Source organism: Carassius carassius, chromosome 19 (genome assembly GCF_963082965.1).
Source record: "Carassius carassius chromosome 19, fCarCar2.1, whole genome shotgun sequence".
In the NCBI taxonomy this organism is placed as follows: Eukaryota; Metazoa; Chordata; class Actinopteri; order Cypriniformes; family Cyprinidae; genus Carassius; species Carassius carassius.
This window is the reverse complement of record NC_081773.1, coordinates 23,532,192-23,820,549: the sequence shown is the minus strand read 5'-3', so window position 1 is coordinate 23,820,549 and position 288,358 is coordinate 23,532,192. Positions and strand designations below refer to the sequence as shown.

The window sequence follows — 288,358 nt, the reverse complement described above, 5'->3', positions numbered from 1 at the left end:
CCCTTGGTCCGTTCGCTGCAGTGCCCCCTCAAACAATGGGCCCGGTGCGTCCGCACCAGCTGCAGCCCCCTCAGGATGCTCCTGGCTGTAGCAGTTGCTTCATGCTTCAGAAAAACTCGGCCTTCCCTAGCTCCACCTGATTATATCTACTCTTAGGTAATTTCGTGTATGTTATATATGGGGGTTATTTATATATATATGTTATATGTGCAGCAGCAGTAAATTATACATGCTCACAGCCGCATGTCTGTGTATGTGGATTGGCAGTAGCAAAGAGAGTTGTCATGACTTGCATAAGGGAAGTAGGGCTGAAACGATTCCTCGAGTAACTCGAATAACTCGATTACAAAAAATGATCGAGGCAGAGGAATTTGCCTCTTTTAATTTATTTTAAATCTCACGTCAGGTTCTTTCGCAATTATTTTTTTTAATGTGACACAACGCGTTTATGTCACCCACAAAGCAGAAGGAGACACAAGCGCTGCGCCCGAAATCGCATACTGCAAGGAGTCAGCAGTGTTTTGATTTGAGGGCGCGGGCAGAGTAAAGAGAACGTCATGGCGTGTGTCCATTGCAAGATAGAGCTGGCATACCACAACTAGGGCCCTATGATTTCCGCGATGCAGAAAACGCGGACGGAATCGCAGAATCCAGTCATAAAAACGGATTTTACAGTTTAACTCGGAATGGCATGTAATTTGCCAAATTTTGAATGAATTAATCAAAAATAGGTCATTGCACTTACATCAAATCACGATATGGACTAATATCTGTAAATATTAAGCTTGAACAGTCTATTTAAATGTGTGTGTGTCTCTGTTAATGAATGGAGCAGAAACGCGTCTTCCTTTTTATCACACAACTGAAGCACGTGTTACGCTCGCGGTAATTTCAGCATCTACTGTCTCAATAGATAAGGACGTGAACACATGAACAACATCTCCAGAACTGCTCTGACAGTCACTTCATGAGCATTTGACCGTTTGATTTGAGTAAAACTAGCGTCACATAACATACACAGGACTGTAAAGGTACGTCAACCCATCAAAATAAAAGTCCTGTATTACTATTATTCAGCAGAATGTACATAGAAGCCTACTACTAAAAAAAATAAAACATTATTTTTTTTAAAGGGTTAGTTCGCCCAATTTGCAAAATTATGTCATTAATAACTCACCCTCATGTTGTTCCAAACCCGTAAGACCTCCGTTTATTTTTGGAACACAGTTTAAGATATTTTAGATTTAGTCCGAGAGCTCTTAGTCTCTCCATTGAAGCTGTGTGAACGGTATATTGTCCATGTCCAGAAAGGTAAGAAAAACATCATCAAAGTAGTCCATGTGACATCAGATGGTCAGTTAGAATTTTTTGAATCATCGAAAATACATTTTGGTCCAAAACTAGCAAAAACTACGACTTTATTCAGCATTGTCTTCTCTTCCGTGTCTGTTGTAAGACAGTTCCAAACAAAGCAGTTTGTCATATCCGGTTCGCGAATGAATCATTCGATGTAACCAGATATTTTTGAACCAGTTCACCAAATCGAACTGAATCGTTTTAAACAGTTCGCCTCTCCAATACGCAATAATCCACAAATGACTTAAGATTTTAACTTTTTTAATGTGGCTGACACTTCCTCTGAGTTCAAACAAACCAATTTCCTGGAGTAATTCATGTACTCAAACAGTACACTGGCTGAACTTCTGTGAAAAGAGTACTGAAGATGAACACCGAGCCAGATAAGGACTCGTTCACGAGTCAAGAAGCGTTTCTGTCAGACGTGTCCAATTCGAGAACCGAGGAGCTGATGATACTGCGCATGTGTGATTCAGTGTGAAGCAAACCGACACACAGAGTGTCTGAACCGAACTGATTCTTTTGGTGATTGATTCTGAACTGATTCTGTGCTAATGTTATGAGCCCAGGTAAACCGAAGGCTTGCAATCATCACCAACGATGCCATTACGTCGAGCGCAAAAATACCGGGGAACCGTTTTCTTCAACCGGTTTATTGAATCGAACTGTCCGAAAGAACTACTGGTGATCCGAAAACCGATGCAACCAGTTCTTGACTCGTGAACGAGTCATTATCTGGCTCGGCTCTGTGTTCATCTCTCTCTTCACAGCAGTTCAGTCAGTGTACTGTTTGATTAAATGAATTACTCCAGGATATTGTTTTGTTTTAACTCAGAGGGAGTGTCAGCCACATTAAACAAATTAACAGCTTAAGCCATTTGAGGATTAATGCGTATTGGAGACGCGAACCGTTTAAAACGATTCAGTTCGATTTGGTGAACTGGTTCAAAAAGATCCGGTTACATCGAATGATTCATTCGCGAACCGGATATAACAAACTGCTTAGTTTTGAACTGTCTTACAACAGAAACGGAAGAGAAGACAATTCTGAATAAAGTCGTAGTTTTTGCTAGTTTTGGACCAAAATGTATTTTCGATGCTTCAAAAAATTCTAACTGACCCTCTGATGTCACATGGACTACTTTGATGATGTTTTTCTTACCTTTCTGGACATGAACAGTAGACCGTACACACAGCTTCAATGGAGGGACTGAGAGCTCTCGGACTAAATCTAAAATATCTTAAACTGTGTTCCAAAAATAAACGGAGGTCTTATGGGTTTGGAACAACATGAGAGTGAGTTATTAATGACATAATTTTGCAAATTGGGCGAACTAACCCTTTAAGGTTTAATCACACAACATTTCTTCCATGTTTTATTTTTAATAGTAAATCCCCTTTGTTTACCAAAAAGTTAAGTTTGCTTAATTTTCAATAATTAAAAGATAAATTCAATTAATGTTTTGTGTGTTTAATGTTTAATGTGCATCTCAGAAAATGCTTTATTTAAAACCCCAACTGAATGGAACTTAAATGCAGTTAATTTATCTGTCAACTTTATTGTCATTTTGATGTATGCATTGCATTCTATGCATTTAAAAAGTACAAATATTTTTTTTTTCTAAAAAAGGAAACTAAGTTGTTCATTTTAAGAGACCCAGGAGTCTTATTTTCTCCTGCATAATTAATATTGCACTTTAATTAAGCAAAAACACATTTTATCCGATTACTCGATTAATCGATGGAATTTTTGGTAGAATACTCGATTACTAAAATATTCGATAGCTACAGCCCTAAAGTGAAGTATATTGATACACGGTTAATAACTTAAATCCAAATTTAAATGAAATTTAATGTGACACAGCTAAACATCATGACACAGCTAAATCAAAATTAGATAAGTCCCACCATAATCAACAATGCTGTCTACATTTTAAGCACCTGGCATGCAGTTTAGAAAGTTTTTATACTGCAGTGATAAAGTTTAGTTGTACAAACCTATATGACTTCCAGGTATTCATTTCTTTTAGTTAACAATAACGTTGGTTGGACCACATTGATTTTCACTGCATAGACCAAAACATTTGTTAGGAAGACTGGTTTAAAACAACGTAAGTGAGTAAATGATTGATTAAACAGAATTTTTCCTTGAATTATCCCTTCAACTACTGCTCAAACTAAGTTTAGATTGCATTATACATACTGTAATGGCCTCCAGGTTTGGATATGTCAGTGTCAGAAATGTGTGTTTTCAGTAAAGCATGGCAATAGCAACACTAAGGCAGTAGGTTTGATTCCAATGGAATACATGAAATGATCAAATGTGTACGTGCATGTATATAAATGCAAAAGAAAGGCATACAGCATTTGTCATGGGATGATTACTGTACCAGAAGAAACAGAAAGTTCATGCTTTTTGTTGTTGTTTTGCCACAGGACAGTGTGAAAAACCACTAACCATCACTACTGTACGATGAGTTGTTTTTTGCAGCGCTGTGCAGTTGAAGTCTTCCTGTGCAAACCTTTGCTCTGCTTTGTTTGTCTTCCTTTACTAGCAATTAGACTCATTAGTCAGAATGTATGTGATACAATCATGAATTAGGATGCTCATTAGTAGAAGGAGCGCTGATGAGCACGATCATTTTACTGATGTAAGGTGTTTAACGTCTCTTGTCTCTATACTGATGACTGTTGTAGTGGGACATGGCATTGACTAATCTCTCTTTCTTAGCTTTTTCTCTCTTGCTCTCTCTCAAACAGCAGAACACTTTTAAAAGTTTTTGGAACATGGTAGGCCATCTCATATAAGCAACAAACCATTTGCTTATAGAAACTCAAGGTTGTCAAGCTGGTTTTTGGAGTAGTAATGGCCAGCTAGAAACCATCTACCATGTTCCAAAACACAACCATCATCGTAAGCTGGATTTTCCAGCAGGAAATACACCCTCTGGTGTAACTTTTGGGACTAATGATGGTGTATTATCACAGGATGTGTTGTACCAAGCTATGACAGTTCTCTCCCAGGCTGCAAAATAGACAACAAAAAGGACTGACTTTCTTCCTGGGATAATGGCAGCTCTCCTCCTGTCTCACCTGTGCTCCACTGAGGGAGGGTTATGGTGTTGCATGCTCCCCTATTGCTTCAGTGATGCTAAATTACTGCCAGAGAGAAAGAGAAACCCAGGCAGCGCTCACAGTACTCACAAATCCTTCATTATATTGTAATTATGGAAGCAGGAGGCAGACAACAAAGCAAACAACAAAGCTTAGAGAGAAATGGAAAGGAAAGAGAGGTCAAAGGAGCAAAGCAAGTGAACTGACTGAAAACAATAACTATACCCTGATCAAATCTCTTGATTGCTTTTGTTTTTACCGCGCTGGTCTACCAATGTCTGCAAACGTACTTCTTTCTGACGGCTGTGTTCTATTTTAGTTTTTTTTTTTATTATTTCTCAAGCAAATCCATTGCCCTATAAATGTTTGCCCTGGGTTCTGAAGGAGTAACCATGGTTACTGCTGCTCTTGTATGTTCATAGACATGAAGGAGTCTTGAGTTAAAGGAACACTCCACTATTTTTGAAAATGGGCAAATTTTCCAACTCCCCTAGAGTTAAACAGTTGAGTTTTACCATTTTCGAATCCATTCAGCCGACCTCCGGGTCTGGCGGTAGCACTTCTAGCTTAGTGACGAAAGTGCCAGTGACGTGACATTCAGCCAAGTATGGTGACCCATACTCAGAAATCGTGCTCTGCATTTAACCCATCCAAAGTGCGCACACTCTCACACACACACACACACCCAGAGCAGTTGGCAGCCATTTATGCTGCGGTGCCCGGGGAACAGTTGGGGGTTCGGTGCCTTGCTCAAGGACACCCAAGTCAAGGTATTGCTGGCCCGAGACTCAAACCCACAACCTTAGGGTTAAGAGTCAAACTCTCTAACCACTAGGCCAGGACTTCCCCCAGGAAGATCTTTGCTTAGCATAGCATAGATCATTGAATCTGAATAGAGCGTTAGCATATCGCTCAAAAATGACCCATGGTATGGCAACAAAGTTCTTTGATTATTACGCTGGAATGAGAGTATAGTTCCTAGCCATATCGGCCTAGAAAATCGCAACTTTTCATTTTCCATCGGTTAGGCTTAGTACACGATGTAACTACAGAAGAGTCAAGTTTTAAAAAAGTTTTAAAAAAGGAAAATATTGAAACTCTTTGGTCATTTTTGAGCGATATGCTAACACTCTATTCAGATTCAATGATCTATGCTAAACTAAAAGTTCTTTCGGCCTAGAAAATCGCAACTTTTCATTTTCCATTGGTTTTAGTACACTACGCAAAAAGTGCTACCGCCAGACCCGGAGATCGACTGAATGGTTTCGAAAACAGTAAAACTCAACTGTTTAACCCTAGGGGGGATGGAAAATGCCTATTTTCAAAAAATAGTGGCGTATTCCTTTAAGCTGTCCATGCAAGGCTGACGACAGACTCATCACCTCCTTGAGGATGAGGAAAATATTAGTGTTTTTGCGTATATTAGGAGTTTTCTTACTGAGCTCACAGGACCCCCAGAAGGCCTGCAATATGGTCAGTGAAAACAATAATAAAATATAAAGTTTAAATTAAAAATCCATAAATATATAAAATTATAATACTGTACTTAAAAAACACAACTAACATTATAATAACAAATAAACACTAATACATTAACATAAGTTAAAATGTACATTAACGTTGTTACTATTTATGCTGCTTTCTAAAGGTCAGAAATAATTAAGGACATTTTATTCTGTTAGTGATAACTAATAGAATATCTGTGATGTAATAATTGATTAACTGTAAATAATTGTAAAACCTGAATGATTGTAAATAAAAATAATTGTGATAGTTTCCTCTCAGATGTCTACAGTATGTCTAAAATAACTAATTTAGAAAAATAGATAATATTTGCATATTTAAAATTTTTAGTATTTTACACACACACACACACACACACACACACACACACACACACACACACACACACGAATTTATAATATTTTATATATTTTAAAATCTACAAAAGCTGAACTACTGAGCTTGTGCAAGACATCAGACAAACGTGTTATTGCTGCTATTAAAGGAAATACTCAATGTAGAGACCCAGACAGACATCACTTTGTTGTGTGCTGCTTATGAGTGCAGTGTGAAACAGCCATACGATCCACTCATGTTCTTCCTATCTACTCTCTAATGACCCCAGTGTTAACACATTCACCTCCATCTAAAGATGAACAAAAGTGGTTTGACTGCAGTGTTGTTGTTCCCTTAATTCACGGCTGAACTGCATACAGCTGTGCCGCATTCTCACCTTTTGCACATGTTTGGTCTATGGGGATGCCTTTTTGACCTTTCTCACCTCTCAATTCCATGTGAGGTTATTTTCTTAGCTCCATCTGTAGTAGGAAGAGTCTATAGTTAATGAAATGTTCTGCAAGAGGTCCAGAACTTAAGGTAACAGTTGAACCTATTAAACAGATTATATGTCCATCCCTTACAGCCATTTGTGTTTTATTTCTGTACAATTGAATGATGTGTACCTTGATTAAGGTCTATTAACTTACTCCAACCTTTCCTCTGCAATGTCTGTAGGTATAATGCAGTAGCATTGGACCGGGAGGATTGGACTATTGACTGACGTATCTGGTCTCCTGAATGATAATGTTGTGGATACCTGAGATCTGTCTAAAAATAAAAGGAGTTTCATAGCCTTGTGGATTCCTCCAGGGGAGGTGCCATTTGAAAAGTGCCCTGTAAAAGTTATGCTCACTGTGACAAGCGTATATGCCTGGGGTTGTGGTGAAATTGACTTCAATATTGCTGTTAGTCAGTAAATAGAGCATTGCGAATATTGGCTGCTATTTTTACATTTTCAGAGATCATCTGAAACGATCATCTTATATAAGACAATATCCTCACGTATACTTGGTAGAGAAGGCTTCTTTAGGACAGTTTCACAAATGCCAAATGTCCCATAAAACATCTAAAAATAAGATGCAATTATTTTTTCCTCACATGATCTTTTAAATCTTATCATTTGAAATGTATTTGTGTGTTTCTTATCTTTCTGGGTCATTCTATATTTGATCCTAAAAAAATGTAAGAAATAATTCTCATAACCATAAATGAAAAAAGTCTCATTTTCATTGAAAAATAATTTCTTTGCTTTTATACATCATGGTTGTACTGCCTTTAATATATGCATTCTTATTTATTGATTTTTTTTTATCTGCAGATTTAATATATATATATTAAAAATAGGCCCTAAAATAGGTTAGTTTTCTTTGTGCAAAATGTTAATTATTTTATTTACTTAATTTGGGATTACTTAATTATTTTATTTACTTAATTTTACTTAAATTTATTTATACCATATAATCTGCCTTCTCAGAATGAATGGCATTTACTGTGCATGAAGCCTGTGTTAAAAATGAGGATTTCACCACAATGTAACCTCATTATAGAACTATTCATATGACACTGCAATTCTGGGATTGTGACATAACAAAATCTGAAAAACTGAACAAAAAACGCAGTTCAGCGTTTGGGATTTCTTTGCTGTCACAAGGATGCAAACGAGTGAGGACTCCTAATGCACAAGAAGAAAATCCACTCTTAGTACTTAATGTCAACTGCTCTACATTATTCCTTGAGATTAAATAAACAATTTGCCACAATCAGCCTGACAGGTCTGTGAGTTACATCTCTCTGGAGTGGTGCACTGAAAAGGGAGTAATTTCATTTTGTGTGTAAATATCTGCTTGGTGTCAGCAAGTGTAGATTCACCAAAAGCTGAGCTGACAGCCCAGACAAGCAGTTACCGTTCTTTGTAAAGTCCATCACCTTGTAAAGGTGATGGACATGGAGCAGAGAACCTCAGACCAGACACGGCTTGCAAATGGATGAGGACAATCTGAGAGAATCAATGTACACTTCAAATTCAGAGCGCACTGTCAGGGAGATGAAGTATGTTTGTCTGCATTTCCATACGTGCCGAGACTGCAATCAAATTATACATACACGCAGGGAAGATATCTGTTCTGGGAATGATGTCATGTTTAGGAGTGTGTGGAGTAGACCATCTCCTGTGGTGGAGTTGCTTTCACTTGTCAGAATGCTTGTTTAAGAACTCACCTGGCTAAAGGCTCGGGTCATTTCCAGATTGAAGATTCTTTTGGGTTGATTCTTTCTGCATGCACATACCCAGCATGCTAGAGAAGGGAAATGGGGTGGAAAGATTAGCCCACCCATTGATTAGTGCTGCTTAGCTCTTCATCCTCAATTTTATTAGTATGCTGCCTGTGCAAAAGGTAGTTTTGCATATCATGATGGCAAGATTCATTAGCTGTGCACATGGTATTCTTTTCAGGTGGTCAGGGATGTCGATTACATGTTGCAAGTGATTCCTCTTAAAGAGTCAGTCACAAAAAATGCTTGAATGAGTAAGCTGAATTCATTTTAAGTGTTAAAAGACCCTTTCCACATTTGAAATCAAATGCTCTCTAAGTGAGTGGTACTTTTAAATAAGTGATTACTTAGCGATTGTCAAAAAAAGAGTCTTCTATGTAGTAAAGGTGTGCGCAAAGCCGAATACCTTAATCGGAAAGGCACAGATAATGGCTTCAAAATGAATAAAGGATAACAAATAATATTTGGCTGAGGCTGGCACATTCACTCCTTGTGTTCGCTGTATAACATGTGAGCCAGGGGATCATAGCAACATTATAAACTATATTAATTAAATGAGCGCAAATCAAACAACTGCATTGTTTGTAATTAAGAGTTCTGCATAATGAAAATGTGTTCCTTGAATTAATTCAGCCCTGATCAGATGATCATTGAACGTTTGTCATAAAATCTCTCAGCTTTTTATGATGTTCATTTTTAGAAATTATTAATTTTAGAACACTGAATAGTCGAAACATGAAAATCTTTCTTTCCTTACTGTCCACCCCCCCCCCCCACCCACCACACACACACACACACACACTTTTTCAGACCTGCTAATAACTTAGGTGAAATTACATACTTTTCTAAACTGCTAAGGAACCAGTGATAAAAGGGAAAGATATTTTACATAAACCTCTAAAATTACCAAGCAATAACCAGTGTGTGAACAAAATAAATAGAAAACTCTATAAATGGAACAAGTGTAAATCAAATAGCAGTGTTGCAGTTGCCTTTTTTATTTCCTAGAAATCACTTAAATCAATTTCCTTATTTCCTAACTGCAATGTAATGTTTTAATTAGAAGATATTTCAATATTTATTTATCTGATACAGAAATGTCCCCAAGCTGGGACTCAAACTCACATAACCCGAAGCAAAACTGCACTGCCTATACAAGAGTATCGGCTCAGACATATAAATAAATGTTCTAATCATACAAAATAATTATTTATTTAAACACATCATATTTGTTTAGTCATAACTATGAAAAAAAAGATAGTGTCACAGTGTCTGGGTTGTGTCCCTGGGTGTCCACTAGATGTCCTCCTTCTCACGGTGTCTATCACCTTATCACTTTCTGTCTCCCTTATTTGGTCACCTTCCTCCTTGTTTAGGTAATTGATTGTGTTCCCCACCTGTCTCCTGTTTCCCCATCATCCTTGTGTGTATTTATATCTGGTCTGTCTGAGTCTCAGTCACGGAGTCCTTGTTTAATGTTGTACGTTAATTCTTGCCCGTCATCTTGCCTTGCCTTGCCGTCGTGTTTGTTTATGTTTGGATTGCTCTTCCGGTTTTCGACTCACGCCTGGACTGTTTATGCTCTGTGGATTAACCCCTAATAAAAGGCATACCCGCTATTGGTTCTCTCTCCTGTGTGTTCTGTACACCAGACGTGACAGAAGGACTCCGTCACTTTGAGACCCAGCGGTATGTCGAGTTACGCTTCTTCCCCAGCCTCCGAGCGGGAGAGAGGCATTCAGTTTGAGGGAACCCGCCTGGTCGTGTTTCGCGGGACCAGGGGAGGGCGCCGAGGGGGAGGTGGGCGAGAGGAAGCCCAGCATCGCTCTCCACCATGGCTCCCCTTTGACTCTGGGCTCACGTGGGAGGGACCAGAGCCGCCGTCTCACCAGGGCAGAAGGAGAAAGCCAGCGACACTGCCCATGAGGAACGCGGATCCAGCACCACAGCACAAGATGGCTGCCAGCCCAGAGCCACAGCACAAGATGGCCACCAGCCCAGAGCCACAGCACAAGATGGCCGCCAGCTCAGCGCCAACGCCCAGGAGGGCCGCTGACTCCTTCTTGGATTATTTCGCTACGCTGTCCAAGATCCTAGAGATTCCCAAGACGGTTAATGTCATGGCTGCGGAGCCAGCGCCACAGCACAAGATGGCCGCCAGCCCAGAGCCACAGCACAAGATGGCCGCCAGCCCAGCGCCACAGCACAAGATGGCCGCCAGCCCAGAGCCACAGCACAAGATGGCCACCAGCCCAGCGCCACAGCACAAGATGGCCGCCAGCCCAGCGCCACAGCACAAGATGGCCGACTCAACGCCTGAGTCTCCAGACGAGGTGTCGCCGACTCGCCAACATAGAGGACGGAGGAGGAGGAGACAGGCGCCTACCGTTCCTCAAAGCCCAGAGGACGTTCCCGAGGCGGTGCCCGAGGCCGTTCCCGAGACCGAGGCGGTGCCCGATGCTGTTCCCGAGGCCGAGGCGGTGCCCGAGGCTGTTCCCGAGGCCGAGGCGGTGCCCGAGGCTGTCCCCGAGGCCGAGGCGGTGCCCGATGCGGTTCCAGAGGCTGAGGCGGTGCCCGATGCTGTTCCGGAGGCCGATGCCGAGGCGGTGCCCGAGGCGGTGTCCGATGCCGAGGCGGTGCCCGATGCTGTTCCGGAGGCCGAGGCGGTGCCCGATGCTGTTCCGGAGGCCGAGGCGGTGCCCGATGCTGTTCCCGAGGCCGAGGCGGTGCCCGATGCCGAGGCGGTGCCCGATGCTGTCCCCGAGGCCGAGGCGGTGCCCGAGGCTGTTCCCGAGGCCGATGCCGAGGCGGTGCCCGATGCTGTTCCGGAGGCCGAGGCGGTGCCCGATGCTGTTCCCGAGGCCGAGGCGGTGCCCGAGGCTGTTCCGGAGGCCGAGGCGGTGCCCGATGCCGAGGCGGTGCCCGATGCTGTCCCCGAGGCCGAGGCGGTGCCCGAGGCTGTTCCCGAGGCCGATGCCGAGGCGGTGCCCGAGGCTGTTCCCGAGGCCGATGCCGAGGCGGTGCCCGATGCCGAGGCGGTGCCCGATGCCGAGGCGGTGCCCGATGCTGTTCCCGAGGCCGAGGCGGTGGCCGAGGCTGTTCCCGAGGCCGATGCCGAGGCGGGGCCCGATGCTGTTCCGGAGGCTGAGGCGGTGCCCGATGCGGTTCCGGAGGCCGATGCCGAGGCGGTGCCCGAGGCGGTGTCCGATGCCGAGGCGGTGCCCGATGCTGTTCCGGAGGCCGAGGCGGTGCCCGATGCTGTTCCCGAGGCCGAGGCGGTGCCCGAGGCTGTTCCCGAGGCCGATGCCGAGGCGGTGCCCGATGCTGTTCCGGAGGCCGAGGCGGTGCCTGATGCTGTTCCCGAGGCCGAGGCGGTGCCCGAGGCTGTTCCCGAGGCCGAGGCGGTGCCCGAGGCTGTTCCCGAGGCCGAGGCGGTGCCCGATGCCGAGGCGGTGCCCGATGCTGTTCCGGAGGCCGAGGCGGTGCCCGATGCTGTTCCGGAGGCCGAGGCGGTGCCCGATGCTGTTCCGGAGGCTGAGGCGATGCCCGATGCTGTTCCGGAGGCCGATGCCGAGGCGGTGCCCGATGCTGTTCCGGAGGCCGATGCCGAGGCGGTGCCCGATGCTGTTCCGGAGGCCGAGGCGGTGCCCGATGCTGTTCCGGAGGCCGAGGCGGTGCCCGATGCTGTTCCGGAGGCCGAGGCGGTGCCCGATGCTGTTCCGGAGGCTGAGGCGATGCCCGATGCTGTTCCGGAGGCCGATGCCGAGGCGATGCCCGATGCTGTTCCGGAGGCCGAGGCGGTGCCCGATGCTGTTCCGGAGGCCGAGGCGGTGCCCGATGCTGTTCCGGAGGCTGAGGCGGTGCCCGATGCTGTTCCGGAGGCCGATGCCGAGGCGGTGCCCGATGCTGTTCCGGAGGCCGAGGCGGTGCCCGAGGCCGTTCCCGAGGCCGAGGCGGTGCCCGATGCCGTTCCCGATTCGGTGCCCGTGCCTGAGGCCGTTCCCGATTCGGCGCCCAAGACCGGTCTAGAGTCAGGACCAGCCACTGATGACCTTCCGGGGTCAGGGCGGGTCACCGTGGGACGTTCGGAGTCAAGTCAAGTCACTGGGTGGGCTGCTGCTCGGGCCTGTTGGACTCCGGCATCGGCCACAGGGGGGTGGTGGTCATCCGCTCCGCCCTGGGGGACTCTGGCGTCGACCACGAGGACGTGGTGGTCCTCCGCTCCACCCTGGGGGGTTTCCGCTCTGACCACGAGGACGTGGTGGTCTTCGGCTCCACCCTGGGGGGCTTTTTGCTTTGACCACACGGACATGGTGGTCTTCTGCCCCGCCCTGGGGGGGCTTCATGTTGTGTTTGTCTGTTGTTTTTGTATTTACTCCTGTCCCTGTTCCTCTCTGTAGTCTGGCCCTCCATCCCTCCCCCTGAACCTCCTCCAGTCCTCCTCCCTCCTGGTCTTCCTGTTTTGTGTTTACTGTCTGGTGCCTGTTTCCAATGTCTTTCTTTTCTGGCCCTCCGTCCCTCCCCCTGAGCCTCCACCTGTCCGCCTCCCTCCTGGTCTGTCTTGTGTCTGTCGTGGAGCGTCTGGGAGCCGCTCCGTAGAGGGGGGGTTCTGTCACAGTGTCTGGGTTGTGTCCCTGGGTGTCCACTAGATGTCCTCCTTCTCACGGTGTCTATCACCTTATCACTTTCTGTCTCCCTTATTTGGTCACCTTCCTCCTTGTTTAGGTAATTGATTGTGTTCCCCACCTGTCTCCTGTTTCCCCATCATCCTTGTGTGTATTTATATCTGGTCTGTCTGAGTCTCAGTCACGGAGTCCTTGTTTAATGTTGTACGTTAATTCTTGCCCGTCATCTTGCCTTGCCTTGCCGTCGTGTTTGTTTATGTTTGGATTGCTCTTCCGGTTTTCGACTCACGCCTGGACTGTTTATGCTCTGTGGATTAACCCCTAATAAAAGGCATACCCGCTATTGGTTCTCTCTCCTGTGTGTTCTGTACACCAGACGTGACAGATAGGCTGTAAAACCATTAACATAAGTGTCTACTCAAGTAACCGTTTGAACTTCCGGTTCAAGCCCCGCCTACTTCCTGTTTTATCCAAATACAGATACAAATAATTTTGTAATTGATACAGATACAAATACTGGCTCTGCTGCACAACTCTAGTATGAATGGCCTCCCATGGCCTCATGGGGTAGTTAAGTGTCTATTGGATGTGAACAGGGCCGGCTTTGCCGACAGGCGACACAGACGGCCGCCTGGGGCGCCATCTGCTGGACGGGGTGCAAAATTGCAGAATTAAAAAAAAAAAGTTAATTAAATGTATGTATCGTATTATGAAAGCTGCGCACACGCTGTACACTTTTACTGTGCACTGTCCACACACTGCTTGTATTTGTCCATTTCTTTTACTAGATTTACAATCCTAAAAAACGACTGAGTCACTCTGACAGGCAGCTGTCAAACTCAGCTGTTCAGCAACCAGGAGTGGCGCAAAAACATCTGACAGCTGGTTTTAGCACTCTCACGCCCTCTGGATTTTTTTCATGCTGTTTTATGAATACTGTGAATTTGAGACATGGTGTTCACATATTGTTTTTACCTACTATGTAGAATGCTATATAGTATACAATAAGTATGATGCTGCCAGTGTTTGACTGGGATGGGTATATATATATATTTTTTTTTATATATATATATATATATATATATATTTTTATATATATATATATATTTTTTTTTTACAAGAGTTTTAAATGATTATTTAATAACTTATATAACATATGGTTGTTTTGCCTAAATGGGGTGCTTTTTTTCATTAAAAAGATTATAAGGTAAGACCTGACTGTTGTGTGTGTGTGCGTGCGTGCGTGTGTGTAACCTACCAGGTTAAACCCTAAGCTAATTATTATTTTTCTTTTCTCTTTTTGTTTTTTGGTTGATGTTTTATGGCAGTTTTGTCCGTTATACATTTCAGCTGACTTGCCATAACACTTAATTATTCAAACTGAGCTTTTTGTTAAATGGAACCAGCCATTAAGTATACTTCTTCATAGTAGGTGAAAAACAGTAAGTGAAAAGAGTAGTATGTCAGAATTCACAGTACTCATAAAACAGTAGGTCTGTGTCTAAAATCATATACTATCTGAGTAAGTACTTTTTTGAATAAGTAATTACTTAGCGTTTGCTGCTTCTTAAAATTCAAGTTGTCGTTCTACACGGCTGGTTACAAACTTTGAAATGCGGCCTAGAAAAATGAAGCTTTTGAAATATAATGATCATTTCCCAAAAGGTTTTTCCAAGCAGATTTTGATACAAGATTTTGGTTATGTTCTAAGAAATCACATATTACTTACTAATGGCAATTTATTTTCAGTTCTTGTCACAGAGCACTTTCTGATTGCGGTTTAATAAAATACTTTCACAAATCGTGTCCTGTGGGAAATGTCCTGGTGCAGTGCCGGCAGAGCAAGAATCCTTGATAAAGTAATTGATAGATTGAGTGTCCCACATCCCCTTCACTGAGCCAGAGAGTCATGGCTGGACTGGCCATTGGGCATACCGGTGGGCCGACGTGCTTTTTGGGCCGATATCTCATACTCATACTTTTTTTTTTAAACGGCCCATACAATTTGTACATCGGCGGCCCATTCGTTTTGTTTTGTTTTGTTTAATTGGCGGCGCTGGGTTTGTGCCGGTGTAATGCATTGGTCAAAGTCATTGTTAGTTTTTTTTCTGACAGACCAGCCCATGAAACACGTAGATCAGCGGCCCATTGGCTCTTTTCTTGATTGACACTGGGCTGGCCCAATCACAACTTTAAACGAGTGAGCGAGCGGCAGCAGTGTCAGTGTGTATCTGTAAAAAAAGATGGAGTAGAAACGCAAGGAATGTGCAGATAAATAGCGTGAAAAAATAGAAACAGGCCCTTAAAGCAGACACTGTAAACTGTGTCAAAATATATGTTTTCTGACCTTCATCAGCTCCTGTGGCAGATGATGATAGTGAGGACGGAGGATCAGGAGAGAGATGAGAAAGTGTAGAGCCTGCCCTAAGCATAACTACTTTCAAAACACTTAGGCCATGTCATGAGTGTAGATTAATTAATTCCACATCTGCATAGTTGACGATTACCGCAATTCACTAGAAATTTAATAAGAGGCGTTTGTAAACCATGTTTTCCGCCAAAATAAAAGCTTGATGCAGTTTGCGTCAAAATAAAAGATCATGTGCTTATCTCTTTCAAGTATAGAAATTGGTACAATTAATTAAGAAAGTTCCCTTTTTTTGTGCATTTGTTTTACAAAATATGGCTATTACTGTCATTGGATTAATATTATAACTATTATTATGTATAGGTGTAATGTAAATAGACACTGTAACTAAAAGAGGTTTGAATTTTTCTTTGTTTAATTTGCACACTGAATATGGGGTGGAGCTTTTAATTTTGAACTCTCAAAGTGCACCAGATTAATGAATTTAACATTAAAATGCACAAAATTTTCTCATGGGGGGGCATGCCCCCGAACCCCCCTAGAAGGACCGAAGACACACCACCATAGTTTTAACAAAAATCCTGTAAGAAACACTGGTATTGCTATGCCAGAGCCGCTTATAGCTTGTTTTAGGATTCACCGCTGTGGAGTATAGTTCAACTGTATTAATAAATATACAATTTTGACTTATTTCATCTGTTAACTCTCACTCGTTCCTATACTCACTCATTACATGGCATTAGTGGTTTTTATGAATAGGAGTTGGTATGCATATAATTAAGGGCGTGCAAAGATGGGTGGTGTTTATGATCATATAGTGGGCCGGTCTGGGCAAAAATGCTCGGGCCGATTTTTTTTCCCAGTCCAGCCCTGCAGAGAGTGCCACCCTCTTCTGTGCATGAATGGGCATTATGGGTGAAGCTGGTAAAGGAGAACATTTTTTGTTTTGGGTTGTTCCATTAATGTGATTGATGTACTAATTATCGAGATGGGAAATGAGAGGTGAGGTGTGTGCATGCAAGTGGATGCGAGTGTGTGATTGTAAACCAGAAATAGCATTGCACATAAACGGAGACAGCATAACAATGATGTGCAGACACCTTTGCTGTGTTCTGCTGTGATCTATAGTGATCTATAGCCGTCTCTGACATAATCAGTCGATAATTGCACCCACCATAATATTGTTACAGTATGTTGTCATATTGTCATACTTTTGCATCAGTCTATAACACTTTCACAGGTCCTCAGGAGCTTTCAGAGTGCTGGTCATCTATGAGATTTATGTATAGGCTGAAATGAACACTTCAGGGTAATGGCTCCATAAATCCAATGAAACTTACATTTGTACCAACAGTAATCACACAAGCCCAAAACATTTTTATGGATCCCCTCTGACTCTAGTTTAACTTTTGCCCCTGGCAATGGAAGGTTTGTAGGTACATGAAGTATGGTTCTCATAAAAATTTAGTTGGGAACATATGAGCTTTATGAAGGAATAATTGAACATCTAGTTAAGAAAGAGACAAGAGCTCTGTTATTTGTTTACTAGGCCTTTAAATGGGGATGCTGGGGCTTGTAAGTGGGCAGTTACAGAACCGTCCTGGATTGCATGTTGCGTAAAATGGATGAGTATGTTACTGAAAATGGACCTGTGTTGTGTTTCTATAATATTTTGAACTTATTTGACTGTCATGACATGTTTTTCTATTATTCATTTATTTTGCAAGTATGGGAGGGATTTATTCTCAAGTAAACTACTATCACAAAATGTTACTAGAAATGGAGGAATCCGTTTGTATTTTTAAACCACTTAAGCTTTGTTTCATTTTAAAATGTATTAAGAGTTTTCAAAAAATGTTCACTGATTTATTTATTTATTTTTTTGACATTTTTAATGTATACTAAAAATTCAACTCCTCAAGGTTGTAAATGAAACAAAGATCATTGAAGTTCATTAAATATATACTATTTCAGTCTTTCTACTTCAAAAGTTTATTTGCAGTTATGAGAGATATTAGCTATTTCTAAGTCAATTAACATTTTTAAGTTAATTTTTTACATTCTGCACCATTTTTCCAGTGTATTAAATGTACTGCATACTATGGCAACAAAAGTTGATAAATATCTAGATTGACCAGCACTAGTAAGATCTTGTATGCACAGAGATTCTGCTGCTGATGTTTTGTCACATCAAAAGCAATAACAGTGGGCTTACTTTATGTATTAACCTCTGCAGAAACATGTCTTAATGTACAATTTTTTTCTGTTCCAAGAACAGCTAAATCTCTATAGCAAACACAAAGTATTAAACTTCCCTCCAGGAGCCTACAAGTCTACAAAGCTATTATTGTTTTTCCCATCACTGGCACTAAACAATCCCACGTGTTGTCCTGTGTGGAATTAGTGGGTCTGTGTTAGAATCCCTATAAACAGTTATAGTTCGCCTTTCTTCTTTGTAGTGAATCCATTGTAGCCATTTCTATCTTAGTGGGGATTGTGTGCCAGCTGCCATGTCGAGGAGTGCCAAGGCAGATGGGATAGCAGCAGGAGGTATTTTGGGAGTGAGGAAAAATACATCCAATGTGGTGAGGAATCTGTCCTTCCCATCTCCTGTTCTTTTCTTCTCACAGTAAGGGCTGTTTAATCCACTGCTTCCCTACCTGGCCACAGCAAGGTGAACACTACTGCATTCATTAGTAAAGCACTACTTTTCTTTAATATCGATTGTAGATTCTTGATATTTTACATCCCTTTGTACCTCAAAATTAAAAAAAAAAATTCCTAAATCAATTTTGAGAAAGTTTAAAATAAGAAATATTGCCACAACATTCTACATCTTTAAACATCTAGATAGGAAATATCATTGCTTTAATACCAAGTAGTCTCTGTTGGTGCCAGAGCACACAAAGTGAAGGGGGCATGCCGGTGTTCTGTCGATTTGTCCTACCCTGTCAGAGTTTGGTACCTCACATTAAAACAGTGGTTAGTACAATTCGACCACGAAAAATGCTACTGTAAAGTTATTGTTTATTAACGTCTACACCTACCACAACCCTAAACCTACCCTTACAGTAAACCAAAAACAGTAATTATGTGTTATATTTGCAATTGTAAAAGGGTTAGGCTAGAAGGGTTACAGTTAATTTGTTTATTTGTATAGCACTTTTTAAGATACAAATCATTGCAAAGCAACTTTACAGAAAATTACGTTTCTACAATATTTAGTAGTAGCTTATCAGTAGTGATTGTCAGTTTATGTGCAATCCTGGTTAATCCTGGTTACCATGTGATGTCAATCATTGCTAGCTGTTTCAGCTTTGGGACATGCGGTAGATCAAGCTCCCCTCTCGTTGAGAGTTGGGTGTTTGCCCTTCCCCTAGATATTTACTGCTAGCTACTCCAGCATTATTACCATAGATCGAGTTGATGACTGTCAAACAATTGATTTTGGGATGCACCATTCCTTCTAATGGAGTGCCACGAGAGCCCCTTAGAACAGTATCTTAAATTCCATGTTATGGTAATATGACCATCATATGAACCAGCATATGAAGTGACATTAAGCCAAGTATGGTGACCCATACTCAGAATTTGTGCTCTGCATTTAACCCATCCAAAGTGCACACACACAAAGCAGTGAACACACACACACCATGAACACACACCCGGAGCAGTGGGCAGTCATTTATGCTGAGGTGCCCGGGGAGCAGTTGGGGGTTCGGTGCCTTGCTCAAGGGCACCTCAGTCGTGGTATTGCCAGCCCGAGACTCGAACCCACAACCCTAGGGTTAAGAAAGTGTGCATGTGAAGTTTTTGCACACTTTCTACAATCCACACTGTGGTAGGTTCGCATGCTAGTTCTCTGCATTCTTTCTAAAATCCTATATGGTGAGGGCTTCATGCCCTTTCTTGAGCTGCTAAGCACTGTTCATCCTGGGTGTCACTCCACCTATGTATCCTCAGGATAACTATTTAAACTAACTATTAACTATTTTGTTGAGACATTTCCGTCAGAAAGCTTATGCAAGAGCAAGCGGTAGCCCCTGTGTGACAGGCCAAGACTAATATTGCTAGGCTCTTGGTTGAATCCCTATAAAGGAATCTATCTTGATTTCAAGCCTTGAGCTCTACCCTGGGCCCAGAAGTCTGGCCCTAACAGGTAAGTTTGGGTATGTAGCCTAGGCCTTTGGCCGAAAGGGATAATGTCAGGGACAGCCGTTTAAACATCCCAGGGGCAACTCCCATAGAAATTGTAGCATGGTGGTGTGGGTAAACTGTTCCCCATAGCGACACCTAGAGGACACAGTTTGAAGTTCCCTTGAGAGGGAACGTCTCAGGTTACGAAAGTAACCATGCTTCCTTGAGTAGGGAACGACACACTGCATCCTCTAGCTTTTTTGCCATGCTTCGGATGCAAGCTTCAGATGAAGAAGTGAATGACATGTTCTCCCAACGCCTATTTATTCTATAGTCGCACCAGTAGTGACGTCAGGGGCTGTTGTCGGCCAACTTGTTGGTGTTTTTTCAATGTATGCTTCAGACATGGGCACCACGAGGCGTTTCCCCATAGTGACCTCTGGAGGACGCAGTGTCTTGTTCCCTACTCAGGGATCCATGGTTACATTCTTAACCTGTGACGTTTTTCTTCCTGATATATTCAGTGTGAATGCACTACTTGCACTATTAGACTACAAAACGGCATAGAATAGTGCACAAGTATGAAAATTGGGATGCACCTTAAGTGTCCGTAAACAGATTATTTTGTTTTTATTCAACTGTGTGAAATAAACCAGTGATAAGACTGCTCTGACGACTCTTATCCCTTGTTCTATTTTATTATCAGTTACTTTTGTAGTTTTGTTTATAATTGAATTAGATTTTTTGCATTCATTTGTTTTTGTTTGTTTGGAAAGGACGGCGAACCCCCGTCTGTGGATCATAATCTGCTGTATGGTGTCAACAGTGCTAATTAACTTCAAAGATTCTCTCTGCATAATATATAATATACTATAGTTGGCAGAATTAAAGTACCACCTCACCAATGAATTTAGACACCCAATAAATGTTTCTGTTACAATCAAAACTGTAGTCAGATGTACCTGCCCATAGAGGATGGCTGTCACCACCCAAAAACCTGTAGCGATATGGAGGAAATCCATATCAGCTTTTCATTTTTTCTGATGGGCGGAAACCAATGAGGAAATTTAGAATAAAAGAGCGCTAGAAACGGAAGTTGGCGCGCGAGTAAAAAACAAAACACACCTGTAGGTTATTATTGGAGTGGGACACACGCTACCTGAAGCTGAAGGTCGTACTATTCTTTGCTGGAATCTCTGTGCATGCGCTGACTGGGTGCGATCGCCAAAATGACGGAGAAATTGCTCTACTGCGTCTGCATGGTTCGTTCGCCTGCCTGGTGCAACATAATCCAGCCTGGTTCGTTCGCCTGCCTCAGGTACTAGTGGTGATGTCCATCATCTTTTAACCTCACGCCAAGAGTTTCTAAACTCACGCCAAACTCTCGCCAAGTCTCCAAACTCTTTCTCCGGCCCAGGATTTGCGGCCGCTACACAGACTGCTTCACGCAGCCACCACCACACACACACACACATACACGCTCATTGTACACGCACACACCCATACACAAACACTCGTTTGAAGTGTTTTTTTTTTGTGTGTGTTTTTTTTTTTTCTCTTTCATTTCTTTATTTTGGCTGAAAATTGAACACAAACTGAGTTTGAAAAAAAGAACTGTTTGCCTTAAATATTTTGTTATTTGTCATGTGAGGTAAAGAAAAAAAAACTCTGTGAAAATTTAACTTTGTGTAGTTTATTTTATTTTATTTCTTTGCAAAAATGTTTTCTTAAAATATACATATTTTTGACCAAACCCTTCAATTTCTGACTGTGTGTCATTTAAGCCCTATTCTACATTATTGTGGGTATTTGGAGGAATTTATTTTCGTTTTTTGTGTAACGGTGGTTTGAGTTATCTTCGGGGAAATTGAACTTCATTACATATATATATATTTTTTTTGTTTACTTGACAAGTTTTACTTGTCTGGCGCCCGAACAATTTAAATTTTATTAAGTCAAATTTGATTTGGGGCAGCCACCGTTACAGAAGTGGCACCCGAACAGGGACCTGAAACTTAAACACTTAAACCTGAAACTTGAAACTTGAGACATGAAACTTGAAACTTAAACACTTAAACCTTGATGACTTGAAACTTAAACACTTAAACCTTGACAACTTGAAACTTAAACATTTAAGCACGTAAACCATGACCACTTAAACTGGTCATTTGAGCTTTGAATTTGAGTTTCCCTAAACGATTACTTAAAGGTTGGCTGTCACTGCCTATATTTTTTTGTGTTTGTGAAATTGTGGTGTATATACATACTGAATTGAAACAGTTTTTTTCCTTTACTTAATGGTTTTGTGGGAAGATACTTTTTGTTTGTGAACTTGCACGTTGTTAAATATATAATTGTGTTACCCCTTAGTTGTCTTGCTGCCAAACTGACCCAATTATGTGAAAGTTGTGGAAACACCCATTTGTGTTATTGAAATCTAATTATTGATTTGTGAAGTTAAGTGAATTGAAGTGTGAATTGGTGAATTGGACAATTGGACAGACATTTCACACTGAACTGTTAAGAGTATTCTGCTGCAATTTATTTTTTCAAACATTTATACATTGTTTTTTTTTCACTCAACTTGCATTTCACTACATTTTTACACTGACTGACTATACATACACTGACAATCAAACATGGCTGCCACTCCTCTGTCTCCATCCACTTTTGTGGAGATGGAACCACCAGCACCAGATGTTGCTACCCCAGTCTGGCCTCCAGCACCCCGTCCTCTACTTTCTTCAACTGGACCTCTTCGTGCTCCTTTCCACTTCACTCCTACTCAAGCCAGCACCACTGACTTCCCAGGAACCCATGTGCGGTTTGCAACTTCACCACTAGCTGGCAGTACTCCTGTTCAACCCTTCACCTGGGAGCAGGAACCGAATGGCGACTCCATGCAGATATGTACATCACCTGGGCCTTCATCTTTATCTTCAGTGGCACAGCAGGGCTTGCCTGGCATCCTGTCAACTCCTGGAAAAGGAATGCATCAACTCACTCAAGTTAAAGGAAACTGGGACACGTTGACACAGCATATGCAAACCCATGAAAAAAACATTGGTGAACTTGCCAAAGAACTTAAAACCATGACTGCACATCACGACAGCCTGATTTCTAACCTTGCTGATAAACTCAAGCAAAACCAACAAGAAATGCTCACCCACATTTCTGAAAGTAAGAAGCATGTGAAGGAAGAGACTGATCAACTCACTAAGTCACTTAAAGTCATGATGTCTGATGAACTACACAAAGCTAAGACTACATATGTGTCTGAAGTACGGTTCATGATTGACCAACTTCAAGTGGAGCTTCAGCAGGACATCAAAACCTACCTGGTAACCCATCAAAAAAATTATGACCAGTTGTCAACAGAACTCACCCAGTGCACCCAAACCACCAACACCCTGTGTGCAACTGTAAAAAGCTTACAAACTGAACTTGAGAAAAGACTCGAAAAGCAAGAGAAACAAATGACTGACCTGCAGACAAGGGATTACTCACCCTTGCCTCTGACCACTGCAGTTTCACCTACATCACCAGTGACACCTCCAATGTTTCCTACTCCTGTTGTAAAGAGTGATCATCTTAAGATTACATTTCCTACTTTTGGGAGACAGTCAGATGACTTGGACCCCTTGCTCTATCTAACTCGATGTCAGGATTTCTTGGCGTTACATCCTCTTACTAATGCTGACATCCTGGCCACTTTCCGCACTGTCCTTTATGGTACTGCCCGGGACTGGTGGGAAGTTGCACGATCCTCAATAACCACGTGGGAAGAGTTTGAAGCTGCTTTCCTCTCTGCTTTCCTCTCAGAGGATTATGAAGACGAGCTGGCTGAAAGGGTAAGGACAAGAACACAGGGAGAAAGAGAGAGCATTAGGGACTTTGCATTTACATACAGAGCTCTCTGCAAAAGGTGGAAGCCCACCTTGACCGACAGTGAGTTGGTGAAAATGATTTTGAAAAATATGAATCCTTACCTTGCAAGCCAGATTCGCAGTCGGGTGAACACAGTCGATGAGCTTGTGAAATTGGGCCAACAGCTGGAAAAAGACTACGAACAACAACTGCAATATGAAAAACGTGTGAGTTCTAAGCAACCCCTATCCATGCCTCAAAGACCTATTCCCAACCGCCCGGCAGAGAAGCCTTTAGTGCAATGCTGGCGATGTAAAGGCCATCACTCACCTGGCAGCTGTCCTCACTTTGTCTCTTCTCAGTCCCAGTCACCTCAGTCCACCAGCCAACACCCTTCCTCCAATAACAAGCGGACAACATTTCCATCTTCTAAAGGTACTGGTCCATCTGGCAATCGCTCTGTGTCTGCCACCTTTCCCCACAATTCATCAACAACTGGTAAGAAACCACCACCTGCTGCAATTGTTCCACAACAATTAGTGATACCACTTTGCATTGGTACCTGGAAGGGAAAAGCCATTGTTGATACTGGGGCTAGCTACACCCTTCTACATGAGAATCTCTGGAAGGAGCTCACTTCACAAAAACTCCATCCATGGACCCAGGGTCCGCTCTACCTAGCAAATGGGGAAGCAGAAATTCCTTTAGGTTGGATAAACATGCCAATCACCCTACATCAAAAAGTATTCACCATACCTGCTGTTGTTCTATCAGCCAAAGCCCTGGCCTATGCAGTCGTATTAGGACTGGACTTCATCTTCTCCAGTGGGCTGCAGATCAATGTGGCAGATCAAAAGTATTCATTTCAGTCCAATCCTAAAGAGTATTATCCTTTCCAGCCAACAAATGCCAGTGTACCAGTTATCAGTTCCCAACATCCAAGGGGAAAGATGGGAAATAAAAATCCCAACAGCCTCTCCTTACTATCTTCTGTTCCTCCTCCTCAACTTAACATGTTTCAACCAGCCTGCCTGGATGAGAAGACACTAATTAACACTGCTGTACAGGATGCCCACTTACCTCCGGAAGGCAAGCAACAGTTACGGCAGATCCTCGAGTCAAACCCTCAAGTTTGTACCCTTCGTCCAGGACGTACTGAAGTTACACAGCATCACATATATACTACCCACCAAGTACCTATAAAACAAAGACCGTACCGCACAACACCTGCCAAACAAGCTGTCATTACAGAGCAACTGGAAGAGATGTTGACTGCCGGCATCGTAGAACCATCACACTCTGGATGGGCCTCACCTGTCGTCTTGGTCCCTAAAAAAGACGGAAGCCTTAGGTTTTGTGTGGACTACAGAAAAGTTAATGCCATTACAGAGAATGATGCTTACCCATTACCCAACATCACTGAGATCTTGGAGTCACTATCTGGAGCGGCCATCTTTTCCACCATTGACCTTAACAGTGGCTACTGGCAGGTAAACATGGATCAAGAAAGTAAACCAAAGACAGCTTTCACAACTTCATCAGGACTGTTTCAGTTTAATGTTATGCCATTTGGGTTAAAAAATGCCCCAGCAACCTTCCAAAGACTAATGGAGAACGTTCTAGGAGAATTGCGTGGAAACATCTGCTTTGTCTACATTGACGACATCATTATTTACTCACCATCTGTAGCCCAGCACTTCTCCGACCTCCAAGCTGTTTTTTATAAACTGCAAATGGCTGGCCTCACCATTAATTTAAAAAAGAGCAAGTTCTGTCTTCAGAAAATAACTTTTCTGGGACATGTTGTCAGCGTCCAAGGCATAGCTGCAGACCCAAGTAAAGTGGAGGCTATACGTGAATACCCTGTGCCCACCAACATCAAGGAGGTCCAGCGCTTCCTGGGGTTAGCCGGGTGGTACCACCGGTTTGTACCAAACTTCTCCAGGATCGCTGAACCCATCAATGCACTGAAAAAAAAAGGATGTTCATTCCTCTGGTCACAACAATGTCAACAAGCCTTTGAACATTTAAAATGCTGTCTTACCTCTCCTCCCATTCTTGGCCATCCTGACCTTCAACTGCCTTTTACTGTCTATACGGATGCCAGTAACACTGGTCTGGGTGCTGTGCTGACCCAGCGCAAGGAACAGGGATTGGAACAAGTTATTGCTTATGCCAGCAGAACCCTGAACAAAGCAGAGACCAATTACACAGCCACTGAAAAAGAGTGTTTGGCTGTAATTTGGGCCCTGGAAAAATGGCAGCACTACCTAGAGCACAAACTGTTCACTGTCATCACAGACCACTCAGCGTTACAATGGGTAATGTCTTCCACAAAAACCACGAGTCGCCTCATCCGGTGGGCCTTGCGACTACAGAGATTTGATTTTATCATTGAATATCGCAAAGGAAAACTAAATATGGCACCTGATGCTCTGTCTCGGATTCACACCAGTTGTAACCTGTACACCAACCAACACCAACAGGAGAATGCTGAGTTTCCGATATCTCCAGCCACAATCTGGGAGGAACAGCACAAAGACCCTGTCATCACCAACACACTTAAAGCACTTGCAGAAAATGATTCCTCTTTTAAAGATCAGTATGAGATAGTGGAAGATAAACTCTATCACAAAACTCACCTGCCGAACAATCAAGTTCATTACAGAGTCTACATTCCTACCAGCCTTGTGTCGTCCATTCTACACCACTACCACTCTAATCCCTGGAGCGGTCATGTAGGTATTTATAAGACCTACAAGCGTATCCATGATGTTGCATTCTGGCCTGGAATGTGGACTGACATAAAACACCACGTCAAAAAATGTGTCAAATGCCAGACTCTTAAGGGAGAAAATCAGAAACCTGTGGGCAAACTACAGCAAGTCACCACCACCCGTCCCAATGAGATGCTTGGAGTGGACATTATGGGGCCAATGCCACGCAGCACACAGCAAAATGAGTACCTCTTAGTCTTTGTAGATTACTACTCCCGGTGGGTGGAATTTTTCCCCATGCGCAATGCTAAAGCTGAGACTGTTGCGTTACTTCTTCGGAAGGAAATTCTAACCCGTTGGGGGGTGCCAGACTTCATTCTGTCGGATAGAGGTACACAATTTGTGTCATCACTGTTCAGAGAACTCTGTCAAAAGTGGAGTATCAAACCTAAATTGACAACATCATACCATCCACAAACAAATATGACCGAGAGGGTTAACCGTACGCTCAAATGCATGATTTCTGCCTATGTGGACAACAATCACAGAAAATGGGACCAATACTTACCGGAACTCCGTTTCGCTATTAATTCAGCTGTCCAGGAAACGATTGGGATGACCCCTGCAGAGCTTCATTTGGGGAGGAAACTGCAAAGTCCCATGGACAAGGTGTTACATGGCAAGAATCTAACTCCAGACTGCACATCTTACGATACAGTCCACCACCTAACTGAGCTTCAGACCAAGGCCATGGAATGCTGTAAAAAAGCACAAAAGAGACAGCTTCGGAATTATAATAAAAGAAGACGAGATGTCACATACAAGGAAAATGATCGTGTGTGGATGAGAACCTTTCCCCAGTCTAGTGCACAACATCACTTCACTGCAAAATTGGCTCAAAAATGGAAAGGCCCTTACCGTGTCATAAAACAGGTGGGTCCATTGAACTATCGAATAGCGCTAGAGTCCACTGGCGAAGATGTTCGCATAGTGCATGTGTGCAACCTGAAACCATGCTTTCCCACGGCTGAAGAGCTGGAATGCCAGGAGAAGAAAAGGCTCTGCCAGATATTCAATGAATCTTCTGATGAAGAGGAATTCATTGGATTTTAATTATGATTCACATTTCCACAACCATAGGTTGTCTTCTCCAGGGAGGGAGAGTGTAGCGATATGGAGGAAATCCATATCAGCTTTTCATTTTTTCTGATGGGCGGAAACCAATGAGGAAATTTAGAATAAAAGAGCGCTAGAAACGGAAGTTGGCGCGCGAGTAAAAAACAAAACACACCTGTAGGTTATTATTGGAGTGGGACACACGCTACCTGAAGCTGAAGGTCGTACTATTCTTTGCTGGAATCTCTGTGCATGCGCTGACTGGGTGCGATCGCCAAAATGACGGAGAAATTGCTCTACTGCGTCTGCATGGTTCGTTCGCCTGCCTGGTGCAACATAATCCAGCCTGGTTCGTTCGCCTGCCTCAGGTACTAGTGGTGATGTCCATCATCTTTTAACCTCACGCCAAGAGTTTCTAAACTCACGCCAAACTCTCGCCAAGTCTCCAAACTCTTTCTCCGGCCCAGGATTTGCGGCCGCTACACAGACTGCTTCACGCAGCCACCACCACACACACACACATACACGCTCATTGTACACGCACACACCCATACACAAACACTCGTTTGAAGTGTTTTTTTTTTTGTGTGTTTTTTTTTTTTCTCTTTCATTTCTTTATTTTGGCTGAAAATTGAACACAAACTGAGTTTGAAAAAAAGAACTGTTTGCCTTAAATATTTTGTTATTTGTCATGTGAGGTAAAGAAAAAAAAACTCTGTGAAAATTTAACTTTGTGTAGTTTATTTTATTTTATTTCTTTGCAAAAATGTTTTCTTAAAATATACATATTTTTGACCAAACCCTTCAATTTCTGACTGTGTGTCATTTAAGCCCTATTCTACATTATTGTGGGTATTTGGAGGAATTTATTTTCGTTTTTTGTGTAACGGTGGTTTGAGTTATCTTCGGGGAAATTGAACTTCATTACATATATATATATATTTTTTTTGTTTACTTGACAAGTTTTACTTGTCTGGCGCCCGAACAATTTAAATTTTATTAAGTCAAATTTGATTTGGGGCAGCCACCGTTACAAACCCAACGCACACAACCGTCCTGTCAGTTAAAATAGACTTCTCACTTTCACGTGCTCTCTGTGTCTGTTGTCCCTTGTCTCAGAAGAGAAAGAAAAAAAATCCCTTCTCACGGCATTTCCATTTGGGACAAAGATTTTGTGTTTGTAGAAGATTCTGTTTATTTTCAGTCTGGCCCAAAGCCTGGATCAGAGAAGATGAAAAGGCTTAGTAGCGTAAAGCTCTCCTCCTTTCTGCTACATTTGCAGTAGTTATTCATTCAAGACAAAACCCATTCACGCTTTGACAGGTTACGCTCTTCTGATGTATGGCGGCTGTTCCCGGTGATGCACTGCTCAACCCTAGGCCCGCTCGCCGCGGTAGCGCTTTGCATCTGACGGTTGCTGCTGCTGCTGCTGCTGCTGGCTCGGGTGGTAGAGCACAGTGCTGGCATTTGATACACAGCGCAGAAAACCTGCTGATGAGGGCAGCCATGGAGGAATGTGTTGAGATCACTTTTACAGAGTGAAAGCTGGTCGTTGTCTTATGAATATGAATCTGTCGGAGTAATCAACATTTTCCTGCTTGTCATTTATTCAGTTTACACCACCTGAACACAAATCCTCCACTGTTTATTTGTCAGAGCTCATGATTTCAGAGTTCCATGACTCACCGTGATTTACTTTAGCCACCTGAAAACTTCAGCGTTTTCCATTCAGTGGGGGTGATATGTAATACTAAAAGAAAGTTTTTTAATCATGTTTGTTGTATACCCATAATTCACTTGTACAAATATCATTTTGAATATGCAAAGTCATTCCATGTGCAATGCAGCATCGCAATGTGCAGTGCAGCACCAGGATTAAAAACCACCATCTGATTTTCCAAATTTGTGATCACCATCTAATTTATTTATACAAAACATTTTATTTTACCTCTTTTAAAACATAAAAAAAGATTTAAAAACATTGTTAAATATATTATTATTACTGTTATTTTTATTGTTAATACTATTAATATATAAAAAAAGAAGAAAAAATGGCATCATGGACAACCCTGTGCTGTTCAGTAAATTACATAGGCCAGCCCAGAAGAAAAAATATTGTCTGGGTTTTTAGTAATACAAGCTCTATTTTCAAAATAAGTTTAAAAAATATTTTCTTCATTTCCTAAATTTCACCTCAATAACACCTAAATAGGAAAAGAATCTGCCACCCGCATTTGATTTTGATATTCCATAAAAAAGGTTCTGTGTAATGTGCACATTTAGTTTCTGCAGTTAAATGCAAAAGTAAATTTTAGGACAATTCTGAATCTTCTGAACTCCTGAGACAGTGGCAGAACCCTTGAAACTACTGGAAAATGATAAATGTTGATCATTTATATTATAAAAGAGAGAAGTATGTTACGTAAGTTTTAATGCTTTATCATCAAACTTATATTAGCACTTTTAACCTACAGGTATACTTTTTTTTTTTTTTTTTTTGGTAAACCAGGGGAAACTTTCTTCAGACCTGTGTGCATAGAGGTGGGTCATATGATCACAATATGAGTAATTTATTTTCACGGTAGCAATATATATCACAATATTTTTCTTTAAATAAAGTCTTTGATATCAAAATTTTGATACCATGGAAATTTCAGTACTCTCGTGCTCTTTGAGCACCATTTTCACGAGCGAATATGTAGCGAAATGAGGTCTCTTTCGAAACTGATTGCATTTCAGCACCTTAAAATAAATTGTTTTTAAACTGCATTGCTTAAAAAGGTGAACAAACGTTACATTTTCATGTCCATGTAGCACAGCAATGTCACATGAGTGTTTAAAGGTACAGGTTGTAGGACCTGCCACGAGAGGGCGCACTAGAAAAACAATAACAATCGTGTGGTTTGATGACGCTTGAATGATGGGATTTGTGTCTTCTACCCAACTGCTGACGGCCATCAGTCAGACGGAAAGATAAATCATGGATTTAACGGAAGAGGTAAAGTTTAATAAATGTGTTTGATGTCATAATTTTCAAACGCGAGTTCAACGATTTGCGCGAGTAGATTACATATAAAGTCAATGCAAAGATGCGATCAGACTATGGATCAGATGCGTCCTCGCACGGATCTAGAGACGCGATGCCCCGCGTTTGGCATGTATGCCCTATACTACTAATCTTGTTGGTTGTTATAATAGCCTTTTTTTTTGTAAAGATACAAATCAAAACAACTCACCTATCGAGTAAAACACAAGCGAGATTGGCATCTCTTTCTAGTTGAAGTTTGTCACAAAGCTCTCCATCTAGAAAATGCAACACCGATATTAATCCTCGCTCTTTCTCTCCTCTTGTCATAAACTTTCCTTGGGTCTTTGGTTGGCCCGTACGCTTACATTTACAGGAGCTGTCCTTGTTGACAGAACAATAAATATAAAGTAAATTTTTTTGGATATTTTACTGCAAATATCTAACGCATTCTCATCCCAAGGCGTCATATACTGACCCTCTTGACATTTCGTCAACATCCTACGCATATGGCACCCTCTAGCGTCAATATGAGACACAGATTATGGGTTAAGGTTAGGGTGAGGGTTAGGGTTAGACCGCTAGGAAGCGCCTTCTGGCCCATTTTTATCTGCTTCTAATATTGACGCTAGAGGGTGCCATGTGCGTAGGATGTTGACGAAATGTCAAAAGGGTCAGTACATGACGCCTTGGGATGAGAACGGTCTGAAATATCTTACAAATTGTACCTTTAACCGCGATAGAGAAGATCTATCCGACATCTCTACTGGTTGACGTTAACGTTCTATGGGTTGATCATGAGGCCATCCTTAAAAATATTCTTGTTTGCCGTAACCCGACCGACCCTGTCAATTTAGGACCGACTCAATTAGTTTTTTTTGTTTTTTTGCTTTTAAGTCCGACCGACTTGCCGATTGTAAATTTGCGTTAAGACCGACCAATTTTTTTTTTTACTCTTCAAACTACTAATGCAAAAGCAATAAAATAATATTAAATTATATTTAAGCAAGTATTGTAAATATATACATTTTCTAGGCCTACATACAAACGAAGGCCATCTTCCTTAATAAATAAAAAACCTGTGACGTCTATAATGGATGTCACACTATGCCTGCGCTTCGTCTCATACTCTCATTCACTGTCAGAGTCAACGGTTCGCGCTTGGTAATGATGGCTGCGGCTGCATTAAACAAAATGTTCGCGGTCACTGTTCAAAGTCATACGGGTTCGGGCACCATAATACATCTAAAAAATGCATTAAAACAGCTTGACACCGCTTTAACTTGGCACGAAGTTCTGGAAAAACGTACTGTGCCCAGATCTTTTCCCATCCCTTCTCCCGTCTAGTCTAAAACCGTGTCCGTGTCGACTGTCACTATGTTCGAAAATCTATTGCACGAATCGATTGTACCAACCAACACAAGTTTCGAAACGAAAACAGGAAATTGATTTTAACGACCTTCTCTCAGAGTTCGTCCAGGTTTTTTTTATTTTTTTTTTGGAGCGCGTCCAGCTTTTTTTTTTCTTTTTTTTTTTGGAACACGCATCACACAGCAACTGCAGCTTCGGACACACGCATAACAGCAAATAATACTTCTGCACACCGTTTCTCTTTTTTAAACAGAAATGTGAATTCTGCCGGTATTCAGACAGTCTCATGTCTACAGATACAGATTCGGGCTAGAATCGCCTAGGGCTGTCAAAATAGCTGAAAAACTAAGTTCAAATTTTTTACTTAAATATGATCAAAATTCTAATTGTATTCGAATTTAAAATGCATAATAATTTCAGTTAGGGTGAAGAAAAGCTTTTTGCTTCTCTTCTGAGGCCTCAAGATAGCGCATTGAGCAAAATATGACTGCACGTTTATTCAAAGCATTAGAATACATGACTGTGAAAAAACAACACCATATTTAAAATAATTTTTATGAACAATTAATATTAATTAAGTTGCTCAAAGAACTATAAAAACAGCGTCATGTATACATGCATTGTTAAATAAATAAAAAGGGCGGAAAACCAGTCACACAGAATAATTTTTTTTCATTTAAAAACATGAGATGCAGTGGGATGGGGAACAAAAACCCAACATAAAGTCTCGAGATATTTTTAGAAAATTAAAAGTTTATGCCATTATATGATACTATGGATCCAGTTTATGCTAATAATCTTCCTTTTAGAACTGTAAGTGAATTAAAATATCTTGGTATCACTGTCCCTAGGCACTTCAAAAGTTTATATGAAACAAATCACAAGGTTATGATAGACAATTTGAAGAGTGATGTGGAGACCTGGCGAGTACTTCTTTTAACAATGATTGGTCGTGTCAACGCAATCAAAATGGTAACCTGGCTTACCCAGGTTTCTCTATTTGTTTCAGAATTTCCCAATTTTCCTAACCCAGTTATTCTTTAAGACACTTGATTCGGTGATCATGCCATTTATTTGGGGATATAAAGCGCATCGTATATCTAAAGCACATATCTGTAAATCGAAAGATGTAGGAGGTCTAGGCCTTCCCTGTTTTCAGCATTATTATTGGGCAGCCAACCTAAGGGCCTTAATGTAATGGCGTAGTGCATATCCCGAGACATTGTATTCCACTATTCCTGCATGGCTCGTTATTGAGCAGGATATTCAGGATTCCTCCCTTCCCGCTTTACTTTTTGCAGAAAATATACCTATCAGAACATTTAAGAAATGTAACCCCATTGTAGTAAACTCTCTTTAAGATGTGGTATACGATTAGAAAGGTCTTCAAACTTCCTCAAACGTGTTCTCTTACCCCTATAGCCTATAACCATGCATTCCCTCCTTCGCAGATAGACAAAACTTTTTTATCATGGAGAGAAAACGGAATTGTATCCATAGGTGATTTATACATTAACAATGTATTTGCTTCTTTTGCCCAGCTTAGACAAAAGTTTGGACTACCCCCTTCTCATTTTTTCAGGTATTTACAAGTACGAAGCTATGTTAAAAGTAATATACCTAATTTTGAAACCTATAAACCCCCTGAACATCTTTATTATTGTATGACCTCTGAACTTAACATGAAAGGTCTTGTTTCTAATTTTGTTGAATGCTTAAATGACTCCAGAGTTCCTCCTACACAACATTTAAAGATGTCCTGGGAAAAAGACTTGGGTATAGATATTTCAGAAGACTCCTGGACCGAGGCCCTCCGGCAGTGTTGGGAAAGTTCACTTTCTACATGAACTAGTTCAAAGTTCAATTCACAAATTTTAAAATGAACTAGTTCAGTTCATAGTTCAAACTACAAAATTTTGAACTAAAGTTCACAGTTCCAAAAATGAACTAGTTCATAGTTCTTTTTTTCCATACGTTGCTGCGAGATATTATTTTTCAAAATTATTGCCACAGCCCATATAGAATCACAGACAGCAATTATTTTATCAGTTTTAACAATGAAGCTATGCGTCAGATTTCATCTTCATATCCAATTTTGAATCCTTATCCAACCAGGGTTTACATTAGCATTGAGGGGACAGCATTTCCCCATTGTTGCTTTAATGCTTTGTCTCCCATTCTCACCGACCTTGTCATAAACATCATAAAATTCTTTTAAATGATCATACGCCTTCTTGCTACATGCTGCTGTCGTTTGCTGTTTTTTTTTGATGACGCGTCACGCAGGCGGCGGACATATTTTCCGCTACATATTAAGATCCGTTTACGGCCCCCTTCCTCAAATCTTGCCCTGGAGGTCCAATGCACTGCCGAGTTTAGCTCCAACCCTGATCAAAGTCACCTGTTTGCGATTTCCGAATGATCCAAAAGTCATTGATTGGCATTGATTAGCCTGCTAAGGTGTGTTTGATTAGGGTTAGAGCTAAACTCTGCAGGAAAGTGGTTCTTGAGGTCCAGATTTGAGGATCCCTGGTTTACGGTGTGTTTTAGCTGGGTTTTCGCCTGGAAGGCTCTATAGAAATCTGGCACCCTATTGAACGAAGTTTACCTGAGAGAGCGTGCCGTTCACAGACACCAGAATGAACGAGTTCACAGTAACGTTCATCAGGCATTAATACAGCACGTTCAGTTCACGTTCGCCCAAAAATTGAACGAGTTCATGAACTATCGTTCAATGAACGCGTTCAGGCACAACACTGCCCTCCGGGGTATTAAGTCTTGCTCCATCAGTTCTAATTTTCAACTGATACAATACAAAGCTGTGCATAGATTGCACTATTCTCGTACAAAGTTACATTCTATATATCCCTCTGTCTCACCTTTGTGTATTAAATGTAAGTCCAATGAGGGCACACTGGCTCACTTATTCTGGTTCTGCCCAAAAATATGTAAATTCTGGTCTGAGGTCTTTTGTTTTTATTCAAAGGTACTTAAGAAGGATTTTCCTTATGATCCTCTTGTTGCAATATTAGGCTGGGCCCCTTCTTTAAAGACCTTTAGTTTTAATCAAATCCAGTCGATACAATATGGGATGATAATAGCGAAGAAGGCAATTTTGTTGATGTGGAACAAAGAGTCTGGACCTAAATTTTAGATGTGGCTGGCAGAGTATATCAGTGTGCTACATATGGAAAAGATCAGATATGAAATTGCTGGTAAACCGAACAAATTCTTACAGATCTGGAAGTCCTTTATGGAATTTCTGGAAGGGGATGATTGAATTTAACATTTTGGACTTATGCTCTAATGGGTGTGGTACTGTAGATTATATAGCGTCATGCAGGGTGCAATAACTCACTTTTTTCTATAATTGGGTAATCATTGGTATTGGCATTTTATTTTAAGTATTTGACTTTAATGTATGTGTATCTAGATGTTTATAATGTGTATTTGTACATAAGTATTTGTACATAATCTAGAAAATGCGCAAAATATGCGTTCTGTGTGAAAGGCTTGGTTTCAGTTTTGATGTAAACAAGATCTTCTCCACATTGATGTTCTCTTTTTTTGTGTGTGTGTGTGTAGTGGCTTCAACTGGATAGGATAACATAACCTTATAATGCAATGCCACATACATCGTCATCGCATCTCTTGCGCCACTGATAAAGATCAAGTATACTTCAGCTCTCCGCACACTAGGCGTTTCCCAAGTGCAAGTTGTCTCAAGCAAGTGCACGTAATTGCATCATTACGTCAGTGAAAAGGTCCGTTTGAATAATGCTGTGAATGGTATCGTTAAATTACTTTGGACAACTCAACTAGTTATTTATAAAAGAAATGCCGATGACGCAACCAAGCTAACAATTGTTAAATGACAGGTCCGGTTCAGTTAACCATTTGTATTTGTATAATTTACAATATCAATATGGTAGTAATTTGTACCGGCATTTAAACGTTAAACTTTACTTATATTTACTACAGTTATAACAAATGTTTGGTAACATAAATAAAAACCGTTAACGCTCCGACTCTGCTAACGTTTTTGAACAAGATAGCAAAGCTGCGCGCATAGGATTGTGGGTGATTTGAGAGCGCGAAGAGCGCGAAGGATACACATAGGCATCCTTTCCTGTGTATGGGATATTTTTCGAACGAAGGACTCAGTCCTTGGTTGAAATTCCGAGGATCCTCGACATTGGAGCAGTCTTTCGACGGATGTCGATGACGTAGCATCCTCGAAATTCTGGCTTCCGAGGATCCTTCCTTGACCTTGAGAAACACCTACTGTCTGCATTATGTCCTTTTCATCATCCGCGTGCGTGCATTTTTTTAGACCGCGCGGACGGTGCACGTACACGAGGTGAAAGATGAGACAGCAGATGGAATCAGAGCCGGATTATCCATAAGGGCACTTGGGCCAGTGCCCAGGGGCACCAACCATTCACAACAACTAGGGGGGCACCACATGACACAAGCTTTAAAAATATTTTTCTTAAATTGTTTTATTATTAAATTTAAATTCTTGAAAGACCATACATAACTCATTTATCCCCAATTCCCCAATCTGTCAGAGTTGAGTTGGTCCACAACAAGTACACGCAAATGTGTCATTTTTTTAACGGCTACAGAAAATGAATCAAAATGGACAGACGTCAATTGAGTGGTTTTGCAAAAAGAAAGTTAAAGAAAGACAAGGATGCTAGACGTTTAGCTACAATTCAAAATGTTCCAGGGATCGAAAGTTTTTTTTTTTTTAAATGAGTGAAGAATGAGCTCAGGATGACAATGACACAGAAGCAATTGACTGCACTCTCCCTGTTTACCATTGAAGTTAAAGTTAAAACATTACTGTCTACAGCCGCGAGAGGGCGCTCTATGCTGCTCAGTGCTCCTATAGTCTACCACTGAAAACATAGAGCGCCCTCTCACAGCTGTAGACGGTAATGTTTTCTCTTGGTTCTTGGTTCTAAATAAATACGACTTATATATGTTTTTTTCCTTGTCATGACGTATTTTTGGACTGATGCGACTTATACTTAGGTGCGACTTATAGTCCGAAAAATACGGTAGTTGGACAAGTTAATAAATTACATTTGAGAAATCACATTAATTATGTCTGATGGGGGGGGGGGGGTGCTTTTGAGGGATAGTCTTAATACGGCCCTGGATGGAATGGAACACGGACTGTGAAGTACTTGGGCTCATAAGGCAGCTTCCTTATATTACCTATATTTGGTGTTATTTGCCATATAAAGCTTATTTAGACATGCAAAATCGATTTTACAATCGATTCAATGAACACTTGTCACTCAAATCAAACAGGATTTTTTTTCACAAAAGTGACAACCCAAGAAAGCAAAGTAAACGGTCTCTCATTTGTAGGTTGCATTGATACCTAGCGTTGGATGCAAGTAAAACAGTATAACAGTACCTCATTTTTTTTCTTCTCACCTGAAATTCATGCAATAAACATGTTTTCGATAAAGATTTAAATTTGTTTGTGGTCTATACAGTGTTTCCCACAGAATTAGATTCTATTTGCGGTGGTGTGGTGTTTGGGGACTGGGGACCGGTGACCGGGGGGGGGGGGATTAAGTAAAATATATCATATATATATATATATATATATATATATATATATATATATCATAAATATATCATATATTTTTAGTGACAAGTACACATTTCCATTGCCAACACTTAGTGTCAGATACCTTAAAGGGATAATTTGGTTATATTTGGAGATATTTGGAAGAATGACAGAATCAAACCGATCTCGGTTCCCCATTGACATCCATAGTAGGAAAAATATATACTATGGTAGTCAGTGGGGACCGAGATCTGTTTGGTTACAAACATTCTTCCAAATATCTTCCTTTTTGTTCAGCAGAACAAAGAAACTCATTCAGGTTTGGAACAACTTGAGGGTGAGTAAACGATGATAGAATTTTCATTTTTGGGTGAACTATCCCTTTAAAGACATTGCTATTGCTACACACACACACTCAAACTCACAAACTTACTGACACACTCAAACACAGGCTCACACACTCAAACATTCAAAAAGACTCACACACACACTCACACACAGACTCAGACACACACAGGCTCACACACACACCAAACTGGACCTGGAGGTGGACACACACAGACTCTGACACACACACACAAACCTGGAGATTGAGGTGGACAAAAACCAACACACACCAACCTGAACCTGGAGATAATAATAATATAATGTCTAGTCTGGTGGCTGTGATATATATAAACCTACCAACATCCGTTGCCATGATTTTTGGAATGACTGATCGCGAGAGGAAAAGAATGACGTTTTAGTCGCAAAACATCTGTTAATGGAAACGCCGTCATTTCGCAATAGTTGTTTATCGATATTTAGAAAAAAAACACTAAAGTTTTGCGCGAATCTGTAATGGAAACGCGACAGCGCTTAACATAGACTAACTTCTCAGAGTTATGTTGAGCAACAGTGTTCATTACTAACCATTCAACTCTGGATTGATTCTGGGATCTTCGCTGGGGGAATAAGCATTAAGCACCGGTGATCCGTCCTCTAACGCATGCTCATGTTTTGATTCAGATCGTGGCTAGTCGTGCGTGCCTCTGTTGTCAGTTTGTGAGAGGGAGGGAGCAAGCAGCGCGCAGCTCTACAATAAAATACAATTGTACCCATATTAAATAGTTTAAAAATCTGAATCAATCCGTGGCAGTCAGCGTTGATATTGTGGCGGGCCGCCACAAATTAATGAATGTATGGGAAACCCTGCTATATATCCTGCATCAAAATGAGGTTTGCAATTATGTGCCCGAAGGCACAGGTTGAAGACCCAGTCAGTGACGTCACGATATGCTAATTTGTTTAAATTCATACCTACGTCATCACCATCACCAAAATTTTCCTTTCTTTTTTTTTTTTACATTGAAACTTGAAAAAAAAAATAGACCGACCTACCGACCCTTTTTTTAAAAAAACATTACTGTTACTGCAAACCAAAATATTTTTAAGGATGGCCTGACTAACCGTATATCACCCACCTCTAGGTTTGCGTGTAAGAAGCGAGTATTTTTGCAGGTTACATCAATATACCAGTAACTGCCAAGACGTAATTGTTTTTATGAGTAAGTTAATGAATCATTTATTCATCTGCTTTTTTCAGACACACTGATTAATTCTATAATTTAAAAAGTAAGTGCTATTATGAGTCAAAGCCTCATTCAACAACTCAACAAAATATCATTACTGTGTTCTATACTTGCCATTACAAGAGAGTGCCTACTTGTAATTGTTTGCAGTTTGAAAGATGGCTATTTGGTATTCTTTGCCCTTAAAGATTTTCTGAACGATCCTGCAACTTTTTATTCATGTAGCAAAAAAAATCTCTTGTCATGTTACATCTGCTCAGTGACTTGTTAACCAGTATGTTCAAACTGCATTCAGAAGCAGCAGCATGGCTCTGTCTGCAGAGATGAGAACACTATATTACACTGCCAGGCATGTGTGTCCTCTTTCAGCACATTCCTGTAGTCACCTCTCGTTCCCCATCTCTGGTTCTCAAGCCCAGGCTAGCATTGTTCCTCATTTCTTATACATGGTTTTCTCTAGCGCTGCTGCTCCTGCCAGACAGCAAAAAACGAGCCTGGCCCATTAAACCAGTGTTTTCTAGAGAACTCTTCTACAACGCTGCTAAATGGTACACACAGATGAATAAAACATCACCCCTGACTCTGCCCAGGAGAGGCTGACATCATAAGTCAAGACAAGACTTACTGTCATAGCCTTAAAGTAGGTAATGAAGTCAGGTTTGCTGCCGAGATGCCATTCATGTGCAGTCAGCTGGTATAAGTAATAATCTGTTGTTTTGTATAACAGCAGGGCAAGCTACATTTTAGTTTTTGAGGCCAGGCCAAAGTTTGTCAGGTCACTGGTGGGTGGTAATATACAATATACAGATGTTTTTCACCTTTTTTTTTTTAACCACAGATCATCGAGCAGGATTTTAACCACAAGCATCGAAGACAGATCGCAGCATTTAACTGGACAGCTTATAATGACTTTATTTGCTACATTTGTGTAAGCAGTACACATAAAAACATGAAAAATGGAAACGCAGTACATACCAGATTCCAGATTCGTCGTAATAAAGTCATAAACACATCCACAGCTGTAAAGTTAGGAAGTTAGGAAGGGAAGGGTCCACTGAACGACATCTCATGGAGCACATTTGGTCCAACGAAGCAATAACGTTGTAATATGGATCATAATTCCTTTGTTTACGTTTCAGTTCTTCAGCGACAGAACTATTTGTGTCCGTTATGGAATAACTCGCGGTCAGAAACGGCGTCTTGGTAGTAAAAAAAAAACAGCATGGTTTTGCAGCATACAGTGCCACAAACAGAATGAGACGATCCACCGGAAAAAAAGAATGAATGAAAGATAGGCGAAATATAGTATATTTGAATTTTGGTGCTCTCTCCTGACGGCTCGTGGCGCGCTCTGACGCACCTGTCAGCTGATGGAGGCCGAACTTATAGCGATCGCCTTTTTCTTTTTATTCGTTTTATTTTTCAACAGTTTTTATATATGTGAGAGTGTGTTTTATGTTGAATGTGAATGTATCTGCATGATTACCATCTGTTTAAGTGCAAATCAGCCCAAATCAGCTCACTATTATGTATGATCACGTCTATCAAAATGAACGCGTCTATATGAATAGAGAGAGTGGATTATTTACTTTATGGCGCATTTGTGTTATTAGTACCATCTGTATAAGTGGCCATCAGCACTTATTTGCATTGTAAATCATTGTAAATGCTGCATTTCTAGCAATCTTAGGATTTTCTGTAATTGGCAAACAAAGTTAAAGGGTTAGTTCGTCCAAATAGCAAAATTATGTCATTAATAACTTACCCTCATGTTGTTCCAAACCCATAAAACCTCCGTTTATCCTTGGAACACAGTTTAAGATATTTTAGATTTAGTCCGAGAGCTCTCAGTCCCTCCATTGAAAGTGATGGTTGATAAAAAGTAAAGCCCAAAGGGTCTTCTTTCCAAAGACACCAAAATTATGTTTGTAACACACTGAAGTAGGAAACTGTTACAATTATAAGTTAGGTAGAGCACTTTCAGCTGTGAATCCCATAATGGGGGGTGTTGGATAACAGGTTAACCTGTTAAAAAACAAACATCACATTTAAAATGCTGGGAACTCTGGGAATGTCAATTTACTGAAAATTATACATTCTTTTTCATTTCCAAAAACTGTATTCTAGCATGAAATTACATGTCATTTCCAATACAGTTTAGCATTGAGCTGGTGAAGCAGTATCTCTAGTAAAATTATTGCACTGATGCACTTGGTCGAGTACCATGTAAAAGGCCCTTAAATCAGCTAATGGTACTCGCATTTAAATAATATGCAACTTCGAAATACTTTTACCTTTTTGAATGCTATTATCTTTTATTAACAATAAACAAATTTGGGAACAATAGTCCCAATAAAAAAATGCATCTACACTGTTAGCAATTGATGTAATTTTACAGTACATTTTACAACAATACATTGTATTCATGGTTTTTATTGTAAATGCAAATGCATGATGGGAAATTGATGGACAGTCCTGTAATATCATTGTAACTACACTGTAGAAGCATTGTTTTACAGACACCACAAAGCATTGTGGGATAGCATTAAAACTGGTACTTTCATATTCTTTCTAACATAAAAAAGTCCAGTTTCCATATTAGTATAATGTTATTTTAAGGTTAGTAAAATGTTCCTGCAACATTCTCTCAGTCATTCAAACACCTGCTGTGAACAAGCAAGAAAGAAAGAGAAATAAGAACACAAACTACAACTTTCTTCAGCCACAACTCCACAAACAGCATTACCAGCTTCACTTATAGTAATACTAACGAGAATTATTTTATTTCTGTCATGCATCTACAGAAGTTCTTATTGAGAATTCACAGAGGTTAAGATGTTGATGTCTTATTGAAAATGTTTTTTTGAGATCACCATCATAGAGATCAGGGTTTGCTTCAGTTGTGCTCTTGACCCTCAACTTTTGCTGCAATACTTTTTTCTGCAGCAGTTGCAGTTGTTTTCAGAAAACATTTCTGCATATATAAATCAGATCAACAAGTCTGTTTTAATAGCAACCTACTGACTGCACTAAAATGGTTTAAGTGACTCAACTGATATACAAATAAATAATTTGAAACACTGTTGTGGTTCGTACACTGTTGTTTATAAATATTGACTTTGTTAACTTTTTGTTTAAAACATGTTTTAAGTTTATACACTCACAGACATCAACATTTGGTGTATGAAACACAACAATGGTGACATGTTTCATGCCAGCATACAAAACATGTTCATGGCTCCCAGCATGCTTTGCTGCAATTTAATTTTTCGGGATTGTCACCACTGTTGAGGATTGTACGACAACAATACAAAATATAACATTTTATTATATTAATGCTACTGTAATCACAGCAACACTGCTGTATAAACACAGAATTTTATGGTATTATATAAATCAACAGTATATTTCTTGTATATTACTTGGTGTAAATTCACGGCAATTAGTTGCCAGGAGTTTCCTGTAAAAATACAATACATTTTTAACAGTGTACAGTACATGTGTTGTAGTGGACTTTGTCTCCAGGTTACCTTATTGCCATGGCAACAATGAATTAAAATCGGATATTCATATCCATGAAACTATTTGGAGGTGAAGCAAGGATTCTGCAAGCGAAGGTCAGAGGCATTTCAAACTAATATTAACATCAGTGATTGCAACTAAACCGCATAATTACAAACCAAAAAATTACAAACAGTGCAATGACAACACATTACCCCTTCATTTCCAGGTTTGTGTATCTAGTTAATATTAGCTTCTGGAAAAGCTAATGGTCCATCTCTGTTTACATACTTTTGTATGGAGCAGGTGGTTTTTGCTAATAGTCTCTGTTGTTGGCACAATATCAGACCAGGACTCTTTCCAGCTGAAGCCAAAAGTTCAGCAAGTGGTAAAAAAGATTTTTTACAAAAAGAGAATAAAATAAGAAAGAATAAAAAAATCAAAAGCACTTAATCTTGAGCCTTCACAAAAGATAGTTGAGAGTTTTTTTCTTAAAAAGATTGAAGAGCAGAAAATTTGCAGCAAGTGTGTGCAACATTATAGTTCAATGGACTTCTACAGTAAGAATGCCGAAATTAGGAAGCTCTTCAAAAGGGCTTCTTCAGGGAATATTTTACTCTGTGTCTGTGTGATCTGACCTCTGCCATGCTTTCAGCGTGTTCTTTTGAGGTTTTCAATTGAAGAACTGGTCCAAATTCTTTGGAAGGATATGAATTAAACCCCTTCTGTCCTTCTGCCAAGCACATGACCCTCTCTTCTCCAGGGGAATGGCTTACTGGCTGGACTTCCCACCATGGAATCTCATGTTTATCAATGACCTACTCAAAGGCTGGATGATAAAATAAATCTATTTATCTCTATCACATGATTTGCATGTGTATATATACAGGGCAGGTCATTAGGGTAGAGTTTTGGAGGGATTGTTTGCTATAATCTACAGATTAAGATTCTTATGAATTATGTCAAATGTATATGTTTGAATTAACTGATTAATACATTAATGCATGCATATTTGGGTGTTTCCTCAGTAACTGGTTCTAGAACATATTTCTTGAACTTTTTACTTTGTTACGTGAGACATTTTCCATGTCTCCATTTATTTCATCCACTTTTCAAATGCTTGTTATATTTATATTATAATGATTTAAAGTTGTCTCAGACCAAGACTTTCTCAAACTTTCTCAATACCCACTGTGCGAAAAGTAAAGTTAAAAACTCAAATTAAGTTGGTGTAATTTCCATAACCACAAGTTCTCCCGTGATGAATGGATGGATTACAGAATATCAAGCATAATACTTGACAAATATATAATTTGACAGAAATATTAAAGGAAAAAATACATAGTTCTCTTGTGATGCATGTCTGTTTTTAGTTAGCAAAAATAAAGTAGCTTAAGTTTGTTTTTTGAATTTCCTGAAGACATTTTTTAAACTATCTTTCCCCCTTAAAATGGCCATTAACAATACTAAAATCTGTTAGATAAGCAAAATTTTAAAGAGTCTCTTCCACTGGAGCAGAAACAGCTGCAGAGTCTGGTGTCCTCTGGTGACAGACTTCTTCCACAGAACCAACCCTAAATCAAGCACTTCTCTAATGTTCATTTCTCTCTTCCCCTGCTGACTTCCCCAGAAATGATAGTATTTACTTGCTTTCAGAGCCTTCTCTAACCTGCTATATCCATCTCTGAGATATACCATCTGATGTCACCCATGTAACTCATTGAACCTATCCTGTAAAAAATGAGCGGCTTTGCATTGGAGATGAAAGCACTGGTGTCTGCCTGCTGTTCAGATGAGAGGGGCTTTAATGTGCTTAAACCAAGTTACAAATCTTCAGAGACAAGCGCAGCCACAGAATATTAACGGATGGTGGGGGAGGCAGACAAACTTTGACGCAAACAGGTGTTAGCTAAACAGTTTGTTGTTTTTCTTAGTAAGTTAGAAGTAATTTTTTTTCTGAAAATGTCTGGTGTTGGACTGTCCTACATGATAATTATTTTTTTGGTTCTTTCCACAAACACTTTTGAATGTGTGAGCCACACTTTTACTGTTATCACACCTGAGAATATAGGTTCATGTCACCTTATAGCAAAATGGAAGGTAAATGTGAATGTGTTATTTTTCAAATTTCAACAGACTGGACTAAAACGTGTTATGAATGTATACTGAAGGAGAAAATATGGCAGTTTTGAACTCCCTTTCTCTTCAATTCCTTATATTTACACAGTTAATTATTAAAGATTATTGGTCAAGACATTTCAAGTTATAAAACATGCTTTTTGGCGTGTTTGCACTGATGGAACAAAGAAATTATTTTAGTTCTATTAACTCCGTTTGGTGGAACTAAATTAGCTCCTACTTCAGAGAAGGTTCTAAAACAGGTTCTTAAAAGCCATGCAAACTTCACAAACATGGAAGCAGTGATAACGACAGTTACGTGTTGTCTTCAGAGTTGTGTTCCTCTCAGCCTCAATGATATGTAACACTGCAAGTTGTCACAGGAGATTTTGTCAGATTTTCATGCTGGCTCTCTTACACACATAATTTTCATTTCATTTTTAGTTGTGTAAATTGAAACCCATGACACACAACTAAAATAGCTCAGATCACGGCATCCTGCATTACTAGTTTTTGACGATAGTAAATTCTGAGTAAAGATGTCGTTGTTGGCCACTTTAGAGTTACTTCTTCCGATGCAAATGCAACTAGGAAAATGGCCCACGGGGGAAATTGGTTCTCAAGGGACCACCATGCTTTTATAGTACCTAAAACAACACACTGCAAAAGCACCTTAGTTTAGCTGGTTAAAATGGCCCTAACTGTACATATTATGACATTACAAAATGCATATCAGTTTAATTTAAAAGTCTTTTCCTTTACTACAGCATTTTAAGTCAACTTAATTTACAGTTCAGGTGGTAAAAAACCTGTTGAGCGTTGAGTATGACTCGTTCTATACTTGTTTGTAAAAGTTGCATCACATAACATAATATAGATATTTTCAAATTAGTCATTGCTTTTCCGAAAAGAGAAAAAAAAAATTGTGAGTTGAAATTTTTGGGTGAACTATCCCTTTAACACTTCTTGTTGTGTTGTGACGCTCTGTGTCGCTTTAGTTTCCGGTTCTCTTCCTCTCTACGTGCAGATGTTCAAGCAACAGATGGTCTCACTCTGATTTCATGCTTACCACAGCTCCACAAGGATTGAAATCCCCTCTGGAGCAGTCACGGCCAGCAACTACTGTGGTGAATAAAAGTCATTTTGGCTGTCTGCGGGTAAATATCTATTGTGAGTGGTGCGCTTTTAATGTGTTGCTCCCGGCAACAGAGTGAGATGTTGCTCCTGAGCTACGTGTTCGGAAAGACAAGCAAGTCTGATAAGAAAAAAATATATATTCAATGAATGTTAAATAGAAGAAAAGAAAGAAACAAAGCAAAAATATGAATAAAATCTGATAAAGGTCAATACACTGTTGAACTTTCTGAACTCTGCTGATCTTTCAAATAACTGATTAAAGGAAGCACTGTTTTGAGATTCCTCAAGCATTCTGCTCTGAGGTTTGTTCTAATCTCTAAACTTAAGTATTTAAATTCTGCAATTAACAAAATGCTTAAAGGAATAGTTTAACCAAAAATAAACAAATTTGTACTATTAAAAAAGTGTAAACATTTCAGGAATGTCAAAGTCGTTATTGGATTGGTTGAATTCAACAGGATTTCCGCGAGATGTGTGTGTCGCGTTCTTTAACGTTCCACCTGGAAACAAAGATACTGTGGTGCCAAACTCTCTCATGAAAGTAGAAAGCCGTCGTGTTGTCAACTTTGATGAACAGCGCTTATCAGGATCAACTAAATGCTGGATTTCCAAAAGTATGTAAAATATTTCAAGTTTGCAGCATAGAATCTTTAAAATACTCGTCATACAAACTGTGATTGGTTGTTGGACATGTCGCTCAAACGGCCTCATGGGCAGGCCTTGGCCAATGAAAGCTGCCATGAATTCCAGACCTTCAGCCTCCCGATTCAGATTAAACAACTTTTTCAATGCAATATTATGGATAGAGGACAAGCATTTTTTGTTCACAAGACATTCATTAATGGACCGGAGTCGTGTGGATTATTGTGATGTTCTTAGCAGCTGTTTGGACTCTCATTCTGACGGCACCCATTCACTGCAGAGGATCTATTGATGAGAAGGCGATGTAATGCTAAATTTCTCCAAATGTGTTCCTATGAAGAAACAAAGTCATCTATATCTTGGATGGCCTGAGTGTGAATAAATTGTAAGGGATGGTTGACCCAGAAATTAACCTGCTATTATCATTTACTCTTTCTTATGTTGAACACAAAATCAGATATTTTAAATAATGTGTATAGTTTTGTCAGTGGATTCCAAAACAACACTGGACCCCACTGACCACTGACATCCACAAAAAAAGGTTGACATGATGACAAAACTATTTCATATCTTGCATGTAAAAAAGGTGGCACTCATAGTGAGTCATGTGACATGCCTGTCCCTCATATAGCACCAGCTGATCAGATGAATCATCTGGGGTCACACTTCATAAATCAGAACAATGGCTTTTATTAAATCTGGCTCTTTCACCCTGATCTCTCACCCTCTGTTACACACACACACACACTCCGGTACATTGGGGAGGGACCACATTGACTTTGAATGTCACACTTCTACGTTGCTGTGCCATCATCGCCAGCATGTATCAGTCAGAGTAATGACAACAATGATGATTGAATCAGTTTGTAATTATGGATGCGTGCCGCTTGTCTCCTTGCTCCTACATGGATAAATTGGAAATGTTTGAAGGAACAGTGAGAGCCAGGAACGTGCTGTGCCTTATCATATCTAAAAAATGCTGCATGCAGAATAAATAGTCCTAATTGGAGGAAGACGGCAGCAGCAGACGTCTTTCTGTGTAACCTCATTTGAGTTCATGGTGCTTGTGTTTGCTCATTTAGTGTAACCTGATAAATGTCGAACAGTGTGTTCATGTCCTGAAACACAGCCCACTCAAGCAGAACAGAAAGCATTGAACTGACTTTAGATACTTGGTAAATATATTTAATGGGTAGAGGGATGTGTGATGAGTTCTACAGATCCTCACTGCCTGTTTTGGTCTATCAGCAAAGAAGTGTTTCGTTAAACCTAAATGCGAGTTAGTTCAAAAACCTGCTGCCTATATAGGCAGCATTTAAGATATTATACTATACACACAAAGACTGTTCCAAAAGGTATGCAGCAAAATTGTGCTGCCTCTTAAGATGAACACATCTTGAACTGAAGCACCACTGCATGCAACCATTAAGTGCACTTTTAATTAAAAACATGTAGAATATGTAAATTATGAAAAGTATTGATTAAAAAAAAAAGTGTGCACTACTGTACATACAGTGGCCTCCCAAAATATGCGGATATTCTTTGGCCCTTAAAAAGTCACACTTTTGGACACTTGAGAATGTTTTTAATGCAATTAAATGCAGACAATGTCAAACCAACTTGCATCTGCAAACAAATAAAACTAGTTTTTTTTTTTTTCCAGAACTCTTTTGTATACGCTTGTGGATGCTTTAAATTGATCAAGTGTGACAGTACGACATCTAAAATGTCACAAAAGATTTTTATTTAAAATTAATGTTGTTCTGTTGAACTTTCTATTCGTCAAAGAATCCTGGACAAATCTATCACCATTTCCACAAATATATTAAGCAGCACAAATGTTTTTTAATTTAACAAGAAGAAATTTCTGAAGGATCATGTAATGATGAAGACTGGAGTGATGGCTGATGGAAATTCAGCTTTGCCATCACAGGGAAGTTTTGAACAAATTATAAAAGTATTTAGTAAAGTTTTGAACAAACTATGAAGTTGGCTTGAGAAACCCTAGCCTAAAAGTTTAAAGCAGTTGTTAAAGCTTGAAATTTGAAAGTTTAGATAGATATTGGTTGCATATTGATAGAGTGATTTAGCACATTGCTAGCAAATTAACATGCTAGCATATTTTTAACATAAGTATGTTTCTAGTATGATAGCATGTTGTTAGCATGATTCTAACATGATTATCGCATTGTTCGCATGATTAACGTAGTTAGCATGTTTTTAATATAGTTAGCATGATTAGCATGTTGCTAGCAGTTAAAACTCCACTCCAGTTAAAACCAGCTTAAAGTCTATTAGATTTTTAGGGGTTTTGATTGTCTGGTTTACAAAAACGGAGTTAGAAAAGACATAGCAACCCATGTCAGACCAGTCTGAAGATCTGACACGAGTTTGGTGGTTATAGCTTGAAAGTTCTAGGAGGACTTACATTACCTTTTAAAATTTAGTCACAGAAGAAGTTGAAGGAGAATAGCAGCAGTTTAAATTGAATATCAGTAAGTTGGCTTTCTCAAGCCAACTTGAGAAATAGAAATCTATATTCAAATATAAAAAGATAGAGCTGCTTTAATTTGTAATATTATTACATAATATTACTGTATGCCACTAAACCTCACTTGTTTTGCCTGAGTATAGCCTATTAAACTCACATACAAGGTCTTCTGTATTCACAAAGAGAATGAGCTGTGCTATAATTATGAACACATCTGAACAAATCTGTTACAATACACACATTGGCATGTTCCCAACACCTCTGCACAGATCCGAGAGCCTCTAATTGGTCATACCTCCTCCTGTCTGGGATCAATAATAAATGTATCTGAGCTAATAATAAGCCTAATTTGGATGGAGTGCAGTATAGGTTCAGATGAAATGATATGTACACTAATGGCAAGGAGGACCTTGAAGTATTTCAAAGACCAACCTCTCTAAGCCGGAAGAAAGACATGAAAATCTCAACGGCAGCTGTACTAAAGACTCTGATATCTCTCTTTCCCCTCTCCAAATAAGTCTTAGCATTCATGTTTATATAACAGTAAAAGACACGCAGAAATTAGGACATATATTAGTCATAGACATATGCATATCAAGGATCTGGTCACTATAATGTATACACTGTATGCATATGCATCTCTTAAATGGAAAGCTCACTCAAAAATTAAATTGCTGTCATCGTTTACTCTTACCTCTTACTCTTATGTTGTTCCAAACCTATATGACATTCATACTTCCATAAAACACTAAAGGAGCTGTTTCACAGCAGTTTAAGGTGCTCTCTTTCAAAATAATAAAAGTGGATGGGGACCAGGGGCTACAAAAACATCATAAAAGCATCACAATAGTAATGATGAATACTGTGACTTTATGATTTATGTGAGACTAAAATCAGATCTTTATCCAATGGAAATTTAGCTGGGAAACTGTAGTCACCATTCACTTTATGAAAAAGAGCAGTTTGATATCTCCTTTTGTGTTTTATAGAAGAAAGAAGGGATTTCATAAGATTTCATTTTGGAGGCCAACTATCCATTTAACATGGAGTAATGAATTTTTAAATCAGCTTTCTCTCTGTAAAGCGTCAAAAGAAGGCTGTCAGCTTTGTACTAACAAGCCTGTTAAAATCTCAGAGTGCAATAAATTATATATATGAATTATAATATTTTCCCATTTACATCATATGCCAATAAAAGCATCATCTTAATAGGGGTGAAAGTATGGTTTGGTCTAACCCCTTTGCTGCCTGAAATGAAAAACGCATCCGGTAATGTGCCTTTTGGCTTGCATCGATATCAGTAAATATGACAACAGACTTCAACATACTATCATGCAAGAGACTAAATAAAAATAAAAAAGTCCTACTATATAAACTAGTGATCATTTTGCTTTAAATTCTTGTTGACATAAATTTCTTATTAACTGTTCAAATCCTTGAAGTCTGGGCATTAAATCATTCGAATGTTGCAGCTGCTCTGTTTTATACACTGCTCTATAATGTTTTAAGAGAGCCAAAAGGGTACATGACTACCAACACCCCATGTGACTCTCACATGATATTATGTGGATGTTTTTGATAAGGTGAGTAAGAAAGGTTGACAGGGATGTCAAGAACAATTTTTCAGACCTAGAAGCAGCAATAGTGCCCTCTGCTGGTGAAACAGCCCCACTGAGAGCACATCAAATGAACAGGGAGAGACAAAAATTATGTGAACACCCATTATTAAAGGGGTTAGTGTGAATTATTTGACTACAGAGAAAAATAAAAGTTGTGAATGTCTTTTATTTATCTTATCCTTGTCTGTATTCTATAGTTTGCAACTCACTGTAGTATAATTTGTGTTTAATAAAAGCCATGGGTGACTTGTCAGGTTTTGAAAAGTTAAATGATGGAAGTCTGTTTAGCAGGAGCTTCTTTAAACTCAACAGCCTTTATGGCTGCATAGTGCATACATGGCAGGACTTCATCAGTGAAGTGGTAGTGGTCAATAGCTGAAACCTTCATCACAGACACAATTCTAAAATTCAGAAGTCAGAAGCTAAGGCAAATTTATATTGTCTATTTCCTGGATGTTTACATTATTTGGTCCAACCCCTGTTGTGATCAGTGATCAATTTAATTTCAAATCAATTATTTGTACAGTGCTTTTCACAATGCAAACTGCATAAAAGATCCAGTGGCATGTTTACTGACCACATACATGGCCATAATTTGGCATAAATCTGGCTCTTTCACTCTGATCTCTCGCCCTCTCTTACACACACACACACACACACAGGTACATTGTCACATTGTATGATCCAGTGGCATGTTTACTGACCACATACATAGCGATAATTTGGCATATAAGGTGACAGCTAAACATGAAAGCAGGTGAAGTGCCTTCTGGAGGAATTAGGAGGATCTAGATTGTTGGAATGTTTGGCTTTGCCTGGAATTTCTGGATCAGTCTTCTTTACCTCCCTGAGCAGATTCTGATCTGCGAATTACCAGAGAACAATAAAGCATCTGGTTGTCATAAAGTCCCTTTCTATGCGGCTGTTTCACAGTCAGTCATCATTGTGCCTGGTAATTCCAGCAAATTATCCATCAACCATCCACTCTGAGAGAGTATGATGTATTGTTCCCATGTAGCAATTCAAGAGCACTGAACTGCAGAAAACGTAAATTTAAAGTAATCATTGCAAAACCAAGCTGTGAGGAAACCACAAATCTGGGTTGCTTGTGCCTTTCTGAATGCACGCTAAATGAATCTGTGAACGTGTGTGTGGGCGGGTATGTGTACGGCTGATTGTGTTTGTTGTGGTGGCTGTCCTGCTCATGGACTGACACTACTGCAGGTGTGTGTGAGGAACAAGTGAGACTCAAGCAGAAGGGTGATGTGATCAAACTCACTGTGCCCAGCAGGGGTGCGGAAGCTCAGCACTGGCAACATACTTGTGACATGTGACGGACAGGAGGGGGTTTTCACTGCACATACCAGTGCCAGGAACATGTGCCAGGCAGAGGACGGCAGGCAACACCAACTATGCCAACCTGTCTCTCCACAAACAAGGTGCACCTGACACAATCACAATCAGGGCTTGGTAAAAAATATTAATCTTCTAATCTATTGTGATCTCCATTTGAACATTTAAAAAAAATCTCAAGATCGATCTCACACTCTATGCATATTTTCATTCAAAAAAGTTACTGCAGATGTCACTGCTTCCTGATGACCTTAACTCACTTGACTTCATAGTTTGGGGCCCTGCTGTAAATTAATAAAAGGAAAATTCATAATATACCATGTTCGGGACCATTTACTAGTAATGGATTTTTGAGCTGGAAAGGAGACCAGAAGCCATTTTTTAATGGATGTCAATCGAGAAGAGGCTTCACAGTGATGAATAAAATGCTTTTGGGGGAAAGGGTTTATCATTTTCTAAATCGACATCCTATCTGCTAATCTTCGATGAGTTTGTCATTAAACATTTGTTTTGAATTAATCTTTAAGAGAAACTAGGGAAATATTTTTGCAAAAGGTATGATTTAGTTTACGGCACTTCTCATTAATTTCTGTGGTATCCACAAACTGATTGACTGTTACAGAAATTCAGTGACATCAAAGTTATATTGTAATTGGTTATAGAGGCACACATGATCCAAGTTGGTCATGATGCTTGCTGGATGTGAGTAAGCTGTCTGTATTTGTAATGAACTGATCTCATGGGATGCACAAAAAAAAACAAAAAACATACAGTGCAACCAGTGTAGTTCAGTTCACAAACAAATGAGTTACAGTACAAGCTGGTTCCATTTAATGAAACAAAAAATATATAGCACCAGTGTTGTTTAAATCAAACAATGAATGACTCATGAGTCAGTTCATTTTTTTATGAATCAAACACTCTCGCTCATATATTTTCATTCATTCAATACTGGACTCACATGTCATACGCTACATAAGGAACGACAATTGAACACGTAAGTGATTTTGGACACAGCGCATTCCTTCTATTTTTTTATAAAAAAAACCTGGAACTTGAAACAAATTACAATTATATCAGTTTAAAACCGTGAGTTGTATCAGAGTGAGAATTTATTTTGCATGTAGCCTGAGTGAAATGGACATTATATCTGAAATATAACTAAATTAATGACCTAGCTCTAATTGCAGTCTTCAAAACATTAATTTGTAAGTGAATTAATTTACAAAAAGCATTTATCAAAACAAAACAACAGGGCCGGTTTTCAATTCTTCATCTAGATGATGAACACAACCTTGAACCTCTTTTGTGCAAGCGACTAAATATTTGACAAATAAAGAACACCATTCATAATGAGGTCTTCTTTAGCTCACCTTGAAGGAGGGAGAATGGCCCTTTCTTGTTTATAGAACAAAGCAACATCAATAGCAATAGATATACTCTACAGTGTCACTTATGAATCACCCATTTAACCCTTGTGTGGTCTTCGGTCACTTCGGTCTCCAGAGAATTTTACATTTATAAAAATCGTAGCTTCACCAGAAAGGTACGAAACTTGGTGACTTATATGGCACTTGGTATGTGAACATACACAAAAAAATAGAGATGATTAGAATCATAGGTCATTAAAAAAATAGTCACACTCATGGTCTTCTGTCAAAAATGTACAATCTACAAATCCCCCACAGTGCAGAAAAAAAAAATTGCACAGCAATGAACAGGATAAAACTCTAAAACATCTAGAGTGCAAAATCAACACACCAATCACACACGAGCGGACCCACACTTGTACACACACACACACACTGGTGTGACTGTAACACTGCAACTTTGTAAAATAAAATAATTCAACTACAATGCAGTAAAAAAGTGGACAGCAAGGAAGGGGTTACACTGTAAAACATCAAGAGTGTAAAATGGATAAATCCACTCATACACACTTACTTATACACACTCACAGACACACATACAAAATTATAAATAATCAAATGAATTGGTATGGCTATAACCATACAGCAAAAATGAGTCAGAAGACTGAAATAAGATGTTAAAATCACATCAGACCCAGAAGGATTAAGCTCTCATAAAACATTCCTGTTAATTTTTGTAACGTTTTAATAGAATTTTTATGTTTTGCATAACAATCTGCTTTCTGTGTTCAAGTTTAAATGTAGTAATAATAATAAAAAAACCTACACTTCAAATCAACATTTAAAACAACAAAAAATATAAACCTTGACCAAAAGTAGTCTTTGAGAATGCCTATTTAATATATATTTAAATCCACAACCTAATAAAAGTAATCAGTTATGTATAAAAAAAAAACTAGGGAATTCACAAGCCTCTCTATAGAGTCATATACAGTAATCTAGGGGTTACACCATGAAATAACAGGTTTTTCTTTTTATGCTCTCTCTCCAGGAGGTGCTATTCTGCCTTGGATTTTAAAGGCCTAGTCTCTATTTTAATCTGAAATACTGCATTAATTGAAAAAACAATTCAATAGGAAAAATGTATCATAATTGTTGCATAAATATTTATTAGTACCATGAAATTCTCTCAAAATAAAAAAGAAAAAAATATTTTTAAACAAAAATATATTAGATAGATTTTACTGAAGAAAAAAGAAGTTACATTTCAGGTGTCTAGTCACCTTTGACCACGAAGACCATGAGTGTGACTCTCAAATGAGGAGCACATAAGGGTTTAATATAGAGAGCAGTATTGCTTTTGTAGTTGGGTGTTGACCATATGATTGAAATAAGCCAGGCTGCACTGTCTGTAAGAGCCATTTCACTTGTTTTAAAGTGAGGTTTGTCTAGTGTAAAGAAAGGGACATCAGAGAGTGTTCTCATTACTGCTAACAGCCTTGAGTCTGCCTTCCCATTATGGAGAATTACGTACAGTTGTATCAACTATTGGTCACACAAAGCAGAGCAGACCCATTCTCGCTCCCTTGATCTCATGTGGGGAGTTTTTTTCTGCTTTCTGTTTATGGATTTGTCCTAAATCTCTAATGACAAATCAGTCCAGCTGATTTATGTTGGTTTGGTACTGGTCTAGCTGGTAGAACTAGTGTTGGTGACCCAGATTTTCTGCAGTTTTCAAATAATGGTTAGAATATTTGGAAGAAACTGTTGTCATGCATCTTGGACTTGCATAGAATCTTTGCTCATGTATAAAATAACATCTTGATAAGTTACTCTTTTTATTAAGAGTATTTAACATCAGAAATGTAATTGTCATTTTATCAATGTAATGTGTCCTTGCTGAATACAGTGATTTATTATAAGACAGTTTTCTTTTCTGTTGCTTTTAGTGCCTGACCACCTTTTTAATTCCTATTTACAACATCTCTCCTTAGTTTTAAACAGAAGTATCATCACATTTTTTCATCCTCCTCTTTTCCTCATCCAACATCTTGTCTTCCCATCCCGTAGCTCTCTCTGGTGGCAGGCTGGGAATATGAATTACCTGACTGGCAGTAGGCGTTCTGCTTGGCTGACAGCTGTCATGAACACACAGGATGGATGGAGAGAGACAGAGAGGGATGAGTCTGTCAGTTCCCCTCCCTCACTCCCTTCCCTCCTTCTCTCGAGGTGTTTCACTTCTTTAAGCACGTGTATAATGAAGAGCTTCCTCCTGCGGTCCTTCCCATTTAACACAGGGCACTGGAGCAGGCATTGTGGGCCACCAAGTTCTCTCGTGCAGACCATATACTGCAATACTGTATTTCATCACTAGCCAGACAACTGTAGGGAAGGCACTTTAGGATAATTCCCCCAAATCATTGGGTCTCTGTGGTGCTGTCAACACATTACTCTGTTTGAGTCAGACATATCAACATTAATTCAACCATTGGTGTTAGTTTGGGGTCAGAACTGTATGTTTGTCTGACAGATGGAAAGAGTGTTTTGGAAAACTTGTTTGAAATGATTTTTTTGCAATTGCATATGGTTATACTGCAGGGAAAATGAGAATTTTGTCATCATTACTCACCCTCATGTTGTTCCAAGCCTGTCTCTCTTTATTCTGTGGAACATAAAAGAAGATACTTAGAAATCTTTTAAACAGCAGTATAAAAACTGAGACATTTTTTCAATTTCAAATAAATGTTGTTCCTTTGAACTTTCCGTTCATCATAGTATACTGGAAAAAAAAGTATCGTGGTTTCCACAAAAAAAAAAAATATTAAACAGCACAACTGTTAAGATTAAGAAATATTTCTTGCACACAAAATCAGCATATTAGAATGAATTCTGAACTGTAGTGATGACAGTTCAAATGAAGCTTTGCCACCACATGAATAAATTATACTTCAATGTATATATTAAAATAGAACACAGTTATTTGAAATTCTAATAATATTTCACAATGTGACTGTTTATACTGTATTTTTGATTATAGGCCTATAAATGTAGCCTTGGAAAGCATAAAAGACTTATTTGGCTTACCAGCCCCAAACTTTTGAATGGTAGCTTCTGTTCATACAAATAAATCCAATTGGGTTCAAAGTAGTAAGACAGTAGTTTTCTTTTTTAAAGCACATTCTTCCTGAAAACTACCACTGAAATGAATGGTAATAGCTAGAATGGTTAGCTTTTCTCCACAGACCTCTTAGGTTCACACCTAATATATAAATGGCTAAAAAGGGCTCATGGGACAAGTTGATGCTTTGGTGCAATTGGAAGCTGAAACAGCCGTGGGAATTCTTTCCGAACATGCCCCATGTGTATGGGCCATAAAAATTAATTAATCCAGATAGTCTGGTAAATGTCACAGGCAGACATATGGAGGAACGGAGGGATCCACAGAGCTCCGTCCTCCTCGTAAATTACCAAGGCCGCTGAGTAAGATGCTCCAGCACTGCCCCAAAGAGATAGAGCCCGTACATTTGATTTTCCCCCACTTAATCTAAGCTAACCATCTGTGAAAGAGGGGAGATGTGGCACTCCAGCCAAATGGGCTGACTTCATAATCAGGAGGTCCTTCCAATTATTGCTTAATGTACCACGGTATTATAGTGCGTGCCATTCTGTCCGGGCAGCTTTACATTTTAGTTTCCCCAGCATCCATATCACCGTTACAGTGAGCAAGCTCACGGTCATCCTCATTAGCCGGCTGGTTGGGTCCCAGAAGATAAAACCTGCGTAAAGAGCTCTCTGGAAAGCTTCTTTTTCCCTCTGTGCAGTGAAATGGCTTCCTCTTGAAACCAGTGTAAATTTCGTTTAGCGTTCTGGGTAACTTCATGGTGTGACTTACAGATTTGCCATTTGAAGCAAATGGTGCAGTCATAAAGTCAAGGCAAAATTTTGAAAGCTCACAAATCTGCAAATATGATAGTTGCGAGAGATAACTGCGGGTTCATGTGAAGTGTCAGTATTCTTTCATTGAACAATTCCTTGAATTGTGTGCAAACCTATTGGTTGATCTCTCTTGTAATGTTTTAAAATTTATAGTAGGCCTGGGTTCGAGGGTTTTGCTGTTTCTCAACGCATCTTATATTATCCCTCTCTTCAACTCTGTTGCTCTCTTCATCTCTCCTTTCTTGTGACTCCAGTGTCTTTTAAGGAGTGCAGTCATGCAAGGATCCATTAGGCAAAAACCAATTTCACACAGAGCCAATTTCATAAATATTGAAAGTGAGCCCACCCTCAGCCCTGCTTGAGTGGCTTTAGAGGGATATACAAAACCATCAACAACAGGCCCGGCTTTAGCACCCTTCTCCACTCACGCATTTTATTAAGCTTCACTCAACAGATTACAAAAGCTCACCCCACAACAGCAAGATGCCAAGCCTAACTGATTGGCTGCTACATCCAAATTTTTTCCCACACAGAGAAAGTTTTGGCTTACCATGAGGACATTAATGTATTAGGGTTAAAGGTAGTATAAAGTAAAATGAGGAGCCATCTTTGAGAGAGCCATCTATGAGTTGGCATCTTTGAGTGTACTACAGTACCTTAAAATTCTACGTACATGTTGGTTGGCCACAATCCAGTGAATAGCATATAGGGCCGGGTGATGTAGCAATAAATATTAAGGTACATTAAAATCATCACAATATGCATTTGTTTTTTCATTTTAAATAAAAAAAAATCAGTATGAATATTCAATATACTGTAGCACCCAGCCTTATTACTGTAGCATATCAGCTGTATTGCTGCATGGTATGGTGGCCCGAGAGAGCTCAACGCACTGCAACTTCACAAAACACATGCAAATAGAAAAAGCACTGGCAAATTAAGAAAACATCTTCATCAGTTTGACAGCACATGTGCTGCAAATACGCAACACAACCAAATTCAAAAACACGCTGCAAATACTCACAACACAAACAAATATAGAAACATGCAAGTAGCACAGACCACAACAAAATGACCAAAACAAAACGAAAATTAACCATGTTTTTTTTGGGGGGGGGGGGTCTAATTGATTACCATTTGTATAACCACAGTTGTACAAATACCATGGCTGAACTATGGTTAGAGAAGCATGATTGCAGTAAGCTTATATATATATATATCATGACTATGAAAATTGTAGATTCACACTGAAGGCATCAAAACTATGAATTAGCACATATGGAATTATATACATAACAAAAAAGTGTGAAACAACTGAAAATATGTCATATTCTAGGTTCTTCAAAGTAGCCACCTTTTGCTTTGATTACTGCTTTGCACACTCTTGGCATTCTCTTGATGAGCTTCAAGAGGTAGTCACCTGAAATGGTCTTCCAACAGTCTTGAAGGAGTTCCCCGAGAAATGCTTAGCACTTGTTGGCCCTTTTGCCTTCACTCTGCAGTCCAGCTCACCCCTAAACCATCTCGAATGGGTTCAGGTCCGGTGACTGTGGAGGCCAGGTCATCTGGCGCAGCACCCCATCACTCTCCTTCTTGGTCAAATAGCCCTTGATGCCTTCAGTGTGACTCTACAATTTTCATAGTCATGAAAATAAAGAAAACTCTTTGAATGAGAAGGTGTGTCCAAACTATATGTATATATATATAAATTAATTTCAATAGTAAAACCATAAGCTATGGTTAATTTTTGTAAGGTAAGTTGTAAAATAAGTTAGCCAGCTGACATAACCTTTCACAGTTACAGTAATTGTGTATTTTGTTAGCTTATAAAGGCTAATAATATCCACACACACACACACACACACACACACAAAATAATAAATAAGGAATCATATGATCAGGATGTTAAAATAAACAAAAATCTTTTCAGAGCAAACATTGTTAAATATGTCCCAGCCATGTTCGTCACTTTGCAGTTCCCTTAAATATTTCCGATATAGTCTGTGCCTCTATTTGCAGTGTTTCTTTATTTGTTTGTATTGAGTATTTGCAGTGTGTGTAAGTTTATGTTTGTTGTATTTGAAGTAAAGGTCTTGTTTGTTGTATATGATAAAGTTGTTTTCTTAATTTGCAGGTGTTTTTTTTCTATTTGCATGTTGTTGTTGTTTTTTTATTATTATTTGCAGCGTATTGAGCTTTCGCGGCCATCATAGCATAGGACATACAGTAGGTTTGAATTCAGCCTGTGTCTCAGTAATATTAACTAAACCTAAACTAAAACAAACAAAAAGCCTTTTATTTTACAGGATGTGAGTCTAGTGCACCTTGATCATATGCTCTTTACTATCAGTTCTGATAAAATATTTTCATAACACAAGGAGAATTAATATTTTAAATTATATCTTAAATTAAGATGTGAAGTTCAGTGGGCGTTTGTTAAAAAACAATTCAATTTCAGTGCTGTGAGAAAGAAACTTAGAAAGAAACTTAGAAAGAGACTGAGATAACAGGAGAAAAACACGACATGGCAAAGAGAATTGGATGTGGGCTGATGTTTAAATAAAAGTCACAGAGGAGAAGTAATCAGCCTGCAAGCATCTTGTTTCTTTCTCTCTAAAAATGTCTAGCAAAATGAAAACATGCAAATGAAGGCATTACTGTATGCACACTGGAGTTTGTAGAAAACATTTCAGAACACGAGCAACGTCATCAAATCCATTCTTATGTAATGGAGAAATAGCAGAATAAGATGATCATAAGATAAACTTTGCATAATAAACACGATGGAGGTGAGAATTGAAATGATACACCTGTATATAGTCACTGAATGGAGCAGTCATGGAATTATTTGCACTATTGGACAATGTCTTCAATCTTGTCAATTTGTTGCAGTGAGTTAAGAGGTTATATTGTTCACAAGTGAATGGAGTACTTCAGGGCTCAGTACTAGGACCATTACTTTTCACCCTCTACATGCTACCCTTGGGAGCTAAATAAATAAAGATCACTTGACTTGATCTCTAAAACTTCAAGTACATTGCAGCTATTTAAACTTTAGCACTGTTTAAAAACACAGAATTTTCTATAGCCTACACAGCGAGCTTCCTTAAGCCAAACTATATGGGTTTTTACAATGAAAGATTCTTAATGTTTTACATTTGTTCTCCCCAGTCTTGAATATTTGATTACAAAAGAAAGATATTGCAACTAAGGAAAAAATAGTTTTACCTTCATACAAAGACAACGGTGAAATAATTATAAGGAAACAGAGCACAGGAGTACATGTCTGGAGGCAAGGGGGTCCAACACCTGAGTGGTACTAGTAAATGGCTCTTCAGAATGTTGTAGTTCAGATATTGATTATCCGCCTTAGTCTATTAGCTGGCACAGTTCATCAAGTGCAACAGTTGTAGGGAAACGGCCTGCAGAGGAACAGGTGAGAAGAGGAGGGAAAGACCCCTTCTGCTCTCCATAGCTATTAGCCATGCTTTAATTCTCTGGAGAAACAGAAGCTTTTGTTGTATTTTTTTTTTGTAGCACAATTTCGGAACACCAAGTGGATGTGTAAATGATTCAAAATCATTTAAAAAAACGATGCCATTAATGAAATCATTGTATTATTGCGTTTAACCACTACAAACCACATAGCGCCATTTTAGGTGCTTTAAATCCAAACAGGAAGTCCATTTTCAAGTCCTTTTGCATTGTTGAAATTTAATTTAATTTAAGCACAAATTTGAGGTTCATTGCAGTATAGCGTGTCTTGCTTTCTTTGGAATATGTCGGAATATGTGCTTATGTTGAAATTTTGTTTTTCATAAAACAAGGGAAGTAATACTACAGGCAGTTTTGTTATTTGAAATGCAGAGTGGCTCATTTTTCTTTTTTTGAGTCTTCACAGAAAATATGACAAGGAAATTGTTGAGTTACGTTTCTGGCTTTCTGAGACAAGGTATGACTAATTATGGTTTTAAATTCTTCATAAGAGACAGTAATTTTGAACAGCAATTTCAGATAAGAGCACAGAGAAAAGAAGAAGTGAATTAAAAAGCGGACAAGTATGAAACCAAGCTGTGAGCAGCATCAATTTACAATAACAGACATAAATGGCTTGTCTTTGTGTGCAACACATTGGCTCCTGCAGTGATTTAAGCATGCTCGTATACAGCTGTTTCTTGCTTGTTTGTCTACATCAGCACCTATTGTGGGTAATAATGCACATGATAAAATATGTGTTTGACATTCACTTTCTAGACTGATTGCTCATATTGAAGCTACAATATAAACAGCCTGTTATTGGTCTGACAAAATAGGGTACTTTGAATGGCAACACAAAAATGAACCAATCATTAAATTGCATTTCTACAGTATATGAGGCAAGAATATACTTTCATGTATTTTAGATCAGTGGCTCTAAACTGATAATTTGATCTGATTATATGTTTAGATGCATTTTATTATTCGCAATTAGCATTGTGTAGAAGAATGTACAGTATTGTAGAGCTACTACCATATACTATGAAATTAGAAAGGTCTAATTGGACCCAGCAAAGTAAATAATAATCATCAATAATTTCTAAAGGATATGCATTTTTACAGGAACTGCTAGATGTTGTCCTATCAAAACGGCAGAATAGGAATCTGGTGGAAAAAGAATTTCCCTTCCCTCTGTGCTCTGTTGGATGCAAATCTGACCAGATCACGATGTATGTGATGAAGAAGAGAAACTGCTTGCATGTCAGTGGCCAATTTTGCTCCAAGTATGGTAGTGGCTCCTATGTACACCAAAAATAATGTTAGATTTTCAAAATTTGCTCACATTTTGCACTGTCCCATTAGTTACCACCTGTTGGACCAGATTCTACCAGTAAAAACTTTGGAAACACTTTTTTCCACATTTTAATCCTGTTAAAGTCCTAAACAAGACAATATAATATAATATAATATAATATAATATAATATAATATAATATAATATAATATAATATAATATAATATAATATAATATAATATAATATAATATAATGCACAATATTCTAAAGAAGAATGAATATACAATCAAACAACAAAAGGTTTAGAAAATGGGGAAAAGTGAGTACCTATTATTAGAAATTTAGCCCAAGCATATTAATGGTAATGTCATGAGTTGAACAAGGAAGACATTTCTTTAATTTCCCTAAAGAAATCTGACATCTCCCTTTCCTCACATCTCCTCCATCCTAATCAAGATCCAGGAACATAATGGCATAACAGTTCAGATGCCACTTAGAAACAACCATCATTTATCTGTTAACCTCTCTTGAAGATACCAGCACGCACCTCACAGGACAGCACGCACTGTGCCTCATCCATGCCCCATGGATAATTCATTAGCACAGCATGAGAAACCAATGTCAATTAGCGGGCCGTTTTTTTTCTTTCTACAGCACACAGCAGGCTTCCTTCAGCCCAGGCAGGTGCCGTGCATTATTCAGTATGGCTGAGTCTGCACAGTCGATCAGCGCAGGGACAGAGACACCTTCAGCTGCCTGGCCTCCTCTGAGATCCTTTGAGAGACGGCTGAAGGTTAGATCACCATCGTCACGACACTTTCCTTAATGAGCTTCAGCTCAATTTGTTCCCACCTGCCGTGAGGCAGCAAAAGTAAAATTCAAAGCTTCACTCATCCATACTAAAAGGGGTTAAAAATGGCAAAAAAAGAGATGCAATTACAGTCATGTGGGTTTCTTTGTTTCTATAGACCTTCTCAAGCAGTGCTAAAGCTGATTTCAGGCTATTCAACTTCAGAAAGCCCAGGGACTACAAAGCAAGCCCCCTTTAACCTAAAGGACCAAGTTCCTGTAGTAATTATTTTATCACTGTGTAGTATGACCAAAAGTTGATATCACACTCATTTTGACAGTATACATTATACTTATAATAAATATTGTATTTTAGTAATGCCTATTTTACAGATTAATGGTATTTCATGGCAAATTATTCTTACTTTTTTTGTTGTTTTATTATTTGACAATGGAATTTTACAGTTCTAAAATCATCCTGGTCTTGTGGTACAGATGTTTCATAGTGTGCAAAGGGAGCCAAGAGATTCAAAGAAACTGGACTTGAATTTAGATGTTAAAGTGTGATATATGATTTAAATTTGATTCAAGTGCAAATACCTTGTAAAGAGTTTAAAAGGATAAGCAAACTGATGTGTTTAACACATTATGTGTGTGTGATAAATAAATATCTAAATATAATAGCTTGTTGAGACATTAAAAAAAAAATTAAAAGACACAAAACAAATTTATGAATGTGAAGTGACATAGTTCATAGATTCAATGGAAATATTAGTTGTATGGCCCATGTGTGATCCACATGACCCAAACTGCATCATGCAAAGAATGTCAAATGTAGATGAAATATGTATTATTTGCCTCTGGCGTATACAGATGAATGGCAGTGCAATCTCCATCCTGAGGCAAAGTCTACATCTCCATGTGCAATTGGACCAAATTTAATAACATGCACACACACACACACACAGGCACATATATAGAGCAAGTCTCTTATTAATCTCTGACTTTTCAGAGCAATATCTTGGGGCTCTACTGATCGCTATACTACATGATGTCTTTCGTTACTTCTGAACCCAAAGAGACTTATGGGGAAAATGTACTTTCTACAGTTCTACAGTTTCTCATTAAAGAGCTTTTAGGTTAGATGTACCATTGTACAGTGGGATCAACATCAATCTAATATCATTTTAATCGATGTTAGTCTGCTTTTTATAATATAATACACCACTGACCCTCAGAGGGTTAGAAGCAACCCGGATTCCATTCCCTTAAAAGTGCACCGCTCTCCTGCTGGTCTTATTTAAGTTTCTTATACAGTAATCTCTACCCTATCAAATTTCAACATTTAATTTTCCCAGCTAAATTCAATCAAACGTTCAGCCTTGTGTGACTAGCTAATCATGACCCCTGGAAGCTCGGCATACAGCGCTCTAATCTCGGAGGTCCTCACCGAGAGGCAGCACTAAAACTCATGTATAATTAAAAGTTCTCACCGCAAACGGAATATCAAGGCACGTCTGAATCCTCCGAGAGGTTTCACATGGCGGGAAAAATATCACACGCGCCGTAATGTGTCATGGCAATTATGTTCGGCAGCTTTTCTCGCCTCTGTTCTCCCTCTATTGCTTTTCATTTTCGAGTGGTAAAAAATATGAAGGGGGTTAAGGATCCATTTTGACACTGTTGTCAGCAACGATGTACCAAGTGTCCCTCAGGGTCCACAAGTCATTACTCTATACGCCCATTCTGCAACAGTTTAGCTGCTGAACAACAGCCAGAGGCTATATAACATTTGTGCAGGCAAAAACCCGTCTTATTTGTCACATATGGCCTGTTTGGTTCTCGTTATTCACCAGAAAAATAAGTACACACTATTTAGGGTAGCTTTACTCAGCTGGACTATTTTATTGCTTATTTTTAAACTATAAAAGTAATAGCTTCACACCAAGTATGGCAACGATGAGAGATGCTTATGAGCATACTATCCTCTTGTGGGCTCTTTTTATAGACAAATTCTGGTTAATGCCAGGAGTTTTCTCTAGGATGTATTGAAATTGGATAGGCCTATTAGGTGAGATAGTTGGAGTTGAACTTGTTTTCGAGGCTGTAAACTATTCCTCATGGGCTCTAATGACAAGATGCGTTGTCCCATCCTTTAGTATTAATGGATGTAGACAGGTCTGTGAAAAAGGATGCTATCTTTGCAGACCTGCCATCTGTAAAGAACTTAATCAGAGCCCCTGACTAAAACAAATTAACCTCCATTTACTTAAAGAACACTGCAAGACCCCTTCAAACTCTTTACAAGGTAAACAGAGCACTTTGCACTTTAGGCAAATTTGGATCATTTGATTCTTTGGAGAATTGACTTCAGTTGCTGTGTGGCTGCTCTGTTCTCTAACCCAGAGCACATAAGAAATTAGCCTGAGGCAGATCTTGAGCGAGTCTAAACCTGCTGCACTAATGATTGAACGGGAAATGCACTGTTCCCTCACTACATGTTCTGAACAAGTCAATCATACAGAGCCAACAAACCCTAGTTTTATAGCCTACATGAAACAAAGGTAACACTTTACAAGAAGCTTAAATTTGTTAACATTAGTAAATGTATTTGTTGATTTTAGATGCAGTCATCATTTACCCTCATGTTCCAAACCTCTATGACTTTCTATCTTCCATGGAACTATAAAGAAGATTTGGGTGAACTGTCCCTTTAATTTATAAATTAAATTATGGATTCGTCATACTGTCTATTGTTATATCATGTCATATTCCACTAACTAAAGTACAGAAACTGTCTATATACTGTATACACATAGGGGAAATAAATGAGAAAGCCACATCAGTAATTTTTCAACAAATCAGGGTGTTGTTAGATATAACGTGGTGGTAATGGCAATATGATAAAAGATAAATACAATATTCACATTAAAGAATTCGGAAGTAATATAGTTAATTACAATTAGTAATAAGTCTAATCATGGTGTTTAAAGAGTGCCAAACAACTTTTTCGGCTAATTTAATTTGAATAATCTCTGCTTTATTAAATACATTTCACTATGGTTAACTACCTTCCACATTGCAATTCTGCACATTTTCCCTCAAAATCAGAAGAAAAAATGGAATTTTAAAAAAAAGCGAGAGATTCCGCCTGGACCTGATAATGAACAAACACAAATAACACCTGTTGGCAGTGCTGCATGTTTAGACGGCACAACCTGCATTAGGCTGTTTGTTTCATCAATATATTCTACAACACAGAAAAATAACTCAAGGTTTTCATCCACTTGTCTTCCATTTGAGCAGATGTACAGCACAGAGCTGTTTTGATCCAACAGCTGCAAAACAGCACCAGGGTCAAAATGGGCACATTCAGCATAATGCCTTAACACGCCCTGCTGTAAATGAATGGCCATTAGCCAATACAAAATGGCTTAAATATGAATTCTATCACTGCCAGATGTGTGCCCCCTCATCTGGCTGACATAAGGTGCCATCTGCCCGCTGGTGTTTCAAATGCCTGTGTGCCAGTTCAGTGATTCCCGTTGATCTAATGAACCCAAAGATTATATCTGTAACTGCTTAAACAGAGACCCTTGAACCATAGGAACTTGCATATAAGGAATAATTCACCAAAAAGTTAAAAATACATCTTTATTCAATATCATGCTGTTAGGAATAGTTTTTTCTTCTTCTGTGAAACACAAAAGGTGAGACCTTGACATTTTTTTTTTTTATTTCGAGGTGAGCTGTCCTTTTATTGAATGTGTGAGGTGTGCTAAAATTCTAAAAATATATATTCCTCTGCTTTCTGTTTGTCTGCAGTACTATAAAAGGACTTCTCTTACTCTACTGCTTTTTTCCCCCATTTAGGTTTGGTTTCTCCCTTTCCGCAATCTCTTTTTGTCATGAGCTGAGACATGTAGCGTACTTAGCTCCCACACAAACACAGATGTGTTGGGATTTAATTGTGACATCAATATCTAGACCACTAATGTGCAACACTCTAGTGGGCTGTTTGGTCATAATATTAGCTTTTTCCAATTAGCGCAGAGTTTAAGTGATGTTTAAGTGATAAACATAATGTGTGTGCAGAGTAATGCTAATAGGTGGCCAAGTGCTTGATATTTCTATTACTAGCAGGCTAATAAAGCTGAATGAGGAATCTCCCAAGAAGCTTCAAATGTTTCGCTCATGAATGACAGTTCGAATAAATGGATAAACAACATTACACCAATTAAGAAGCTGTTATAAATGTACTACTTTAATCTGTCTAGTAATCTGTGACCAATATTTTCCATTTGTGATTTTCCAGCAAGATTAAACATTTTAAATTAAAGCACAAAATAAAAAGCTACGAAATGGTGCATAAATATTTTGGGACTTTTATTAGATACTCCATCTCACTAAACATGTTAATTATAAATGACCTGTTCTTGAAGATCTGCTCTAGCGTAAAATAACTTACTGTGATGTTTCTTAATATTAATTAAGGAAAGTCAAGACATATCCTCCAAGCTCACTCTGGTAAGAGGCATAAACATGGACACATTCATAGAAATCATTATCTTTTTGTGTGATCACACACATATCTGCTATTGTGTGCTGAGAGCAGCAGTTTCTCTCTCTTTGGTACATTGAACAGACAGTGCTGAGTGTTAAAAACAGCCATAAAGCTCATCACTGTCTCACAAACTCACATGCCATGTTCAGCCTAATACATTTTGGATAAAAGTAGTATTGTTATGGTTAATGATAGCTAGCTTGTCTTGGTCTCTTACTTTTTTTCAACCAAGAAATATAGACCGTGAATACTGACAGTTAAAAAACTGACACACATTTATAAATATCTGTAATTGTTTCGATAACTGTGGCAGGGCTCAACAATAAAGATAGATTGGTATTGTTTACAGTAGTTGATATAAATCTAAAAACACTGACTGCTAGCTTGAGCAATTACAGTGGCAGATTACAAAACTGCAGCATGTGCTTATATACAGAATGTTATTGTGTTTTGGTTATGGAAGCTAATATAGACCTAATCATTGTTATAGTTATCTTTCTTGGTGTGAATGAGGCTTTACTGTTGAGCCCTGTTTAGTTAGATATATGATTGTAAAACCGGTTTTAACTGTTCAGTTGGCCCACAATAGATAACTCCACATGGCTAATTTTTGAACTTAGTTCCCTGTTTTAGAGGTTACAAGTTGACCATGCAGCAGAGTTTTCTGACAGTCTGGGCTCACGTTGGCGGTAGTGGAACAGGCTGGTGGCATCTAAATCACTGGAATACCTGATGGCTTCTGCAAACAGCTTTACAACCTGCAGAAAAGGAAAACAGGCATTTAATACTAAAGAATAAAAATGAATTATGATACATTTAAAAGAGAAGGCTGACCTGGAAGTTTGTTATTAGTGGTACTCCGTAATCCACCGCCATTCTGCGGATCTGGAAGTTGTCCTTAAGAAACTTGGTGTTGTTATTAGGTAAGTTGACCACAAGGTCAATGTGTCCTTCACTGATAAGTCTATTTAGAAACCAGAAAATGGAGTAATCCATAAAAATGTTCGATAAAAAAGATACACTTAGGGTGTGTTCCCACTTGTCATGTTTGGTTTGATTAAAACAAACTCTGGTGTGATTGCTCTGTTAGTGCGGTTTGTTTAAATAAGTTTGATCGCTGTCATCCATACTCTGGTGCACACCAAACAAGCAGACCGAGACCGCAAAAAAAAAAGATGGTTCTCGGTTCCGCTTCCAAACGAACTCTGGAGCGGTTCGAATGATATATGAATGCAGCACAGACCAAATAGTTCTAAATGAAACCCCAAAACAGGAAGTAATGACAAAATGTGTCACTATGCAACATGATTTGAAGACGCAGTGTAACCAAAACAAAATAAGCGGAGGGTAAACGTGGAGCAACGATGAGGTAAAGTGCCTTTTTTAAGCTCCTTCTGAGTTTGCAGGTGGTGAAAATAAAATAATATGATTTACACGCAAGAATGAGCGCACTTAGTCCAGCAGGTGGCATTACGTGTGTTCGACTTAAAGTGGAGAGCAGACCGATGGGTTCATGGGTGCTTTGATATCATACCTCTTTAAGTCTAACACCCCTTTTGTTTGCGGTGTTCGGTGAATTCAGTCACGATACAGTTATATACGTTAATTAAGCCGACCAATCAGGTTGTGAACGTATCACTATGCCTTAAGGTTCTGTGTGTTTAGGTTCAATGTCAAAAATGCCAATGTGAACACTAAGCGGGCCAGGACCAAATTTATAATTTTCCTTTTTGGATTGGACCAAATTAACCTACATGTGTGAACACTCCCTTAGTCATTTTTTGGTGCCCATAAGGCAACCCTTTCAATACAAAAATTATTTTATAAGGTTACTACAACAAGTTGATTTCCATGTGGGTGCACATGATTTTAAACTTATTTCAAAAGTGCTATGCATTATTTAGGGTATACGCCTAAATACAAGTATCAACATTTTTTATCATCTACTCAAAAATTCAAATCAGAAACCAAACCTTAAACTGTGATCCCAAGTCTCAATAATGTATGTGAAGCTGTGTTAAAAGCACCCTCTGATTAGTTATAAATGTGATCTGCTTAAACTGTGATCCATCTTAAGTAAACATCTCTTATTACAACAAAACAGTGCAATAAGACTGCAACCTCTTGAGGGTAGATGGCAGACATACTTGAAGTATCTCAGCATGCAGTGTCTAGAATACACTTTCAGTGAAGGCATTTTGCTATGACAGAGCCTTGCACCAGAGCAGAATTCTAACATAAGTGACACAAAGACGCCTGAATGCCTCAAAGATGACTGGATCCTCTGCTGACAGACTTAACTTCTAGGGTCTCATGACAGCCGATCGGTGACTGTCAGAGTTAAATGTTTCCGTTAAACAAAGCCCACAATCAGGGCATGAAAGCAGTACTATGTAATACTAATAAAGTATGTGGTCCTATGCTGTTTATATACCACTTTTAATAAACATAAAAAAATATTTAACAAAATATTTAATTTGAATATTTTATAGCAATTGAGAGCATAATTAGGATTAATAAAAACCATAATAAAACTAAAATGAAAAAAAAAAAGTCAAAGTACTCACCTGCTTATGCTGGGTAAGGTTGTATTTTTGGTTTCATGGCTTGGCCAAGCAACAGGGATTGCTGGAACATCATTAGCATTGAGCCAAGCTGATGTACCCTCTGTGGCATAGAGCTAAAGATACAAATACAGAAGCAGTTTTTTTTTTTTTTCATCAAGATGTTATTCACCTACGAAAAAAATACTACAGAGTGTCTGCAGCTGTTTCATTGCTCCATGATTTAAATAAACTCAAACTCAATAAAGTGAATGGAAATAACTCACCTTAAACCCCTCCTCATGAAGCTGATGAGCAGTGGACATGAAGTTAGGCCTGAATGAATGCTGGAGACAAAAAAGTAAAATAACTACTGAGAAAGCAGAAAGAAAAAGATAACTGGACAAAAAAAAAAAAAAACTTCAAAGCCAAAAGGTGAGGCAGTCTGTGTGGATGGATGCAGAGCAAGGAGACTATTTCTAGAAGAAAAGTCTTCCCCTAAGCACTTCCAGATCAATAGTGCAGCTCTGTGTTCACGGAGACTTAACCACAGGCCGGTAATCAGGCTTTAAAAAGCATGTCAGATCTGCAGTCCCCAGGTACGGCCATCAGGCAGGTAGCATCTACAGAACTGGGGGTTTGTTTCGAATGGGAATTTCATGCTCTCATTCATACCTGAGACTCTATTAGAAAACAGTGCTGTCTGAGCATCGTCAATGACCCTGACAAGATATCTGATTTCCACGCTGAGAGTGGGCATGAATCGTAAACATCTGAGAGAGCACAGGAGGAAATGAAAGAGGGCATGCCAATGATGATATTACATCAAAACATAAAACAAAGCCTCTGAATTCCAGTGTTATAGTCAAGGCTTAAAATAATGTGTTGACATCACACATTTACACCAAAGGAAGATGCACATTGAAATAATTTTGCCCATAAAAAACATTTGAGGAAACAGATCAGAAAGTGCATTGTATTTTTAGCATTTAAGAATTTATTTTAAAAGCCTGTTTTATACATCGCGTGCCTGCATCACAAGGTTGTTGCATTTCACGGAGTAGCTTTTTCTAGTGAATGTGTGTCACGGTATTCACCCCTTCGGGATGGTTATACGTTTATGTGCAGATTAAGTGAGATTTACATGCAAAAACGCATATAAAAAATTATATTTGCAAGCTATGGTAGAGGGCAAGTTTTTTTAGGAAGAAACATAATAACTTTCAAGTTTGTTCAAAAGACTTAGAATACAGTGTACAAGTAATTTTTACCATTTTCATAATACTATTATGGACCTTTGTAATTTTTGTAGCTTGACAAACCTAGATGCCATTCACTTTCATTGTATAGAAAAGAGCAGTCAGACCTTAACAACGCAAGGGTGAGAAACTTACAGAAATTTTACATGTCAATTCTTAAGCTCATAAATGTTCCCTAAATATATTCAGGAATTGTTTTCCGACTTGAAAACCTCATATAATAGCCTTTTTCATTTTATGAGGAGATAATGACTTGCAAAAAACATCCTTCTCTGATCAAAACAAGCCAGAAATGTTCATGTTCTACTGAGTAAATATGAGAGGATGTGATGCAGACACTCCTTTGAGATTCAACCCTTAAGGAAAGGACAAAAAAAGTTTCTCCCTCACTTGAATCCCAATGAGAATCCCCTTCTGGGGAAGCTTGAATCCCGTAGAGAGCATGGCCTTCAGGAAGGCAGAGTAGATGTTTGGTCCAAAGCATGCCACCTGCAGAGAGGAAAGTGGAGAAAAAAACAAGAGCAAGAAAGAAATATCTTGATCTTTAAGATCATGAGCAAATCTGCAAATATTCATCACAGCACGCAGAAACTCCTGGATAAATTATTCATTTATCTCCATTAGAACAATATTCAAAGCCAAGGTGAAATAAATCAAACATATTAAAGATGTTGCTGAATGAAGGTAGACTGGTGTGATATTACAATTATGAAAAAAGGACAGAATGGGGCCATCATAAAATCTGGGGTGGAGATATTGTACTTCCTGTTCTAATGCTGGAAATCTGTGCGGCACGATAAAAACGCTCCTCCTGCTTCACTGTCCTCCAGGCTAGTTTCTATGGTTTTCTTGTTGCCAGGGAGAGCAGGTAAACCGGCCCGTGTGGAAACATAAAAATACTCTTTTTTGGACAGAAAAACTAGAATTATGTGTCCATAGAATTGAGCCACTGAACTAATTAGGCTACAACTGGTAAACAATATGTAAATATTGATCCCTGAGGGTAGGACTGCTCCCCAGCAACCTGAGATGAAAACACAAGCTGTGGACACTTCAGATTTTATGGCAGATGTAATGGTAATCAATGTGCCTGAAGCAGCTCCATACCTCTCCGGTGGAGGCCATCTCACAACGTAGGACAGGGTCAGCTTCTCTCAAGCGAGGCCAGGAAAACATAGGAGCCTAGCAAAGAGTAGAAACATTCAATTTCAAATAGAGGACTTTCAATATGTTGTTTTGTTTTGTGTTGTTTAGTTTTTTTACTGGCTGAATCATATACATTACCATTCAAAAGTTTCTAAATGTTTTTGAAAAAAGTCTCTCATAAGGGCTGCATTTATGTAATAAAATACAGGATTACTGTGAAATATCATGACAGTTTAAAACAACTTATCTATCCATAAAATAAGATTAAAATAACCTTTTAAATGTAACTGTAACATTATAAATGCCTGATTTATTTATAATAATAATAATAATAATCTTACCTACCCCAAACTCTTTATATTTATATATACACACAAATAATAACAAAATTATGAATTATGTTAACAAATAAAATGTACAACAACTGATTACTGCTGTAATATCTAAGTATTTAAAATGTTTTTGCTACACATGTACAACTGCAAAAGAAACAATTATATATTTTAGGAGATGCAGGCTTCCATTTATTTAGAAAAGCCATCTGATTTACTTCCTGTTTACTTCCTGACACTTATCTGTGAAGCATTCCTGAACAGTGCTTATCACGCTTCCTGGGAACAAGAAAGCGAGAAAAAATATACAAGCATAATGAAAGTCTAATGTTACAATTTTGAATATAGGGTTAATGGTTTTAAGAGCATTTGACATGTTAGGTTGGTTCTCCCTAATCAAATGATATTATACTAGAACTTCTCAAATGAAAGTGTATGAGAAAATGGTAAACCTGCTACACCACTGCCACCCACAGGCCAAAACATTAGCAGACCTGAATCATCCACACCGGGGACATTAAAAACATCAGTTTGTGGAAGAGACACAACAAACTTGAAGGACATAATGAAGTGACTTAAACTGAGGAAAACAACCTAACGTTCTGAATAAGCCGAACACATTTTAAAGAAAAAAAAAAGATGCTGGGTGAATTTGGATAATGGGTGCTACTGAGTGTCATCTTACAGAACATGGTGAGACTGTTAAAGTGAAATGTTTTGGAGCGGTTTGACTTCTATTCACGCAGTTCTAGAGTGATGAGGCAAGCAGATTGCCCTGTGAGAAGTGACGTCCTTATCTCTCCAATTAAAAGCAGACAGCTCCCATTACCTGCACAGGGGACGCAGATTAACACGCTACCCCAGCCTCCACTGCAGAGCGCCACCAGAAGGAACTCATCCTTGAAGCCATCTAATCAGCCCTGGATAGGCCAGCCTCACTTACGCATGTAAATGCGAGAGAAGGCAGCACCGGCGGGAATAAACAAAAGCAGCTTTGATTCGTGCTGGTGTGGAAGCACTGTTGGCTGTTAATGTGGCAGGAATCCCAGTGGGCACCTCCACCAAGCTAAACTGTGGAGGTGAAGGACACTACTACTACTTCTACTACTACTATTATTCAAAACCGGGCACCGTTCCAGAGTCAGTTCATCGTCATAGCAGATACATTATTTACTACTAAACCCCCTGAGGATTCACACTACCCTGCGAGGGAAACCAGGCCTTCCTTGTACCAATGGTTCGCTGCATACATTACAAGAGGAAAATTGCAAATATTGTAACCAACAATCACATTGTATAATGCCAACAGACAGATGTAGAAAAATCAATGAACAAATTTGTATTGGATCTTAAGATGGAGATCTGGATTATCTTCATGGACACAGTGAGGCACAGATTCCCGAAAAAGGATAACAAGCACTTTCATGCAACACAAAGGAGTGTGTCCATGCTCTCTGAAAAACTCTTACATGCTGACTTTCATCCAACAGCAGTCTGTGTAGCTGAGGAAGATGGTACAGACTTCACATTTGGGACTTGTTAGGCAGGAAAAGCACTGTTTCTGAGACACTACCCAGCTTGACACAAACAGAGGAAATATGAAACAGGATAATGTACCAATGTGGACACTGTCATATTTATTTATATTATATCCTGAATCGGACTGCTCTGACAGAATTTAACTCCATGCTCAATTAATTTAAAGTCCCTTTATCCTTACCACTGATGTTTCACTCTCAATATGCCATAAAATAAAAAAGGGAAAATATCATAAATATTACGTATACATTATTGTTTAAATGTTTCGGGTCTGTAACATTTGAACAAAGTCTCTTATGCTCACCAAGCCGGCATTAAGTTGACAAATACAGTAAAAACTGAAAAATATATTCTTACATATTACTGCAGTTTAATATAACCGTTTATATTTCAATGTATTTTAAAATGTAATTTATTTCTGTTATGGCAAACTTGAACTTTCTGTAGCCATCTTTAGTCAAATGATCCTTCAAAAATCTTTGTAATATGCTGATTTGGTGCTCAAGGCTTTGTCCACACTAACACATTTTTGTTTGAAAACGTGTCTTTTTCTCTCTCCGTTTTGGCCATCCGTCCACACTGAGATGGCGTTTTGGTCAAGGAAAATTTACCTTTTTAAAAATGTTCTACAAAGTGGATACATTTGAAAATGCCATTTTCATGTTGTAGTGTAGTCTGGGAAACTGAGGCTTTTGAAAACGATAACACATTTAATCATGTGAGACATATAGTGTCAATAAATATCTATGTTTATACCGTTATTGTGCCATTTATGTGCTATTCACTTTCACACTATTGCTACAGATGTGTTTCTATGTACACTCTTCATATCACAGTCCTGCAAAGATGGCAAAATGTGAGGGCAGTTGCCTTTTAGATCAGACATACAATCGTGAGTGATTGTGATCTGGACGCTTCAGTGTATGCTGAGTTTTGTTTTTTTTCTAAATAAAATGATCCTGTCAGAAGAATTGCAGGAAAATGTCTGTTCCATCTGTATCATCTCAATGAGCTTTTTGAGGCTTTACTCATGCACAGTAAAGTGAATTTTACATTTTCTGATGTTTCAGTGTGGATGAGAAACTTTTGGAAAATGCTTGAAAACGCTAGTGTGGACGGAGGGGGTTTTAAAATGAAAATGCCATTTTTAAATGTATCTTTTAATGTAGACGTAGCATAAGAAACATTTATTATTATTATTATTATTATCAATGTTGAAAACAGTTGTGCTGCTTAATATTTTTGTGGAAACGAATACTCTTTTTTCCTTATTCTTTGAATAGATATTTCAAAAGAACAGCATTTTATATGAAATATTGAACTACCATTATTAACATTCTTTGCTGTGACTTGATTAATGATGACAATGAATAATGTGAATGCTGAATAAAAGAAAAATATGCACTTGCAATATAATATAATATTAGATTAGATTATATATCTATTCCCTTTTTTCACTTTTTATATTATACATTTCCATTTGCACTTTCAGGAGAAGAAACAAATGACTTGTGAGATTTCATTCATGCCATCTTTTTCTTATGGGAAACTGAAGAAAAAGATCACCAGAGATGCATTTGAAAAAGAGAGAGAGAATGAAGCTTTAATCTGGCAAGAGAGTGTAAATCCCTTATACGTCTCTCTCCAACAGATACATCCAGTTAGCTGTTTAAAATTCCTCTCAGCACTAAATGAGGTATTTAAAACTTTGAGATTGGCAGGAGACGGGGATTATTCCCTTGTGATTGGCTCCTCTTTGCGGCTATTGCACTGAGACTCCTCGATCATTTCACAGGAAATGACTTTGGGAGAATAGAGACACCACTCAGGCGGCAAGTGTCTTAGATTCACGTAACTACTTTGACTCCTGAACCTGTGATACAAACCAGCACTAACACTTTACTCATTTAATTGTACAATCAGTCACATTTAAAGCTGATTAACTGGCTTGTTCAGCAAGTAGTAAGTAGTTACCTGAAAAGTAAAAAACAAATAAACCTCTAAACATTATGTGGTATGTAATATTATGCTAGAAATGTGCATTAAGGTTTTTTTTTTTTTTGTGATATCCAACAATTCATCATATAAAAAAATAGTTTTTTTTGTGTGCAGTGTGTGTACTATGTAAATTATGTAGGATCACGTGACACTGAATACTGGAATAATGGCTGCTGAAAATTCCACTTTGTCATCACAGGAATAAATTGCACTTTAAAATACATTAAAATAGAAAATAGTAATTTAAAGTTTTAATACTATTCCACAGTATTACTGTTTTACTTTATTTGATTAAATAAATGCAACCTAGTTTATAGATAAAATCTTTTAAAAATATGTTTTAAATACATTTATTTTATTTGCCCATGTTTCATTTGTAATTTTCTGTCTATATACAAATTATAGATTTAATACATTGATAATATAAACTACAATAAAAAGCATGTGTGCTAACTGCTAGTTCATAGCTCTAACACACATTTACTTTACTTAACACACATACTTACCTTAATGCCAACAAAGTCGACTGGAATGATTGGGTTTTCTAGGGAGGGCAGACGAGACTCATCCAGTGGTTCACCCACCATGACCCTGGTAGCCACATCGATGAGGTCCACACCAATAGTTTTAGAGACGAAAGGGAAAGATCGAGATGCACGCAGGTTACACTCGATCACCTGAGACAGAAACACATGGTCCTCTTGAGTAACCAGCAGACATATTCCACAAATTACAATTATAAAGCGGAATAAAACCTCAACAGCAAAGCATGATTTATCTTGTCCTTACTTTGACCCAGTGTTTTCAGTAGAAAGCATAAATTACAGAGTAAATAAGAGAAAAAAAATGGAAAGTAGTACTAATAATAATTCTGGATCAAAAATGTTTCTAAATGTAGTCGGTTCACCGCCATTGAAAAAGTAATTGTTCAAATTTCTATCTTTTTTAAAGTCACAGACATATTTTTCATGAAGCACCAATAACTTACCATTACATCATTGCCCTTCACCAAAAATTGAGTGTTAAATGGCCCTGAAATCTCAAACGCCTTTGCAATTTTCTGTGTAGCAGTCTTCACCTAAAATAAAAAATATATAAATATAAACTACAAGTAATAACTCAAAAGTCTTAATGTACACAAAGTCAGAAAACATCAATCACAGTCTGAGTTATGCATTTCCTATCAAATTTACAGCAATCAAATGTACTCTGATAAACCGAGGCAGCTGAAAAGAGAAGACTTTGATGGACCGCTGGCCCTCTCACTTTGCTGGTAATAAACACGTTTTGTCAGATTTGTTTTAAGAGGTAGATTTCACAAACACACAGGCTATTTTTGCCTCAGCTCGAAGGAAAATGAAAAGTCACATCTGTGGCTCATGAAATACACAATCAAGACCACACTGAAAGAAACTTTAGATTAAAAATGACACCAGCATATGTTTTGTGTTTCCAGTTTCGATTTTCCTGAACAAATTGGATATCACAGTAAACAATGCAAATTTTAGTAATGGTTTCAGCATTATGTTGGGAATGGAAAAAGGCACAACGTTTTAAAGAAAACACCTGATGCAGAAACGTATTGTACAACAAACGGTGCACTAAATAAATTGGATGAGGATTGAATAAATGTGTTAAAATGTGATGAAAAAGCAAAACAAAACAAAAAATTAAAATTCTGCCTGGATAAGGTGCAAACCAGCTTCACACAGCAAGCTTTGTTGAATAAAAATGAAGTTGAGACCTTCTCCAGAGCTCCCTGGCTGATGGTCTGGGTGGGCAGTATGAGTGTGGCGTCTCCTGAGTGCACTCCTGCGTCCTCCACATGCTCTGTGATAGCATGAGCCAGCACCTGTAACCACAACCATACTTAAGGCTGATTTTAATACAATAATCATTTATTAATTCAGCTAGCTTTATATTTGCATTGTTCAAATCATAGAAGGGCTTATGTGTTTGATTGCACTTTTCCCAACCATCAACTGATTGCAATGGTTGCATCTCGATACCTTTTGAAAGTGTCTTTACTTTTGTTGATGGTACTAGCTTTTGAGTGTTGTTATTGCAAAACAATATGCAAGTTTATGAATATACAAAATGAGACGAGTAACATCCTGTACCCTGAACTCCCAGTCACTTAAGCACTGAGTGATAGACTGTTGAGATGAAATCAAGTCCTTTAGAGCTGGGACTAAAATGGACCATTTATTTGTTCCTGTTAGCAAACATCAATTTGAAGGGGTAAGACTCATGCAATATGTTTTATGCTGAAAATTTTAGATGTAATTTAATAACTGATCACACACTGGAACTAGAATAGCTTCAGTTTAGGTGTGAGCAGTCAGATTGTTTGAAAGAAACTTCTAGAACAACATGAGTCAACTGAATGATTACAATGTTCGGCACACTTTAATTTATGGTTCAATTCCCACTATTAAACGATTATCTATAGCTTTAGCCTCAAACTCTTAATTACTGCTTTTTCATAGTTAGTAAGGTAGTTGTTAAGTTCTGGTACTAAACAGGATTAAAGGAATAATTCACCCGAAAATGAAGATCTTGGCAAATTACTCACCCTCATGGCATTCCAAACCTGTTAGTTTCTTTCTTATGTTGAACACAAAAGAAAGAAATGCTGTTGGTGGTCCCCATTGACTTCCATAGTATGGAAAGAAATACTATGGAAGGAAGTCAATGGGGACCAACAACTATTTTAAACAGTTTTCTAAGATCTACTTTTATGTTCAACAAAGAAATTCATACATCTTTAGAATGATATGAGGGTGAATAAAACCATTTTGGTTGTCATTTTCGGGTGAAATATCCCTTTAAGGGATTTAAAATATGGTTATGAGTAATATATGCTTTACAAACAGCAAATATGCTAGTACTATGCATAGTGACAGCCAGTCCTTAAATTAAAGTCTTACCCAATTTTCAATTTTGGGTGAACTATTCCTTTAGGATTATAATCGCTTTAGTGCAAAACTAGATGTCATATTCCTTCCATAATCCTAATTTTACTTACCACAAAAATTATGTGCTAAAGCCTTGATGAAACAAAAAAATAAGGAACATACAAGCATTTTTTTAGACTGAAGCAGACTGAGACATCTTTTATTTTTTTAAGGGTTTTTTAAGTGTTTTTTTTGTGTCTTTTTTTTGTCTTTTTATGTGTGGGTGTGTGGGATAGCAGTTATTTTACTAATGTTACGCATTGTCTGTTGGAAAATTATTCTAGCATCTCTCACCTTGCCCATTTTGGCTACTGCATCCACTTCCACTTCTCTGGCACCTCGGACGAATTTAGTGATGACAACAGGATGATCCTATTCCCAAGAAAATGCTGTTACTAACACCGTTGCTAAAAAAAAAGTAAATACTGCAAAGGGCATCGAAAATACTGTATTGAAAAGCTGATTCAAAGGGCCTTTCAAGGCTAAACCTGTACATTAACAAGGACAGAGTGTCCGTGAAGTGCTTTCCAGAATTGTTAACCGTCTCTAACAGCCACACCAACCTGAGCCTCATGCAACACAGGGTCATTTCTGTTACTTAAGTCAATATAAGCATAATGCTTTGCAGAATAAAACCTTTCAACCCAGCACCTGACTGAAAGACCTGTCTCTAATACAATCTTATAATATCCATTAGTCATTTGACTAGCTTTATAATGTACCCTGACAAACACTAAAATACAAATGTAGGTGGGAAAGTGACGCTTTTAGGTTTTTAGATTTTCATTGAATGAGGTACTGATGTACAGATCTAGATATTGATTATTTCAGCCTTTCACACCGTTTAATTTTACCTGTGTGGCAATTTAACCTGTAACATTTTTAAATATATTTAAATAGAAAATGCTATATATATATATATATATATATATATATATATATATATATATATATATATACACATACATACAGAACAGACCAAAAGTTTGTAAACATTATTATTTTTAATGTTTTTGAAAGAAGTTTCTTCTGCTCATCAAGCCTGCATTTATTTGATCAAAAATACAGAAAAAAATGTAATATTGTGATATATTATTACAATTTAAAATAATTGTTTTTAAATTTATTATACTTTAAATTATAATTTATTTCTGTGATGCAAAGCTGAATTTTTAGCATCATTATCACATGATCCTTTAGAAATCATTCTAATATGATGATTCATTATCAAAGTTGGAAACAGTTCTGCTGCTTAATATTTTTTCCGAACATGTGATACTTTTTTAGGATACTTTGATGAATAAAAAAGTAAAAAAAAAAAAAAAGAAGCTATGTTTTTACAATATAAATATTTTGTAATAACAATATACACTACTGGTCAGTAATTTGGGGTCAGTCATTTTTTTTCTTTCTTTTTTTTAAATAAAATCAATACTTTTATTCAGCAAGGATGTGTTAAATTGATAAAAAGTGATAGTAAAGAGAATATATTATTAGAATATATATTATTAGATTTTTTTTTTTTTTTAATAAATGCAGTTCTTTTTAACCTTTTATTCATCAAATATATTAGACAGCAGAACTGTTTCCAACACTCATAATAAATCAGAATATTAGAATGATTTCTAAATGATCATGTGATCATGTGACTGGATGTTACATGTGACACTGAAGGCTGGCGTAATGATGCTGAAAATTCAGCTTTGCATCACAGGAATAAATTATTTTTTTAAAGTATATTAAAATAGAAAACTATTATTTTAAGTTGTAATAATATTTCACAATATTCTTGTTTTTTCTGTATTTTTGATCAAATAAATGCAGGCTTGATGAGCAGAAGAAACTTCTTTCAAAACATTAAAAATAGTAATGTTTCCAAACTTTTGGTCTGTACTGTATATATAATTGATATGCACTGTTATAGGACTGTGAAGTAAAATACCTCATGAAATCACTGTTGGAGTTCTGTGGCTTTTAGTTCACATCTGTCACAGGGGTTAAAGCAAAAAATAATCCTGAGCCTGAATTTTTTCCAGGGGCAGGGTGGGGCAGCACATGCAAAGCATGCAATGACTGTGGAAACTTAAACATTTATGGCAAAGTTATTGCTTTCTTTATTCAAACTGATTTTCTTTTTCATGAATATATGACTGACCTGCAGAATGAAAGCTGAATCATACACTTTAAAAATAATGCGCTAAATCACCACTTATCGACACTAGGGGTGTGACAAAACACTTAGCTCATGAGATGAGACAAAATACAGATACTTGGTTCACTAGAACATGACAATATTTTAACACTATTTTTAATAAATTTTCAGTGACAAAATATTTGTCTTTTAATTGCAAAAAGTAAAACAATGCAGTTGAATTTAGAAATATTTTAACTAATATAGGGCTGTAACTAATGATTATTTTGGTAATCAAGTAATCTACTGATTTTTATATTTTTTTAGTAACACAAACATACCCAAGTGAAAAACAGGCTATAGTATGACTGTTTATATATGTATAAACTAACGATGAGGCAATAATAATTGGCTAAATAAAATACCAAAACCAAAAAATTATATGATTGTACTGAACAACACTGTTAAAATACATTATGTAATATGCCTATTTATAATTTGAACATTACCAAATTAAGTACATTATGTATTAAAACAAATACCTGCAGAGGGAGCAAAAGGCATTGTGACGTTTCACTTTTTTCAAATTTTTATATTTGGCCACATGCAGAAACTTTTATTTTAAAATCGCGATGTACAATACATGGCATATTTAGAAATAGGTTGATGTCCTCCTGTGTTGGCAAGGGTTTTTAATGATTTACTTTACAAAAAATTGTGAAATAATGCACGCCGTTTTCCCAGATGAACGTTTTTAGAACGCAATTCAAATTCACAGCGTATACAGAGGAAGAGTTTAGCCCCTTTCACACATACAGTCTTCACTGGTAAATTACCGGTAAGTTACCATTAATAAATCATGTGTGAACAGGACCTTTTCAAAAATCCCGGTAAATTTGTTTTAAATTTAAAATTAAATTAAATGTATGCATTTAGCAGACGCTTTTATCCAAAGCGACTTACAGTGCATTCAGGCTATCAATTTTTACCTATCATGTGTTCCCAGGGAATCGAACCCCCAACCTTGCACTTGATATCGCAATGCTCTACCAATTGAGCTACAGGAACACTTTTTTAGAAATCATAATTTTTATGGAGATGACATGATTACTCTGAGGTGTTTACAAAGCTCAGCTGCTTTTTAATTGGTTATTCCATGTAAATATGTGCTAGACATCTTTGACCATTGTGCCTCGCCGCTTTTTGTCGTGCTTCTCCATTCACCAGGGCTACGACTCTGCAATTGGATACCATTATGTAAGCATAGAGGCTGTCTATATGCCAGAGTCAAATTCAGAAAATTTTACTTTTAGCATAACAATCTTTGACTTTTAGCAAAATTTACTGAAACATTGAATGAATTAGCAGAGCCGCATGGTTAAAATGCATTCAAACATTGATGAGGCATTTAACTTTATTTAACAACCTGCTATGCTTCACATTTCAGATATAAAGTTAATAGTCTTGATTTGGTTTGAAGTAGAAAAAAACATTGATTTTATGAAAATATTGCCATGAGCTGCAATACTTCAATAGTTCTCTACATCCTGTAGCTACAAGTCTGAATAATTTACAAGCACGAAAATATAAAATCAAATTAAATAATTTTTTTTCTAGTGATGGCAATTAATAAAAAATATGGTGAAAAAATACTCAATATCATTCCTTATGTACTCATGAATGGCTCAGTGATGGTGACAGTGATGGTAAAACGGTTTTGCTTGACTCAGGAAAACTACTGCACTCTTTAGTTTAAAACTGTAAGGGGCAGCAGGAACAGATGAAAATCAATACTGGCCCTGAGGTAAAGAAAAACTGGAGCTGCTGGAAATGAGCTTGGTGAGTTTTTTATTTTTTTAATAAAAACCTCTTTAGAGCATATTTTCCTAAAGGTTGTGTACAGATATGATGAAATGTAATTTCAAGAACATCATGCATTTGTGATAATGGCTAAAAAGGCTGCATGTTACATAATACATGACAAAACCAACACACTTCAGGTTAAGTTATTTATGCTGCGAACGGGCCAAATGGTTAAATGTGTCGATCTCACCTGTGACACCTGCGTGGCTTCCTCCAGGAAACGTTTCATCTCATCTTCACCGTACACCACATTCATGGCTGAGCCACTGGAAACAAAAGATTCTCATCATTTATCACTCTGACATTTAAATGAGCCCATCAAGAGACAAAAACATGATTCGATGGTTGTAGAGTCAAACCTAACAGACGCAAAGATATGTGGAGTTGTGTAAATGAAGAAAGGAAGAGAGAAAAAGCAAACTAGAGAAATATATTTGGGTCAGCTGTTCCTCGAGGCGATCAGCGCTGAATGTGTTTCATACAGAGATAAAAAATTATTTTTGGGGGATTTTAATGGCATCAGCCCTGCAGCTAACATTTGTGGAATAGCCAGATGTCTAACTGCACAGTTTAGAAGGGTAACTGCACCTGATCAAATTATCATCCACATATATGGACACGTCCATAGTACAATTTGGGTTGTGTGTGCACCTTTTTTCATTAAAAAAATTAATACGTTTATTAAGTCAAAAAGTTCATTTTAAACTCTGGTTGCATCCCATAATAAAATATTAAAAATAGCAGGTGATCACTACTTACCTTTACACTGTTTAACCGTCAAAATACAGTGAACACAGAGAGACAAGTGGGAAACATACTGAGACAGCCCTAAGCTCTCTTCAGTATCAAGCGTTTCACAGTCCAGATGAACTGGCAGTGTTTCTGTCAGGTTCTGTGTTGGAGCTGCAGTCCCTGAGAGTCTGAGCCTCAGGCACGGGTTTAGGCAATATAACGATGCCAAACCACAGCTGGCAACAATCACCCACAGAAACACAGAGCAGGACTCAAAACACGGGTCTCAACTGAGCAGCTAAGTGGTGATGGGCATACACAGGGCAGTAAATATTCAAATGAATGAAAGAAGTAAAAAAAGGCCTGATTTTGGCAGCTGGGTTTTCTTGAAAACAAAAAGCAAATCACTGTCTCTGCAAGAGACTATATTGTGTGTGGGTGTTGATTTATACCGTAAAAAGGTATACAGATTTTGCTAGTGATAAATAAATAAATTACTTTCATTTAGCTTTAGTTTCATATGTCTGTTTACAAGATAAGAGAAACAAATTTTCTCATTGCGGCACTCAAAATAGATGCCTACTGTCTGATTATGTGCAAATTAGCTGTTCAAGTCCTGCCAATCTGAGCGTCTTGTAACGTGGGTGAATTGCATCCTACCCAAGATTTCTACAGGCTGACTTTCTTTTGGTCCGAAACATTCACTTTGGTCTTTTCCATACAATGACAACTCATAGTAGCAGAAAGTGACCATAGGTGAGGAAATTTTTACTTTATAATTTATTATTGTTGTTTTTATTCATTCAAATAATCAATTCACTGAAAATAATGCCCTATGTAGCTGTTTACTGATTTGTTGGATTAGAGAATCACTCTTTTGAGTGGATTCTTTTTAAATGCACCATTTGAATGATTCATTCACCAATCAAGTTGGTTTGTTCAGTAACTAATCCAGCTGCAGTAGATTTCAATCATTGGAGGGAAACAATATTAGTGAAATGTGATTACATTTTTGGCTTTTTTTTATCCCACAAAATTCTGCCAAAGAGATACAAAAGCATCACACGGGGAGTCAATTCCATACTGTGCTTGTGTCCTGACTTCACCGATCCCCTTGTACTCACCTCAGAACATAGGATGGCCGCAGGAGGCAAGGGTAGCCCACGGTACTGGCAAAAGAAACAGCATCCTCCTGAAAAAGACAAATTATATATCTCTTTGCAATCAGCTGCACGACATCACCTAGTATGTGTAGCAGATGAGGTCAGGCTTCTTGTGCTCTATTCTCTATTTGAATCCCAGACTGTGGGCAAAGGGCCAGGCAATTACCGTCGACCACATCTATTCACCTTACTTTTAATGCTTTGTGAACTGGCTACTTCACAGAGAAAAAAAACTACAAGATTTAAAAACCATGTTTTGGAGCAGACTGTTATTAGCAAGTGGAATTAACCTTTACCAAATGTATTGGAGAAAATACTGCCTATAACTAAAGCTAAAATGCATACATAAAAGTATTATATTGAACAAATCTAAAATTAAAATGAACATCTAAGTATCCATTTGTGAGTTTACTGTATACGGGTGGATCAACTAAAAAAAATGACAAATTTCATCTGTACCTCATATATCTCCAGTTTCAGAGACAAGGCTTAAGTCTAGTCCCAGACTAAAATGCATGTCTGGGCTGAAAGAAACTTTCAGTGACTGATCCTAAAATATGTCAGTTCCTTTTTTTAGTCTCAAGGTACACATCAGTATTCTAACATTTATAAAAGTTACTTAAATGTCCTAATTGATCTATGGCCCAATCCTGGCTTATTGTAAGCCCTGTCTTTGAAGTCGGGCCTTAAAGATATAAAAGTTTTGCAAGAATTACATTTATCTGAGTCAACCCAGAAGTTAGCATCGCCCCATTTCCTTCAGTAAAAAGAGTCTACCAGTTGGATAATTGGAGTTAGAATAGTTTGCAAGAAACACAAGGAGGCTGTAAAAGCAGACTAATAAGTGGATATTTTGGAGAGCTGGAGTGGAGATGAGTGGAGAGTTTTTCTGTTTGGCATGATGCTTTTTAATATCTTGACAACCTCTTTAGTCCCAAATAGCCATTGGTTAGTATTTTTTTAAAAGCACATAAAAGCTTACTAAAAATATCTTACCGATTTATTTTAATTTGTAGTATAAAATATAAAATATGTTTAAGTTATCCACAGACCTTATTTTGGACATTTAACCAAAACCCATTCTAAAAACCTAATGATTTTCAGAGAATTCTTTAATATTTTATTTTGCTATGCTCCTCTTTTTTGTACTACTAATTCTCAGATACAATTCAAATGAAAGAAAACCCAATGACTTTGGGACAATGGAACCAGAAATGCAAAAATACTAACTCGTTTGAGTTTTAAGACTCGTTCCTACAGCACTCTATTGAAAAGCTTTAAAAGATTTGGAATACACTACATGGCATGTCTTTTATGGTGCTTTTTTTGTAGATTATATGGAAAAAAAGGAGTGCAGGTTTGGAGTGACACACCGACTAAATGCTGAAATTTTTATTTTTTTTTGTGGACTGTGTGACATAAGGAAGCAACTATATCCTCTCTTTTCACCTTTCCTAAGCACTAGTCTTCTAGACAGAAACAGCACACGGAGCAAACCGCAGAATCCCAAAAGATTCTGCTGATCTCTACTGCCTTTCTGGCTTGTTTCAACAACAGGGAGACCATTAAAATGCTGGATGTACCCTTAGCAGTGAGACAGAGACCAGCGGAGGGTGAGTGGGCAGTGCCGTGGGGCAGAATGCCCTATTTCTCCCCCCTTCATCACACCAACTACAGCTCTTCGCTTCCATGGCCCGCGGCAAAAAGGCTGGATGTAGCTAACGGACCAGCGAGCATGCTTCCAGTCAACATGTTTCAGCACTTCTAATGTTTGCTGTTTGAAAGCACTCTGACACCTCTGGAGTATTGGGGTGAATGCAGCATTTGTAGAAATGAAAGTCTGGAAATGCAACTATATTGGAAGAACGTCTGCATGGCCATGTGAGTGGGTGATTTCTTAAAAGCCTTCAAATGAATGGAGCAATAAATTATTAATTAAACGAGAAAATGCATAAGTAAAGCAGGTTGTGTTCACGATTACTGCAAAATCACATCTATATTACTCAATTGACCCAAATCAACAAACTCCAGCAAATCCTGTCCCTTTTATCCTTGAACATGATGTGAATCATCAAGATAGCGGCATACATAATTATTTAATGGTTCGATTAAAAGCATTTAAAATTAAGAACCAGTAACAACACCTCTTTCATCTCTCCTGAAATAAACCACAGATGAAGGGTGTTGTGAAGTGAAACTAGCCTTACCAGTGAGCTGAGAGCCCGCCATGGGGCCTGACCTACACCCAGATCATCCAGTATGGAGGAGAATACAGATCTCTCTTCTGCACGATCAATCTGAAGAGGACTTGTTCCCAGAATCTTCACCCCATTCAGGTGCAGGGGCATGGCCAGGTTATTGGGGATCTGCCCACCCACAGATACTATACAGCCAGTGCAGGCCTGTGGAGGGATGGAAAGTGTCTAAAGTCTTAGTCTTGCATGAAACACTTCTGACTATCGCCATAAATCCTGATCCACACTGTAATGTATTCTGGTCAAGAACAGCCCACATAACTGGAAAGAAATGACTGACTGGAATGTAAAGTGACCATAAGGTGAATAATAAAGACATAAACAGGAAGGAGAAAAAACATTCAAATAAAGGTTTTTGTGAGAAACTGAGAATACTGTGAGAAATGGCATATGTAGACCCTGATTAGAGAAATATGCATGGAATTTAGTTTTTTTTTTTTTAAGATGTCAAATTGTGCACACCAAGGTTCAATTTATTTGATCACAAATGCAGTAAAAACAATGTGACATTACTTCAATTTTTTTTTATTTTTAAACTATTATATCTTTTAGACTTCTGTAAAATACACATGGCAGTCTCAAATATTTAATGCATTATATTCTTAATTAGTTTTATTTTTGTTTAAGTTTGAACCTATATACCCTCCATATTAATAACAGTCTGAGTAATTCACGAACCGTAAACTCTCAGACATCGGCTATTGTGTCTATTTTGCATATGTCCTTTATGTCCAACTTGTCCAAATGTGGGGAGCTTGAAAGGGGTTAAAATATTTTAAAGCTGGATTTTCAGGAGTCATTACTCCAGTCTTTGACACTTTAGCTAGTATGCTAATTTGGTGCTTAGGAAACATTTCTAATTATTATTGCAATTGACAACAGCTTCATTTATTCCAGAATTCTTTGCTAAATAAGAGTTCAAAAGTGCAAATTAACTGAACTTGAAACTAAATTTTTATTGTAACAGTGTAAGTTTTTTTTACTGTTACTTTCCAGCAGATTAATGCATCCTAGCTGAATTAAAGTATTAATTTGTTTACAAAAACCCGTTCTGACCACTAACTTCTGAATAGTAGTGTATTTACATAGTGCAACTGAGACCCACATTAGTCTTTGCAACACAAAGGCATTCATCCATCAGTGAAAATGACTACTATATTTAAACAATCTTACAGCTCAAATAATTTCATTTCATTAAATGCACAATTGCATTCATTATAATATTCCTATAAAGCCCAAATATTCCTTTCAGTAAACATACATCTACCAAATGACAAGTGCTTTTTATAATTACACATTTTCAACTCAACAATTTAACATATGACTGATTGTATCCACCCATGACCAAAGACTACAAATAGTGCTACTTATGAATTTAATAAAGCTTGCTTCATCCTCTAATACAACAGAAAATTTGTTTTAAGCAAAGAAGGTTTTAATCAGAGTTTTGTTTTAACAAATTACTATAATCATTTCTCATTCATTGCATGAATTCACAATGATTTGGCATTGCTCAATCTAAACTCTCATCCACTGATGTTGTCTTTCTCTCTGTTTTAGGGATGAGCTGTGGTCCCAGGAGCTGACCCTGGAACATGACATGGCATTATTTTACGCTTTGAGAGCTATCATATACCTTCTGATCACATTCATCACATTCCGATGGCAACCACATGTATTCACACTTCACTATTCATACACCGTTCCCTCCAGGTTTATCAGAGCACACTACCGTTATGGTAATAAATCGCTACACAGCGCCTGGGAATTTATTACAACCTCTGGGCATAACAACAAACACTTGATCAACCCATGCTTTAATCACCTAGCATATAATGTGTCTGAATGGAAAAGTCAATGGCTGTTAGAGAAGGTCAGGTTTTGCATCATCAGTGAAGACTTTAGTGGCTTCATCACTATAAAGGGAATAGAAATGAGCTCCCCACACACTGCTTAGACACTTAGAGGCATCTCCTGGTTAGTCTCTTGAGATAATGGCGTCTAGGTCTGAAACTGCATAAAACAGCATTTATTCTCTCTATAGAGAACATTCTCACAATATAAATTAGAATCTTTTCATCCAGAGGTTGTTAAGTGATTTGATATGATTCTGTAGCAGTGTGATTTCAACTTTATTTAACTTTTTTTTTTTTAATTGCCATAATCACGGTGAAGAACTGCTCTTCACATAATACTGAAGAATGACCAATCACAGAAGGTTGTTACTGTGGAAACAGAAACAGCAGCAAAATAGCTTGGCAACGACTGCTCATTCCCACAAAACTTTTTCAAATGACAAAAGTATAGGGCTGCTGAGCATGTATTATATTAAAAAAATATATTGCAAATAATCACAAATGTACAAATCACAATATGCACTTGCATAGCAAACCAGTGTGAGGAGATAAGTCATCTATGTTGTTTATGTCACTTTTTAATTGCAATGTATTTTACACACCTACAGCATTGTATCGCATTTCATATTATGTAACAAGTTATCATATTTTTCTTCATGATCACACAGCCCTAAAATTGATTATAGTGTTAATAACTTAAAACTGTTAACAGTATACTGTACTATCTATTGTATTGTATTTTGTATTTTTGAATCTGTATGCGTAACATACCAGCAAACATACCAGAATTTACAGTAGGAATAATACAGAATAGTAATATGCTATTCTGAACATGCCATATCTATATTTCTGTTTGCAAAACATTTAATGCTTAGTTAGAATCAAATGCTGTAATGTTGTGATTCCTTTTGAAATGCCTATGAAGAAAAAGAATGGGAAAACTATTTCAAGATGCAGCTGAAAACATGTGCCATCAGTGTTGTGCTTGAATATCACTTTTTCAAAATGTGATGAGATTTTAAAATACCAATCCAGGCATTAAAGAATTCTGTGGAAACACATGATGTTGTTTGTATAGCACTGGCTGCATAAACAGTCTAACGCTGGTGGAGTTAGTCCTGCTGTGATATTCATTAAGACCAGTCGGATCTTGTCAACAGTCACACATTGCTGAACACCACAGAAGAAAATGAGGAATTGCTCGCATTCTATAGTATAGACTGTCTGCTGCCGGTTTTATAAAGGACTACTTTTTTTTTCAACAGTGAAAAAAAGAACACATTAACTCTTATATACTTTCAGACGAGATAACAGGGGAGATTGGAACATTGTATTAAGCAGGTTGTTTCTTATGAGGCGTGGAACAAAATGGGGGGAAAAAAATTCCACAGCTCAAAAATGTCAGAAGACAGCCTGATAAGATCAGGAAAAAGATTTTGGGATGCAAGTGTGGAGAACAAAAAATAAATTTAGTATAATGCATTCGCTTCATATTAGGCTTTACAATGCCTGTACTATTATCGGAACAATACTGTTTTCCTTATAATAATGTCAAAATATTTAACTAAGTAAATAATTATGTCCACCAAACCAGTCTTACTGTTAACTATTAAAAAAAATATATAACAATAGTTATTATAAAAAAAATCGACTTGCCTCCATCTATAGTATTCCTTTTTGAAAAATACTTTTTTTAAACAACACAATGGTGACAAACCGGGCTTTGTCAAGCTGTGATAGCTAGAACAATTTTCATTTTATTTTTAATGCCAGGAAAAGATGCATTTATAATAACTACATGTACTGGTAATAATAAATCACAAAACGCTAACTTAGCCTTGCACAACCAATCAGATTTTAGATCAAGAACTCTCCACTTTATAATACAATTTTCAGAAATGGGACCATTTCATAATGTCCTTGTCAAATATGAAAGTGAATAATACCTTTCACTTACTTAAAGGCACCAGGTGCACAGGCTAAACTTTGACCTCTCACCTCCTGCTGTGTGATGTCCAGGATGCGCTCCAGGGTTAACTCCTCAAAGTACAGACGGTCACACTCATCAAAGTCCGTACTGACCGTCTCTGGGTTATGGTTCACCACTACTGTACGCTTGCCCATCTGTCTAAGGGCACGAATGCTTGACACCGCACACCAGTCAAACTCCACACTGCTGCCTGTGGGGGAGTAGAGTGAAACGCTGCCCTGACCCGCTCTTTCACTAACTGCTCATTAAAACTAATGAAGATAATACATGAATGTGATAAAAATCTGAGAATGATTTGAACTCACCAATGTGATACGGACCACAACCCACAATCATGATACCGTGATCCTTAAAATCCAAGTCATGTTCCTGTTAGAAGGACAAACCAAAATTGGTTTCATCCACACACATATACCAGAAGCTCCAATCTTCATAATGTATTGCAAAATTGTATTTTATTTGATGTCACGTAATGTCACGAGTGCCAACTTCCACAATGAATTTCAAAATTGTATTAATTCAAATTTTGTTTGAATTTTGTAAGATTTTTTTGTTTTTGGTTTTGTTGAATTAATTTTAAATTAAATAATTTTAAATAATTTTAGATTAAATTATTTTTTTAAATAATATTTTCCCTTTTCAACTTACATATTTACACCTTATTTATTTTCTGTAATGGGCATTTAGGTGCTCAAATGGTTTAGAAATACTCTAAATGTTAAATTAAGCTTTCCCTCAGTTTCTCCCATGTACCAAAATTGTCTAGAAAAATACTATGGAATAGTCTAGACAGGGAATTGGACAAAATGCAGATGCTTCAACCATCAAAGACCCTGTATAAAGGTTGGATAGAGTTGTTTACCTGACCATGGTAAGTGCAATACAAATAATTGGTGGCTGCAGGGTATTCAGCAGCAAGTGTATCAATCTGAAAGTAAGCACAAGAAACATTTATCATGGAGCAAAGGTCATTATAATCATAAACAGATATTTCTGGCAATGGGTTCAAACCTGTTTGACCCAAGGTCTGATGTTCTGGTTGAGCCTGAGCCCCCGAGCTTCTCCCTCTGAAATGTTCATAGCCTGACCAACCTGTCGGTCTGAGAAACCATCCATCTTGGCCTTCAGAAGTAGATCTCTCGGCACTGTGGCACTGAGGGTGGAAAATGGATTAAGAAACTCAAGACATACAGTATGCGCTGACTCTTAAACTTAGCCGAATATTAACTATTTATTCCTCTACTGCTTGGTTACATAGCATTTTCTAAGCTCTTTTTATTTTTACTTTTTTTGGTAAATACATGCAAAATCATTAGAGGAAAAAATATTTTTAAGATAAATAGTAAACTGTGAACCTTTGATCATCAGAAAGTTCAAGCTTCAGTGTACATGGAAGGAAAGAAAATATCAAAAAAGAAAAATCCTGGCTAAAGATGCTTAACACATTAAATCAATACAACATTTGAACAAAGATCAAAGAGCACTGGAATCAAAATTTGTGGATTTTTCTTCCTTAACATTCATGTTTTATAAGCTCTGTATGGACATAAAACAATTCAGGTGATTAAAACTCTTCTCATGTAAAAAAAAAAAAAAAAAAACCTCAGTGTATGTACTGGTCCGGGTTTAAGTCTGACCATTGTTTATTAACAAAGTAAAGAGCATTATAACCAGCAGGAGTGTGAGACAGTAGAGTGTCAGTAGCAATGGACAGAGACAACCAGTCCTCACTATCCCACGCACCAAATGTGAGACTTCACACAATACTGTGCTTAAAGAGTGCGGAGTGCACATCACTGAGCACTAAACACATGTAATCTGTTTCATTCATAACTGGTGAACAGAAACTCCACATATGCATCACAGAAGTGAAAGAAGTGACGGGGCTCAAAAAAATCCCTAATATGGGCAAAGGTATACAGCTACCCCTGTGAATAACGAAATGAAGAGAAGGGCTTGAACTGATGAAGAAAGAAAAAAAGTGAATCTGAGAAGTAGGCAATGTACTGGAAATAGATTGTCAGGAACAACCAGTCAATTATACACTTCAGTGGTCATTAAACAAGTCATAAAAAATATATGACTGCACCTGAATTGCACCTGACCAATCAGAATCAAGATCCTGTATATTAATGCATTACATTACACAATGATTTTGCATGATATATTGGTATTAATAGAACCATTTAGATATTTTGCATTGCAACATAATTTTTTATTACAACTAAACCTATTTTGTATCCCAAATTCTCATAATTATAATGAATCCAGACTTCTTTTTTGCAATACAGCAAATTTTTTATGTTTTTCAAGCAAAGCAATGAATATTTATCATGCAAGTAATTGAATAATTTATTTATTTCACAGTAATTTAATAAATCTACGCATTACACTAATGAGAATGACTTTAGAATTACAGTAATAAAATTTTAGTTATTTTATAATGTTATATAATTGCCGTAATGCAATGAAATTTTCAACAGGCAAAATATTAATTATTCATTTCCAGTGATTTTGACAACGATCGGGATATGATCTTGACAAGTAATATGATATTTACCCTCTTGTACTTTAATACATACAAGCTCTCTCTGACTATCACCAATAATAATGTTTTCAAAAAAGAATACAGAAAAAAAGCGGTGATTAACTTTTTAATTTTGCTGCTGTGTACTTAAGTTTGATGGTCAAGTGGTGTGCAGTTCTGTCTATAAATATCAGTTTTGCGTGTCTGAATGTATTTGTTAGTCTCTCACCTGGTATACTGTCCCAGGAGCTGCTCCATGGCAGTAATGTGCTTCAGTTTGTGCAGGAACCATTTGTCTATGGCAGTGAGGTCATGGATGTTATCAACAGTCACACCACTGTGAAGGGCCTTAAGAAACAAAACAATCAACATAATATAAAATCAGCATCAGATCAGAATACTATAATTGGCATGAACATAAACAGGCTTTTCTAATAAATGATTGTGATCTACAAGAAATTGTTGGGTCATTGTTAAATGAGAAATAATGGCTCTTGATTGTTGGCTGTTAGCTGGTGGTGTCCCTTGAATACAGAGCAGAGCCCAATGAGCTGTAACTGGCTGTTGCCATAGCGCTGTGGGAGGACCAATCAGGACACAGCACTTAATAGCCTGTCTGCTTAATAGAAGGCATAACCTGCTTTGAATGAAATGATGTGCCTGGAGACTTACATCAAACTCCAGTATTACAAGTGAGACCAACCTTGAGAGTTATTGATGTCCCGTGTCTTGATAGGATTTGACCAATTATTCCGTAATAAATCTGCCAACATCAACCTGTCCATTTGACACTCACATGACACATATTTTGAGGAAAAGTAGGCTGTTTTCTCTTTAGGCAGACAGGTAATTTTCATTTTTAATGAATGCCCAGGGGATTCAGAGGGGTCTTGTATCAACCTGAAGGGGTTTATTTTGCCCACAAATTGACAAAACATTGATTTAAATGTAAACAGAAAAAATGAGAGTGGAAATAGTTCACTAAGAAACTAGGAAATCGGTGACAATAGGATAATACTACGCTTAAGTGGTCTTACAAAACAAAAATATCTGACCACAAAATTCTGTGACTGACCAATCAGAATGAAGTATTTCATCGAATAATTATTTAAAATTAAGGTTTACATGACATTATACTCCCAAAGAATATTTACCCTATTGCACCAAATCTCCTAAAGTAGTTTCGCCAATGGCTCGGGAATCAGTTAATTGCATTAAATTGTTCAATTTAGTAAATAGTAAAAAGTTCTAAAGAACAACATTTATATATATATTACACTATATATTAGGGGTGTAACGGTTCACAAAATTCACGGTTCGGTTCGATACAATACACTGGTGTCACGGTTCGGTTCGGTACGGTTCGGTACGTTTTAGATACAGCAAAAAGAAAAAATTGGCAGATAAATTTCCTTGATTTTTAAAAAATGTTTTATTTATTAAAACTAACAAAGTATGTTTTTTTTTTTTACATTGAACAATGATGGAGCTATTCTTTACCCATCTTCTATGGTGTTTTCTTAGCAGCATACTGTATAAAACAAAAACAGCTCCTTATAAAAAAAAAATGAAAATGTAATATTAGTTATGAACAAATACAAAGATTTAACTTTTTATATGGAACTCTATAACTCTTTATATTGAGTGTGTTTTTACTCAATTGGTTCTCTATAGGGCTTATGTTTTTTGGAACAAAGCAGGAATTACGGTCTGTCTGAAATGGGCTCGTGAAGGAATATTGTAACGGGGCTCAATTACATTAAGCATGTTCTTAAAACCTACGTTTTCCACTACAGAGTAAGGCGCTCGCTCACTCAGTACGCGCTGAAGGCTCGTTGCAAAATGGTTAATGCGTTTAACAGACCAGAAATAGAAGATCCTCCAATAACCAACAGGTCTGGTGTTTGGGTGCACTTTGGATTCCCTGTAAGCTATAATGGTGATGATAGAATGAATGGTAAATAGTAAGGTCTCATATCCGCGGCTATAACGTAAATGTAGCCAAACGCCGTGGTGATGTCTTTTGCCCTGTTTGAATCCGTTGGAAATGTCTGTCTAAATGCTGTGGGGATAGTTTTCATGCGTGTATGTTTCTCCTTTTTTCCGTCTTTTCCCAGATACTGACACACTAAGGTGATGTCGGCGTAAATGAGTTGACATGTTTCAAGTATTCCCGCTGGTGTTTTTATTTTTTTTTTGTATTCCCGCTGGTGTAGGCTACCCTAGATGCGACATATCGTTGTTTTTTTATCCACCACTCTCTTGCCATCACCATTATAGCTTACAGGGAATCCAAAGTGCACCCAAACACCAGACCTGTTGGTTATTGAAGGATCTTCTATTTCTGGTCTGTTAAACGCATTGGCCATTTTGCAACGAGCCTTCAGCGTGTATTACTTAGTGAGCGAGCGCCTGACTGAATAGCCTAACATAAACATATAAGTTGGTGTTTTTTTCTTCTTCGGGGGGTGTCAGGGGCGTTGCCTGTTACGTCGTTTGGGGTATTGGGCTACCTTGTTGAACGCATATCATTATATTTCACAATTTTTTTTATTTTCCAAATATAATTAATTAGTCCAATGAACCGTTTGGTCCATAATGCGTACCGCGTACCGAACCAAAAGCCTCGTACCGAACGGTTCAATACGCATACGCGTATCGTTACACCCCTAATATATATATATATATATATTATATATTTTTTTTTTATATATATACACCCCTAATATATATATATATATTTTTTTTTTTTTTTTTTGTTTTTTTTTTTACAGTAATTTTGATCAATTTAATGCATCCTTGCTGAAAAAAAAACCCAGCATACTCACCCCAAACTTCTATATAGTAGAGTATATATACACTATCTAATCTGGACACAAAGGGTTAGGACAGATGTAAAAACTGCTGTCTCACTGATTCATAAGTCATGAGCCTGAATTAAATATGGCTGTTATATTGATTCAAAAAGAATCAGAATCTATCATCTAGACTCTAATGCACTTTTTCTTAATGCTACGGGTCACACACCTGGGCGAGGGAGAAGATACGAGTACTTGAAGGCAGCGAGAGCTCTCGCTGAAGGTCTCTCTGCTCTGCCCAGGCTCTTTTCAGAGGCAGACGTGGTACAAAGCCGTCCACTGAGGGGTGGCACATACGCAAAGCCTTCTGGATGCTCTCCTCAAAGGTTCGGCCAACTGCCATGACCTGTGAGGGGAGGAAAATTAGAGGTTGGAGACAGAAGTCATTCTGTTTCTGTAAGTCAACAGCACTGAATTAACTGTGATACAGACTTAAATAAAATTGGCACCGAAGATTCAAAATCATAATTTGGTCTTTGGTTAGTTTTAATCTGTGTTAGATTCAGTAGCCATGGTAACTCGCACCTCTCCAACACTCTTCATGGCACTGCCAATCTCCCGAGACATCCCGTGGAAGCGGTCCAGATCCCAGCGAGGTATTTTGGTGACAATATAATCCAAACTGGGCTCAAAACAGGCCGTGGTCTGCTCCGACACTGCATTCTTTATGTCCGGCAATGGGATGCCCAGTGCTAGTTTAGCAGCTACAAATGCTAGTGGATATCTAGTTAAAAAGAGTCAGAAAGTAGAGTAATGTTTTTTACAAGAAAACAATGGTTATGAAAATTTTTTTTAAATGTCACTGCGGTCTGTGAGAAACAGTTGAGATATGGAGAACAAATTGTGACTTTTGTCATGTCATTTCACTTGTCTCATCTCGAGTTTCAGAAAGATCTCAGAAGTGTCTCAAACAGTGTTCCAGTTTGTCAAGATACTAAAAATGCTATACATTTCCAAGACCAAACTATTTAAGCTATGACATTTATTTATAACCTTTTTTCACTTACTTTATGTCAACCATTACCTAACTTGTGACTACTTGTATTTCTATTAAAGAATTAACAGTTGTTAAAAAAAAAAAATAATAATAATAATCTTAAAATTACTTACAAATACCTCTTGAGATTTATTAAAGAGTATAAACCTGCCCTCAGTACAGTTTAAAGAACAATGCTTTCCAAAAAACCCTCCATATTGATTTTTAGGGAAAAAAATAATAATTGCTCCACTAGGTATTAAAACTATTTTTGCCTCTTCACACTGATCTTCTGATAAAACAATACAATCTGTTCTGTTTATTCAACACAGTTTGTTTGTCTTCTTACAGAGCGTGTGGCATCAATGCTTTCAAAGGATATGGATTCATTTCACACTGAACAGACAGAGTGGTGGGTGGGTGTTTTTTAGAGTCTGGCTCTCAACATACACAGAACTTTGGCTGCAGTCAGTTCTCAATATTTTGGTGACGATAAATGCAAAACCAAGGACGGTGTGAAACTGACACCTTTAGCTGATCACAGAAAAATGTCTGTTTTGCAGGTAAAACTCTAACCAAGCCAAAGAATTTAATCTTAAATCTGTATCTATACAGTGTTAAATGAACTCAAATACAATGCAGTGAGGTCCCTAAAGACATAACTAAGCACCCATAATGCTTGCATACCTATATACAGTACTTTAAAAATATTTATATATTATGATGATCTCACCCTGTGGCTTTGGAAGCCAGTGCTGAGCTTCTGGAGAGGCGGGCATTCACCTCAATGATACAGTACTCCAGAGAGGACGGATGCAGGGCATACTGGATATTGCACTCTCCCACAATGCCCAGATGACGCACAACTTTAATAGCAGTCTCTCTTAGCATGTGGTATTCCTCATTGGACAGAGTCTGGCTGGGTGCAACCACGATGGAGTCACCTTTGGGATGACCAGAAAGGGCCATTAACAAAAGCTCTTGAGAATTTACAGTGCATGTCCTCATGCGATGTAACTGGTGTTTAAATTCACATGGCTTTATGGGTTATGAATATGGATGTGTATGCAAGGATCAATGTCAAAGACGATGAAAAGGAGATAAAAATCTTGTTAACATGCATGTACCACATTCTTAAAAAATATCATTTCGATTTCATTTAAAAAAAGAAAAAGAAATTCTCAAAAACAGTTTTAATTTAATGACTACATTAAAACAGGTAAATTAATGTAACCATTGAGGTAAAAAAAATGTACTAAAATGCTTTCCTTACACCCTGCATACATGCAAGTCTTGATCAATTTTTTCCAAATGATTTAATTTACTTTTATTTTTTTATTATCAATATAAGTGGAGATTTCTGAATGAAAAATTAATTCCATTTGACAACCTAAACTAACCTTATAATGTGTTATATTAATATAAATACATTTCATTAAAGGCTTATATGTAAACATACATTTTAAACATACATACATTGTGTAATTAAAAAATTATTCAAATATAATAACAATATAATAATATAATAATATAATTTTTTTAATAACACGAAAAATGAACCTCACCTCTTTATTTTCGGAATAATTTAACAAAACATGTTCATGTTCTACATAGATATCATGGTACCTGTATGGATGCCCAGAGGGTCAAAGTTCTCCATATTGCAGACAGTGACACAATTATCAGCAACATCTCGAACCACCTCATATTCCACTTCCTTCCAGCCCAGCAAGGACTTTTCCACCAGGATCTGGCTGCTCATGGCCAGGGCCTGTAACAGAACAGGAAAAAGTGAAAGGACTTAACCAACTTTCAAGATACCAAACCATCACGAAAGAAGCCATATCAAGAGGAATCCAATTTTCCTTGATCTTCTAGAGATAAGAGTTTGCTAAGAACACATACCATAGCTTTCAGAATTCAGCTTCATACCCAGTTGGGAAAAAAAGAGCATTTAAGACTTCTAGCTACAAAAATGCAAAAAAAAAAAAAATTTTGATGGGTGAAGCAGTTAAAATTCTATTGGACCGACAGCAGACAAGTTAAAAATGTATTTTAGTGTCTTAAAAAAAGTGTCTATTAAAAAATAAGTTAAAATATTTGGCACAAAACACTAATGTTATTAGTGGATATTGGACAGATAAAAATATTTATATTTTATATATATAATGTATATATAAACAACCTTTAATAAAACTCTTTGTTCAGGAAGAAACATTAAGCTTTCTTGACCTATACCTGATCATAAAGCAGATAACTTTTAAATTCAGAGCACAAGCATTAATGAAATATATTAACATCATGTTATTTCATGTTTTACGGAGCTTACCTTGCGAGCAGTGTCCTCTAGCTTCTCTTTACTAGCACACAGGCCTGAGCCAAGGCCACCCAGGGCATAAGCTGATCTCAACATGACAGGGTAGCCAATCTCATCTGCTGCCTTCAAGGCATCTGCCACCTTCCAAACAAAAACGGTCATCAGTACGTTTACCAACAAAAATCTTTTCAAACAGTGTCAAACGTAGTATCTAAAGTGAAAGGTTTTTGGAATCACAACTTTGAGCAGTGACACATTTAGCAAATATCCATCTCACTGTTTTAACAGCAATACTGGGAGCTATTTTTTCATTGATCCCCATTAGTTTATCTGAAAAGAGTTGCCGGTCCTCAGTGGCCATGATGGACTCCACAGGTGTGCCCAAAACTTGCACTCCATATTTCTGCAGAACGCCACTCTGAAAGAGCTCCACCCCTGACACAATGGAAAGGAGCATAATGCACCATCAATCAAGCCTTTCAGTGTTGGTGAATTTGGTAAAGTTTGATGCTGAATGCCTACCGCAGTTGAGAGCCGTCTGTCCTCCCATGGAGAGCAGAATGCCATCGGGTCGCTCTATCTTGATCACCTCTGTTACAAACTCAGGAGTGATGGGCAGGAAGTACACAGAGTCTGCCTGCTTGGTGCCAACCTCATTAGTCTGTACCGAGGCAATGTTGGGGTTAATCAGCACAGTTTGTAGGTTTTCCTCCTGTAGACAGAAACAAGAATTAAGAAACACTGCTGTGAGCAAGAACACCTGTACTGTGGCTTCAAGTAGGGCAGTGGTTCTCGAACTGTGGAACCAGATATGATTGACTGTGGAAAATGTACAAATCTTTTCTGGAAAATGTTACAATAAAAAAAATATATATAATAATAATATTAACAACAAACAACCCTTAAAATATTTGAAAAAAATAAACTAGGCTACAAATACTAGAAATATTCTTAAAAAAATGTACTGAATTAAAGCCGAAACTAAATAAAATATATTTAAATTACATGAAGAATCTAATGTAGGAATTTTGCCATGGAAACTAATTGAAAAGTTTAATTACTAAAACTGCTAAAACAAAAACAAAAGTAATAAAAATTCATTTGCACTGAAGCAAAATCTAATAAAAGTGACAAAAGCACACAGCAAAATGACTAAAACTGAAAGTAAAAATAAAATGAAAATATAAAAATAAAGGAAAAAATTACTAAACACTTCATTAGTATATAAATAATACTAAAGTAACACTGACAAAGACTCATCAAAAGACCAACAACAGTCTCGAAAGAGAGATTTCAAAACAAAAAATAATAATAATAATAATATGGCATTATGTGTATGTTACTAACAGGCCTTAAGGCTGCCCTGCTGTTTTGTTGTGGATGCTGATATGCTAGTATCCCAGCTAGCTTTACCAGCAAGCATTTTTGATGATGAACAACTCATCTAAGGATAGCAAAGCAGTAACAGACTAGCACTCACTAGCTTACTATACACCATCTTGAACCTGATGAATCTTCAACAAAATGTGCTCAAAAAGACTGTATTTGCTGCTAATGGTCCGAAAAGGATTGAACTAGGTTATTGAAAATGCACAACTAGCAGAGATTAACAAAACTTCTCACCTTCATAGCTTTAACAGCCTGGGATCCTGAGTAGTCAAACTCTCCTGCCTGACCGATGGACAGACCTCCAGATCCCAGCACCAACACCTTAGACACCTGGGAAAAACAACAAACAAGTACCAGTATCTATACTCAACACCATGCAGACAGGACTTCCAACTTTATGTAGTATGTCTCCCCCACCTGGATTCTCTGAGGAACAGCAGGTTTCTTTGGCATCACAGATGCAATGCTCCCCTCCTTCCCATTACTTATCAGAGAGATGAAAGCATCAAACAGGAACTATGAAAGATAATTGAAGAAAGTGCTCAAGTACACTGGTTGGTTTTTATTAATGAAATAACCAGAAATAACCTACAGAGGATTCAACACAACATGATCAAGAGAGAACATTCAGCCATGAAAAACAAAAGATCAGACTCTTCACGATCCTCTGACAGTGCTGCAGTACCTCTGTGTCTGTGGGTCCTCCTTTGGCCTCGGGGTGGAACTGAGCTGTGAACACTGGCTTGGTATTATGCATAATGCCCTGAAAAAGAAAACAGATTCCACTAAAAATAAAACAAAGCTTTTTGCACACATAAAGGTTTGTTAGGGGCATGTTACTTTAGCAGCAAAATGCATTACTAAAAATCCTTCCTAGCTCTTGAAATTAATTTTTCACCAGGCAGTCACAGTTCAAGCAAAAGTTCACTCAACAATGAAAAACGTTTCATTACTTATGAGAAGTAAGTAGTTTTTTGGAGCCTGACAGACAGAGTCCCCTCTGGGAAGTCGTGGCCTAATGGTTAGAGAGTCGGACTTGCAATTGAAAGGTTGTGAGTTCGAATCTTGGGCCGGCAGGAATTGTAGGTGGGGGGAGTGCATGTACAGTTCTATCTCCACCTTCAATACCATGACTTGGTTGCCCTTGAGCAAGGCACTGAACCCCCAACTGCTCCCCGGGTGCTGCAGCATAAATGGCTGTCCACTACTACGTGTGTGTGTTCACTGCTCTGTGTGTGTGCACTTTGGATGGGTTAAATGCAGAGCATAAATTCTGAGTATGGGTCACCATACTTGGCTGAATGTCACTTCACTTTCTTTCACTGTCACTTTACTGACATTATATTAAAAAAAAGCCAACCCAAAAATCTACATTTTCACCCATATTCCATGGAAGTGAGAAAGTCATACAGGTTTAGAATGACATAAGGGTGGTTAAAAAAAATGACATCCAGACCTCATTGGTTCCATCATTTGCATTGATGAAGAGAGGACTCCAGCCTGGAGGAAGGGACTCGCTGTCTATGCCATACCCATGATTCTGAGCTGTGATGAAAGCTTGGCCCGTCATCACGTTCACAACTGGCTGGTTTTGCCCCCTGTACAAAATGAGAACACATTTTTTATTAGTCTAAGGACATAAATGACAAAAGTTCTGTCAGAATCATTTTTCATTGTATTTCATTCCCAAACCCACAAATTTGACATATAATCAGTAAATTATGGTGTATTTACCATAAAATATGTTGTATAATAATTTGTACCTGTTTCCCATTGGTAGTTTATAAGACTGTGCACCAGCTGCAAGAGCTGTGATTTGATTCCCCATACAAATACCAAACACTGGCTGAGGACAGTCACTTTCCAGCACCTGATGGTTATTATGACGGCAGGATGAAAGATAAACATACATTAGTGTGACAATGTTTTTTTTTTTTCAAATATCCATATTAGTTAGTGCGGCTGAATTTAATCTTTTTTCATTTGTTTTTCAATTTAAATAATATTCAGTGTGAGCTGTTGTTCACAATCACAACCCACTTTACTTCTGTAATATGACATAAAAAAATGGACTATTGGTTGCCAGTATGACTTAACTGATGTCAGCAGTAACTGTCATTTTCAGATGAAAGATGTTTTATTTTATTTTTAAATTACATGCACAGATGAATTGGTCAACATAAAAACAATGCTATCTTTCATTCTGTACCTGGCGAACATTTTGAATCAGGGTCTTTGCCAGTGAAGGATCTCCTGGGCCGTTGGAGATGAAGAGACCGTCATATTCCAGACTCATCAGGTCTTGGTCCCATGGCACTAAATGGACTTCTGCTCCACGCTAGGATATAAAAATGAAAAGTCTTGAAATATTGCCTGTTGCTTCCACCTCTTTCTAGCAGGAGACCACAATTCCTTACCTTGACAAGTAGTCTTATAATGTTGTGCTTGATTCCACAATCAACAGCAACCACTTTGACAGGATTGCCTTTCCCAAACACTTGAATATCCTTAAAGCAAGAAAAGCCATGGTGAACACTCACTGAAAATGTAATGCACAGCAAATTGACCAAGCATGCTGGTTACCTTGGTTGAGACCTCAGCAACGAGATTTCTCTGGTTTGGGTCTGTGATCTCCACCGGCTGACCATCAAATTCAATCTTCCCCAAAACGGTACCCTTATTAGAAGAAAAACAATAGGAACCTTCAGAATGCATTTAAAGCATCATTCTGGACAAACTGCATATTTCAAAGTAGTATCCTGACCTTGTCTCTAATGATCTTTGTTAGCATCCTGGTATCTATTCCAAAAAGAGCTGGCACCTGCAAGCACAGGGAAAATATATGCTTTAAATACTTACTGTGGAAGTGAGTCGAAATTAGAATATATGGAAACCCACCTTTTCCTCTTGAAGCCACTGTGCCAGTGATTTGACAGAGTTCCAGTGACTGTACTCAGAACTGTAGTCCTGAACCAGCAGTCCTGACACCTTGCAGCAACAAAATATATAGAAAGATAAGGGTTGAATCAAAGTAATTTTATTCTATGGTCTTTGGTTGAATATACACTAATATTTTTCATTAAATTTTTAAAAGAAGTCTAAAAGTCGCAAAGGCTAAAATTATGTAATCAAAAATACAAACCTGTGATAAAGTATTACAAAATACAAAAATATTCTCAGCTCTTTTCAACATTAATAATAATGATGATAATAATAACAACAAACGTTTTTTTTTTTTTTGTAGAAAATAAGATTGTTAAAAGGATTTCTGAAGGATTGTGTGGCTGGAGTAAGCATGCCAAACAATTTGTTTGAAAGTCAGCTTTGATTGTTTCTAATAAACTGTTTAACTGCTCCCCCAAGTGGATATTAAATTATGTTGTGGGATAATTAAATATATTCTTAATAAACTACAAACATAAAATGATATACATTTATTTTGTTCTCACATTCTCTCTTGTAACTCCTCACTCACAGTGGCACAGATGACTGAATGGCTCATTATGCAGCTCATTATGCGGCCCTTTGTCTTCTCAGGTGTAAATCACAATGATATTCATGGTAGTTGACGCCTACTCGCATATGACTTTTACCAACAAAAAGTGTCTTAGAAAATTTAAATCAATATATTGTTTTCTGTGAGTGAGTAAACAAGATGATTTTCACATCATTTAGAAAGAAAAATTCTAGGCTACAAGCTCCAGTTCTCAAAAATCCCGGGAACCATTGTTCTTTATGTGTTTTATTGCCTTATTCAAGCGTTTTAACATTTTTAGTTTTTCACTAACCACGCATAATATTTTTTTTCTCAGAAACACAATCATGTACATACATGCATTTCACATATTATTACAGCCCAGTTTGTGCTGATTACAGTGAGATTAGTCTTTACCCATTTAGATATTTATAAGAAACTGAAAAAAGCACAAATGTCAAGGCATGACAAAACTTCTCCAGGCCCCAAAAATACCCTTAGACTCCAGAGGGTTAATCTACAATTACAATTTATCTTTTCATTGCTAGTACCTGAATGCGATCTGACTCCACATTTTTCTTCAATCCCAGCTCATCCAGTTGCTGTGTATTGGGAACACCGTAGTTTCCAACAATGGGGTAGGTGAGGGTCAGGATCTGCCCTCTGTAACTGGGGTCTGTCAGAGCCTCAGGATAGCTGGATATCATACACAAACTTTAAGACCATACTTTTTGTATTAAAAGCTAAAATGATCATCTCAAAACTACAAAAGGAAACTGGAAATAATGACTTGACAAACCAAATAAATGAAGCATTTAGGTGTTATGAAGCTAAGACTTTTGGGAAGAGATTTTAAGTTTGAAAACTATGTGGCTGCAAGAGGGTTCTGGATGGCTGGTAGCCCGATGTCAGGCTGAAAGTCTTGAAAGATTTAGGAGGAGTTACAGCTTAAAATGTTTTTAGATTATTGTTGCCAGTGATTTGACATCAGGGAAGTTATTTATTTTGCCAAAACACTATGACCATATCAAGAGACGGTCCCTTCTTACCCAACTAGTCCAGTGTTGAAGACCAGCTCTCCAGCTGCAGACTGATCATGGCCGAATGAGTAGCCTTTCATCTTTGTACCATCTTCAAGCACCAAGTGCGCAGTCTGAGCCTGGAATGCAGACTGTATTTAAAGCAAAGAAAGTGTGGATTCATGATACACAACAAGCAAATGTAAGGCAGATTTCCCGCATTTCTGACTGTCAGTTTTTCCACAAAGCTTAGTTTACCTCGTATCACTCAACCAATTAACTCAGTTAACACACCTTAATGCTGAGCAATCTTGTCGATGTTCTCCAGTTGCGCCATCCCAGCTTCAAAGATCTGGCAACTCCACAGACTGTTAAGATTTTTGACATATTCTGTCCAGAAGTTTTCTTTTCTCCTTATTAATATGCGCTATTGTCAAAATGCCTGTGAATATCAACTTTGAAAAGGTATATTTCCATTCACCGTTGAATGCAGCGCGCTCTGCTCACCTGCTGCCGCTGTGAGTGAAGTTGTAAACCAGCTCTGGAGCGCGAGAGAGTGTCTCATCGCTTAATCAACGCGCTGTGCTCTGATTGGCCAGTTTGACTTCGATGGCTGAAGACGATAATCAGCGTTTTAAATCTGTAAATCATGTTTAGGCCTCCATATAAAAAAATATTAAATAATACACATCTCTACTTTTAAGATATATTCGATGAAAACTTGAAACTAAAACGAAAACCTTTCAAACTATCTATTTTGCTTAACTGAAAATTTAAATACTAATATTTATAAAAACAAAAAAAAATCATACTCATCTAATAGAAGTAACAAACATAACAAATCAATAAAACTAAAAGGAAAACTGAAAATATAAAAATTAAAGCTAATTCAAAATATTAATAAATACTGTAATAGTAAATACAAAAATAATAATGATTAATATCACTGAATAAGTTTTATTATGGTAGCTGCATGGCATCATTTATAGTAAGTTTATTTGATAATAACATCTATTAACCCTTGTGTGGTCTTCAGTCACTTCTGACCAGAGAATTTTACATATTTTTTTTTTTTTTTTCATAGCTTCACCAGAATGGTACGAAACTTGGTGACTTTTATGGCACTTAGTATGTGAACACACAAAAATCTTAAAAATAAATAAATAAACAAATAAAAATTGAGGGCATGATTCGATAAAGCTAAGTGGTCATAAAAAAATAGTCACACAGATGGTATTGATCAAAAATTACTAACCATATTAATTTAATGGGAAATGATAGGAAATTAAATTGCACAGCATCGAAGGGATGAAACTTAAAAACATCTAGATGGTAAAATCAACACACCAACTCACACATGGCTGAACACACACTTGTACACGCACACACCTGAACTTGTGTGACTGTAACACTAAAATCTATAGCTACAATGCAGTAAAAATGGACCACAAGCAAAGGGTTAAACTCCAAAACCTCAAGAGTGTAAAACAGATACATCTACTCACACACACTTACTTAAACACACCCAGAGAAACACACATACAGAATTATAAATACTCAAATGGATTGGTATGGCTATAACCATACAGCCAAAAGAGTCAGAAGACTGAAATAAGAGGTTAAAATCAGATCAGACCCAGAAGGATTAAGCTCTGATAAAACATAACTATTAATTTTAGTTTAAAATGCTTTCTGTATTCATGTTGGAATGTAGTAATAATAATGCAAAAACCTACACTTCAAATCAACATTTAAAACAAAAAAACTTTGACAAAAAGTAGTCTTTAAGAATACTTTAATATACATTCAAACCCACAACCTAATAAATGTGAATAATTATGTATAAAAACAACTACGGAATTCACAAGCCTCTCTATAGAGTCCTATTTAGGAATTTAGTGGTTGCATTACAGTTTTTTTTTTTTTACTTAAATCAGGAGGTGTTATTCTGCCTTTCAAATTGTGGATTTTGAAGGATTAGTCTCTATTTTGATCTGAAATACTGCATTGATTGAAAAATAGTTTTTACAAATTAGAAAAACAAATACTATTTTCAATAGGAAAAAAAATCGATCATAATATTGCATAAATATTAATTAGTGCAACAAAATGATCTCAAAATACAAAATAAAAATATTATTGAACAAAAATATATTAGATTGATTTTACTAAAGAAAAAAAAAGGTACATTTCAGGTGTCCGGTCACTTTTGACCACAAAGTCCATGAGTGTGACTCCCAAATGAGGAGCTATTACCAAAAATTGTAGCCTAATAGTAATAATACAATAATAGTAATGTAATTGTAATTATAAAATACATTTTGTTTTAAAGTGCAATTTCACTATCACTTCAATCATTTGTTGTGTCATTGTACAACTTTGAAACATTTCATTAATGCAATAAGTTGTATTTATCCACAGAGAGAAGTATAAAGGAAAAGGGTATGTAATATGGCAACATCACATCATAAGTCTAAAGCAATGACCCAGCCAATAAATGCATCTTCACTGAATTACACTCAGTGAAATAAAGGTGCTTAAAAGGTTCTTCACAGCGATGCCATAGAAGAACCATTTTTGGTTCCACAAAGAACCATTCAGTCAAAGGTTAAAGAATCATCTCTTTCTTACCTATTTATAATCTGAAAAACCTTCTTTCGCCACAAAGAACCTTTTGTGAAACAAAAAGGTTCTTCAAATGTTAAAGGTTCTTGATGGAACCATTTAAAAAAAAAAAAAAGCATTGTAAAGCATCTTTATTTTTAAGAGTGTATGAATATGACATTTACATGTTTTTAACATAAAAACCTTCCATCAGTTTAAGTGCTTGTGCAAATCACAGGCTAAAGTAAATGTCATATGTTCTTATATTTAGGATGTTTAAAAGAATGCTGTAATAAGCCTACTAAAGGAGATGAACACAGATTTCTGATGAAACTACAGTACTCCCAAACCATTCATTCACATTTGCAACTCAGATCCACAGTGTGCGACAGTGAGCAAATCCCTGCTCTTTTCCTCTCTTTCTGACAATAGCAGGAGCCCCTATCAGGGGATTAATGCTAGTGCAGGACTTTTGCTGAGCATGCTGGGAGGGCTCAGTGCCAAGGCCGCCACTCTGGTGGATTCAGCAGTCTGTCAGAACCACACATAATGTGTGGCACCATTCAGCAAAGATACAGACCTCAGACAGGAACAATATACATCAACTCTGTGTGAATTAAATGACCCCTGAGCTAACATGTGGAGGTCATAGGTTGTAAGCAGTGATTACCTGACCACAAACTAGACCATGGTAGAATATGTGAGTGTAGCACACCCCATATTAAAATCATGTAACTGATCCTACAAAAGTTTTTATTAGTTATGTTATAGTATATGTATGTAATTCATGCACATTTGTAAACTCTTTAAAATTAGCCTACAAAACTTCAACAATTTATTATATTGTTATATTCTGAATATTATTATATACAAAATAATTTATGTGTATAGGTGATTTGCTTACTATACTCAAGTCCAAAAGAGGGCCTCTCAATCACATGTTCACATTTTGCAAAAATACTATCTGTGTTAAGTTCTGGTTGAGTTTGTATATTTGTGTAATTGTTGTGGCCAATATTTAGAGGTATGTGTTATATAACATTTACTTTATGTGTTTTGGATGGGCATGTATTTTAGGGTATAAATGGGAAATTGTAATAAAAGTATATGGAATAATAAATGCTAATAATATATGGAAACATAATATATTGAAATATTTGCATTTTATATGTTACTTATAAAATAAGCTACTTTTTTAATAGCATTAATGGCATGGTCATTATAGTAAACCACATTAAAACAAAAACCTTAAAAAAATGTAAGTAAAATATTAACTGAATTAAAATAAAACATGTGATTTTTTCAGCTATATATATATAAATACAGTACAGACCAAAAGTTTGGAAACATTACTATTTTTAATGTTTTTGAAAGAAGTTTCTTCTGCTCATCAAGCCTGCATTTATTTGATCAAAAATACAGAAAAAAAATTATATATATATATATATATATATATATATATATATATATATATATATATATATATATATATATATATATATATATATATGTATATATATATATATATATATATATGTATATATATATATATATATATATATGTATATATATATATATATATATATATGTATATATATATATATATACTATAATAAAAAAATATTTAAAATAAATAAATAAAACAAATGACAAAAATTGATATAATTTACTAAAACTACAACAAATTACTAAAACTTTCACTAAAATTTAAATGAATAAATAAATAAATAAATAAATAAATAAAAATAAAACAGCCACACTTTACTTTAAGGTGTCCTTGTAACAGTGTAATCATACAGTTAAATACTAAGTTATATTAATCAACTACATGTACTTACTATATGGTTAGGGTTAGGATTAGGGTTTGATTTAGGGTTATGTGCATGTAATTATGCATATATATATATATATTTTTTTTACTATAATAGTAAGTACATGTAACGTGTAACACATTAATTGTAGGACACATTAAAATAAAGTGTTACCTAAAAAAACTGATTCAAAATATTTAGAAAAATATATAAAATAATACTATTTTCAATTGTACTAAAATAACACTTGTCAGTGAAGAAATATGCTTTTTGCCAACATAATGTTATAGTAACAGCTTCTACCAGCAGGGGCTTCGCAGTAGAAAATAACAAGCCAAACTCTGATCTATTGTTTTATGCTGTTTACTGCCCTCTAGTTGTCATCCTATGAAAACTCATCTTCTGTTGATATTCCGTGAGACAAATCTAATGTGACGATTAAACTGAGCCAGTAAAAACCCTCAAGATAAAGAAAATGGTATTATAATTAAGTTCCTCGTAATTTAAATATGTAAAGATACTTTGAAGTCATAAAGCGCAGTTCATTAATTCCGCATTGTGCTTCAGTATCAGTGTTATGTATCTTAAATAGCCATATGTTATGGGATCAAATTATCATGTTTACATTAACTAATTATCCTGCAAAATGATCCCTGTGTCTACAGTACACGAGAAGCTGAATGGAGAGAACATCCCTGTCTGCAATATTTCTGTGCTCCTTTTCTATTCTAAGAGCCTGGTGATATTATAAGACAGAAATTGATAAGTGATTAGAGGGTATGGGGGTGCTTCAGAAATGCATAGCTTTCTAATACAGCTCAGCTCTGGATCCTCACACTCTATTGGCGTCTTAACAAATACGGTGTTTCTCCTTCTGGATTTTGGCTGGGATCCCATTTGCTGTTTTCAAAGATCCCCAACCATATACAAGGGTCTGAAAATAATCAAGGCCATGTTGGTCTCTATGTAAATGCTCATTAGGCATGCCTCTCTTCTTTGGATGACAAAAAGAAACAAATTACCATTTTTCAATATTGAAATTGAATTTTAAATTAATAATGCCTTTGAAGATTTCAGGAACTCTTATAAATAAATAATAAATACATGAATAGTTTGTCGTTTGCATTTATTTATTATTTAGATTTATGGATGAGTTTGGGGTCATTGTTGAAGAGTACATGCTGAAGAGTTTATGTGCATCTCAGGATATATAGCTGCACAAGAACATTCTAGCAGCCTCCAGAATATGCAAATGATCACTTTGTATTTAATTCCATCTCAACACTTGAACCAGGAGTGATGGGCAGGCCTCTTTAATGACGCTCATGTGCTTGTGACTTCAGTAATTCCAAGGAACTGTAATAGGTATTCTTTTACAGAACGGGCTGCTTGGACACCACCCTCACTGGGGGTTACAGCCACTTTCCAGAGCTGTGTGTGCTTTGTTTAGCTGTACCCTTTATAATCTGTCTGAGATGGCTTTAAGGGATAGGCAGGTGACGCTGAATCAACCCCCTTAAGGAGTTGTGGCCCACCCTCAGAGAGATCCCAAGAAAACTTTGCACCTCTTCAGAAAGGGCTATAAATAGGGCCCATCTGTCCAGGGGCTAAATTACAAACCCATTCCTTATGGAATTAGTAAGGAGTCCAGGAGTGGCACTGTTAGTTATGGGGGGCTCACATCAGAATCACTGAGGTCTGAACTATGCAGAATCTGTGACCTCCAAGTCAGAATGCTTCTGTTACTCTGCCTGGAGGTTATCTGAAAATAACAGCACTCACTTCCCGCTCTATTCTTAAGACAGCAGCACCACGTTTCCTTCACCAGAATGCAGTTTGTCCTTTAAGATCTCTTTAATTTTGGAGTCATATAATGAGGTAAATACTGTTTTCACACTATTTTATATGCAGGATTTGAGAAAATGTCCACAAATGGATACTTGGATACCCAAATGAGTCATACGAGGGGCAGGAGTGCTTTTCAGGGGAGTATTAAAGGCCCCAATTCAGATGTACTTCCAACACTCTCACGACCAATTTGTACATATTTTACGAGTGAGGTCGTATGATTTTTCTAAACCCGAGTGACAGGTAGATTTAGGGGCGGGGTTAGGTGTAGGTAATTCGTACAAATTCATACAAATTGTGCAACTCGTAAAATACGTGCGATTTAGCACAAATCGTATGAATTTGTACGAATGAGGTCTATCATTTTAATAATTTATCATTTTAATGAGGTTTTTTAGTTTAAATATTGCATTTAGATATTGCACATAAATTCTATTACACAATGTCTCTGAAACATATGCTGTATCTATGAGCCTGGGAGAAGAAACACATTAGTTAAAAACAGCTAGAGGAGCTGTTCTTGAAAAAAGTGACCCATATCTATGTCTCTTAATGTTATAAGAGACCAATGACTAATGCCTCAAATAGTTTTTCAATATATTTAGACACAGGAAAGACACACTGTACTAATCACTTTCACTTTATGAGTCATTTTAGTCATAGTTACAACTTAAACTTAAGACAGGGTTAAAAATTTACCCCACCAAAATGTTTCCAAACAAAATAAGCAGCATGTTGTTTATCAGCTAGAAAACATATGTTATCGAAGAAAAAAACATGGTAATTTCCTGGAGGAGTGTTTCACCGTAAGACCTTTTCACCTCTCCTTGGATTGCCTGTCTTCTCCCTCATGGTTGGCACATCTTCCCTGTTGCGCTCCAGAAAATATACTAAATTAATCCGGAGATGTGCGTCACTTTTACATGACAACCTGCAGGCTTTTAACTGTAGGATGGGCGTAAGCTCGCTTACCTCATTAGCATAGCTTGTGAAGTTTGAGGAGAGTCAGAAGGGGGGGATGTTTTCATATCTGAGTTGGAGTAGCATGTTTATGATGAAGGGGCTTAATATTGAAGCTTCACAGATGTTTGGAGAGTTCTATCTTGGGTTGCAGTGGAAAACAGGATATTCTTTTGCAGATCACATGATTCATCCTCACTGAAAACATACGATTGAATGACGTAAAACAGGCACAGGTGTTTATACTATTGGTTTACAGTATGTTGTTTCATTTTACTATGCTTCAGTTCATACATTTAAACATTAAAGTGATAGTCCTCCCCATAATGAATATTATGTTATAATTTACTCAGCCTCATGTTATTCCAAACCTGTATGAGTTTCTTTCGTCTTTTTTTTTGGTCACCAAGTAAGTTAGAGTTTCAGTCCCCACAGACTTTCACCATATTTTTGACTGTACAAATGATTTTGAAAAAAAAGATTTTGTTGGTAACAAAGCAGTTGAAGTAAAGAGGAACTTAAAGTGTTCAAAATGTCTTCTTTAGTGTTTCACAGAAGAAAGTAAATCATACAGGTTTGTAATAAGGCCAAAAATGTATGGTATGCCAAACCTAATGCATACTAGAGAAGTTATCTTGGGACGTCTTGCGTCTTCCTTCTATCAAACTTATTGACTCCTCCCCATCCCAACAACCATACCAAATAACCAAATACCAAATAATAATAAAAGGAGGCTAAAAGTGAATTAGGTGCTAAAATCATTAAGAGGGAGAGGGGGTTGTTGTTTCTGGTGGGCAGGTAGATGGGGGCAGGTTTTATAGAAGGTGCTTCTAGATGGCAGGAGTGAACCCTGATGACAGATGAGGGACTACAACTGAAAGAGGGTCAGAGAAAGCGGGTCCAAAGGGAAAGCAGGGGGTCGAGAAGGGTGAATGAATATCTCCAGTCTCTGCATTACTGGCCCCCCTCTGGGGGTGGGGAAAAGGTCCTGCAAGACATATTTAGACAGGAGAGAGGGGATAAAACTCACTCTGTGCACTCTGAGGGGTAATGGGCATCAGCAGCTGAGGCCTCCTTAAGACTTCCAGACTCCACTAACTCCCTTTCCCAAGAGTCCAGGCTGAGATGAACAAAGACATTTACTCACTCATTGTCACTATCAGCTTTCATTCACTTCACAGTTTGATTTCTCTCTGGCTCTCTGTATCATTTCTCAAACTGTCTGCACTTTGATCACACTCTTCCATGTATAACATGATGACAGACACTGATGATTTTGGATACTGGAAGAGTTCCACTATTTCACAAACATCTTTCTCTGCTCAGACGACTCATAACTGAGAAAGAAAAACCCTGGGCTTTGAGAACATAGAAGTCTGTTGAAACACAGTTTGCATTCTGTGCATGAGATTTTTTTATTTTCCATTTTATTTTAATTTTTACCTTAAATGTATTTTTTTAAATATTTTAATTATAGTCGTTTCAAACATTATAGATTGAAATGTGATCTGAACAAAGCCATGCAATAGATTTACATCACCAGTTAAAGTTTAGACCTAGGTCTACTTATTTAGTTTTTAACCATTTTCCATAATAAGAGTGGAAAATGGAACAAAAATACCACACAAAGCAGTGAAAATTTTTACAAAATATACATGATATAATAGAACAATATTATCCCAAAAAATGGAAGTATATGTAGCAACCAAAAATCAAAAGAAATTTAAACTTATCCAGTGTAGTTTATATATATTTTTTAATTGTCTCCTATTTTGCTTCTGCAAAGTAGCCACCTTTCATTCACTCTCAGCAAGGTTGTACATTTAGATGATTTATTTAGTTGAGCATTGAAGCTTTGCAGACAACGTCCTTGTTCGGTTTTTGTCAAAATGCTTTCACTGACGTAAAAACACTATGAGACTCATTTATTTTGAGGAAAGTGGTCACATTCTTGCCATGGGTCCTGGTAATTACAGCCATCAGCTGCTGGCATTTAAATGTAAAATGTATTCATATAGCAGATGCTTTAATCCAAAGCGACTTACAGTGCATTCAGGCTAACATTTTTTTACCTATCATTTGTTCCCTGGAAATCGAACCCACAACCTTTAGCGCTGCTAATGCAATGCTCTACCACTGAGCCACAGGAACATTTCCATTTTTTCAAACATTATTGTAAGCATGTTGCCATTATTAATCTTGGTTGTAGACAGTGACTCAAGCTACACTAGCTACAAATGTTTTTGTCAAATAACCTTAAAAAGGCTTCATGTGGTAACAGCTAACCCAACTCGCTAAATAAAATAAAAAAACTATTTTATTATGAGTGATTCAACCTGACCAGGAATAATAATTTATATAATAGTTAAATGTAATAAAAATACTTTATATACTGAAAGTGATTTCTGCTTAATGCACACACATACATACATACATACATACATACATACATACATACATATATATAGAGAGAGAGAGAGAGAGAGAGAGAGAGAGAGAGAGAGAGCAGGAAATTAACCTTTTTTGAAAGATACATTTCTGTTTGTTTAGTCAAGCTTCCGCCTGATGATGATGATGCGAAAAAAACTGTATACAGCGAAAAAACTACTTTCACCTCGTCTAAAGAGTCACATTAACCTCCGAGGACATGGCGCCCGCGTTACATCTCGACTGCGCACGTAAATTATCAACATTACAATCAATACCTTAAAGAAAATTCCGGGGTTGTAGTGTCCCCCTGACGTCGAAATGAAATTTACGACCCTTGGCTTTCCCTTCGCTTCGCCTCCTTCTCCATTTGGCGCGCTTGACCCCTCCCCTCTGAGACCAGCGACCCAATCCGCGCTCTTATCAGTCTGACATCAACTCTGAAGTAAATTATACGTGTATATAACCATCTATACATACTTTGAGAATGCTGAGTATCCTCCAAGCTGTGGTCCACTCCCTGTGTTGACTTCCCTCCCGGCGGACAAGTAGACTAAAAAATGGCACCAAAGAAGGACGCTAAGAAGCCTGAGCCTGCCAAGAAAGCAGAGCCTGCACCTGCCCCCGCTCCTGCGCCCGAACCCGAGGCCCCACCTAAACCCGCAGGAGTAGATCTGTCCGGTGTGAAGGTAACGACATGACATCAACCAGATAGATGTGCAGTGAAAGCTCACTCAATTTTTCCCTCAGACTTTGAAGTGAATTTATTTATTTATTTACTTACTTACTTACATAGTCACTTAGACAATTAACTTTTTTTTTTGATAGTTCAGGTCCTAAATGCTGATTGGTAAACACATGATTCCAGCTCTACCAAAATAATGTTCTGTTATTATTTACTTGTTAGGTAGCCTACATTAATTTGCATTTAATGAAGGAAAAAGTCCATTATATTTGTATTCTAAAGCCTCCCGAATCTTATTGCTTATGAAAATGTCTGAATTAAGGTTTCGTCACACTTTATAGGCTAATTGCTTTCATAATGTGTTTTACATAAGGACACGGTGTGTTTAATGCAGATTCAAATGGAGCTGTCACAAAAGTTTGAGCCATATATCTGAATTGTACAAAACCTAATTATCTGTTAAGCATATTATATCAGTTATTGGGTTAAATCATTATAAGCAGTTGCCTAAGGTTGTTCTGGGCCTGATGACTGGAGAAAATATATATTATTGGCGGACGATTCAGCATCACGGATAGTTCTGTTTTTTGTTTTATTTTCTAGTAACTACAATCAAACATAACACCCCTATTCTGATTGGTCCAGATAGCCAAAAGTGGAGTGGGTTCACATGGCCAAACATGGAGCTCCTTACTGTTCTGTAAGCAGCTGAGGGACTAAATTAAGCATGCTAAGATCTTGGACTCTCACTCTTCACTTTTCTATTAAAGCAGCTGGTTGTGAATGACTCACCTGTCATACCTCTGCTAGTGATGGATTTTCTCAGGTCCTGAAAATCATTCTGCATCTTCAGGCCATGCACATAGTCTCCCTGTTTTATGTTGTGGAAAATTCATTTGCATAACTGATTATTATTTTACAAAAGTGATATTTGCCATTCTCAATATATATTCGTTGTCTTGCATAACTACACTACATAGTTTAAAGCAGATTCAAATAGAGCTGTTAAAACACATATCATAAACACACTGATCCGTTAAGCATATTATATTATGTTTGACTTTAATGTTTGGATATAATAAAAAATACCTCTGTTTTCCTGCAGGTCGATTTCAACCAGGACCAGATGGAAGGTGAGATTTTTTTTTATAGGTTCCATGACCCTTGCTTACAAACGTGTATTGAGTTTACATGGGGTGCGGTGCTTAAAGTAATGAAGAATAGGGGGAAAATCCTGCAGAAAAGTAAATTAGTTATTGAATATCCTAACTAATTATAATTTGCCTCTAGGCAGGAAGTTAATGGCACCGCACCAGTAATATGAATTCAAATGCTTAAAACTTTTAAGTGGTTGGAAGTAAGTGACCTGTGTCAATTTCCCAAAGAGCTCTGGGATTTACTTCTGTTGTGGAATAAAGGTTAAGCAGTTCCATGCAACTTCACAGTTAATTAGCACCACTGTCCAGGCCTGCGTCTTATGTGGAGGAATGTGGTTGTTGCCCAGTGATTGGGGCTTTCAGCAGCCTGGGTGTGAGTTACTCTGCATTCAGCATTCTGGCCTCACATAGTACTGCCTTTATATGGAGGGAGTTATATTCTTGGGAGAGCATATCAATTCCAAGATGACTCTTTGAATGTCTCCCCCCAACCCTGTCACGTCTTTGGTGGCAGCTGGCTTTGTGCAGAAATCAGATGAAGCTATTAATCTTTCAGCAGATCATCTTCCAGTTAGCCAATAGAAAGCTTGCCAAGATGTCCATAGAAAAAGTGAGCACTGATTATTATTCAGTCTGCTGATTTTCATCTTAAATTTGCAGATTTCAAAACGATGTATAGGTTAAGATTAACAAGGAAAACTGGTATTTTGTAAATGCCTTTTCATTTGAGAGATCCAAATAAAACACAGTCTACAAATGCACAAAAATAAATAAATGAAAAAAAAAAAAAAGACATTTGTTGTATTTTTTAAATGGTTATAAGATGAGACTAATCTGACCAATGGCAAACAACTTTATCTTTCTATGTAAAGATTTAGAGAAAACTGAAAGTGAAAACTGATATTAAATCAGTTAAAAAAAACATTATGAAAGTTAATGGGTTTTAATGTTGTTAGGGTAGAAATGTCAAACTTAATATTCAAATTATACATTCAAATTGCCTCATAAAAGGTCATTTTCAAAAAGGCCTAACTATAAGTAATTCATATGTTGATCACCAACAGGGTTATTATAGTTAACTAAAACTAAAACCAATAAAAATATAATTGTAATAACATTTATTAACTAAAATAACTTATTAAATAAAATATGATCAAATATGTTAAAAACCTGATGTAATAATAAACTGATAATAATACATTTATAATGAAAATAATAAAAATGTAAAAAAAAAAAAATAACTACTACAAATGACAAAAACACATCAAAATTACTAAAACTTTATAAAAAATTAAAAGCATAAAATATAAAACAAAACTAAAAAATAGAAAATACAAAAAATATAGAAAAATAGCAAAGTGCAGTAACTGGACAAATAATAATAAGTAATAGCAACTTGGACTGTTTTTGACCAGTTAAAATAACTGAAAGCAGCTGACATAAATATAATATAATATAATATAATATAATATAATATAAATCAGGTGCTGTGTAATACAGTATAATTGCATAAACCAATGGTGTGACCTGTGGGCGGGATTATTGGTTTGATCAACCAATGGCAGAGAGGGATGTGTTTAGGGAACCTGTTGGAAACTAATGTGCACAGAAATGACACAATTCCCCCTTAAATAATCTCTCCACAATTCCAGATTACAGGGAGGCCTTCGGACTTTTTGACAGAGTTGGTGACAACAAAGTAGCCTACAACCAGATTGCAGATATCATGCGTGCACTGGGACAGAACCCAACCAACAAAGAGGTTACAAAGATCCTGGGCAACCCTACTGCTGATGGTAAGTGGATTCAGTTTTCCTTTTTATTTTATTTTAATTAGCTACTCCAAAAGTACCTCTAGTCAGCATTAGCACTGTCAGGGGCTTTCACCATGACATATTTCAGATTCCCATTTCTGTAACTGTAATCGGTAAAAGGCTGGTGTGGTCACAGGTGCTTGCAGTGCATGGTTTCACTACATCTGTCCCCTATGATTTCTCTCCTCACTTTTGACCCTGTTTACAGATATGGCAAACAAGAGAGTCGACTTTGAGGGTTTCCTGCCCATGCTGCAGTTTGTGGTCAACAGCCCAAACAAGGCAACATACGATGACTACGTTGAGGGTCTGCGTGTATTCGATAAGGAGGGCAACGGAACAGTAATGGGTGCTGAGCTGCGTATCGTCTTGTCAACACTGGGTAAGTGGCTAAAATGAACAGGCTGACTGGATTACCACAACAGTTCCATATTTTAACCAAGAAACACTGAATGAATTGAATCTGAAAGGAAAGTCTCTGCTTTATAATTATATTTATGTCTCAGTTGTTGTCATCCTTTTTGACCCTGATTAAAATTAATTTATATATATATATATATATATATATATATAAATATATATATATATATATATATATATAAATGTGCAGTGAATAAACCAGTTAATTTAGATTTTACCATTTTTGTGTTACCATTTTTCAGTGTAGTTGAGGACCTTTAATATCATAATACATTTTGGCAAAATTACCTCTATAGATTTCAAACCAATTTTCAGACATTTTGGACAGAATTAGGAGATTTATTTCACAATTTGTAATGTATCGTTCAACATACCTTATTTTTTCATGCTAGAAATTATTTCATTACAAAATTTCAAAGTAACGGCCTTGTCTATTCAAAATATCACAGTAATAAATATATACACATATATCAGAGTTTAAATGCATTTTTACTGACATGCATAAGTATTTCAGTCTGTGTAATCACTTGACTGACCTATTTTCCTGTCTTTTCCTACAGGTGAGAAAATGACTGAAATTGAGATCGATGCTCTCATGCAAGGCCAGGAGGATGAAAATGGCTGTGTGAACTATGAGGGTCAGTTAAAATCCATTTTTTATCTCAATGAACATTTATTAACTATGATGAAATGTTTAACAATTGACCAATTTATAGCCATACTATTGTAATTCTAATCTTATTTGATCTCTCCATTCTGAACAGCTTTCGTCAAACACATCATGTCTGTGTAAGAAGTTGGAGTTGTGAGGAAACTGAAGCGTTTCTCCAGATTCCATGATGGCAGGACATCCACACAATGTTTCCAAACCAACTCAGAAATGGATGAAAGGGACACGGGATGTTACTCATTAACAATTATTTTGTTATTTAAGTTTCCTATTTTTTTCCACTTGACTCTTTTGTCCATTCTTGGATGCCATTCATATTTTTTCCAGCTAATTTTCTTGGTGTTGTTCATGCCGGGACAAGCCTCTCCGTAACGGAATGGTTGTGAGGGGTGGGGGTGTAGGGGGGCATCATAGTTACACAAAAATACAAACCACCCCTTGACCCCTCACTGCCTGGATCACAAAATCAAAGGTGCTAAATATTCTGCTATTAATAGACTGGCTGCAAACCTCCTTCCCCTTTCCCCAGAGTCTTAATTTATTTTTTGCCTCTGTCAATTCTCATAATAAACTTTCCACAAAGTATCAGCCTTGTTGTGATTAATGTTCTCATATTCAGCACACAAGGCAGAAAGAGAATGGACAGGTAAGTGGAACAGGTAGGCCAACAAGACTGATCATTTAAATGCAGTAGCATAGCAGAAGTAGACTTTAACTTAGGGGTGCAGGGGATTTAAAGGCAACATGAAAACATATTCACTATTCATTTTAGAGGATATTCAAGAAAAAAAGGATAGAATGGGACTTGGTGGATTTTATTGATCAGGAAAAATAGGAAAGGAAAGATGTTTACAATAAGGCCAGAAATGTGTATCAAGAAAGTAAATGGAGTTAATTGATCAAAAATAAAAAATTACAAACATATCACATTTTGGCCCTGTGACCTGCATTTAGAATCCAATAAAAGCCAACCATCAATCGTTTATAGATTTGTTGTCAACAAAAGAGAAGCTTGAAGTTTTCCCTGAACAGAAGCTCAATGGTTTAAGGTTGATAAGCAAAGCCATACATTATTAATGTAATTGTAATTTTTTTTTTGTTTGACAATAAATGTGTTATAACTATAGTAAAATATTTCCTTTTTGATTTTCAATTTAATTTAAAACATAATACTTAAATTGTATTCTAAAAATTATAAAATTATTTTATTATGATTGTTATTGTAATTTTAGTATTGTTATACTATTATTAATATTATTATTGCAGTCATATTTTATGGTTTCCATAAAAAATAAAAAAAAAGTGAATGTGACCTGAGGCAACTGAAGTGGAGAGATTTTTAACTAAAAAAAAAAAAAAGGAAAAATATAAATATAAATATAAATAAATATATAGGGTGTTTCTCATCATATCTTAATGGTACAATTGACTGTCATTTTTATCCAACATACTAAGTCATTCTTTCAACAGAAATCTATAAACTACATGTATCTGTAAACACCAAAGTTTAAAACATGAGGCCTGCTACAATTAAAATTAATTGAATTAAAAGTTTTATAAATTAATTAATTAAAAGTTTATAAATGACAATTAAGTTTAAAGTGAGTTACCACAGCTTTTTTTTTTTTTGGTCCTTAACCCTTTAATTCATGAACTGATATCCACTATAATCACTATAACGTACTGTAACATGACCTGTAAGGAGCCAGTAATACCACAACCATAAATCATTACACATTTCACAAGCACAAAGTCTGAAGAAGAAGAAGAAAAAACATATCACACCAGTGTTTTGTTGATTTTCTGTATTTTTATTGTCGTAACTGTTAAGGGCATTTATAATCCGTATCATACCAACAGGAGAAAAACTGCGTACATCTAAGTGACCTTTTAAATACATTTACAGTAGCTGAGGGAATAAGGGAAAGGGTGGGTAAGGCTCAGAGGGGCCGAGAAAACACAGAAGCCTACGAATGACAGCTGTTCTAGAGGAAAAGGGGCAGGGGAGAACCACAAATGACAAGAAAAAAATATACTGGAGCACTGTGTTAAAACAGATGCAAGCGGAGTGAGCATCCTTCTTAATGTTTTGATTTCTCTATCTTTTTCCACTTCTTACGAAAGAAAACTAAGCATCCAAGCAGGAATCAGCAAACAAACACAGGGCCTAACACACCGACAAAGTCCCAAGGAGCTGCTCCCTACATTTAAGAATCAAATTAGGGCCGCAGCACCACCAATCCATTCCCATCTCGACTCTAAAAAATGGCGGTAACGGTTCACACCTCACTTTGAGCAAATTTGAGCAGACCTTCCATGATTCATGTATACCTGGAGCCCTTGAATATCTTTGCACAACCGTAACATCATCGTTTTGTGTAAATTGAAGCACGAATCTGTTTAAACTGTGTACTGACAAAGATCCACGGAAGCAACGGTTTCTTAACGACAACGAAGGCAGAGGTGCGCTCATCCGAAATAATGTACAAGCTAAACATCTACAAAACATGATGTGTTCATTTTATTTAATGTTTCAGCAAATAACTTACTAAAATTCCTTGAAATAGAAAATAGCCTCTTTTGTGTACTAGAATACATGCTCGTCATACTATCTAGTTTTATTTTTTCAAATGCAATTGTACAGGTATAAGTTATCGAAGGAGTAATCGTTTCTTTTTTTCAATTGAGCATTAGATGTTGAGACGAAGAGCTGGCATTTTTTATAAATATATTCCCTTATAATATATATCGTGTTTGATCGTATGTGACTCGCAGTTGAGATGTTGAAGAGTCCATGCACTGAATGGGCAAAATAACACGTGCAGCATGAGATCGTCGCGCCACATTCCTGTATATAAAAAATTCCGATCGACCAACTTTTACACAACACACCTGACGCTGACCCTAAACCAGCTTTTGAGGCCACTGTCTGTACGCAACCATAAAAAGTCACATGTAACATGGGTAATAAAAAGCACTGGTACCTCTCTAGCTACGTCGTTATTCATTAAAATGAACAAAAATAAAATCAACTGAAACAGGTAAAAAAATTTCCATATCTGATAGTCACGACAGGGTTCTGCGAGATTGTTGGTTGAAGAAGAGGAAAGTGTGAATATGAGAAGTGAATCTGTAGTGTTCCATAAATAGCAGAGGGAGGATAGGTGAACTGTGACACCACTGAAGGGGACTACTGTAGACGTTTTGGGGGATTCACAAGCCTTGTTTGGCCAGGGCGGCGGTCACATCATCAGCCAGTGTGGCCAGCTGTGGTGACTCCAGCATGTTGATGCTTCCGGATGAAGACATGTGGCTGTGTCGGTGAGGGGAGGTGCCACCTGACAGCCGGAGAGTCTCGATCACAATCTCCGCCCCGTGATCCACGCGTGCTTTAGCCACATCACGGAACAACAGCTTATGGCTTTCGATCTTAGCAAGCAGGAAACAGGAAGTGGGTAACGGTCACTTAACATGGCTTCCTGTATGATGTGGGATGGGTAAGAACTCACCTGGACATGTCCTCCTCCAGGCGTATGGTGGGCGTTTTCCAGGGAGCCCACCTTTGCATGAGCTTTTTCTCTGAAGTCCAGCTTCACACTCTCAATGCGCACATTACCTCCACCTGAGACACAGACAGAGTCATAAAAGAGTCATTTAATCAATTTCTCATTTCTCTCCTGGACAAACAACTTGACTTTTTTTTTATCAAGGTAAAGATCTACAAAGTTTAAATGTTTTTTTATATTTTTGGAAAACTCTTTATAAAACATACAGTTAACATAGAAAAAGACTGTGAAGTAATATTACAATTTAAAGTAACTGTTTTCTATCTTAATAAATGTTAAAATGTAATCTATTCCTGTGATGGCAAAACTGAATTATTAGTAGTTATTAATCCAGTGTTCAGTGTCACATGACATGATCCTTAAGAAATCATTCTTATATTATGATTTGATGCTCAAGAAACATTTCTTATCAATGTTACAAACTGATAACTTTAAGATCTGTTGCTTAATTTTTTTATTATTATTTGAATAGCAAATAACATTTAAAATATAATTTTTTAATTTTTTTAATTAAAATAAATTTTTTATCCTTTTTATGAATGTAAAATGCATCAATATAATGGTTTTAATCAATTAATCTTTTTGAACTCTTTTTGAACAGCAGTGTATATTTTTCAAAATCCATATAAAACATGAAAGTACATCAAATCTGTAAAGTATGTTCTTTGAAATACGATTAAAAATTATTTAAATCATAATGTTTTTTTAATCACTGTCAGTTGTTCATTTACGGAAAGAGCCAGCAAGATTCTTATAGCAGAAAATGTAACCTTTTATACATTTGCATTTGAAATGGCTTAATCATTCGAAATTGGTTTGGCAGTGACGTAAAAAATTTAACCACAAGATGGCACTGTTGTATCAACCAATAATTTAGCTCGGGTTTTCCATGCTTTACAGTTTTTCTCAATTGCTTTGGCTCAGTTCTCAAATGATTTTTTTATTTCCCAAAACATTAAGTTCAGATCTCTGAACAATTCGCTTCTTTTTCACATCAGATTGGAATTTCTTATTGATTTGAGCAAATTGCAAATGCTTTGGCACATGTGTGCAAAGAGTACATACAACTGTCTGCAGTTTGGACAACAAATAATTGCATATGGCTTGTTGATCAAAACTGATGACTCGATTCTCACTTACACTGTCAAACACTTCAGAAGTTCTCAGACATTTTTTATTGTGATTGCCCACAGCACAATCACTGCTGTAGAAGTTTTTAAGAATGGAGGACGTTCACAACCCTGAACTGCAGCAACATGCTCGTGGAAGAGCAATTGGAAGGCATGTAAGAATACGTGGTGGTGGTAGAGGAAGAAATAATCGAGGAAGAGGTGGAAATAGAAGAGTCAGAGTCTCTGATGAAATCAGAGCCACACTTGTGGATCATGTCATAAATCATGGTTTTACAATGGAAGAGGCTGGTCGAAGAGTACAGCCTAATGTAAAATCAATCATTTGTGCAAACCTTTCGTAGGGAAAACAGGTAAATATGTTTTTTTTTGTTTTACAGTATGTAAAGTATTTTTACAGTATAAACAACAATATTGTAAAAGTAAATGCAAGTCTATTTGTTTATTCTATAGAACTGCACGACAACCTCGCGCTGGTGGCAGAGCAGCAGTATTTAACCAACTGCAAGAACAAGAAATTTGCAACATGGTCATAGCCAACAATTCCATCAGGCTAAGAGAGATCCAAAGTGCAATCATAAATGACAATAATGTCTTTGCAAATATAAATTCTGTCAGCATTTCCACCATAGACAGAGTTTTAAAAAGACATCAGATGTATAAGGTGCCATTTGAGAGGAACAGTGAAAGAGTCAAGGCGTTGCGGTACCAGTATGTCCAGGTAAACCATTGGTGTGCACTTAGTGAGTTTTCCTGTTTTTCTAAGATGCCTGTATTACTTTACTGTAAGTTTCATTTTTTTCTGTGTTTCTTCATAGAGAATCAAGGAGTTAGAAGTACATGAAACGACCCACATTCTTGTTTTTGTGGATGAGCCTGGGTTTAATCTGTACAAAGGCCGGAGATGTGGTCGCAATCTCATTGGACACCGAGCCACAATTGACACACCAGGCCAACGTGGGGCCAATATTACAATGTGTGCTGCCATTTCAGAGAACGGTGTGAGCACACATATTCCACACATTGGGCCCTATAATACCCAACTTCTCCTGGCCTTCCTAAATGCACTTTACAGAAACCTGATTCCAGAACAAGAAAGAGGTTTAGTTAGACCACATTTGCCTAATTGTTGTTGTCTGTGATAATGTCAGCTTCCACCGAACCAACAGTGTTAGGGACTGGTTTGCTGCACATGAAAGGATAACAGTGGAATTCCTTCCACCATACTCTCCATTCCTAAATCCAATAGAAGAGTTTTTTTCAGCATGGAGGTGGAAAGTGTATGATCATAGACCACAAAATCAGATGTCTTTGTTGGATGCCATGAATGCTGCATGTGAGGACATCACAGCTGACCATTGCAGGGGATGGGTGCGGCATTCAAGGATATTTTTTTCCACGGTGTGTGGCAATGGAAAACATCAGATGTGATGTTGATGAAAATCTTTGGCCTGACCAACGTGAACGACAAGATGTCCACCAAGAATAATTTGTTTTTTTTCCCCATGAATGTTATTTGTTGTTTGTGTATTTGTGGTAATACACAAATATGAAGTGTAAAGTGAAATCTTGTTACTCTTGTCAGTTACTTTACATGTACAGTAAATACACTTGTATTGTGTATATACACATGAAGTACAAAAGTAAACACTGTAAAAATACAAATGTTCATAGACTTTTTTTTTTTCTACATACTATTGACTTTTCTCAACAAATATGAGATTTTTGTTTAAACCCTTAAATTTTCATGGTTGACTGTTGTGGTGAAAAAACAACTAAACATTTTGACCAGTGTGGGTCACACAATGACAAAAATAGATTTTGGTGGCCTTGGCCAAATTATTGACACAATAACTAGGTTTTGAAGCATGAATTAAATGTTTTGGGTGAGTAAATACATTTTGCAGACATGCTATAAAATTTTGAAGTTCCTGCAAACAGTTGTGACATTTGCACTCACAGTTCGAAAAATGTGCCAAAGCAATTGAGAAAAACTGTAAAAGCAACCTGCATGACATTGCAAATTTCCAATCTGCAGTTAAAATTTCTAGAACTCCTTGGCATGCTCACCTGGCCTGTGGCGAATGTTGTCCAGGGATCCACACTTGGAGGTCACATGACTAAGATCAATCTTCTTAGACTGAATTTGAATCTGTGAGAAACACCACAAGTTAAAAACAAAATATAAGACAGACTGGATATTAAACGCAAGGAGCTGTAAAAAAAAAAAAAACCCCACTAAAACAAAGGAGAAAAAACACAGCTTTGTCTAAAAAGTACTGAGCAATAATTGATGAACAGTTAAATCACTCGAGAACTACTCCACAGCTAAACACATAAAAATGGTTAGCTGAGCTGCAAATCCAGCAGAACTAATCCATATACTGAAGATGCCACAACATTAAGAAAACCAACAGCTGCAATGAACCGCACAAATACAGCATCAGATCACTGAATCAAATTACTGACTTTAGGCTTATTAGAAATTCATGACAGAATCAGTGGGTAGATTCTGGTCTGTCTGGGAAAAAAACATCATAATTATTTCAGAATATTAAATAACTGTTCTTACTCAGGACCTTGATAAATATAGATAGGAGTCTTTCATTTCTGTCGCATACAAGTGATCTATGCAACTTAACCTAAGTTTTCTGGAAACCAAACCTATGACCTTGGTGTTGCTAGCTTCCTGCTCTACACAGTGTGTTCATTATAGCGTCGTTAGAATAGTCACTCACAGTGAGAGGAAGAAAAAGCTAATCTGATTCAGGTACAGACATGACTCAGCACACACCAGCTCTGACATTTAGAAAACACCGGTCAAGACATTTCTGTTGGCAATATGCACAATCAGAAAAAACAGAGAGACCACGACTCGTCCTAAAACCTATTCAGCTGACTATACAACATCACAGCCCTTTGGGATTTTTAGGCATAATTATACTACGGTCCTTGTCAAATTGTGTGGCAGCATTGTATTTATCCTTTGCAGTGAAAGCAATCCCATAAATGCACTGCAACATGCTTAGTAGAGAAATAAAATGAGAGAAATGTCAATTATTAATATTAATCAGTCAAAAATGATTTCTAAAATAATTCAATCTAATTCAAAATTGAATATTGTGACACTGAAGACTGGAGTAATGGCTGCTAACTATTCAGCTTTTCCATCATAGGAAAAAATTACATTTTAATTTCAATTTTAACATTAAATATATTTAAATACAGAACAGCTACTTGAAATTGTAATAACGCTTCACAATATTTCTTTTTTACTGCATTCTGATTAAATTAATGCAGCCTTACTTCTTTCAAAATATTAAACTCAATAAAATGTTAAACTGTAGTATACGTAACAGATATACAGTTATTAGGTTCCATTCCATTTTTTGGAACAAAACCCAAAAAATATGTACAATACAAAAGACCTTGAAACCTAAAGAAAATAAGAGTGAGAAGCCACGAAGGTTGCTGCGGCTACTCCATGAGCAAAAAGTTAAATATATCAATTAAATTTAGAAATTAACAAACTATTTCTCAAAAAGAGATATATTGAAAAGAAGGGTTGATGATGTGTTGCCTTATTTTGATATGACTGCCATACAGCTGACACAGAAGTGTTGATAGGTCAACATCAAACACCTGCAAATATAAACATATGGCGTGTATATATTTTCAGATGATGAAGAACAAGAAGGGACTGTGTGTGTGCATTAAAGACAGTCTGCATCTATATTATGTTTAATTTTGCCATGGTAGGCATTTTGTCCTATCTGTAGCATTGAGCATCCAGTGCAGCAGAAATGCGTCCGGAATTTGAAAATCTAAGGGTCAAAAACCGTGGAGGTCTACTGGCTTTGGAAAAGAAGGAGAGACAGATATAGGGAGAGGGGGAGCAGTACATACATTGCCTCAATGGGGCGAATGCTTCAGATTATCCTTTGATCCGCACTTTGACTTTATGTGACTGAAGTCCAGCTTCTTGTTTAAAATTTGAATCTAGAAAAATACAAAGATATGTGGCTCTTTTATGAAGATGGAAACACGCACATACAGACAGCTGCTAGCCGTGCATTGGTGACACAGATCAGTATTAGGAGGTGAGATGACAACCTATAACATGATCCCTGTGTCGATGTGCTCACAGCACCTGCAGCCGAAAATCAGCCAGGCAAAATCCAGTCTATAAAAGTGCAGGACTGACAAAGCAACAAAGTTGAGCAGAGGTCAAGTTATGCAAATGTACAGCAACACAATGCAGTGACTACCAATCCACAGTGGAAAGAAACGTCGGAGATGCAGAGATGTTGTGATTTAATCACTGTCAATGTCAGCATGAACAGCACTTAAGGGTTAAACTGCCGCTGTACTCACTGTTGAAATTCTTTCCAACAGTTAGACCCCCATATGCCGCATCAACACAAATAAGAAAAGCTTTCACTTATTTAATGCTAATTAATGCTGAAAGTTTTTCCATTTAGTGGAAGCATAACACTGAAGGGCTGAGATGAACACAGAGACAATTCCAGATAAACATAACTAATTTAATTAACTGTAGCATGTAAAACTTTCCCTCGTCCGAATACCTGCAAATGTCAGCTTGACTTCTTGTAGGGGTCCTGATTAGCATCATTTTCAAGAATCCCCAAGAGATCAAACTATTAAATATGGATTTTTCTCTACAAGTCTCACTAACTGGTGAAAAGAGTATAATAACTTTTCATTTACATTTAAACATAGTGTATTTACAAAAAAAAAACAAAAAACTAATAAATAGTCAAACTAAAAGATAATAGATGCCTTTAAAATATGTAAACACATTTACATAACAATATACCATAATATGTAAATTACTGCCCAAAACAAATCAAATTTATATCTAGCTAGTAAAAAAATAGATTTTTTTTTTATATTCATATATCATTTTTTATAATTATAACAGATAATTAAGTTAATATGTAATATAACATTACATATTACAAATACATTTTTTATGAATCAGTTCAGTCTATAAAGGCTAACTGTACTGCAGTCCATCAGACAGTAACATCTGACACATCACCTGATGCAAAATCCATTTATCCATTTAGCTTTGTTCAACAGTGCACTCACTACCAAGCTGTTGTAGTAGCATGCTTTTAACTGGCCTCAGCTCTTTTCAAAGACAGTGTTAATTTATTAGGGAATAGGGATTTGGACCGGGGCTGGTTCAGAAAGCAGTTCAAAGTGAACAACTGTAGTCAATCTTACTGAAATCTCTTGAACACACACATCAGTCTACTGAGAGACTGCAAACCTGAATGAGGTGATATTGATGCAGGATGGCTGAACAAAGCACAGATGATGACCCTTCAGGGAGAGAGACAGCCACACTGGAGCCAGAGCGACCGTCTGTGTTTGGTCTCCAGAGATACACGAGTCATGAAGTGCATTGGAAAGTTGAAAGCGAAATATACGCATAATTAGTTTTTTTATAAACACTTCAATATCAGTTAACGTGGGCTTCATGGTACTCGTATGGTACGATCTGAAAGGGAACGTTACTCTGCAGGACTACTTGGTGAAAAAATTGCTAAAAAAAAATCTGGTTTTAAACTGAATTCTGATAAATAATTTCTTGAGCATTACATACTAAAATTTGAGAAAACATGACATGATCTTATTGAAAATAAAACAAGTATGACTCAAACACAGACATTATTAAAATGATACATTAAATGATAAAGTACACATTATTATTAATTTTATATGTAAAGTAAAAAGATTTCAGATTTGTTGGAAAGAGAGCCGATGCAAATATTCACTTAACTCTAGAGCCGTGTTGATGCAGCTTCTAAATGTTTTAGAATATTAATCTAATGAATGGTTCTGAAATTATTAAACATGCACATGCTTTGAGTTGTCAGACAGTCCCCGTTCGCTTCAGTGGTCCTCAGTAGACAATATGTCATTGAGGCACAGACAGGTACAGCACTCTTACCCAGTCTCACCCTTGGGCGAACACAGACTGGCAGTGGCCACCACATGCCCGGTCACTCAACCCTGAGAGATTGTGGCTCATGTCACTGTCTCTTAGACCTGTTCCATGAGTGACCATACTGGGGAGACACCCACTGTCATCCAGGGGTGAGGGAGAACTTCGGCCCAGACCATGGCAGAGATTATACTCTGCTCCTCGGGGTGTCCTGAGTGCCCTGAAATTAACTCCAAAGCCATTTTCAATAGATCATTCATCACAGTTCACAGGACCAGACAAACTACTGACAAACTTAAAAAGTCATGATGATTAAATGGTTTCCTTCCAGTATTTTTACTCATTGCTGACAAGGGGTGTCAGGGGATGTCTGGCAAAAGACCACAAGTCTTTAATAAAGCCATATGGGAGAAACAGGAGAAAATATCCTCTTAACATGACAAAGACAGAACCAACAAACTGAGAAAAGGCAGGGCTATTTATACAAAATCAAACTATGGACTAATTAGATAATAAATGAACACAGGTGGAAACTAATTAACTAATCCAGCAACAAAGGAAAAATAGAACAAGGCAAGGAGAACAGAAACACAGACCATACAGGTGCATCTAAAAAAAACTGAATATAATGGAAAAGGTCTTTTTTTGTAAATTAAGTCTAAATTATATTATAGATTCATTGCACACAAACTGAAATATTTCATGCCCATGTTGCTTTGATAGCGGCCTTCAGCTCTTCAATATTGGTTGTCAGTTAAGTTTGTCAGTTAAGTCCATTTATAATGTAAAATATATTTAACAGTTATGTTTTCTTAATACAGTGTATAAGAGTAAAATGTTAATTTTATTCTAAATTAATTCTAAAGGCCAAATTAATTTTTTTTTAAAAATCCTATTTAAAACATTTCTAAAAACATATAATAATATGTAAAAATGTCCACAGTTTTCCCCAATACAATCATTTCGTGATAGGAACAAGTCAGCCCTTGTTTTTCTTTACATTTTTCTTTAAAATTTTACACACGGTCTCTAACTAAACAAACAAACAAATTACTCCAATGTCACTTAAAGTCCTTCATCATAGTTTCTTACTGCAGCCTCCCACCCCAGTAACTCCTCTGGCTGATGAAATCCTTTTTGAAATTCCTGCACCACTGCACTCTGCCACAAGCCAGACATAAACATGTCACTCCAACACACAGCCTACACCCCGGTCATTACTGCAAGCTTGCATGAAATGCCCTAAAAACACAAGGGGTGTTTACATCATGCGCCTGTCCCCATCGTCCCAGCTGAACTCTGTTCAACCCAGAAAATAAACCACCCTGGTGCACATCTGTATATGCATTTATGTGTGTTTTGAAGTTTCCACAATCCCAAAATGCAATCCAGCTGTAATAGGCCAGTCTATCAAGCATTTCCCTAAGGGAACCAAAATACTAAACACTGTCACACAAATATCACATTACTTATTTTTCAGAACTTAGACAAAACTTAATGCCATTTGATAGTCTATTTTTCTTACCAAGGCTGGATTTATTTGATCAAAAATACTATATTTACTTTATATTTACTATATATCATGACTATAACTTTAATGCACATTCAACGACTGTCAATTTAACAATTAATAACTTAAAAAATGTGTTTAAAAAATATGTAAATAAATTAAATCTACATGCCATATAATCTTTTGTATTTTTTATTTACTCACAGCACTTATATTCATTTATAAGAAATAATAGCTGATGACAGGTAACATGAGTGATGTAATGTAATGTCATCATTTTGATTTTAAAAAATCAATAAAGAGAAAATCAAATGAAATATTTTATGTAAAGAATGTTCTATCAGAATGTTGCTAGTCTAGAGATTAAAATGAATACATAATAGGAGGTAAAGTTTTGGAGCAAGTTTTGTTCCTTGTCATGAGAATAAACGTCATGTCATAAGAATACATTACCTTCTAGTTAGGCATGGAACAAGTCAATCTAAGACAACTGAACTGGCCCAACAGCTATTTGCAGCCATTAGTATGCACTCAGTGAATTGATACATGCGGACACAACACAATAGTGATGAGTGCGAGACAGTGTGACCACAGGGGACAGAATCGACCCTGAAGGAGCAGAAAAACAGCAAGAAAGCCATATTAGGAGGGGAAAGGAGAGTGGATAGTTCGCATTTGGACTTGCCTGGCCCCCTTTGGGCTGGTACTTGATGTTGTCAATAGAACCGATCTTGGATTTGACGTTCTTGAGGTCAGGCAGTGGCTGGTTAATGATGCGCAGCTGTTTGGGTGTAGTCGCTGGGGATTTTGGAGGTGTTCGGATGATGGCCACTCTCTTTTCCTGGGACAGCAGGCTGAGAGATTTCGGGGTGCCTGGAGTGTGGGGGGTGCCTGGAGTACGGCAGGAGTAGCTGGGAGGGGTTCCAGGGGTGATGGCTGTGGACCCGGGTGTGCGGGGTGTGGAGGTTCCACTGCGGGCCGAGCGGGACCGAGCAGTCTCTACGCCTTCAGTGGAAACACAAATGATCAGTTTAAATGCTAGGAATTAGGAAGTTCAACATCAGCAAACAAATATGAAAATGACTTCAAATACATGAAATATACAGTGGAGTCAATTTAAGAGAAAACAACCACAACACTGCATTAGATACTGAGACTTGTTTTCAGAAAGTTTTATTTTTAAATATTTATTGATATGCCATCCAATTTTTTAAAGATATTATTTATTTATTCAACAAGGATCCACAAAACTGATCTAAATTGACAGTAAAGACATTTATTAAATTACCAAACAAAAACAAAAAATCGACTACTTTCAAACGTCCCCACAAAAATATTAATCAGCACAACTGTTTTCATTATAAGAAATGTTTGTTTTCATAATAAGAAATGTTTGTTGAGCACCAAATCAGCATATTGGAATGATTTCTCAAGGATCATGTGATATTTGAAAATACATTCAAATAGAAAATAGTTAAACTTTAAATGATAATAATATTTCCCAATAATACTGTTTTTATTGTATTTTGGATCAAATACATGTGGACCCGCTGAGCATATAAGAGGCTTCTTTCAAAAACTCAATATTGCAATATTGCTTCTTAAGGAAGTGTATATTGGTTTAAATATTTTTAGATCATTTTACTAGAAAACAAGCGAATAGCATTTAGTTTAGTTTTTTCCTCCGGATTTTGGTCCCCAATGTAGATGATGATGTATACAAACATTCTGATGGACTTGAAATGGCACAAACACATAGTGTAGAACAGTGTTTATACTCACATGCATAATGAAAAAGGCAAGTATAGACTAAAAAATGTGCGGGGGAGGGGATCCTTATGTATAACAGTGCCTATGAAAATAATTCACCCTTTTTAAATTAGTCACATGAGTGGAACATTGTGATTTCAATGCTGTTACTAAATGTCCATTGGAGATGAATAACTTAGGGACTGATACTCTATACCTGTCATACTATGAGACCTGCCTGTCCTGTGCTCTGCTTTGACTTCAGTACGGAATGCTACAGGAGGAGGGGAAGAGAGGGGGTGAGTATATAGTGAGTATGAGTTAAAGAAAGTCTGTATATAGATACGGAAGCAGAGATTGAACATATATGTCCAAAAAGCTTTGAAGAAACACTTCAGATTCTACAAGCACCTAAAAAAAGTTTTGATTAGTGCTTCTTCTATTATTAATTTGACAGTGCATATTGGCTTTTTGTGAAAGAATATGCAAACAAAAACCATGCAATATAGATAAAATGACTTATCAAATAGTATAATCAAAATCAGTGATAAAGTCTAATCATTGTCAAGTATTATTACATTATGGTTGTGCTTGTATTGCTTATATTGAATATACAAAATGCATATTACTTATCTGCTGGTTATTTTTAATTTTATAAGCCATGTTACTTCAGTATTGTGTTATTGTGTTATATGTCAGGATGTGCATTAAAAACCTTTTTAAGTAAAAAAAAGTAATAGTTTCTTTGTCATATTAATTTGTCACAAACAAAATCAAATCAAAGGTTGTTTCAAGAGAAAAAAAAAGTCACTATTTCATTAATTTTTTTCGATCTATAGAGATAGAATCAATAAAACAATACAGAGATTTTACAGGTGCATGAGAATGCCTCTTACATGTGGGCCTGCGTGGTGCAGTGGACCCAGAGCTGGTAATGGAAGTGGAGCTCTCCTCTTGATCAGCCATGTGTGGGCGGCGAGTTAGTATAGATGCTGGCCGTGGAAGGGATGACCTTTTCTCTGGGCTCCGAGAACCACCATCCTGAAGACAAAGTCATTAATCCTTTATTAGAATCATGGTGAACTTAATGGGGTAGTTTACCTCCAAATTAAAATGTACTCCCCCTCATGTCATTATTTGGAATTTAGCATTTTATCTTCCAATTAACAAAATGTTATGGAAAACAACTCTCTATAATTCATAACACTTGCAGATTTGCAACAACATAAGGTGAGAAAATCATTCATTTTCAATATTAGGTTAACACATTTTAGGATGGCTTCTTCTTTGAAAAGTTCTAGATTAGTTAGTAATGTTCAGAAGCAAATAGTTTTCCAAAACATCTTGCTCCCTGCTTACCTTTACAGCATATGAATTTAGCGATACATGTGGGCCCGCTGAGGAAGGGCGGGGCCCATAAAGATCTGCCTCCACCAATGGGCTCCTTTTATTGAAGGAGCTGGCCGAGTTCGGCCGTGTTGGCAGCAAAGCCTCTGCCCAAATTTTAGAAGTGGGGATCTTTGTTAGTGTTGTGGGATTGGAGGTCTATGATGAGAGGAACATGGACAGATGAGGTATTCATGCACAGTGAAAATGAAACCAAAAACATGAGAAGAAAATGGTATGAAAGTCAGCATGACAGCATGTTTAACCGAACGAAATGAGCAACATCTGACCACACATTTGGGGATACAAGGGCATTTACCAGAATGCATAACCACTCAGGAATTAAAAATAAACAGGCACAAAAAGAAGTAAACGTCTATTTACTTCTACGGAAGCAAATATTAGTACATGGACCATTAAACTACTTGAGGGGCCACTATGTCTCAATTTAAGGTTAAAGGAAATCAGTCAAAAGGTCATGCAAACTTGTAAAACAAACACAAAACAGATATGAGATGGGATGAGCAGGCAATACAAAGAGTGGAAACCAGGGAGGCATCTGAGGTGCAAAGAGGCTATACTGTATGTATTGTACAGTATGTATTGAATTCATTTCAATTCATCATTGGTACCACAAAAAGTATGCCGTAACTAATGACAAAAAGAACAAGAGGGCAGAGTGTAGTTGTCAATGTAATTTGATGTGTATGATGTTCTGAAGTTGATTTGTTTTTTTAAATACACCAAAATAGCCTTTCATTATTAATAATTGCTCTTATTTCTGAGTACTTGAGCCGATCTCTAGTATATAGACTGGAATATCTGTTGATAATCATTTTAATTGGGATCATCATATTTGTATATGATTGAAATCTGATATGATGCTTACAGATGCTCTGTCTCTGGAGTGCCTGGCCACACTGAAGGGCAGTCGACCATCTGCAGACACTGCAAAGATAAAGAGTAAAAGAGAGGCTCAGGATGATAAAAAGAAGAAATACATACTGTGACCATGACCACTGAGTTATATGCTCTCCAATGAAAATAAAACAAACTGAACATTACACACAAATAAATACACAGCAAATGTTAAACTAGTATACAAAAGCAGTCACATGTGCTTGACATATAGTCAGATTTTTTCTTTTAAAAAGCCTTTTTATACTTATTTTACACTTATTTTGTAAAACTAAAGTGTGGAATGTGACAGCTATGACTCGTCGAACAGATAGTAGTGCCTCAAACAGGAGTTATGTTGAGTTCATGTTGTGAAGTGAGCTGGTCAGATGTTCCAACTAACAAAATAAAATGTTCTGAAAGCGCCACAGAACCACAGTGTTTAACTTTTCAAGCAAATTAACATACAAATTCCTTACTTGCAGTTGTCCCTGAATATTAAGGATTCACTTGTGTTTTCAAGATTTAACCACCATCCGGATTTTTCTTTAAATCCCAAAGCCAAGGTATTTTTAATTGGGCTATTTAGGATCAAAAATGAAACTGACCATGACCCACAGCCAAAAAAAAATTTTTGCTGCTGGAAAGCTCTCCTCTGAAACTACTTGGAACAGAATAACAGACAATTTGAAAATTAACTGTATTACATAAGAGGCTTTTCAGTAAAGTCTAATTGGGGCATTGCAGCAATGTATCAGATGTCCAACACAAATTCAAGCACAGTTCCCAGAAATCTAACAGTGGAACTTCATTATGGCACAGATTTCATTCCCTGCAGATTTGTCTTAACTGAGCACCCAGAGCTCACTCAAACAACCAGTTGCCTGGCAACCAGTGCAATTGGTCCCTGAATGTTGTATACAACAGAATTGAAATGTTACAAATGTAGAGGAAATGGTGATTACTCTATGCTCCACCTCATAAATTGTCTAACACATTTAAGTCAAAAGGATATCCTTTAAAATTAACCAACAGACAAACACACAAAGTGATTGGATGCACCACATTTTCACAATATTCAATATTAGTGCCACTTTGAAAAGAAAATTAAGTGTGAATAAGCACGGAAACTGTGAAAACACATGCAGACAACAAAAAGAAAGGTCACGCTATAAGAAAATGAAAACATTATAAGCAAAACAATTGAATAAAATACCAGTGAGCCTCATTACAAACACCGCATGAACATACAACTTGCGTAACTTATACAATTTGCTATGTAAAATACATAAAAAGAAAAACAAATCAAATAGACAAGCATCACTTTTAAAACAACATGCCAATTGCCATGTTTGCCAGCCACATTGCAATAAGCTTGTGACAGAGATCACCTGTGGGTTTCCGCTTAACACACGCGTGATGTTGGGTAGGTCTAGGGTGCCTTACGGTAGCCTTTAAAACACTCTTCCGGGAAGGAGAGCATGTCTGAATATCAGATTTTTTTGTGAGCTCAGCCTTCTTAATCACAGCTACAAGAGGGAGATACAGAATCAAGGACAGGCACAACAGCAGTACAACTCAGTTAGATAGATACAGGCAAATAATGTTTCACTAAAACACTAAATTAACAAAGACGTAAAGAAAAAATCAAATGTGATTAAATTTAATTGAAATTCAGAATAATCTAACTACAGTAAAATTCCATGCACTTGATAGGTATAGTTCAATCTGACATTCTGTTGTCTCAAAAAATAATAAATTAATATAATACAAAGTTTTAGATTTTATACATGACATCTAAGCAAAGTGGAAATAAGTATTAAGATATAAACATTCAATTTGTTGAAAGATGTGAAGGGAAAATGTCATAATGAAAAAAAACAGAATATACAAACAAATCAAAACAGAATACACAATTCACTTCCAGCAACAAAAACCTTTTTTCTTCTTCATCTCATCTTTCTGGATGGGTACCGGCTCTTTGCGAACAGGTTTGCGTTCAGGGGTGGTGATTCGTCCTTTGGTCCTGGTGCCTTTAGCCCTCTGTTTCACTGGTTTCTCCGCAGGTGGTTTCTTGACAGGGCTCATCACTCTGGGTAGAGGTTCAATTTTCTCTGTGGCCATGCTCTTATCATCATCTAAAGAGTACATGAGGTGAAACAGGCAAACTACTCTTATACCAGGCTATAAACATGTGTTTACTTGAAATCCAACATGACCCTCACAGAAACTTAAAATTATGTACTGCTGTATACTGGTAAGCCAACTATTATACAACTGTTACCGAAAAATATAGGAAACGAGTTAATTTCAAGACCATTCTGAAAGGTTTTGTCATTTGCAGAGCAAATTTCATGCAAACAGATATTAAAATCACACCTTGAGTATCCACCCAGGAGCTGTCTAAGATGGAATCATCAAAGGTGGTTTCATCTTTGTAGTCATCATAGCTTTGGGTTGGGGCCTCACTCTCTGGTACTTCTATCTCCTTAACTGGACATACAGGAGGCTCAACGGGCTCTGGAACATCTACGGCTTCCTCCAAACTGGGGGCCTCCATCTCAACTTCCTGTGCCATTTCCACAGACTCCTCCTCCTCTTCTTCCTCTTGGAGGAGCTGTGGATGTTCCTCCTCAGGGAGAGCTGAGAAGCGTACACTGTGTCCAGAGACTTCGCTCTCATCAATGGTCTGCACTACTGTAATAAAGTCATCTTCCACTGTGACTACTGACTCAATTGCAGCTCTAGGCTCAACTGTTTCTTCTGCAGCTTTTGCCCCTTCCAAGATTTCCTCAACTACCACTTTTTCTTTCTCAACAACTTTTTCCTCCTCTTTTTCAACCACAACCTCATCTGGTTCAGCTGTATCCACCACCGGCTTCTCTTCCACATTAAGTGCTGGTTTTGGTTCTGGCATGACCTCATCAGGCTCCTCAGCAGGCTCCTCAGCAAGCTCCACCTCTTCTTCTACTTCTTGATTCACTGTGGTGTCAATAGGAGCCTCGTCTGTCTTGGAAGAAGCTGGCTGAAGCTTCTCCTCAGCAACTTTCTCTTTGAGGGGCTGTACTGAATCTTTCTGCTTTACTTCCTGCTCAGAAGGTCTCTCCTCTCTAAAATATTTCTCAAAAGACCCAACAGGAGATAATCTATTAGGATCTGTTTTAAGCGATTCTTTCTCACGTGGTGATCTAGGTTTTTCAGTGTCACTAACATGCATTTTTTCCTCATCGGTAGCACTTTCTACAGAAGATGCTGGGGATGGTCTGATGGGCCGAGCAATTCTGTCCTTTGCTGCTCCAGTGAGCTGGTACGCATCCTCTGCATCTACCTCTTCATAAGCTTCCTGATGCACAAGGTCTGGTTTATTCTTCACCTTCTCCCTGAGTTCCTGGAGCTCTCGTTCCTCCTCTACACTCAAAGGTCGGTCCTCCATCTCCAATTTGCGAATTTGCCTCTCATAGTCAGCTATTTCAGCTTCGGTTTCAGCTGCAAGTGTGAAACCTGCATCAAAATCTGGCTTTGCTTCCTCCAGAGTTACCATCACCTTCGGTGTGATAAAGGTTTCAGCTTGTTTGTCTAACTGTCCTTTCTCATTATCAGGTAAAGTTGGACTCTTAGTTTCTTCCAAATGTTCAGTCTTCAAAAGATCAGACTCCTCTTGCTTAGTCTCTGCATGAGGTTTCTCAGAAGGTGTACTTTCAATTTCAAAGGATTCTTCATTCTGCTTTTTTTCTTCTAGTTTTGCCTGTGGTGTAACAACCTCTGTTGGTTTCAGATCTTCAGTCGAGGGACACTCCTGTTGTCCAAATGCAATAAGACCAGTTTCCTTCTCCTCTGATATCACAGTATTGAAGATTTGAGGAGATGAGTCCATTGGACTGTGCACATCCGCAGGCGACGGCATGGGACCAGAGTATTCACTAAAAACACAATATCCTTGCTCCTCCAACTGCATTTCTCTCTTTGTAGCCATCTGGCCCTGGTCACCTTTGAACAAATGTGCTAAAGAATCACTTACTAGAGAAGACATGTCCATTGGGACAGACTTCCTTCTCATAATCTCTGGGTCAGTGTTGTCAGATGTCAACCTTGATCGAGTACCTGCCAAGTCCAGCATTTCAGGCAAGTCTGGGGCCATGACGGTGCCATTCTTATAACAGCTCTTAGCTTGGACAGGGGATCCTGGAGACTCTGACTCTGGACTTGTCTTTACATCAGTGACGGTTTCCTGGGGAGGTGAAGATGATGGAGTTGTGGTAGAGGCAGTTGTCTCCAGGATCTGTGGTGGAAACTGAGGGAGCTTCTCTAGTGAGGGAATGGTAACAGGAAGGTAATCGGCAGATTCGTCAAGGCTCCCACTAGTATGAGACATGATGTCAGTGGCTAACGGAGAGAAGTTTCTTGGATGTCCTTGGGCATCACCATGATCCATTGCCCCAATGGTGATATTTAAAGAGTAACTTCTTTGGTCTAGTGCCAGTTTTCCAGGAGACAGTCTGCATTCATCTCTTTTGTCTACAGGTAAAGCAGTGTGTAGTGTGTCTGGGCTACTTTTCGGAAGATCTGGTTGGACTTCCAAAGAGTGTGTTTGGGCCAAGGTGCTGTAACTGATTTCAGTAAGTGGTAGGTCACCAACAGAGTCATTCTGTTCTTCTGATTTAGTACTCAGCTCATAATACCCTTCTCCTTGAGACCCGGAGGCATGTGTCTTAATTGTAGTGGTCTCAAAATAAGCAGACATCCCAGATTTGTCCTTCATGTCACCCTCAGTTGTTATTTCCATTTGTTTGTCTTCAATCTGCTCTGGTTTGACCTCATGGATATTGCTGGAGTCACACGTTTCGGTTGAAGGCTGTTTCACAGCACCACTTTGTACATCAGGCTTTTCAGTTGGAGCCTCGCAAGGTTCTTTGGCATGACCCTGGTCACTTGGAGGCACTCCAAAATCCTCCATGGGGCATGTTGCAGCAAAGGGGCTTTCTGGCATATCTGTGTCTCTGGCAATGCTCTGGTAAGATGGGAGTTCATCATCTAGATGAATTGCAGATTCAGTGAAGTCCATGCCAATGGGATCAGTCCTTTTACTGCCTGGTCGCTCTGCTTCCATCTTCACAGCTGAAAGCAAATCTCAAGTAGTCTGCACTGTATAGTATTATTAATAATTCAAAGTACAACATGTTTGCCAGGCCAACCACCACACAGACAGGCAAAGCTCTTGGTAAAATGAATGTCCACTTTCAAATATGCAATTCAGCAGCCGATGAGACACACATACCAGTTCAGTGATGGAGTGATGGCATGGATATGACATGACCAGCATGCAGACCCAGAGCATTTAATGTTGAGTGGATGAGGTCCAGAAAATGTGGATGAAATATCCAAGGAAGTGGTCCAAACACGATACTGACGTCATTACACCAGCAGCAAAATGGAATAACTGATCTAAAAACTTCTGCCAAATACATATTCAGAGATTATGGAAAATGCACAGTGATTTTCATATAACCAAATATTATACATACACAAGTGGCTATAATTGTCTTAAACTGCCACTGAAATAATAGTGTTTTTAATTGTTCTGCAAAAAAAAAATTGTTCTGCATTTTGCATAATAAAAGGAATAAAAAAACACTTATGCAAACCATGTGAAATGACAACGCTTTGAAAAAAAATGAAAATGAAACAATTTAAATTAAATCAACAAGCTTAGCTTTTCAAAAGCATTTGAAAATGAAGCATAACACAATATCACAAAAACAGAGGATTCTCATAGAATCCCACAGGTGTTTTGTTGGAACATGCAGAAAAAATCACAAACTGGCAATGTAGCTGGCAAATCAAAATTAACTGAGGAAAGGATAACAATATATGGAAGCAGTTGACCTGGCATCAGTAGCATCAACAGAGAAACAAGCAGTAAAGTTCAGAAAAAGCTTAATCAGATAGCTAGCAGATGGCAGCTGCTCTGGGAAAAGCTTTAAGTAGAAAGACATTGACAGACACACAGCTCTGGCCACAGAAGCTGGTCACCATCAAGCCTGTGTTGCCTTGCAGCTTCAGCAGATAGAGGAGATATTTGAGCCATCCACCCACATTCCCTCAGAAAGCTTTCACAGTGCTTTCGCTTTGCTTTTTTTTTTTTTTTTTTTTTTGTGATGGGAGAACATGCAGGTTGTGAGAAGGATGGACACACCTTCTGCAGGGCTTTCTTGCCCCCCTGCCTCCTCAGATCTCCCATTAGTGGCCTCGTCAGCAGCAGTAGCTGCCTGTGTGTGAACCTCAGCCTGCAGGCCGGGCAGAGCCTGGGCCTCGCCTATGACCTCTGCCCGTTCTAGGAGCTCAGATGGGGGTTCCTGCTCAGGCTCCTCCCCACTCCACTGCTCTTCCTCCTCCTCCTCTTCCTCTAGAGCTGCTGCTGTTGCTGCGGCTTCTGAAGTCTCCTCCTCTTCCTCCTCCGCAGCTGAGAGACTCTCTATGGTCTCCTCTTCTTCATAGAGAGGGAGACAAGTGGAAACATCAAGACTATAGACAACACAGACTTGGGTTATTTGGGAATAAAAAGGTGGGACACTTTCAGCTCTATCAGTTATGAGGACATATCTAATGCAGTTTATGACTTTTGTAAAATGTATATGTGGAGTTTTCTCTGACCTTGAGTATATGAAGTAGTGAAAGATAGAGGTGTATAAGGAAGATTTTCATGCACATCAAACAAGATTCTTGTTAAAGCATTTAAGCTGTTCTTTCGCAATAGATCTACTTTATCAACTAATGAAAATCTGATTCTGCATATACTGTACTTGTTTTAGAATTAAATTTTTTTAAATAAACAGAGGTAACTGATTATTTTCTCACAATTACAAAGAACTATTTTTAATAATGTATTTGACTAAATCAGTTGTAATCACTCTGCTTGTCTGTTTTACTCTGTGACATGCATCAGTTGTTTTCACTTTGGCTTTGTTTGGAATAATTTTCATTAGAAGAGCAATATGAAACAAAATACTGGTCATATTGTGGCTACAATGAAACTTGTTTTCAGAACTGCTACTTACATCCAATAAAATCATGCTGATATTCAACAAAAAACAATCTTGCTTCTGTGATAGTGCTTAAATCAGTTTTTCAGACAATATGCAATTGCGGTTGGTTCCCCTATAGGCTGAAAAAGAAAAACTCGAAAAAAAACTTGAAAGACCCAGATTATACATTTCCAAATATGTACCCCATTAGTAATGCTTATTTCAAAAGTTTATGACAAATAGTCTACATCAGGTCCTTCATTTGTTCAATTTTGTTCTTGAGCATGAAAATATGACTTGCACACTGCTGTGTGCATCTGCATTATCTCTGTTAACTGGGACTGAACGAAACGAACAGCGACATAATAATGCCGGTCAGGGAGTTATTGAGATGTCAGTATGAATGTAAAAACGGGGATGCAGAATTCTTGCTCAGAACAAAGCTTATGTTGTAGTTCATTCTCAGAGAGAGAAAGAGGGGAGACAGAGAGAAAGAGAGATAAGGAACAGTAACAGTCTCTGCTGGGAGCCAGGCTAGATATGGAGACGCAGACCACACCAGGTCATATCTCAGCAGGATGCTGCAGTGGAACGAGGGATGAGAGAATAGAGAGTGTATGAGGGAGATAAAAAGGAAGAGGAGGACTAATTGGCAGCAAACTCAATGTCAAAAGTTTTAGGGGATTTAATGATTCTAATTCCATTTAATGATCCGGTTAATGGTTTATTTTAGTACTTTTAAGGAAGCAACACAACCTATTTTTTAAAACTTAAAGTATCATAAAATTAAATAACTGTGTAAAATAAATTAAAGCTGAATAGAAATCAAAATATGATTAAATAATACAATAGTAGGTGGTGGTCACGTGACCCGGAGCAAGATGGACGCTTGAGACTTCGCTCCTTGCTAAACCAAGGTTTAAAGTTCTTTTTCTCGCTTGGCAAACGTCACTTAATCAGTTATTTTCTATCTCAAGTATGCCTAAACCTCCTCGTGACAAAGATTTTCCTATATTTTCGTCGTCTGGCCCGTCCACCGGGAAAAAGAAAGCGACGACTCGACTGACCGCGTGCTCCACTGATGAAGATGAGCATGGTGAAATTGACACGGAGGCCACCTGCTCGACTACCATGGATCAGATTTTGATTGAAATCAAATCCGTGGCCTCCCGTGTTAATAACATGGATGAAGCTGTCGAAGCTCGTTTGAATACGATAAACAGTGCTCTGGGTGACATTAAAACATCTATCACGTCAGTTGAGCTTTCTCTTTCCAATCTATCTAATCGAGCAACAGATTTGGAAAAACGAATGGATGAAGCCGAAACTCGGATCTCAAATACCGAGGATAGTCGCGACAATTGCGAAGCCCAAATATCAGCTATGCAAAAGATAGTGGATATGCTGCAGCTGAAGGTTGACGACCTGGAGAACCGCGGGCTTCGGAAGAATTTAAAGATCGTCAATCTCCCGGAGAAAGCGGAAGGCTCCACTTTACTCGCGGACTTTCTCCAAACTACCATTCCAACTTTAGTCGGCCTACCTGCTGACTTTCCTCCTCTGGAGATTGAACGCGCCCATCGCGCTCTGGTCCCGAGCCCGGACGCGAATAAGCCACCAAGAAGTATTCTTGTGCGATTTCTCCGGTACTCTCAGAAAGAAGCGGTTCTCAGGGCAGCTTTGAAGAAGCGCGACATCCTCTACAATGAATCCAGATTAAGGTTCTACTCTGACCTTTCAGCGGAGGTCCTGCGCAAACGTCGTGAGTTTGACTCCGTGGGGAAATTGATGGCCCGTCGGAATATGTATCGTGGCTTTGCCTACCCTGCGAGGCTTCGCTGTCTTCATAACGGGCAAATTCGTCTTTTTGATACCCCCGAATCAGCCGCTGCCTTTTTGGAATCTCTTACTTGAGGTATTTTTGCTGCTACTCTCGTTTGTTAAGGAGGATTATTGACTTGATCTACAGCGAGTCCCTTCATTACTTTCTAGTTTTTAAGACTAAAGGAGCCAACCTGTTTTTATTTACTCACTTTTTTGTATATTTATTTATTTATTTATTTTTAAAGCCTGCCTGATTTAAAGTAATTTGGAATAACTAGGAGGTTTGATTAATCTTAAGTATAGCTTCCCATTTATAACATAGTTTTTATTTTATTCCTAAGGGACTCTCCTTTCCTTTTCCTCGCAGTTTTTTTTTTTTTTTTTTTTTTTTTTTTCTTTCTCTTTTTTTTTTTTATTCAGTCTCTTGGTTTGGCCGTTGTCTCTGGCGACTGAATTGTTATTGTGGTCACTAATTTGAGTTTGGATTTGTACTGATTACGTTCGTTGACTTCATTATGGGGGGTTTTACTCTGTCGTTTGGGGACAGAGTGGGGGGACAGAGTGGGGGTGGGTACGTGCTGCAAGGTTTTCTTTGATGTTTTATGTGTTTGTTGTAAGCCAACTCTCTGTTGCCTTTTTTCGCCAAATAAAATCGCTTTATCTTCGCGATTAATTCACACCTTTCATGGCTGGTTCACTTAAACTTATCACTTGGAATGTTCAAGGGATTGGACATGTAATTAAAAGAAAAAAAATTCTAACTCATTTGAAAAAACAAAAACCTGATATAGTATTGCTTCAGGAAACAAAATTATCCGACGTAGAACACTCAAAGCTAGGGAAAGACTGGGTTGGTCAAGTCTACTTTTCTTCTTACTCACAGAACAAAAGAGGGGTAGCCATTCTTATTAATAAAAATCTACCTTTTATTTTAGAATATAAAGAATCAGATGCTGAAGGGAGATTTATTATGATCACAGGATCGATCCTCAAATGCCATGTAACAATTCTCAATCTCTATGCTCCAAATTCTGATTCGCCTAATTTTATAACACAGATGATTTTACTGTTCACTCATCATTGTAAAGGCTTAGGTTTTCTAGCTGGAGACTTTAATTGTATAATGAATGCCTCTCTGGACAAATCCTCATCTGCAAACGTATCAAACCCTAAATCATCTAAGGTGCTCAATAATTTATGTTCTGACTCCGGTTTGATAGACGTATGGCGTCAATTAAATCCTAAAGTGAGGGATTATACTTTTTTTTTCTCACCCCCACAATTCATATTCCAGGCTGGACTATTTCTTTCTCCCTAAACAATTTTTGCATGCAGTTCAGACTTGTCATATTGACTCTATTGTCCTATCAGATCATGCAGCAGTATGTTTGCAAATTGACCCCGCCTTCAGTATTCCTAGATCTTCAAATTGGAGATTTAATACATCTCTTTTAAACAGTGATCATTTTTCATCTTTTGTTTCAGATAGTTTGTCTCAATTTTGGCTCGACAACAGAGATTCTCCTGTGTCTTCTGCCATAATTTGGGATGCAGCCAAAGCTACTCTACGCGGTCATCTTATTTCTTATACTTCCCACCTTAAAAGAGCCAAAGACAGTAATAGGAAAAATCTTGAAAAGGAGGTAACTAGATTGGAACAAATACACAAGCAATTCCCTACAGTTTCAAATTTAAAATTACTGGAGAATGCAAGAACTAAACTAAATATGGATCATACCTCCCATATTCAGAAGCTTCTTCTCTTTACTAAACAAAAATTTTATGAATTTGGCAATAAATCTAGCCGGTTACTGGCATACCAATTAAAGAATCAAAACAACGACAGGTCGATTAATATGATACGGAATATAAATGGTGTCACTTCTAGTGACCCTTTAGTCATAAATAGTACTTTTAAGGAATTCTATAAATCGCTATACAGTTCTGAATCAAAAGCGACAGACTCTGACATTGCTGCCTTTTTAAGTAATATCACATTACCGTTATGTTCTGAGGAGGACCGTTTTAACCTAAATGCTCCTTTTTCAGTAGAGGAGGTTTGGGCAGCAATTCAATCCATGCCAAATGGGAAGTGCCCCGGTCCAGATGGTTTCCCACTGGAATTTTTCAAAAAATTCTGGCCCAATATCCATCCGATTTTTATGCCTGCGATCAATGATATCTGGAAAGGTGAAATCCCCCCATCTTGGAGACAGGCTTCAATTAGTTTACTCCTAAAAAAAGATAAAAATCCTCTAGATTGTTCATCTTATAGGCCTATTAGTCTCCTTAATGTAGACTATAAGATAATGGCAAAAGTTCTGGCCTGCAGACTGGAATCAATTCTTCCTAAGGTTATAAATCCTGATCAAGCAGGCTTTGTGAAATCCAGGCATGGTTCGGATAATGTACGTCGTGCTCTTAATGCTATACATTATTTTAATACTCAGAAAAAGATATCAATGATATTATCTTTGGACGCCGAAAAGGCTTTTGACCGCGTGGAGTGGCCTTTTTTGTTTTTAGTTTTGGAAAAATTTGGATTAAGCTCTAATTTTATTAATGTTATTAAGCATCTTTACTCAGACTCTACTGCCTCCGTCAACACAAATGGTTTGATGTCCGAAGGTTTTTCAGTACGTAGAGGTTGCAGACAGGGATGCCCCTTATCGCCCTTATTGTTCACACTATTTATTGAACCTTTGGCAGAGTCTATCAGGACTAATCCTGAGATATCTGGAATTATAATTAACGGGAAAAAACACGTCATCTCTCTGTATGCAAATGACGGCCTTTTATATTTAGAAAATTTACAGACATCTACTCCTGCAGTTCTGACTTCCTTGGCTTTGTTCAGTACTGTGTCGGGATACAAAGTTAATATCGAAAAGTCTGTTTCTATGTCTTTTAATTACTTTAATAACCCTACAATACAATTTCCTTTTGAGATTTCTAAAAAAGGTTTTAAGTATCTTGGCATTCTCCTCACCCCTGATTTGAATAATTTATTTGAAGCAAATTACTCCCCTTTAGTTCAAAAAGTTAAAAAAGATTTAGAAAAGTGGACCCCTCTGCCAATTTCTCTTCTTGGGAGAGTTAACGTCATAAAAATGAACATACTTCCTCGACTTAACTATCTTTTTCAAAATCTCCCATGCTATTTAGCTACATCGTTTTTTTAAACTTTGAATTCTTACATATCTCGTTATATCTGGAATAATAAGCAGCAGAGAGTTGGTCTTTCTAAACTTTGTAAACCAAAGGACCTTGGGGGTCTTTCCTTACCCAATTTTCAGCTTTATTATTGGGCTGCTCAACTCAAAATGATAACAAGCTGGGTTATGAATAAGCAGGATGCTATGTGGATTGATTTTGAATCTTTATTTTGCCATCCAAGAAGATTAGATTCCCTGTGGTTTATTAATAATATAACTCAGATAAACTCTCTTAATGATAATGTGATTGTCTATAATACATTACTGGTTTGGAATGATGTGAAAAAACATTTGAATATCCCCCAAACTATATCCATACACTCCCCTCTGGCTTTGAACCCAGACATTCCCATTCAGATTAGGAGCATTGGATTGCTGGATTGGAGTTTTAAAGGCTTGTCTGACTTTTCAGGAATGTTTACCTCTGAAACTTTGAGATCATTTGAACAAATTAGAGAAGAGTTCGATATTCCCTCCGAAGACTTTTTCAAATATCTTCAAATTCGGCATTTTATAGAGTCTCTTTTAAAACAAAATAGATTCCGATTTAAATTATCGGAATTGGAAGAAACCATACTATCAGTTAAATCGTTCAAAGGACTTATTTCAAAATTTTATGCCTTATTAACTCATTCTGATTCTTCAGTGTATGATTCTTTGAAACCACTATGGGAACGGGACCTAGGAGTTCTGTTTAATTCTGAAAATTGGACCAAGATCTGCGATGGTATCTTTCCAAAATGTACCTCAATTTCCATGAACAAAATTTCAAATTTTTCCACAGAATTTATTTTACACCTGTTCGACTGCATAAAATGTTCCCAGGTTGTTCCGACCTCTGTTTTAAATGCAAAGCTTGTAAGGGCACATTCTTTCATGTATTTTGGTCTTGTGTTCACATCCAACCATTTTGGAGAGGGGTCCACTCTGCAATCCAGGAGATAACAGGGAAACGGTTTATGTTATCCCCCTCACTTTTTTTGTTAAATGACATTCCTAAAGACCTTTTTGACTCGGACCTCAAATCTCTGTTTACTACCCTCATATTTCTGGCTAAGAAATGTATATTACTAAAATGGTCTACATCTCAGATCCCTACAATTTCCATGTGGATTTCTCAGCTGTCAACCTTTCTTCCTTTGGAGAAATTAACTTATGACCTCAACCACAAACAGGACAAATTCAGGAAACTTTGGGAACCTCTCCAATCCTTCCTACACAAAATTTGAAATTTAATTTTTTAGAGATTTTTGGCTTCTTCTGTTTTGATTTATTATGTTTTTTGTTAACAGATACACTTGTACATTTTATTTAACTTGCAGCACTTGGGGTTTGTTTGTTTGTCTGTTTGTTTGATTGTTTCTGTCTCGGTTGTTTGTATTATTTGAATTATATCTCTAATAAAAAAAATAAAAAATAATACAATAGTATATCAGTAATACTAAAATAACACTGCTTTAACTACATGTTGTCATATTAGTCAGTAATCCCACAAGCAATAACCATACATAACTCATTAACAGATTTCAGTTTATTTGGAATTGGACGTAAATGGTAGTTTTTCACTGATTCATTATTGTCTACTGGTTCTCATCAAATTCAGTTTAGATTGCAAGCTCATAGCTTTGCCAAAAAGAAGCAATAAAGGAAAATAATCGGTTCTACTATTTTCTAAGTTCTTGATCACCAACCCTAGTTAAATTGGAAACCCAACCCACGATGAAGAAGTCGGTTTGGTGCTGAAAGTGATTAAGTATTTCTTCACTGATGCAATAAGGTCAGAGTTGCTTCTGTTTGTGTGTGTGGGAGGGGGGGGGGCACCATGTGAAGAGCTGAAAGTCTTCCTGTGATCTACAGCATGTGTACATCAGCAGGTTGGAGAAATGTGAGAGGCCTGTTGAGACCCATGAGTACATTTTGGGCCTGATGGGGGACAATCAAAAATACAAATGGACAGACAGGCTAACATACGGGCGGACAGATGCATAGACAAGAAGACGGCAAACAGGCAATGGAAAAAATGTGCACAGCATGCACAAATGTCCTGCTGATGCTGCAAGTCATTTGGATTTCATTTTCAGAGTCAGTGATTTTCCTCTTTTTCTCCATAGCAGTGGGAATTTTGCCTAAAAACACAAACCCTCATGTCTTTTTACTGCACAGCACAAAAGTTGCGCAAAATCAAAATGACTTGCAATGAACGAGCTACAAAAACAGATACCACCCCCACAAGACACGCTTCGGTCAGAGTGGGCACGACACAACAGAGACAAAAGACAAGAAGAGGCGGACCAGAGAGAGAGCGAGAGTGAGAGAGAGAGGTGTTGATGCTGAGCTAAAGAAAGAAGTGGAAGGAAAGATAGAGAAAAATAAGGAGGAGGGGAGGAGAGAATGGCAGAGAGGAACCATGCGAGGTTCACCTTCGATCTGTCTAAACGCGGCGGCCTGCCCTGGGGGGCGAGAGCCAGAGCGCGTCCACTCTGGGCTGAATAAAGGGTGCTCATAGTATTCCTCGTCAGAGTGGTAGGGGTCATCCTCAGGCACAGACACTGAGATGGAGGGGGCGAGGAACTTGCACCTCTCGCGAGAATTTTGGAAGCGGCGGAGAGGACCTGCTTCCTCCTCATCCCCTACATCTACAAATAGACACAAGGAAAAGAACTGCAGGGAAATCTGGACAAAGAGACAGAGACAAAGAGACAGAGAGGAAAAGGAAGGAAGCTAGAAAGGGTGGAGCAAGTAAGGGAGGAAAAAAGGAACAAGTGAAAGAGAGAAAGTAAAAAAGGAGGTGAAGAAGAATATGCTAAAACTGAGAAGGGAAGGGAGGAGATATAGAGAGAGAACCAGAGAGAGAGAGAGAAAGAGAGAGAGATAATAAGGAGCTTCAAAAAGAGTCAGGTGGAAAGAAATAAAACAAGATAGGAGTATGTGTACGAAAAAAGACACAGACACACACAACACACAGTGTCGAGAAACAAAGTGTGACTGTAGCGGTGCTATGCCATAACCAGAGTCTGAACATCCCGAATGGCTTTGTAGAGGTTTGTCTCAAAGTAAGAAAGATCTAAACCAGATGAAACTGCATCAATATTAAGTTTCTGCTTAAAGTCAACATGAATTTCACTTTTGTCATGTGAAATATTTGAGTGAAACATTATATAACTAGCAAAATAATAATAGGGATGCACAAAAAGTACAATTATTGTCTGATAAGTGAGTGCCAGTAATTCAATATTTTTTTCTCTTAGCCCATAACTGATAATTGTCCAATAGAAATAAAAAATAAAAAATAAAACACTCAAGAAATAAACAGCATTCATTTAACATAATTCTGTTAAATAAATTGAATGTTGTTCATTGCCATATCAGTTTCACAGGCTATTTTATAACCTATACGGATTCAACATTCACTAAATTCAACTGTAACACTCTATTTTAAGGTGTCCTTGTTATACATATTTCATGAACTTACTATTTTAACAAAAACAATAAATTATTCATAATTACATGCAACTAATCCTAATCTAATCCTAACCATATCGTAAGTACATGTAGTTAATTAATATTACTCAGAACATCAATGTATAACAGCACTGTAACAAGGACACCTTAAAATAAAGTGTGTATATATATGTGTATATAATTTTAACTTTAAATGAGCATAGCTGACAGCAAAGTTAAAATGACTCAACGTAAAAATAGGTGGAAATGTGCATATATAATGAAATAGTCAGTCAACATATACAATACATACCCACACTTTACAAAAAAAAAAGGTATATCAGGTAAAAATATACGGTGACAATATATAAATTAATCCTGATTATAATGATTTTAGCCAAGATGACATCAGCCACAAAAGTTTTGCACAATAATACCAGGGACATGTATTAAATGGATTAAATGGATTTCATGTTGACTTTAAGTATGCGCTTAGTGACTGCATTTGGCTTAGCTTCTCCTGAAGGCTGTTAGTGATTGTGTCAATGACATTCATGTTTTGTTTAGTATCTTCAGAGAGTGATCTGAGCATGGCATTGACCTACCACAGGCAGCACAGACAGACACAGTCAAAATGACGAACGAGCATAAGCCCACGACATCAACAGCATGTACGACACAACATGCAAAACTAAAGACAAGGACGCATTGGGAACTGAGAAAGGTTTGGAGCAATCAACAGATCTGGTTTTGGAGAGAGGATGAGCAGACAACCTGAATGCAACACAGTTTCAGCAACAGCTTGGAAACATGAGCTGCAGGTGAGACAGCACAGCATTCAGTTCAAGGTTCAAGGCTTTCATGCAGAGTGGAGTTAAGATCCATGGTTGGACGGGATATAAGGAGAGGTTGAGTTTGATTGGTTAAGAGAACTGGAAAGGGGTTAGGTCACTTTGGCGTGAGTTTTTGATCAAGATAAGCTCCCGGAGTTAGCGATGATGAAGATGAGGCCATGTTTAAGAGCTGGAGATGCTGGATGAGGAAGAGGAGGTCGACTTGAATGATGTCAACAAAGGAGGCAAAGTTGATCCTGCAAACACAACTCCATCAATCTTTGGAGCGGCCCCACAAATCAGCGGAGCGTGGGCATCTGTAGGGCACTGTGACAGGGGTGAAATCAGCCTGGAAGTGGTGGGAATAGCAGGTGTCCCCAAATAGAACACCTTCATTCAAGCCAGGGTCAGAGGGTGACCGGAATACTCATGGAAAAAATGGTGTTCAAGTTCTTTCCGTGTGTTTCTCACCTCACCTCTCTCCATACACACAAGAAGCATGACCCTACCTTGATCCAAAGGCCCAAAATGCTCTGCTGCTGGGGACGGAGGAGGTGAGGGCGGCAGGTTTGCAGAGTCTTCCACTGCAAACAAACAGAAGAAAAGAAGAAGAGATCAAGACATTTACAGATCGGGCATCCCATTGTGGGTCCGTTATAAAACTAACTGAACTGCCTACAGAGAAGGAATTTTAAGGCAACATACAGTAGGAGTTTTGAAGTAAAGTTCTAAGAAATTCTAAGAATATGTTGCATTTGTCCTTTATGTAGAAGATGAAAACCATCTATCCAAGATGGCAGACAAAGCAAGAGAAATATTGATTATAAATAAAATAAACAATAATACAAAACAGTACATCATTTTTTACTTCATTAATAACCTGATTCCTTCCCTCAATATTTATATGTGTTATGTATTCTAATGCTTACTAAAGTATTATATCATGAGCTTAGTGACCTACTGAAAAGAAACTCCATTCAAAGTTTGGGGTCAGTCTTTAATATTTTTATTCCGTTAGGATGCATTAAATTGCTCAAAGGTCACAGTAAAAAAAAAAAAAAAAAAAAATGTATATATATATATATATTGTAAAAGTTTTCTATTTTAAATAAATGCTAAATGTATAATAATATCCAAGAAAGTATTAAGCAGCACAACTGTTTTCAACATTAATAATCATTAGAATGATTTCTGAAGGACCATGTGGCAGTGAGGACTGAAGTAATTGCTGCTGAGAAATGGGGCCAAACTTTAAAAAGGTTATTGTACATAAAGTAAGCAAGGTTTTGGAATATGAGTCTACAAATATGAGTTTAGGTCTTTTTTGACCTTTAACTATCGTAAAGAACAGACAGGTAATGAGGATGAGAAGTAGAGGGAACTAGATCAGGAAATGCAAGCCAGCTCTGATTTCTTAATTTTAAGTATGCTAAATTTCTGTAAATGCCCACGCAAGACAAATGAACCCTGTAAAACACAGTGGGCATGTTTTTACAAGAAAAAGAAATGAACGAAGGGATAAAATTGTATCTTAAAATGCAATTAGCTTGTATTAACTTAAGGGACTCCAAGCAGCAAGCAGTTTAATAACAATAGATTTGAATGTAAAAATCCCCCCACTCACCCAAGAGAAATAAATGGGTTTGCGTGTGCGAGAGAGATATTTCTAAGGATATGCTGAGCAGAGAGAAGTCAGGGCTCAGGATTGGTACGCTGAATACTTTGCAGTCTCTAATCCTTTGAGCTCTTCTGACAGACTGACTCAACATCAAGCATGTTAGTGCAGAAATCATTATCTAATTTTGCTGACTAATTCCAGCACAGCAAGTGGAAACTTAGAGCTATAGATTTTATTTCATTTTTCCTTTTTCGTTGAAGTCTAAGAATGAAGCATCTAAACATTTTGAACTGAATTTGTAATGGGAAAAAAATTATAACCTCTAGTTCATGTTCATGTATGCCATATATGCACTGTTTGTACTAGTTTAGCTTATACAACAACTATGTATCATCACATACAGCTCTTCAATAAGTAAATTCACAACCTAATGTCACCAGCATACTGCACAGTCCTTATAAAGTCAATGTCAAAACACTGAAACTGACAAAGGGTAGCAACACATGCTCACAAAAAATGTTCAAAACCAAGAAACCTCAGATAAAACCAGCGCACAAAAGACATGCAGCACAAACAGAAACCATGAAACAAAAGTGCACTTTTACTATGACCAGGCAGCCGTTAAACACAGAGAGGGCTAAAGGTTCACCCTAATGCCCTGTGTTGGCACACACACACACACAGATAGCCAGGGGTGAGTGGGTACAGAAATCAAGCAGAGAGGAGCTGGGACAAACCAGCTGTCAGGGCAGATATGCCATTATAAAGGAAACGCAAGTGCCCTGCTGATGCTTTCCACAGCTTTGATCAGTTTTCATACAGAGGAACGGACATATATAACAACAATGGTCACATACCACAGAGACAGAGAAGCAAAAATAAAACTTATTTGTGCACTGTCTCTCCATGTTGTCTTTGACAAACATGAAAATATGTAAACATTTAAAGGAACAGTTCACCTGAAAATCAAAATGAACTAAAACTCTTGACATATTCACTAGTTTGAATACGTTAGCGGACAGTATGATATGTAGTGATGTCTGATTCATGAAGGGTTATTATTTTAAGTTCATGACATAAAGCTATTGTATAGTTTTAGAAGACTTGCAATGTAGTTCACAAGACAACTGGACTACTTTTCTTATACGTCTAATTTGTTTTTGGTTTTGTTTTGCATCCTTTCTGAAAATTAAAAGATAACATCTTACAAATTAAAATAACTACTAATAACAACAACTACTATTCTACTTTAATATATTTTAAAATGTGATTTGAAGGCAAAGCTGTATTTTCAGCATCCATTACTTTAGTCTTCAGTGTCACATGGTCCTTGAAATATTTTTTATATTATTAATTTGGAATCAGTAAATGGTGCAAATTATAATTTTTAGGTGAATTATTACCTTCAGGTGTAAAAGACTCACTAAACAAAATTATATAATTATAAACAGCAAATATGTGTGACCAGTGTCTTTACACTTTGCTAACAGCCTTCTTGAAGCACCTCTGAGGAGGAATTCAAAAACGAAAAAAATAAATAAATAAAAACCTTACTTTTCCCACTGCCTTCCATTTTTATCTTCTCATCTCTGCAAGTCTCACCAATGCAATTAAGTCCTTTAAGAGCTGGCCTGAGTGTGGCCAACCTCCAGTATCTCAGGAGGCTCTCCTGCAGGCCTACCTGATGGCAGCCTGACGGCAGTGTCCGGATGCAGCTCCTGCTCTCCCTTCAGTACCGATACCGCTTCAGCTGTAACCTCCTGCACGATCCGCGCTGATACTTGCTCTGTGCGACACATATACATACACACACATCAACACACGCCCACATGAGCAAGTTCACGGGCAAATATTCACACATATTTTCTGAATCAATCCAGACAAGATTTCTTCACTTCTTATGTTAAAATAGACCACTTGTTAAATCAACCAATTCCAGCAGTACAATTCCAGTTAAGGGCTGTAAAGAGCTCCGAGCCAGTAAGAATGAGACTGTATTACATTGTGAGCACAATATAAGACAGCTGTGCACACATGTTGTGCCCACACACGGTCACACACACAATTAAAAGAATAGTTCACCCAAAAAAGGAAATTCTGTCATTAATTACTCACCCTCATGTCATTCCAAACCTGTAGAACTTTGTTCATCTTTGGAACACTAATTAAGATATTTTTGATTAAATCCGTGGCACCGGGGTGATGCAGAGGAGAAGAATTGTTGAAAAAAATCTTTTTGTTTCCTTTGCACACAAAAAGTATTATCATAGCTTTCGTAAAATTAAGTTTGAACCACTGATATGACATAGACTGTTTTACCAAGGTCCTTTCTACGTGTCTGTGTGTTGATCATGGTAATGTCATTGCTGTCTATGGAGGGTCAGAAAGCTCAAGGATTTAATCAAAAATATGTTAATTGGTGTTCTGAAGGTCTTACGGGTTTGTAATGACATGAGGGTGAGTAATTAATGACACAATTTCCATTTTTGGGTAAACTATCCCTTTAAGGTCTTTATTAGTGGTCGACCGATATATCTCCGAGGCAGATATATCGGCTGATATTTGGCTTTTTTATAATATCGGCATTGGCCGGTAAGTTTTTCTACTTGGCCGATGTGTCCCAAGGTAGGACTTTTATTTTGACGGCGCCGAGAGCTGCAGTGCCTGAGCTCACACAGTGCTCACACTCTCTGTCTTGTTCATCGTCGTTAACAGTTCTGTCTAACGGGGAAATAAGTCTGTTTAATAATCAGATGGAACGTTTAAACAAAGAAATTAATGTTTACAGAAAGTATTAAAACTACTTCTTTTATATTAGGCCTATTAGTAATAGAAAGTATAAAAGAAAAAGTATATCGGCTTTATATCATCTATAGACCCCCTGCTTTCCAAGATATCGGCATTGGCATTGGCGGTCAAAAAACACATATCGGTCGACCACTAGTCTTTGTTGGTGTTAGTAAAAAAAAAATCTAATGGTTTGAAAAATCCAGTGTCACATGATCATACACATGCTGATTTGATGCTAAACATTTTTTAATATTAAAGCTGAAAATAGGGGGATATGTCTTTTTAGGGCAGATGTCAATAATATCAAATAAACCGATAATCACTATTTTAAACAATATATAAGTCTGGTGTAAAAATTAAAATGAATGTCAAAATTAAGAATAATAAAGGCAATACTCTTTTTTTAAAGCTCTTTTGTTTATCTGCAAATCGGTTTTGATAATGAAAGAAACGGTTAACCATAAAAATGCCTAATATCTGCGGTTATAATTAGCCGGGCTGATAATCGGTCTACCCCTAACTGAAAACAAATGTGCTGTTTAATATTTTTATGTAAACTGTGATACATTTTTCAGGTTTGTTCGATTAATGGAAAGTTGATTAAACAGCATTCATTTGAGATACAAATCTTTTGTACCATTATACATGTCTTTACTGTCACTTTTGATCAATTTAATATAACCCTGTTAATCAATAAATAATTTATTTATTTTAAACATGATCTTACTATCCCCAAATATATCAATGGCAGTGTATGTGGCAGAATAAAGCAAAATAATCCTTACAGAGAAAAATGAGCGCTTCAGTATAGCCCCAAATATTTCAATGTTTCATTACTGCTGCTTTTATGTCTTACTCGTTTTCCTAAGCAGACAGACAAATTTACAGTAACATATAATTTAAGCAAAAAATGAAGCAAAAAATGCTCAATGTGACAATCACAGCCAATCAAAAATATGTCTGATGTTTAATATTAAAGAGATTCCTTAAAAGAGTGTGGGTAGAGGGTTCACTGTGGGTAGAGATAACCAGCACAACGATATTAAGTACTAAAAACCAAATGACAAATGATAAAAATATCCTGTTGTTCAATGTTTCCGGCAATCACAGCTTATTAAGATAAGAACTCCATTTTAAAAGAAATCACTCCTTATCACTTGTCGCTTCAGTTAGGAAAGAGTGTTAGAAAATGCATACATTATTTCAGCAGCTAGACAATCCAAAGACATAACTGCACATTATTAAAGATTGATTAAGTCTACAAATATATTCTTCTCTATAACTGCTTAAATATAATTTAACAGCAAATAAAACGAACTTCAAATGTGTAATTCAGTTTTATCAATTTCCTTTCAGAGGATATTAATTTGAACCTGTACCTCAGAGGAAAACACTCTCAAAACAGGAAAAGAGAAAGCTCAAAATGGCAAGAAAATTGGCAGCACTTTGAGAGAGTAAATTGTCATGGTAACAGCAGATTGGGGAGGTATAAGAAGAGACTGCAACTGATTAAGCAGCGGGCAGAATACAGCCCACGGATTGGCAGGCAACACAAGTCCAGGGATAGATTCGGCTTTAAAACGGCACTATTAAAAGCTCTTCAAGACACTAACACATTTCCTGCATTCAACAAATCAGATAAATTTCAGTGGCATCAACAGTCTGATTTTAACTGCAAGGTGGTTGTAGATAGTGTTGCAATGGCCACCCATAGCTGATGGTTGCCAAAGACAGTGCCTACAAACCAAAGCAAATTTAGTGCAATGACAAGCTCAGCATAATGTTGTAAACAGTGTTGGGGGTAATGCATTACAAGTAACGCGAGTTACGTAATCAGATTACTTTTTTCAAGTAACTAGTAAAGTAACGCATTACTTTTTAATTTACAAGAAAATATCTGAGTTACTTTTTCAAAAAAGTAACGCCAGTTACTTTGTATTCCCAATTTTTTGACTGACAAGCCTCCTGTTCCCATATTGGGAGAAATCCGAAGTATGGAGGCGTTGTGTGCGCTGTGTGAACATGATGTTACTGTAGTTCTAGACTAAATGTGAATGTGCATTAATTCATCCCACTCACAAAAAAACAAAAAACAAAACCGATTTAGTATTCATCAAAATTAATCAAAACAGTGAAATGCAAACTCAGAATATGACGCAAACCTGCAATAACTAAATATATTAAATAACACAAATGTATCTATTCCCATTTTATTAACAGTGTCTTTGCTGCTGACCTTTAATGATCCAGTTCAACCATACTAATAATAAAAAAATGACTTTAGATAAACTAACAATTGTGCTTCATTGTTTTTTTTTTTATTGCTGAAGAGTGTTCTTCTCCTGTGTTCTACTGTACAGACGTGAATTTACTTTTCCTTCAGCCTGAGGTTTATTCATTACACTTTTTGGTGTGAAAGGGCTTTTACATTTGCTATAAATAGAACTTCTTATATTAAAAACAATCAAGCCCTGCTCATATTTAAAAAGTAACGTGAAAGTAACGCAAAAGTAAACGTATTTAGTTACTTTTTTAGGGAGTAACGCAATATTGTAAGGCATTACTTTTAAAAGTAACTTTCCCCAACACTGGTTGTAAACAGCAAAATGTTGTTGTGTTTGTAATATTAATCATTTAACATGCAAGCACGAGGTGAGGCATTTTGATTTAACTGAAGTTGATGCTGCGACGATCAGCTAACATGTGCTCAGACACGAGGCCAACACATTAGCACCGATGGAGAAAAACACGGCAGTGATGCTTACGTCAAAGCTTTCTGAAGAGATGCGAAGTGATTAAGGGCCATTTGCTACTCCCACTCTCTCTCCAGTGCAAACAGACTGCATGATGGTAGTCAGCAATCCATCGCTTTTGTTTCTTATGCACTTTTCAGGCACAATTTCCGCCCACCTTACAGCCATGGCATCCGCCCACCCACTCACAGACACACATACACACACGCACAGAAAGGGAAAAGAGTTTTGCTCAGATCCCATTAGAATAATGTCCACCCACGCAGACTCGAGTTTGTGGTACACCATCAACCCGCGGTCAGACTCCTCAAGAAGAGAGTCAAAGTAAATAATTCACTCAAAAATGACAATTCTGTCATTATTTAGTCCCACTCATGCTGTTCAAAATCTGTGTGATATTGTTTTTTCTCTTAAAAAGTCTTAAAAAGGCAAAAGCAACATTAAAGAAGAAGACAAGTAATTTTGACTTCTGAGAAGCAAGTCAATACAACAGTTTTATGTGATGAACAGACTAAAACGTAAGTCATTATTTACTGAATCCCTTTCATAGAGTAGTGGATCACTGAATCATTGTGTTGAACTTCATAAATGAATCATCCAACACTCAATCTTTAATGCAGCTCTCTTCTGTGATTTGCAAGAACAGAAGAATTACAAATTTGATTTGGTTAAATCACACACTGCATGACTTCAGACAACTTATAATGCAGGAGTCACTGCACTATTTTATTATTTACCAATGGTCATTGTAATGATTTTAACTTATCTGAAATTTCATTGCAAAAAAAAGAGCTATATTAATCATTAAAAATTAAGAACACTTTAAAATTAGGTTCCATTAGTTAAAATTAGTCAACAACATTAGTCAACACAAACTAATAATAGAAAAAATTGTTCTAAAGCATTTATTAATCTTAGCTAAAGTAGATTTCAAGTTGTATCTCTTAATATTATTTAATGGACCTGAGCAAAAAATAACTAATGAAGAGCTGTATTTTATTAACTACCATTAACAAAGAGTAATACATACTGTATTTCAATGTGTACTTGTTGCACATGATACATGTACTCACTATAATAATAACAATTAATTATGCCTAATTACATGCAAGTGACCCTAAGCCAAACCCTAATCCTAACCATACAGTAGTACATGTATAAAAAAAAAAAAAAATATATATATATATATATATATATATATATATATATAATATATGTAATAGTTTGAGACAATGAGGATACAGCTGAATAAATTATTGTATTGTCCGCATAAAAATGAAATTTGCAGAAGTTATTTCCTTATTAAAATCATTAATAAAAATAGAAAAAAGAAGTGGTGCCAGTAAAAAGCCTTGTGGAACACCCTTCTTGACTGTTAACAATGCTGAAGTATAGTTAGCAGAAACAAATTGAGTTCTATCCAATAGATAATTTTTAAACCACCCTAAGGCCATATTACCGAGTTATCTAATATTACGCAGTATTTAAATGTATAATTACACTGTAACAAGGACACCTTCAAATAAATTGTAACCATAAACAGCAACAAATGAATTGTTCAAACTATTCCTTCACTCAAGTGTTTTTCATCCACAAATACAGCTGCTAAAATCTAATAAATTGCATAATTTCCTGGAAAAAGATGTTTACTATGTAATGATGAATTTGGAATAACAAATTACATAAGCTGATCTTCATAGCCAATTATTGCACAACTCAACAGGAGGGCAGATAATATGAGCATGACAAGAGACAGAGTGAATTGATTCATATATATTCATATATATTCATATACACATATATATATATATATATACATATATATATATATATAGCTCTCTCTGGTCTAATAATCATTCCCTGACTAAACAGATGAAACTATATGGCCTGTCATCTTTTTTTTCACACTATATGTTTCAGTGTACCTACTTTATTGTTGCACCATGTCTGTAGCTGTGTCACCATAAATTCCCTTTCAGAGCAAACCTGACCAGTCTATCAGCGTCTTTGTGTCTGACAGATGTGCTGGTCTGTCTACCCAGCACCCCCCCCCCCCCCCCCCCCTTGTGCCTGTCCACACCCGTCTGCAAGAGATGTGCTCGGACTGCTGATCAGATGGGTTTGCCTCCAGCGCACAATAGCTCACATCCCTGATACATCAGCACACACAATAAGTAAATACCCAAAAAAGTAGCTCAAACACAGCCACACACTAAAAGATGAAGAATATTGCATGGTTCACATCTGTCATTCACATGGACAGTCATATGTCCCCTTAGACAGGTTGCAAAAATCAAAGTCAAATCTATTTGTAGGCACTTTTAGCAAACATGCAATATAGACACACAAAATCTGTACTAATCCACAAGTGCAGATATGCTAACAACTAGTAATTCTCATGCAGCAATGCCATTTAAACCCTGAAAGAACCTCTAACCAAAAATCTGTTGGAAAAAACAAAGCTCTTACCAAAAAGTGAGTGCCGGTTATCTGGTTGTCTGGAGGCAAATGCTTCCCTGTGCACTCTTAGTCGTGTCTGCCTGCCAAAAGCAAGCCGGGAAGGAGGAGGGGGACGGCTGGTACTCCATGCCAGGACTCCCCCGCCAAAGAGCAGAGTTGTTGCCACAGCAACACACAGCCTGGGCCCAATCTGAATGGTCTCCCAGCATGCTTCTGCTGTGGGTTTTGCCGCCCTCGGTGTGTGAGTGACACACAGCCGTATTACAGACTCTCTGCATCTGTACTGCTATCTCATGGTTTCTCTAAATCAGTGGATCACATACTGCAGATACTGTACGTAGCTTGTAGGTCACGAAATATTCCAATGCAACACTTCACAATAAGGTTCAATTCATTATTGCATCAGGTGTCATGAACTAACAGTAGACTATTAATAATCTATTGTAGGTTAATTTTTGATATGCATAAGTACACTACTGTTCATTGTTGATTGTTGGTTTTCAGCATGAAATTATAAAAATGTGTGTAATGTAAAGTTAATACAGTAGTTTATTGTTTGTGGTTGGTTTACAAATTAAATCCTAATATTGGTTTTACCAATTCCAAGTGGTAAATGAGTTCAAATAAAATGCAATAAAATCGAATAAATTCAAATAAAATAGATGATAAAATTATTAATGAACACATAACACTAAATTAATCACTTTAAAAAGCCACAAGATTCGAGATATAATTCAAGTTGTGTCACAGTTTCATACACAAAATAAAATAAAATAAAATAAAATAATGCTGGAAAACATTTTTACAATGCAAACAAGCAGACTTAAATAGGGTTTTTATGTAATTCACACCATTCTTGTGCACCATTCCAGGCCAGCAAGCTTTTCAGGCCAGCCCCTATAATTCAAGCCAACAGCTTCCTCAGCAAGCAATCTCTCTCCCTCTCTGCTTCTCAAGTGTCCTTTTCTTTATGCAAAGCAATGTCATATGTTGCGCTGTCAGTATTTCAGTCTAGCGCCTCTTGTGTGTCTGAAGGGCTCTTGTGCGTGCCGTCCTTGCCAATGCCCCTTGGCTCAAAAATCTCACCATCACAGTCACGGAGTCACAGAGGCAGAGAAAATATTCTCAGGGAAGGTCTTTCTCTCCACAGGGGCACATATTCAGACCCACTCTTTAAAATCGAGCAGTTTTGCTTACATCAATAGTGAACTCTGTGCTGAAGTATGAAAACACAACCTGGAATCATTAATTAGACACATAGATGAAAGCAAAAGAAGCAAGTTTGTCTCTTGGCTCACAGTGATTTATGACGGCAGGTTTGTTAATGAGAAATGCGTGAGCGATGTTAACACACAACCCTGGCTGAAGGATCGTTAGCATTAGAGTTGGGAAGTCTATTTCCATCACTCACTGTCAGGGATCGGTGCAGTGATGCTTTTTGCCAGCCTTTACGTTGTGGAGGTGACAAGGGAACTTTGATAATTTTTACAGAGGACAGAGATTACTGTATAGCACAGGGATTTTATAAACACATTAAACTGCTTAGAAAAACATATGATATGTTGCCTTCTGTACACTTAACTATCTGCGGTGACATATAGTAAGAGTAAACTGTACATGATGGGAGCAGTATCTAGAAAAAATGGATGTTCAAACAAATTCTTCAGAAAAGGGCTGTGCAAGTTTTGTCAAATCCTCTTACAAGGGTCATATAATAAGAAATCATATTCTCCTTGATCTTTTATGAAAGCAGTTGATTTACTATGAAAACACTGTAATTTTTAGAACTCAGAAAAGAGCAGTTAGTAAAACTAAGTTATGAAAATGACTCGCTCTGCAACTTTTTGACATCACACAGACAAATGAATCTAAATTCCACAGTCTAAAAACCATGTATTGCTAATGATTAATTGTTATTATATAAAATGAAAAGTGTATATGCAGTTTTAAGTGAAATGTCATATGTGTGGTATGAGATGTCAGCAAATGTCAGAGCATTGCTTTCAATAAATGCAGAAGGGCACTTAGAACGATGCATCTGTCTCTTTAAATGTCCATCTAACTCTTCACCCTACTCATCATCTACCAATTTTAACATCAACATTTCTGCTGATGTGTCTGTCCTACCGATGACTGGACTCCCAGAATGCCTCTGCACAACCCCTCCCATCTTATGCGAATTCAGACGTCAGCGCAATCCAAACGACAGAAAAATTATATATATAACTTATATATAAAATTGTATTAACACTACAAAGCATATTTAAGCATTAAAACTGCAATAATTTCATTAGAATTAAGAGTTGTCAGTAGCCTACTGTAGTATGAAAAAAAATCACTTGATTTCCTTATGTGCTTTTGGGGTAAAATATGTGTGATTAATTATACTGGCTAAAGCTAATTCATCTTAATATTCGTAACATAATAATCTTATGCACTACCATTCAACAGTTTATAGTTGGCAAGGCTTTTCAATGTTACTGAAAGAAATCTGTTATGCTCACCAAGGCTAGATTCATTTAATCAAAATATAAAAAGTAATATTGTGAAATATTATTACACTTAAAAATCACAGTTTTCTGTTTTAATATATAATGTATTCCTATAATAACAAAGCTAAATTTTCAGCAGCCATTACTCCAGTCTTCAATGTCACATGATCGTATAGAAATAATTATAAAATGCTCAAGAAACATTTCTTACTATCAATGTTGAAAATAGTTGTGCTGCTTACTATGTTAGGTTTTTCAGCATTCGAGTAATAGAAAGTTCAAAAGAACATGATTTATTTGAAATAGAAATCTTTTGTAAATTTACAAATATCTTTACTATTAATTTTGATTAATTTAATATATACTTGTTGAATAAAAGTATTATTTTCTTTAGGAAAAAAAAAACTTTTTTAGCAATAGTGTATTTTTGGAAAACTCATTTTGGGGGGAAACATTTGTAAGATTCCTTGTTAACTGCCTGTAATGGCACATGTTCTTGTGCCTGTGTGTACATGTACACCCTTACAGATGTACAGGAACGCGGTATTGTGTGTGTGTGTGTGTGTGTGTGTGTGTGCGTGTGTGTGTGTGTGTGTGTGTGTATGTGTGTGTAATAGGCATTCATGATCCATCATTAGAGGGGTAATTAACAGCAGCACTCCCTCCCTCCACACAGGTTCACAGCAGCAGCTCTCACTATCAGAGGGTTGCCATGGCAGCTGCTCCCCTGCAATTTACTCTGTCAGACCTTTGTTCAGCATCCCTGCAATCTTTCCTTTTACATTTTTTTCTGCTTACATGAGAGAAGTGCCACCTCATTTTCTTCCTCGTACACCCCTGAGGCCTCACAAATAACCAGACAGAAAAGCTCTGGCCTAACTTACTTCCTCATGTCAGAGTCGTATATACTCTCTGGTCTCCAAAAACAAGACTAAACTGCTTTGGAGATACAAGTTCAAGTGTATGATTCCATGACATTTAAAATGGCAACACACTGTTATTAACCCTAGTCTATCATTGCAATGGGAAAAACCAGACATTATTGTTCACTCTTGGCTAATTTTGTCTTTCCTTTCACTTTATATTAATAGCTGTCATGCACGATGGAAGGCAGGGAGCTTGTGTTATTTTTTATGAAATAATAAGATACACCATTGGTGGATAATATGTAGTTTGGCTGCTCTGCAGTATCTATTATAACTATTATATCTATTACAACATTCCAGTCATGTTAAGCCTCCAGCAAGTTTGCAACCATATTACATGCTATCTTTTGCTAAATAAATAAAAATTAAAATAATGGGATACAATTGTTTTTTTTTGTTTTGTTTTTTTGCTTTTGACCTCTTGAACTCTAGTTTCAGCCTCAGACAGCACAGCCAGTGGACACACTATCTGTCTGATCTGCGCACATTGCACAAAAAATGTAATCAAGTTTCAATCTGATTATCCACTATCCAATCTGATTATTTTTTCTCTATGCTGGTCTATTATTGTAGTTTAATTTAAGTAACACTTCCACTGAACATATAAATATGTATGAAAATACATATTATATATACACATATATTATATATATATATACATATTATAATACAATATATATATACACACACTCACAGTCTTGCAGGATCTTCCTGTCTAAGTGGGCAATTCTTGGCCAGAAATAACAGCAATTAGAACCAGACGCTATGCTGCAAGTCACACGTCTGCCTAGACGAGACTATTTGACCTCTATCATATGACAACTTGGAAAAGAAATCCTTAACAACGTTCTCTTCAATTGCTGTGTAAAAATTCTTCATTCGAAAGCTAATCATCTAACACTGACTGAAGTCATTAGTCATTGGGTTTCCTGTGGACAGAAGCTCATGTGTAAGGCATTTTCTGCTTCTCACCAGCAGTCACAGCGTGTCCAGAGGTGAGGTCTCCGTTGAAGCCGTTCTCTTTGGTGTAGGAGGCGGCAGAACCAGCATGGGCACCACCAGGCTGGCAAGTCCTGTAGGTAGAAGAGAAGCCGTTCTCTCCATGCCCACCTGGGGAGGAGGAGCCCTGGGCTCCCGGAGATGACCACTGGGGGCCGCTGTCCTCGGGCTGCCGACCATCTGCCATCTGAACCAGAGGGGAAGGGGTCACTCCTTAGTCCTGAATGATCAGAAGAACTCTTAATGTTAACACGCTGACTCAAACAGAATGATCAGAAGAACGCTTAATGTTAACACGCTGACTCAACAGAATGAACACTGGATAAAGTCAATCAACATGCATCATCTACTCATGTAAAAGTGTCAGAGAATGAAGGTATATTCAGAAAATATAAGACCTATACTAACTAAATACACCATACATTCTGTATATATCAGAAGCCAGTGTATAATATATATTAAATATAAAGATATTATAGTATATTACCTGATGTGACCTGATCACATCACGTTAAATTCAGAGAATTTGTTATTTAACATATTACATATAGTAAGATTTAGAGATTTATTTTGAGAAATACTTTAAGTCAACAAAAAAGAATTAAACTGATCAAAATTGACAGTATATATATAAAAACATTTGTAATGTTACAAAAGGTTTTGGTATAAAAACAAACAACTTTGATAATAAAAAGAAATGTTTCTTGGGCACCAAATCAGCATATTAGAATTATTTCTGAAAGATCACGTGACTGAAGAGAAATGGCAGCTGAAAATTCAGCTTTGCCATCACAGGAATAAATGACATTTTAAAATATGTTAAAATAGAAGACAGCTATTTTAATCTGTAATGTTATTTCACAATGTAACAGTTTTTACAGTATTTTGATTATAAAAATGTAGCTTTAATTACCAAGCCTTACCAACCCCAAATCTTTGAACAGTATATGTAATTATAAACACTTTAATAATGTAATATTATAATTATATGTTATAATTATATATATATATTATGTATAAGCAATGTTTACAATTATTTTAAAATCATTACAAATATATACAACAAAAAAAGTGTAAAAAAAAAAAAAAAAGCAAAATATTGCAGTCCTTTCAAATACTGAGTAAAATGATAAGATGATAAAGAGATGCAGTTATTCGTTTTCCTTATAACCAGGAATGCTATTTATCAATTTTTCCATTCCAGCACATTATATGGTATCATCCATTTCCAATTAACCTGTCCCTAAACAACACATAAAAACTAAAACTGGTAATCAACTTTACACGTCAGTCCCTTCCTTCCTACACAGGTGATTGTTAAGATGCAAACAGGACCAGTGCATTGGTAGGTGCCATATATGATTTGAACAACACTGAAAAAACACACTCTGACAGCAGATTCTTTGAAAAAGGACAGCAGCGTGTCAGTGTGAAGTGCACTCTCTTCACATCTTCCTCACCTGTCACAACATATATGAAAAATGAGGGTGAAGGACGGAAGAGCAGCCTGTATTCTGATGATACACTTGACAGAACATGCGTTTCCACTGAATTTGGTGGGTTATAGCAAATGTCACCATCTCCTGTCTGCTATGCAAGGTACATGGGCATACAATGTATCCACAACAAGGGCATTTACCCTCCATAAATAAGAAATAAAGAATGAGAAATGGAGGGTGAGACGGGCATTGCAGTGTGCCAGCAATTAAAGCTGAATTTTTAAAGTGCAGCAGTGGCTTGTAAATCTTCATTTGTAGTGTCCGAAATCTGCCCTCTATCTCTCGCCCACTCTCTCTCTCTCTCTCTCTCTCTCTCTCTCTCTCTCTCTCTCTCTCTCTCTCTCTCTCTCTCTTCTCTATCTCTCTCAGTGAAGTGGATTTTCAGATGACTTTGGGCCACCAGAGATGTTCATGATATCTTAATTGCTCAGTGGGGTTGTTGAGTGTGTGCTGGTGGAGGGGAGTCTGTCTGTGCTGCTAATGGAGGCTTTGATCAGCCACGACTCACTCCTTCTCTCTGACTGACAGTAACTCCTCGAGGGAGGACGCCTTCCTTCCCTCTCGCTCCCTTTCAGTTTCAATCCCTCACTCGGAGTTACTAAGGGTCTTTCTCGAGGCTTTTAGGATTATTGCAACTGGTTGATTATAGGAAAAGTTTCTGCCTGATTGCACAGAGTAACTCCTAAGCAAACCCCTATGATTCCTGGTGGAAGGAAAGGGCTACGTAATCCAAAATTAGGTATTATGTTACTTTCATTTACTGATGTTGCTAAGGCAAGCATCACTTTGCTCATATATAGGGTTACATAGGATTTGGACAAATCACCAAATCCTAAATATTGCATTCCAGCATGTAAAATACATTAAATCATGTGGTTTGGTGAGAAAGGGTGTGATATTACTAAGCAGACCACAAGTTGGGAAAAAATTCACAGACTTACATTGAAGCCATATTAAGTGACAAGAATTTGACTTGAAAATAGTAAATAAATATAAAATGTAACATAATAAAACATTATATACAAATATACACACACACACACACACAAATAAAAATATTAAAATAAAGGATACAAATAAATAAAAAATCCAAATAAACCTAATAAAACGTTTTTTAAATGAAATTTTAGCTGTTTTCCTAATTCTGATTCTTACTGGGTTTTTTTGTTGTTAGAATGGGACTTCTTATGCGTTGCATTCAATGCAAAAGCATTTATAGCACCTTTAAGTTATACAGATGTTCTGAATGTACAGAAATGTTGCAGATTAGAGAAATTAATTCTCAGATGTAAGATATTTATCTTTATTTAACTTGTAAAGTCAGCTGCAATTGCCAAGGGCAATGCCAAAGACTCACACGAGTGACTCATCCATATCATAACTGTCATATATGCACAATTTCTAATCGTCTCACAGCAAACTTATCTGCTGAGGGCCTGATACACTGAGATTACAGTATGATATCTTTCTGGGTTTCCGTGGTGTCGCAGTCATGACAGAACCCCGCTGAGATCTTGATTAACTGGGGAATCGTGGGAAAGCATAAAACCTAGCACTAAAAATTCAATCTAATGCAACACTCCCACTGGCACTCAACGCCAAAAGTGTTTCAAATATGTGAAGTTCAAAACTATTCCACAAAGTTTGAAAAAATGAAAATAAAACCTAATTGTTTAAAAACACAGCTCAAACTGTAAAACATGGCACCAACCAAAAAAATAAATAAATACATTTTGAAGGGTGGACTCTTGACTTGGGCCAATAAATTGATTAGCAACCACATAGCAACATGCAATCAACCACAACATGCTAGCATTGAGCACATTACTTTACATTACTTTTTAACAGGCAAGCTATACTAGGAAAATAAATAAATAAATAGTACTTTAAATTAAAGCTAATTTAATTATCATTAGTAAATGCATTGTTATTTATACAAATGTTAAACTGCATTAGTACTTACAATTAGTGAATGCTATCAAAGTACTTTTTTTCAGTTTATGATTAACCTTACTGTAGCATTACCAAATTATTTATTGAATGAAATGAATGAATGAATGAATGAATGAATGAATGAATGAATGAATGAATGAATGAATGAATATGTACCTGTAATATTGAACTCTTTTATTTGTCTTCACTCCCATTGGTAGTACCAAATCATTTGCATAAAATCTAAATTTCTCAATTTTCTTCCATCACTGGACACACCCACATCATATCACCAATGGCCACTGCTCGTCATGTCATCTCATATCACCAAATCACACTAAAAATAAATGACTTTGTCACTGCAAATCACTGTATCTGTGAAAGTGACTCCAAAAGTGACAGAGAAAGACAAGGACATTCACAGCAACTGAAGACCTCTGCTTTAGAGACTTGAGTTATTTACTGCAGACTGACAAGGACTCTGTTTTTAATGGGCAATGTCACATTCAGAGAAAGCACTCCTCATAGAAAAAAAAACATAAACAGGTCACCTCATTGTCACTCTCTCTTTCTCTCTCACCTCACAGTCTGTACATGATCATGGTCACTTTTAGACCAGCATCAATCATTTAGGAACACTCATATATACACTTTTTTGTCAATCTCACTGCAACAAGGCATAAACTAAGCACATTACAGTACCAGCATCAGTGAAATGTCCAACTTAAAAAACAGCACACTCTGGTGGACAGGAATGGCAGTAACACTCAATAGGAGGCGTTTGAATGGACACTGAAGTGACAGCAGGTGTGATACACTGGGCACGGTACCAAGCCTGAGTGCCAGGCTTCTGATGATTTTGATCTTGAGAACGTATGCTGGGCACTGTGAAAGTACCAGGCATTAGGCCAGCCAACAAATCTGACCTACCAGCAAAGATGCAGAAGACAGGTCCAGAGTACTGCTCCCCAAACAACTGTGATGACTTACTAGAGCCAAAGACTAGGAGCAAATGGAGCACTTGTAGAAAATGAATGGGAGAAACCTTTCAACTCAGAAAAACATTTACATCTATGCATTTAGCAGATTTTTTTTATCCAAAGCAACTTCTAATAGATGAGCATAAGCAATCTGTCACAGAGCCAACAATATTCACAGTATATAGTGCCAGGTCTATTATAAAGTTAGATTAGGAAACAAAATAGAGCAGAGTAAAAAAAATAGGAAACAATGAACAGCCTTTTAGCCCAAGCAACAATCACCTTATAGTTAAAGACATTGTCTTCTGGCTCTAGTAACATTTTTGTATGACAAAATCCAGAAACAAGTTAGCATTTTAGCACTTCCTGTTCTATCATCATGAAGTCAACAAGTTTTTTTATAGAATTTTGCTAAAAGGTTTGTGGTTAAAATAAGCACAAAGTAGTCTCACATTTTATTCCACTTGTGTTCATTTGTGAAGACTGTCATGATGAACAAACGAGCTCACTTGAAAAATTCTGTTGGGTTTTTGTCGAGGGGACCAAGGGACCATGACTTCTTCTGGGTTGGCTTACAAAAATACATCATCACTGCAGCTTTCTATTGACAGGACTGACCTGAAATGATTTAAGCTTAAGAAGCAAAATACATAATATTTTAGTCCGATTTTATTACCAATTTGATGTTTAGGCAACAGTTTTGGAGAGATTTCAGCCTTTCCCCATACAAACAGATAGGAGCTATACTTCTATAACCACTACCTAGACAAAAAGAAGCTGCCCAGGGCGTTTAAATTAACATAACTCAAACAATTGAGCTGCATCTGATTCTTCTACAATTTAGATCAAACTAAAGCCATATGTCATAAGTTTTTTCTCCACAAATCCTTTATAAATCCACATAAACTGAGCTAGAGAAAACAGCATCACAAGAATCTGTTTATGACTCTCCGCGTATTTGAATTTACTCTCAGCTGTCGCAGCACTGCAGGGACACTTCCTGTACAAGCAAAGAGAGATGGATGGATTGCTGATGAAGTGGACGTCATTGAAAAGACAGCCACATCACTTTCTTCATTCTCGGCCGGCCGGGCTAATGCGTGGAAGTGAACTTCTGCAGAAACTGGGTTGTGAGATTTGTGGTGCATTCTGGGAAATAAGCACCACAGGAAGCCAACCTGAAGCTGAACCCCAGCACAGAGATCAAGTCAAGAACAGGACAAGCTGTTACACTGTCCTCAGACAACCCCAAAACTAAGTGTTACTTTTAAAAATAGAACAAAAACATGAGAATTTCAAAAACCTGCACTTCATTTTCACATCCAAACACTTTTTTCTTTTCAGTATGAATTCAGACTAACTTTTTAATGTTGCACCAATTTACAAATGATTTTTAGCAACCGCGTACAAATTAAATCAACTACTGTACCAAATACCTCAATGGGGTAAAATTTGACTGTTGAGCAAACTTAAAAAACCATTAATAAATTTGAATCTAAATTATTCATATAATCCACTGATCCAGTGTCACAGTAAATAAAGAGAAGCCCAACGTGTAGTTTTTAATCCGCCTGTAGCTGATGCCATGCCAAAACTGAACCCCATGCCCCCCATGCAGACCCAGCTGTGATTGGTGGATGAATTGTGGCACTTAGCATGCTCTAATTGGCTGAGAGAGGATGGCAGTCAGACGAGCCATTTTTTTCAACCCAGATGGAAGTGACGGCACTGACCTTCTTTTTTTCCCAGAAAAAGAAGCAGGAAAAAAATCTCCAACTATCCCTGGGTGAACCAGAGCCACTTGGCAGACATCTACGCCCCTGGCACTCACACGTCCCTGAGCAGACAGTGTGATATGTGCACCCTATCCAAACCCTGCAACCTTTAGGGGTGTCTGTGAAGCTGTGAAGTCAAAGCCCCAAACTGTTTTGGTAGGGATTTTGTTCATGCTGTCAGAACTCCCTACTGGGGATGGCATTAAATTGTCCCAGAAGAAGATGAACATTTGCATTGACATTCAAAGACTTTAACTATTCTATTCCAAAAGTTCAAAATAACTCGTGATAGATCCTAAATTTGAATAGGCGCATCGTCGCAGCTGGGATTAATCCTTGGAATGTGGCACATACTGACAGTAAACACTATTTGAATAAATGAAAAAAGAAACTGCATCTGGATGAATATTAAATCCGAACCCACACGACAGTAGAAATCCTCACTTAAACCCTTGTTTAAACCCTTTTATACACCATTTCAAAGCTATTCAAGTGCATGACAAATATGCAAGCAAAAATATGCAGTAGAATTCATATGGAAATGCATATAGAGTGTATTCACTAATTCCGACATTGCTAAAAATAAAGGTTCTTTACTGGTGTTGGTGGTTCCATGAAGAATTTTAACATCAATGGATTCTTTCCATTGCATAAAAAGTTCTTCTATAATAATAAAAATAATTCTTCAACTATTAGAATGTTCTGTAAAACCTACACTTCATGACTTATGACTTTGGACAGTTTACAATTCACAGAAAATCACAAAGTGTATGACTTTGATTCTAGTTAGAGAATATCAATCATGCTTGATACTTTGAGCTGATGAGCTGAAAAGCTGATTTTAGAACACATATTGTTTTCATTTGTCATGTGTCTCCTACAAATAAGTCACACAGAAGTTGTTTTCAGCATGATTTGAAAAATCTGTTTATGTGTGATCCCTATTTATTAAGTGTGTGATAGCGAATTTACTCTGCAACCATTTACAAAATCATGCATGATGTCTAGTATTTTAAAATAAAATATAATATATATAGTACATTCCAGAATTAAGAAGAAAAAAAAAAGGTTTAATTTAAAGGTTTGTTATAAAACTCAAAATTGTTCTTCTATCACTGCAAACCTCCCCTTTAGAAACTTTATAGAGTGTAGGACCATTTTGCAGCTGACAAAATGTTTCAAAGTGATTAAAATGGACAAATTAAGAACAATAAACCTAAAAAACAAATAAATAAATTAGCTTCAGGAGTACAATACTTGCCACTGGGACAGGACAGTACCCTTAGGGGGAAGTCGTGGCCTAGTGGTTAGAGAGTATGACTCATAACCCTAAGGTTGTGGGTTTGAGTCTCAGGCTGGCAATACCACAACTGAGGTGCCCTTGAGCAAGGCACTGAACCCCCAACCTATCCACGGGCGCCACAGCATAAATGGCTGCCCACTGCTCCGGGTGTGTGTTGTTCACTGCTGTGTGTGTGCACTTTGGATGGGTTAAATGCAGAACATGAATTTTGAGAATTCTGAGTACAGCCAACATACTTGGCTGAATGTCATGTCACTTTTTTCACTTAAATTGTACTAAAAAGTGACCCTAAAAGGATTGTTTACCTGAAAATAAATATTCTGGCATCATTTATTCACCATCATGTCATTTCTATTTTATATGTGTGTTTTTTTTTACAGTATTTGTCAATATAATTAAAGTCAATGGGGTCAAAAACAACAATGAGCACACTGTGTGCAAAAGAAAGTTATGGTGAACAAATGATGACAGAATTAAAATTTTGAGTGAACTGCCCTTCAAGGTATTAATACCCATCCTTTAGAAGTAGTTAAGGTACAAATGTATACCTTTGCAGGGTTATGTCAGTGCAGTACTGTCGGACCTTAAGAGTCAGATTTTTTGCACATCACCAATGCAAAAAGTCAAACTGTCAGCCAGATTGCATGCATTGCTACTAATGCATGGGATTGTGCCACATCCAAATCAAGTGGTTAAAAATCTCAGCTTGCCAAGACAAGCACTGAAGAACTTTTGCACACAGAAAGTAATTTACATCAATTACATGCTGGCAGTTGCTTCTAGCTGCAGGTTAAATAGGTACTATCCTTCATTCCGTCCCCCACTCTTCTTCTTTCCGTATGGATACCTTGCTCACTCCACTGCAGCTGCATTGCAGAGCTCTCAGCTCACACATGCACACTCCAAAAGGGAAACAAAACAGCAACTGGACTATGTTAGACGTGGACTAAGAACTGCACAGTGTTGCAAAACGAGGACACTGATGCAGGTTTTTATGGGTCTTTTTATTTGCTACAGGAAGAGGTGAACATAAACCTGTGGGTTTTATTTATATAAAGAGGCTGTCTGTCAGCCAAAGAGGAGTGGGCAGCATAAAGAGTGATACACCATGTTCCATTGAAACACAGCTAAAGAACCGTTTCATCTTGAATTATTTACTCCAGCCTGTCACAGTGTCTGTGAGTAATTCAATCTACCAAACTGGAAATTCAATATCCTGTCAAACTTTTCTTGTTTTTCTCCACTGTGTGGAGAAGGTTTTCCCACAGTGTCAGTGTCTTTTAGGTCCAGGTTTTTGGAAGATTGGCATCTGTATCTTTTTTCTCAAAGACTATATAGTAAATCATAATTTTTTGGTCTGATTAATCCTGGATTTCATTGTACAAAGAAAAAATATGAAAGTATTGAACACAAACTTTTTTGTTTGTTTGATTGTTTCAGCTGATGTCATATAGACCATGCAGGTGGGAAAAATGATTAACCAATAGCCAATCAGCATTTTTGGCGTTATTTTAGAGTACTCTTGTAGTTAATGCTCCTATTCTTAAATCGTGCCATTAAGTACACACTAATGTAATGCTGATTAATGTAAACAGTTTAAGTTGCATCAACAATAGCAAACAGTCAAATTGAAAAAGAGATTAAAAGAAGAAGTCCAACTGAGATTTCATTTATCTAGATGTTCTCAAGAAAACATTTTTCACTCAAAACATTTCAAAAGTTTGTGTATGACCTGCTGTCACTGTTTTGGGACCTTCATAAATCCACTGTATATTACATTCTGGTCTGGCAAAATTTTGTTAATGAAATCCCACTTTTCACAATCCAATAAACACCTCCTAATTGATAAAATTAAGACCTGTCCTACATATTCATAAGTAATCCTTATTCCCACTTGGAAATAGGTCACATTACAAAAGTGAAAATGGGTTATGAATGTCATTTCACGTTTTCCTTGAGGATCCTAATGGGATAACCAAACAACTAGAATCCTTTTTAATCTTAAAGTCCCCTTTCCACTCTATTTTTTTTACAGAATCTTGTACAGAATTAGCAGATGTTTAAAGGATCCTTTATGATTCTTTGAATGCTTCAAGATAATCCCATTCGAATCCTGCACATTCCTTTGGGATTTATTGAATAACAGTAACATCACTCATCTATTACTTGCATACGACTCATCACAGGAGAGTGTCAAGTGTCTTATTATTTTGTTTTCCCTCTGAGAAAACTTTCCTAGTTTTAAAATGTACAAATATTATTGTTTTCCGAGGGAGCTAGAGTAGTTGAAAAATTCACAGTGGGATTATTCGAATCTGTGATACGAATGATACTGCTATTTTACACATGCAATTACAGCCCGCAGGATAGATTACACATCTGCTGTGAAACCTGTTAAAAACAAGCTTGCATAAGTGTGGTCGTGACACTATGTACTGCTCTGCACTGCCTACGGTCTTGATATGGATGCTGGTGCGGTGGCGAGGGTTATACACTAGCGAAAACGGAGAAAGGAAGACAGAGTTTAATTAAATTGTGTTGTGTACAGATGCCAAATTAGTTTAAAATCTTCATTCACACAGCATGATACAATCACTGGAATATCCTCTAATGTGTGACTCATGGCTGACTCATAAAACAAAAACTGATGGCTAAATATTACAAGATTAGCGTAAAAAAAAATATTACAAGATTAGCGTTTTGCTAATTTTTTTTTATTGCCGAAGATTAGTCACATGCATTCCGTAAATGAGCATGCGCGTATTTAAACATGTAAATACTTAGACACATATGTGTAAACATCTATAAAACCAACAGCTGCGTGTGTTTTAGTCACTGAGGGAGAAAAAAATGACAGGAATCTCTTTCACACGTCTCTGTGTGGGTGTCCGCACATGTGAACATCGACCCGCCAAGCCACGTCCTACCCATCAACACGAACATGTAAACATTCATTTAACCGATCGGAAGAGCCTTCGCCTTTTTCCATCTCTCAGAGGGCCCGATGTGCATTCAAAAGCAGGGAGAGGAAGGCTAATGAAAAGCTCTTCTGCTGCAGCTTTGCTTGAAAATGGAAGCAGAGAGAAAAGCAAAGCACTGGTTATTAACTGGCTTTTGTTTTGGTATTTCGCGGGTGTGCGTCACGCTCATCAGCAGCTTGAAGGGCTCTCTGCCTCCTGCTCAACCCACTCACAGCTCCTGTGTGCTGGAGAGTTAAAACATTCTCTACACCTCAATCTGCTACTGTAACTACAGAAACTCTATTACATTTTAGGGTTACAAGGTTTTTGGATGTAGATCTGAGGCAGTTTTGTGAAACCAGACGTTTGATAATCACAGTCTGCTCCACATTGCAGCCATCAGCTTAAAAAAATATTCCAGGTTCAGTACAATCAACAATATTTCTGGCATGATGTTGACTACCAAAAAATAAATAAAAATAAATCACCTCGTGCCCAGTGAGGAAATTAAATGTCCGTTTATAGGGCCCATATTCAGAGGACTTAAAATCACAAATTTGAAGCTTTTGAATTTTTTACAGTGGTTTTAGGGGTTTTTGAGGTTGACAATGGTCATGGCAAAGAAGTTGTAAAATTGGAGATAGCTTTACAAGAAAAAGGTTAATATGTATATATTCATGCTGTTTATGTCTTGTGGCTATGCTGTTATTATGAACAAGCTAAAATTATCAAATGTTGCTTTTGTTCAATGAAAACAAAAAACTTGAATATATATATATTCAATATGGTATATATATATATCAGCTTTTCAGGGCTGGTTCACACTGATCCAACAAACACAGAATTAGTGCAGTGTAAACTAGACATCAGACAGGATATAGCCATCTGGGAAACATCTAAAGCTACCAATCACACTTTGTTTTCTTTTACATGACATTTAAGGGCAAAATAATCTGAAATCAGATACAACACTGTAGCCGCCTGGGAACTTATACACACGACTGTTTCGCTGTGGACTGATAAAATCCTGTGCACCCTGACTTATGGGGCCCTATCCAAAATGGCCCATTTATATGGATTTGCAATCTTATGACTTTAACCTAACTCCAATTTTTCATTTTATGGCTTTGTGGCCACACTGGTGCAGATTTCACCACATTATCGACTGCTATCACCTATGTGGAATCACTTAACCAAACGGTGGAGGTGGTGTGCAATGCCTGAAGGTGTCCATTGCTGTTTGCATCCTAAACATTATGCAAGAACAGAATTAGTACTTCTGAAATCACTAGTATGAAAATGGTACCTGGATGATATGCTATTTGTGTGCAACCATGCATGCCTTTTGGGTAATACTGCCTACAATCCCCTACCAAGATGACCATCAAATGGACTGCCTTAAAGGGAATTTGGTCTTACTGCTTAAAACAGAGGCAAACTGGGATGAATCAAAGATCAGAGGTGGTTCATATGGCATTTATGCCACATTTCAATGTAAGAGGAGCTGTAATAAGGTCTGTTGTGATTGGTCATGCTAGAGATGTACTGCAGGGATAGGCTGGTACCTGTCTAAGTGGTGGTACTTCAGTGACGATTGATGCTGGCTTAAGGGTGCTGTGGAGTCTCTCAGCGGGACAAGCACCTGCAAACAGATCAGATCAAAGAAACACTTCTGTTAGATTCCAATATATACATAATAATTAAAGCTGTTTCTGATGAAGAAACTATCTGTTTAAATGTGCAAGGAAGAACACATGGGAGTATGTGTTACTAACACACAGAATGAGCTCATTAGCTCTTTAATGAGATCACAACCTAGTCAATCAGCATTCAACTGTGTATGACACACACACCTGGACAAACCACAGAGACAAGCCTTCATTACGGCACACTCATTAGTGTTCAATGGTACACCTACAGAATACAAAAAAACATAATTCCCTTGCTTTGGCTACACAGCCAGTACCTCCATCATAGGCAAGCTATTGAAATGAATGCTTATCACGCTTGAATTTTCAGCTTCAGTTTTCATTGTCACATGATCCTTCCATGATAATTTTCCTCTTTTCTTATTATCAGTGTTGAAAATGTACTGTTTTATAAAATTTGAACTAATAGTTAATAAAAAAAATAATGTTATTTAACCAAATATCTGTTATTTTAACTAATATTAAAATATTTTACCAGTCGCGTTTAAATTTCTATCATGACAACTCTCAGAAGGTCTAGAGTTTCATGACAGAACTTTTTATTGAATATGCTGCCTTTGTAGAAAATTGCCTTTATAGAACATAAACAGTTCAGTATGTTTTGAAACCGCATTTATCTTTTTCACACACTCCATGGCCATAAAGAATGCCTGACATAGATTTTCTTTGCATCATTCTGGCCATACACAAGTCTCTGGTGGAGGCACAAGAGAACATCTCCACAGGCCTGAACTAAATAAAGAGCTCCAGTTATCAGCGTATGACAGCGGCTCTGACATAAGAGTCACCTCTGCTTAACTCCATTCACAGCTGCTTCAACATGTCTTTATTATGGAGCATAATGAACTGCAGCTTTGGTTCCAGATAGACCTGTACAACTCCATTTTCCCATTGGCATTTTAGACTGTGTGAGTGACAGAGTTATAAAGAGTGTCTACAGTAACAACTAGCCTAGAAAAGCTTGAAGAGAAAAGATGGATATACTAACCAGTGTACTGGTGTCCATTTACCCTATAAAAACAGCACTACAGTGGTGCAATGATGGCATCAGTCTGAAAGATACATTTTAGGAATTATGCATGGACTGTTTTAAGTTGAAAAGTGGCCTTTTTAAGGTGAAACACTCTAATAATGAGTTATTTTCTTAAAAACAGATATTTTACCTTTACAAGACATTAATTCATGGACTGGAGACCTGATGTTTTTTATCATCTGTTTGCACTCTCATTCTGATGGCACCCATTGATCCAAGTGACATAATAATACATTTCTCCAAATCTGTCCCGATGAAGAAACAAACTCATCTAATTGGATGGCTTGAGGGTGAGTACAGTCTCAGCAAATTTAAATTTTCAATTTCTTTTAAAATTGTATGCTATTTTGAAATAAAAACACTAAAAATCAACCATTTGAAATGCAACAAGTGAATTTTTTTCATGATAAGCATTACATTTAACAATGTTATTAATACAATTTTGTGTTAAATAATATTAATGCTGGGAAATGCATGTAAAAATGTTTAATAACTTAGCAAAATATATTAATGTACCCCTATTTCTCCATCTATCTACAGTATGTTTCCTGTTCTGGTGGGTTAGAGCAACAGAGTTCTGACTTTCTGTTTGCGCTCCAGGGGATATGAGGTGGAAAATGCTGCGTTTTCCTCTCTGCCACCAGATAATATGCAGATGCTCCACACAGTGACTCACACTGTATGAGCATGAGTGCCGTTCGTTGCATGTTCACACCGAGAACTCCAATGAGAGTAATTTCACCCTCACAGGCACAGGACAGCGAGCAGGAGGAGGGTGGGCCCAGTGCTGTCTGGAAAAGATCTGCGTTAACCGCAGGCTCTGGTGTGGCCATCATGCTTTCTTTTCAGGATGTTTTTATGTGATTTTCAGAACAAGCCGTGTCTAAATTAGCCCTGTGCCTTGACTAAACTTAGTGACTACACAACCCAAAAAGAGAAAGACAGAGACAAAAAAGAACTGCATTAACTTGGAGAAACTCCAAATTAAGCACATCATTCAAAAACCTGAAAAAGGCAGAAGCCAGAGTGAAAAATAGACACATGACAGCAGAGCTGCTTTATGGATGAATGTTCAGAGCAGATCTGCATGTTTAAAGCAGGAAGACTGGCAGATGGCATAAATATGCTTCTGCTGAACTGCTATCTCACCCCATGAATGCCACACATCCAACAGACGTTCTTTATGCACTCCAGAACATGCGTTTCATATGTTCTCTCTTCCTGCTCTTCAGCTTTATTTGTCAGAAGTGAGTTGGTGGATTGGATTCCATGAAACCATAATAGTTTAGTAAAAAATGGCATTATAGAAGAGTGAAGTCTCTGAAGACACCTAACAGCTTTGAGATTATAACTTCCTGATAGGGCTCATCTGCTTGTCGTCTTCCTGACTGAGAGACTGAGAGGAACATGTTCAGAGAAAATGTCTAGAAACAAAAATCAAACCTGAGTGGGCATCCCTCCATTATTCGCTCACATTTATAATTCAGTTTAGCTCCTGCTAGGAGAAAACACTTCCAGCAAATACCTGGTGCATTTTTTAATTTATTTACGCCATAAAAATCCAGTTTAAAAACATCTTATAAATCATCTCAGTAATCAAAAAGTGCCTTGCACATCTCCAGTCCATCAGTTAACGTCTTGTGAAGCGAAAAGTCGTGCATAAGAAACAAATCCATCATTAAGATGTTTTTAACATAAAGCTGTTGCTTCCAGCTTTAATATGAGTCTTCTATCCATAATATTGCTTTCTTCAATCAAAAAGTTATACTTTTTCCACTTGAGAAAGTATTATTAAGGATTATGGACTGGTGTTTTGGGTGGAAGCGAAAATCTGTTGTTAAAATGCTTTAATAATGCATTTGTTTCTTACAAACTTGAACTTTTTCACTTCACTTTAATGGACTGGAGTCATGTGAATTACTTGTGGATCAATGTGCTGTTTGTACTTTAATTTTTTGTCGGCACCCATTCTCTGCAGAGGATCCACTGGAGAGCAAGTGATGTAATGCTAAATTTCTCCAAATCTGTTCTGATGTGGAAACAAACTCATTTACATCTTTATTCTCTTCCAAAACTATTCCAAACTATTCCTTGAAGAAAATAAGTTAGGTCAATTTGATTTTCATGTTGACTTTAAAGAACTCTATCCTGACATCCAATGATCACTACCTGCAAACCTTATGTGCAAAATGATTTAAATTGTTTCTGATTGGCTGAGAGCAGCTGATTTGCTGTTTACAGAGCCTAGGGCAGTCAAAGAGATAGGTGTGATTCTTCAGGACAACATTTTTTAGTGACATCAGTGAGGTAGTGGGGACATTTTTTGCATGCCATCCTGCAAACTTACAGCATCAATACCGTTTTTGCTTTCTCTTTTTGAGCCAAACCAATTAAGGACACCCATTAAAATGAAAACAAGAAAGAAAAAGGGATCCAATTAGTACTAGTTTTCATTGTGAAGATTATACTGTATTTTTAAACATACTTTAAAAGACCTCACTGCATCAGGAAATTACAATCATAATAAAAATAGCACTAAACCAATATTAAACAGCCTTATTATTTTTCTCAAAGTCAGTCATCTTATTTCACCCTTTTGTAAAGATACTAATAAAAATGATCTCATTTGATGTACTTTGGATTTATCTTTCATTATATTGTAATATTATCTGAGCTATGAGCTTTCCTAATATTTAAATAATGAGATTGTCAAGATGCCTGTCTCTGTCTGGAAGATGAAGGCTTGGTAATAAAGCCGGAGACAGTTTTCATCTATTAAAGAATAATTATTTGCTAACAAGCGAGGGATAATAAATACATTTCTGTGTAGAGTTGTTGATAAATCAAGAGAATGTGGGATTGAGGTCTTAAGAGGCAGATTTCCAACAAAATATGATTTAAATTGACAATTTTGTCAAATTGTTTATTTATTTTAGTTTTACCTTTCAATATAAAGGGGTGAGATGAGAGACAAAACTTCTCAGTTGGTCTGAGAGAAAATTCTCATTCTGTTGGATCTCATGGATTTAACAACAAAATTCAAAAACAAATTTGACTTTTCTGTTTTCTGTTATTTTGCATAATCCATATTACCTTAAAAGGCAAAATGCAGTAACTACACATTGTCAAAACTGACAAATATCAGAAATCATACATATGTATATAATGTTCTACAGAAGAAAAAAAATAATACAGTAACAAATTCTCACAATTTGAGCAGTCACAGAGTCAAGCAGCTGAGGTTTTATATTCTAGTATGGAATGTAAGTATGGGAATGACCTGAAACTGTTCACACTATAATTTCATGGAATGCACTGAATAACTAAGCATGATCACATTGCAGAACCTGGTATGCCATCTTACATGGAGTTCACTGAGTTCCTGACATGAGCGGTAGCTGTGACTGTAGTATCCACTATGTCTAATGGAGCATCAATCTCGCAGGCAGCAGGTTGAGAACTATGCCCTCCCTGTCTGTCTTTTCTGCCCCTGCCCGACAGAGAAGAAGGGGGTGACCAATCCCCCCCCCTCCCCCCCTTTGGGCATTACATCATTGCTTTCCCTGCTGCAGTGCCTCCCAATGAAAGAGTCAGTGTGCCTGCCAAGTAAACAATTCTGTCTCTTCATATGCTTCTTTCGCATTGAGAAGCATTTTAATATATCATAACTGACACATGGCATGACACAGCAACATAAAAACATGCACCCATTAGTTAATGTCTGGCATCTTGCAGAAGCTCTAAATACTTTTTTTCCACATAAAGCAAGCATGTTTAAAGGGATAGTTCACCCCCAAAATGAAAAATCTGTCATCATTTACTCAATGCACAAACAAAGCACATGCACTTCTTTCTTCACATGACTAGAGGTCTAATGTCTGTTCTGCAGTGGCAGAAGTGAAAATACTCTTGTGTTTTACTGTATTTACAAAAGACAACAGACAAAAGAAAACATGAACGATATTTAACAACAGACTAACATTACTTAGAATGTCTCAGTGTCTAACAACTCTTTGCGCCAATGTTTTTCTTATACAAATTCTGCCAGTTACTTTTCACTGATGAAATTATTTATTATTAACATTATGCATTGAAAAATGGAATTGTAAATGTAATTCCAGCCACTAATGGCTGGCAGCTTTCTGCCATTACAGCACTGCAGGAGAGGAGACAGACAGCAGATGGAAGGCTCCTCCTGTGCTTCACTGGCCTTCTGGCATGATGCATGAAGACTACAGTCACCTGTATCGTGACCTTGTTCAGCACAGACACAGCGGGGTGCTGAGGGACATGGATAAATGGATGAGAAAAGGTCACGTTGCATATGACACATGCTTTTTGTCATGACCAAAAAGATTAGTAAAGGGTTGGGCAAAGAAAAAAAGATGGAGTTCAACAACAATATAAACCAAGAACTCTCTGGTCAATATCTCTTCCTCAACACTTTGACGACAAAATGGTCTCTTGTGAGATTCTGAGATCAGTCAGTCGTCCAGTATAACTACAGAGTGATTACTGCAACTCATAGAGTTTGGCGGCATAACAACATATAATGCGCAATGGCTGGATGTGCAAAAAGCACAATAAATGTAGTCCATACAACTTTTGCACTATATTTCAAGTCCAAACCAATATTAAATGTCAGTCTATTTCTAAGATAAAGCCAAGTTGTTTTTTTACTGATAATCTTCTCCTCTGCTACAGCAAAAGAACAGCTCTGAAATGAAATTATTATTGGCATCCAACATATCTCATTTGAACAAATTCAATCAATCAATCAATGTAGATGCACAAATATGCTAACGAAAATATATATTTATTGCAATTCTTCAACGGGGAGTTTTGTTTTACAAATATTGTGTATGTCTAAATTCAATAAAAATTGTTTCAACACCAACACCTGCTATCACTCATGAGGAAAAAAAAAAAACGAATTGCCCCTTTAAATCTGTTTGTGCCACCTTTAGCAGCAAGAAATGCAAACAACCTTTTTTTCCAAATAACTACAGATCAGTCTTTATAGATATATATATATATAAAAGGAATAATTGATTTCTAATAATTCAATGGCCCAGAGTCAATTATTCCGCTTATACTACGGTTACCACACCTCAAGACATCGATTAAATGATATATTTAAAGGGATTTGTCTGGTTTTTGTACTTAAATCGCTATTTTGAGTAGGATTATTTCCTCTGCATTTCATCCAATGCCTCTTTTGCTGGTACCAAAATGTAATTTTAAAGCTTGTAATGGAGGCTTGAGCCGTTGATAGCATTCTAATGCAGTTATTAATGAAGTTATTAGAAAGAGAGCAAGAGAGACAGAGACACTTAGAGAAAGAGAAAGAAAGAGACAGAGAGAGAGAGAGAGAGAGCTTGTGTGAATTAGGCTACCTCTGTGAGTCCCTCAACAGGGTTCTATAGCAGCGCCTCTAAACCTCACTAAACATTAATACCTCACTAGTGAGAAATGTCATGTGTAGCCTTTAAGTTGCTACTCTATATAGGCTAACTGATAAAATCATCAGGGCATTGCTGACAACACCTTTTTGTGCAAACTGTGTAACCATTATTACAGTTAACTATGCGAAGTGATATGGAACTGTAATGCGGTCAAGAGAGCTGCATGGAACTATGTTCGCCTTGTGTGTCCCTGAAAATAATTGCACACCTCAGAACATTTTTCACCCCCCCACCCCCCATATTTGTTCTTGCTCTTTGTATAGTTTCCCTTTTATTATTACTCTGAAGCAATTGTGATAAATGTGTAAGCGCTTAGGAAAACTGCATTTCTTGTGTTGAGTGTATGATTAATCGAATAGTTGTCCATTTAGAGCCAATTGAAAATATAGCATGTTCATTTGATAGGATGACAAAATTACAAATTTTGTTTGTTGGATTTGGACAAATGGTACATAAAAGTTTGTGATTTGTGTAAAAAAAAAAAAAGTATTGGTTGGTTGTATTAACTATTGTAAAAACATAATAAATAATTATACAATAAAATAATAATAATAATAATAATAATAATAATAATAATAATAATAATAATAATAATAATAATAAAAAAACACTGCATTAATGCGTGGTAAAATAATTGTTGAAATTAATTAATTAATGCTTTAGCGTGATAATAACACATTAATTTGCCCAGCCCTAATATATATAATAAATGCATTTATATGTGTGTTTGAATTTAAATAAATTTTAATTCATTTATTTATTTAATTAATTGAAAGAATTTAAATAAAAAAGAAACATAAACATATATATAAACAAACTACAGCATATTAAGTCTCTTTTTCCATACATATATATACAGTTACTATGATATAAAATTGCTCATGCTGTGATTTATCACCCACCCCTAGTGACCCACACCATCATTAAATCACTGCCACCATCACCGTTATGTATCTGGAAAGTCTGGTGATGCTAATGGCAGGTGTCTAGACAGGCAACATCACGTCACCATGAATACAGCTAGCATGTTATCCCGCCCGACAAACACACACAAAATTACATGACACACATCTGCTTCAATATATCAAACATGTAGAGCTATGAGAGCATAACTATACTTAACAGGTACAGAGATGCTCAAAAACTGCAGAAAAAAAATGCACAGACAATAGACACATAATCAATGAAGTGATAATTCACAAAATAAATTCACAAAAATAAAAAAACACTGATAATAGCTAGAAAGAAAAATAAGGAAATGTAAAGATACAGAGGGCAGTTAGGAGAAATCAGAATGCCGGTACTGCCTGTATCAGCCTGTCAGATTCTCACACAACTTATGTGCCAGAGCGTTACATACAATGACGCAGCATCTCTGCGGCACGGCGAGCAGGCAGGCAGAGAACAGGAGTGAGACAGAAAGAAAAGCGAGAAAAAAGGATAAATAGCCTACCTGATGAGATCTGTGTGTAGGATCCTGTTCTTTAGTGTGTAGCACAGAGGAAGAGAGAGAAACACAGATGAACCTGGAGAGAGAGAGAGAAGAGGAAAGAAATGTGGCAGGTGAGCTCAAGGTGTCCTCAGAGTTCCCTCGTTTCGGTCACGTGACCTCGACAACTAAACGTTCCTCGTCAATGGTCAGAGACACACATGTGTGAGTTTAGTATGCGCTGTTCATACTGCCGCCTTCCAGCAAGTGGGAGTGTTGTATGAGCGAGGGGTAAGGCTGTGGGAGTGTTGTATGAGCGAGGGGTAAGGCTGTGTGTGTGTGAGAGAGAGAGAGAGAGAGAGAGAGAGAGAGAGAGAGAGAGAGAGAGAGTGTGTGTGTGTGTGTGTGTGTGTGTGTGTGTGTGTGTGTGTGTGTGTGTGTGTGTGTGTGTGACTGAGATGGTAATATAATTAACAGGCTGATAGACTGTAAGCAAGAGCAGAAGTATAAAATGTATGAATCAGTGAGTGAGCAGAATGTTCCAGAAAAAAGCGCAGATGCTCTCAAGCTACAATGTGCAAAAAAAACAAAACAAAGAATGACATTGCACAAAGGCAATGAAGGCTTTTTCTACAATATTTTAACATTTATAAATAATGATAGTTTCCAAACAGGTTTTCCCAAACACTCCTACTGCACACTCCACTGTCTTCAATCAGATATTGTCCACACAAACACATAGCCACTCCCCAAACTCACACCATTGGTTGAGCAGCTGAACATCAAATGTCAAAAGCTCCTTTTAAGGCAATTAAGTCCACTTTATGACCATTTTTGAAACATCCTGGGATGATTCTAGTCATGCAGGTACAGCTCTTTGACTAAGTTTTTTCATGTTTGAAATCGTTTCAAAGATCAGTACTCAGCATTTTGTTTAAAACAAAACATTATTTATACATCTGTATCTGCAGATAAATGCATCCATGTCCCATCTGAGATACATTAAACTGTATAAATATATCTAAATGCTATTTCAGATCAGATATTGGAATGAAAGACACTATACTGGATGAAGTGCTTCCTAATCTTACCCCAAGATACAAAATGGAAGAAAGAGTTCAAACTGAACACAATCTTGCTGCTCAAGCTGTGTATGAACATTATATATATTATATATATATATATATATATATATATATATATATTTGCTCCTTTTCCATTTTGCAAATACTTGAACTTTTACTTTCAATCCTTAAGTATGTTTAATATTTAAAAAATAATTTTCATACTTAGGTACAATAAATATCACATACTTTAAGACTTTTACTCAAGTGATATTCTAAACAGTGACTTCAGCTTCTACCAAAGTCATTTTCTAGCCAGATATCTGTACTTTTACTTGAGTATGGTTTTCAGGTAATGTATACACCACTGAGTTTTACAGCTAACCATGAGAAGCTATCTATAGAGGGAATTACAAAGACCTTCAAAGCTTAAGTATGTATGAATTATGCATCAAGCGATTAGGCTTTCTACTGTGTAAAATATGTTTTCTTCCCATGCTCTTTGGCATTAATTGTGTTCAGAACTATACTTTAATTATCAAGAGTCTGATTACAGTAAAATCTGTTGAAGAGATCCATCTCAGTGCTACTAAAAAACACTTTTAAATGTTAGTTTTACAAAGCTAGGCACTTTTAAATGTTAGTTTTACTGTCACAATCATTAGATGGAGTGCCCATGAACTTCAGTAGAGGGCACTCCACTTAGGACCATTCCACCCATCAACCACCAGATGTCACTTGGACACTAGCACCTCTCATCTGTTGCACCACACCCGAACTACATTCCCCATGAGTCACTGCATCACAATCACCCTGCCACACCGGCACCTCATTCATCAGCCAATTTCCTTGCCATACCTGCACCTCATTTACACACACATAAAAGCAGCACACTCACTCTCACTCACTGCAAAGTCTTGTTTAGCCTGTCTAACATTTCCGAGTGTCTCTCGCTGTGTTTGTCATTCCCGTGTTTGATCTTTGCACTGATTACTCCGACTCTGATTCTCTGCTGCCTGCCCCGATCTCTGCTTGTTTCTGGTTTCGACTCTGGTTATCCCTGACACACCTGACGCCATTCCTGATTTCTGCCTGTTTGACCATTCTTTAAAAAAGCGCTGCATTTGGATCCGAACGTCTCTGGCCCATCATTACAGAAGACTTCGCCAAACCACGATCCAGAAGCTTTATTGAACCCCAGACCAGGTATGGAGCCAGCTAAAAGTCTGATCTTCATGAGCCAAGTCAAGTCACAGTTGATCTTCATGAGCCAAGTCAAGTCACCAATGATCTTCATGAGCAAAGTCAAATCACCATTAACCTCCTTGAGCCAAGTCAAGTCACCAATGATCTTCATGAGCAAAGTCAAGTCACCATTAACCTCCGTGAACTAAGTCAAGTCACAGTTGATCCTCAGGAACCAAGTCAAGTCACCAATGATCTTCATGAGCAAAGTCAAATCACCATTAACCTCCTTGAGCCAAGTCAAGTCACCAACGATCTTCATGAGCAAAGTCAAGTCACCAATGATCTTTATGAGCAAAGTCAAGTCACCATTAACCTCCGTGAACTAAGTCAAGTCACAGTTGATCTTCATGAGCACAGTCAAGTCACCAACGATCTTCATGAGCACAGTCAAGTCACAGTTGATCTTCATGAACCCAGTCAAATCACCACAGATCTACCAGAGCCTCATCACATCTCAGCCAAACTCCCAGAGCCTCGTCACATCTCAGAGCTCTCGTCCTATCCTGTCACGGCCATAGAGGCCGTCTATGAGCTCTCATTCATTCCGGTCAGGGCTACGGAGACCATCCACCAAACTCTCTGTCTGTCCTGTCATGGCCACGGAGGTCCTCCATGAACTCACCGCCTGCCCTATCATGGCCACGGAGGCCAGCTACCATCTCATCATGGCCACGGAGGCCGCTATTAACCGGTTTATGTTCTCTGTTTCAGTCCCACCTAAGCAGACTTGCTCTCCTGTGCCATCGACTCCACTGTGGGGGTCCTCTGCTCTGCCCTGGTGGGCTTCTGTCCCGTCTGCTCGGCTGTGGTGGTCCTCTGCTCCGCCCTGGTGGGCTTCTGCCCCGTCTGCTCGGCTGTGGTGGTCTTCTGCACCACCCTGTTGGGCTTCTGTCCCGTCATCTCAGCTGTGGTGGTCCTCTGCTCCGCCCTGGTGGGCTTCTGTCCCATCTTCTCGGCTGTGGTGGTCCTCTACTCCTCCCTGGTGGGCTCCAGCTCCACCTGCTCCGCTCTGGTGGGCTCCCACGCCACCTACTCTGCATTGGTGGACCCTTGTTCCCGAGTTAGGCCCATGACGGGCCCCTGTTCCCGAGTTAATCCCATGGCGGGCTCCTGTTCCCGACTTAGGCCCACGGCGGGTCCCTGTTCCTGAGTTAAGCCTACGGCGGGCCTCTGTTCCCGAGTTAAGCCCTGTTCCCGAGTTACACCCACGGCGGGTCCCTGTTCCTGAGTTAAGCCCTGTTCCCGAGTTAAGCCCATGGCGGGCCCCTGTTTCCTATGTCCTATGTCAGGCCCAGGAGGGGCTCCTGTTTTCCCGAGTTAGGCCCAGGAAGGGCTCCAGTTCCGCCTGCTCTGCCCCGGTCCCCTACCACTGCACTTCCTCATGGACCTGGCCCTCCATCCCTCCCCCTGTTCCGCCTTCGCTCCACCGCCCTCCTAGATTGTTTTGTGCGTCTGGAAGCCGCTCCTTTGGGGGGGGCTATGTCAAGATCATTAGATGGAGTGCCCATGAACTTCAGTAGAGGGCACTCCACTCAGCACCATTCCACCCATCAACCACCAGATGTCACTTGGACACTAGCACCTCTCATCTGTTGCACCACACCCGTACTACATTCCCCATGAGTCACTGCATCACAATCACCCTGCCACACCTGCACCTCATTCATCAGCCAATTTCCTTACCACACCTGCACCTCATTTACACACACATAAAAGCAGCACACTCACTCTCACTCACTGCGAAGTCTTGTTTAGTCTGTCTAACATTTCCGAGCATTTCTCCCTGTGTTTGTCATTCCTGTGTTTGATCTTTGGACTGATTACTCCGACTCTGATTCTCTGCTGCCTGCCCCGATCTCTGCTTGGATTTCTGCCTGTTTGACCATTCTTTAATAAAGCGCTGCATTTGGATCCGAACGTCTCTGGCCCATCATTACATTTACAAAGCTAGGAACTCCAATCTATTAAATCTTTACTTCTTCTCAGTTTTTTCTGCTGTACAGAAGTTATCTCTTCCCCAAGTATTCCCAAGTTGGCCACTACTGTCACAGACCATATTTAAAAAAAAAAAAAAAAAAAAAAGAGCAATGCAGAGAGGAAACTTTGATTGGAAATATGACAATAGCTGGTGTTCAGATGGCCTCAATATTGACTCCCTCCACTGACTGACTCACAACAATGCAATAAGTCCTCTAAACAGCTCTTTGATCACTAATGGGGGCGAATGAGGCCTTTAAACGGGTACATTTACACAGACCAACCATAAACAAGTCTTCTGATCCTATATTGGATCAGAACCATCAATGATTTAAAGTCAGTTTTTATTCACCTGGATGGTATAACAATGCCCCATTTGTTAAATTAAAGGGATAGTTCACCCAAAACTGAACATTTTTTCATTTTTTTTACTCAACCTCATGTAATTTCAAACCCAGATTATGGTTATCTTTAAGAAACATGGAATATAGATCACAAATAATTTGGACCATGGCATTTATGGCTGTATATATGTCTTTTTTTTTTTTTGGAGCTTGAGCTTTTTTTGTGTTGCATGTGTAAAAAAAAAAAAAATATCTATCTATCTATCTATCTATCTATCTATATATATATATATATATATATATATATATATATATATACTATTATTAAAATTAATAGCATACGGATCCGTCTTGTTTTATTATTATTTTTATACTATTATAATATTAATTAATGTTTGAAATGAGCTTTTATTTGTATATTTTCAGTTTTATATTTTAATTTTAGTAATTTTGCTTTTGTCATTTTTTGTAGTTTGTTTTTCATTCTTATTTAAGCGTTTCATTTAATATTTATATTGTATTACAGCTTTATTAGAATTACAGAAAAAAAGCAGTTAACAAAAACAACATTGATACAGATTTGTAAAGACATGAGGGTGAGTAAATTATGACCAAATACTGATTTTCAGTTGAGTTATTCCTTCAAAACACTGACTTTTTATAATTTTCCTCAGCCCATTTCTCTCTCTCTCTCTCTCTCTCTCTCTCTTTCTCTCTCTCTCTCTCTCTCTCTCTCACACACTTTTTGCTGACCATCATTATTAGGGCAGAACAAAGATTTGTCTTCACTCATCTCCCCCCTTCGGCTGTTCATGCTCTCTCCCTTCATCATTATTTTCACAAATGTGGGATTCTAAAGGCACTGCACACAAGCAGAGGGGCAGAGAACCCTCTAACCCTCCTAAAAACCCCACCCCAAACCTCACTATGGATGGTTATCCCCCGACCGCTGAATGAATCTTCTTTCATGCTTATAGCTTCCAAGGCTCTGAGGCGCGCTTATTTTCATGCACTTCCTTGGTAACATGGGCGTCTGCCTTCCCGAAATAGCGTGTCTGATGGGTTTAGCCGTGTGTGGTGTGCCAGCGCCACATGGAGTAGAATGAGGGTGGGCCATGCTAATTCAAAAACACATATGTCTGAGCCATGTAGAGCAAGCATGGGCGCTATGTTTGTCTGAGTGCTGATTTGCATTGTTTTCCCTGAACGCCTTCCCTAATGAAGTCTGATTTACAGGATACAGGATTTACATTTTCTTACAACATAAGGTCTATTAGAAACAGAGGTGGCGCAATTCTCCTTAAAAGGACAGTTCTATGTTGCTATGTTACCTTAAAGATAAAATATTCCCACAATGAATTCCCTTTTAATATAACTTATAAATAAAAGTGTAAAATATTTTGTCATCTCAACAACAACATTCATATTCAATGCCTTGCAACAAACAGAGACAATGCTTGTCAGAAGTAGTCAGTACTTGATACATACTAATTGAGGGTTTTGAGTATGATGAAATAACATACTTGGATGAATAAACCCAATAAATAAATAATCAAATAAATAAATATTATTTGAATAAATGCATACATAGAGACAGACATAAATAAATAGGTACATGCATACATACATGCATACATATTATTTGATATATAAATTAATCATTATATTGAAATATTATTTAAATACATACTTTAAATAAATAAATATTTTACCATATAAACAGATACTTTTGAAAAAGCAATTAAATAAATTAAATATTAAATAAATTATTAAATAAATGTTATTTCAATATATAAATAAATAGCTCAAGTGTTGTCTGTCTTTGATGACTTACAGTACAACACATGACATACAACAAATAGTATGATATTAAATGAAATAATACTTATATGACATTTAAGTAAAAAAAATAAATAAATAAAAATAATCGAATCTGAGGTGTTGTACATCAAGCAATAATTGAACATTGAACATTAAACATCAAGCCAGATCCCTTAGAATATATCTCAGTCATTAGAACAACAGATCTATCCCCTTCCAAGCAGGATCTAGTCATAATCTTTGCTAGTCCCACCTATCACAGCATCCTCACAGCAGATGCTCATGTATACAGCCTGAACCATGCCTCTGTTGTGGTGGATCAATTCTAATTAGCCTGATGGCTATTGCATCCCACATTATCTCCAGACTATGTCGAGGCGGACTAGCTGCCCTAAGGTTAGGCCTCCTGTGGGGTGAGTGTGAGGAGGAGAGACATCCTCTAATCCAACAAACCAGCAAACAGCAGCTGCACCCTGGATCTAATCCCCCCTCCATCCACAGCCTCAAGCACCGCCAAACAAGAGCAAACTGTCAGGCATCCCACCTGAGACCCTCAAATGTCAGACTATTCATTATATCACACACTTCTGCTTACAAAGCTGGTGTATTTGTCATCGAGTGTCGATTTAGGCCTTTCCTGTCTTCTGAAAACGATGTTGTCTTTGATGCTGTTGTCTAATCTTACAGTGAGACAGCTGAAGGTAAAACAAGGTTTCTCTGTTTGCTGTTCAATGTTAAAACGCAAATCACAAATGAGTCAGAGAGCATGCTTTCATGTATATCTTTCTGTTTAATCCAGGGTTGGATGTCTCTTGCGTGTACTTTGTAGAGCTGTACCTAGATCTCCAGACATGAATATGTTTCTGATTTATCTCAGGAATACAGGCTAATAATAAATAATTATTATTATTTTTTATTTTTATTTTTTTAATCTTTGGCATTCCAAAATCCAACAACAAGAACACCAAGGCAGAGCCATTGACTGTGAAATGACAACCGGGAATATTGTCCCACGCCATGGGATGTGAGACAACCAACCTCATAAATATTTAGGCTAATTTGCACTCTATTTAACACATTTTACCATATCTAAAATAATTTCTGCACAATTCTGCCAATTAAAAAAAAAGTGTAACAATACACTTTTTTAAATTACATATCAATTAAAAATCCTTCCAATGCAAATGCATTAATCTTAAATCATGGATTTTTGAATCCATGCACAAATTTTTGAAAACTCAAGTGCGAAGTTGTTCATTTCTTTGTGAATGAGATCAAACTAAATCATTCCTGAATCCAACTGAGAACCCCATTAATTGTGAACTGAATTGATTCACTGTCTAACCAAAGAGTCACACCACTACAGCACATAAAATCAAGCTTGGAGGGAGGGAGGACCACCCATTAAAATCTGTCCCTGGCTCTGTGTGTTCAAGCAATGGCCCTAAGTAAAGTGACTTGTGAAAGTGAAAAACCTCGGCTTCTAGACATTAGGGCAAAATAACACAGCGGTTGTATTCACACACTAATTAAGCTTTTTGCCAAGACAGAAGAAGTTTTTCAAACATGCTGGTTTAGCCTAGTGTCAGTGGGATCATAAAATAAAACATTGTGAAACTCTATAGCGTGAATTCAGACAAACAAAGACAAACTCCAACATTACTAACTATTATAAATTGCTTTAGACAAAAGCATTATATTTTTAAAAAATCACACAAACAAGAGTTGTTCCTAATATCACTGACCGACTCACAGCTGTGTTGACATTCAAACCGACTGCGAACTTGATATTTGCTTTTATACGACAGTTCAATAAACAATACTTTAAAACTTACATTCTAGACATAATACCACCAGATCCTTTCTGTTAATGGAAATAGGTGCAAAGAAAATCACTTCTCTGAAAAACACACCGAAGTGACGTTCCTAAATGGATCTGTGTTTTTTGAACACACAAATAAAGCCTGAAAACAAACAAACAAATAAATAAACAAACCAAAACTAACTGTTACATAATGCTAAATAAAATAAAAATAAAAACTAGGGGAATTAGATCATTTTCTGTAAAAAAAAAAAAAAAACCTTGTGACTGGGTCAATTAATGCAGGCACAGCAATTCTACCTCAATTTCATGATAAACATTACGCTGGAAAAAAAACCTGCACCCAGCCCACCTGGGACAGCTTATACGATTTGACCCTGAGTAAGTGGGACAGTAAATATTTCATGTCTTCTGCCAACTGAAGTGCACTCAACACTACATTGACGGGTGAGGTAATCACTAAACGCAAACACAGCCGCACTGGAACTAAAGCATTTATAAGACTTGTCAAACAAGTGATTCTCGGCAGGGTTATATCTTGTCTCTATTAAGTAGGATAACAAGATTACACACAGACTAGTGGCCACACCACAAATACCACTCACTCCCTCTTAAAAACATTCTTCTATTCCCAAAAGGCTGCTGGATGTCTCTTCACTTTTGGGCATTTCAACTGGAAAGCGACTGTGTTGTCCGTTCACAGCTGTTAAGTGAGATGGAAGAGAGCATGTCTTGAAACTGCCGTATTTATAACAAAAATCAATCATGTCAAGCCCATTCTTGTCAAGCCCAGGCTCTCAAATATCAAAACAAAGTGCCAAAGTCGATCAGAGAAATGGAAAAATGGGCCAAACATTATAGATTCCGACTAAAATCCCTGGAAGATTATCCAGTTAGTTTGTATTCATCATTGACGCTCAGAAGTGAAATTACCCAGGCTCATGATTATTAGAAGTTATGAACAGCACAGAATTAATTAGAGGATTTAATTAGAAAAATATTCACATCTCTGTCTGAAAAAGCAAACCTAAAAGCAAAAAAAACAATAATTAGCATGCCACAGACAGACAGATGGATGGATGGATGGATGGATGGATGGATGGATGGATAGATGGATGGATAGATAGATAGATAGATAGATAGATAGATAGATAGATAGATAGATAGATAGATAGATAGATAGATAGATAGATAGATAGATAGATAGATAGATAGATAGATAGATAGATAGATAGATAGATAGATAGATAGATAGATAGATAGATAGATAGATAGATCCCTTTATAAAGGGATATTGCAGGTTTAATTTTGGAAGCATCTTGTTAGGAACCTTCAATTAGTTTGACTCTAACTAAGAGCCTCCTGGACAGCAGATGGTCAATGGTACTGTAGTCAGACGTTATCAGCAGGTATTAGACGTCTCTCACTAAGACTTAAGCTTGATGTAATGAGTTAGAAATGTCCACTTTAGTTAAATAGATGAATAGATCCCAATCACTCCATTCAACAGCTACTGCTCTCAGTTACTTACTTTTTTTCTATTACAGGTTTTTAAAAAAAAAAGTAAATCAAGAAATAAGAATAATAACATTACAATAAATATTTTTTTAAATACACACACACACATAATCATATAATTATATATAACCAGCTATAGCTGCCCTTATATATTTAAATGCGATCCTTCCCAGTGGGAATTATTGTAACTGGAGGTCCATGGCATTTAAATGTTTGAAAGCTACTGGTCCATTATGTGGGGTGTATGACAAAAAATAAATAATTAACGTGTGAAACAGAATTAAAGCAGAATCACTGTAAGCAATGAGTTGGGATCTTCATGAATCTCATTGCCTGGAGTCCTGCCATCTTTGAAATACAGCCCTGAAGAGATCAACATCAAGACTGACAAATGGCCCACAGTCGAGTCTGAGAGCTGTGGAAAAAAACTCCAAGGAGCCAGAGGATGATGTCAGGCCACATGGCAGACATGACAAGAGAAAATATAATTCAACAGCAGCTCTGTGGAAGCTCTGTAACACCCAGAAGGCCCACAAGCATTACCACTGCATGACTATTATTCATTTGTGAGACAACAGCATACTACAGTTGTTAATTATAAAATAACTCTAACGGCTCACTTTGGGTTCAACAGTGATTTATTTATAAAAGCCTTCATAACATTCATGTTAATTGCACTGAATTAGTTGCAGTCTAATTGTATCAAGCTATAAAGTGATGTGCAATGTATGGTTGAAGGGAGAGAAAAGTACCATGTACATCTTATCAAATAGTCTTCCCTGAGCGTGACACTCTTTAAACACGTTTTTTATGCTTCTCCCGTCCTTTATCATCTACTTATTGTTTTGATTATGTGCATCCATGTGTAAAATCAAGGTGGAACAAAACAATGTTCCCTTTCGAAAGGGAACTCTACACTACGTCAGAATGACGCTTTGGGGAACGCCTCAGGCGTGACAGGTGTCTGAAATCACTATCAAATCACGGCAATCATAATGACCGGCGACAGCCCGTGAATCATTAACGTGAATGATTAACGTGCGACCTGCAAGTATAAAAGGGAGCCTTGCAAACATGACAAACATCTTTTCGTCTTCAGGGACTGTCTGTTTGATATCGCTGGAAAAGTCGGCAAAGAAAATGAAACGCACGGAGAAGGCTGAAAGCTTCAGGAAGTGTGCGGATCCGTGCCCAAGGTATTTGACGCCGGGTGATTCACACGAACTGTGCGTTCTCTGTCTGGGCAAAGAGCATGCACAGGCGGCTCTTGAGGGAGCTGTCTGTGCAAACTGTGAGCGTTTTGCTTTGAAAACGCTCCGCTCTCGTCTAGCCTTCTTCTCGAGTGAGGAGGGCTCACCATCTGTACCTCGTGGCTCAGGTCCCGCTCGCGCTGAGGCAGAGCGGCGACTCGCGTCATGGGGTTCCCAGAGGGATCTCGCCGATCGTCTTGAGAGGGGTGTTAACCTCTCAGATGATTCGGCGGATGACGAGGGTGAGTTGCAGGTGGATGACGAAGAGGATTTTTCTCCTACTGTTCCTGCAACAGATGCTCTTCAGGACGGGCAGGTGATGGATGAGGAGGAGGTCATTCAGGTGGACCCTGAACCCTCTCAGCCACCCTGCCCCGTGTATGCTGAGCTGCTGGATGTAATGGAACGCGCCACTGACAGGTTGCAACTGCCATGGCGGCGCGTTAGGGGAGAAGTTGTTCGTGGCAGGCTGGACGATCGATTTCTCCCCGGCCATAGACCACCAGCTCAGGCGAGCCTTCCATTTCTTCCTGATCTCCATACTGAGATCGAGAGGGCATGGAAGAACCCATACTCTGCTCGGATCCACCGACATCAGCGGGCTAGTTTCGCTGATGTTGAGGGGATCGGCGAGTATGGGTATGTGTCGATGCCGCCCATTGACGAGACGTTTGCGAACCATCTCGTGTCTGGGCGGGCGTCGACACTGAGTGCTCCAGCCCTGCCATCCAAACCGCTCAAGACCACAGCGCGTTTGAATGGCAGAGCATACACGGCAGCGGGTCAGGCCGGTGCTGCCCTGCACACTATGGCGGTGTTGCAGGCGTACCAGGCCGACCTGCTGGGGGATCTAAGACCTGTATACCGCTGAGATCCGGATCCGAGCCCAGACAGGCGGGAGAGCCTGGCCCTTCACGACCTGAGGGCCGTAGACAGGGCCAGAGAGCTAGTGTCGCCTCTCGTGCACCCCCTCCATGTAGGAGCAGGTCACAGAGGAGGCGTGACTCCCGCAGGAAAAAGAAGGATCTGAGGGAGGTGATCCAGTACAAACGATCACAGCGTTAGTGATGGATCATCTCCTGGAGGGCTGTTACTATCCTAGCCCTCTCCTCTTTTTTCCGACTCCCCAGGCGTTTCTTACACCAGGCCTGGGGCTGGTTCTGATGGCCCGCCTCGGCTTGGTTGGTGAGAGCGCCTCTTTCAGGCATGTAAAGTGATGGCCCCCAGGTTCATAGAGAACTCTCTGGCGAGTCTTCACTCTGCACGCCGCAGGTGAACTGGTTGGTTTTTAATATAATTTCTGTGTGTATACTTACACTGATTTGTATTTCTCTACAGACCTTGTTCCCTGTATAGACCTAGGGAGTCATTCTTAGAGGAGCAATGAGGTAAGGTATTGGAACTTCAGGGCCCTGAAGCCCCCCCCCCAGCTTGTGGCTAGAACGATTTAGGGAGAAGCTCAAAAAAAAAAAAGATTTGACTCCCGTGTGAGTAGGTGATGGCCTTCCTGTCATGACATTTTTATGCGTGGTGGGCCACCACTCATTTCTATGTTAGCCTCAGGGCTTTAAGCCGCCTAGGGGTAGAGTAGTTGGTCTTCCTAAAAAAAAAAAAAAAAAAAAAGAGAAAACTTTTTTACTTTAGGTTTAGACTGACGCTGGCGCTTCAGATAGATCTTATGTCCTACCTTTCGGTTTCTGACATTGGTATCCTGAGTACTTCGCTCCCCTGGCAGTAGGTTGAGTGTTTCACAGCCTCTCAATCAAGTAGGCTGTGGCTCCTCCGAGCCCTCAGGTAGATCTATGCTTGTAGGTCGGCCCTAACCCGGGCCGCCTCTGTAGCTGGCCTAGGCTATGTTTGGGATGTTGGAGGCGTTTTGCTAAGTATAGCTGCCGCATTTTATTATGTGTAGGCTTCCTCCCCGAGATTTCAGCCTCCTCCCTTAAATGGGAGTTGTTGGCCAAAGCCCGCCCCTTTCACTGCATTCAGGGGTGATAGAGTAATGCAGGGTGGTAGTTGAGGTATGATCCTTCAGGCGGGTCAGGCTGTCTTTCGCTCTGCGATGTGATAGTTTGCCAGACCCTGCCGAACAGAGCTACTTGTTTTTAGGCCTCTAGAGCTGGCTCCACTCAGCCCGTTGAGCTGAACCGCTCGGACGATGGGTGAAAGTTGGTTGGCTTGCAAGCAAGCTCCGCTCCCCCAGGCTGGGCACAGGACAAATCCCTGTCACCCTTTGGAGCCACTTGCAGGCCCGCTCCCTGTCTAACATTTCAGGGGCATATGGTGTTACTGTTTTGAGTAATCCATTCTCAGCTCTGTATTATCTACCTCACACCATGATGGCTCCGGTTGAGCAGGGAGTTCTAACTACATTTCATTCCGGTATTTGAACTCCGCTCCCTTGAAGCCAGAGCATTGCCATGAGCTGATGCCCTTGCATTTAGTAGGTAGGCCCTTAAAATGGGGCCTCCACTAGGCAGAGTGGCGTATGTTGTACTCCCCTGCTATGAGGGTATTGCTTTTTGCTGAGTACACTGCCTTTGGCAATGTGATTAGGTACCAGGATGCTGTAAGCGCTGTAGTAACAGTTTTTCTGCCTTGAAGGCTGCACAGTTAGGTAGTAGGCCCCAGCAGGCCTCCTTGACTGGGTAACCCCTAAGATAGGGCTCCTAGGCCAGCTCACCTTTGGTGGTTGGCCCTGGTAGTTTGGGCAGAAGACTCACTACCGAGTAGTAGGTCTTAACAGGCCTCCTCGGAGGTGGGTCACAACATTGTGGAGCATACACTAGGTCAAAACTTTAGGAAAGTTTTTTTATTAGTATGGTTCCAGCAGTGTTCATTAAAGTAGCAGAAAGACTCGCTATCAGCTAGTAGGCTCGACCGGGCCTCCCTGTTAGGCGAGTCCCCAGCAGCAGTACACATCCAGCTGATTAGACCGTTTCAGGAAGTAGGCCTCTTCAGGCCTCCCTGAAGATGGGCTCCCACATTTTTTGTGGAGATCAGGTAGTAGGCTTTACTAGGCCTCCCTGAGGGCTGAATCCCTCATACTGTGGTACTAAGTGGCCCTGAGGTTGAACTATCAGGTAGTAGGCCTCATAAGGCCTCCCTGAAGGCAAAGCCCCATAGACAGTCAACTGGACTGCCAGTCTGGCCCACTGTCAGCTGTGGTTTTCAGGTAGTAGGCCTCTCCAGGCCTCCCTGAAAGTAAGCTCCTTCATGTCATGGTTCTCTGGTAGTAGGCCTCACCAGGCCTCCCTGGAGTTGAGTTCCAACATACTTTGTGTTTCCACTTAATGTGGGTTTTCTGGTAATGGGTAGTAGGCCTCTCTAGGCCTCTCTGTAAGCGAACTCCTATGTACTGTGGTAGGCTTCATTAGGCCTCCCTTAAGTTGAGCTCCCAGGTTTTGTGGTTGTCATGTAGCAGGCCTCTCCAGGCCTCTCTGTAAGTGAACTCCCATGCGCTGTGGTTATCAGGTAGTAGGCCTCACTAGGCCTCCCTGAAGTTGAGCCCCCGCATACTGTGGTTGTCATGTAGTAGGCCTCTCCAGGCCTCTCTGTAAGTGAACTCCCATGCGCTGTGGTTATCAGGTAGTAGGCCTCACTAGGCCTCCCTGAAGTTGAGCTCCCACATACTGTGGTTATCATGTAGTAGGCCTCTCCAGGCCTCCTTGGAAGGTTAGCTCCCACTTACTGTGTGTTCCACTGAGCATGGTTTTTCAGGTAGTAGGCCTCTCCAGGCCTCTCTGAAAGTGAGCTCTCACGTTTTATGGTTATCAGATAGTAGGCTGCACCAGGCCTCTCTGATGGTGAGCTCCCACATACTGTGGTTGTCAGGTAGTAGGCCTCTCCAGGTCTCCCTGAGTAGTTTCACAGTGGTGCTGGGTTTTGTAAGCTAGTGGCCGCTTACTTTCAGTTTAGCAGACCTTATCAGGCAGCTACCAAAGGTGAGCTTGCGCCCTGGCTCGACTCAAGTTTTTATTCTCTGCTACGGGTTCCCTCCTGGAACCTCTTTATCTTGCTACAGCCTGGTTGCCTACCAGGTAGATCTAATGCTCCCCTCACTGAGGGTCAGTATGAGTATGTGGTCTCCTGAGTCTGATCAGTCGGTCGTAGGCCTCTCATGAGGCCTCCCAGTTAGATCAGTCCTTAGGCCCTCACAGGCCTCCTTAGTGTTTTGAAACACAAACACTGGGTTGATCCGTGGATCGAGTAGAGAAACTCCCCTCGCTGGCAAGGGTTGTAATGCACTATGCTGAGTCATACTCTCCAGGATATCCCGTCTCTGAGATCCGGTCCGAGTGGTTCACTGCCTGCTTCGCAGTCCCTCGGGTTGGATGCCTTCCTAAAGGCAAGTGTCCAGAGGCTCTGTCTTCGGACAGACAGGAAGTGGCCAGACTATAGTGTCTTGTATGGTGACACCAGGTCAGGCCTGCCTGTTGGCATGTTCCCCTGAGTAGTGACTGGCTGGGGTTCCCTCAGGTTCCCTAGCCACATTCCCTAGAAGGGACCCCTTCTAAGAAGTTGAAGTTGTGGTCCTAGGCCCTTGAGCAGGCCCAGGTAGACCTTTCACTAAAACTATGCTTATGGAGGTTTTTCTGTGGTATCATATAGCTTGGGCTATGACCGTAGGGAGTGCTGTCACTGACAGCCCAGTGTGACCTGAGGGTGAGTGGTTCTAGCGTTTCATTTGAATTTGCTAGTTCTGTCAGTTGTCACTGCCGCTTGGCAGGCACTCCCCTTAGCATGGTGGCGTTGGTATATCGTTCCCCAAAGCGTCATTCTGACGTAGTGTAGAGTTCCCTTTCGAAAGGGAACGTCTCAGGTTACGACTGTAACCTATGTTCCCTGAGAACAGGGAACGAGACACTACGTCTTCCTGCCATGCCTCGGGGCCTGCCTGCAACAGTCCCTTCAGACGATAGGATGTTTGTCATGTTTGCAAGGCTCCCTTTTATACTTGCAGGTCGCACGTTAATCATTCACGTTAATGATTCACGGGCTGTCGCCGGTCATTATGATTGCCGTGATTTGATAGTGATTTCAGACACCTGTCACGCCTGAGGCGTTCCCCAAAGCGTCATTCTGACGTAGTGTCTCGTTCCCTGTTCTCAGGGAACATAGGTTACAGTCGTAACCTGAGACGTTTTCAGTGTAACCTGTCCATTTGAAAACATGCTCCAGCCTCTTGCAAATTCTTTTATATTTTATAACTGGACAGGATATTTGGCAACCACATCACAGTGATGCAACATTTCTATCCGGCAGAAGAAAGGACAGTATTTACAGAACTATTCTGTGCATGAATCCATTGCATTGCTATTAGCATACAATGCAATAAAAATCTTCATCAGTTGATGAAAAGGGCCAAAATACCCAAATCTATTAATACAAAATTAAAATGTAAATAAATAAAACCACTTTAAATTAAAAATGTGTTTAAATGTACCAGTGAGTTAATATACTAATAAATCATATCTTATATTCACAAATAAACAAACATATTTGAACTGTTTATTCAATTCATATTTAAAATGCAGTTAAATATACCAGAATTAATAAATTATTCAATCACAAATATATTTAAAGCTGTTTGTTTAATTCATTTTTAAAAGTGCACTTGTACCAGTAAAATAATACATTATTAAATAATTGTCTAACTGATAAAGAAATGATTAGCACTGCTTATTAATGTTTAAAATTTTAGTTAGATATATAAAAAAAAATCATAATAATAATAATAACGTTTTAATAATATAACAATATGTTGTTTTTCTAAAGCTGACATAATTAACTTTTTATATGCAACTGCTAATCTTTGGGAGCAAACAACCATCAACAAACTGCATAATGTCACTGATAATTTGCATAAAGTAAAACTAAAAATCAAACTTAAACATTTCAATTTCTTCATAATGCTTTGTCTCTGCGAATTACTTTTAGAATAAGCATTCTTTAAAATGCATTTAATGGACAGACCATATTGAATAACACTATGGAGGAATTAAGTACCTTGCTCAAGGGTACAAATGTGACACTTTGGATCTCCCCTTACAGGGTTTGAACCTACAACCTTTAAATTACCAGCTCAGTTTGATAACCACTACACTAAAGAAGCAAATAAACTCCTCAGAAGCAAATATAAGAATGCACAGCAATTTGAGCAGGACACACAGCGTCAGAGATGTAAAAACACTGCAGTCCTCTGAGTTGGTGTGAAAGTAAACAGAGCCAAAAATGACCAGTGGAGACCTGAAAGTTCAAAGGTCAACAGGCTTCAGTGATAAACCAGTCACCTATATAAATATGACCTTGGCTTACACTTTATGAGAAAGAGAGAGAGAAAAGAGAGAAGTGCATATCTAGCTGGTATAAATTAGTCAGCTCAAGCCAAGGCGTCAAAAGAAGCTCCAAGTTCCTATTTCCTCTCTCTCTTTCTCGCAGTCTCTGTCTTTTATTCTCTGCCTCCATTCTGCTTTATGAAGAGCACAGGAAATTCCTCTCAAGTGAAATACTCATCCCATGGGCTGATTCAGTGCAGAGACTGATACATACAGTATGAGAGCGGAAGACTGCAAAGAGGGGTAATTCTTGAAAGAGAGAGAGGTAATCCTGTTGGAAAATCCAGTTTAAACTGGTAACTGTAACTAAGATAGGCTAGCATGTTCCAAAAACCAGGTTGAGCCAGGTACAAGGAATCTAAGGACCATCTTAGACCAGCTATAAATCAGCCACCATGTTATGAAACATGCAGATAACAACTTAAGCTTGAATTGAAAAGAACAGAAAAGCTGAGTAAAACTTAATTAAAATATTTTTTTTCCGGCAAGCCCCTTTATGGCTCAGAATAATGCTCACCCTGCCCATATCACTGAACTCCAGGGTGCGGCTGGCAGCGATGCCCAGTTGGCTTGACCTGCAACTGCACACAGAAACTAACATAACAGGACTTCCCCTTTGATTAGCTACATATATAAAGATATCCAACTCCTAAATGAACACCACAACTCCAACGAGACGTCCAAAAAGCCCCAATTTACCTTTGAGAGCTGTTCCAAACCCTTGGGGGCTGCTATACTGTCTAAATGGGAAGCTATCTTATAAAACAGCATTCTAATTAAAAAGGAACATCATAAGTGACTTATTTGAAAACATGTTATATACAGTATATCACATTAGCTATATAGAGCTATTCAGCACCGCCACAAGAAAGACACAACAGCGGACAAATATTGTGTGAAATATCATTTTCTAATTAGATTGAACTATTTTTATATGAAATATAGTATAGTTTGATGTTGGGGTTAGTTCTGATAAGGTTTGGGTCTATATAGGCCCAGACTTCAAGAATTGAAGCTGAGCTGTTTAAGCCCCAGAGTGTTGTATCGACTTGCATGCAATCATCATTTCTTTTCTCTATGCTACAGCTACAGTCTGTGTTGCTTTACGGTTGGTGACATAAATAATAATAAATGATCTGTTTAAGAAGATGATGTCTAACATTACAATATGTATGTTTACAATTTGCAGATATCTACAGTATCTTGGAAACATTTTAAACTAAACTCGTAGCAACGCATTCTGGGATATCATTATATGCAAATGACACACGTGATGCTGCCTTAACTGGCTTCTATTAGAAGGCACACTAAATAAAAACAATATAGTCTATTTTGACTCTTGTTTAGTAAAAATCCTTGAAATTTACTTGAGAAGCAACATGCCATAAAAATTGTTTTTATTGACTGAATCTTGAATATACAATAAGTGTATTTTATCTTACTGTTTTAACTTGTTTATACTTAAAAGCATTAAATGAATCAGTCAGCATAGTAAGACAAAATACTGCACATTTATTTTAAATATCATATGGTGTTGCTTCTCAAATAATAGCATCTATTGTTTCCAAAATTTTTAGATACTTAAACTGGAAAAGAAGACAAAAGTACTTTGAAGGAATAAGAATATAGAACTTTAAGGATACATCCGAGAGTGTGTGAGAGAAGGATAGTACAGAGAGATACAGCCATGTCTTCTTTAAAACAAAGTAAACGTCTCAGGTTACGAATGTAACCATGGTTCCCTGAGAGTGAACGAGACACTGCGTCCTCTGAGGGGACACTATGGGGAACACCTCGTCGTGACCCGTGTCTGAAGCATACTTTGAAAAACGCCAACGTGTTGGCCGGCGACAGCCTCTGACGTCACTACCAGCGCGACTATAAATACGCGCCCGTAGGACCCGTCAATATCTTCTTCGTGAAGCTTGCGTCCGAAGCATGGCAGGGAGCTAGAGGACGCAGTGTCTCGTTCCCTCTCAGGGAACCATGGTTACATTCGTAACCTGAGACGTTCCCTTTCAAGGGAACTTCGAACTGCGTCCTCTGAGGGGACACTATGGGGAACAGTATACCCACGCCGCCATGCTGAGGGGAGTGCAGACCAGAATCATGGCAAACACTAAGTACCAACTCTACCGCTTTTCTCTTCACCGGGAGTCGCCCCTGGGACGGTCTGACGGCTGCCTTCTGACATTATCCCTTACGGCAAAAGGCCTAAGCTACATACCCAATTTATCCTGTAGGGCCCTGGCCCGGGGTAGAGCTAAAGGCTTGGAATCACAGAGATTCCTTTAAAGGGATACGGCTAAGAGCCTGGCACTTTCCTCTACCAAGTCTTTGCCTGTCACACAGGGGCTACTGCTAGCTTTCGCAAAAACCTGCCGAAAGGGCTGTCCCCACAGCACTCTAGTAGCGGCGCCCTGTTCTAGATAGGTATCCGAGGATACCTAGGTGGAGTGGTGCCCAAGATGAACGGGGCTTAAACCAACTCAAGAAAGGGCACGAAGCAGCAGCGGGAAGCCCTTACCATCTAGGGATTTTAGAAAGAACGCAGAGACTAGCGTGCGAACTTACCACAATGTGGATTTTAGAAAGTGCGCAAAGACTCCCGTGCACACTTACCATAACATGGATTTAAAATACTGTTCTAAGGAGGGGTTCTCGTGGGACTCTGTCAGAGCAGCTCGTAGAAGAATGGCCCGGGAGCAGAGCAATTGGAGGCCTCAGCCCCTGCCTCAGCAGGATGCCTGCTCTCACAGAGCGTCTCAAACAGTATGTGGTACTGGAGCGCTCTGAAGAACCGGGAATCAGTCTCCCAAGAGAGGAAGACTCCGAGCTCCGAGCAGCATGCTCATAGGTGACCCTTTCAGAAAAGGGGAGCGCTGCTGAACTACCCCAGAATTGCCCACACAGCCCCCCCAAGTTGAGGGGGCTTGGGGGTGTACAATAAGTACACACCGGTTGGATGAAGCCCAAGGAACACCGGGGCGAATCATCCCGAGAAAGGGAACGAAGCGGAGCGCGTAACCCTTACCATACAGGATTTTAGAAAGGGCGCAGAGTCTTGCGTGCATACTTACCACTTTACGTGGATTTCAGAAAGTGCGCAGAGTCTTGCGTGCACACTTACCACTTTACGTGGATTTCAGACAGTGCGCAAAGCGTTAACGTGCACACTGACCACCATGTGGATTTGAGAAAGTACACAGGCAAGCGTGTGTACTGAAAGGTTACCTGACAACCACAGTATGTGGGAGCTCACATTCAGAGAGGCCTGTGAAGCCTGCTACCTGATAACCACAATATGTGGGAGTTCACCTACAGAGAGGCCTAGAGAGGCCTACTATCTGTTACCCGATAACCACCTCAGTGGAAACTGAAAGCAATATGGAACTCGACTCCAGGGAGGCCTGGTGAGGCCTACTACCTGACAACCACAAATCGCGGGAGCTCGCTTTTTAGGAAACGCACAGTATGTGGGAGCTAAATCTCCAGGTAGGCCTGGTGAGGCCTACTACCTGGCAACCACAGTATGTGGGAGCTCACCATCAGGGAGGCCTGATGAAGCCTACCACCTGACAACCACAATATGTGGGAGTCCACCCAGCCCCTCATGTTAAGGGAAGCGATGCTTGAGGTGTATAACAAATACACGCTGGTTGGATGAAGCCCAAGGAACACCGGGGCGAATCATCCCAAGAAAGGGAACGAAGCGGAGCGCGTAACCCTTACCATACAGGATTTTAGAAAGTGCGCAGAGTCTTGCGTGCACACTTACCACTTTACGTGGATTTCAGAAAGTGCGCAGAGTCTTGCGTGCACACTTACCACTTTACGTGGATTTCAGACAGTGCGCAAAGCGTTAACGTGCACACTGACCACCATGTGGATTTGAGAAAGTACACAGGCAAGCGTGTGTACTGAAAGGTTACCTGACAACCACAGTATGTGGGAGCTCACATTCAGAGAGGCCTGTGAAGCCTGCTACCTGATAACCACAATATGTGGGAGTTCACCTACAGAGAGGCCTAGAGAGGCCTACTATCTGTTACCAGATAACCACCTCAGTGGAAACTGAAAGCAATATGGAACTCAACTCCAGGGAGGCCTGGTGAGGCCTACTACCTGACAACCACAAATCGTGGGAGCTCGCTTTTTAGGAAACGCACAGTATGTGGGAGCTAAATCTCCAGGGAGGCCTGGTGAGGCCTACTACCTGGCAACCACAGTATGTGGGAGCTCGTCTTCAGAGAGACCTGATGAAGCCTACTATCTGAAAACCACAATGTGCTATTCCGTAGAAACGCATAGTATGTGGGAGCTAAATCTCCAGGGAGGCCTGGTGAGGCCTACTACCTGGCAACCACAGTATGTGGGAGCTCGTCTTCAGAGAGACCTGGTGAAGCCTACTATCTGAAAAAGCCACAATATGCTATTCCGTGGAAACGCATAGTATGTGGGAGCTAAATCTCCAGGGAGGCCTGGTGAGGCCTACTACCTGGCGACCACCGAACGTGGGAGCTCACCTTCAGAGAGACCTGGTGAATCCTACTATCTGAAAACCACAATATGCTATTTAGTGGAGACGCACCGTATGTGGGAGCTAAATCTCCAGGGAGGCCTGGTGAGGCCTACTACCTGGCAACCACAGTATGTGGGAGCTCACCATCAGGGAGGCCTGATGAAGCCTACCACCTGATAACCACAATATGTGGGAGTCCACCCAGCCCCTCATGTTAAGGGAAGCGATGCTTGAGGTGTATAACAAATACAGACTGGTTGAATGAAGCCCATGGAACCCAGGGCTAATCATCACAAGAAAGGGAACGAAGCGAAGCGCGTAACCCCTACCGTACAGGATTTTAGAAAGTGCGCAAAGTCATGCGTGCACACTTACCACTTTACGTGGATTTCAGACAGTGCGCAAAGCGTCAACGTGCACACTGACCACTATGTGGTTTTGAGAAAGTACACAGGCAAGCGTGTGTACAGAGAGGTTCCCAAGCATCGCAGAGGCGCTGGATCGTACGGGAGCGGTGAGCTCCAACCCTCTTTTCTAGGCGAGGGGAGCATCACCTGAGGCAGTAAATACAGAGCTTCTTGCCGTAACCACCACTTCCCCGGATGCGCCAAGCGGCCAGGCGGCCCCTCAGGGTGACCTGGCCGGACATCTATGGAATTCCCTGCAGTGCTGTGCCAATTCTTTGGCCACCTAGCTACTGTAAAGGAAACTCACAGAGATTGTTAGTAGACATATAACCACCAGCAACATAACGTCCATAAACAGGTAGAGCAAGGGTTACGTACTCACCCACCCTCCTGTACTGGAGTCCCGCTGCGGGGCGCCCCCTTCTGGTCCGGACCGTCAGTAAGGCGGTTGCTATGAACATAGAACCAACCAAAACATCATAGGTCCAGAAGGAGACTGTTATGTGAGAGACCGTCCACCTAACCTCGATCAGGTGGAAAGCTGGTGGCTACAGGGGAATTAGGCAGGGGAGGACAAAAAACAGAGGTTAAAAACAGAGGTTAAAAACATCCGGAGCTACTAGGTCATCCTACCGCTCTGACCCGGGCGAGGACGCTGCCTCGTCCGAATCACGTCCCTCAGACCCTGCTTACCGCTCCGTGACCCGCGGTTCCTCTTGCCCCTGCCCTTAGGCGGGGGAGGAGCGCGAGCCGCAACACTAGCCTTCTGCGCCCCTCTACGACCCTCAGATCGAGATGGGCCAGGACCCCTGAGTTGCTCAGGCTCGGACCTGGACCTTCGTGGAATGAAGGATTTAAAGGCCGCTGAGCGCGCCCTTGCCTCCCTGAACTTCCCGACCACCATCTCGACGGAGGTACCAAAAAGCTCAGAAGGCGAGACCGGAGCATCGAGAAGAAACCCCCTTTCTTCCTTCCCGATGTCAGCCAGGTTCACCCACAGATGTCTCTCCGTCACCACCATGGCCGCCATAGACCTGCCCATGGCGGAGGCGGCCTGCTTGGTAGCTCGGAGAGAGAGGTCTGTGGTGCGGCGCAGCTCGGCTACCTGGTCAGGTGAAAGGCCCTCACCTGTATCCAGGTCCTTCAGCAGGTCAGCCTGGTAGGCCTGGAGCACCGCCATCGTGTGCAGTGAAGCCACAGCCTGACCAGCTGCCGCGTATGAACTGCCATTTAAGCGGGATGTATCTTGGAGGGGCTTAGATGGCAAAGCGGGAGATTTAAGAGAGGACGTTTGCCCCACAGAGAGATAGCAAGCCAGCGTCTCTTCTACAGGGGGCATCCTCTCATAGCCGTTCTCATGCAAGCCCTCGATATTAGCATAGCTCGTATGCTGAAACCGGTGGATGCGAGAGGAAAACGGCCTCTTCCATTCCTTTTCGACTTCTGCATGTAAGTCAGGCAAGAATGGAAGGCTCACCTGGGCTGGAGGGCTATGGTCAGACAAGTACCGCTCAGCGAGGCGACCTCGTGGCGCCACCTTGCTGGCACGCTTCCATGGCAAGTCTAATTTTGCCGTGGCGCGATCCATAACCTCTAACAGCTCCTCATACGCGGGACAGGAGGATCGAGAAGGCTCAGCCTCAGCTTCTTCACCACTCTCAGACATCTCCTGCTCTTCCTGGGTAGAACCCAGCAGAGCACTAACTTCAGTGTCAGAATGGGTTAATGATACCACATCTGCCTCCCGAAGTTCGCTCTCGTTCGCCGCCGGAGAGTGTGAAAAGGAAGGTCCCTCTCTACACTCCTCAGCGAGATCCATTTGTGATCCCCACGAGCTCATTCTCCTCCGTGCCTCGGCAACGGCGGGACCTGAGCCGCGGGATCCAGATGGCTGTCCCTCTTTCCTCGAAAAGAGAGACAAACGAGAGTGGAGCTTTCTCAGAGAGAAACGCTCGCAGTGCACGCAGACCGCCCCCTCAAGGACATCGCGCGCGTGCTCTTCGCCCAAACAAGAGACGCAAAGAGTGTGTGTGTCATCGGGTGTCAGATAACGCTGACACGGATGCACACACTGTCTAAACGCCTTGCTAGTGGAAGCCATGATGAAAACAGTAATAGATCGCTCTTACCGTCTTGATCGTTTCTCAGATGCACGCTTCAAACAAAACAGTCAACTGAAGACGAAGAAGATATTGACGGGTCCTACGGGCGCGTATTTATAGTCGCGCTGGTAGTGACGTCAGAGGCTGTCGCCGGCCAACACGTTGCCGTTTTTCAAAGTATGCTTCAGACACGGGTCACGACGAGGTGTTCCCCATAGTGTCCCCTCAGAGGACGCAGTTCGAAGTTCCCTTGAAAGGGAACAAAGCGTTTGGCTTAAAACTGTAGACTGATCATCTCTCTGTCCTGGGTGCTGCTGTCTAACTCTTTCCTGTGTAATTTATCTTTCACATTTTTCTCTTTCACTTTCTTTGCTCCTATACACCTCCATTCAAAGATGCAAAAAGATTTGCCCTCTTCTCTTGAGGAACTTTGAGTACTTCAAAGACACCACATCACAGGCAAAGTCCTACATCTCTGCAAACTGCATCCATAATGAAGGTGTCTTCCCAGCACTTAGCAGTCTAATGCCACTGCAATATTTACTTGACTCATCTTTCGCACTTACTGTTTGCAAACAAAACTTGTCTTTTCAACTCACCAGACTGCCAGTGCTTCACTCCAAGGACATTCCCAGGCATCAGATTGAGAATAATCTCACCCCTTTCCTTGGTAGGACAATTGCAAGTTCACATTCATAGATTGGCTGGAAATAGCAGAGTAAATTGCACATTTAAGATTTTTTTCCCTATTGGAAAATCCATCTCAAACTTATAACTGGAACATGATAGGGTATGTGATTTCTAGCTGGTCATTAGTTACAAAAACCAGCCTGACCACTTTAAATTGGTGACAAGCTGGTAGAAGATGGTCTGCCAGTTAATGGCCACCAAATCACACCATATAGGGAAATATCTTCCTTTTTAGGGGGAGACAATTTTGGGCTTGTGATGTAAGTTTTATACTGAAGGACCCTCAATCACAAAGCAGGAAATGTGGCCTTGACCCAGCTACTGTTTCCCACCTCCAATCCAAAAGAAAACACAGATACAGGACACCAGATGGCCAAATCACAGTGTTTAAATGCTCTACAAAGATTTTCACTACAGCAATTAACTTATGAGTGTTTATATGAGTATGTGAAATTGTTTGCAATGGTTTTAGAGCCACATCCCCATATGCACACACATACACACACACACACACACACACACACTGCAGTAGACAAGGGTCCTTTCAGCATGGTCTGTTTTCCTCTCTTAAACAGCCATGCTTCTCTACTAAATGGGCTCCCACCCATCCTCCTCACATATGGACTCTCCCAACAAGAATGAGAAGGAGGCTGTGAAAGAATTACAAGAGAGGGGGTGGATTCAGAAAGACATGACTGAAAGAGGAACAAGAAGAAAGGAAGAGCGACAATGAAAACAGAATTAGGACAATAACAGCATGAGGCATTTCTAAATAAGTAAAGGTTAAAGTTCAACTTCATGGTATCCTTATGCTGGGAAAATGAAACAGAACCAGTTTTTAGTTTTCTGTCTATACCTCAACCTTCTGTCATAAATACATTTAATCACATATCTGCTGTTTGACACTAACAATGCAATGGTAATCAGTTATCAGCTAATTTGTCAACATATCATCAACTCAGGAAGGAAATTATTAAATGTTACATGAGACAGGTTTAGACCAGCTGTAAAGGCTCCATGGAATAGACCAGCAAAAAGCACTGATCAGCAGTCTGTGAATGTGTTTTAGAATTCCTCCCCAATTGTAAATCATCCCCACTTTCACATGCTCAAAAAAGAAAAGAAAAAAGTCCCATGAGATCATTATCGTAACAGCCCAAGACAGACATCCGGGGAGAGGGGATTTTACTAGCCATAGCTCACTCCTGACAGAGGAAGTCCCAGACTCCAGCTGTAGATCTGGAGAGGTGATGAAAACAGATTAAATCAGTTTCCACAATGCAGCTGAAATGAAATTGACTATACTGCTGACTCTTCTAAAGTGATAATTTCATTCATTATACTAAGGGAAACGCAGGTGTTACAGCACCTAAACAAGATGAGGCATGGGGAAAAGCAAGGAATTCACACAGCATGCAATAAATATAGAAAGAATTTCTAAATTTAAAAATAAAATATATACACTACCATATACACTACCATTGGGTATTTGTGTGTGTGTGTGTGTGTGTGTGTGTGTGTGTGTGTGTGTGTGTGTGTGTGTGTGTGTGTGTGTGTGTGTGTGTGTGTGTGTGTGTGGAAAGAAATTCATATTTTTATTCAGCAAGGATGCATTAAATTGACAGTGAGAGTAAAGACTTTTATAATGTACAAAAAACTTCTATTTCAAATAAACGTTGGTCTTCTGACATTTCTGTTCATTAAAGAATCCACCAAAATCACTGTTTAAACAAAAAAGCACCACAACTATTTTCAATGTTGATAGTAAGAAATGTTTCTTGAGCACCAAATAAGCATACTAGAATGATTTCCGAAGGACCGTGTGACACTGAACACTGAATAAAAGCATTTTTAATATTTAAGTGTTTTTGATCAGATATATACAGCCTTAGAGACGTAAAATACTTTTTTAAGAACATTCTTTCAACTTTAAAATACCAACCTTAAACTTTTGACAGAAGTGTCCTTCCAAAGAGAGAGCATTTATTAAAAAGTGCAACAAATAAGTCTGCATCCTCAGCTACTGTGTGAACATAAAGGTAAATAGACTAAAGTAGAATGTTGTACCAAGGTATTTTTCATAATGGCTAAGAACCCAAAGGTCAAGTTTTTATAGGTTCTCATTAGCTGTGTTTACATGGTCATTAATGAAATCCTGAATGTACAGTTTACATTAATGTAATTTCAACGTAATATTGTTCTTATCCAGGCCCTGGAGAAGGCAACCACATGATCATCATTTACAACCAATATCATGACTTTAGATGCCACAGGACCCTCCCAGGGAAACCTAATATTTTGGATCCACAAGTACCTTCTTTAGCAATGATCCATGTCTGATTTTTTTTATTTAAGAGCTAATTAATAGATATAAATGATGGATCCTGACAAACAATCAGATTAATGAAGCATACTGTAAATACTGCACTCACATAAACAAGTGCGTGAATGAGATTCTGACGGACTCATAGTAGGGGGGTTTCTGTCTGCCAGGATGAATCACTTCACTCTCACGCAACTTCACAACTTCTCTCCAACTGTGCTTCTCTTGATTCCAAACCATTCACATGGGTATTGAACTGCAGCTTGCTCGTAGAAAGAACCTAAACATTACCACATTGCTGTGATGAAGCTCTGCTTCTGCAATCACTGCTGAACAAGGGTCTGTGATCCATTGAGCATTAACCAGGCCAACAGGAGGGGCTGGGAAAAAGCCCAAAGCCATAGTGGTGTTGGGCGTGTGACATTAAAGAGAAGACAGAAACTTTGCAGTATTTTTACAAGCTATGTCATACACAAGCTAAGCAATTACAGCCTGCCAAGCTAATGAAGTCTCCTCTTGCTAACAAGTAATAGGCAGCCAATGATGCTTCATCTTGGGAGATCATTTGTCAAAACATTCCTCAAACACAACTCACAATATGAATTACTCAGTGAGGTGACACTATCAGGACTACATAATGCTTTGGTGAGCTGCTAACTAAACATAAAGGAAAAGTTTGCAAACTCATATGGGTTTATACTTATATAGAACACAAAATATATAATGAAGAATGTAGAGTAGAGTGTACAAAAGTTTTCCAAAAAAAAAAAAAATGCTGTCTTGAGTGAAGGCTCAAAGCGGAAGTTCTTTTGCATTCATAAGCCAGGGGTAAAAAGAAGTTTGATTCACACAAGCAATGGTTCACTGTTAGCAAACAACCTGACGTGGCATGCTTTCCTCTCAATAATGAAATAAATACACAACTAATTAAAGCAGTGAGAAAATAGCAGTTAAGAAAGTATCGCATCTGCAGTGGGCAATCCAGTAAAGACACGTCATGTTTATTTATATATTGCTTTATGCAATAGATTATTTTAAGCAGCTTTACAGTATCAAACATAAAAACAGTGTCAGTGTCGCTTTAAGTTAGAACTACAGCTTGTTATTTAGCAGCTCTATATAGGATATGTATGTAACTCAATATTTTAACTAGTCGTAAAAGATGAATAATCTATCAAACCCTACTGATAAATCTGTGAAATAATTAACATTTTGTCAATTAATTGTTCTATAAATCATTAGATTAATATATTCTAAAAAATGTTTGTTGCAGCCTATTGCAACCAATGCAATCTGTGTATGTCTAGTATGCAGAAAGAATTTTCATTTTGGGTTAACTAACAGACGTCCCACTAAGAAGTTCATGTCCTTTTACACGAGAGGACAGAGTGGATCTGCACCTCATCTGCGAAGAGACCACTGACAGCAGCTTCCCGACAGCTAAAACAAGGCACAGGATGTATACATAGCCATCCAAATTACACATGACTTCCTCCCATCTATGCAGCGGCGGGTGCTGCTCTCCACAGGCGGCCCGTGCTTACCACATCTTCTCTTCAGACCCAGCTGGGATATCATTTACACAGCAGCACCAGACGCTAAACCGCTAAAATTCATCACCTGCCTACAGCCATCCTCATTTAATTTCACTTAGGCTATTCATTAAAAGTTATGTCTTCTGAGAAATAAGTGACTGCAGAACAATGCGAAGCCTTCCAGCATGATGAATAACTAACTGCAATGAGCAATGAGAAGTAATGAGATGTGTCCTCAAATTAAACCAATAATATCCAAGCAAAATAATACAATGTTGAGATCTTGTTCCTTTTTATTTTTTCTATTTTTTTACAAACGGACACGTTGGGCTATTTGTTTTGGACAGCTAAGCTGCTGACTAACCCTTTCCTAAATACTGAGCAAAGCGGGTTGTGCAAAGGCTCTTCTGCTCCAAGCAGTGGGTGGCTGGCAACCAGAACTGTTTCCAGGGCAACACTCAGAGAGTCAGTCTCCATGGTGACAAATAACAGCATTAGGAAGACCTTCAAGAGAGCGGATGGAAACAAAAACCGCCAGCAGTAGTTTCTCCTGGGCTCTGAATGTCCCTCAGATGACTCGCTTTGATGCTTTGCCTCTCCGTGGATGGATAAATATACTGTAGGAGCCATTGCTATTACACAAATCCTGTATATTAAATCTGTTTTCGATTTCACAGTCCACAGTGATTTGTGAACTGCCTGCATCTTATGGAAATGGCATATCAGCCTTCCAGGGTTGTGTGCCTTTCGCAATTTTATTGAGAATTGCATTTGAATTCTAACTGAGTTGAGTTAAAACTAACTGTAAAACTGTGATTCAAAAATTTTAACAAGTGGAATTAAAAATTAATTATTTTTATACATAAAGCATAGACAGACTGGATGGATTTATATATTTATTTAATTTCTGCTATTCAAACTTCCTACCAGTTTGATTCAAAATGACAATGAAAGCGGGTAAAGGGTTCATTTGACAAATTAATCAAAACAAATTAAAAAGAAACTAATTCTGTGATTTCAAAATTTGCCCAACCCTGAGACAAATTTTAATGTATCTTCTGAGGCCATTCCTTGATATTTGCATAGAAAACCAGAGTAATGTTTTGTTAGTGTTCCTGTGTGGCCATTTGCATGAAACAGCATGGCACGGTCATTAAAAATTCACAATAGTATCACTGCTAATTACCTATGTGGTGCTTTGGTCTGAACCAATTTTCTTATCTTTTGACATTAATCACCTTCGTTCATATACCTCAAGAGATTCCAACCTCTCTCTTCACCCTGATGGAGATTATTTTCTATAGAGGTGATCATTATGAACTGTGTTAGAATGATCGTATTTAACAAAGAGTAGAACTATAAATAGAAAATGATTTTAAAACATCTATTTACACTCTTGCTTTAACACAGTCCCAGGAGACAGGAAACCTGACACTTCCCTCTGGTAGCATGCATGAGCCAAACAGGTCATAGAGGTCACAGCTACCGCTGACCCCAGGGTCAGTTTAATATGTGCTCCACAGAGAAAGATCCATTCTTTCCAAGAAAAGGACTGTCTTTCATGGCAGTCAAACTCCAAACCTCTGGGATGCACATGTCAATATCCACAGCCAGGAAACCAATGACATCCAAGAAAAAATAAATAAATTGTGCGCACAATTTACTAATTCATTCCCTCAATGTACTAAAACGTGCACACAATTACTATTGCGTTCCCCCGATTTACTATTGTGTTCCCTAGATTTACTATTGTGTTCACTTCACTTAGCAAATCGATCGAAAGAATTAGGAAATCGTGCGCACAATTTATAAAACGAGTGAACGAAATAGTAAATCGAGGGAATGCAATATTAATTGTGTGCACGTTTGAGTACATTGAGGGAACGAATTAGTAAATCGTGCACATGATTTAGCCTAATATTTTTTCCTGCATGTCATGTGCAGGGCTCCGTAAATTATAGACTGTTTCTCTGCGGATTTTGTTTGAAAGGTTTTCATATAGAAGCATGAAAGCAGTAAATATTCCCTCATCTGTTAAAGCATCACATACAAGATTAAACATTACAGACTTCTCAAATCCATTCATAAGTAGATAGGAATGCAGATTATCTCTGAGGTAAACACAATAATCTGTGCTTTCACTTAATTTCTTTTGGTCACTCCATCCCCATTTGTCTTTTCCAGGCCAGCTCTTTCTTTCTTTAGAGAGCCACAAAGAATCAACTCTCTGGGACATTTCATATTCCTGTCTTCTCTTTGTGGGGTTTTAGATTTTACTTAATCCACTGAGACCTCACAGCAGCTCTGATTGGTCCAGCTACTACTTTCCACAGAAACCACACAATCAAAGCTCTGTGTGAGGAGAAACTATGGACGACTTAAGCAAGTTCAGAGGGGAAACGTACATATACAAACGCACCAGCATTTACTGATCCATTTGATCCTGAATCAAGTTCATTTCCAAGACTTTCATGGCCTGTCAGCGGCTGTTAGATATAGGACTTGGGGGATTCAAAACAAGTTTTTCTCAGGGCTTCTCATTCCTTCGGCATTTGGACCGACAGCTAGAGATGCTTCAAGAAACATGTGCCTTGGATAAGCACAACAGAGCACTGACACCACAAATGAAAAACACAAAGCTGCTTGATGATGATTCATTCTCATTCATTCATTCAATGAGTCAGTAAGTCAAACTCTGATTCATGAATGAATCACTCGGTTTGATCCGTGATTCAAATCAACTGGTTCACAGAAAAGAACCTCCTCAAAATGAATAATTGAGTCAGTAAGTCAAACTCTGATTCATGAATGAATCACTCCGTTTGATCCGTGATTCAAATCAACTGGTTCACAGAAAAGAACCTCCTCAAAAAAAAAAAAAAATTGTTCACTGATCCAATTCCAAGTTCCTAAATGATCCCAGTCATAATGATTCTCAGGTTAACAACATAGATTTCAGTCTGTACTTCACAAAAACTGCTAAACTGTTAGAAATTGCTTCAGTAAAATTTTATTTAAGGCAACATTTATTTAAAACAAAAGACTTGAGCAGTGCTTCATTAGTCAGTTTACAATCTCAACATCAGCCCCTTCATAGGCGCAATAAAACTAAAAACATTTTGGAATGGAAGCTTGTGAAACTTGTTATTGACTACCATGTGGGCCGCCAAATGTGGTCAGAAATTCTCTACTGAAAATTCAGTCACGATTCACAGAAACCTCAAGCCACCTTGAGCTCGTGGCACGCTTGAGAGTGGTCCGCCCCCGACAGATGAGGAGAGAGTGATCTCACGGGCCTGGCTCTTTAACAATACACATTTACAGAGCGGCAGCCCACACACTGCTGCCTACACATGGGCGTCACATCTCCCCCCACACAGCTCTGACACCCCTTCTGGCCACACCGTTTGGAGAGGAAAAGAAGTGAGGAATTCTGGGTAATGGCAAAATGAGTCACTGTGGTCACTCTGTACCCCTCGGCTCCACCTACTTACTGTACCTGCACCTATTCACATCCCACACAGAGGACGCAACACATATTAATGTCTTTCAGCCCACATATACACCTCCAACACACACACACACACACACTTGTCTTCAGCCCACACACAATCAACTAGTTGCTCAAGGAACGTGTTACGCCTGCCATGGCTGCTCCTCCAACGTCTTGCAGTCTCTCAGATGTCTGTCACACAACACAGTAAAAGCATTCCTTTATAAAAGAGAGGAAAGATTTCTAAATCTCTTTCTTTTTCTTGCCTTTGAGAAACAATCACTATTGTGGGCATAGTGAAGCTTTATGAGGAAGAGAGAAGTGTATTAGATGTTTCAAAAAGATAAATCTGCTTCTTTATCTAATTATGCAGGCCAATTTTTTTTGTACAAATACATTGTTTCTTGCTGTTAGTGATGTGAAAGTCAAATTTTTAGTAGATTTTAAAAGGATGATTTTTTTTCTTTTCGGGATATATATTTAACACTGTCATATTGAGACCAACTACTAAACAATGAACTACACACACCGCTATTATAAAGTTTGGAGATGATTATTTTTATTATTGTATTTTATCTTATTTTAACCAAGGCTGCATTTACTATCCACAAATTCTAAATAGTCCCATTCCAAATTTTCAAATCATAACAAACATTTTTATATGGCTGATTTCATATTAATGCTTAATATCATTCTTCATATTTCTGCTTTTAAACCCTCCAGGACACCCCCACTGATTTAAATTTAAGTGATACTAAACAGTACGCTGTTTTTGTTTGCTTTTTACAAATTGTGGAATGAGTACTGATACCACATATGCTGTCAACAGAGCTGAACTCATACTGAATATTCAATTAAAAATTGTTTTTTAAAAGTAATCAAAACACCACAAGTCACTATTGAAATTTAATCAGGGAATTGTTACTCAGAAGCACAGAAAACCTCAGCATGTCATAAGGCAATAAAACAAAGCTTCATAAATTTTTGAGTTCATGAGTTCTTGCTGCTACATAAAAGCGACTGGACAGCCATGTTACAAGCAGCCCTTTGGCTCATACTGCACAATTTAAAGTCAATAGCAGATCTATATCATCACAAGTCATGCATTTTAACTGTATTGCAACATGCATTTCAAGCTCCATGCAGCTTTGGCCCTCTCTGTTCTCGCATTATAAATGTATCTTATTGCGTCATTAGTGTTTTTTCATAATAGGTCTCAAAGTGCTCTTTATTTAATATGGACATTTTATCCAAAGATCCAAACATCTGAGGTTAGCTGCTCCTTAAAGCACTAGTACAACAACAGCCATGAAGTGCCAATTTGTGGCAACTTTATTTGCCAAAAATAACAAGAAACCGTATTTCTTTTGAGACTGACTATATTTTTTCACTGAAGGATGACTGGCTACTGTTGGTGATCCTATTAATGAAGAATATGAGCTTGATTTTAATAGGAAGTAACTTAAAGGTTACATATCATGAAAATGAGACTTTTTCCATATTTAAGTGCTACAATCTGGTTCTAGAAAAGGGGGCGTGAGCAGCAGCTCATTTGCATTTAAAGGTACATGCACAAAAGCAGCGTTTTTTCTGCATCCACTCAAAATAGGCATTTTCAAAATGATATAATAAATTATCTGTGTGGTATTTTAAGCTGAAACTTCAAAGACACATTATGGGGACACCTGAGACTTAAATTACACACTATCAAATGGGGGCAAAATAGATCTCCTTTAAAAGTTGTAATTGAGCATTAGAAAACAATCCCAGCCCTAAATGCAAAGTAGCTAGTGGTAACAGAAAAACCGGTGCGGTAGGGCTAGTAGAATCGCAATCACATCTGCAAAATGAAAATTGACGGTTATTAAAATCAAAGTCTCTGGGTTACAAATGAGTAGTTTCTCAGTGGGTCACAACTGTCAGTTATACTACGCCTTAACCCCATTTCACTTCAGCAGCAGGGATTCCCCAGCCACCAATCTAGCACTTGAACCGAAAGTCCAGGCCATCTTCTGCGACCTAAACATACTGCAATGCCCAGACCTCAATGGTTTACTTCCACATGGACACATCTTTGTAGAGGCTCCTTTGTGTGTTCCACAGTCTTCATTATACTCTGGAGTCACATGGCTACTGTTTCCATGGCAATAGTGGCAGTGGTGACGCACACATTCAGACCATTGGAGGGTTGCGCCATTAACCAATGGCAATAATGCTTACATGCTAAAGGAATTCATTAAAAGAAGAAAAGTTTTATGTTCTTTCAGATTCCATTTAATGTTTTGTGCTTTTCATGCCTCATAGCTGTTGAGAGCATTTCGGTGAACCGCTAAAAGATCTAGCTGACCAGCAGAAAGTAAAGAATGTGTGTTCAATGGAGGCTGATAATTAACAAAAACAAAAAACTGGACAAGGTCATTATAGCGCAAACAAAATGAAAGAGACAAACAGGAAGGAATCTTCAATCGACCGACTCATTGGTGAGAAAAAAGTACAAACAACCGAGCAATGTCATCAGACAAGCTTGAATGCACACAGCTTTATCAGCCCTTATCAATGCCAATAAGAGGAAATTATAGAAGAATATTGTGTCCCATTCTATCCAACATTGGGCTCTAATACAATAATGTTGTTATTTTTATTATTAATTATTTTAGGTATTAATTTTTACTTGTATCTTCAGACAAAATCTAATTGGGTGGTTTTCTTAGGACACAATAGAGCGATATTCAAAAGTCAGGCATAGGAAATAAAAATTAACAGAAAATATTCTAATCATATATATTATATATATATATATATATATATTATATATATATATTAGTGGTGGGCCGTTATCGGCGTTAACGTGCTGCGTTAACGTGAGACTCTTTATCGGGCGATAAAAAAAATATCGCCATTAATCTATTCTCAAAGTTGGGTTGGGAGCTGGGTCTATACTAAGCAAGCTATGATGACTTTCACCTTGATATTTTATATAACCGACTGGCTGAGGCCAGCCTAAAAAGATGCTCAGGACAGTTGACGGGCCACTGCTGCGCATCGTCACGAAAGCTTATCTTTTTCACGTGTTTTTAAGCCTTACCGCTTGTCGATTTAAACATTAAAGCATCCAAACACAAGACGCGGAAAAGCTGAACAGAGTAGCTGGTTACTCGCGCGCTGTGTTCGGTGCGCACGAGAGAGATCGAGAGCCGCGTATCACGGACAGCAACACTGAACCGAGCTCTCTTCTGCGAAGTTCTCCTCGAAGTCCCTCCTGCACCTGAACGAACAAATACAAATCGCAGTTTGAACAAACAAAAAGATGCAAAAAAAGATGAAAGAGCCCAATTCAGTACTCGCGGTGTTCTGGTGTTCAGGGCTCACGGAGAGAAAGGCGTCTCAAAACACTTGAACATCGAATTTGCTTATTTTTGCTCTTGTGCCGACAAATACATACAAAATATGTCAAAATATCCACCTTGGAAATTATGCTCGAAAAAACTGTCAGTTATTTCTTAAGTGAAAGTAAACAGTTGAGGAAAAAAATGGGATGTGTATTATATTGGATGCGTTCATCGGCTCTTAAAGTGGCCGCGCCTAATTTAGCTACTGACTGCTGTAATGTTAATCCAAGAAAATGAAAATCACTCACTGCTCTTGACTGAATAACTTTGTAGTTTTAACAGTCAAACCGAAAATTAATCAGACACCAGATATAATTTTTTATATATATATAGCAAAACTGTAATAATGTGAGAAATGTCTGAATAAATGTAGGTTTGAGTGTATATTTCATTTTTACATTGAAGACTATCCAGTGCTATTTTACATTTAATTATTTGGTTTATGTACCTTGACACCTACAAACTTGAGAAAAACTTAAACATTGTGTAAATAGCACAAATAAATATAAATAAACGAACATACATATTAAACAATTTCAAACAGGGCCCACTGGTACAACCTTCACTGGGGCCCCACTGACCCCAGCTACGGCCCTGCTCTCGCCTGTTTCACACATACTCCGTCTGCAGTGCGTATGCAGTCCGTGTGCGTTACGTATGTGGTGCAGCACGGACTCGATGTGCTTTCACACAGGACGCGTTTGCAGTTCGCTACTCGGTACGTAAACGATCGCTGCACTTCTGCAGACGCAACGCTCCTGGAATGCAACTGGAATCCGTTAACATGGGTGCGTAAAAAAATATGCAACACATACGTACTGCAGACAGAGTATGTGTGAAACAGGCGTAAGGTTGTTTGCACCTTGTGTAATATGGAATTGGTTTACAGCTTTTTCAAGCACTCAGTTTTATTTGGGTAACACACATATTCTGAATGCCTTCGGCAGAATTCGAATGAGCCCTTTTAAAGTAGATTAATCTAGATTAATCTAGATTAATTTCAAGATCACAGTGAGATAAATCTAGATTAAAAAAATTAATCTATGCCCACCACTAATATATATATACATTTTTTTGCATTATTTGTTTGCATATTGTATATATAGTTTAAGTAGATAAAAAATGATAATTAAACTTTATTTGGAGTACTACTTGTGCACAAGGCACATTTCTTAATATTAAGCCTAAAATGTGTATTAATGAGGATTGTATGATCTTTGAACAAAATCAGGCTTTAAATGCAAGATATTTAAAGTGCACCTGATGTAATAGATCCACTTTAGAACAATCAAATACTGTATACTTAAAGGGATAGTTCACCCAAATAGCAAAATTATGTCATTAATAACTTCACTTAATGACCTCCGTTTATCTTTGAAACACAGTTTAAGATATTTTAGATTTAGTCCGAGAGCTCTCAGTCCCTCCATTGAAACTGTGTGTACCGTATACTGTCCATGTCCAGAAAGGTAAGAAAAACATCATCAAAGTAGTCCATGTGACATAATTTTAAAATATGGGTGAACTAACCCTTTAAGTACAGAAATATGTAAACGTATTAGTAGTATACTTAGCATGAAATAAATGTATTCCAAATACATTTTAGTATATTCATTCTAGGGACCCCTGTTCAAATGTTTGTAGTCAGTGAGATGTTTTTGAAAGAAGTATTTTATACTCACTGAGGCTACATTTATTTGATAAAAAATACTGTAAAAACTGTAAAATATTTAGAATTTTAAAACAACTTTTTCTCTTTTATTATTTTTAAAATGTAATCTATTCTTGCCATGTAAAAGCTACATTTCAGTCTTTAACGTCACATTATCTTTTAGAAATCATTCTAATATGCTGATTTGGTGCTCAATAAACATTTACTATTATTATAATCAATCATTTTAATGTATTCCGATGGAATTTAATTATTCATTCCTATTGCAAATTCTTTTAAAAAATCTTACTGATGATATATAACTCTAATCAGACGCTCAGAGTGTGTAGGTTTCTTGAGTATCAAGTGCATGTAATAAATGTTCAACTTGGCCAAGTAATAGCATCTGCACTTGTGTACTGCTAATATAATGTTTCTAGTCTCAGCATTGACTGGAGTGACAGCTCAATAGTAGCCAGATAAAGCTGTCTGGAGCCCAGACTCTGACAGGCTTAGCTTCTGCCTCACCCTGCTCTTCTGCTAGCACAAACCAACACCCACATACTGTTCCAAAATCCACCAGCATCCACTGCAGAAATGAGAGGGAGCTGAAAGGAAAAATGGGGAGAAACATGCTATTTCTCACATTTCTTCACTTGAAATTAACACTTATCATGTATCATGGTTAATACAAAAATATTTAGCAGCTTAACTGTTTTCAACACTGATAGTTAAAAATGTATATATATAAAAAAAAAAAGAATTATGTGACTCAAGACTGTAGTAATGGCTAATGAAAATGATACATTTATAACATATTTAATTTGAAATAATATTTTACAGTATTACTATTTTTACTGTATATTCTATAACAATCTTAATGGTATTTTTAAAGTGGGAGATACTTTAGTTTGCCAAAATTACAAAATATACCATATAAAAAAATAATACCTTAAATATTAATTGGGTTGATATTACTTTAATACAAAAAATATTTTAAAATATTTTAATAACATTTTGTATACTGTCATTAAAATAAAGCATTGGATACCTTCAATATGTCATTTTACAGATTTCTAAAATTTCAAATAACATTACATTTTCAAAGATTAGCTTGAAATGTGACAAACAGAAAGCCATTTTCACCTCTTGTTTAATAAGATAAATTTTCCTTACTTGTCTTGCTTAAATGTCAGCCACCCAAGTCTTTTTTTCTAGGATGACAGTTATGAAATTATTTAAGAAGGTGACTCCTAAAGTCTCTCTAAAAATGTTTTCTGGAGCAGATCCAGGTCTGGGACACACACACACACACACACACACACACACTTCATGACATATGGCTTTTGCAGTGAAAGGAATCATTGAGGCTGCAGTTATGCAGGGAGGGGAGTGTCTGTTCATGGATTAGCTGTATGTCACCATCACAAGTTACGTAAATATGTGCCAAAAGGGTTACATGCTGCCTGTACGTAACAGACAGAAGCATCCAGAGCATCCAGATCACTTCAGAGAGCTACACTCTGCCACTCCAGAGCCTACAGTAGTGTGAATAAACGCCATCACCCAGAACAACCCAAGGGTCACTCACTGAAAATTCAGTAACCAATATGAGTCTCTAACTCACCTAACTCAATCTTTCAGTCATCTTGTGTGACAGTCACACAACAGAATGAAGAGGTCTGCTGTTCAGTTCAAGACACTTAAAAAGTTCAAAGGTATAGCAACTCTGCACTGGCTGTGCTCTCATATAAAATAATAAAATCCTGATGGTATTTTTAAAGTTGGAAATACTGTATCTGAAACAAAATATGAATTTTTAAGTGCCCTGGACAGTTCACCTTAATGAACTTATACCCTGGACAGTGCACTGTCACTGACACTGTCAATCATCAGATCCTCCTGCCCACCCTCTCATCACTGGTCATCACAGGGATTCCACTTCGCTGGTTTCAATCCTATCTCACTGGTAGGTCTTTCAGGGTGGCCTGGGGAGGGGAGGTTTTCAAAGCACATCAACTAGTCAACTGGGGTTCCTCAGGGATCAGTTCTTGGACCCCTCCTCTTCTCCATATACACTACATCACTGGGTCCCCTTTATACAGGCACATGGCTTATCCTACCATTGCTATGCTGATGACACACAGCTCTATCTCTCATTTCAACCAGATGATCCAACAGTAGCTGCATGAATCTCAGGCTGCCTGGCAGACATCTCAGCATGGATGAAAGAGCATCACCTACAGCTCAACCTGGCAAAGACTAAGCTTCTTAACCTCCCTGCCACTCTACAGAATAATTTCACCATCCAGCTAGGTTCTTCTACAATTACCACATCAACTTCGGTCAGAAATATTGGCGTAATCTTGGATGACCAGATGACCTTCAAAGACCACATTGCAAAGACTGCTCAATCTTGCAGGTTTGCATTGCACAACATCAGAAAGATCAGGCCCTTTCTAACGGAGCAAGCTGCACAACTTCTATAACTTCCATAAATATAGCTTGTGATCATCAGTCTATTTTCATATTGATAAAACTGTAAATGTTGCACTTTAAAACTCATTCATGCCCACTGTCACATCAGCCAACCTCTGAATCACTCACTACAGTTGCCCAGCTCAATACATCATTGAACCGTGTGAAACAAGCGCACGCTAAAACACTCCCAGACACACATTTATCTTTCAGGCAGATTAGCTTACATAGAGCATCTGCCTTTATGACAATAACACATTCATCATTCCCAAACTGAAACTGATATCCAACTTTGCAAAGAATTGTTCTCCTTCAGAGGTCAGACACATAAAATGATTATAAACTGGGTGTGAAAGACCTTCATTGCTAACGCTGCCCTCCAGCCCTGGGGAAATTATAGAGATATATGGATCAGATGGGGTTCAGTTCAAGACACGTAAAAAGTTCAAAAGAAGCAGTGAAAGGTGCTAAAATATATTTTATGAGGTATAGCAACTCTGCATTGGCTGTGCTCTCATATAAAATAAGAAAATCCTGAAGGTATTTTTAAAGTTGGAAATACTGTATCTAAAACTAAAAAGTGAATAGCCTGGGGTCTCATTTATAAAAATTGTGTATGCAGAAAATGGGCATAGAAACATGCGTAGGCAATTTACCATGCACATATTGTGATTTATACAAAATCAACTTGGCATAAATAAGGACGCAGCGTACGGACATTCTAGACCATGTGTACAAACTCTTTTTCCTGGAGTGAGAAAAGTATTGAAGTAAACAATGATTTTAAACTCTGTTTTCATGTCGATATACACTTTTACATTAAATACTCCACTCGCATTAGTGGAGATAAACACAGAAATTACATAATAAAAAAAAACACAATTACATAATTTTATTAACAATAGGCACATAATTTTCCTGTGGTATGCTATGTTTTAATGACAGTGAGGAGTGCTATAGGTGCACTAAACTACAGATTACGTCATGATAAATATTTTAGCAAGAACAATGATCAATGATGCACACTTACTTCGATATATGGTGGACACCGCTGGATTCAGTGGTCGAACGGTCCATTGTCCAGCACAGGACCGATGATAATAGCTTACTGTACAACCGTAGCTGCACGGAGGTGTTGATGTTGTGTAAAGGCATCTCCACAACATAATAAAAAATACCACTATGTTTGAAGGATATAACTAGGAGAAACTGGTAAAATTTGCACGTTTCCTTTTTAAAATACATTGTCTGTGACTTGCCGAACCAGATAATTGTATTTACACTGCAAAAATATGGGCCTATTTGTTTATACTAAAAATAGTTAAAAGTTGTTCATCAGCAAAACTGCATACATTAAATTTGATTTGAATTGTTTTAAACAATTGAAATACTATCTGGCCAGTGTAAAAGAATGAGATCAACTCTATTCTAAAATCTGTCTGAGAACAACTTTAAACCATTTTGTTTTAATGGATATTTTCATATATTTATTTTAAACATTACAAGGATACTGGATCATTTTTAGCAATGAAAAGTATTGTGTATGCCACAAATGGCATTATAGTCCCCATCTCATATTTCCTTAATGTCTCAGTGTTAAATATGGTGTCACATGCATGTGAATATGCACGGAAATGATATGCAGTTGAGGTTATGCATAGTAAAACAAGTCGTTGTAAGCTCCATATATGTTATTTTGGGGAGGAGTTGAGGTGGAGATGCACTTACTCACAATCTTTTTCCCTGACTGGGACTTATAAAGGGATTTTTGTGCAGGTTCTGGCATATGCATGGTTTTATAAATCTGAAAACTTTTGTGCGTAAGCAAAATCTAGCTTTTCTGCCTACATACACTTTTAGGATGAAATCTACGGAGAGTTTTATAACTGAAACCCTGGACAGTTCAACTTATTGAACTTATACCCTGTACAGTACAACTTAATGTCAGTCACGGAAGCCTTGGGGAAATTATAGGGATATATGGATCAGATGGGGTGATGGTTCCCCTACTGATAACCGGCCTCCTCCTCATCAGCTGCCTGCAGAGCAGGTTCAAGGTATAGAGAAAGCCAGTCCTTTGTTCTGTCCCATGCTTGTGGGGGAGGGCTACGGAGCGAGAAGGGCCCATGGGCGGCTCAGAGTCAAACAGTGGCAGACAGATTACACCGCTAGACATCTTAGGGCATTCCGCAATGACAACAACTACCTTGAGACACTCCCAGCAAAGCAGACATGTTTCCATCCAGCACACAAGGTCAATTCACATTTTCTGAATACATCAATTAATAAATCAATTAACAATCAGTGTTTTATGAGTATAAATAATATATTCCAGCCAAATAATAATGTATAAATAAATAAATGTTAGTATACCTTAAATGCCAATATTACATGTTAATTATATAATAGTGTTTTATTAAAATAAATAATATGTCTTATAGAAATAATTGTCTATGAATAAACAAATAACTTATAAATAATATAAATGAATATAATTGGAATGCATTATTATTATTATTAGTCTAATGCACTAGTCTACTTAATGCACTAATCTAACTAATTAATTATATATTTTTATTAGCTAATATTCTATTGTTTCTAAATCATTTGTTAAAATAATAATATGCATTATTGTTGTTGTTATCACATACATACACAGTGATTCAAATTAACAAATCAAATTACATTTCACTAAAATTCAATTCATTATAATGGGAAAATGTTCAAACATTTAGGCTGAGGCACCACTCATTCTACATTTGTGGAATGTGCATTATCTAGTGTTAGATGCTTGCTGTAATTGGGTGTTAATGAGACCTGCTTTTAGGGAGTTCTCCAGGAGAACAGTGAGATCATTGTTTTGGGGTCCACAGCACTGCAGCTCACTTTCCATGAACAGTTCTCCAGTGAGAGCCCATTGCTACCCTCTGAACATAATCATGCTCATTTACACAAGCTGATGAACTTCCTGCTCTCACACACTGACTCTACCTGCTCAAAAATTCATGTAAATCCATCTGGTACCAAAGGTCAAACCTGTCAAAGACACAATGCCTTTCTTAAACATGTGAAAGTCATGTATTACATAAAACACCAAATAACATTTAATACATTTCCCTCGCTTCAGACAGTATAGTATAGGAAGAGCTTTGAATTTAATCATATTTGCAGCAAGTAATCAAGGCAAATTAACAAAATCCCAATGATTTCACCAACTTCAAGCTGTGAAGTTAAAAACCACATGCCAACCACTGCAAGACCAATACCAAAAAGTCACTAGTATAGAGGCTGACTGCTATGAGTTTTTAATCAGCCCAAGCCCAAACTAGATAACCGAGTGTCCGACTTACATGCACATATATATAAATCTATATATATATTATGTTCTAATTTTTACAGAATATTTCCTATTAAATCATTCAAATTTGTACTTTTATCTTGTATCTTTGTCTTTTTGTAAGATTTTCAAATGCTTTTGTTGCTTTAAAACAAAGTTTGTAAAGTTGTGATTGTAACTGGTTGGTTTGGTTCATATGGAAGCCCGTTTCCGCCACCAAATAAAAAAATTAAAAAGGTAATTGCGACTTTTTATCTTACCATTCTGAATTTTTTCCTAACAACTGTGAGTTCACGTCTCGCAATTCAGACATTGTTTCTCAGAATTAAAAACTCGCAATCGAGAGTTATAAAGTCAGAATAAAGTCAGTGACATAAACTTTTCTTTTTTTAAATAATTCTAAGAACGTATCTGCCTTTTTTCTCCTTATAACTGTACTTTATAGCTCACAATTCTGAGAAAAAGTCTGAATCGCGAGATACAATCTCACAAATGCAAGTTTATATACTGCAATTCTTATTTTATATCTCGCAATTGTGACTTTATATCTCGCAATTCTAATTTTATATTTCGCAATTTTGATTTTATCTCACAATTCTGACTTTATATCTCACAATTTTGACTTTATATCGCGCAATTCTGACTTTATATCTCACAATTCTGACTTTATATCTCACAATTGTGACTTTATATCTCACAATTTTTCCTTTATATCTCGCAATTCTTTATAACTCGCAATTCTTTTTAACTCACAATTGTTTATATCTCATGATTCTTAGGAAAAAATTAAGAATTGCGAGTTTATATGATGCAATTCTGAGATGTAAACTCACAATTGTGAGGATAAAAGTCAGAATTGTGAGACAAAATGTCGTAATTACCTTTTTTTATTTTTTATTCAGTGGCAGAAATGGGCTTCCATAGGTTCATTGCTTATAACTCTTTAACGAAGACAAAAAAATTTGATGTAAAAACGCGAAGATATGAAGCATAGTGAATTTGTGTACATGCACTGTTGCACATTATTTAAGACTATTAATAAGTCTGTTTATATATAAACTGTTTCCCAGTTTCACCCAGCTTAAAATTTTGAATGGTATCATCCTTTGTACAAGTATCACCATACACAATTGCAAGCAGATTCCTCGAAGTTCAACAGTAGCTTGGAGACGCGGTCATATAGGGCCCCCCGAGGACTCATCATGTCAGGACCTGAGCGGAGTGTGTCCGCCTGACTCAGGGAATGTTCTAGACCCTAAAGCCTCATTGATTCAGCGTGCATGAGGTGCTGGGATTAGTGCCTCGCTACTGTTTCATTAGAGGTGTGTTATGCATACCTGAATCTTCATAGTGTTCATGGTCAGTGGAAATCAATGATCGCAACGTCATACTATGCAGATCTAATCAGGCCAAGTATATGACTCAATCTCTCTTCTGAATAGCACAGCTAGTGGTTTTTACATAATTCACTTACAAAGAAGGGTTTGAAACTGAGTAGTGCTCCAATATCCAGCCTTTTGCCGTATTCTAAACAGTAAAAACTAGAGCACAACAACCACTCCATTACGACAGGCTATCATACAAAGGTGCTCTTTGAGTCAGGATAAGCAGAAAACGACCAGACAAGGACAAAGACCATTCTCTTTAAAATGTTAATGTAATCATAACACTCAATGAAGTGGAGGTGAAGCAATTGTTTGAAGATAGGTTGTAATAATGTAATTGGGATTCCTTTGTTTACACGATTTGTTTTGTATGCTCAGTGTACCCCCATAACCCCAACGGTACAGCTCAAGGACAACTTCATCAACAAGAACTCTCAATGTATATAATTATTTAGTATTACTTTTAATATTTTAACCCTCAAGCTCTCCTTGGGGTCCAGCTAACCCCACTGGACTTTTCCTTATTTTATTTTATTTTATTTATTTTTTTAAATGTCCCCTTCATCTCAGGGGCATGAGACTCAGTGGCTTTTCCTAAAAAATCAGACATAAATGCACAACAATGTGAAGGGGTAGACATGACATAACATACACCACACACACACACACACATAAAACTACACAAACACACCACACACACACACACACAGATGGTGGGGGTGGGGGATAGGGGGTTTGCAGGTAAAAATTAAAGATGAAAGACATTATATTCTAAGATATTCTAATATGCTGATTTGCTGCTTAATTATTATTATTTAATATCTGTGATCATAATATGTGATTAATAATGGTTCTTCTTATTATCAATACTGAAACTTTTTTCATTTTTAATATTTTTGTGGAAACTGTGAAACTTTTCCTGGAGTATTTGTTGAATACAAAGTTAAAGGACAACATTTGTCCGAAATATAAATAATTTGTAATAAATATATCTTTACTGTCACTTAATTCAATTGAATCCACCCCTCTTAAATAAAAGTATTAATTAATTTATTGTTTTTAAATCTTACTCCAGACTAAATGGTAATGTATCATATTTTCAAAAAATATTGAGCAGCACAACTGTGTTCAACATTGATAATGATCAGAAATTTTTCTTGTATATTTTGTGTATGTACGAATAAATGTTTTCTATACTCTTATCCACAACTGAAACTCTATTCTAAATGACAGGAGATGTCAAACTATTGAAAGGCACCATAAAAACAGTCCACATTCTGCACTACATTGTCTAGAGCAGCAGGGCATTGTGTCATATGGACTGAAATTATAGGAATTTAACTTTAGTAATATTAAACTGTCCCTCTAAAAAAGACATGAAAAAAATCTATTAGCCTCAGTCCGCGCCTGATTATTTAAATTGATGTTTCCTTTTTTTACCAGTTTAATAGGCAAAATAAAGACCCCCTGATACCTGCTTAAAGGGGTAGTCAAAAATGGTGTCATCAATTATCATAATAATTCACTTATTTTAATGTAGTCCTAAACCTGCATTACTTTCTTTCTTCTGCAAAACATAAAAAAGTTATTTGAAAAACATGCCAAACAACATTATGACCTTTTAAATATTACTGTATAGATTTTTTTTTTCTTTTTCTAAAATATCCAAATTTGTAATACAGGAATAAAACGAACAACATGAGGTTGAGCAATTGATGACTTTCATTTTTGTGTGAACTGCAGTATTGGGAGGAAATCACTGTTATTGGCTAAGAAATGTGCCGTTTTAAAATTGTTAACATTTAATTAAAAACATTCTGTGTGAGGGTCCTCTTTTGCCTAAATTAATAAAAGATGAAAATTATGGGAACCAATAAAGCATCCCAACAAAGGAATTACTTACTAAATGTACAAATTACCATTTTAGTGAAAACCTAAAAATGCAAAAGGCTCAAGGTTATGTTTAATTTTATTAACAGAAGACATAATTCATTCAGTATAAAAGCAACACAAGTCAATGGGAAGTCCCCTCCCAAGATATGTGTGTGTGAATGCAGGGGTCCAACTTTTTGTCTCCTTTCGAACATCTGTTGTATTTGACCAAGAGGGCAGTCTACTAACAGATGGTCAAAGTGTCTGACCAGTGGTGCAGCGTTTAGACACGCTAAAACTTGAATGCAGATGGACTTTAGGAGATATATGGCTGACACATATAGGGACACAGGGACTGCGCAGATATCAGTCATCCAGTGCAGGGCGCTGCATTGAACCTCACAGCTCTGTTTTCCTGAATAAGTGTGAGCAGGCAGACTGCCAATGCAGGAATGCATCATGTCTTCTTAGAAAAAGCATCATCATCACTGATGGAGTCCTTTATATAGGCTCAAGGCGATGGTCAGCAAAGCATAAACTGATTCTGATCTTTCTCAGCATAGCATTTGATGGAAGGTGTTTAAAACACACTGATCAAAGGTATCCACAATCATATATATCTACAATTCAGCAGAGACGTATACATAAATATAGTACATCAAAATCAGTACTGATAAAATAAAAGGATGATGTTTAGGTGCTTAATTCTGGGTAGCTGATGTTTCAGCACCATCTCTGCTGGACTGCAAGATCTCTTCTGCGACAAAACCAAATCATGTCTTTAACCAGGTCTCCTCCTTTTCATATGCAGATCAGATTAGCTGTATTAATAATGCACTCCCTTAAAGATAAAGACTAAAACTGTGATATGAAATCAATAGATTGCAGTACAAAGAAGCATTTTTAAAAAGATGAAAGTGAAGAATTTAAGAATCAAATGAAGTTGGTTCACATTCTCAAAAGTTAAGCATCTTATCTTAAGGAAATAATGACTGTTATATATAATATACCAGCCTGAAGTAGCCTACAAGTCTATATCCGCACCATTGCACTGAATGGAACAATGCGTCCCTTCTCAAGCAATAAGGATTATCTGTCCCATTAACATCTTCAAAAACGCGGATTAGAGGAATTGAAATAGCAGCGTGTGAGAGAATTTAAGAGAATTTGTAAAAATACATATGCAAATCGTGCTGACCGTTTAAACTCGATATTATGACTTTCTGTGAATAATGAAATAAAGCGGTTTACCTGTTCGGCGTGTTGCGTCCGCTGCAGGCTTTCTCTCGGAGCGCAGTGAGCGCCGGTGGTGTAGAGACGCCCACAGTAGATCCCGCCCACTGCCGCGTAACCCCGCCCACTACTGAATAATTACCGTAAATCACAGTGTGGACGTGCCAATATTACTGCTGCAGCATGTTACGTGTACATACGTCCAGAGAAAAACGATATAAAATGTATCGAGGCAAAACAACAACGCTGAATTAGGTGTAAAATATTGCAAATATTGCAACGTTCTTAAATATTATCATTACATGATATTATAATAATATTATAAATCATATTATAGTAATGTTATAAATCATCATTATATAAGTAAAATTATATTGTATATACGTACTATATCCGTTAATTTCAATAACAATGATGTTTGAATGTGCAATAATGAACATTTAAAACGTATATATGTAGCATATTTATGTACGTTTTTTTAAGGACTTGGTACTTTTATTCAGCAAGGATGCACTACATTTATCAAAAGTGACAGTAAAGACATATAATGTAAAAAAAAACTGTTGTTTTGACCTTTTAATTAATCAAAAATCCTAAAAACAAATGTATTAAGATTTTCACAAAAATATTAAACAGCACAAATGTTTTTAACATTTTATATAATATGAAAAGTTTCTTGAGCTCAAGATCAGCATATCATAATGATTTCTGAAGGATTTTAATATAATTTTATTTTTTTTAAAGAAGAAGAAAGAACCACCACCACACTTTTAAATGGTAGTGTATATGTATGTAGTGTATAATATATATATGAATACAATTTTCATATTTTGGTGTAGTGAAATATCCCTTTAAGTACTAAAAATGTGACCTTAAATTGGACATAAAGGCAAACCCTTGTAACACACCCTCAGTTCAGTACATGTCTCAAATGTTAGGCAACAGAATCTTACACTCAATGTAACCACATTCATCTCCAGGCGGAAATTAGAGAACTATAAATTATGAATGAACCTCGAGAGGCCAGTTAAAACTGACATGTTTACACCAATGTACGTTTAAGTCGATAGTCACAATGGGTTTTCTTTTCCAGCTTAGTAAACAAACGCCGCCTTCAAACCTCAGAAGCCTGCCAGTGTTACAAAGCTAAATTAAAAAGATATTGTTTGGGTCATGTTGTCATAGAGACTAAAATATAGTGGAGGCAAAGTAAGAGAGACACTCAAAGAAACGAGACGCTCTTCCATCCTCTCCACTTCCTTAAATTAGAAAAGCTGAATGAAGGCCCAGTGTGCATCAAGAGCCCTTATCACTATGGAGACAGCCCTGTTTTCAACACAGGCAAATAGGGGTGAGACTTGGGCGTGCATTAGTATTTGATTGAGGAGAGTAGTGTATAATTTCTGTTATCTCTGTCTCAGTCACAATTACACCAATCACTACTATTGCCAACTAAAAGTAATTAGAATAGGGACAAAATTGTTTATCTGCTATCAAATATTTTCTATTTGAATGTTTTCTATATATTTAGACACAGTATATTGGTGCTACAAATAATGTGGATTGAATATGTCCAAAAATGTTTGAGTGCAGTGTAATTTCTGTATTTAGTATTATTTATATACTTAACTATATAACATTAATAATAATACTATTTTTTATATATATTTAATATTATTCTATTATTATTATTAATCTTTTTTGTTCTAATGTTTAATTAGATATTGTATACTTTGTTTTCTTTTTTCTTTTTTTTTATAAGTTTTGTTTCATTTCAAACATTTTCAACATTGCATATTGAGTTTTAACGTGTTTGTGTGAATATATATTTTTTGTTTATTTGTTTGTTTTGCTTTCAAATGGTTCTATTTACCTTTATTTCTTATTTAATTTTAAGCTGTAATTTTAGTCAATTTGTACTTTAACTTATTTTATTTTGGTTATTTAGCAAAGCAACATTTATCCTTTTTTCAGTTTTTTAAATGCATATATGCTTTTTGTCTAATATTGTATTTTATTTCAGCATTACCTTTATGTCTCCCTTTTAGATGTTTAGTTTTAACAACACTAGTGAATATGTTTTCAGTTTATATATATATATATATATATATATATATATATATATATATATATATATTAAATAAATGTAATATATATTTATTTTTTTGCTTTTAAAACAGTTCTATGTAGCTTTAATTATTGTTTATTTCAGTTTTATTTTTAGTAATCTTAGTACTTCTACGTTTTTCAGTTAGCTGCAAAGGCAACATTCAAACATTCAACATTGCTCATTTTTGCTAAGATTTTTTAAGGTTATGCTTTTTGTTTAATATGTATATTGTATTTTATTTCAGCAGCTTTTGTTTAGTTTTAACAACACTTGTAGGGTCCATGAGTACTTTGTTACAAATTCTCATTGATAATACAAGTTCTCATTTAAGTTCACCACACAAAGTAATAAATCTGCTCCAGTACATATCAGCGCACTGCACCAAAGTCCCTGTAAAACTCCCCCTGCCGGTGGAAGTAAATCACAGAGTCTCTCACTGGAGCTATAAATAATGATCTCCATTCTCAGAGTTCAGAACAAAAGAGAATGGGAGAGAAAGAGAAGCCTATCGAGCTCTCAGAACAGCGCGGATCAATACAGTGTCTATGCGTCACACACCGGCTCTATTCACTTACTCTGCAGCAAAACACAGAGTTCTGACAGCTCTAGCAAGAGAGAGGAAGGTTTCTGATAATGCCCAAAAAACCTAGAGAACGGTATACCAGCATTTTAAAGCATCATTGGCTTTTTCAAAATATCTTGTTTTTGTCCAAATCGAAGGCATATGTATCGTATGTGGCATAAGGAATTCCAAAATATACGGCAGTGAGCACAGTGAAGAAATAAACTTTTTATTCCTATCAGATCCTTCTTGATTAGGATGCGTAAAAAGGCAGTTTAAAAAGACTTCCAACTAATGTTGTAAGGAGTGTTCAGACTTTTAAGTAGTGCTATACCAGGGTGAAAGTCACTAAGTTATACGAAGGAAAGCAAGTGAGATAATATCTTCCCTATCTCATGGACAGGCAGTAACCTTGACCCCTACTTATAGCCAGTGTTGGGGAGTAACTAGTTACATGTAACGGCGTTACGTAATTTAATTACAAAATAAATGTAACAGTAATCAGTTACAGTTACTAAGAAAAATGAGTAATTAAATTACAGTTACTTATGAAAATTGTAACGATTACAAAGAGGATTACATTTGAATATTTACACACATCCACACAGCTTATTTCTTTCCCAAATTGCACTAAGACATATGGCCCATAATCTCCGAGACGCGGAAAACACATTCGTAGAATCCAGTCATAAAAATGGGATTCAGCCTATAACGCGGACGCAATATGCCACATTTTGGACGAATAAATCAAAAGTAGGTCAGTACACTTGAATCAAAACCCGATATGGACTGATGTCTGTGAATATTAAGCCGCAAAAAGACTGAATATGAATTCTGCACATTCTGCGTGTCTGTGGAAATCAGGCGCTGACTGGACATCGTGAGAACCGGGACTATTCCCGGTGGCCTGGCAGACGATTTGGCCTTCTACTTTAATATTGTTATAATTGGATAATTGCAGGCCGAATATACTAAAGCGATTATTTCCGAACCCGCCATTCGATAATTAAATCTCTAATAAATCATGGATCGGTTAGTCGTGACTGGCAATGGTTGGGCTCGCGCGCTCTCCGCGCCTCCGCCGAACGGTTTGGATCAGACTCCGAGTAATCAATGCGAGAGAGAGAGACCGGAGTGAACTGTGTAAGGGCACAGCTGGAGCAGAGAAGCGACACTTGTGTTCAGGGTTTCAGGTGCAGGTCAGTTTCATCTGTAAATATGCTAATGTAGTTTTGTCTTTGTTTACTTAGTCAAGCAGCAGCAGCACTCTGCTCGCAATCACTCAAAATACTGTATAAACGACGTCATTATTATCTATTGTAATGTTACAGTAGTAAGTTAGCAGACAAATCATCATATTTTATCATAGGTTTAGGGGGAGCTAGTGGATACAAAAACACAACCCTTAGGAAAATTAATATAGCCTATGGTAAGGCACTAACCGTGGTTTAACCATGGAATTTGTAGTAAAAATAAATACAAGTGGTAATTCATTTGCCAAAAAAACTAAATTGCACTTACAAAACATGGTAAAATTCAAATAAAAATCTTCAGTATTAAAGTCATGAGAGAGATGGATGGATAATGGAAGTGAAGGGGCAGTTCAGGAGAGAACTCTTAATTACGTTGCAAGTCCCCAACCTAAGGATTCAAATCTTTTTCATGTCAGGTCCAAAAAAAAAAATAGGGTTGTCCATGTTTCAGAATGGGTTGTGGGTTTATGAGTGTGAGATTTCCCAGCCTATTTTTTTCCCCAGTCCGCCCCTCATGGAAATTAATCTCTAGAACAGTCACTTCATGAGCATTTTTTACTTATTTTGAGAAACTATCATCATATCATATACAAAGAGACAGCAGTGTTTCAAAAAGACACCAATGTTTCAGGAGTTTAGTTCACAAAATAGGACACATGCTTATTAGATAACCGTATTTGAGTTGATGTATATGCTTTTATTTTTTTATTAACTATTTTTCCCCAAACCATTGTTAGATGCAGTTAGATGCCTGTAGTTATGCAAAGATTTGGTTTCAAAAACAGTATCTATAAACTATTTCTTTTGATTTTAAATCTGCTTTGAACTTCAGATCAATCTCTAAGTAAAAGGCAGTACTAAAGTCTGATTGTGTGGTGGATGTGTTCAAATGTGATCATCTTAATTCAGGTGATGAAGGATGGTGAAAGTCTGATAGTATTGAGCTCTAAACCTGCATGGTGTAAAATGGTTGAAGATGATTAACAGTTGCAAATTAACATTCATTAGAAATTTATAAAAGTAATCAAAATGTACTCAAAAGTAATTAGTTACATTACTTTATTAAAGTAATTAAAAAAGTTACACTACTATTACATTTTAAACAAGGTAACTTGTCATCTGTAACCTATTACATTTCCAAAGTAACCTTCCCAACACTGCTTATAGCCAATTAGCCTTTCCCCAGTGAGTGAGGGCTGCTTGTGAGATGGCCTAATCAGCTTACTGCTGAAAGAGATCAAAGACTACACACACAGACACACACACACACACACACAAACACACTCAGGACCAATGCAATAGGATTTTGAGCTGTCCAAGCTTGACACACAGACTGGGAGGAATCATCAAGTAGTTTACAGTGTTTACAAGTAGTTTCCTGCTTTTCCCACTTTGCCACAAACAGGCTGTTCTCTTGCAAATGCAACTTTAAGGAGCAGAAGCGGCGTATGAGTGCCCCTCTGTGGTAGATTTAAGTATTGCATACTTTTACTTGTGCCTGTTAAAGAAACAATCTGGGTTCAGTATCAATTAATATAAATCACGATTTATATATTAATTTTAAGATGTTATTTTATTCCTCCACTGAGTTGTGTTTAATATGAAATTTTAAATATCTGAAATAATATGAAACATTTAATCTCAATTAACAATGATGCAGCAGTCTTAATCAATTTAATGCAGCATGAGGTAAATTTACACACCTTTCAAAAACAGTGCTTTTCCCACAGTACTGGATAAGTTACAGTAAAAGATGAGATTTAGAGAATTATAGTAAAATCATAAATAATTTGCTCTATTTTTTGTTTACAAAAATGTGAACACAAAGCAATACACTGTAATTATATTGAAATAAATAACATAAAATAGGTTGAGTAAATGTCGTTTCCTGGTCCACCTCAGATGTTGTGCTTTGTTGCTATGGAAGCTGTAATCAGCACATAATAATCAGACAAACCAATGACATGCAAGAAAAACATTCATTTTTCTCCTCTGCATTTCAACACAATCTAATCTCATTTCAGAATCATCTCTCTAACTTTAACAGTAATTGCGCATTTTAGTTATTGCTTCCTTCTGTAAAAAGTCCAAAAACTGACTCTGATTCTAAATGTGATTGCAATCTGAAATGAGCCACATTATCGTTTAAAGGTTTGGGGTGGATAAGACTTTTTAATGTTTTTAAAAGATGCTCTCATGCTCACCAAGGAAGTGTTTAAATTGGGCTCAAAAGATCAGGTAGTATGTGCGTGTTATTTCTAGTGTGTCCAACAGAGGGAGTTATGGCACTTCATAGACTAGAGGGAGTTGTCCAGCTTTATTAAGATCTATAAGAAATATCCAGACGAATCAAGTTTTTACAAGATAAGGATGGTGAAGAAATATTATTCTGAAATAAAATGCTTGTTTACGAAGCAAATATACATCTTACTTTGCGCCTTTCTCGCCTCTCTCACATCCTTTCCTCATAAATCGAAGGATATAAGACACAAGGAAAGGAAATAAGGACGTACAATTAAAGAACACTCTTATCTTCATCACGCCTCAAATCTTCATCAGTAAGGGGGAACGATCGTCTCCTCCATGGTTGCATTGGCTACATAAGAGAAACGAGTGAATACAAGCTTGAGAGAAAGACAGATTTAATTGGATTTAATCACTACTGAGAAGGTTTGACCTCTTTTTCGTCCACACTGGCTTCTGATGAATCTTCAGAAGTACTGAATGTCCAGGTGAAGGGAACTGGAGAATGAATAGGTGGGTGACAGCGAGCAGGGTGGTCTCTCGCAGATACAGAAGAGCAGGTATTCCTGGATGACCTGTGGGGGGGAAATATGAAAATATGTACTGCAGAATATATGTGCAATAAGAGCTTTACAATAAACCAAAATACACACAGACCTGATCCTGTGTCTTCTGTTCTTATCCCAGCGGAGTTTCTCTCTACGCTCATAATTCTGGTGCCTCTGAAAGAAATCTTCATCTCCTATTGCTTCTGGCTGAGAAAGATAAAGCCCATCACTCCACAACAACACCGTGCAATAACTGATATTCACAGAGAGATTGTAAAAAAAAGAAAAGAAAAAAAGAAAAGCAAACCAACCATCCTTTCCTCCTGCTCATCCTCCTCTCTTTTCAATAAAGGCGAAATATGCACCTTTCGCCAACTGACAGAGTAAAGACAATGGAATACAGGAAAGGGAAAAAAAATTTAAAAATCTGAATGAATTCATCCACATCTTTATACTTCAGCCAAGTTACTAAATGTGACTCATTGACAATCTATCAAGCACTCTGTGGGTAGGAGGAAGGAGCAAAAGCTTACATCACAGAATTGATATACATCATTATATAGTTATTTTTCCTCTGGTATTTTAATACAAAGCTTAGTTTTATATAATCAAGTGAATTAACTAAACCAAAAGATGATTATTAATTATCATAAATTCATTATAAATCTAACCATATAAAGGGAGTTAAACAGTAAAACTAACATCATATTAGCACTCAGATACACTACCATTCAAAAGTTTCGGGTCAGAAATTATTTTAAAGAAATTAATAATTTTAGTCAGCGAGGATGCATTCATTTGACCAAAATTGACAGTAAAGAAATGTATAATGTACAAAATATTTCTATTTCAAATAAATGCTGTTCTTTTGAATGTTCTATTCATCGAAGAATCCTGAAAAAAGTATTTTTAAAAATTAAGCAGCATAATGTTTACAACATAGATAATGAGAAATTTGAGTTTATTTGCAAAAACAGATAACTGTTTTTTTTTTTTCAAAAATCATGTTTATTATTATGTTAGCATGTTTTTATTGTGTTTTATGTATTGTGTTAGTTAGCTGTATTTATGTAGTTATTTTTCAACCTAATCAAAATAACCCAACTGCAGTTTGATTGAGATTAATTGGAATGCACAATGAAAAAACATGATCTGTTTTTGCAAATGAACTCTTCAAATGTTTTCCCCAAAATCAGCATATTAGAATGATTTCTGAAAGATTCAGCTTTGCCATCGCAGAAATAAATTAATTGTAATAATATTTAACAATATTACTGTATTTTCTTTTGTACAGTAACCTTGGTAAGCATAGGATAATTCTTTTTAAAATACATAAAAAATCTTATCAACCGTAAACTTTTTTTTTTCTTAAGGTGAAAAAAAAAATACAAATGACTGACTTACTGGAAAGATAAAGAAAAAGAAGACAAGAGAAGTGAAGTGAAGAAGAGATAAAGACAAAAACTCATTTGAATGCAGTGGAGATAAATTATCTCATGCATTTCACAGCATGTTCGTAATGAGTTTATCATGATTTATAATGAGGAATTAGCTCTTCTATTTAAGTACCAACCCACACTTTTGTACAGTAGTGTAGCTCTCCCCACAATATAAAAAGATACTGATGTCTCGCCGATGTCATTCCTGAGTGTGAAAACAATCAATACCTGGGTGTCAAAATGTTCTTATACTGAAGTCTTTCCACTTTCACTGATGCGAACAGAGACATAGGAACGACAATGTCATCAATGCTGAAAATACTGTCCGGGTTTCTCCTGCGTGACGGGAACTACAGTATACAAAGAAGACAATATATGATTATCTTTCTCAAAATATTAACCTTCAACTTGACAAACATTTCCTTCAAGGAAAGGAACACTGATCTATGTTTGGATTAGCGCAAATTGAAATATACAGCATTTATCAAGAGGTTTGGTCAAAGGGCAGACCTGTGAGTTTCTCAGTTGTGTGGGGGTACAGTAAGAGACGGTCACATCCTCTGAAGATTCCTCCACCTGACTGTCATCACTCTGGGAGACCAGATCAGACTTGGGTGTAATACTGGAGATGTCTAGAACAAAGCAGTAATACTACCTTAAACATCTTGGGTGTATATAAGCCAAACACCAAGGGGAATTAAACAGCCATACCCACTGTCCTCTCAGAGCAGCGCCGCTTCTTCTTGCCTTCCCTGTAATCTTGACTGTGGTGGTCTCGGGTGCGTGCCCATCGTATAGGAGTGCTCTCCCTTCTGTGCCTCTTCAAATGCCTCCCGTTTTTTGGCTGATGACTGCAATCTGCAATTACAGAACATAAATACATGTTTTTACTTATCAGAACAGGCATATTCACAAGGACATAACGAATATTCATTTAAGATCACATCCAAAAAATAAATAATATTTTTCATAAAAAGTAATATTTTACATCCAGGTTATATTTTAAACTAGAATCAAACAAAAGCAATAAGAAATTTTATTTAGCATATAGAAAATGTATAAAGCCATACATATTAATTTTCATATGGATTTTTCTAATTAATTATTTGTTATTTATTTTTTAGGATTTTGTTTTTATTAAATTTTTTGTGCATGGATTAGCAATCATTTGAAACTGTATTAAACAATATTAATAAAAATAGGAGATGGAAATCCTAAGGGGGCTGTAAGACTACAATATATTTTGGCTATAAATAATTTGACCCCACTAAAAGGTCACTGTGTGTTTGAGTGTGATTAGGTGTGTGCAGTGCCTTTAGGCTGGATTTGTGAGTTACTGTGATTTGTGAGTCTGTGTTGATCTCCACATGACTATGACTACACACACCTTACATCATCCCACACACTGGACTCCAGAAGAACTGACATTAATAGATCATACACATCCAGGTGAGGTAATGAAAACAGGAATGGAGGGAGCATGAGGTGATTGCAAAGAAAAAAATCCTGGCATTCATTTTATATTCAGTGCCTTTGTAGTTATTTTTTGGAGTTCGTTCACTTGCTCCAGGGGTGCTGCAAAGCACTGACAGAAAATCAACTAAACAGCATGAGGTGTGTACACACTTCCAATCCAGTGCAATCACTCACTCGCCCTGACAATCTCTCTCTGTTAAGAATAGCATTGCTGTATCAGGATCATTAGCCCCCCTAGTCAGACAATAACCAGCAGAGCAGAGAAGAGTGAGTCGGCATGGCATAGCAAACAGTACAGTTTGGGGTTGGTATGATTTATTTTACCGAAAGAAGACTATAATGTTTACCAAGGCTGCATTTCTTTGCTCAAGTAACAGTAAAAAAACTAATAAAAATAAGTTCTTTAAAAATAACTGTGACGAGTGGGGCGGGGCCGAGAGACGTGGGAACAGGAGCGAGGCCAGTGAAGTGATTGGAAATGAGCGACACCTGCTCGATCCACCGGTCTCGAGTCCCACGGAGGAGATGGAGGGATATAAAACCGGAGCGACGACAGTGACGGACGAGAGAGGACCAGGCCTGGATTTTAGTTTGTGTTTTGGTTTTTATTTGTATTTTTTTGTCTTTATTTTGATTTATTAAAATTTGGTTTGATTGTCCGCCGGTTCCCGCCTCCTTCTTCCCGTGATCATGGAGTTTTATCGTTACAATAACTATTTTATCTGTTAATGTGTTTTAAAATCTCATTTATTCCTGTGATGCAACGCTGAATTTTAAGCAGCCATTACTCTAATCTTCACATGATCCTTTAGAAATCATAATTATTATTGTTGACAATAGTTGGGCTGTTTAATATTTTTGTGGAAACAGGATTTGTTGATGAACACAAAGTTCAAAAAACAACATTTAACAAGAAAGTTAAATCAATTTAGTACATCCTTGCTGAAAGTATTAATTTCTTTCTTTAAAAAAAAATGATGGACCCCACACTTTTGAATGATAGTGTACACGTACTACAGTCTCACAAATGATTGCTGACATACAGTAACAGCTTTAATGTGCTTAAGTAAAAAAGGCAAACCATGATCATGTGGGACTTTTACTGCTGTGTGCTGTGTTCAGTCAGCTGTGTTTACCCAACAGTGGAGCTCAAAAAGAATAACCAAGCTTTTGTTCTGTGCTTTTCCTTGGTAGCTGCTAACACGCAGTGTTAAAACCCAGCACTACATTAAATCTGTAGAGCAGCTGTTGACTTCAACATGATCTTCAGATCTGCACTCAACATGGGTATCACTGTGCATTAAAACATACTGAGGACAGTAGTGCCTAAATGAATTTAGACAAACACACTGGTCGTGATGTCACAACATGGAAATCAAATATTTGAAAACGTTTGGAGTAGTCAATACATTTTGTAAGCCTCATTTTTCATGTTATACTCACCAAGGCTGCGTTTATTTGCATTAAAATAACTGTTTTCCATTTTTAATTTATAAAATGTCATTTATTCATGTTATAACAAAGGTGATTTTTCAGAAGTCATTACTCCAGTCTTTAATGTCGCATGCTCCTTCCGAAATCTTTTTAATATGCTGATTTGGTGCTTAAGAAACATTATTTATATTATTATTACTATTATCAATGCTGAAATCAGTTGTGCTGCTTAATATTTTTGTGGAAACTGTAGATGATTACTATGTTTACTAAGCGAATAAATATTATAATAAAATAATACTTTTTTAAATAATAAAGAAGTAGTTCATAAATGAAATCTTTAATTTAAGTAATACCTGATAATTGTATGTGCTGTGTGTTTTTATTAAAGTGTCTCATTGTTAGCAATTCCCAAATCAGGCACTTATGTAGATCCATTTCAGTTAGGATGCTCCCTGAGAAGCAGACAAAGAAGAAATCTAGCAAGAACACACAATTCTACAAAGCATACACACCTGAACAGAGTAAAGTACATGTGTTCATGCACAAACGCCATGAGATGACTTACGGAATAAAGACCGGGAGACTCTGTCTCTGGAGCTAAGACAGAGATGGGGACTGGTGCGCTCAGTTTCCAGGAGGAGAGATCGCGGAAGCAAACTTTCCTCAAAGACAACATTTTGCAGATGGAAGGATGATGGAGTTTCTGATTAATAGAACAGACAAAGACAAACCTCACTTATATAACACAAACAACAGAAAAACAAAAGTTCACTGTGGTGATATAAGGCTATGGTTATAAATACCTTGTCAAAATGTCAAAACATTGTCAATTGTAAAAAATGTCTGGATGTTGCATTTCAGTCATATAAAAGTATGAACTCAATGTTGAAGTTTCATACTGATGACAACCAAGGCTAATTTGATATACCTACTCCACATTCCTGCTGCCACACAAATCAGTAAAACAGCAGGAACGGCACAATTTTGACATGCTGATGCAGTAACTGTCTGATACGAGACAATTTATTCTGACTGAACTGAAATGACAGCCTAATGCAGTGAAAAAGATGAGTGATTAATGGATTGCTGTAGTATTAACCATTAAAATCATAACATCGATTTGAACACTTTTCTACTGCTTAAGCTCTTCTCCAAAACCTAGTAAGCTGCCTACATATGAGAAGAAGGTTATCTACAAAGCAATGTAACATGCTCAATTAAAAAATATCCATCCAACATAGTGGACGCAGGAGGAAAAATGCCAATTTTAAACAAAATGCATTCATCTCTCCCTACCTGAGGAAAGTGATAGAACAGGATGCACTTTGCCATCTGTTCTGTCTTTTCTGTGGAGACATGCAGGATCTGTGCACACAGATGCAGGATCACAGAATGCACAATTGGGACAAAGAGAAGGGGGTGATTCCAAGACCTGTGGAGAGAGAGAAAGAAGTAGTGGATGTATTCAAAACGGAGGTTTTGAGAAGTAATGGGCAAATGGGAAGAACACAAATCTTGCAAAGCATTATTGCTAAACAAATGTCTCTTTCTGATGCTAAAGGCCTGATCTGCATCTAGATTCCAGCTTTGATTTGTCCAACTGAGAGTTGAAACAAATAAAAAGGGGTGAACGTAAACAACCAAGTTAATAAAGGCCAAATCTATGACACATAGTGCTCTGGGGAACCATTACAACATAAGCAATGCATGAAAAGGAAAATCATGGCAGCCAAAATCGACTATCAGCTATAAGAATCATAAACAAGGTTAAGGGAAGTGTACAATGTGAAGAGGGCTGGCACACACACAAATAACTGCTTTATTAAAGGACCAGTTCTGTACTCTGTACTATTCTGTCATAATTTACTCGACCTCATGTTGTTCCAAACCTGTTTGATTTATTTGGCTTGTCTACAAACAACTGTTTTGACTAATAAGATTTAATATGATTACATTTTCCACATTATTTTTCAGTAAATTATATGAAATAATCACTATAATATTTCATTGACATTTGATTTGGTTTACAATGGTTCTTAAATTGACCTCATCAGTAAAATCAATCCAAATATGCAAAATCAGGGCAAATTTCTAATGTTCTGTTGTTATATTGCTTAAAGGTACCATTTGTAAGATATTTGCAATATAATATCCAAAAACCACTAGGCTGGTTATATATTTTGTCCAGCTGATTACTAACAATATCTCTAATGTTTTCAACTACTTGTAAATCATGAGAAGATTCCCATTCCAAACAGTGACACGGGGCAGTGCAGTCGCCTGTCAATGACATTAGTTACCCTTTGTTACCACCTTTACTGACGTAGAAACCACATGACAACAGTGTCGTGGACAAATGCAGAAGTAGTGTCTAGCGTCCAGCAAACCACTACCTTGCTTCAAGCAGTTCCTTATTTACTTCTTCTTGCACTTTTTATGGTGCATTGTGTTACTTATTTATGGAACATAATTACTGTTTACCGTCTGCTGCTGGTTCTGTCGAAAAGTACAGCTCCAGCAAACGTAAGCGTACAGGTCAACCAAACGAACCAAGAAGAGTTTGGTACAAGAGGAGAGAAAGAGTGAGGATCAATATTGGTGTTGCATTTTCTAGATGGAGAGAGCTTCGCGACAAACTTCAACAAGAAAGAGATGCCGAATTCGCTTGTGTTTTACTCGACAGGTGAGTTGTTTTCATTCGTATCTTTATAGAAAACGTATGCTATTATAACGATCAACAAGATTAGTATTATGGGGCATACACGCCAAACGCGGGGCATCGCGTCTCTAGACCCACGCGAGGACGCGTCTGATCCATAGTCTGATCGCGTCTTTGCATTGACTTTGTATGTAATCTACTCGCGCAAAACGTTGAACTCGCATTTGCTATGTATGCCCAATTATTGTGTTTGAATGTACACGAGTGTATATATTTGTTGAAGAAGTGGTAATCGTTTTCATATCATCTGACTAAACAGTAATCAATTAATTTGATAATTTACTGTCAAACTATATTTGCTCTATTGTAGCTCAATATAGCTTGACGCAATATGTAATGGTGGCACGTGAAAATTATCTTTAAAATGACACTTACAAAATCCAGTAGAAGACAACAACTCCCCTCATTCCACGCTCCTTCTAAGTGTCACCAAACCACGCGATTGTTATTGTTTTGGTAGTGCGCCCTCTAGTGGCAGGTCCTACAACCTGTACCTTTAACCCATTTAATGGTGTCTTCTTGTCATTTTAGAAGCTTAACAGTCCTATTCACAATATGCTCAATGAACCACATATCATTAAATGTAGAAGTGCATTTTGCAAAAAAATCTTACGTAAATTATGATAATAATGTTGTTGTTATTGTTGTTGATGTTGATTTCCCCAGTTGCTTCTAATTGCATTCCATTTGGAAAATGCATCTTCATCCTGCTGCTCCTAGGTTCAGACTAAAGTATACAGTATCTGAGTTACATGTCTAGGCAGCCCATAGAGGACACAGCAATCATAAGATTATCATCATTTATGAAAGTGCAGCTGGCCTGAGCACTGCGTGTTAGCAGTTTCCAAAGGAAAGGACAGAACAAAAGCTATTTTGTTTTCTGAGCTCCACTGTTGGGAAAACACTCATGTGTAGCCTTGGTAAGCATTAAAGACTTATTTCAGAAACATAAATGATACCAACCCCAAACCTTTGAACAGTACTGTACTCTATGCTATGCCATGCCAAGTCAATAAAAGTTGACTCTTGAAGAATTTGGCTTTAAAATGCCAACCTGTTCTCTATGAGACAATGGATCCATGACGAAAAGTCTAGGTTTGTGATAGGTCAGAAGGGGTCGAGTCCGGGCTGACACACAGCTGACGTCCACCTGAGGGAGGTACTGTCGTTTGTGACATGTTCGCTTCCTCTTCTGCCTGGCCTTGTGCAAACACTGCGGTCCACTGGGAACAAAGACACCCGTGTGTGTCGCTTGGCTGCAAAAGTAGGGATAAAATCTTCAGAAATCTCATCATACGACAAATATAGCGAGCAAGTTTCATTGGTTCTCTTCACCACTCAGACTCTTTCATCTTCCTTGTTTCTAATTCTTAAGTGTCTTTCTCACTTTTTCAGTTTTCCGCTGGGCTGAATGATTCATCCTGACATTCACATAAGGTTTACATAAATTTACACAATTATGTATCAGAATGAGGGTGCTTTTACTGTGCTGCAACGAATGAAATCAAGACACACTGCTTCCTCTCAGGTGTCTCTGGAGCTTATGTATGACTAAATAAATTATCTATACTGCGTCAAAAGCAAAAAGTGTGAATATCCTTCTAACAATTAAAAATAAAAAAAACAATTAAAAAATAACAACTAAAAATCTAGCAACCAGTGCTTCAATAACATAAATGAATACCAATTTCTATTTTTTTTATTTTTTGATGAATGACCCTGTGCGATATTTGAGGTTCATTTTATCCTGTTGAAGAGATTATAGGTGATTGTTTGCTTCTCACCTGCTGTAAGCTGTTTTCTGTTGACCACTCCAGTGATTGCAGGGTCCTTTAGACATAGGGGATGAGGAAGGAGAGGCACACAAAGACGGCATCAGGCTGTTTACAATCTGAGTCAGCTGGGCACTCTAAACACACAAACATGAATTTAGTGGGGTTGATTTAATCTGTCAATTTTATCTTGCCTTTCTATGTTTTTGTCTATATGCCTGTGGTTTTTGGATTCACCTGTCTCTCAATGTTCCTCAAAAGACTTGTAGGGCTGCTGGGTTCCATCTCTAGATCAGAGTGCAAATCTTGCATGTTCCCAGCTGTAAATGAAAGATCCATAGTCTCTGTCCACAAGGTATGTTGAATCTGCCTGTCCGTCAGGGGCTGAGACTCTGCCAAAATCAAATGACCCTGGAGGACATGTTAGGGACATTTATAAAGATTTTAATTGTATGCATTTAAAAACACTCAAGGTGCCACTGAGAACTTCATGTACTGAAAGCCCTTTAAAATTCCAGTTTAATTAATAAATTTCAATTTAATCTGTATTGAAGTAAAAAATAGATTCAGAATTGCAATTATAAATTTAATTCATGCAAATTAAAATGTATTGAAATTTGTCAAATAATGTTATATAACTTTGTAAATGTGGTTCATTAAAATACATTTTATTATACACTTGTCAGTGTGTATTACATTTCAAAATGTTTAGTAAAACATTTTTATTACTTAAAATTAAATTCACCATCCTCTGGACACTGCCGATTCAATTTAAATTGTCACATGAATTCTGAATTTTGCCCCACAGTGCTAACAGCACGGCCACATTTCCCTCCTAATCTATAGATGCTGTATCATTTCTTTACCTTATTAGAAAGAATCTGTTGCCTGAGTTTTCCAAGCTGCTGAATCTGAGAGTCTAGCTCAGACAGTCTCATCTGCAACCATGTCCAGCGACTGCAGAATTCAGCTCTGTCCTTCAGCCATCTCCACTCACAGACACGACAACTACCCTCCCACAGAGACAGGGACAGAAAAAGTTAGAAAGGGTCATTCAGATGAGATTTCATACAAAATGACTTTCTTTCAAAGTGCATAGCCCTGCTTCAACAAAACAAATGGCAGTCATAGAACAAGTGAGCAGCCAAATCAATCCAGAATTTAAAATATGAGACCACAGATGGCTTTGTTGCTTTTTATTTAATGCCTCAAGGGTGTCAAGACCAAATAATATCACTACATAAACTCTTTATAACATTGCAAAATTGAGCCAACTAAGCAGACACTAAAGCTCTGCAAGCATAGGGGCCCAATTTTTTCCCAAAATAAGTGACCACAACTTAACCACTTCAAAACGTGTACATCTGTGAAAAGAAAAAAAAGTACTATTGACGTCAAACGTGCTGCTATTGACTGGCTGAGAGCCTAATCTCAGTCCACAAAAAGTACCTTTAAGCAATTCTATGGCCAAAGCCAGACAACTAATTTAAAACCTTACACAGCCATGTACCCATATCCAGCTTATCCAGGGAATCCAAAGCAATGGCCACCGGCTTGAAGCTCTGATGAGAGATGGTAGTTGAGATTGCTGGGACATATGGAAAAGTCACTGAAACTATTTTGTCATGGCCTGAAGAGAGGCAGAGCCAACAACCACAGCTGGCTGCTACTAAAGGGCGTTCACTTTTACAGCAATTTGCAGCAACAAAGTAATCGGAAGTCATTCATTTTTAATGACAATCGTTGTTTTGAAGCAACTTGAGTGCATATCAGGGTTATTATATTTAACTAAAACCATAAAGCATTTTCATTACTTAAAATAAAATATATAAATAACCCCATAAAACCTTTGTAGCCCTTAGTTTTTGCTTATGTAGAATTATTAAAGAATGAATGAAGGAATTAAACATTTTTACAGATCTCCAAACCTTTTGTTTTCTTGTCCCTTACCTTTTTGACAAGTCCCTCAATAACAGTCATATTGAATGGGGTTTTGAAATGATTCTACTAAAAAGCACTTGAATAAACCACTCCCATTAACTCAGAGTTTCCTGAAAGATATATTCCCTTCAAAAATTTGTGTCTTGAGACTTGAACTGCACATATGCTGTGATCTTACAGCATAAATGCAGAGTGAGCAAGCAAATCACAGAGAGGGACATGAAAGCTCTGATCTAAGGGCTGGTGAAGGGTGGCCTGATCTCTGTTTACTCATGCAGCTGTCTGTTTCTGTGTGGCTGCACAGAAACAGAATCGGAGGAAGAGCCAGCTGCACATGAACATACTAGATAAAAAAACAAGGGCGAGAAATATGGTGACAATTTCTCAACAGCTGTGTACTGAACAGAGTGTCTCTGTTTCCATGAGTAAAGATCCTAAAGAAACATGTAACACTGCCAGAGCCAAATGCTTCCTCTCCTCCATCTTCTGTTGGCCTGTTTGTTTTCCCAAACTTGTTGTTACACTCCCTCTCTTCTTGCTAAAGACGCACAACCAGCCTGTCAATAACAGTTATTGTTATTTACTGCCTGGCAACTTCTAAAGATTAATTCTACCCTTCAATTCACCTATTTCAAGATCTCACCCAATTTATTATATATTTTGAAGTTAGAGACTGAGCATTGTATGTTTTATTTATAACCACCAAGCATTGTGACTTGCATAGTCATGCTATCAATTCTAAGGTTTGGCTGCAATATATCGTATGGGTTCCAAAGACTTAAACTTTTGTTGTACTTTTTTGTCCTATGAGCTGTTATTTCCTTCAGTATGAACTGAGCTGTGAAGATGAACAATTTCCCTAGTGTATTCTACCAAAAAATAAAAATAAATAAAAGCATAGAGGTTTAGAATGACATGAGGTTAAAAACTATGTAAATAATGCTAAAGTTTTCATTTTTGGCATTTTGTTAATGTCTTCCATGAAGGCCTAGCCTATTTCTTTCTATGTGTCTTGATTAGAAGGTTAACGTTGATGAGAATACTATTCAACATCACATTATACTCACTGTGATTCCACAGAGGTCTCTTTGGCGTCTTCATGGTCCCACTCCTCATCTGAGCTGCTCACGGTGGCATCTGAGTCCAGAGCTTCCAGCACTCCATGCAGAACAGCATGACCACTGTGTGCTAAATTCTGCAAATCTCTGGACTTCAGAGGTTGGCCATGTGCTTCAGGGTACTGGAGGTTCCTTATAAGTACCTTCTCTACCTCCTCTACAGCATTGAAAGTCTCAAAAAGAGGTTTCGATGTCGACTGGGGAGAACATCGTGCTTCAAGAAGTTTCTTCTTCAAACCATCCAGTTGTTGGCTATAGTGTCTAGAAGCATGTACACCAAGAATCGCCAAAACCCTCTGTTGTAAATGATTGGCTCGATTTGCCAATGAAACATGCTGAGAGAGATGCCACAATGACTGAATCATCAGCCCTTCCTTCAGTTCCTCCATAGTGCAAACCAATGTTTGGTTTAAAGCATTGTTCTTCCTGCTGCAATGTGGTACTTGATCTTTGGTATCAACTTGGCAATCTCTAGTAGAACCACCATGCTGTGTGAGGTTGTGACTGGGCTCGGCCCCGTCTTGTCCTTTGTCTTCAAGTGTGGGCATGAAACACATTTGTGTAGCACCTCCAGGAGTACCTGGTGAGTTCCTGTTCAAGGAGAGGAGGGTGAGAAGTGGCTCTGGGCTTGACAGCAGAAAGGCTTTGGAATGTGAATCCTGGAACAAAGGCGATAGCAGCATTTCCGGGAACTGAGGAGAACTTTTAGAGGACAGGAGATCCAGATGGACCATGGATGGAAGGTTCTGCCATATCAACTGTCCAAAACTGTTATCCATATCCGAACCTAGTGCAACACCGCTGCAGTCCATATTTCCACTCAGAGGATTGAAATCTGGATTTAATTCGTTTTGATTTGCTGTGTGGATAAGAGATGGACTCATTCACTATCCCTATCCAGAGCTTATAACATCACTTGAAACGGTGACTCGAGCGACAGATCTGTTAAAAGGCACGCCAACTATTAGGCTATAACAGATATGAAAATATGAATAATGTTTTTGATATCCTCTAACTTTATCAACAACAATCGTAATTTAAGATGACCTGTCTAATCATATTAGAAACCTAGTGAACAACTTAAAATAATTGTAAAGGGAAATACTCCAAGTATTTTTCGCTCAAGCGATAAGCGTAATGTTATGAAAATAACGGCAGAATTGGAAAAATAACGACATCATCTTACCTTTAGCAGCCGCTCATTTCAACAACACAAAATCACACTCCAGAAATAGACGATCATCAATAAATGATCCATATATATATAATCCTGCAAGTGATAAAAATACTGATTTGTTAGTTTTATGAGCAGATATCGACTGATCCCTTCCGATTTCCTCTTATACCGAAGAACGGCCGCCACCAGAGAACAGAGAGAGCGCGCGCGAGAGAGAGAGAGAGAAAGTGCGTGCGCGGCGCGAGTGAGTGAGTGTTTGTGCACTCTCTTGGTTACTTTTATTGAGAGCAGCTACAAACACCTACATTGAAATAGTTCATAGTTTTTTAAAACATTTTTATACTATATCTCACTACAAATAATAAATTATATTTTATTTACCATATTTGTGTTGGCCTTTCGATCTTTTCAGTTTTCTTTCAATAGTTTCAACATTTACTTATCAAGACATCTAGCCGGTGGTCGTTTTCGTCGTTTGTTGTTGATAACCAGCAGACTATATATATATATATATATATATATATATATATATATATATATATTATTATTATTAATTTTTTTTTTTTTTTTTTTTTTTTTTTTTTGACTGCAGTCATGAAAACAACTAAGTCGGTATCAAGCATATCAGCCATGACATGAGGAGATATTTGGCATATTTGTGCCAAAGTCGTTAACTTCATGTGAAAATATCCTTACACATATTTACAATGCATACTTTATGATTCCTAACATAAATAACCAGATTTGTGCTCTGCGGTTCCTGGTGATGTCCCAGCCCCTGGATCTCATGAAGTTTCTTGTAGGGTGGCTAAAGAAGGGGAGTTTTCCTGAGATCTTCTCTCAATGTTTGTTTTGTTTTCTTCTGACTCAGTGCTTGTATAGGCTTGAAACGCAGGAAAGCACTTGTTCGAAAGCTTCAGCTGTTCTGAACAAAGATTGGCTGTAATATGCATTCATTCCAGCAGGTGGGACTAGAACTACTGAATTAAGAGCTGAAACAACACGGCACGTCACCAATAATCTCATTTTAGAAAAAAAAGTAATGACTTCTACATATATATTTCTAAAAGCGTGCCACGTGTCACATAAACCTGAAACGATAACTGATGATTAGGACAAAAAAAGCCTAAATAAATTAAAATAATAATAAATGATGAAGAAATTATCGATAGAAGATATAACTTGTAGCAGTAGGCAATCAAAAAAAAAGGAAAAAAATCTATTTTTCATATAATCACACTTTTTAATGTTAAGCCTTCTGTATATGTTTTATATAATGTAAAACTATTGGTTATGTATAGAACTGAGAGCATGTGAATTTCTGAAGTATTGATTAAGCAAACAAAGAATAAATCACACACAGTAACCCTGGATAGAGTACAACATAATAGTAAGCAATGTCTAAATATCTACAGTTCATGTGCAATATGTGGTCTATATTTCTGAATAATCACCACAAAAATTCAAATCAAAACTATTTGAAGTAAAAAATAAATAAATACATTTTTAAAAATGAAAACATGATTCAATATTCAGTCTTCAATCAATGTATTTACGGCATTTACTATTTTGCATAAAGAGGAAAAGTGAGTTTGTGGTTTGCAAATGTCAACCCAATTACATATCCATTCAAATATCTGCAAATTATATTCTTATACTGAAAGTTTTAATCTTGAGTTACATAATTTCAACCACAAGCCATTTTCAGTATTGTCACTGAATCACATGGGACTTTATGTGGATGAAAACATCCACATTTTAGAACATTTTAGATTGATTTAGTTTGAGTGCTGCTCCAACATCGCTTCCAACAGTCCTACAGATCCATCTGCTGGCAAAAGTGAGATATATTAAACTGAATGATTAGGACAAAGGGACTTTCCAAGTTTGTCTTTTCTGACAATATTTTTAACCATTTGGCGGAAGTTTGACTGACCAATGCCAAAAAGGATGGTTGCACTACCATGACAGTGCAAAATAAATGGCCTCTCCAATTAAAGACAACAGCAAAATATGACAAGAGCTCTTCTGTCATGAGCCACCCTGAAGCGAGAAAGAAGAGGACACCATGTATAATGCCCAAGATTGCCACTTTCATCATCTGCTTTTTACGAAGAGCAGAGAAAGAGCTTCCATTCTCCCCCATTCTTTTTATGTGATTCCACAAGTAGACAACAGTCGCACCGCTCGATGCCAGCATAACGCCCAGACAAAGCCAAAAATAGCAACATCTCATTCAAAAGTCTATGTGTGATAATATGTAGATTCCTAAATCTGGTGTTTCACTGGTGATGTTCACATGAATTGTTGGATTCAATGATATATAATGCTAAGTACACAAAGAGTCTGATGTGCTTCTTCATCCAGTATAAAAAAGGCCGCCGTACAGAAAAAATGTTGAAGTAGAAACACACATTCAGAGCAAGAGAGGCAGTGAAACCAGTCCACATGGCAAAGAGAAGACCGGCTGCTAAAAGAATGTGAATCCATGAACCTGGATAAACAAATAAAAATAAAATATTAAAAATGTTAAGAATAAGATTGCATCCAATAAGATTTATTAGTAAAAGTGTGCATGAGTAGTGTTTATGCACCCTGTTAGTTTTTGCGACTGCAGTCACGAAAACAAACTGAGATGACATCAAGCCGTCCAGACATGCCATGAGATAGTTGGTATATTTATGGCAAACTGTCAGGTGAAAACATACTTATACATATTACCTACAGAATGCAACATATATTGTATGCTTTTGATTAATAGACTGTGATGTGAAATAAAAAGATGGAGGCATTTCCTGAGATCTTCTCTCAATGTTTGTTTTGTTTTCTTCTGACTCAGTGCTTGTATAGGCTTGAAACGCAGGAAAGCACTTGATCGAACGCTTCAGCTGTTCTGAACAAAGATTGGCTGTAATATGCATTCATTCCAGCAGGTGGGACTAGAACTACTGAATTAAGAGCTGAAACAACACCGCACATCACCAATAAATAATTATCTCAGTTTAGAAAATAACCTTTCCACATATATTTCTAAGAGTACCAAAAGTCACATAACACATGAAACAATACTAAAGATTAGAACAAAAACAAACAAATAAATACATAACTATTACGTTTCATATGTAGTATCCTACTTAACATAAAAAGTATGCATTATAATATATATATAGTTATATTTATAGAAAAACAGAGTATGTGGAAACTGAAGTATTGATTAAGCAAACAGAATAAATAGCTACCTTAGCCCTGAATAAAGTTCAACATTACAGTAAGCAATTTCTGAATTTTACACTCTGTTTGCATTAGAGTCTGTTTAGTATATTTCTGAATAACCATGGAAATTCAGTTTTAAAAATGATTTGAAGCTAAATCAATCAATCAGTAATTAAACCATTTGACATACAAAGTGAATTTGTGGTTTGCAAATGTCAACACATTTCTTTGAGGGTACAATGATCCATGCAAATTTCTGCAAATTATTTTTAATTTTATTAATGAGATAGTTCGCCCAAAAATGAAAATTCTGTCATTAATTACTTACCCTCGTGTCGTTCTAAACCCGTAAGACCTTTGTTCATTTTCGGAACACAAATTAAGATATTTTTGATGGAACCTGAGAGCTCTCTGACCCTCCATAGACAGCAATGTTATTACCACGATTAACGCACAGAAACGTTGTAAGTACATCTCTAAAATAGTCCATGTGACATCAGAGGTTCAACTGTAATTTTATGAAGCTATACGAGAATACTTTATGATCACAAAGAAAACAATAATAACAATTTATTCTCCCTGAGTTACCGTCTTCCACCATTTTGGAGAGTTTTCTTTGAGCACAGAAAGTATTCTCGTAGCTTCATAAAGTTACAGTTGAACCCCTGATGTCACATGGACTATTTTAATGATGTCCTTGCTACATTTCTGTGCATTGATCATGGTAATATCATTGCTGTCCTTGGAGGGTCAGAGAGCTCTCAGATTCCATCAAAAATATTTTATTTGTGTAACGGGTTTAGAACGACATAAGGGTTAGTAATTTATGACAAAATTTTCATTTTTGGGTGAACTATCCTTTTTACATGTCTAATCTAAAAGTAACAATTTCAACCACAAGCTATTTTCAGTATTTACTCTGGCTTTAGACAAATAAATAAATAACTATATAAATAAATAAAAGTTATTGAACTATAAATTACTTAATGCACATGAAAATGTTTAACATCCATCCACGCTTCCCTTTAAATCAAGACTATAAACAAGTGCTGGTAGAAGCGGCATCACCTAAACTGACCGATTAGAGAAGATGACATTTCAGGGTTTGAAGTTTTCTGCCAATATTTTTAGCCATTTGGTAGAAGTTTGCCTGAGCAACACCTAAAAGGATGGCTGATCCAAGAGAGTACACTGCCATGACAGTGCAAATCAAATGGCCCTGCTGATCCATAAAATCAGCAAAATACGACAAGAGTTCTTCTGTCATGAGCCACCCTGAAGCGAGAAAGAAGAGGACACCATGTATAATGCCCAAGATTGTCACTTTCATCTGTTGCTTTTTACGAAGAGCAGAGAAAGAGCTTCCATTCTTCTCCATTCTCTTTATGTGATTCCACAAGTAGACAACAGTCGCACCGCTCGATGCCAGCATAACGCCCAGACAAAGCAAAAAATAGCAACATCTCATCCAAAAGTCTATGTGTGATAATATGTAGATTGCTAAATCTGGTGTTTCACTGGTGATGTTCACATGAATTGTTGAATTCAAGTTCATTGCAGAAAAATCCAAGATAATGCGTACAAGGAATTCACACAGAAAGAAGAGTCTGTCGACAAATAATGCCAAGTACACAAAGAGTCTGATGTGCTTCTTTATCCAGATCAAAAAAGGCCGCCGTACAGGAACAATCTGGAAGTAGAAACACACATTCAGAGCAAGGGAGGCAGTAAAACCAGTCCACATGGCAAAGAGAAGACCGGCTGCTAAAAAATTTTGTATCCATGAACCTGGATCGACAAAGTTGGAATAAACTAATAAAAGGTTTAAAATGTTAAGAACAAGATTGCATCCAATAAGAGACCACAGTAATACATTAAGCAGCGGTTTTATGCTGTTTACTGGTCCTTTCTGAGAAAAAATCATACAGTAGGCAAAAAAAATATTCATCAGGATAGTGGCAAAAGAAACAGGAACATTTACTATGGCAAATGCCACCATGCTCATGTTAACAATAAACGAAAACATTTTTTTCCACTGGCCTCTAAGAGGAAGATCTTTCTTTTATGTACAAAGGTAGTGTGAAGGCTCCTCCCCTAATTTAAATACATTTAGAATGGGGGAAAATGACATCTGCAAAAACTAGGCTATGTAAAATCTGAGTAATGAAACATGACATTTGGATTAAGCTATGGGGGGACATAAATATTTATTAAGTTCAGCTCTTCTCTACATTTCAATGCACAACATAATAGTTTCTGTCTGAACCATTTCCTTTCTGTGGTCAATTTGATGTTAATGCTTCGTGATTATAAATGCATTTACTCTGGTCCGTGGACCATGACTCCCATCCATCTGCATTTATTTGCATTTCTAAAACCAGAGGGCACCACATGACAAATGACACTGGTACACAAATAGTTTCAAAATTGTTATTTACGGTCACTGTCTCATTTAGCCTACTTACCCTCACATCGTTTCCAAAACGTTTGACTTTTTTTTTCCGTGTAAAATTTATTTTAATAGAACACACTGGCCAAATGTAAAAATGAGGTGGCATAAAAGTCATTGTAGGACTTTTTTTTAATATCATCAAAAAGTTCCATTCAAAAAGTAAAACTTTTTCTTGTATGTTATATTCATTCATTACACACAGACTGATATATTTCAAATGTTTATTTCTTTTAACTTTGATGATTATATCTGACAACTAAGGAAATTCCAAATTCAGTATCTCAGAAAATTAGAATATTACTTAAGACCAATACAAAGAAAGGATTTTTAGAAATCTTGGCCAACTGAAAAGTATGAACATGAAAAGGATGAGCATGTACAGCACTCAATACTTAGTTGGGGCTCCTTTTCACTGCTCAGGTGTTATGAGAGCCCAGGTTGCTCTGATAGTGGCCTTCAGCTCTTCTGCATTCTTGGGTCTGGCATATCGCATCTTCTTCCCAATACAACATAGATTTTCTATGGGGTTAAGGTCAGGCAAGTTTGTTGGTCAGTTAAGAACAGGGATACCATGGTCCTTAAACCAGGTACTGGTAGCTTTGGCATTGTGTGCAGCAGGAAGCATGAAGTGTTTTAAAACTTCTTGGTATATGGCTGCGTTGACCTTGGACCTCAGAAAACACAGTGGACCAACACCAGCAGATGACATGGCACCCTAAACCATCACTGACTGTGGAAACTTTACACTGGACCTAAAACAACATGGATTGTGTACCTCTCCTCTCTTCCTCCAGACTCTGGGACCCTGATTTCGAAAGGAAATGCTAAATTTACGTTCATCAGAGAACATAACTTTGGACCACTCAGCAGAAGTCCAGTCCTTTTTGTCTTTAGATGCTTCTGACGCTGTCTGTTGTTCAAGAGTGGCTTGACACAAGGAATACGACAGCTGAAATCCATGTCTTGCATACTGTACGTCTGTGCGTAGTGATTCTTGAAGCACTGACTCCAGCTGCAGTCCACTCTTTGTGAATCTCCCCCACATTTTTGAATGGGTTTTGTTTCACAATCCTCTTCAGGGTGCGGTTTTCCCTATTGCTTGTACACTTTTCTCTACCACATCTTTTCCTTCCCTTCACCTCTCTATTAATGTGCTTGGACACAGAGCTCTGTGAACAGCCAGCCTCTTTTGCAATGACCCTTTGTGTCTTGTCCTCCTTGTGCAAGGTGTAAGGTGTTAATGGTCGTCTTTTGGACAACTGTAAAGTCAGCAGTCTTCCCTATGATTGTGTAGCCTGCAGAACTAGACTGAGAGACCATTTAAAGGCCTTTGCAGGTGTTTTTGAGTTAATTAGCTGATTAGAGTGTGGCACCAGGTGTCTTCAATATTGAATCTTTTCACAATATTCACATTTTCTGAGATAATGAATTTGGGATTTTCCTTACTTGTCAGTTATAATCATCAAAATTAAAAGAAAAAAACATTTGAAATATATCAGTCTGTGTGTAATGAATGCATATAATATACAAGTTTCACTTTTTGAATGGAATTAGTGAAATAAATCAACTTTTTGATGATATTCTAATTATATGACCAGCACCTGTATATTCAAAGTCAAGTGTGATCCACTGTTCCTGCTGTGCTCTCAAATCAAATTTGGTGTTAGACATTAGACACATTCGTGTTTGGCGCCAATGGCGTTGAAGTACCTTTTTGTAGTTTTGTAGTATAGATATTTTTTGCAGTCTATTTTGTCATTTCTATAGAAGTAAAAACTATTATAGTTAAACTGTTTAACTTAAGTTTGTTCCTTAAACAAAGCTATAATATGGTTGAATACTTTGAATTTAGAGTATAATATATGACCATGGACCACAAAACCAGTCATAAGAATCTTTTTTTAGGTTTATACATCATTAAAAAAGCCGAATAAATAAGCTTTCCATTGATGTATGCTTTGTTAGGATAGGACAATATTTGGCCAAGATACAAATATTTGAATATCTGGAATCTGAGGGTGCAAAATGCATATTATTACTAATCAAAAATTAAGATGTGGTATATTTATAGAAGGAAATTTACAAAATATCTTCATGGAACATGATCTTTACTTAATAGCCCAAGTTTTTTTGACATAAAAGAAAAATGTATCATTTTGACCCATACAATGTATAGTTGTCTATTGCTACAAATACGACAAATGCAACTTCAGACTGGTTTTGTGGTCCAGGGTCACACACTTAATAAAGTGTAAATTATCTAGTTGTCAGTTGTCAAAAAGTTGTTCTCGCTGATGTTATGCTGTACTTATTCATGTACAACTTTCCAAATATAAAGATCCTTCATTATGCTTACTTTAGAAAAGGCTGAAAGTTTTCAAAGGAAAAAAAAATAGCAGATGACAACAAATTTTAAGGTAAGCTTGGTCTTTTAAGGCTGGGCTTAGTAAATGGTCCGATATTAATTTTGAATAAATTGTTGTTTAATATTTAAGAAATGAACAATTACATTAAACACAAACATAAGAAATCATACTTTATTTCTATTTTATTTTACAATACACTTCTGACTACAACGCCAGATTCAAGTGTCCATCCACAGAGGAGGGGAAAAATGCTAATGAAGAAAGCGGTGACTGATATTAAAGATTACAAATAAAGCACATCTCACAAGAACACACGCAAGCTAAAATAAAATGGACACCTGGAACATGGAAGGTGAAGTCCATCCTCTTATGCACCACCAAGCATCCATACAAACACATGGGAGGTCCTCAGATCATACTACAGTATCTTTATCTGATACAGAACATTTAAATTAAATAAATAAGCAAACAAACAAGGCAGCACTGTGTTTTATGATTATTACTGTTGTTCAAACAAACTGTAATACCTTGTGGCAATATTTGCTACATTTCACATGAATGCTGCATCCAGTAATATGGTTTCAAAATCCTACCAGCTTTTACATAGGTTTAGTTCTCCAGCGTAAATCTCACAACATTTCTCTGATAAAAACTATACCACTACAAAGCATTAAAGGGATGGTTTACCCCAAAAATGTAACAATGTACAACGTATTTTTTTAAACACACACACAAATTTTTTTCACATTGCTCTATTCCATACAATGTAGGTGAATGGGACGAGGGGCTGTTAAGCTCCAAAAAACACCATAAAACATACTGATAATTGTCAGTAAGACCAAGGAATCAAAGGTATACATGTTTTAGGAGAGTGCATGATATCAGAGTTTTCATTTTGGAGTGAACCATCTCTTTAACTTTTGATTAACATACATAAACACACATACAGATACCCCATCGCACACAAAACACAGTACAAACCAGCTGGTACATTATTCCAAGTATAAATATGATACATTTATGGCTTTTTCCATTTGAGATAATATCTGTGTGAGGAGTTCATAGTGCAAACTTTTATAATATAAAAGTTATACTGTAGCCCAGGCATCTTAATATGTTATTCTAATTTCACTGACTTCCACTTAAGTATAAACACTCTGCAAGGAGCTATGAGAACATCAGTTCATTAGCTTCACACCAGAAACTAAAGTCTTACTGTTGCACTGTGTTCAAATGCTAAATTGACCCAGACAGGCCTCTGCGGCTTTCTTCCTGTCTCACAGATAATGTTCTTTTTCTGCCAGCTCATTTTCACATTCAAAGGCAAAAAGTGGTCAGTATCCAGCTCCAGGATCTGCGGCAGGTCCAACCATGCCGAAAGAGCTTATATGCAGTATCAAATTGCACGCCTGCTGGCTAAGGTCGTCAAAAGTAGTCCCTTCGCCGTGAATCGTCGCTTATGAAGGAAGGGTTCCACTGAGCTGGGTAGATGCAGGAATGCCTCGAACCGGGGAGACCAGAGAATGGATACAGGCCATTACGCTCCAGGTCAGCGTTCCTAAGTGCAGGCTGAGAGAGAACAGCAATCACAGTTTAGCTAATCATGTGGAAAATTCACGAACTCAGGATGTGCATGACCAAGTGAAGTGTTTGTCTGCCACAAAAATTTTTTAAATAAATAAAGATAAAATAGCTATTGCAACTTTTTATCTCACAATTCTGACTAACTGTGAGCTTTAAAATTCAGACTTCCTACAATTTCTGAGAAAAAAAAAGGCACAATTGCAAGATGTTAAAGTTACCATTAACAAAAAAAGTCTGAATGGTGAAATCTAAACTTTAATTTAATTTTTTTCATGTTTTTATTCCATTGTAGAAAATAGCTTCCATATAAGACGCATTAAAAAAAACAAAGCAAATTCCATGGCTCATTTCTGATTTTATAATTCACTATAAATGATCAATGAAATTAGTTTAAACTGCTTGATCAAATGTCAAATCAAACAAAAGCTTACGACAGGTGCACATGATCACCTACCGAGTAATAAATGTCTGTCATTTGCAGGAGATTTTTGGTACTGCCGTTCTCCTGCATCTCGATAGTCTCTCGGCCCCACTCCATAGACACACGATTACTCTTAGGAAACTCGGAGTAGGGCGACATCTGAAGGTCTCCACTTTTGAAAATGATTTTGTTAATGTCATTTTTGTCCTTTCTGAGGATGCAGAGAGCAACATATATTTGAGACATTTTTGTAGTTTAAAACTTCCCAAGATTTATCTGTAAAAAAAACAAAAACAAAAAAACAAACAAAAAAGAATAGGAAAGCTGCATATTTTTTTCTAGATCTTACTTGCAGCAGGTGACTATAAGTGCAATGACGACAATCAACAGAAGAGCTCCTCCAGCAGGAGAGACCACCACAGCTATCAGCTTATAGACTATTAAATACAAGATCATTTTAGTGACAAAGATTTTTTTTTTTTTTCATTTACATTGAAACACCTATCCCACCTAACCCTATCCCTTAAGTCTGAAAATAAACTCTAAATAATTAAGTTCTAAAAATAAAGCTATTTTTAAACATTTTAATATCAAAGATTATCAATAAAAATATAATGTAAATTAAAATAAAATCTTACAGTTACTGCAGTTGAAACCTCCAAATCCAAAAATGCACCTGGAAGAAAAAAAAAATAATAATAATAATAATTTTTTCTGCAAAAACACATATGTACAAACCACATACTGATACATTTAAATCTAGTCATCAATCATAGTCATCACTTACAGGGGAATACATAAAGCGATCCTTCTTAAAGAGGCAAAGTGCTCATAATACCAAGTTTTACCAAGTTTAAGTACAAGCTAGAAAGGGAAGGAATAATTAAAGAGAGGATGAAGTCAAGTAGTGTCAAAAGAGATGAGTTTTCAGCTGTTGCTTGAAAATTGGCATGTTGGCATTAATGTTTGACAAAATTAATTAGATTTGTTTCCCATTATCTTTTTAAACCTTTGATCTAAGGGCTTATCCTTAAATGCCTGAAAGTGGAAATAGAGGAGTTGGACCGTAAAGTGAAGGAAATCAGCCAAATAGTGACAAACATGCCCAGCATAAATGAGAACTCTCAAAAGTGTTTAAAAAGCATCTCAGGTGCCACCTCATGAAATTGAGAGAAAGCCCAGGGTGGTTAAAGCTGTAATCTAAGCCAAAATTGACTAAGAAGCTAGAAGAAGCTAAAATCTGAGTTGTTATCTAATACTAGAACCATAAAAAAATTAAATAAAGAAGTTAACTGAAATGTATTATTTATTTATTTTTTAATCATTTTATTTTCTTTGATTTAGTTTAAAGAACTAAAACTGAAAAACGTAAAAAAAAAATACCACAATAAAAAATCATTGACTAAAATTAAAGTGAAAACAGAAAATAAAATCTAACATAAAATATTCCATAAAAATATAATAGTACATAAATGATACTAAAATGACGCTGGCTAAAATACAAGATCTTTGAACATTTTAACTACTTCATACTCCGTTTGTGCCATTTGATAGTTTTGAATGACTTTATTATTCTAAACTGTGGGGAAAAAACAATAATCTATAATTAGTAGGTGTGTCCAAACATTGATTGTTTACAGTAATATTTACTTAAAATTCCTTACAAAAGATATACTTACTCAACACAGCTCCCGTTAACAAGCATGAGTCCATCTCCACAGTCTAAAACACAGTGAACAAAATCACAAATTCTAAAGGAGTAACTTGGCACTCATTTGCACAGTGGCGGGAAAGTCCCAGTTTAAATAATATTCAATCAAAGAACTGAAAAGACAAGCAAAGGTTGTACCTCTGCAGGTCATGTCCTCTGGGTTCTTTTTAAAGTATCCTGGTTTGCACTGACAGTACGGGGTCCCGCTAGAGTCTGTGCACTCAGAGTACTGCAAATCACACTTGGTCTTCTGGGCCAAACACAGGCTCTCCGCTAAACAGAAAGAAGTGCTTCAGACCAAATGGCTTTCCAAAATGTTATTTAGGGGCTAAGAGAGCCCCCCTTCAGTAATGGGTTATCTGAGTGTATTGCGTGACTGGTATTATCATATCTCTGAAGTGGTGGAGTAGAGTGAGATTAGAACCGAAGGGGATGGCTTTGAGATAACAGTATAATGTAGACAGTGAACGCTGAACGGTACCGTGATAGGAGAGATGGTGCTGAAGCTTAATGGTGCAGTGTGAGTACGTCCGGCTGCAGTTGCTCAGGGACATCTGGATGCTGTTGAAGACATTCGTGCTGGTCACATTGGTGGTGAGTGAAAACATGCTCACCGCTGAGATCTGCACGTCTCCTCCATCTCTGCACAAGGAATATGCATTCACATGTGAGAACAAAGAAAAATCCTACCCTGAATCAAAGTTAAAAATTAGACATTGCATATAAGAGTAATATTACTGAATAATATGAATTACTCTGCAACAGGTACTGTAGGTGATATGAAGAGTCAGTAAAGTCAGTAAAGAAATACTTTAATTTAGAAAGGATGTATTAAATTGATTTATAATGTTACATAAGATTTCTATTTTAAATAAATGCCGTTCTTTGTATACATCAAAGAATCCTTAAAGTATTAAAGCTTTTGCAAAAATATTAAGCATCACAGCCGTTTACATTACAACATTAGAAATTTCTGAAAGATCATGTAACACTGAGAATTTTTTTAATGCATTAAAATATAAAATATTTAGACTGTAATTGTAATAATAAAAAATATGGTCCTTGCTATTTTTGATCAAATAAAATGCAGACTTGGTGAGCATAAAAAACCAAAACAAATTCAAAAACAAACACATTTTCCATCAAACGTTTGAACAGTAATGTAGACTATATTTCTAAAAATGCTGTAATATATTTTTGGAGAATCCATTAAATTTTTCTAATTAATCATTTTTATTAAATATTAAAATGTTATCAAATCAGCTTTATGTTACACCCCTTAAAACAGTTATTTCATGTTTGGGACAAATCTCTGTGTTTTTACTTTTTTGCATTAGTCTCTTTAACCAGGCCTGCCTTCTGATAGCTGCACAAATATATCTAAAGGAAAATGTATAGAAAAGATATTGACGCTTGGTTGACACATCAGTAGCTGCATGGTACAGTTGATTTTTAGTGCAACGTATGACCCATTCCTGCTGGGTCTCTGAAAGACAGAATGTAGAAACTTACGTTTTATGTAAAGTGGAATGCCGGTATCCATGGAAGATGGAGAGCGAGGCATTGAGCTGAAAAACGATAGACAAATGTATAATATTAACCTCAACTCCATGTTCAGTACATCACATTATCATCTGCAACTAATTTCATTCTCTAATTCTATAATGGTTTCTGCATTAGTTGATTGGCTATGGGTCTTGTGGTCCTAAGGTGGAGAAGTCAGGTGTGTGATGCAGTACAATGTTGCATACCAGCTGTAAAATCTCTCTGTGCAGCTCATGCGAACCTGAGCTTCTGAGATGCATTGAGGTGTTGACGGTGAAGGTGCCCAAAAATGTTTTCACTGCAGGGTAAAGCCAAAGCAAACATAATAAGGTTATCTTAGCGTTATCACCAAATTATATTTATGCACTCTATTTTATACACATTATTTTATTGAGGACAACTGACCACTTACCTTGCGTACAACTGCGCCCATCCTCCAAGTCAAAGCCCAGGGCACACTGACAGCTAAAAGAGCCACCGGTGTTGACACACACTGAACCCTTGGGGCACGGACTATTCACACACTCATCCACATCTACAGAAAAACACACAGCCTGATCAATCAGTGTTCATTTTTGTCACAAACCCTCGTGAAAACAAGTATTACCAGACACTAGACATTACTAGTTTAAAAGAAACGGAAAAAAAATTGAAATACTGACAGAAATGGAAAACAATACATAACGTAATGGATGCATTTAAATTAATATAATTTAATGTATTTATGCTATATTATATTCTAGTGACTAGCATATAAGGTATGTTAGATGCTGTTTCTGTTTGTCACTGCACTTTTAATATTCATTCGATGAAAGATGGTCCAGTCTGGTTGTTAGTGTATATTTAAGTAGGCTTCTTACGTTCCGTGCAGAAGGGTCCTGTCCATGCAGGCAGACACTGACAGTGGTAACTTCCCTTAGCTGATCTAACACAGTGGCCTCCATTTGCACAAAGCCCACACACGTGATCTACAGAGGAGAAAGAGATGGCTTGAATTGTTCTAAGTAAATGAACTGAACAGGTGAATTCACAAACAATGTTTACAACTGTAAACAACGGTTAACAAAGATTTTTTATTTTTGCAAATATCACGTTTACGACACTAGTGTGGTTGCCAGAGTGGTTCTAAGGAATCTTTTAACACAGTTACTAGAGTGATGTTTAAGAGCCTACCAAAGTCTCCATTTCAGTCTATGGGATTTGTTTGTCTGTTTTATCATCTGCTAAAAAATACTTAAAACCTAAACACTAAAATACACCATTAATTTGACTGTTTAATGTAATCTTTATGAAGTTTTAGTACATTATACTGCGGTGATGCATTAATTCACTTGTAGCATTTCAGTTTAGTTCTTTTTTTCCCAGTTATTTAGACAAATGCACACTACTGTTCAAACATTTAGGGTCTTTGAGTTTTAGGGTTTTTATAAGCAGCTGCTTATGCTCGCCAATGCTGAATTTATTTGATTAAAAAAATCAAATGTAAAAAAAGAAACTTAAAAAAAATAATATGTACCATTATAAATGTCTTTAATAATAACTTGTTAATGGTAGCGCATATACATTTATTATTGCACATTTATCTGTTAAAGCCAGGCCAGAACTGTAATATCACTGACTCCTCAACATGCACCATTAATACCAAAAAAATGATGATTTGAATGATGCTATTTGCAAGTCACTGTATAAGTACTAAAAGTCGAACATACCTGGAGATGCTGTTGACTTAAATGGCATCTGCGTGGTTGTCATTCCCATCTCTGTTGTACTTCTGTCCGTGTGATTCCGGGTGGTTTCCAGCACAGTGGTTTTGGTTGGGGTGCTCTTGCTGTAAGGTGTTGTTGCACGTCTGCCATGCGCAGTCGTGTTCCCTGGTGTTGCCGTGCTGGTCTCTAAGTGCAAGGTGGTGACATCAGCAGAATCAGATGTACTCGGTGCCTGTGGTCCACCAGTAGTGGAGGTAAGCGGACGTTGGGCTGTGGTGGGTGTCGTCCGCAGTACCGGAAAAATATCTGTGGTAGCGATGGTAGTGTGTTCTGTTTGGACTTGTGGTGTGGTGCTCGTTTGGAGCTGATGGGTGGTGACGGGAGGAATCATTGTAGTGAAACTGTTGGTAGAACTATAAACAGTTGATGCCTCCTCAGTGGCTTCCTCTGTAACCTGTGGCCTATGAGTTGATGGCATGGCAGATGTTGGCACCATTTCTGTGTTGGTCGGATTATCAGTTTTTGGGACGAAGGGTGGTTTGCCAGCATGGAACTTTGTAAATGAGTCATCAGTTGTGGTGGCTACATCTTCAGGCACTGGGGGTGCAGTAGTCAGGCCCTGAATGGTTGTCTTCTCCATTGTATGGGTCGGAGACCCTTCGAGTTCCTCACGGCCAGTTGAGCTGACAGATCCAGTAGAAAACACAGTGGAAGCATTAGTATCCAGGGAATTAGTCACTGTGGAATCTCGGCTCTGTTGGGATGTACTAGTGGCATTGTGGCCACCGGAGGTAAAAGGTGGGATAGATGACACAGAGACACTGGTTTCTGTATAAGACGTCCCACCACTCATCGATGTGGCGTCCATTTCCCCTTGATCTCTGTTGATCGTTGTAAGAGGGGGTGTTGAATTTGGATTGTCATTATCAGACACCTGTTGAAAAGTCTGTCCTGTGACACTGGATTGTCCCGTCTGTGACTCAGTGCTGTGGGAAAACGTTGACTGCTCTGTCTCCAAAGAGTGGCCTTGAGTTGCATTGGTGGCATTATGATCTTCAAAGGTGGGTTCAGTCTGTTCATGCAATGTAGATACATCTTCTACGGTTTCCTCCTTGCCCTGGGTGGCTCCTGATGTTCCCACTACCCAGCTGGAGGTTTGAAAGACAGCATCCGAGGAGTTGGAGTCCTCGGTGTACGCAGAGGTGCTGTTGGAGGTCACCGAGAGGACTGTGTGTTCTCTGACTCGGTTGGTTGTGGAAATGTAGGTGCTATCAGTGTGAGAGACAGAGTCAGTGGTGTCAATTTCTTTTAGATCCGTCATGGGAACCTCTCTCACTGTTCGAGCCTCTGTAATGGGATGGTGACTAGTGAGGCTGTGCGATGCTACTGATGGAGCTTCCCATTGGGCTGTGGCATTATGGGTAAACTCTCGCACTGTTCGAGCCTCTGTAACGGGATGGTGGCTGGTGATGCTGTGCGATGCTACTGATGGAGCCTCCCATTGGGTTGTGGCATTATGGGTAAACTCTCGCACTGTTCGAACCTCTGTAACGGGATGGTGGCTGGTGATGCTGTGCGATGCTACTGATGGAGCCTCCCATTGGGCTGTGGCATTATGGGTAAACTCTAGCACTGTTCGAGCCTCTGTAACGGGAGGGTGGCTGGTGATGCTGTGCGATGCTACTGATGGAGCCTCCCATTGGGCTGTGGCATTATGGGTAAACTCTCGCACTGTTCGAACCTCTGTAACGGGATGGTGGCTGGTGATGCTGTGCGATGCTACTGATGGAGCCTCCCATTGGGTTGTGGCATTATGGGTAAACTCTTGCACTTTTCGATCCTCTGTAACAGAATTGTGGCTGGTGATGCTGTGCGTTGCTGCTGATGGAGTTATCGCTTTGTCAGTCTGCAGATCTTCGGTGGCATCTTTTGAGGTCATCCTCCAGCCAGCTGTGTTTGCAGAGATGCCTAAAAGTTTTTCTAAATGTCCTGTTTTAGGGAAATAAACAATATATTGTAAACTATGTATTGTAAACTGAAAATAGCATTGAAAATAATGGGGAAATTTGAGAAGCATGTCCACTAGGGTGCGCTTCATGTGGTGTGAGCCTTTGGAAACCTCATGAACTATGTGAGATGTTTTCAGAAGTGACTGCGGATGTAATGATTTTGGGTGGAGAAAAATTGGCAGCCAAGCTCGTCTAACCTAACAAAAGCTTGGGCCCTAAAAATGGAGGGGATCTGACCCATTGGGACCTGCTGTTTCCTTCCTTCAGCTGACCTAGCAAAGTCCATATTACAGCATTGTAACTGCCAGCATGGAGTTCATACACATGCAAAACTATAAACAAGAGGACTTCTGATTATTCAAGCTTAGGTGGTTAAAACATAATGAGTAGCATTACCTTTATTGTCAACAAATCATCCCTAGATACTCCAATATGATACAAGTAAACAAAACTTGCTTTTTACCCAGTTAATAAAATATTTAGCAACTCTGATGCTGAATTTCCATTTCATTTTTTTCTTTTATGTTAGTCACTTAAAGTAAGTACAGTAAGATATATTTTTTGCTTTATTTCTTAGTGAAAAACTGCAACATGGCTCCGCTGTGCATGGCTAAAAAAATAAAATCATAAGATACAACAATCAAACTTCTGGTTTGTAGCAATTCATTCAAATCTGAATGAGATATTGTTAAATGAACGTTCCCAGCACAATATCTGTTTAAGTTGATTTTAGTGTGGAAAGCCATGATATGATTTTGGTTCATGTCACTATCCAAAAATTGACTCACTCACTGAAAATGTCTCTTTGGGCTTGCATTACAGGGATCTTTCGATCTTTCAGTTTACATCACGTTCAGGGATATTCAGTAAGCTCAAAGTGATGGGGACAAAAAACCCCTAAAAACAAGCAGTTTCTGTAGAAAGTAGATTAATATTATCTGGGCAGTAATGTGTAAGATAAAACAGAAGTCAAATACAGTATTTTTCTGCCTAACCCAGAGCAGACTGATGCAAAATACAAAAAGATTGTTCTCAATCACAGCTGCAAAGACCGGAGATTTTTGGGTTGGAAAACAAAATACATATTTCTCAACTCACAATTTATACTAACCTTTCTCATAAGTGTATCAAAATGTGTATCGTCTTACAATTCACTACAAAATGTTTTACAACAATGTATATCAGAACAAATTCCCTGCATTTAATTATGTTTACTTAATTGCACACTTTATGCCAAAATGTCAACAGGACAAATGACAAGGAGTGGAAGTTCTCCAAATTAAATCACATAAATAAAACAAAAACAATCACAGACATAAACTGCAGATTGAAAAGAACTAATTGGCTCAAGAAAGTGGAACAGTTTATGAACCAGGAATGGTCATGAGGTAAGGTCCTTCATTAAAAGAGATGCTCTTCCAAGTAATCTCATTAGTTCACAGACTTAATATACTTAATAAAACAGTTGTCTTTACGATTACTACTACTACTACTAATAATAATAATGCATTGAATTGAGACAACATTTATAAATATAATATATATATATATATATATATATATATATATATATATATATAAACATTTATTATTGGGCTTTCCTGATTTATACAATTCAGTCTTCATCACATGAGCAACTTCTGAGTGGAGGTGGAATCTTTGCAATTTAAAACTGCAACAGTTTTGTTTCAAAATAAACTTCTCAGTTTGGTCTACTGTAGTTTAACTGTAGATTAAGTCTCTAGCAGAACCAAGTGTGCTGCCTATCTAGACAGCCATTCTGGGCATCGCAGAGCACGGAAGTCTTACCCTCTCGAGCCCCAGTGGTGGACACACTGGCGGGGATGTCCGTCATCTCGTTCAGTCCACTCGATAGATCCACGGCTGTCGCAGTGGCCTCTCTCCCCGGCCAGGAGGAGGTTTGTTTTACACCAGTTTGGGTAAAAAAAGTTTCGGTAACGTTACTCAGTGGGTTATCGGTGTCCGCGTGTGGAGAGAAAGTCTCGGCAATCACAGTATCTAGGACAAGCAGAAAGACCGTGAAAACCACACGGCAAGCGCGTCTCTCGACACACGTTTCCATTATAAAGGCGACCAGGCGTACTTCCTAATAAATAAAAGGCCAAAGTGGCCCGGGTCACCATCGGGAAGTGAGTCCCTTTAACAGTTTCCCATGAGTAAATTCCTTCTGTTGGATTTAAAGTTGGAGATGAAGACTCGGAAGGGTTATATTTAATGCAGCTTGAGTGACAAACCGGAGCAGTGGGTGACTCCTCCCCTCGGGCGGGCGATAACGGTTTCCACCCCGTTCCTCTGGTTAAACGCACTTTCACAAATGTGTGCTCAGTTCGGTGTATGACACTCAAATGATGCCACGACAGGTGGAATTCTTAGATTTCCCTCTTAAGTCTTAATCGAACACCAGTGCATTAACACTATGCAAAATCGTTTGCTCCCCACTTTTAGACATTTCTAATCATTACATTTACATTTATTCATTTAGCAGACGCTTTTTTCCAAAGCGACTTACAGATGAGGACAGTGGAAGCAATCAAAAACAACAAAAAGAGCAATGATATATAAGTGCTATAACAAGTCTCAGTTAGGTTAACACAGTACACCTAGCATGGGATTTTAAATAATATAATATAAAGAAAACAGATAGAATAAAAAAAAAGAATAGAGCAAGCTAGTGTTAGAGGTCTTTACACATACACACACACATACAATTGCATAATTAATGAAAAGAAAATAGAATATAAAAAGATTAGAAAGGTAGTTAGATTTTTTTTAAAGAATAGAATTAGAATAGTGAGTGTTAAAGTTAGAGGGTCAAATAAAGATGGAAGAGATGTGTTTTAAGCCGATTATTGAAGATGGCTAAGGACTCAGCTGTCCGGATAGAGTTGGGGAGGTCATTCCACCAGGAGGGAACATTTAATTTAAAAGTCCGTAAAAGTGACTTTGTGCTTCTTTGGGATGGCACAATCAAGCGACGTTCACTTGCAGAATGCAAGCTTCTAGAGGGTACATAAGTCTGAAGTAACAAATTTAGGTAAATGGGTGCAGAGCCAGTGGTAGTTTTGTAGGCAAACATCAATGCCTTGAATTTTATACGAGCAGCTATTGGAAGCCAGTGCAAATTGATGAACAGAGGTGTGACATGTATTCTTTTTGGCTCATTAAAAATTAATCTTGCTGCCGCGTTCTGAATTAATTGTAAAGGTTTGATAGAATTGGCTGGAAGACCTGCCAAGAGGGCATTGCAATAGTCCAGCCTGGACAGAACAAGAGCTTGAACAAGTAAATCATAAAATGTAACACGTTAAATGACATTCACAACTGACACCAGTGATAAAGCAACTTGACAATCTTTTTTTTTTTTTCTGGCATTTCCTGGCAACATGAATGAGCATTAAACAGAGTTAAACTTCATGCACCTGAACTAGAAATGTAATCACAGCAGTGTATTCATTATTAATGTGAACTGCACTTTACTGTCATGGTAGACTTATTTTAGAAAGCAAGGGGACCTGGGCTCAAATCCCAATCTTGCATATAATCACTAGGGTTTGGGATTGACAGATTACAGTGTAGTTTCACAGTATGGAGAAACAGCTTTTGATCAGCATGCTAGATCACAATTGTTCCACTGAGAGAATAAAAAAGAAAAAAAAAGTCTAAAGCGTTTGGTGCATGAACGTAAAGGTGAGCAGATGACATCAGATCTGCTGTTTTAAAGCAACTGATCTGCAGAAGCTGCATCTTGACTGCAATGTAAACAGACATGCAGCAAGCAAAAGGTTTGCATATTAAACCTAAGCTATATTAATTTAGCATTTCAATAATTAAATTATTTGGAAGTTAAAAGTTATTTTTGAAGAATTAAGTTGGCCACAAAGTTGAAAGGTGGCACATTCTAGTTTGAATGGTCACAACACTTCTGAGTGTTATGACCTCAGTGAGGTCAATAAAAAAAATAGTGCTGTCAAACAATTAATCGCGTCCAAAATAAAGAGTTTTTGTTTACATTGTATATGTATGCTGTGAACATTTATTATGTATATATAAATACACACACACACATATATATTTCAGAAAAAAATGTGTTTATATATTAAATACATTTAGAATATAAATTATAAAATTATATGAATATATGTAAATATTTTCCAAATATATACTGAATGTGTGTATTTATATATACATGATAAAAATAGACAACACATTATGCAAACAAAAACTTATTTTGTATCGGATTAATCGTTTGACAGCACTAATAAAAAATAAAACACAAAATTTACTTAAAATCGAAAAATTAACTGCCCATGGTGCATATTAAACCTTATACAAGCATTTCACCAGAGAAGATCTTCATTGCAAATTAATTCACAATACATGACTCTGATTGCACATTCCCAATTTTTCAGATAAACATTATTCGTTTTCTTCAGTTTTTCCAGGAAATAAAGCTCCGTCCTTCGAGTACAACCTGACAAACTGAGTAAATAAAATAGCCTATATATTTCAAGTGAGTGATGATTAAGTCCCATGTGTCCACTGTTTAAGTCCAGCTGGTTAGCAGGGCACAGTTGTTACATGTTCAGTTGGACTGCGGATGGACAATCTTGTCTGTGGTGGTGATAAAGGAGGAGTGATGGTAACGATCACGGAAGGCAAAGTCTGAATTTTCCTCTGTTAGCTGCCTGGTTTCCATGCCAACAGCTGTCAAAGAGGGTGTCACCACAATCTGGTCCTGAAGGGCCCCATCTCGCCTAATAAGAGAGGTAAATTGATTGGTAATGTGAGGTTCGGTTTTTCATACATTAATAGCTCTAATCACATCATCCACAATGGACTCTGCCACAAACCCACATAACAGTAATGTTCATAAGTGGTTCATTCAATTTTAATTGAAGAACTCTCATAATACACCAAGCTAAAGAACAGCATCATTAATATTTTCCATGGAGACAATAGCTTTGAATTTATCTTCATGTAATACCTACTTTCAGTCTCAGCTCATTTGGAGTAGTACTAGTTTGGAGTAGTTCCGTTAACTCAAATTGGTATGCTGTAGAATGTCTGTAAAACAATCTGTACTTTTCTTTTGGATGGACAGAAATTCTGATTGGATCTATTTTTGTGTTTTCTATACAAAAATTGGTGGAAATGGCACTGCCATTATTGTGGTATTTTATGTATCTGGTAAACCTGCCCTTAAAAGGGTCCTATTATGCTCTTTTAAAAGGTCTTGATTTTGTTTTGTTGGTGTACTGGAACAGGCTGTCATACTAGGTTGTTCGAAAAACACATTATTTTTCACGTTTTACATTATTACAACACCTCTTTCTCCAGTCTGGCATGAAAGGCTCAAATCATTCCTGTATCAAATAAAGGCCCACCTTCTGAAATACGAAATGTGTTGTGATTGGTTAGCTGGGCCAGTGTGTGTTGTGATTGGCAGCACATGGCGCCTGGTCGGGAAATGTCATGCCCCTTACCATAGTCATCTGCTGCGAGCTTCATTTGTAAATATTGCATCAAAATCAAATCAATTTGAGCGCGATTTAAAACCGGATGATTATAACCACTCTAAGTTTATTTCCAGCACAGTGATAACACTCACTGCCTTCTCTAGTGAAGCTCAACCAGGTCTTGTCCCATTCGTCGGTATTTATGATATCACAAATCCCGGAAAATATGTGTTGTATTCCAAACGAGTCATTTATTGTAGTTTTTGAAAAGTAATTTCTGTTAAATAAAATATCTCCTTTTGGACTGGACTTTGAGCTTTGTAACTTTGTAGATCTTTTTTATGCTCAAACAGCAACATTACAGATTAACTAAAGTTAAAAAAGTTAAAAAGCATAATGTCACCCCTTTAAACATAAAAAATTGTAGATCAGACATCTTTTCCTGTCTAAGTAAGTGGTTCTTGGCCACACAAAGCTCTAGTAAGGATCAGATTTTATGCTGAAAACATCAAGTCTGCCTACAGAACTTACCTCCCCAAATTCTGCAGCGAGGTCTTGAGCCACTTGAAGAAACTGAAGCGAGCTGCTGCACCTGTGGGCAGAGAATGTCATTTTTTATTTCCTGACAAGAAAAGTCATCATAATAATGGATATGTGCATAAACTTTTAATTTAAAGAGTTAAAATAATCAAAATCAAAAGTCTAAATTGTGACAAACTGATAGAAAGTGGCTTTTAGCCTTTTAAGGCTTATTTTGCTGAAATAAGCATTGTGTGGCATCAAAAATGTTTATCAGACTATTTACAGTGATGCAACTGTGGTTATATTTCACATTTTCTCAAAGATTATTCAAATAAAATAAAATTTAGGAACATTTACAATTACCTGTTGGCAAACCTGGGCTTGTTGTTCCAATGTACAGAAAGAGGATAAGGGCGACTGTAATGTTAATCGAGGCGTACATCCACTGGATAACAAACATTATCATAAAGGAGCACAATGCCTAAAGAAATAAAAACAGCATAAAAAACTTGAGCTTACAAGCTTATTGCTTACAGGCTGGATAATTTTTGCCAAACTTACACCAACTAAAGAAACCCAGTGGTTGCAAAATCTGGCATAGACCGAACCCTGGATTGATCTGATTTCTGATTCTTCAAGATTTGTTTCTGAACCTGTGAACAAAAGGTATAGAAGGTGAAATACAGATTTTGATCACTATATTGAGGAGTTATGTAACATTTTGTAGAGTTATGTACCATTTCTGTCTATCTGTTCTCTTGGGAGCTGTTCAAGTTCAACTGGGCTAGAATTAGGCAAATACTGTTTACTCCTGACTTGTGTTGTAAGGTCAAACTCCATAAGTCCTATCTGGCTGCTGGTATCATCATCTAATCCAATAGTTTGTTCTGGCTCCCTCTCATCTTTTCCTTTATCTAATGGTCCATTGCTGTTCAAGTCCAAACCAAAACTGTTCATCAGCGTTTCTTTAGCTGGAATCTTTGACTTCCTGCCCCGGGTCTTGGAGGCAGGAAGAGGAACTCTCTGTTCATCAGCGGTGTCCATGTTGGGCAATGGAAATATTTGGTCCATGTCTTTGGTGAACGCCAGCAGTGTGCCGTTCACAGGTTCACTGATGGCTCCGCTGCTGCCGTAATGCGGATGAGTGCTGGACACCAGTGATCTTCTGGAGCTTGACCTCCTGATCAGCGTCGTCCTTTGCTGGACCTGCAGCTCATGGGTTTTCACCACACAGAAATAGCAATAATCAATAATGCTGTAGGTTAGCATGAAGTTGATGGTGACGATGGGAGCCAGTACATTGACTTGGCCGATAAAGATGAATGCCATGGACATCAAGCTGGTCAGACAGATGGCAGCCACAGGCGTCTTATTGGGCCCTCGCTGTAATACATATAAAAGATAAGAGAAAGGTAAATCTATGGCTGTTACAAAACCTAGTGAGCTGCCTTATTGTTTTTTTTTTTGTTTGTTTTGAAAATTTATTGTTGAGGATAACCCCTTGAGATGAGACATCTCGTTTTCGAGGGGGTCCTCGATTGTCTACTCACCACATAGGCACCTCCTAAGGAAGCATCCAAACTGAAATTAAACCTTAAGTGACTGACTTGTACAAGGGTAGCATATCTCTGTGTGTTACTTTTGTGAATTTAGATATTATATTATATTGTAAACATTTGTCTGTTTTTTTCCTGAGCTCCTCACAATGCATTATGGGGTCAAACAGTAGTGTCAAGTCATGTCTACTTCATCTACTCCACAAGTTTTTATTAATCATTTGCAAGTTCACATTATGGGTTTGGCTCCTGTACCCTCAGTTCTTTCATGCTCTTCAGGTTATGTAATGAGCGAGGAGAATTATCCAGTTAAAACATCCCAAAAAAGACATCTCTCATGTCACCTCAGACCGGTCATTACCCAGATCCCATAAATCTCTGGGATAGAGGTGCTACTGCTACGGGCTGGCACAGCTCCAGATCCACCAGGGTTGGTCTTTTCTGTGCTTCCTGCGATTGTTCTGGGACTTTGATTCAGGGAGAGATGTCTCAGGTGAACTTATAGCCCATAGAAAGGGGTCAGACAGAGCTCAGGCAAGGGAAAGGGTGTGCTGTGCTTTTTGAAAGCCACAATTGTTACAATTCATTCCTTGACGTTTTTTGGAGCGAATTCTGGCACACTATAATTAGGAACCCATCCTGTCATCTATGGAGCCACTCATTGAGCGTGAAAAAGTAAACTCAAAATTCATTAAAGTGGCCCAAAGTGCATAAAAAACAAATGTTTAATTTCACTCGTTATACTAAGCAAATTGTTAAAGTTTGATCATTTATTAACATCTGAGAGAACTCATTATCATTAAATCCCTGATTTTCCAAATGGTATATAAAATCACAGATTTAATATATTTAACACTGATTTATCAACATCTAAATAAAAACAAATCTACAAAATGAACCATTTTATTTTGTTAAGCATAAAACCTCATAGTCTTGCATTTCCGGTTTTGAAAATAGCCACAATATAACCACATTAATATCTCCCTATAAGCACCCACCCCTTTCCCAAGAAATCCGAGAGCCGGGATGACTCTCTCCTGGGCGATACACTGAAGGATCCTGGGTGCACCGTACAGGCCGCCCATGCAGGAGGCCAAGGAGGAGATGTAGAGGCCAAGCAAAAACAGGAAACCAACCAAGGAGACCTGGGAAAAAAACAAACACAGAGGGGAAGAGAATGTAGAGGGCTCCACCCAGCTCTGTTCCGCTTGGCCAGACTGAAAAAAAGCTAATAATTTGTTAAAGTAAATCAAACCCATTGCGAGAGAATGGACAATTACAAATAATACAGTAAGGTTGATTATGTGTATTAAACCCCAACTTCTTCAACACTGTAATGTACAAATGTACCTTTTTGTAGATTCAATATAATATTTAATATGCAGTTTTGTGTGTAGTGTTGTGTGTAACCCCAAAACACCACAGCTCACATTAAGGAACAGCTGGGTCAGCTACAACCAGTCTACAGCCTTACACATTCATAAACTATGTATGTAGCTTAGTTCAGCAGCCTACTGTAATCTATGCTGACTGGCAGCTGTATGGCTATCAAGGTCAAGGTCAGTGTGCAACTGGGCTCCGTTCTCAGCTAATGCGTTTAGAATGACCTCAAATGCCTCTGTTGTGAGGGCCTGCAGACAAGTGGAATGACATAAGCATGACAATAAACGCAACTGTAATGTTTTATCTGTGGTTAATGTGCTACTCTCAAGTCTCACTTTCGGGTTGAATCAATGAGTCTTAAAAGTGGAAAAACCCATGGAAGATGGCCATCCTCTGAAGCCTGTAATAACATCAGATTACCTTTTCTGCTATTAAGAAATCATAGCGCAGCACATCTCTAGTGCAAATGGCTCCCAGTAAGAACACAAAGACGAGATACAGGAACCACCTGCGGATTTCCACAAGACACAAGAGTCATTCATTCTATTTATAGAGAAATCATCCAACTAACTAACTAAATATTACATATATATATATATATATATTATAGCTGGTACTTTAACTCATTAATTAGATCAATTAATTATGGAGAAAAATAACGCGTTAAAATTATTAACACATTTGATGCACTTGCTCCGCCCCAGACCTATGTGGATCATCTGCCATTTCATACAGTCGACTGATGACTAATATGAGGCAGGACAACAACTTACTGTGTGATGGAGCCAAGAGAACATGCCTAAAATTCAAGATATGGGGCAAAATGCCCATGTTTGAAATTTTTTTCATTTACATCACATAGTTAAGAAATATCACATGAGCTGTAAGCTGTGCAATATCACACGAGTGCAAATGTGATACTCATCTTATACAACAGTTCATTGTGTTATTTTAGACACAATGTTGTCTGTTTTGCCAACCAAAATATAAAGACAAATCAGAACTGTTCATCCCCGAGCAACCCACAGCAACATTTCATTATTTGATCCACGTTTTGAACGAATCTGGTGAACCATTTGGCGCGTTGAACCATTGGCCATAGTCGCGTTGGGTTTGAAGTGGCGCTACACAGACCGATCGGTGTATGACATCAAAGTACCACGAGAGCGATTCAAAAGCACAAGTAGCCGTCTGCTCTCTAAACCTCTTGCGGTTCTTTGATGTCACACATCGATCAGTGTGATGGTGATGATCCACTTCAGGTCGAATAAGCCTAATGATTCAATGAACCATTCATAAAGAACCCTATATTAATTAGATTAATTAATCACCACATCATGTAATTAAATGTAAAAAATTAATCGCTTACCAGCCCTAAAATGTATATATATCCTAAAACTGTTTTGGAACATACTGTAGATGTCATATATATATATATATATATATATATATATATATATATATGACATCTACAGTATGTTCCAAAACGGTTTTATCTTAAATGTTTTCTACTTTTTATTCATCAAATAATACTGGAGAATAAAAAATGTTTTACAAAAAATTAGGCAGCACAACTGTTTTCAACATTGATAATAATGTTTTGAGCACCAAATCAGCGTGTATTAAACTTTTAAACTATTTCTATGATCAATTAAATGCAGCCCTGATGAGAGATTTCTTTCAAAAACATCTTATTAACCATTACCAGACATACACTACATTTCACATTGATTTTTATGTCATACACTTAATAATGTTTCAGGGCATGAAGGCTTATCCTAATTCTGTTTCTCATACTTTTATTTTGGCGCCTGCTCTAAAGTATGTGTACACTCAACACAAACAGAAGCTAAAGATGAACAAAGGAAGAATGAAAGATTATTTCTGTGGCGGATAGAAACATACGAGGTGCAGACTGCGGCGAGAGTTCCCACGGGGATGTTGTGCTCAGGCCTCTGGAGATCAGAGCTCATGTTGAATCCTGCCATCACACCTACACACACACACACACACACACACAGAGAGAGAGTTACTGTGAAAACAAGACTGGAGACAAGGGGCCATTCAAAACCTGAAGAACAGAAAGACGGACATATCAGAGCTCACTTGAAACTCCTTCCTGACTTCTAACTGGAGCAAAAAGGAAACTTTGATCACGACTGATTAGGGCCTCGTGTTTCTCAAATGAATTTTTCAATCTTTCAGTCTTTACAGGAGGCAGAAGCTGGTTTGTCGTGTGTGGTAAAACAAGACCAGAATGTCTTGAAAATGTCTTTTCTTACATTTATGGGTTTCTCACATTTTGCATTATTTTATAGTTTTTATTTATAGGATTTTTGAAAATAGTTAAGTCAAAGCATTATGAAAGGTGATGCTTGAAATCAGAAGTATGAAGAAATAAAAAACAGTGACAATGCAGGCTCAGACTGAAATCTTATTATAAAACAAAAATGTGTAAACGTTGAGATGAAATTCTGCCAAAAAAAATAAATTTCAGGGATGTCTGCATCCTAAATCCAACCACAGCTACTAACTTACAGTACAGCTGCAAGATTTTCAGGCTACTAAAGTTATACAAGCTTATACTTCACTATTAGCAAAAATAAATCCTCATATCAGCATAGTGTCATTAAATCAATGGCTATTATATCATAGTTTAGCTTTTTTTGTTTATGTGCGTAAGGTCACCTGTCGCCGCAGGAAAGAAAACCCCAAATACGGTGAAGAAAGTCTCGCCAGCTGTGTAGTCTGGCAGGGTGTTCTTACGCAGCAGATCCTCTGTATAGCCAACGAATCCATGCTCTGTAATAAACATATTCAGCACAAAACAATGTTAGGAAAGACTGTTTATTACAACATTCAGTCAGACTAAAGCATTACGGAGTGCTTTATGGAAAAAGTCTGCACTGACATGATGATAAGAATCAGATTCATCTCTGAAATCCCAGAGTCTCCACTGAGTATGTATGACAAACATTACACACACAAAGTTTTCCTGCAAGTTAGAATCTTTGTTATGAAAAGCAAAAGGAAATGTTTTAGCCTTTTCGGAAAAATCTGATATCTAGATAGATTAGTCAAAATATTTCATAACATTAAAACAATTTTCAGAAAATATCCTCCTGTGCAAGACCACAAACCAGCATCAATGACATACGATATGACATACGATATTGATCGATTGCACACTGATACAATAACCCCGTTCACCCTGAAATCAAAGGGAGAGGTTCCCTGGGGTACTGTGGAACAGATGTCTGGTTTGAAATATGACAGGTTTGGACTCCATAGCCATGCACAGGCAAAGGCCTGCGTGTCTGTGGCTGACCGCCACCGCCCTTTATGTAACAACCCGGGGGGACAGACGCCCCGCCAAGATGCGTGCAAACCAAGGGCCGGCCTTTTTCTTGGGAATACATGCCAAGTTCAATAGTTCTGCGCCTTGGACATGATGGAGGGAATGCTGGACTAAGCTCTGGGTGTGTTCACAGGCAAACAAAACAATCCAAGAACAGGCGCCGAAGAACATTTACATAAACAGTACTGAGATATCACCGTTGTGCTTAACCGTCACACGAGTGGTATTTTTACTCATGGTGGCAGATATTAAAGTCTAGATAGCACATGCTGTATGTTTCTGGTGGTTTGTGTACTTGTGTACAAACAGCAGTACATAACGTATAATAAATTCCAAAGACAGGTGCTCTTAATCAGTTAGTTCACCCAAAAGTGCATTTACTCACCCTCACATCATTCCAGACCAGTTTGACTTTCTTTTCAACAGATCTCAAAAGTTAATTTTTTTTACATATTTAATAAGATACAACAGAGGGAAGATTTTTAGTAAATAATGCAAAGAAGAATTAAGTTAACAAAACATTTTACAACAGTGGTTCTCAAGGCCCCCATTATTTTCCACAATATTCAAAGGCCCAACGACTTTTTCATGATTTACTAAACGAGGATTAAGGATAAAGATTTAGTAATAATAATAATAATAGTAATAATAATAATAATTTAACTGATAAAAATATTTGTATTCTTTTTTTCCATGTCTAGAAACAACACACAAACATTTTTATGACCATGAGAACTTTCTGTCAGACAAAAATGTTCCTTTTAATAATTCTGTCTTTTTAAATGCTTGCTTTGTCTAATTTTAAAGTCATTTAAATCATCTTGAGGCTCCCTTGTAAATTTGCTAATGCGTCCTATTGGGTCTCAGACCTTTGGTGGAGAACAATGATGATTGAAGATTTGGAGAAGCAAATGTGTCAAATAGACTATTTTTAGGATCATTTTATGGTCCTTTTTCCTTTTTAGGACTTGACAGTGAACACACACACACAACGAAAGAAAAACAACAGCTTGGTCATTCTTCAAAACATTTACTTTCGCACTCAATCAATGAAAAAAGTCCTGCTGATTTGTAACGTTTATTTAGGAAAACATTTTTAAATAAGACAAAAATGTAATAATAAAGTCTTGATTAGAGTCAAAAGCTTACATTAGATGTAGTGAAAGAGAAAGAAAGATGGTGGTTGTCACTATCACCCCTGACTATGCAAGATCATGATCCATTTCCCCCTTGGTCATCTTGTGATGGGAAAGAATGTGTTCTCCTGGATTAATGACATGTTTATCCGAAAGGAAGTCACCACCCTTTCAGAAGCCCTGCCTGTTCCTACCCTTCCAAGTCACAGTTTCTTGTCTACAAAGAGAGAGAGCTAGAAAGAGTAAGATACAATAGAGATGATCAGGAGAAGGAGCTAGAGAGGAAGTCCATACAGAAAGTTTAGGTGGACACAGCCTTAGAAATAACAGATATCAAGTACTCCAATAATACCATGCAGGCAGGAAAGAACATTTCCTACTTCGCCACATCATAAATTACCTTGACATAATTACCTACTTTTATTTAGCTAAATCTATGGTAGGGGTGCACAATAAATATTGTCCGCTAATTAAGGCGCATCTCGTCAGTAAAGCCGGTTATCTAAACAGCGGTGAATGCCATCAGGTGCGTGATTTCACAAAGAGCAGCTGTTACTACACAGAGCCATTGTTAACTGACAAGCTATGCAAATCCACCTTCATTATCAGCATGTAGTAACAGCTGCTCTATGTGAAATCACGAACCTAATGGAATTTACCACTGATTAGATAACCGGCTTTACGAGATGCGCATTAATTATCAGACGATATTTATCGTGCACCTCTAATCTATGGTAAGCTGTTTTTGGAATAACAAATGTGAGAATAAAACAATTAGACATAGTTTAGTTTGTGACTATTGAACTGAACAACCTTCAAATACACTACAATTCAAAAGATTCAGTAAGATTTTTTTGAAAGGATATTTTAAAATGAATACTGTTATTCAACAAGGATGCATTAAATTGCAGTAACAATAAAGACTTTTTGCAAAAAAAAAAAAAAAAATCTATATATACCATAATGCTTTTGACATTTTTATACATCAAAGAATCCTAAAATAAGAGCATCCATAGGAATAGTAAGCTGCACAACTGTTTTAAACTTATGTATAAAAACACAAAATGCTTCTTGAGCCCTGTGATAAATGTCATGCCCTGCGATAAAAATATACACATATTCACAATAAACAAGCATAAAAATGGCCCATACTGACACAGCAGATAAGACCAGGGCTGTTACTGTTGCCCTCCTTGCCATCTTTCTAACCATCCTGATAGCAGTTTGGATATTTGTAGTAAGAGTCCTGATCTGAAGATTTGGAAGAGGAAGTGATGATGTGGATTCTGCTAGTGAAGAACTCGGATCTGCTTCCTGTCTGCTCTTTTGTCTCAAGCCAAAAATGTGGGTGAGCCCGGTCAACACCCTTAACCCAAAACTATGAGCGCATGTCAGTTTCCTGTCCAACTTGCGGCGCTTAAGTAGAGTGACTTTGAGGTTAGAGCTGAGATCCTATTTAACATGAACATCACACCATCATAAGACTAATTATGTGAGTGAAAAACAAGCCGATGACCTGATCAAAGACCATGAGCAGAAAAGACAAGCCATAAAATTATTTTCATAAAAATCTAATTGTTTTATTCCTGCAATTTCTTCCCCCACTAAAGAAAGAACAGAATTTACACCAATAATAACAGTCTAAAAGCCTACAGTAGTGGGAAAGCTCTTCTCACAGTTCCTCTTGTGTGGTAATAGGCAGGAGGGAAGGGACAGAGCTAGGAGGTGCTCTCATTTTTTATTTTTTTTTTTTAAATCTAGCACAAATGTGTTCACCGCAATGGTATGAACACTCGAGAGGACTGTGCTCACATTTTCTTCATCTTTTCCAGCAATAACATTTTCAAATGATTTAACAAAACATCGAAGTAGGTAGCAATATTAAAAGATCATCATCCCTTCTCCCATTTTGGCTGCATGAGCCTGGGCACACTGGTGCCCAATGGTAGATTGAGTGTATAACTCAAACATATCCTTTACCAAGAATTATTTCACAACCAAGATATGTGCTCAGCCCTTCAGTTTTCTTCAGCCTTTTAGTTCTTAAAGGAATAGTTCACCCTGTAAAAAACTCTGGGATCTTCTTTACCCTTCAAACATTCTTTCAAAGCAAATAAGGACTCCAATTGTCAAGCTCAAACATTATAATGTATCATTAGTGATTTCCAGTTGACTCATTATGCCCTATTTTTAATTATTTAAGTCTTTTGAAGTTATACAATAGCTTTGTGTCAAAAATATCCAACTTTAAGTCATTTTTCATTGAAAATTATAAATGGAAAGAGTCAAATTTTTACACTAAATCGTCTGATGAAGTTCACAAAATTGATCCAAATTATTAATTCACAAATCAACCAATCCGGTTCTTAACTCAATTCAGTCGCAGTGGTTACCATCTCACTGAAGGGAACAATTTTCAGTAAATAATGCCTTAAATGTAAGTCTGTTCCTTACACAAAACTACAAAAAAAGACCAAAGTAGACCTGGAACCTAGTACATAAATCATATGAGCAACTTTTATTTTTTTATGGTGCTTTGGTGTAGTGGCTTTTTTTTTTTTTTTTTTTTATACATCAGATACAGTCGTGGCCAAAAGTTTTGAGAATTACATAAATATTGGAAATTGGAAAAGTTGCTGATTAAGTTTTTATAATAGCAATTTACATATAATCCAGAATGTTATGAAGAGTGATCAGATGAATTGCATAGTCCTTCTTTGCCATGAAAATTTACTTAATCCCAAAAAAACCTTTCCACTGCATTTCATTGCTGTCATTAAAGGACCTGCTGAGATCATTTCAGTAATCGTCTTGTTAACTCAGGTGAGAATGTTGACGAGCACAAGGCTGGAGATCATTATGTCAGGCTCATTGGGTTAGAATGGCAGACTTGACATGTTAAAAGGAGGGTGATGCTTGAAATCATTGTTCTTCCATTGTTAACCATGGTGACCTGCAAAGAAACGCATGCAGCCATCATTGCGTTGCATAAAAATGGCTTCACAGGCAAGGATATTGTGGCTACTAAGATTGCACCTAAATCAACAATTTATAGGATCATCCAGAACTTCAAGGAAAGAGGTTCAATTCTTGTAAAAGCGGCTTCAGGGCGTCCAAGAAAGTCCAGCAAGCACCAGGATAGTCTCCTAAAGAGGATTCAGCTGCGGGATCGGAGTGCCACCAGTGCAGAGCTTGCTCAGGAATGGCAGCAGGCAGGTGTGAGCGCATCTGCACGCACAGTGAGGCCAAGACTTTTGGAAGATGGCCTGGTGTCAAGAAGGGCAGCAAAGAAGCCACTTCTCTCCAAAAAAAACATCAGGAACAGATCGATCTTCTGCAGAAAGTATAGTGAATGGACTGCTGAGGACTGGGGCAAAGTCATATTCTCCGATGAAGCCCCTTTCCGATTGTTTGGGGCATCTGGAAAAAGGCTTGTTCGGAGAAGAAAAGGTGAGCGCTACCATCAGTCCTGTGTCATGCCAACAGTAAAGCATCCTGACACCATTCATGTGTGGGGTTGCTTCTCATCCAAGGGAGTGGGCTCACTCACAATTCTGCCCAAAAACACAGCCATGAATAAAGAATGGTACCAAAACGCCCTCCAACAGCAACTTCTTCCAACAATCCAACAACAGTTTGGTGAAGAACAATGCATTTTCCAGCACGATGGAG

The 288,358-nt window shown here is 37.8% G+C and overlaps 7 protein-coding genes, 1 long non-coding RNA gene and 1 pseudogene across 31 annotated transcripts in view; 1 reads left to right on the top strand and 8 right to left on the bottom strand.

The window, feature by feature from the left end:
* Positions 1-67,630: 67,630 nt before the first annotated feature.
* On the bottom strand, positions 67,631-106,109 carry cps1 (carbamoyl-phosphate synthase 1, mitochondrial). Of its 3 annotated transcripts, none has more exons than XM_059500416.1 (38): positions 105,881-106,109; positions 105,617-105,738; positions 105,119-105,263; positions 103,991-104,080; positions 103,857-103,913; positions 103,676-103,768; positions 103,510-103,599; positions 103,302-103,430; positions 102,856-102,962; positions 102,549-102,690; positions 101,778-101,855; positions 101,510-101,608; positions 101,327-101,422; positions 100,226-100,415; positions 99,981-100,138; positions 99,716-99,844; positions 99,013-99,157; positions 98,120-98,330; positions 96,936-97,134; positions 96,580-96,756; positions 93,782-93,900; positions 92,037-92,178; positions 91,888-91,953; positions 91,331-91,394; positions 91,034-91,215; positions 87,132-87,326; positions 84,886-84,953; positions 83,220-83,295; positions 79,330-79,407; positions 77,823-77,930; positions 77,067-77,156; positions 76,585-76,755; positions 72,171-72,245; positions 71,454-71,552; positions 70,092-70,151; positions 69,829-69,941; positions 68,096-68,225; positions 67,631-68,019 (listed from the first exon to the last, which is right to left on the bottom strand). In XM_059500416.1, exons 1-38 carry the CDS (start codon positions 105,971-105,973, stop codon positions 67,891-67,893), a joined length of 4,515 nt encoding a protein of 1,504 aa, XP_059356399.1. In that variant the 5' UTR covers positions 105,974-106,109; the 3' UTR covers positions 67,631-67,890. The 3 variants fall into 3 exon arrangements, with proteins under 3 accessions (XP_059356399.1, XP_059356401.1, XP_059356400.1); XM_059500418.1 differs by having other exon boundaries at positions 100,226-100,364; XM_059500417.1 differs by having other exon boundaries at positions 105,617-105,726.
* A 6,364-nt stretch (positions 106,110-112,473) lies between these two features.
* LOC132095429 (uncharacterized) lies at positions 112,474-116,868 on the bottom strand. 2 transcript variants are annotated; one of them, XR_009422444.1, is made up of 3 exons: positions 116,714-116,868; positions 112,822-113,007; positions 112,474-112,739 (listed from the first exon to the last, which is right to left on the bottom strand). It is a non-coding gene; the product is annotated as an uncharacterized LOC132095429 (long non-coding RNA). The 2 variants fall into 2 exon arrangements; XR_009422445.1 differs by lacking the exon at positions 116,714-116,868 and adding an exon at positions 115,717-115,827.
* Positions 115,718-120,567, top strand: LOC132095428 (myosin, light chain 1, alkali; skeletal, fast). Its single transcript, XM_059500415.1, has 6 exons — positions 115,718-115,925; positions 117,027-117,054; positions 118,731-118,874; positions 119,101-119,274; positions 119,873-119,950; positions 120,077-120,567. Exons 1-6 carry the CDS (start codon positions 115,797-115,799, stop codon positions 120,103-120,105), a joined length of 582 nt encoding a protein of 193 aa, XP_059356398.1. The 5' UTR covers positions 115,718-115,796; the 3' UTR covers positions 120,106-120,567.
* A 1,205-nt stretch (positions 120,568-121,772) lies between these two features.
* LOC132095426 (microtubule-associated protein 2-like) lies at positions 121,773-234,555 on the bottom strand. Of its 14 annotated transcripts, none has more exons than XM_059500401.1 (19): positions 234,470-234,555; positions 186,677-186,749; positions 178,582-178,658; positions 166,541-166,787; positions 155,829-155,933; positions 153,039-153,113; positions 150,676-150,891; positions 142,388-142,681; positions 138,574-141,309; positions 138,132-138,332; positions 137,586-137,723; positions 136,187-136,245; positions 135,271-135,456; positions 134,808-134,952; positions 134,129-134,185; positions 132,848-133,167; positions 126,749-126,830; positions 123,492-123,604; positions 121,773-123,411 (listed from the first exon to the last, which is right to left on the bottom strand). In XM_059500401.1, the coding sequence occupies exons 4-19, from the start codon at positions 166,752-166,754 to the stop codon at positions 123,196-123,198; spliced, it is 5,157 nt and encodes a 1,718-aa protein (XP_059356384.1). In that variant the 5' UTR covers positions 166,755-166,787; positions 178,582-178,658; positions 186,677-186,749; positions 234,470-234,555; the 3' UTR covers positions 121,773-123,195. The 14 variants fall into 14 exon arrangements, with proteins under 14 accessions (XP_059356384.1, XP_059356386.1, XP_059356387.1 ...); XM_059500403.1 differs by having other exon boundaries at positions 142,388-142,678; XM_059500404.1 differs by lacking the exon at positions 134,129-134,185.
* A 5,705-nt stretch (positions 234,556-240,260) lies between these two features.
* kansl1l (KAT8 regulatory NSL complex subunit 1-like) lies at positions 240,261-254,475 on the bottom strand. 2 transcript variants are annotated; one of them, XR_009422443.1, is made up of 16 exons: positions 254,257-254,475; positions 253,020-254,012; positions 250,878-251,019; positions 250,249-250,422; positions 250,024-250,148; positions 249,294-249,495; positions 246,817-246,952; positions 246,086-246,223; positions 243,319-243,465; positions 243,118-243,239; positions 242,836-242,957; positions 241,480-241,543; positions 241,278-241,375; positions 241,054-241,195; positions 240,833-240,972; positions 240,261-240,703 (listed from the first exon to the last, which is right to left on the bottom strand). XR_009422443.1 is itself a non-coding variant. In XM_059500400.1 (15 exons), the coding sequence occupies exons 2-15, from the start codon at positions 253,952-253,954 to the stop codon at positions 240,892-240,894; spliced, it is 2,628 nt and encodes an 875-aa protein (XP_059356383.1). In that variant the 5' UTR covers positions 253,955-254,012; positions 254,257-254,475; the 3' UTR covers positions 240,261-240,891. The 2 variants fall into 2 exon arrangements, 1 of the variants encoding a protein (XP_059356383.1); XM_059500400.1 differs by having other exon boundaries at positions 240,261-240,972.
* Positions 254,476-255,678: 1,203 nt separating this feature from the next.
* Positions 255,679-256,931, bottom strand: LOC132094783 (uncharacterized; annotated as a pseudogene).
* Positions 256,932-258,541: 1,610 nt separating this feature from the next.
* LOC132095672 (uncharacterized) lies at positions 258,542-259,501 on the bottom strand. The gene has a single exon (XM_059500798.1). It carries the CDS (start codon positions 259,484-259,486, stop codon positions 258,542-258,544), a length of 945 nt encoding a protein of 314 aa, XP_059356781.1. The 5' UTR covers positions 259,487-259,501.
* A 2,934-nt stretch (positions 259,502-262,435) lies between these two features.
* Positions 262,436-273,714, bottom strand: LOC132095424 (protein HEG-like). 4 transcript variants are annotated; one of them, XM_059500399.1, is made up of 14 exons: positions 273,064-273,710; positions 271,126-271,234; positions 269,249-271,026; positions 268,400-268,507; positions 267,952-268,074; positions 267,746-267,837; positions 267,507-267,562; positions 266,476-266,636; positions 266,134-266,267; positions 265,963-266,012; positions 264,922-264,959; positions 264,633-264,720; positions 264,317-264,494; positions 262,436-263,847 (listed from the first exon to the last, which is right to left on the bottom strand). In XM_059500399.1, exons 1-14 carry the CDS (start codon positions 273,335-273,337, stop codon positions 263,704-263,706), a joined length of 3,333 nt encoding a protein of 1,110 aa, XP_059356382.1. In that variant the 5' UTR covers positions 273,338-273,710; the 3' UTR covers positions 262,436-263,703. The 4 variants fall into 4 exon arrangements, 3 of the variants coding, with proteins under 3 accessions (XP_059356382.1, XP_059356379.1, XP_059356380.1); XM_059500396.1 differs by having other exon boundaries at positions 269,249-271,234; XM_059500397.1 differs by having other exon boundaries at positions 265,963-266,005; positions 266,133-266,267; positions 269,249-271,234; positions 273,064-273,709.
* A 1,896-nt stretch (positions 273,715-275,610) lies between these two features.
* The window catches only part of slc12a8 (solute carrier family 12 member 8), a 19,127-nt gene continuing 6,379 nt past the window's right edge, over positions 275,611-288,358 (bottom strand). For 3 of the 4 annotated variants that reach the window (XM_059500392.1, XM_059500393.1, XM_059500394.1), the window contains exons 6-14: positions 282,881-282,994; positions 282,098-282,185; positions 280,613-280,700; positions 279,808-279,954; positions 277,991-278,636; positions 277,815-277,906; positions 277,617-277,734; positions 277,263-277,323; positions 275,611-276,029 (exon numbers count right to left, since the gene is read on the bottom strand). In XM_059500392.1, the coding sequence (XP_059356375.1) occupies positions 275,858-276,029; positions 277,263-277,323; positions 277,617-277,734; positions 277,815-277,906; positions 277,991-278,636; positions 279,808-279,954; positions 280,613-280,700; positions 282,098-282,185; positions 282,881-282,994 (1,526 nt within the window). In that variant the 3' untranslated portion in view covers positions 275,611-275,857. The remainder of the gene's footprint in view (positions 276,030-277,262; positions 277,324-277,616; positions 277,735-277,814; positions 277,907-277,990; positions 278,637-279,807; positions 279,955-280,612; positions 280,701-282,097; positions 282,186-282,880; positions 282,995-288,358) is intronic. The other variant, XM_059500395.1, reaches the window with a different exon arrangement.

Bases quoted from the DNA above. Each gene is read 5' to 3' on its own strand.
- cps1 (XM_059500416.1), bottom strand. From the start codon at position 105,973: ATGTCAAAAATCTTAACAGTCTGTGGAGTTGCCAGATCTTTGAAGCTG. The intron at 103,600-103,675 runs GTAACCAGCATG...TCTTGCTTTAAG, and splicing joins TTGCTGAGGTCTCAACCAAG to GATATTCAAGTGTTTGGGAA. The intron at 99,845-99,980 runs GTGAGATGGATA...TTTGTTTGGAAG, and splicing joins CCAGTATTGCTGTTAAAACA to GTGGCAGATGCCTTGAAGGC.
- LOC132095428 (XM_059500415.1), top strand. From the start codon at position 115,797: ATGGCACCAAAGAAGGACGCTAAGAAGCCTGAGCCTGCCAAGAAAGCA. The intron at 117,055-118,730 runs GTGAGATTTTTT...CCACAATTCCAG, and splicing joins CAACCAGGACCAGATGGAAG to ATTACAGGGAGGCCTTCGGA. The intron at 119,275-119,872 runs GTAAGTGGCTAA...CTTTTCCTACAG, and splicing joins TATCGTCTTGTCAACACTGG to GTGAGAAAATGACTGAAATT.
- LOC132095426 (XM_059500401.1), bottom strand. From the start codon at position 166,754: ATGGCAGATGGTCGGCAGCCCGAGGACAGCGGCCCCCAGTGGTCATCT. The intron at 134,186-134,807 runs GTAAGAGGCATT...CTCCTCCTGTAG, and splicing joins TGCACCACGCAGGCCCACAT to CATTCCGTACTGAAGTCAAA. The intron at 123,412-123,491 runs GTGAGTTCTTAC...CTGCTTGCTAAG, and splicing joins CTGGAGGAGGACATGTCCAG to ATCGAAAGCCATAAGCTGTT.
- kansl1l (XM_059500400.1), bottom strand. From the start codon at position 253,954: ATGAGTCCATCTCTTATCCACACAGCAAATCAAAACGAATTAAATCCA. The intron at 246,224-246,816 runs GTAGGGAGAGAT...TCTATTAATCAG, and splicing joins TGTTCTATCACTTTCCTCAG to AAACTCCATCATCCTTCCAT. The intron at 242,958-243,117 runs GTCTGCCCTTTG...TGTATACTGTAG, and splicing joins CACAACTGAGAAACTCACAG to TTCCCGTCACGCAGGAGAAA.
- LOC132095672 (XM_059500798.1), bottom strand. From the start codon at position 259,486: ATGTTTTCGTTTATTGTTAACATGAGCATGGTGGCATTTGCCATAGTA.
- LOC132095424 (XM_059500396.1), bottom strand. From the start codon at position 273,337: ATGGAAACGTGTGTCGAGAGACGCGCTTGCCGTGTGGTTTTCACGGTC. The intron at 268,508-269,248 runs GTATGTTCGACT...TCTCCTCTGTAG, and splicing joins TAAGTCAACAGCATCTCCAG to ATCACGTGTGTGGGCTTTGT. The intron at 266,013-266,133 runs GGTACAACCTTT...TTTGTTCACTGT, and splicing joins CAGAGGACATGACCTGCAGA to GTTTTAGACTGTGGAGATGG.